Here is a 288358-nt window from a genome sequence, read left to right on the forward strand (position 1 = left end):
GGGGGGGAAATGGACAATATTAGATTTAGAAGGCCTCATTCAAACTTTAGTTCCCCCTCCACCCCCCTTAATATGAGGAAACTTACACTGGAAGGTTACATCACTCATCAAACTCATAAAGCTGGTGAAAGGCTGAGCAGGAAAAGGAAGTTAAGCCTAAATTGTGGTTCAGAGTCATTTGCATTAAACCAAGCACCCTAATTAGGGTCATGTAGAGCTATTAAAGACTAGACCGGTACTGTGCATGTCTTTCACCTAGGATTTACCTTCCTGAATGGTGCAACAAGTTAGCTGGGCAGCCTTGAACTAACACCAAGAGCAGCTCTAATTTTTGCCAGCCTCCTGAATACTTGAGTCCTCAGGGGTTATTTTGAAAGGACTCTCTTCAAGTGCTGGAGGATAATGTGGCATTGTATTCAAACTATTAAAGTAACTGATGCGATAAGTCTTGGATAATGCCTGCAATCTACCTTCAAACCTGAAAGAAAAAAAAAAGTTTATGAGCAAAAAACACTTTAAACATTTTCTTTTGGAAGTGTGGGACCTTCAAGGAGAAAAGGAAGATCATTTGCAGCTCTGGCTTCAAATCCTTTTTTGGAACCATAGCCAGGATCAAACAGAGGTGTTTTTTTCATAAGGTAAAGTGGGCAAGTGCATGGGGTCGCTTGGTTTCTTGTGTGCTCACTGCAGAAACCTTCCTCAACTGTAAAACTACCCTCTGCTCTCCCTCAGGGGTTCAGAAAATGTGCTGTACTTGAATCTGTCCCTGCTTGATCCACATGTGCAGATTTTGTGAAATCTAGAATTTATGTAAATCATGTTTCTTCAGCCTTATTCAGGTAGACTTTGTGGTCTTTCTTTCACCTTTTATTCAACAGATATTTACAAAGCACCTACTATGTGCCAGGCTCTGTTCTAGGGGTGGAGGATACAGCCATAGTTCAGAGAAAGTCCCTACTTTCGTGGTGCCAACTAAAAATTGGCACTTGCCATCTGCCTCTACGAGGATGAGGTCACTGGTCACTGTAGCCGCTGACCTTCAACACAGCCTGACAGTTTAGGGCAGAGATCAGGAACGAGGCCCTCTGTGCTCCGGGAAAACCGGCAGAACAGGCCTTCCAATAGTTAGATATTTTCAGGAGAAGATTTTATGAGCCCAAATTCTTGTATTTCCTCTCATCTAGAAAAGCACTAATCGTTAACAATGACATCTGTTCCTCCTGACTAGCAGCAAGCCTCTGCCAAAATGTGTGCTTGATGCACGTGCCCCTATTCACTAAAGTCATAAACAATACTGACCTCCCCTCCACCTCTCTGGAGCAGTTCCTCAAAGCTATCTGAGATGCTATCTCCTGGGCTACAGTCTTCATTTTGCCTCAAATAAAACTTAACTTGCAACTCTCACGTGCATTTTTTTTTTCAGTCCACAGCACTGCTTTTGCAGTGGGAGAGACGGATGATAAAGTTTCTTCAAAATAATATGATATGGATGATGGTAAGTCCTATGAAGGAAAATAAAGCAGGATATAGAGGCTCTGGGGGAGGTGTGTTTTTAAATATAGAAGGAAGTAGAAACCTGGAGGAGATAAAAGAACAAGTGGGCCAGTACTTGAGCAACCGTAGTCCAGGCGGAGGAAGGGTAAAGGCAAAGGCCCTAAGAAAGGGCTGCGCTCAGCCTGTCCAAGGAACAGCTGACCCAGCTCTGGGAGAAGCCAGGGAGGGAAGCAGGGTGGGCAGGACAGAGAGGCAGGTGGAAATAGGAGGCACAAAGGCTGTGAGAGGATGTGAGATCTCACCCGGGTCAGGTGGGAAACCACTGGAGAGTTTTGGGCAGTGAATGGTGTGGCTTGATTTACTCTTCAAGGGCTCTCTCCTGCGCCTCTGTGTAGGGACCCGATGGCTGGGGGCAAGAGGAGAAGCAGGAAGGCTGGTTTGGGGGTCACTGCTGAGCTGGCTGACCTGGAGGCTCGGGGAGCCTGACGGCTTGGACTAGGGAGGGAGGAGGTGATGGAGTATGGAATACATTTTGAAGGTGGGGTCGAAGCACGCTGCAGCATATAGTGACTGCCAGACTGCTATCTGTTTATTGAAACAAAACTGAAACTTACTAGGTAAAATATGAAAGTGTCAGAAATGGTGACTCAACTATAGTCGTCAATATGGCAGTTGATAAATATAATGATGGATTAAAAAAAAAATCCACCTATCTTTAGTCATTAATAGTAAAATAATGTGGTATGATAAAATAACATGAATAAGTACCAGAGCAGAAAACTGGAATCAGATGGGCCATACACCATACCCAGGGGTTCATCCCCTAAGTGGCCCCAGAAGAGTCTAAATCAATACTTGGTCAAGCGTCGGCCGGTCGTGGCAACTCCACAGGCCCATATCATCGATGCCGAGATATCTCAGGTCAAGTGTCAGGCTGTCCCTTGCAGAACTCCCCCTGGCTTAGGGGAGGCCAGCCTTTGCTCTGTTAAAGCCATCAGCTGACCAGATGAGGCCCATTGATACCATGAGGATAACCTGCTTTACTCAAAATCCACCGATTCCAATGTTTATCCAATCCCAAAAAACGCTTTCACAGAAACATCCAGAATAATGTTTGACCAAACATCTGGCACTGTGGCCCAGCCAAGTAGACACAGAAAATTAACTGTCAAAACCTCCAAACCCCAAGTTCCGTTCACTCACACTTTTGCAAGAGGGAAGAAAGTTGAGGGGTTTAGGCATCATAATGCTTGCGCCATTTATTTACCCCCGGTTTTATCCTCAAGCTGGTGGTCTAAGGATATACCTTTTTTAATAAATTCATTTACAAATGAATGCGTGTGCTTTTCCTGTGATAAACTGGAAAATTCACCTCTCTTTCTACTCCCGGCCATGACTGCATAGGACCTTTTTACCATTAAAATTTCTGGCCTGGGGCCATGACATTGAATGCCAGGGGAACATTAAAGAAAGCCACCATAAAAAAACATGAACAACAATGGGAAATTTACCTCTCATTGCCTTCTCTAGGGAAAATAAAAAAAGACTTTTTATACTTTTTGTGAAGAGGAAGGCTCACTTCTCTGAACTATTCGCTCTTTAGAGTGTCCGTCAAGGTGGACACCTTACTTTTTATTTGTGTGTGTGTTTTTTTTTTTTGGCTGTGCCACACAGCTTGTGAGATCTTAGTTCCCCAACCAGGGACTGAACCTGGGCCCTGGGCAGTGTGAGTGCAGAGTCCCAACCACTGGACAGCCAGGGAATTCCCCTCACCTTACTTTTTATTTTTTTATTTTTATTTTTTTTGTGGGAAAATGGACATTTTTATTTTATTTTTTCAATTTAATTTAATTTATTTTTTTTATACAGCAGGTTCTTATCAGTTATTCATTTTATACATATTAGTGTATATATGTCAATCCCAATCTCCCAGTTCATCACGCTTTTTAAAGCAATACAGTCAGGGTTGTGTTGAGATGATATTGCCAGTGTACCAGCAAGTTCTCTCACAAGAGCCCAGCACTGAGGCTCAAGATAGAATAAGAACAATATTAATAGTGGCTCAGATTTGCATCATTCTTTGAAGCTGGCAAAATGCTACTGCAGCGTTGGCGATGAGAAAGATTTTGAGGTCTTTACACCTCTAAGGTTCCCCAGTTTGAGAGTCATTTATCCACAGATTTTTAAGAGTACAGACCACTCTGCAGGGCACAGCATCCCCACATTGTTTTGTCACTAAAATGCAGTTTATAAAAATAGCTTTCTTATTAAAAGCATGGGCAGCCTGCTGCTGGGACTTCTACCCGGCAGTCTGTTTCCTCCTGTTCCAGAGCAACAAAACAGAAAGTAAATAAACCCGAAGAGTGCAAGCAATGGGTCACTCAGAAGCTATGCAAACAACCTTTGCTTTCAAAAAACAGAATCCTTACCATCCTTTGTCTTCCAAGGAGCTAAAAAAGCTACAAAACGGTAATGACTTTCATACAATCTTTCCAAAAGTGTATGCATGATAATATCCCACTCCTTTTACAGAAGGGGAAGAAAGGGAGGTGCCTCACTCCATAGTTTACATTCAGGTCAAGGCCAAAGCCAAGACCAAATTCCACAAACATTCACTGAGCTTTTTCTGTGTACAAATTACCATGCTAAATGTCAGATTCAGGTTGTGATCTTCAGATATGTATTTTTTCACCTCGAAAATTTTGTCAGAAGCATTCTTTTAATTGACAAATGGAATGAAGAGAAAAAACCTGGCATTTTTTTAAACTAGAAAATATTGGCTCTTTCAATGTGATTTATGCTTTGAGTCAAGAGAAGAAAGATGGAGATATTTCTGTCTCAAAGAATTCCTGGTTTCATAGATTTTCTTTCTTTCTTTTGTTCTTTTTAGCAGCTGAAGGCACACCAACAAAAGATTCTTAAGAAATAACAGCCATACATTCTATTTTTATAGGTCTGTTGCTTCTAAGAGTCCAGAGCAGTTTGAAACCAGTACAAATATGAAAGCAAATAGTGTGTAGCACAGTGCTTGGAAAAAAACAGACAATAACTTACAATGACTTGGATTACAGCATTGCTTCACAACATGTCTTTTTCTATGATTTCTTTGACTCATGGTTTGGGCTAGACTTGAAAAACTTAGTTTATTATTAAACAAAACAGGAGGATTAAAGGAAATGTGTTTTTATTTTTATTTTTTAGTACCCACGTCAAAGCTTTATATCACTGGGTATATTATTACAATACATTTCCTTAAATTCTCTCATTCCTATGAGGTAAGAAGCTATTATGTCCATTTCACAGTTGGTCAATCCGAGGCTCAGAGAAATCCATTGACTTATAAAGAATCTATTAGGGGACACCACTGGGATTTGAATGCAAGTCTCTTCATTCCTTATACCTTTTTTTCACTATTTTGGGCTGTAGTATTATTCTATGATCCATCACATGTGAATCTAAAACAGTTTTCTAGGAGCTGGCTATTGGTGCTGTTGTCTGCTTTTCAAACTGGATGTTAAAATTCGTTAGACTTTTAGAGATGGACAACTTTTCATAAAAGTAGTATAGCATTGGTATGTGTGAACGCTTTGCTTCCAATAAGCAGAATCTAACTTAAAGCCTTTTAATATCATATGAATCAGTTGCTAGCCCCATTCTTGTTTTGGAATATTTTATTAGCATTTTCAGGAGAGGAAATTACTGAATAGTGAAGTAAGAATAAAGATAACAGGAGAAGGTGGTCTACGAGGAAGTGGCTGAAATGATCACACAGGGTGCAAGACCTTGGTGGTGCAGAAAATAAATTGGGGATATGATTTGATTCAATCGTTCAACCTGTAGTTATTAAACACAAATTTTAAAATGTTACAAGATTGTACTAGAAGTTTATGAACAATGCATATTTTGAGCAAGTGGCAGATGGGAGACGGAGCAGGTAATATTTTGGAGCAGGTAGTACTTCTGAAGCTTCTCTTATGTGCCAGTCTTTCTCTCTGAAAGAGAAATTTAATCCATTTTTACATAGAGACAGGTAGAGAGGGAGGAAGGAGAGAGACACAGAGACAGACAGACAGAGAGAGACAAAGGGAAACCAATGATGGCGGAGCTGGGATTTAAGTACAAGTCCTTCTGGCTTCCGGTCCAAGTTCTTTTTTTTAAATTTTTGGCCGTGCCCCCAGAGTGAAAGTGCAGAGTCCTAACCACTGGGCTACCAGGGAATTCCCAGTCCAAGTTCTTTCCATTCTAACATACTGTCTTATGGGGCAGATGTGGATTCAGTAGAACCAGGGAGTTTTCTGAAGGCCTCTGGTGAGTTTGGCAAAAAGATACCTGTTAGCTCTGAGTAATGCCTAATGCAGCCCAATCTTCAGCGCAAACCTTTTTGCCTCTTAAATAACATGGATATAGGCAGCACTCAATAAATATTTGAGGTTGATTTTTACTTACCAGGAGTTAATTTTCTTCTATATCTAATTTTTAATACATTTACCTTGTCAAGAAATTGGCTTGGGGATCCTTGAAAAATCCTTGAGTCCCTCCCTGACAGGGTATGAAATTAAAATGAAAACCTATAAGAACTTACCAACTTTATTTCAGAAGCATTTACAAGTGTAAAAATTAATCTTTACAGGGATAAGGAAAAAAAATCACAGCACTCTACTAAAAAGCTACTTGTAATGACCCATTTTAAAAAATGGAAGCAGTTTTACTTTCCAAAGAAACATGTTATGTACTCTATATGTTATTCAAAAATGGAATGATTTCATATGAATATATTTGTTTACTTAAAACTAGAGCTGCCAAATTGTTATCTATAATCAAATATAGTAAGCACTGAATTCTTCCTTTACCCCTGATAGCTGTATTCCCAACACTCCACAAAAAACCAAAAAAAACTATATAAAAAAATCTGAAAGCAAGTCAAAATTTGTTTCCAGTAGATGGCACTGCAAATCAAGGCTTAATGGGTCTATTAACTATTATTTCTTTGACCAGAATAATTATTTCTGTAGTGAGATGCACTAAAGCGACTTATACAGTAAAATCAAATAGGTTGGGGGCTTTGAGGCTACAATAAAGCTGCATTGTCCAGTGTCCTGACACTGATATTTCTTCTCTATTTAGCATAGTTGGGGATTTATTAAGGTAGCGGGTGCATATAACAAAAACTGTCTACTTGCTTTTACGTGAAACCCACTTTTTGATGTGGGATTTTGGTTGCCCATTTTAATTTGTTTAGTCTATTTTATGTTATAAGTCCAAGGGGACTTTCTATACTTTTGCACAGTGCCTGATTAATCTCACTCAGGTTAGTTAACTTTCAGAGGCAAAACTGAGCCCGGGTCATAACATACCCCTGAGCCCGGGTCAACATACCCCTGACCTGTGCTGGTTTTTGGTGTGTGTATGTGTTTGTGTTGGGCAATAAATAGCCTCAGTTATAGAGAATTGTAAATAATTGCAGACAACTCCAGCCCTGCCACGTAAAACGTGACACATGCTTACATGACACATACCCACGGATCAGAGTCCTGCTTTGTATGTTAAGGAATACATGCTTAAAACATATTTAAAAACCATTTAAAGGAGACATTACACAAAATAGAGACTAGAACATATTAAATGCTACCATGTATGTAAAGACACCTAGAAGAGCGTCTGGCACAAAATAGATGCTAAATAAATCTTCCCTCCTCTTTCTCCTTCTTTAATGGAGTGCAAGAGTGAAAGGCCAGGCCCTGCTCTGCAGCTGTAGGTGAGACCTCTGTCATTTCACCTCCCTGGACTCAGGCTTCCTTGCCTCTCAAAAGGGCTGGAAGCCAGGCTGCAAGATCTAGAATATTCTGCTTCATATAAAATAAGACTCACAAGTGGAGTATGTGATACTAGGCACCCAATACAAGTAGCCTCAGAAGCTGGATGTGACTTTTCATCATAATGTTCATCTTCCTCAGTGAAAAGGAAGCCATCAGTCAAAACTGGCACTTTCACAGCTAAACCATCTCTGCTCTTCAAATAAATGTCCTAGGAGAGTTCAGACATCACGAATTTTTTTTTAATACACCCTGTGTGTGCAGTTATTTTTTTCTCTTGTCAAGGAAGCCTGAAATTTCTTCATACTGTACAGGAAGCAACGGTGGGTGTCTGGAATTTTTAGAAATGGATGAGAAAGTGCTCCAGGTGATATCTTTGTGGAGCCCTTACTCACCACTATGCTCATTTACCTATTTAAACAGTGAGCTCCATTACCCAGGCTTTTCTCAGTGACTCTCAGGTACCTCGGCCCAGACACTTAGATGGGCAAACAAAAACCCATGCAGTAAATACAAAAACACAATAGTAATCTAAATGAGGCAAAAATATGACTCGAGCAATACCTTCACTGCTGATCGGGAGGGCAAAGAAGGCACTTCCCCTACCGATCTGTTCCTTTTTTTTCCTCTTTGTGATCCCAGGGTTTACACCTTGGCTATTTTTAATTGGTAGAGATGGTGTTAGGATACTACAGAAAGCAATCTGTGGCTTTGGGCCGGGGTAGATTGATAAGCACTCTTTAGAGTTTGAGAGGACTTTACAGAACATCTAATCCAATCTCCTTTACCCATGAGAAAAGAATGGCTCAGAGACATCATTTGATTTACATAGGTCACACAGGAAATTAGTGATGAAGCAGGGATGAGGTCATTTGACTCCCAACCCAGGAGCTAAGTGCTTGAATGGGTATAGGGGAAAAGGGTGAAAAGATAAGGGAGTGTCTTCAGATTTCACTCTTAGTGACCTCAGGAGGGGTGATGGAATAACACAATCTCACCTGGCCTAAGAGACAATATGTTAAGATCCCAAGCCTCCAGCAAAAAGAAGATTGCATACATTCTTCAAATATTTGTTTATTTTCAGGGGCTTTTGGGTGACACTTTTCCATCCCTCTGCTTTCATGTTAAGCTAATTTGTCTAATATCTCAGAGATTCTCTATGTTAAGGAAGCAAAATGGTTCATTTTCTTTAGGGCATTTCCTCATACGATAACTTAAACATGGAGTAATTATGAGCAAATTGACCAACATTCGTCTTGGTGTGAAGATTATTGTGACAAGATTTAAGTAATCATATGTCTTTAGCATAAATCATATGCATATAGTTTTCGACTCTTCTGCAATACTTTTTGAAACACACAGAATAATGAGTGGGAAACTTTTCAACTGTTATTTTTATTCCTAAATATTTTCCAGTTAGCAAATATAATTTTAATATTTTATATACTTTAGCCTCATTCGCAGGAAAGAATTCCAAAGTCCCTTGGAAGGTATAAATTAGATGTGTAGGTGTATTTTAAAAGTGATATAATTCATGGCGTAACCATTGTTTACGCATGAAGTAAGTTACAGTCAGTTGGTGTGGTCAAAGCCTTATTTTTGCCAAGATTTTTAGAAAATGTTAACAGTTTATAGAGGAATCTCGTGGCGTTTATCATGAGATTTACGTGGTTGAACTTCTCTGATTTGGAATGTATTGTACCTTCTTTACTTTGAAACAGTCCCAGTTTTTACCAAGGCTTTATCTTTGGCTAACTCTTTTGTTTTCTCTCCTCCCCCTCTCCCCCTCCCCCTCCCTCCTTTAATTGATTTAGGGTGGATTCTACATCTGGAGACTCACATCCCTAAAGTATCTGCTTCTGAAATAAAAATGAAAGTGGGAAGGTATTGGAATGGGATGAAGGGCCGCGTTAATTACCTCGGGGAGTCTTCGAACCAATTTCTTCTGCCTCATTGATGTCCTTGGATAGAGGAGAATGGAGGCAGGATGCAAAATAAAGAGCCAAGGAACGTTCAAGAAGTCACGTGGGAAAAGCAATATGAAAGTAGAAGGTTGCCGAACTTTGAGAAATTTCACCCTAGACAACGTTGAGATTCTTGGAGGTAACAATGTGATGACCATCGTGTATTGTGGCTTCATGATTTTATTTCTTAATCGCGATAAATATAAAAAGTCTAACTCCTCCACACTGTTCTCCAGGCTCACGGGCGAAGTTATACAGGGGTCTGAGTACCAAAAACATAAAGAGACCCCAGTACTTTGGAGGAACCGTAAGATAATGTATACACAGGCCATCGAGTTAGGGATTTGGTGTCCTTTTGCAATTGTTTCTTATTTTGATGAAATAACGTTCCGTTTATAATAATGACTCAAAACTGGTAAACAAACCTAGAGCCGGCGCAATGGCTGCTGCAGCTCACGTCGCCGCAGCTCTTGGAGAGGGAAAGTGCATCCTCTCTGTAAACTGGAGCCGCCCGGAAGTCCTGGCGGGGGGGAGAGGAGCGGTCCTCTGCCCCCTCCCGGGCCCGAGCCCCACGGCGAGGTTTGGGGCACACGAGGGAGAGCCACGGCCACCGCGGTGGACGCAGCGCGGCGGGGAGCGGGGCTGGCTGGAGGAGGGGATCCGCTCTCAGGCCCCTCTGCTGCGGCTGCGCTTCAGCGGTGCCGAAGCTGCTGACCCTGTCGAAGGGAAGGGCGCGCGGGGTGGGTCTCCCGCGCTGTAAGTCCCCTTGGGATGGCACCGTCCACCGCCCCTCTCCCTCCCTACGGGCCAGACTGTGTGTTGAAGGATCGAAAAGACGAGACCCGGGGGTAGAGTCCAGAAGCCTGCCTGGAGTCCCCACTCTGGATCCCTAGTAGCCGCGGTGCAAACATGGACTCAATTGGGAGCCGTCTCAGAGTACAGAGGGAGGCAGTTTGGGGGTGCAGGCGACAGCGTTAATGTGCAGGAACGGGGTGCGGTCGGTGTGAGGATTCTTCGCCTTCAGTGACCTTCAGGTGAAAGAGGTCGGATGTCCCCAGGAGGAGGGGACCAGGAAGCTGGAGGGCATGCAGACTCCGGCTGGAGTTTGAACTATGAGTCGCTTGTCCTTTCTGAGTCTCAGGTGGTACCTCGAATGAACGTGTGACAGGACGAAGGCGTTTTATACCTCGCAGAGCGCCCTCCAACATGTAGGGAAATACAATTTGCCCAGACTGCAAGTGCACGGCGTCTCACTGCCGCCGAAGCCCCCGAGGCTCTCCGAGGTCCGCCCACCGTTTCGGTGGAGGGGCCCTCGCGACCGCGTGGCTTGGCTGGAGCAGTTTCCCGGTACGTCCGTCGCGCGGTTTTTCTAGACCAGCCGGGCCCCAATGTCGGGGAGAGGACTCGCCAGGGCAGGACCCCGCCCGTCCCGCGCGCGCTCAGACTCTGACCTCCTCTCTCTCGGTCCTCCCCGCGCCTTGTCCCCCGCCCTTCAGAGCGTCCACCTATCCTCCGAGGACTTATAGTGCCTGAGGTCTCCGGTCCGCGAGGACTCGCGGGGGTGGAAGGACGTGGAAGGACGTGAGAGGGAGGGCGGAGCTGCGAAATCGAAGCAGCCTTGGAGCGCAGGGTCTTCTGGCCCCCCGGGCCCGGGCCAGGGAAGGGGCGCGGCGAGAGACGTTCTTAAGAAGGAGATGGACACAACTGGGAGACTCTGGGGGATTTTACCCCTTGTGGCAATAGAGCAAAAACCCTGACAAAACGTGTCAGTTCTCCATTTCCCACAGAAATAAATTCTAGCCCCCAGCAGCATCTCCTCGCTCCTCAGTACAGCAAAGCCCACCTTCGGAAGTTCTCCGTCTTGCCCACTCGGGCGTCGCCAGCATTTCCGCATTGGGGACATTACGTTCAGTCTCTGCCCAGCCGTTGCTCGGGCCGGGGAGCTCCACTTTGTCTTCCCCCCACGCCCCGGGCAAAGTGCCCGCGGACCCGCACACGCCGCCGGGAAACCCTACCCTGCGCCCGCCTGCGCTGCCCCTGTTTCACTCCCACCATCGCAGAGGGCCACGTTTTTCTCGGGCAGGAGTCCTTTCCCGCCCTACAAGAGCCAGCCCAGGCCAGGTGCCCTCTGCGGTCGCCCCGGCCCGGACATTTCCCCAGGACACGCCGTGGCGACCCTCGTTACCTATGTCCTGCCGATCGCAGCGGCAAGCTGGCCCGAGCAACCCCAACTGAATTTTCCGACCCCTCTGGGCTCGCTTCCCTGGAAAACCTTTCCCCGACCCCCTCCCGCCATCCCTAAGGGGCCAGGAAATGTTTCAATCTCCATAGAAAAAGCGCAGTTTAAGTGCCGGGTGGGGCGCAGTGGGCGGGACTCGGGTCGCAGAGAGAATTGAATTTCTCTCCGCTCGGAACCAGCCTTCGGCGGATAAAGCGCAAGTTTGTGCATTTGGTCCACGGAGGGATTGCAAACCGACGAAACAGAAAGTGTTCCAGTGAGATGCGGAGTTTGCCCAGATTTCCCTGCAGATGGGTGTGCGGAAACGCCTGTGATGGGAACTTTCTGCAGATCGTGTATGGATGGGAGCTAAAGAAAAAAAGGGAGGGGAGCGGGGCGGGGAGGGGGCAGTGGGAGCGTGAAATGTGCCTCTGTGTGAGTGTGTGTGTGGGGAGAAATGTGCCCAGACGCGGAGGCGTCACGGGGGGGGCGTCACAGCGGGGGCAATGGAAGGAGTGCGGAACGTCCCGCGGGCTAATTGGCTTAAGACGTTCTGCAAGCGCTTGGAAAAGGTCGTTGAAGGAGTTCGCTGCACACACACAAAATAATAATCTTAAAAAAGAGTGCCGGGCATGCGCACAGAGAGGATGCCATATTGGAATGAGGCTGTAGTGGGAGTCGGCGGAGTGGAGCGGGCGCGCGCGGGAGGCGGCGGGCGGGGAGCGAGCAAACCAGAGCTAGCGGGTGAGGCCGGTGTCCCCCCCACCACGGCGGCGCCCGGGGTCTTAGTCCACGCCGCGGGGAGGACGAACTTCATCAGGTAGGACGCCGCGCGGTCGCTGTCCCCGCGCCCAGCCAGCCCAGCGAGCAGACCTCCGGCCCGCAGGTTGAGCGCGCCGGTCAGCTTCTTTTTTCCAGCTCCGAAAAAAAGGGAAGCTGGAGCCAGCCCGGGGGTGGGGGGCTGGAGGAGGGGGTGCTGAGGGAGAGGAGCGAAAGGGAAGGACAGGAGGAGAAAGCGACAGCACTGGAGCAGAGCCCCAAAGTCCGCTCTGCGCTCCGGGTTGTCATTTTTGCTCCCCCTGTCCCCTTTCCCCGGTCCCTCGGCTTTGCAAAGCCCGGCCTTGGCGGGGGTCCGTCCGTAGTTGCAAAGTGTCCTCCTCCCCGGGTGCAAGCCGTCCCCTCCCGCCGCCCACCTTCCTCATTTGTGCGCTCATTTTAGCGACGCAGCCGCCCTTGCTACCCCGCGCTCTCTCGTTGGGGTCTCTTTCTTCTTCCTTTTTTTTTTTTTTTTGGTGTGTGTGTGTTTGGGGTGGCGGGGGGGAGTTGGGGGAGAAGATGGTGGGGTGAGGACTGGAGACCAACCATCAGGGGGGTTAAAAATCGTGGACCCATTCGGAATCCCCCCTTTGGAAACATTTGCCTGTGCAGCTGAAATGAAATTGTCAGTAGTAGTTTCGGAGCGTGCTCCCGCATGGATGATCTTTTTGTTCTTTTTTTTCTTTTCTTTATTATTATTATTATTTTTTCTTTTACGTTAAAGTAATATCCTGTCACTTGGGGCTTTCCTGTTGTCTACTCTCATATGACCTTTCAAAATTACTAATCTGATCAGGCTTTGGAGTTTATTTTTTTAATGTGTGTGTGTGTGTTTGTGTGTGTGTGTTGGTAAAATCCGCCAAAAAAACAACTGTAGGAACTGCTAGATATATTTACTGATTTTTGACCCGAGGCGGCGGGAGGGGATTAATCGGAGAAAGGGGGAGCCTTAGGTGAGGGAAGTGGTTGATTTGCGGTGGCCAGACGCAAGTCCAGAGCCCGATCCGTACTCGTGTTTTCTTGGAAGCAACGGCGGGGAAGGAGTATTTAGAAGCCGTGCCAGTTTCAATATGGCGGGCTAAGGTGGCTTTTAAAAACTGAAAATAAAGGTTTTGAGGTGGGAAAAAACCCAACCGGAGGTGCCATCTCTTAGTTTCAACTCTCTTTGACTACTCCAGTAGCTGCTTTAGCGAATTAAATGGGAAAAAAGAGAGGGAATGAGCTGCCCTAGTTTTTTCCGTGGTTAGAGTCTGCGTGTGTCCAGTCCATTGCTAAAGGGGAGAGGGGTCCCGCTGGCCCGGACCGGGGCATCCGAGCACAACTGCTCTGTGTGCCTTTGGATCAGTGTGCATACCTGTGTGTGCAGTTGGCGGGGAGGGTGCCAAAGAGATCCGCCCCGAATTCGTGTGTGCGTCTTGGAACCAGACCCTACCATGATTTGACATGACAAACTGCTGACACGTGGTGCAAAATACATGAGGGCAGAGGGAATGATTTATTTCGGCTTTCTAGGAGACCAGTTCTCTTTCTCTGTATGCTGGATCCTGTGTGCGTAAAGCCCGGTAGGTGGAGCGGGGAGGTGCTTATTAAAAGGACTCACTCACTGTCCAGGCTTTCGGGTGAAGTCGGACTGCAGACGCCCGTGGGGTTCTGTGTGCAGGGGGCGCGCTGCAGTTAGCGGTGGGCACCCGGTGCAGTTCGCGCCGCGGTGGGGTGGGAGGTGGGGGGGCCGGCGTCCGGGGCTTGGTGGGTAGGGTGGGGGAGTGAAAGGGCAGCGGCGGAAGGGCGGGGGCGCGCGGACCTCCGCTGCAGAGCGTGCAGGGGGGAGGGGAGGAGTTGCTTTTGGAGTTGCGCTCTAGGGGCGGTGGGGGATGGGGAGAGCGTTAGCGGAAGAAAGTGTCCCTTGCTCTGATCGGGCTCCGAGAGGGCTGGATCCGCTAGGGGCCTTCTCGGCGAGCAAGCAGGGGTGTCGCCTTGGGCTTTGAGAGGGCGGCGAGGTGCCCGGGAAAAGCCGGCCTCCGGGCCCGGAGAGGGTCAGGGAGCGGAGTTTGAGGGCAAAGTCGGAGCTTGTGAGTGGAGCCCGAGGGAAAGCAAGCAAACCGAGCGCCCTTAGCTGGGAACTGGGGTCCCCGACAGGGGTCGCTAGTGGCCAGGATGCAGCCGCGGAGCGGAGGTCGCGCAGCGGTGCCAGCGGGGTGGACCTGGGGGACTGGGGCCACACGGCGGCCGCGCGCCGTCCCCAGGGCCAGGCGAGGGCCGGTCCGGGGTACCTTCTCTGTGCCCGTGGCCTGATGGCGCGTCTTCCTAGTGCGCCAAGATGATTTTAAATCATGGGGTTAAAAAGATAGCGCTGGCCAGGTCTGTAGTTACCGCAGTAACGTGGTCTCTGGGCATTTTCAGAGGCCTGGAGGGGAGGATCGATGGTATCGGTTTGTCTTCCCACTTAGACGGACGCCGCGCTGTCGGACAGGCCAGTCCCTCGCGGCGGCCCGTGGGTGGGGCCTCGGGGGAAGCATCACCAAGATGCGAGACCCCGCGGCAGATTTTCCCTCCGACCTGGGTGGCGGGGCTGAGCGATCTGCGACCCTCAGGCCCAGACGCGTTTCGCACCCCCAACCGCCGGGCCGAGCGCGCAGCGCGTCCCCGGCGCTCCGGTCCCGCGCGTCCCCCCGGGGACAGCTCTCCCGTGGGCTTCGCCCAAGTGGAAACCAGCCTAAGATGGCTCTGTGCTTGTAAACTGCAGTTTCAGCCGGGAACCCCTCCCTTCGTCCTCCTGACGTCGCGGCTGACAAGCGCACAATTCACTCCAACGCCCCGAAACCTGCGATTTTGCACCGAGCTGTGCGGTGGAAGCGAACACACAACCGACTGCGAAGAACATTCCACAGGATTCTCGCAGGGCCCAAGTTTTCCTTCTCTTGGGTAGGAGCGGGAGGAGGGAGGAACCGAGACGAGGCAGGAGCACGGCCGACCCCCGCCCCGAAACCGGGGCTGGGGACTTTCACGCGTAAAAAACGCAGGGAGGTGCCCCGGGGACGCGGAGGGTGGCCTTGCGGAGCGATGGCCACTCTCAGGGGCGCTCGTCCTTGACCACATTGGTGGTGTCGGGAGTCCGGACACGACGCCGGGAAGCCTGGGAGGCCGTTTCCAAACTTCTGTAGACCTGCTTGCAGTTTCGCTTTCGGAATTTTCGGGATCTTTGGGTTTATAGAGTTGGGTGGGATTCCGGGAAGGGCAGGGCGCCAGGGGCTGGCCGCACGGCTACTCGTTCCTTTCAGTGCAGAAGTGAGACTGCTCACCCACTCGGGCGTCCCCTGCGGTGCCTCCCTGGACCCCGAGCGCCGGCGCCTTTGAGGGTCTGGGGCTTCAGGCCCCGCGCTCCGCCCCGACTCCGGAGAGCTTGGTCCCCGCGCCGCGTTTTGTCGGCTCCAGCGGCGCAGCCGCGGCGGATCCGAGCCCACTGGTGGGAAACTGCCTCCGACGCAGGCAGACCCTGCCTGAATCCAGACCCATCGCCGCCGCCCTCTACCTTCCCTCACCCTTCCACCCTTGCACCGCAGCGGAGGGACCCGGGGGACCCATTGGCGTGTCTGTACCAAGCAAATGGACCCAGGTTTCACCAGGTCGGAGAAAAACCGAAAACAGGCTCAGATTCGGCCCCGTTTCCTGGGAGTCTTTGGGGGTGGGGAGCGAGGTGGAGCGGGTAGGTGTGGGGGAGGGGAGAGGCCTTGGTGGTCAGAAGGAATTGCTGGCTAGGCTGTCCTTTGAGATAGGAGATCTGCTACTTTCTCCGTTCGAAGCATTAAATTTGCACACACTCTGCTTCCTCCTTTCCATAAATAAGTACTGTCTCAGATTTTTATCTTAGTTCATGGCTGGGACCCTGCCGCTGCCTGGAAGGTGGCCGGGGTGGGCGGGGGACCATACACCCATGCGCACCAGAAATCCTCCAGTCCCCTACCCAAGCTGTGCGCAGAACCCATTCCAGGGCCAGTGGAAACCACTGCCCAGTGGCAGGGCGATTCAACACCCCTTACCCCAGAGAAGAGTTCCATCAGCCAATCTGTCTTGATGTGTGTTGTTCTAGAAGTGCCAGCTGAGACCTGCAGGGGTGACAAAGGAGTATTTCCCATTTCCCATTAAGTTACCCACATCTTGAACCTCAAAGAAGCCATCTGCTGGGACATGAATTTCACTAATGATGGGAATAATTGATCAGAGAGGGCTTTTCCTCTTCATGTTTTCTTGCAGAAATTGTGGACTAATTTTTTGGGAAAACTTGCTAGTTTCCCAAAACCAGCTTTATGATAACTAGCTTTATGATTCTTGACTTAAAAAAAAAAAAAAGCCGGAAGCAGAAGAGGGTCCTGAAGAAAGGGGAAAGCCATGGTGATTTCCCTTTTCTCTTTATAATAAGACTTTCCTTTGCTGTCCTGGGAGTGCTGATGGGTCATCAGATCCCATTTTGCCCACTCTAGTTGAGGTGGCATTTTCCACCTTTCTCTCTGTGCCGTTGTCCCCAAAGGACTTGCCAAATCTGAGCAAAAATGCTGGGTGGTGGAAACATTGCTCTGAGCAGTAAGTGAATGAGACTTCCCTTGAATTGATAGAGGGTGCTTTTGGGATCAGAGAAGCACATGTAGTGAAAACGCAGAAGATTTCAAAGTAAAAGAGTTCTTTTTTTTTTTTAAGTAATTGAACAAAAATAGTCTACTGTGGAATTTGAATTACCTCCAGTTCTAGTATCAGATACCATTTCTCTCTTAGTATTTCACTATTTTTGGAACTTTTGGAGTTCCCGTAACAGTGTAGAGGCCATGAAGAAAAACTTGTAAAAGGTTCTTGTCCCAAAAAGAAACTAGGATCCATAGTTCAAGACACATTCAGTGTTTTTTTTTCTGACTGTTCTTACGTCGACATTGCCCTAGTAGCAACTTACTGTTCCCATTCTACAAGTAAGAAAAACTGGTTAGGGAAATGATACTTGTCATGACAAACCATCTGTGCATTTGTAGTGGTGACCTGTGATCTGACAGCTCCGTTTTGTAAGGAAGATTCCTGACAGAGGAGGAGAGGACAGAATCGGGAGGAGGCCTGGCTTCTAGTTTCAGCGATGCTTCCGTCTGGCTGTATGACCTTGGACCAGTTACTGGATGTCATCTTTCTGGGCCTCAACTTCCGTATCTACAAAATAGGTGCTTTGGACTGGAATCTCACTCAGAGATCCCCATGGTTCTATTTGGGAAAAAAAAAGATCTGTGGTTCAACACATCTATGCAGACCTGCCCAAGTGATTCATCTTTCAGACTCTTGTCTGGAAGGTAGAGTGGAAACATTACTGGCCATCATTACAGAGGATGTCTTTGAACGCAGGTCACTGTGCAGAAGTAACGTGGTTATTGTTAAGGGATGCAAGCTCCACATGGGGTCATGGTTTCACTTGTGCTCTGGAAAAGGAGAGGTGTAGAGAAAATTGAGGCACACCACTCTAGCCTTCACATATAATCCCAATAATGGCAGGGCCTGGGCCAGGTCATAAAGAATACAGGCCATAAAGAAAAACCTGATTTGAGTTTGCTCTAATAATTCCTAGGACTAGAAGGGGCCATTCCAAATAGCCCTCTCTACCCCGCCTGCCCAGATAGGGTGAGTGCTTGGACCTTATTCGATTATATTCATGGTGCGGGTGGATGGCTGCAGCCTCCAGGTAGCCCAGCCAGTGAAACTATCAGATCTGACCCTGCATTTTCCATTCCTGCCCTTCAGGCTGGGCCACTGGGCAAGTACTTCCTCTCTCTGTAAGACTGATAATGTCCTGGGACGTTCTTAGGAAACTTGATCTTGTTGGCTAAACCAAGTGTTGGCTGTTTGGAGGTCTGTGTAAAGAAACAAGATGTTTATAGACAGGACAGTGTATTGTAAATAAGGGAAGATACTCAATTTAGAGCTTGCGGTCTAAGAGGGAATGTTATATGATTTATATAAAGTTATCAAATAAAATTCTTAAAGGATTGGTTTTGCATGATCAGTATAGCAGTGTTCTGATTAAAAGATGCCACCACCATCATACTCCCCATGTGGTTAGCCCGTATAAAGAATTTTAAAACGTGCTAATTCTTCGCTATACATTGCCCGTTAGGGTCCTTCATGTTACCGGTAAGATGATACTAAAGGTTTTGCTCTCTTGTCATGTAGGTTTCTATTCTTGTGATAAGATAGATGTCTTTGACACTGATTTAAAGAAAGAATCCATTGTGCTTTTGGTTTCATTCTTTTTGATTTTCTTAAAAACAAAAGTGACACATTTTGGTAGATGCCTTGCATTTGGTGAATTCTGAAGTGTCGGGCAAAGAGCGTCAGCAGTTGTGACTACAAAGGAGGGGTTTGGAGCTGGTGGGACGGGGGAAGGTGGGACAGATTTGTATCCTGTGGTATTTTTCCCCCTGCAGTTGTATTGGCTGAGAAAAGAGACCTTATAAGGTTATTTAAGCATCCTTTCTCCTAAATTTGGCAAGTTGTTGTTTTTTTCCGTTTCATTCAAAACTGAATTATGAACTCAGTCACTTTCAGGTACAGTACGAGCATCTGAAATTCCAAGTGCAAGTTCCTACAAAGTCTCATGTAAAAGATAATTCAAACAGATGCTCACTGAAAAACCACACATTTGGATTTGAAAGGGTTGTGAGATTACTCTGATTTGGAATTATCTGTTTACTCCAAATAATATTAAAAAAAAATAGTAACTACTTATTGAAGCATCTACTATTTGCCAGGCACTCTTCGAATTGTTTATATTTGTATATCCTCTATTTTACGAGTGTTGTCACCTCCATTTTGCACATGGGGAGATGGAAAGGGAGCCTGAGTCACTTGCTAGCAAGTTTGAGCAAGAGAGAGTGAGGATTTGAATCCTAGTCTTTTTTTTAAACTTTGGGTTTTTATTTATTTATTTATTTTATGGCTGTGTTGGGTCTTCGTTTCTGTGTTGAGTCTTCGTTTCTTGATGCTTTCTCTAGTTGCGGCAGGCGGGGGCCACTCTTCATCGCGGTGCGCGGACCTCTCATTATTGCAGCCTCTCTTGGTGCGGAGCACAGGCTCCAGACGCGCAGGCTCAGTAATGGTGGCTCACGGGCCTAGTTGCTCCGCGGCATGTGGGATCTTCCCAGACCAGGGCTCGAACCCGTGTCCCCTGCATTGGCAGGCAGATTCTCAACCACTGCGCCACCAGGGAAGCTCTGAATCCTGGTCTTAGACTGTCTTGAAACTGTGTATATTGATTACCTGCTATGTGTGAGACACAGCCTAGCAATTTAAGTGCAGTAGCTTATTTAATCATTATAGGTGAGTGCTGGTATCTTTCTCGGTAATTTATCGAGTCTTTGGGGAGGTTATACAGGGCCACACAAATAGGTTTGTTCTTTTAAAATATTTTATTGAAACAGAGTAAGACTAGAGCATTTTCCTTTTGCATTCAGTTCAGACGGTCATGGGAGAACAGAGCTTAAGTCACTGTTTTTAAATTTTGAAGTGAAATTACGCGGTGTTCCTGGGTTGGGAAAGAATGTTGTTCACAGTCACGTGATTTGACCACTAAAGCTTTGGAAAGTGTTGAATTTCTGAAATTTCATCTTGATTTAAAAAATAATTGGGAATTCCCTGGTGGTCCAGTGGTTAGGACTCGGTGCTTTCCCTGCTGTGGCCTGGGTTCAATTTCCGGTCAGGGAACTAAGATCCCACAAGCCAGGCGACGCGGCCATAAAAAAAAAAATTGGCTTTAATATAAGTCTGTTTTCTTCCCCCTTCCCTCTCTGAAAGACACTACCCACTAATGAGGGTGAGAATAAGTTTAAAAATTCTCAAGTCACGGAAGTAGTGGAGAGTGGAAATCAGACAGACAGCATGGAAAGCTGGGGAAGGAAGTACGAATTTTCCCTTCTAAGTAGCGTTGGCCGCTCGTGAGCCCAGTCTCCTGGATTCTACTGAAGTTCTTGATGTTTTATTGGATTATTTTCTTCTGTGGTATGAAACTGAAGATAAAATCCCAAAGCTGTTCTCCCTGGGACGTGTAGGTCAACTCTGCTTCTCTTTGCTCCTGGGTCATCCGCTCCTTGCAGGCTCCTCCAGGGGTGAGTTGACCTCACGCTTGAAGCTGACAGCTCAAAGCCAGCTCCACTTACCCTATGTGAGTGGAAGTTGATTTCACTTCCTTAAAAGTCACGTTCTGCCAACTCAAAGTAGCTGGATTTTCATAGAAAGTGGCTTTGGCATTATTTTAGAAAGTGCACTAAAGATGGTGTGAATACACTATGGCCTGCTGGTTAGAGTGAACCAGTCTTGGGAACTTAGAAACCCCAGTTCTGGTTCAGAGCTTTTCATGTGACCTTGGTCCAGTGGGTAAGACTCTGTGCTTCCACTGCAGGGGCCGCGGGTTCGATCCCTGGTCTGGGAACTAAAAGATCCTGCATGTCTCTCGGCCAATAACAACAACAAAAAAGAGTGGAGTGGTAGAAAAATCTAGGGGGATGGAGGGAAAAGCACAGTGCCAAAATTTCGGTTGGATTCCTCTGGTGTTGGCATACATTTCTGTAGGGAAGACACTGCCTTTCTAAGGGCAGAGAAGTGGACAAGGGCAGCCTTAGAATGAAGGTACGTGGGGGGGGGGGGGGGGGGAGGTGAGGGTTTATCTGGAGGGAGTTAACCTGTGTCTTTGTGAACCGGGGGACAGAGGTCTTGAAGATGATGTTAAGAAATCCAGAGTGCAGATGTTTACTGTTCCAGGCATCCCACTTGTTTTCTTAATGAACATCATGGTTGATATTAACTCACTAGGTTAAAGTTCATCTGCTTCTAATCATAGTTATTCTTTCATAATGCCTCATCTTTTATCTGTAAACCTACAAACCACAGATGTAAAATCACTACCCCAACCTCTAGCTGTTTGTTGCAGGCTAACGGTTGGACCCTGTTTTGCTCATTTTGCCCAGGTCGATTTGTTAAGAGTTCCCCTGGCCCGTCAGCCTGATTTTGGTCCTTTTTGAGTGTTGCAGGCCTCATCCTGCATATTTTGTCTTTGTCCATCTTATTCTCACTTCTCAGCCTTAATTTTCCACGTGGCCTAATTAAGAAGAGGCTTTTTAAAGCCCCAGAAGATAAAAAGATGTGTGTTGGAGAGACTTACCTCCCAGGTGTTTGGATTTTTGTTTTTTGTGTTTTGGGGGCTGATTTTTCAGATATTTATCCAGTGGCAGATGGCAGGGAGAGGGCTCTCCTAGCTGAGTCTGTCAGCCAGGCCCAGAGTCTTCCGAGAAGCATTAACCTCAGTGTGGTAACGAAAGAGAAAAGAAGGTTATGCAGAACATAGCTGGTGATGCTTCATACTGAAGCTGACAATTTCCAAGATCCTTCAGGGCCACACGCCTAATGGATCGAACCCCTGCCAGATGTGCTCCCCTGATTTCAGGGAAGGAGATGTGAACAGCTGGATGCCATCATTTATTTATTTACTTTTTATTGGGGTATAGTTGTTTTACAATGTTGTGTTCATTTTTACTGTACAGCAAAGTGGAGTTCCCTGTGCTATATAGCATGTTCTTATTAGTTACCTATTTTATACATATTCGGGTATATATGTCAATCCCAATCTCCCAGTTCATCCCACCCCCCGGGTGCCATCATTTTAATAAAGGCTGATGGTTATGGAGCAACTCGTTTTTCTCTGCTCCCCTCTCCCTTGGTCTCCAGCAGTCCACAGCACTGTTACTAAAAACAGCCAACTCTGGAATCAAACCTACCAGCCCTGGTTTTCTGTGTTTTTTGATGTTCTGCTTGGAGGCTGGAGAGTGGCTCTAAGTGGGGTAACAGAATGTTTGGAGCCTTGAGTTTTGGTCCTTGTCATTTATTGTCTGTAAAACTTTAACTTAAATATGCTTTATTCTTCCCAGCCAGCTGCAAAATGCAGACCGTCCTCTTCTCCTTTTCATCCCCGCACTGTGAACTAGAGCGGCTTTGGGCAGTGTAGCAGATTGTACACTTTGAGTAGCCAGCTGGGCATTGGGGACCCGACCCCCCTCTTTTACGAAAGCTTCTGGGATCCAGCTTAGACCATGGTGACTATTTCCTTTTTTGAGTCTTTATTCCGTTGGAGCAGATGCTATATTGTTCTCTCCTACTACATACACTTTTAACCAGGAAGGTCTGGGAAAACCCAGATTTCCTGAAATGTTTGAGTGGGAGGGGAGACTTTAGGAGGCTTCTAGAACAGTCCCTGTGTTTTTCAGATGAGAACAGTGTTGCTTGTTGTTACAATTAAAAAGGCCAAGAGTACATTCTGCTAAGTGATGGTCACATTATGGGGTAAAACCAGATCTTCTGCAGTCTTCCGTAACAATGTAAAACTTGTTACATTCCGCAAGTTCTTTATAACCAAAGTAAATTAGGGTGTTTTTATTGACTTTGCATAATGATTTGCAGTTGGATGGGCTCCACTTATTACTATCTTATTATTTACTATCTTATTAGTCTAGTACATTTCCTTTCTGCATTTAAATGATATCACTGGTACCATGTGATTGGTGCCCAGTTTTATGGATATGTATGTATCTATGGCTTAAAGTCAGCACCTGTAACGCTCTTCTTCAGTTCTTTTATGAATCTTCAGCTCCGTTGCAGAACCCTGCAGGCCGTGGTGACTCTCTGGCTGCATCCTTCAGAGGTGGGCTTGCAGAGTCCTGATTGGTACTTTTCATCGTCGGTGTCTTAGTTGATGGCAGGATGACTGCGTGGTATCCCCAAAGCATCACTGCTCTGCCTCTGTCTTGCTCGAAGTCATCCGATTCATAAAAATCCCCTCAGAAAATTAGGTACTGATGATTAGATGTTACCTATGCATGTCTAGCTTACAGAAGGGTCCTTTGTAAGATTTCTTTACTTCTTGAGTTCTCATGACTGTACATAAAACACACGGGCTAGCTTCCTTAAAATGACTCATATGCACACGTGTGTAATGTGAGAGGCAATTCTCCTGTAGAATATGAGGTTACTTAGCTTTGTTAACAGCCTTGGATTGATGTTCTAATTCATTCCTCTTAATATTTGTAGGTGATGGGGAAATTCTATGTTTGGAGTTTGTGCAAGATGTTAGCACTAAATGTCTGTGTTAATTCTGAAACGTCATGCTTCTTTGATAAGGTCCTACAACCAGGCTCTTCTGTGTCAAGTATTTCATGTCCGTCGTAAGCTAACCTAAGGTTGGTGTTTACCTTTGTGGCTTGGAAGTAAATTTCTGGTGTAAGAAACCCTGTGTCTCTACCTTGATGCAAAGACTGATCGTATAGTAGATTTAATTGGGTCTTTCAAGGCCTCCGCCGTCTTGACAGTAAATACGTAGTGAATCATACATAAATAATTCATAGGTAAATAGTTAATAAATAAATAAATGAACTTCCAGGATGGGGCACAGCTAGTCTGCAGTTTGATTGGGTGTTCTCTTCTCTTGAGCGAGTAACTTGGAAGGCTCATTTTCTCATTTTTCGCATGCCCGCTTTTGAACGACCGATTTTGCTCAGTCTGGAGTGATACACTTGCCGTTTGGTGAGGAGGTTAAGAGGTGACAGTTAAAACCATGAATCAGAAGACACATTTGCTATTGTGGGAATTATAGGCCACTGCCAGCCCTGGTATTTATGCCTCAACCTCCTCTTATCTCCTACATATCTTATTTCCTAGGACGGAGGTATGAATCAGGATGTGAAAAATTAGCATTTCTTATGCTGGGGCAGCAGTTTGTGTCAGATTTCAATCTATTTAGAGTGAAAACCCGATGAAAACCAATTGCAAAATGGCCAGGAGATTGTGGTCCTAATCAAGGTAAATCAAGCTCTGAGCATATGGTGGATGGCAAAATTCCATGAACCTTCTGCCCCCAGAGAATCAGTTCGTCTCCCTTGATGATGGAATCAGGAAGGCCTGTCTCTTCTGAGAGAGGCTGTGTTGGCTGGTGAGAGTGGGGAGAGCTGGGCTTCATCATGCATTATTAACAGAGTGATCTGGGTGACAGGGTGCGTGTAAATAGAAGGAAGCCTTCCTTGATAAGTGCCTGGGCGCTTAACCCCTCTTTGCATCTTCAAAGCCATTTACAAATATGGTACTTGCAGATACTCTTGTGATCCCAGGCTGTTATTTGCATGTTGCTTCTTAGGGAAATGGAAGCAGTGATTTTCAGAGATCAGGTTTTGGTCACAACTTGGGTTGTGCATCCTTCAGAATCCTCTGAGATTTTCCATTTTGATGGAAATGTTTGGAAAGGTCTTAGCTCAGATTAGGTGTCCTGTGCTCATTTTGAAATTTCTGGAGTGTGAAATAAGGCAGTTTTCTCTGTGATTTAGACATGCTAGATTTCCAAGGGCAGCTAGAGTATGTCTGTAATTCCATAAGCTTTTAGTTTAGGCCTTCACTTTTAATTTTCAGTTTGGAGAAGAGTCTCTCTTCAGAGTCACATAAAAAACAAAACAACTGCAAACATTTTTTCCCGTTTCTGAGTAGCAAGCTTGAAATTGTAAGCATGTTCATTGGTAGGAAAATTGCCCGTTCCTTGAACTAGTTTAAGGCAGGTCCCTTTGAAAGGACTGGATAATTGGGTAACTTGAAAAGAAATGCAACATTTCTTTTATTGCTATTATAATAACGCTCACTGGAGTGAGTCCTTCTGAGTAGTACGCCTTTGGACCTTGCCTTTTGATGAATGCAGAGAAGAATGATATCTAATGCTAAGGTATCTTCATTAATCCAATGTAAAGTTTCACTTTTTCACCTGAACTTTGAGAATTTTGGCTTCAAAGTCTAGTTGCACAATGATAGTTTAATATTTATCACGTCTAATAAAGAAATCAAGGAGAAAAATGGGGTACTAGCACTAGCTTAGGGAAAGGAGATAATTTATAGACACATGTCTGGAGATCTGAAATTGGGGCTGCACAGCTTTTTATTGTTGTGGATTTAGGAGGGAGATCTTGTTTCTTAGAGTCTACACTGCAGGCAAGAAAATGACTGTGTTTCTGGGATGTTCCCTTCTAAACCAGTGTCAGTAGGCGGGAGACCCCCCCCCCCCCCCGCCCCAGCCCTCGTGTTGGCATATGGGAGAATCCTCTTCTGTGTAATTTGACCAACCTAAGAGCAAAGACTTAAAGACGCATTGGGGTTTCCTTTGGGAAGGACCCAGCTGGGTCTCTGTGCAGTGGTTCCCAAGGTGTACAGTCTTCACTCCTGCGCCCTGAGATACCAGTCAGCCTTTTCATTCCCCACTCATAAACATGAGAAACCACAAAGTATTACCAGACTTCTGAGGAAGGCAGCTAATATAAAACAGTAGAGACCAAAACTAACCAAGGGAGAAAAATACCTGCTCTTACAAAGGAGAGAAGAAACATCTTACAAAAAAAAAATCATGAATGGCCTCAGGGATATAATAGAAGATTTTGCATCTATGGAACAAGGTAGGATGGAAAAAGGGAATATTCAAAGAATTAAAAAGAGCCTCTTGAAATTAGATTGTAAAACTCCATAGAAGAGCTAGGAGAGGAATTCAAGGAAATACCCTAGATGGTAGATTAAAGAGTAAAGGGGCATAAAAAGGAAAATGAGGGAGATTAACGAGATTCAACATTGGAATGAATATTAGAATGAAAGAACAGAGAAAACGGAGGGGAGGAAATTGGCAGTAATTCCAGGAAATATCCTGGAACTGAAGAATAGTTTCCAATCTTGAAGGAAGTCATTCAGAGGCCCCAAGCCACAAGTAGATTACCGTTTGGTACCTCATTGTGAAATTTCAGAACATCAGAGGACCTGGTAATTAGGATGGGACCAGACTTCTCAACAGTGGAAGCTGGAAGACAATGTGGGGAACCCTCAAAATTCTAAGAGAGGATGTTTTTCCAGTTTAGGATTTTTAAATTGACATATAGGTGATTACAATGTTGTGTTAGTTTCAGGTGTACAGCAAAGTGATTCATATATATATATTTATATATATTTTAAGATTCTTTTCCATTATAGATTATGAAAGGATATTGAATACAGTTCCCTGTGCTATACAGTAGGTCCTTGTGGTTTATCTATTTTGTATATAGTAGTGTGTATCTGTTAATCCCAAACTCCTAATTTATCTCTCCCCCTGCTTCCCCTTTGATAACCGTAAGTTTTTTTTCTATGTCTGTGAGTCTGTTTCTGTTTTGTAAATAAGTTCATTTGCATCATTTTTTAAAATTCCACATATAAGTGATAGCATATGATATTTTCCTTTCTGACTTACTTCATATAGTATGATAGTCACTGGGTCCATTCATGTTGCTGCAAATGGCATAATTTCATTCTCTTTTTTGTGGCTGAGTAGTATTCCATTGTATATATGTACCACATCTCCATTATCCATTCATCTGTCGATGGACATTTAGGCTGCTTCCATGTCTTGGCTATTGTAAATAGTGCTGCCATGAACACTGGGGTGCATGTATCTTTTCCAAATTAGAGTTTTCCAGATATACGCCTGAGGAGTGGGATTGCTGGATCATATGGTAAAGAATATTTTTTACCCAGCTAAACTATGGGTTAAAACGTGAGAACAGGTTAAAGACATTTTTATGCAAGGCTGCACATGTTTCTACCTAAATCCTTTCTTAGGAACCTTTTGAAGAATGTGCTCCATCAAAAGGCGGGAGAAAACCAAGTGAGGAAGACCTTGGGACACAGAATAAGAGGAGAATCTCATAAAAGAAGTGAAGCAAGATCTCAGGGTAACACCTGCTACCAGGCATAGAAGGCAGTTAGTCTAGAGCAGAACAGAAAGCCTTGGTAGAAATTACTTCAAGATGAAATTAAGAACATACCTATATATCTCAGTTTATCGAGAGATTTAGACAGTAATGGAAAAATTGGCTTTGAAAGGGTGAAAAGTACGTAGAAAGCTAAGGTCATGGAAAAAACAAGGCCATCATTAACTCCAGGGAAGACTTGTGTGAGAAAGGAAAAGTAATCATAGTACACCACATGGGTCTGCTGTAATGTCTTTATAGAGCCATAGTAATGGGATCATACTTATTAGGAGGATGTATATATATATGTATACACACACACACACACACACACACATATATGAAAAGAGAGAGAGAGGTGATGTGAGTGGTAGAGTATCACCTGATAAAGACAAAAACTGAACAATTAATAAGTAAGCTGTTATTCAGAGGTGAGACGAATGCCAAAACAATCCGCTAAAAGAGTTGGAAGTGATTGCCTCAAGGAGGAGAAGGGCAGGAGACTGCTGTTTTTTTGTTTTTTTTTTTTTTGGGAGGGGTGCATCATGTACAAGCCTTGTAGAATATTTGGCTTTTGAAATTCTATGCAGACATAACTGATATAAAAAATCATCTGCTAGTCTATTATATCTCAATAAAGCTGGGGAAAATATCTGCTAGGAATGAGGGACCTAACACAAAGAGTTCCTAGAGATGATGTGATCCAGTCTCCTCTCGACTTTTAAGGAAACTGAGGCTGGGAAAAAAGAATTTGTCCAGATACTTTGCTGCATGAAGAGAATGGCTCTGCCATGAATAATCAACACAGTAAGTTCTTGGTACTGTAACTCTTATCGAACTTTTACGGACAACAAGCTCACCTGACTTCAGGCAGATGGTAAAGCAAATCTTGACTTTGCAAAACAATGGAATTCAGAGAACAGGTATTCTATAAGGAAAATGATTTATAATGCAAAACTAATGCACGTTATTTAATGCAAAACCATTTCTACAAAACCCAACCTAACTCTCCCCACATTTAAATGACTTTGCAGAAATATTATGTTCTCTACTGTACTTAACGATAGATATATTTTGATGAGGAACTATTTTTCTCTCTCTAAACAACCCAGGCAAAAATCTTCCTTTAATAAAGCAGTGGTTCTTAGAGTGTGGTCCTTGGGCCAGCAGCAATCAGCGTCACCTGGGAACTTATTAGAGACACCAGATGACTAGGCATTATCCCAGATCTGCTGAAGCAGAAGCTCTGGGCAGGGGGCCCAGCAGTCTGAGTTTTTTTTTTTTTTTAACAGATTATTTTTTTTAAAAATTTTATTTATTTATTTATTTTTGGCTGTGTTGGGTCTTCGTTTCTGTGCGAGGGCTTTCTCTACTTGCGGCAAGCGGGGGCCACTCTTCATCGCGGTGCGCGGGCCTCTCACTATCGCGGCCTCTCTTGTTGCGGAGCACAGGCTCCAGACGCACAGGCTCAGCAGTTGTGGCTCACGGGCCTAGTTGCTCCGCGGCATGTGGGATCTTCCCAGACCAGGGCTCGAACCCGTGTCCGCTGCATTGGCAGGCAGACTCTCAACCACTGCGCCACCAGGGAAGCCCACAGTCTGAGTTTTGATACGCCCTCCAGGTGATTCTGTTGTTCCTTAAATTTTGAGAACCACTGGAATAGTCGATGACATTAAAGGCAATGCTGACCGCCGACTTCTTTAGAAGTTAGGCTCATGGGGGTGAGTCCCCACTGCGTGACTCACCTCCACTACAGACCTCATTCTCCTCGAGGTTTAAGCACCTTGGTCAGGATTTAATGTGAACTGCGATTTTTTTGGGGGGGAGGTGTGCGTAATAAACCAGAGGCAGCCTTTGGCATTATTGATGAAAAACTTAGAGAACACTCTGAGTTCTAGAGTACAATCCAAGCATCCTAATTACAAGCTTATTACAAAGGAGCATGGTCCTTCTCGGGTGTATTTGTTGAGATTTGGGATCGGCTGTGTATCAGGGACCGTCAGATAGAGCCGTGTAAACAAGATAGAAGCTTATTTCTCTTGAAGTAATCGTCTGCAGCTGATGTCAGAACCAAGCTCTGCCATCAGTGGGGCCTTCCTCTGCGTGATCTCAGGTGGCTCTGGGGGTGACTGGTAAAGGCCCACCCCTCCACCAAAGGGTGTGACCTTCTGGTTGAACTCATTCACTCCGCAAACTTCCCACTGGCCAGAACGGAGTGGTGCAACCACATGCAACTTCGAGGATGGCCCGGCAGTGTTTATTTTGGTTAACTAGTTACTCCTCCCTGCAGACAAAGGAGGAAATGGAAATTTGGGGTGGGAGACGTTTAACAGCCTCTGGTGCACAGTCATTTCTACCTGTGTGCAGGTTCTGGTACATTCTGTGCACAGTAGAATGCCGTGTGATGATCAAGCCATGAGTCTGGGCTTCCAGGCCATGCAAAACCATGGTCACCCCTTTATAAACCTACCTTAAATGGCCCCAAGTTCAGTGATTGCTGAACTAAGGATGGGGGAACGTATAAACAGTATAAACAGTCATAGTTCTATTTTGCTGACTTTTCTCAAAATTAAAGGAAAGTTTGGTGCATAGAAACAGTCTTGTACATGTAAGAATTTCATGGATGGTAAAGACAGGGTATTAGAAACCCAATGGGGTAGGAATGGATTATTAACTGCGGGAGGTGGTCACCTCAGAACTGCACCGCACAAAGTATTTGAGCATAAACATATGGGGACAGATGTTAAAAAGGTAAATGTAAAACTTGAAACCCTAGGGAAGTTAAACTTCTGGTATCTTACAATGGGGGAGGACATTTTAGGAATACAGTTTTTAGAAGAAATAAAGTGAATTATGGATTGGGCTAAGTTAAAAAATTCAGCTCACGTTCCATATGTATATCAGAAGGACCCACTAAAGGGAGAATTGGGGAAAATATCTGCAAGAGTTTTGTGGGATAAGATACGTAGAGCTCTTAAAAATCCATAAAAAATACCCACAAAGTTAAAATGTGGGAAGGATGTGAGGTATGTGAGAATGCGTAGTACAGTGTTCATAATGGTGAAAAATAAAAAACCAACTTAATGGCCAGCAGTAGGGGAATGGTAAATAAATAACCTGTTCATATTATAATAAAAGTCATACAATCATTTCAAGTCATGTTTTCAAAGAATTTTAATGATGTGGGGAAAATGCTTTCTATGTGATGTTTAAATGGAAAATGAATTAAAATTCTAAATTCCATATGAAGTAAAAAAAAAAAACAACCCACAGAGAAGCTATCAGGAGATACTATAAAAATAAAAGAGATTATCCCTGGGTGCTAGAATTACAAGTGATTTTACTTTGTTCCTTTGTAATTTTATTTTGCAAGACTTCTACAGAGAGTACAAAGTTGTATACCTTTTATGGGAAGGCAAAAAGTAAACATTGCCAAGAAAGCGAACAGTGACATGTCATTTGCCAAAATAAATACATTTTGCAACCTGGGGGTAGACAGAGCCTTGTCACTTGCACTTACAGAATAATGTGGGTTTTTGGTATTTATGTCGTTGCTTTTGACTTCTATTTAAAATGATGGGTCTGGTGCATTTAAATTGATCTTATTTTATAGTCACGGATTACCTTTTTATAGTATCTAGTTAGAGGCAGATGGATAGAGTTGAATCAATAGGAATCTTAAAAACTTGAAAAAAAGCAAACTTTTTTCCTCCTTTAATAAGGGCTTGACTGATTTACTAGTAGTTAGGTTTATAGATTTTTCCTTGAAGAAAAACTTTCTGCCTGGTTACGTTTTGAGGTGGAATGATTTTCTTGAATTTGTAAATGAATGAAAAAAGCAATAATAGTATGACATAACTTAGCTGCTAAGACTATTTCTCTTTTGAAATTGATGAAAACCAGCACATTCACTGAAAGCCTACTACATTAGGAAGATTGTGATGAAAGATTTGTGGAATATTATGGAGAAACTGCTCAGTCTCCTTTCGAAGTTCCTTAGGTTTTAAAATTCCTATGTTCTCTTTTAACTAGCTCGCTGTACTACAACCTTCAAGAGAGCCATGATTTTAGGACATGTTCCAAACTCAAATATAATAAACTCCTGCCTGCCTAGGCAGTGGTCTAGCTGTTCACTACGGCAGCTGCTAGCCACGTATGACGTTAAAATAGATATATAATGGAATATTACTCAGCCATGAAAAAGAATGATATTTTGCCATTTGCAACACTATGGGTGGACCTGGATGGTATTACGCGTAGTGAAATATGTCAGACAGAGAAAGACAAATACTGTATGTTATCACTTATATATGGAATCTAAAAAATATAATAGACAAAGTGATATAACAAAACAGAAGCAGACTCACAGACGTAGAGAACAAACCAGCGGTTTCCCGTGGGGAGAGGGGATGGGGTAGGGGATTAAGAGCTACAAACTACTATGTAGTAATTTCTCAGTTTTTGTCTTAATCATAGGATGCCCTACCACTTGGCACATTTTTGTTTTTAGTCTGTTTCCATTCAGCCTCCCCTGGTCTGTCCATCTGTCTGGCATGCAGCTGCCCAAATGATTTTTCTGCAACAAACCTGATCATTTCGCTTCCTGGAATGAAACCCTGCAGTGCCTACTCCCACCTGCAGAGTGGAGTGCAGGAATCCGGGTCCTTATTTTGGCAAACCAGTCCTGAGTGGCTGACCCTTTGTAATGACTGTGTCTGGGTATTTCATGGGCTGTGATGTACACAAACTAGATCGTAGGGTTCTGTGAGAACCGGCTGTAATTTTACCTGTTTTTCTACCCACCCTATCAGAATGTAAGTGTGGAATAGCCATGTTATTACAGGAAAAGTCCAGTTGGTCAAAAAGCACGTTATTTGCAAGCATTGATTCTTTAACTGGTTTTGGTAACGAATCACCTGTGAGACCGCGGACACCTTACCTGTGTGTGGGGATGCTGGGGTGGGGGGCGGGTTCCTGCTTCGCAGCATCCAGCGAGAGAGGAGGGAGAAGCAGGGTGGTGGAGTGTCTTGCCAACGCTGCCAAGGTAGATTGGGGGTTGACACATCGATTCTATTTATTGGTGAAAAATGTGTCCATCTTAGTGGTGATGATGACCTGTAGAAAGTGGATGCTTCTGCTGTGCTGTGACCTTGTTGTTGACCTTGTGTGGATATGTGCTCTTTAGTCTTCAATCCTGGTACTTTCTGTTACATGACATTGCATTTTGCCTGTTGTAATGAAATGGTAGCAGCTCTGATGGGACACCGTTATTTTCGGAGAGTTGAAAAACGAATGAATACAATTACAGTGCTCTGATTTCTGTTGTTGTTGGTTGCCCTTAGGTAACTCTTCCTTCAGGATGAATTAAGAGAGGACGATCCATAGTTGTTAAGAATGGAGAACAGCGTGTCAGTTTCTAGCATGCAGGACCCTTCGTCTTCATCCTTGGAAAAACATCAGAGCTCAGCTGACCGTAACGGAGATCTTGATTCAGGTGCGATTTTGTTTTCTAAATGCATTTGGCCTTTTGATGTCTTGACCAATATCTTCCTGAAAATGTTTAGAAAATATTGGGGCAGCATTCTAGACCTCACATACTGCCTGTTCCTGGGATTTGCGGGCACGTTTATAAGCATATAGCAGCTCGAAAGTTATGCAAAATTTGGTTAGAAATACTGGGCACAGTGGGCTACATTATAGTGAGGTGACCCATCACTTCAAAAACTCAATGGCTTTATGATCCTGCAATCCCACTCCTGGCCATATATCTGGACAAAACTATAATTTGAAAAGATACATGCACCCTAATGTTCACAGCAGCACTATTTACAATAGCCAAGATGTGGAAGCAACCTAAATGTCCATTGACAGATGAATGGGTAAAGGAGATGTGGTACATATATATATATAGTGGAATATTACTCAGCCATAAAAAAGAATGAAATAATGCCATTTGCAGCAACATGGGTGGACCTGAAGATTATCATACTAAGTAAAGTAAGTCAGAGAGAAACAAATATCATATGATATCACTTGTATGTAGCATTAAAAATAGTACAAATGAACTTATTTACAAAATAGAAACACTCAAAGACACAGAAAACAAACTTCTGGTTACCAAAGGGGAAAGAGGGGGAGGGATAAATTCGGAGTTTGGGATTAACAGATACACACTACTATATATAAAACAGATAAACAACAAGGACCTACTATGTAGCACAGGGAACTGTATTCAGTATCCTGTAATAAACCATAATGGAAAAGAATCTGAAAAAGAATATATATATGTATAACTGAGTCACTTTGCTGTACAGCAGAAACTAACACAACATTGTAAATCAACTATACTCCAATAAAAAAAAACAACTCCATGGCTTAATGCAGTAAATGTTTATAAATGGTTCACACTGTTGGAGCACGGTCAGTGGATGCTCTGTCCCATCTCAACATGGTGCTTCAAGGTTTGTCCCTGTAGGGGATGAGCAGGGCTGCAGGGTCTTGAATCAGCAATTAAATACTCTAGCACAGAAGAGGCTTTTGCTCAGAACCTCTTGAGCAGAATCAGTTGCGTGCTTCTTCTTTTTTTTTTTTTTTTTAACATTTTTATTGGTGTATAATTGTTTTACAGTGTTGTGTTATTTTCTGCTGTATAACAAAGTAAATCAGCTATATGCATACGTATATCCCCATATCCCCTCCCTCTTGTGTCTCCCTCCCACTCTCCTTATCCCACCCGTCTCGGTGGTCGCAAAGCACCGAGCTGATCTCCCTGTGCTGTGCCGCTGCTTCCCACTAGCTATCTATTTTACATTTGGTGGTGTATATATGTCCATGACACTCTCTTACTTTGTGCCAGCTTACCCTTCCCCCTCCCCGTGTCCTCAAGTCCATTCTCTACATCTGTGTCTTTATTCCTGTCCTGCCCCTAGGTTCATCAGGACCATTTTTTTTTTTTTTTGGATTCCATATATATGTGTTAGCATATGGTATTTGTTTTTCTCTTTCTGACTTACTTCACTCTGTAGGACAGACTCTAACTCCATCCACCTCACTACAAATAACTCAATTTCATTTCTTTTTATGGCTGAGTAATATTCCATTGTATATATGTGCCACATCTTCTTTATCCATTCATCTGTTGATGGACACTTAGGTTGCTTCCATGTCCTGGCTATTGTAAATAGAGCTGCAATGAACATTGTGGTACATGACTCTTTTTGAATTATGGTTTTCTCAGGGTATATGCCCAGTAGTGGGATTGCTGGGTCGTATGGTAGTTGTATTTTTCGTTTTTTAAGGAACCTCCATACTGTTCTCCATAGTGGCTGTATCAATTTACATTCCCACCAACAGTGTGAGAGGGTTCTCTTTTCTCTACACCCTCTCCAGCATTTGTTGTTTATAGATTTTTTGATGTTGGCCATTCTGACCAGTGTGAGGTGATACCTCACTGTAGTTTTGATTTGCATTTCTCTAATGATTAGTGATGTTGAGCATCTTTTCATGAGTTTGTTGGCAATCTGTATATCTTCTTTGGAGAAATGTCTGTTTAGGTCTTCTGCCCATTTTTGGATGGGTTGTTTGTTTTTTTGATATTGAGCTGCATGAGCTCTGCTTGTATATTTTGGAGATTAATCCTTTGTCAGTTGCTTCATTTGCAAATATTTTCTCCTATTCTGAGGGTTGTCTTTTCGTCTTGTTTATGGTTTCCTTTGCTGTGCAAAAGCTTTTAAGTTTCTTTAGGTCCCATTTGTTTATTTTTGTTTTTATTTCCATTTCTCTAGGAGGTGGGTCAAAAAGGATCTTGCTGTGATTTATGTCATAGAGTGTTCTGCCTATGTTTTCTTCTAAGAGTTTTATAGTGTCTAGCCTTACATTTAGGTCTGTAATCCATTTTGAGTTTATTTTTGTGTATGGTGTTAGGAAGTGCTCTAATTTCATTCTTTTACATGTAGCTGTCCAGTTGTCCCAGCACCACTTATTGAAGAGACTGTCTTTTCTCCATTGTATACTCTTGCCTCCTTTATCAAAGATAAGGTGACCAAATGTACGTGGGTTTATCTCTGGGTTTTCTATCCTGTTCCATTGATCTATGTTTCTGTTTTTGTGCCAGTACCATACTGTCTTGATTACTGTAGCTTTGTAGCATAGTCTGAAGTCTGGGAGCCTGATTCCTCCAGCTCCGTTTTTCTTTCTCAAGATTGCTTTGGCTATTCGGGGTCTTTTTTGTGTCCATACAAATTGTGAAATTTTTTGTTCTAGTTCTGTGAAAAATGCCATCGGTAGTTTGATAGGGATTGCATTGAATCTGTAGATTGCTTTGGGTAATATAGTCATTTTCACAATGTTGATTCTTCCAATCCAAGGACATGGTATATCTCTCCATCTGTTTGTCTCATCTTTAATTTCTTTCATTAGTGTCTTATAGTTTTTTCATACAGGTCTTTTTTCTCCTTAGGTAGGTTTATTCCTAGGTATTTTATTGTTTTTGTTGCAGTGGTAAGTGGGAGTGTTTCCTTAATTTCTCTTCCAGATTTTTCATCATTAGTGTATAGGAATGCAAGAGATTTCTGTGCATTAATTTTATATCCTGCTACTTTACCAAATTCATTGATTAGCTCTACTAGTTTTATGGTAGCATCTTTAGGATTCTCTATGTATAGTACCATGTCACCTGCAAACAGTGACAGTTTTACTTCTTCTTTTCCAATTTGGATTCCTTTTATTTCTTTTTCTTCTCTGATTGCTGTGGCTAAAACTTCCAAAACTATGTTGAATAATAGTGGTGAGAGTGGGCAACCTTGTCTTGTTCCTGATCTTAGTGGAAATGGTTTCAGTTTTTCACCATTGAGAACAACGTGGGCTGTGGGTTTGTCATATATGGCCTTTATTATGTTGAGGTGAGTTCCCTCTATGCCTACTTTCTGGAGAGTTTTTATCATTAAATGGTGTTGAATTTTGTTGAAAGCTTTCTCTGCATCTATTGAGATGATCATATGATTTTTCTCCTTCAATTTGTTAATATGGTGTATCACGTTGATTGATTTGCATATATTGAAGAATCCTTGCATTCCTGGGATAAAGCACACTTGATTATGCTGTATGATCCTTTTAATGTGCTGTTGGATTCCGTTTGCTAGTAGTTTGTTGAGGATTTTTGCATGTATGTTCATCAGTGATATTGGCCTGTAATTATTTAGTGTCCTTCTTTGTCTCTTATAATAGTCTTATTTTAAAGTCTATTTCGTCTGATACGAGAATTGCTACTCCAGCTTTCTTTTGATTTCCATTTGCATGGAATATCTTTTTCCATCCCCTCACTTTCAGTCTGTATGTGTCCCTAGGTCTGAAGTGGGTCTCTTGTAGGCAGCATACATATGGATCTTGTTTTTGTATCCATTCAGCCAGTCTGTGTCTTTTGGTTGGAGCATTTAATCCATTTACACATAAGGTAATTATCGATATGTATGTTCCTATTACCATTTTCTTAATTGTTTTGGGTTTGTTATTGCAGGTGTTTTGCTTCTCTTGTGTTCCCTGCCTAGAGAAGTTCCTTTAGCATTTGTTGTAAAGCTGGTTTGGTTGTGCTGAATTCTCTTAACTTTTTCTTATCTGTAAAGGTTTTAATTTCTCCATAAAATCTGAATGAAATCCTTGCTGGGTAGAGTAATCTTGGTTTTAGGTTTTTCCCTTTCATCACTTTAAATATGTCCTGCCACTCCCTTCCAGCTTGCAGTGTTTCTGCTGAAAAATCAGCTGTTAACCTTATGGGGAGACCCTTGTATGTTATTTATTGCTTTTCCCTTGCTGCCTTTAATATTTTTTCTTTGTATTTAATTTTTGATAGTTTGATTAATATGTGTCTCGGCCTGTTTCTCTTTTGGTTTATGCTGTATGGTCCTCTCTGTGCTTCTTGGACTTGACTGAGTATTTCCTTTCCCATAGTAGGGAAGTTTTCAACTATAATCTCTTCAAATATTTTCTCAGACCCTTTCTTTTTCTCTTCTTCTTCTGGGACCGCTATAATTTGAATATTGGTGTGTTTAATGTTGTCCCAGAGATCTCTGAGACTGTCCTCAATTCTTTTCATTCTTTTTTCTTTGTTCTGCTCCCTGGCAGCTATTTCCACCATTTTATCTTCCAGCTCATTTATCTGTTGGTCTGCCTCAGTTATTCTGTTTTCGATTCCTTCTAGAGTATCTAATTTCAGTAATTGTGTTGTTCATCACTGTTTGTTTGCTCTTTAGTTCTTCTAGATCCTTGTTAAATGTTTCTTGTATTTTCTTCATTCTGTTTCCGAGATTTTGGATCATCTTTACTATCATTACTCTGAATTCTTTTTCAGCTGGGGTGCCTATTTCATCTTCGTTTATTTGGTCTTGTAGGTTTTTACCTTCCTCTTTTGTTTGTAATATATTTTTTTGTCATTTCATTTTTTTTTTCTCTTTTTGATGAGTGGTGCTGTATTCCTGTCTTACTGGTTGTTTGGCCTGAGACATCCAGCACTGGAGTCTGCAGTCAGTTGGATAGAGCTGGGTCTTGGTGCTGAGATGAGAACCTCCGGGAGGCCTCAATCTGATTGATATTCCTTGGGGTCTGAGGTTCTCTGTTAGTCCAGCGGTTTGGACTCGGAGCTCCCACTACAGGAGCTCGGGCCTGACCTCTGGCCTGGGAATCAAGATCCTGCAAGCTTCATGGAGTCGTTAAAAGAAAAAAAAAAAAAAAAAAAGCAAAGGAAGAAAGAAAGAAAAAAAGGAGCAGTACAATATCAAAGAATAAAAAAGAAAATAAAATTAGAAAGATAAAAAATGTATTAGGAAAAATAAAACTATAATTGAAACAACTGCAGCAAGGTGTAAAATAAAACCATAACAGAACAAAGAATAAAAAAAGGGGGGGGGGGGGAAACAAGCTAAAAGGAGAGAACAATAACAGAGTATAAAGAATAAAATAAAATTAGAAAAATAAGAGATTTATTAGGAAAAATAAAAATATAAAAGAATCAACAACAATGAATCAACAAGGTAAAACAGAACCCGAATCTAAAAGAGGAAAAAAGAAAAGAGAAAAAGCCTTGGCTTTGGGGGTGGAACTTAGGCAGGGGCGGGGTTTAGGGTGGGGCCGGACCTATGCGTGTGGGGGTGGTGTTGGAGCGTGGGGCGGGGCCTTGGCTCAGGACCCGCGGAGCTGGGAAAGGCCTTGGGGGCGGGGCCTAAGCAGGGCGACTTGGAGGCCGCGCCTCTGCTTAGGACCTGTGCGGAAGGAAAGAGGCAGCATGTGGAAAGGAGGGCCTCTGGAGTGTGGGGTGCCGGAGTTTGGAGGTAGGGTCCTGGGCGAGGATGTGTGGATGGGGTTTAGGCCCCGCGCATTGGAGGGGGTCTCAGAGTGTAGAGGTGGGGCTCTGGGTGGGGGTTTAGGGGCGGGGCTTGGGCTCTGCGTGGCAGGAGGGAGGCTCTGAGCGCAGAGGATTAGGCCCGGGAGCCCAGCAGGCTCCCCGGTTCTTAAGTGGACGGGGAAAGCACTGGCCCCGTTCCTTCACACCCCTCCCCCACCGTCTGCCCCAGGGTCTCCCCTGTCGCCGCTGGACCCCTAACCGTGGGTGGGTCCCGCTGGGTGTAGGAACTCCTCCCCTCCCCCAGCCGCCCCTCAGGGGTGCCGGTCCGCGTTTCCAGCCTTTACTTTTGCTCCCCCTTCCCCCCCTCCCACTCCCTCAGGACCCACGTGGCTGGAGGGGGCCTCGGTGGGCAGAGGATCAGGCCCGGCATCTCAGCAGGCTCCCTGGGGGCCCAAGTGGGCAGGGGAAACCTGGCCACGCTCCCTTTTGATCCTCTGCCCTCCCAGGGCTTCCCCAGTTCCCCCCTTCGGGCATGGGATCCCTTCCCCTCCCTCAGCCGCCCTTCAGGGGCGCCAGTCCCGTCCCGCCTCCACTTCTCCTCCCCCTTCACTCCCCCGAGGCCCTGCATCCTATCTGGTCACTGGGGGTTCCTCCCGTCCCCTTAGGTGTCCGTGGTGCCCCACTGGTGCCTGGTAGGTGCCCTAGTTGTGAGGAGCCGTGAATTCTGCGTCCTCCTAATAGCCATCTTGACTCCGCCTTTAGCTGTGTGTTTCTGCCACTGCAAGGGAGGTGGGGGAAATAGGATTTTCCCCTATGTGCCCGGTAAGAGAGGGCAAGAGGATCTGCCCAAGCATCGAATGCCCCTTCCCAAGACCCTTTCTTTTTTTTTTTGGCTGCACCTTGAGGCTTGTGGGGTCTTAGTTCCCCCACCAGGGATTGAACCCAGACCACGGCAGTAAAAGCGCCAAGTCCTAACCACCGGACTGCCGGCGAACTCCCCCTAAGACCTTTCGAAAACCTGGAAGGAATCTTTCGGAAAAGTACATGACGTGAAAGTATTTAGGTCATGTGAATTTGCACTAAAATATTTCTCCTTGTAGGAAATCCCAAACAAAGCAAAAGCAATCTTTGGTTGAATTTCATGTTTAACCAAAGAATTCATAAATGTAACTACTAACTACCTACATGATAGTTTATTTTAAAAAGATAATTTTTTAAAAAGAAAGGATTGCATTATTTTCGTAACAGCAAATTATACAAGGACAACTCAGCTCTCTGAATCGTAAACGTTTGCTGTGGTGAATTCATGTAAACAAAAAGAGCATTAACTCACTGGGCGATTTGACCACCATCCAAAAGTTATGAGATGTGTCTTTGCATTTTGATGAGACCAGGCAATGACAGGATTACAGATTGCTTGATATCATTGAGTTTCTTAGATTATGTTTCTCAAATAATATCTGTACCTGGAGTTATCTTTTTATCTGCAAAAAAATCTGGAAAACCCTGAAATAATTGCCTAACTATGTTGAAAGATGTTAGTACCTGTTTCAAAATTGGCTTAGTTCTCCCCACTTGTGTTTTTCTGTACATAAAATAGGAGTGAGAAAACTTCTAAAAGCAGAGCTGAGCCTTTGTCTCCCAATGGAAATGTGGAAATTCTCTTTCAGAGAGAGCATAGCCTCATAGCTGAAGGTTCATCCTAATCATTCTACTTTTATTTAAGTACAAATATACTTTAAAGAAGTCTTTATTACATTTGCTAAGTGAGGTTATCTTCCCACTTTTGGCGTCACTGCGCTTTTATTGTGTTTTTGTCGGGCACCAATCTGATGCCTGTTACTGAGTTGTTTTCAGCGGTGTGTTTTCAAAGCCGTTTCAAAGCCAACCGTGTGTTGAGTTTTCATTTTTCATGCAGCTGCGGTGTAACTCAAGCATGAGTAGATCCTGAACCCATTAATAATAATACGGTGTCGGGAATATTATTTGTACTGACTTTCTTTTGGGGTGACTCCATGACTGGGGAAGCATGAGCGTCAGGTTCGGCACATCTTCAGCGGGGGGATGTGTGCAGTGGGGAAAACTTACCCGACGCATGTGGTGAGTTCTTGCTCTTGTGTGGGGCAGCTTGCATCATCCAAGGTGTTAAGATCTTTAGTAGAAATAGTAGCTCCAAATTACCTCTAAATGATCCTGACATTTTTCAGATCTTGGTCCTGACTCACTTTTTTCTTTTTTCCTATATGCCTAACGTGTCCTTTCTCCTTGGAATTTCCCTATGTCCTTGTGTGGTGAGGAGGCATTTAGATGGTGCCACAAAGACGGATTTCCTAGAGAGGAAACAGATTTAAGGCAGGATCTAAACCTTCGTGGCGAGCAGAGGCCGACTTGTAGAAACTCGAATCTAGTTTGGAACATTGAGACGTTAACAGACTCAAGTATGAGTCTTCAAGTAGTTTATTTTCCCTAGGAGTTTCCTTTTAACCGGTTCATCAGTAAAATAGTTTCCGTTCTGGAATCGGTCTTGGGGCTATTTGGTTCTGGGACCCGCTGTGACGTGCTCAGGGCTGGATGGCATCTTGGTGCCAAGGTTCTTTTCCCCAGAAGTTTCCAGAAGAGATTCATGTGTTGGATGAACCAGAGAAGGCACAGACAGCCTGCAGCTGCTTCTAAGTTGGCTGGCAGGTGCACGAGGAGAGGTTTGTGGTCCTGAGTTCCAACTGTCTGGCAGGCACTCTTAAGTACTTCCCACGTGTTGGGTCCCTTCATCCTTCTGCAGCCCAGTGAGACAGCTGCTTTTATTAGCCCTGTTTTATAGATGAGGAAACATCGGATGACAAGAGTCACTTGGCTCTTGTGTTCCAGCCAGGATTTCATCTCAAGCATCCCGAGGCTCCGAAACGCTGGGCTGTCCCTGCCGTTCGGTGCAGGGAGAAGTTACCCTCATACGTACGGGTTCCTTTGAGCACGCCTCCCCTGCCCCTACCACCCCACGCTTTATGGGACCAGGCGCAGCTCAGATTCCTTCTTGTCCTCTCCTCCACTTGTCCCCCGTCCCTCCCCGGTCCCCATGTGTCATGTGACACACAACTGCATCTCCCTGAGAAGCAGCTATACTCTGGCTCTTCTCTGCCAAAGTTTTGGGGCCGTAGGATGGAGTCTAAGGTGGCTCCCCTGGGGGTGTGCGCATCTTGTGCTGCTGAGGTCCGCCCCCTCACCCCCAGCTGCTGCGATTCCTTGCTTGATGGTCCACTTTGCTGCACTAGAAACTTCAGCTTAAAACAAATGACTCGCGTGAACAGCTTTTTTATTTTTCACTTTTGCCTCTTTGCCTAAGGAAGGCTCAGAGAGTGTTGGGGTCCATGACTGACACTCGCGTCCTGTCAGTGAAATAGGCAGCGTGTAAAATTCCTCCTCCTCCTGGGGGGCACCGAGGCCTCGCCGGCAGACAGCCTGGGCGGCCCTGTTACTGGGCACAGAGAAGGAAGGGGACCGGGATTGGATTCCTGGAGTGCTCGGTTTCTCCATTTGCAATTTGCTTGCTGGTGATAAAAGCAAGCAAAATAGTATGCTGACATAGTGATCAGTAGATTCCTTGACATTCTTTTTCCAGACCAGCTAAATGTAATTTGCTGATGAAGTCTGCAGATAAAGTGGCATTGCACATTTAGACGGGGCAAGCCACTGAGTGAAAGAATTACACTGGAAATGTGGGCTTGATTTTTTTTTTTTTTTTGGACTAGGAGTATTTAACCAGAGTCCCATGGGCTCTTCTATTTGGGAAGGAAAGGAGTCAACATTCTTAGTAGAAAAATCTGGATCTCTTACTCTTCCAGCTGGGGACTAGTTCAATGTGACTCAATAATATTTCTCCTCCTCCCCTTTTTAAAGTCTCTTTTGAATACTTGTTGCCTCCCCTAGCTAGGAGATGGGGTGTTCAGTTTTTCCTGTAAAGTCTCTCTGGCCCCCTGGGGTCTGGGTGGCCGAGACACCCTTGAGGACCTTGTGTTCCGGTGTCTGTCCCCCCACCCTGTACCCCCCGCCCCAGGTGTAGTCCTGCAGCTGTGAACTCAGACCTAGGACTGATGTTGGCTAGTCCTTTCTGAGTTTTATCAATACCCTGTGTCTGTTTAATGTACTCACAGTGGAAACATTTTCTAAACCTTGTGATCCTACCAACCGACTATCAGCAGTTAAAATGACAAAGATTGAATGTCTTCTTCCTTTCTCTATCCACTTAAAAAAAAAATCTAGCGCACAAGAAGGTGCCCTGTAAGATTTCATTCATTCTGAACCTGCTGATTCTCTATTCCTTGACTGGGTGCTGGTGACAGGTTTAATATTCTCCTCTGCATGATTAGTCTTATTTCAGCTTGTTACATTCTACAACCCAAGATCTGATGACTTAAAAAAAGGTAATGAGTCCTGTGTTGATTCCATTTTTCACTGTAAAGTCGTTTGCACTCCCACTTTGAGTATTCTTTTTCTAGTTAACATGAACGATTCCAGTCACATACACAGCTCTCTGTGTTCTAGAATTGGATCACCACTAAAGAACACTCCCGCCTTCTTCTGAGCTGTGACATTTCCTTAGTAGCTTTTCACAGTCTGCTTGCATGACATCGTGGGGAAATGCCTCTGACCAGTTCCGATGCAGAGAAAAGAGGCCGTCAGAGTTTCCTTGATAAAATGTTTACGAGTTTAAGAAGTTTATGAATCAGCTGTAAATATTTGCTCCGGGTTTATGAGACCTCCACTCATAAACACTGTGTGTCTGTCTCTTGCTCTTTGAAATGTCTTTAGAGAATCAGCTGCTCAGGGCATAAGTGGCGGAGGAAGTGTTACATGTTACAGGTTCCGAAAACCCTCAATTTTGTGTTTGATTTTATTGTTAAAACAGCATACTTAGAGTTAAAGGCATAAAGGTTTTAATCTTTACAATCCCATTCTAGGTCTGACTCTTGGTTGCTTTTTAAAGTGTTTGTTTTGATGGCAGAGAGCAGCAGAGCTTTCCTGGGCACTGATCTCACTGACTCACATGTGGGGAGGGGGTGGGTCCCAGTGGTACCTTTTCCTTTCTTTCTTTTTTTATGGATTTTATTTATTTATTTGTTTATTTATTTATTGGCATGTGGGATCTTAGCTCCCTGACTAGGGATGGAACCCGAGCCCCTTGCATTGGAAGTGGGGAGTCTTAACCACCAGACTGCCAGGGAGGTTCCACCTTTTCCTTTCTTGATTGACGGGAGTGAATGCTGGAGCGAGCAGGAAAGCTGCTACAGCGTCTTTTATTGGGAGAAGAGAGGGAAACGTAGCTTGTAATGAATTAAAATTGGGTGGAAACAAAATTTTTGTTAACAGCCTAGATGAGAGTTTTAGGAAGGATCAAGAGCTCTGAGGAAGGGTCTCAAAGTTGCAATTGGGAGGTTTAAGCCTTGGTCTTCGCCTCACCACTGCCTCCAAGTGGTGGAATCATCAGGTCTCTTGCGGTCCTGTTGAGGTTCATCAGGGTGCAGCGGGCAGCTCCTGAAGGCTCAGTCTCCACCCGAGTGTTTCTGATTTGGAGGAGCCCGATCCGTTTTCAGCAGCTGGAATTCTCCAAAAACTGCTCTTCCGGGACCTAGTGCCTCCGTCGGCTCAGGGCCGAGTGTCACACCCACATCCTCTGCCGGCTCTCTCCTCCTTCTTTGCAAACAGGCCCCAGGAGCCCTGCCCCTTCTGTCCTCCTCCCCGAGGGTGGCAGCTGCCTCTCGCCCACCCCCCACCCCCTGGGTCCTCCTGCTGCCTGACTTGGCCCTGGACACATTATCGCTCACCACCACAGAGACAGATAAGCTGGCCCCGGGGTCCGCCTCGGATCCTTCAGATGGAGAAGGGGGTGGTGGTGGAGCGGGGCTGTCTGACCTGGGAGGGTGCCTCGGAGAAGTTCCAGCTTCCACCCCAGACCACCTGCGTTGGACCCCTGCTTCGTAGCTGGACAGCTGTGCGACCTGTTAAGTCCCTTGAGTGCCCGTCTGTCAGGGTTCTTGGAACAAGGATTAAATAAGGTGCTGCATGTAAAGCAGTTAGAGGAGGGCTGACACCCCCAGTTCTCATCACTGCTGTGACAGCCTGTGGTCTCTGGGTGGAAACGGAGGTGCCTGTCAGGGCTGGAGCTGCAGGGCCTGCAGGAGGCGTGGTTTGAGCGGACGCTGGACGGGAGGGTGTAAAGAAAGCACAGACTTTCACTGCAACAAGTCAGCTACCCCGGAGATTCCGTCCCAGGCCACCGTGGCAAGGAGATGGTGCTGCGTCCGTGCCTCCGGCTAGTGGGTCAGAAAACAGGCTTGATCATTGATGCCCAGTGCAGCTGGGGTGAAAAGAATTGTGGGCAGAACTGTTGGGTGACCCCCTGAGGCATTTTCTAGAGCCTGACTGCTTTCCCTTTGGGTTTGCCTCCCTGCCTTTAGCAGCTGGAAACCCGCCTCACAGCCCTTGGTAAGTGGTAGCTACAGGACCTGCTGGCTCTTTCCAGGGAGCACGATTCTGATGGGAGGGCCTAAACCCCGGGCTGACTGTGCATCTTGGAAGAGCTCCAGGGGAAAGGTTTTCTCTTCAGGTGGCTTTTTCTGTTCTCGGACATTTAATCATAAACCACCTTATTAAAGTTGGAGGTGGAAGTTCTTAGCAACTTGGCTTTAGAAGACGACGTTTAAGGTAGCTGCCTTTTGGCTTAGCATCTTCTGATGTTACAAAAATTATCCTCTTCTATCAATTCCTGAGACTAGATAGAGTATTACAAGAAAATAACTTTTCCCACTTATAATTTATAATCTTGAGGAGAAAAAAAATAGTGATAGCCTCCAAGAAGTCTTTCTTATACCAGTCACTAATTCCTCCGGCCCACCTGCCGGGTTATTCCACTTCTACATTAATACACGATTGATCGCAGTATTTCTTCTGGGCCAATGAAATGGGCTTTTGCTAATAGAAGATACACAGGTTGAACGTCAGTATCCATTGAGTGTTATGGAAAGAAAGGAGAGTCTTAACTTTTGAAGCACTAAATGGCCTGCATGTTTGGACAACCCTTACTACTGCGTGTTCCTTCCTTATGACAGCCTTGAAAATAGGTTAAAATAATGTTTACGGCTCATCAGTTTTTTCCAATGGAAACTATGACATCACATTTATGTTATCTATATTTTAAAGTGAGTTATTTGGTGCTTTTCAACTATACCGACTGTATTTTACTGTACAGTCTGAAATGTTTTGGGAATTGCTTGATTTCCTCCAAAACAGTGATGGTTTTAAGAGCCACATCGTACATTTGATTGCATTTCTCCTTGTTCCTTGTCCTTGGAGAAATGCGTGTCCTGTAGGTTTCCACCTGGGTGCCTTGCCCTGAGAGCTCTGTCTCAGGAGAAGGCAGGAGAGGGTCCTGGAGGGGGTGGGCGTGGGGTCAGTCTGAGAGCTGCTCAGTTCCTGTGGCTAACTGGCCGGGCGCCTCACACACCTGAGCAGTCCTTCTGGGTCTCAGTTTTTTTCCTTGAAATGACTTTGGAGTCAATGCTTTCTGAGCCCCAAAGATCTATGATATTACTTTAATAATCTCCAGCTGTTGTACTCTATATACATCAAGGTGCTTACTTGGTGCCCAGTGGTTTCCTTCACCTTGTCCTCCAACCTCCCCAAACACTGGAGTGTCTCCAGTGGATAATCTCAAACAGGCTAACATGCAGCAACTATGCCTTGAAGCAAATCTCATTTCATTTACTGAAGAGCCCTTAATCTTACCCTTGATTCTGTCATGGTAGTCCAAGCAGAATTTCTTCAGGGTTTTCCTTGATTTCCTCTCCTCTCTCCTCTCCTCTCCTCTCCTCTCCTCTCCTCTCCTCTCCTCTCCTCTCCTCTCCTCTCCTCTCCTCTCCTCTCCTCTCCTCTCCTCTCCTCTCCTCTCCTCTCCCCTCCCCTCCCCTTCCTTCCTTTTCCCTTTCTTTCCTTTCCTTGTTCCCTTCCCTCCCTCCCTTTTCCCTTTCTTTTCTTTTCTTACCTTCTTTCTTTTACGTGAAGTATAGTTGATTTACAGTATTGTGTTAGTTTCAGGTGTACAGCAAAGTGATTTCTTTATATATATATGTATATATATTCTTTTTTTTGATTCTTTTCCATTATAGTTTTTTACAAGATATTGAATATAGTTCCCTGTGCTATACAGTAAATCCTTGTTTATCTGTTTTATGTACAGTGGTATGTTTCTGTTAATCCCATACTCCTAATTTATTCCCCCCACCTTTGGTAACCATAAGTTTATTTTCTATGTCTGTGAATCTTTCTGTTTTGTAAACAAGTTCATTTGTACTATTTTTTATATTCCACATGTAAATGATATCATATGATATTTGTATTTTTCTGACTTACTTCACTTAATATGATAATCTCTAGGTCCATCCATGTTGCTGCAAATGGCATGATTTAATTATTTTTTATGGCTGAGTAATATGCCATTGTGTATATAGACCACATCTTCTTTATCCATTCCTCTGTTTGATAGACACTTAGGTTGGTTCCATGTCTTTCTTGAGTTACCTGTCTCTAAAATCAGCAAACAGAAGCTTTGCAAAGAATTCAACAGTATTCTCCTACACATTGAATTTGTTTCTCTCTTGCATGAAGGATTTTCTGGTTTACATGGAAGGCCAGTGCCTTTCCATTCTTCACACTAGTATTGATATGCTTCTTCTTTTTTTTTTTTTGTCTTTCGACAGAAGAAGGCTCAAGCTTGGAGGAAACCGGCTTTAACTGGGGAGAGTATTTGGAGGAGACGGGGACCAGTGCGGCTCCTCACACATCGTTCAAACATGTAGGTGACTTCCTTTCTCCTCTGACCTGTTTGCGGGGGTGGGAAGGGGGTCTTCAGGAAGATGCCAAACTTATTGGAAGAAAGGGAATGAGAAGAAAAGAGAAATTTGGCCAAGATTTCTTAGAAATGCGAAGGAGATGTGGAAGTGAGTTTGATTTTCACAGAGGGCTGCAGGGAAGGTGGGCGTTGCTTTAATCCAGGGCTGGGCCCCGGGGTGGTGCTCAGCATGCGAAATGGTGTGTGGTCTTAACCTCATTCTGTGCCTCAAAAAGCCAGATTAGAATGATGTGTTCTCTGCTGTCTGGGGCGCACAGCCCAAGACAGGTAAGGTTGATGTGAAGAAATAAAAAGCCAGCAAACTAGGCAAGTAGGTGTCAATGAGTAATGTCTTCTTAGGAGATGTAATGGCTGTATATTTTAAGTTTGAATTGATATTTTTCTTTTGAAAAGACACCTAAAAGCGTTAGAGCCATTTGTGGACAGATGAGTCAAATTACAGGAAAGACCATAAATATTCAGGAAATGTTTGGATCAAACCAAAAAAAAATCACCCTCATCTATACTGTTTTTTGAACAATGCAAATAGCATGCCAAGCAGAGGGCAAGTCCCAGGAAGTAAAAAAATTAAGTTTTTACCAGATGTTTGCTTAGATATGAGATTTTGGTAATATATCATTAGCGAGAAAAAGGTTGAGTTTCCAGGACCTAAGTTCTTAGGTATTACTATTGCTTTATTGGAAATGAAAATTTAATACTGAGAAACATTTTTTTCCCCCACTGGGCCTTTCCAAGGCAAAGATTTAGCTTCAGTATCATAAGCAAATTGGGGGACTTTCTCAACCTGGTCTTCCTTCTGGCTCTTTTCTTGAATTAAGAAGCCACTTTATTTTAAGGCGACATTTTATTCTTTTTGGAAGTGAAGTGTTCCTTTGAAAAGGAATTTAAGACCTTATTAAATTTGCATGACCTCGTTAAGGGTGGATAGTATTCCGATTCTCTTTTTATACTGACACTTATACTGTGATAATTGCTGGTTTATTATGAATGGGATTGTGGCCATTTAGTGAAACCAAGAGTGAAATATTAAAACATAATAAAACTAAAACTCACCCAGCATACAGTGTGGATTCCGTTTTGCAAAAGCCATTGTAACATCTGCCTTTTACGATGCCAGGATGACTTGGTTAGATTTCTCCAGGCGCTTTAGGAATGAGATATAGATCAACAGCTTTTTCCTTCCTTTTCTGTACCGGAAGTCCTCAATATCTCTGCATACGGAGTCAGTCCTGTTCTCTTTCATCCAATCCATTCTCCTGCCCCACTTTCAGGCACAGTATAGTGCCCTGTCCTGTGGATGCAGAATGTCCCCAGGCCTGTCTGCCAGGCTTAAAGGAAGAATAGCCCAGGACCCATGGGCGAACAGTTCATAATTCCATCATTTTTTAAGCAGCAGCTACTCAGGGACATCCGATGTGCTGGCCTTAGAATATTATAACTCACCAGGATGGAAAGCTTTCTTTTGCAAGGAGGGCTGGCAAATATTAATAGATGATAACCCTTCATTAAAAAAAAAAGAAAATCCATTTTCTGAGGCTGCACTGTTCACGCAGTAGCCACAGCCATCCAGGACTTGGAAAGTGTGTCATCCAAATTGAGATTGAAACCAAGTAGGACCCTGCAGGGCCTTCCTGAGAACAGACCCCCCTGTGTCCCCACCTCCAAAACTTTAGCCTCTTAAGGCTTTCTCTGAGTTGCAAAGAGCAAATTTAATCAGAGAAGAAAATGCAGAAACTAAGGGAAGCCGTCAGGCAAGACAAAATAATAATAGTTTAGCCATAACACAAATTCAGGGGCCCTTAGTTCCTCCTCAGGGGCTATAGATAATATCCTGAGCCGTGTCCTTGAGTTGATTTGCAGATACTGAAACCCCACCAGGTAGAAGAAGTTAACTGCATGCTGACCACCAGCAGGTAGACCCCAGACTAGTTGGAACCAGAAGGTTGATGATTGAGATTCTCGAAACATCACCTTGTTACCTCACCACCAACCAATCAGAGAATTATTCGCGAGCTGGTGACACACCCTGTGACCCACACCCCTCACCTTGCCTTTAAAAACCCTTCCCTGAAAGCCATTGGGGAGTTTTGGTCTTTTGAACATGAGCTGCCCGTTCTCTTGCTTGGTGCCCTGCAGTAAACTCTGCACTTTCCTTCACCACAGCCCGGTCAGTAGACTGGCTTTTCTGCACCTCTGACTAATGGACCCAAGTTCTGTTCGGTAACAAGATGTGCTGTAGGTGTAGAATACACACCAGATTTCAGAGGCTTCATTGGAAAATAAGAACGTAAAATTTGGGCTTCCCTGGTGGCGCAGTGGTTGAGAGTCTGCCTGCCAATGCAGGGGACACGGGTTCGAGCCCTGGTCTGGGAAGATCCCACATGCCGCGGAGCAACTAGGCCCGTGAGCCACAACTACTGAGCCTGCGCGTCTGGAGCCTGTGCTCCATAACAAGAGAGGCCGCGATAACGAGAGGCCCGCGCACCGCGATGAAGAGCGGCCCCCGCTTGCCTTAACTAGAGAAAGCCCTAGCACAGAAACGAAGACCCAACATAGCAATCAATCAATCAATAAAATAAATCTTTAAAAAAAAAAAAAAGAACGTAAAATTTCTCACTGCTGTATTTTTATGTTGGTTCCCTTTTGAAATGATGCTATTTGGGATCTGTTGGGTTAAATAAAATACATTACTAAAATTAATTTCATCTGTTTTATCTCTTTTTTTTTAAAGTGGCCACTAGAAAATTTAACGTCACACCAGTGGCTTACGTTACATTTCTCTTAGATGGTGCTGATCTAGGGCAACAGAAAGATTAAGTGCTGTGTTTTCAGTCGTTCACATAATCTTCTGGATGGACGTGTCTAGTGTAATGACGGATTTTCTGTGTTCCTTAAGGTTGAGATCAGCATTCAGAGCAACTTCCAGCCGGGGATGAAATTGGAGGTAGCCAACAAGAAGAACCCGGACACGTACTGGGTGGCCACGGTCATCACCACCTGCGGGCAGCTGCTGCTTCTGCGCTACTGTGGTTACGGGGAGGACCGCCGGGCCGACTTCTGGTGCGACGTGGTGATCGCGGATCTGCACCCCGTAGGGTGGTGCACGCAGAACAATAAGACCCTGATGCCCCCGGATGGTGAGCACGGGCTGGCCCAGCTCTTGGGCATCACTCATAATGCTTGTAGAGAAAACCTTGTAGAGATTCAATAACTGATATCCTAGGAAGGTCCAGCACTTTCAGGGTCTCTCCTTGAGTTGCATTAGCCTGAGGGTGCTGGAGTGAGGGGGGACGGGGTGCATTTTCAGATGTTGGAGCTGAGCCCGATGGTTGAGCCCACCATGGCCTTTATGCCTTTGAGCTTAATCCTCGGGTGGGTTTCTGGAGGTAGGAGAGGAAGACTGAAGGGATGCCCGTGATGGAGGCCTTGTTCTCCCTTTGCTGATGGATTATCTTGCTTTTCTTTTGCTTTAGAGACTTGATGTTTTGAATAGTGCTATAGTGCATCAGAAAGAGGTTTCTCTAATAGGTTTTAATCTGTCTTGTTGTGGGGAGACTGTCAAGGTGAGAAATATGTAGAAAACCAAACAGCTGAGGAGAAATGACATTACTCTCAAAGAGATTGCCAAAGCTTGTCTAGATTAGATCCACTTAGTTGCTGGAAAATGGTGGTTCTCTACTGGGGCGATTTTACCCCCCAGGGACATCCAGTGATGTCTGCAAGCATTTTTAGTTGTGAGAGGGGAGGAGGGGGGTGCTGCTGGCGTCTGGTGGGAGGGGCCAGGGATGTTGCTACACGTCCCACAATGCACAGCAACCCCCCAGACGGTGACGTGATTGGGCTCAAACTGCCAGTAGTGCTGACTTGGAGAAATCCTGCTGTAAAAGAATGGGCTGCCTCTTAGGATGATCAGGAACTCATCCGATCCTGTACGTGAGAGAAACTGCCTTACCAAAAAGCTGAATCTCAACACCCTGTCCTCTTTGCACTTGAAAACTCCTGATGCTGATTCTCAAGCAGGTGTAATGTCTCCTTAGGACCTGCCTGCCTATCTTAATTTTGACTTGATATTTTTATTTCGAAGCAACGCATAAAGTATTAGAGCTGACCCCGAGGTTCCTTGCGTCCATCCTATTCACAATTGCTTTTCCCTTCTGGAGCATTTGTAAAGTTACGTAGAGAAGGGTCATAACAAATTGCATGGAGTTTGAGTTGCATTTACGTGACGTGTGTAAGGAGTGAATCCGTTGCCTTGGTCTTAGCGAATGTGTTGGCCCTTTATTGTCTCAGAAAGAAGAGAGAAGGCCCTTCTTTCTTTACTTATTATTTTTAAAAATGTATTTATTTTATTTTATTTATTTTTGGCTGCGTGGGGTCTTTGTTGCTGAGCGCAGGCTTTCTCTAGTTGCGGGGAGCAGGAGCTACTCTTCGTTGTGGTGCGCGGGCTTCTCATTGCAGTGGCTTCTCTTGTTGCGGAGCACGGGCTCTAGGCGCACAGGCTTCCGTAGTTGTGGCACGGGGGCTCAGTAGTTGTGGCACGGGGGCTCAGTAGTTGTGGCTCGCGGGCTCTAGAGCGCAGGCTCAGTAGTTGTGGCGCACGGGCTTAGTTGGTCCGTGGCATGTGAGATCTTTCCAGACCAGGGCTCGAACATGTGTCCCCTGCATTGGCAGGCGGATTCTTAACCACTGTGCCACCAGGGAAGTCCCCTTTCTTTCCTTCTTGCACTAGGTCTTTTCACCTGCCCTCCCCTTTGCCTGGAACCTCTCCCTCTCCTTTCCTCCTCTGCCCGTCAGCTGATCTAACCCTTCCTCAGGGAACCGAGGTCAGACCCTGTCTTTGCTCCCAAGGCCTCGTGAACCTTTAACGCTGATGACGTTTGCACCTGTGTCTCCCCCCACAAAGCTTTTTTTTTTTAATGAGATATAATTCACATACTATAAAGTTCATCCCTTTAAAGCGTATACAGTTCAGTGATTTTTGTAGTCACAAAGTTGTGCAACCATTATCGATGTCTGATTCCAGAGCGTGTTCATCCCCCCATAAAGAAACCCTGTACCCTTTACCAGTCACTCTCCATTCCCCCCACCCCGGCCCGGGCAGTCACAGATCCACATTTTCTGTTTCTGTAAACCTGCTTATTCTGGACATTTCACATATGTGGAATTGTATAATATGTAGCCATTAGGAAATGACTGCTTTTCCTTAGCTCAACTATGTTGTAGCAAGTATCAAGGCTTCATTCCTTTTCATGGCTGAATAATATTCCATTGCAGGGAGACCACGTTTTGTTTATCCGTTTGTCAACTAATGGGCGTCTGGGTGTACCTGTCCTTTCAGTTGTGTGGTTCTTTGAATAGAGAACTTTTGCCCCCCCGAACAGGAAGCTCAGCGCTGAGAGTTCACCCCTGTGCGAGCCCAGCCGTAGCTCACATTACCTGTGCCAGGTGTGATCTCAGTACACAGCCATTGACCGATGCTGTGATCTAGTGGAGACATTAAAATGTTGCTGGCCCAGGGGTCTGGGACGCCTTCAGGAAAGGAATCAGTGCCGGCACCTGGCAAGCAGCACCTGTCCCTTTCTCCTAGCGTTTGGGTCCAGATTGGTTGCATCCTTACGTCTTCCCTCCCTCATGGAGGACTTTTCAGGTGAGCACGGGAGAATGGGTGTTAATATCAGGCTTTGTTTGTTACTTCCGACCTGGTTTGAGTGGTGGGTGAGGTTGTGCACTGTCCTGCTTCTGGTACTGCCTGTTTCCCTTCACTCTAGGCCCAGCCGGCATTGTGTCCTGGCACTTCAATTTTTAAAAATTTCTTTATTTGTATTCTTTTAATTTTATTGAACTATAGTTGATTTGCAATATTGTGTTAGTTTCAGGTGATACGGCACAGTGATTCAGTTATACATATATGTGTGTGTGTGTATGTGTGTGTGTGTGTATATATATATATATATATATATTCGTTTTCAGATTATTTTCCCTTATAGGTTATTATAGAATATTGAGTGTAGTTCCCTGTGCTATACAGTAGGTCCTTGTTGTTTATTTTATATATAATAGTGTGTATATTAATCCCAAACTAATTTATCCCTCCCTCACCTTCCCCTTTAGTAACCATAAGTTTATTTTCTATGTCTGCGAGTCCTGTTTTGTAAATAAGTTCATTTGTATCAGTTTTTTAAGATTCCACATATAAGTGATATCATATGATATTTGTCTTTCTCTGTCTGACTTACTTCACTTAGTATGATCATCTCTAGGTCCATCCATGTTGCTGCAAAGGGCATTATTTCATTCTTTTTTATGGCTGAGTAATATTCCATTGTATATATGTACCACATCTTCTTTATCCATTCCTCTGTCGACGGACACTTAGGGTGCTTCCATGTCTACTTTGTATTTATTTATTTTTTATCCTCTTTACACATTTGAAGTGTCCAGTACATTATTGTTAACTCTGATTGTGGTCAGATCTCTAGAAACCTTTTCGTCTTGCATGAAACTTTATACACGCAGAACAGCAACACCCATTTCCCACCCTGACCCCAGCCCCTGGCAACCACCGTTCTACTCTCTGCTTATGGGAGCTTGATTGCTTTCGATGTCTCAGAAAAGTGGAATCGGGCAATATTTGTCCTTCTGTGACTGGCTTATTTCACTTAGCATAATGTCTTCTAGGTTCATCTATGTGGTAGCCTATGACACGATTTCCTTCTTTTTAACTGCTGAATAATATTCCGTCTGGCTTTGAATTAAAACAGCCACTGAGGTGAGACCATAAGATTATTTAATATCCCTGTGATTTCCGATCTGTCATGAAAAAAATCAGTCTTTTTTTCATTTTCCAGCTTCTTGTGAACTATATAGTTATTATGATTCCTTTAAAATTTTTTAAAAATTGAAGTATAGTTGGTTTACAATATTATATTAGTTTCAGGCGTACAGCATAATGATTCAGTATTTTTATAGAGTATACTCCATTTAAAGTTATTTCAAAACAATGGCTCTGTTTCCCTGTGTTGTACAGTATATCCTCTCTGCTTGCCTATTTGGTACACAGTAGTTTGTATCTCAAAATAAATCAGTCTTGCTGGATGAATTGTACTGATGGAATATTGAGAAAATATCAGTTTTAGAGAACTAGACACTTTCCCACTTGTCAGCTCTGCACACAAAAGCCATGTAGATATGCCCACACACTCCCAGGAGGGTCCAGGCATGAGTTGATCCCAGGGGCAGATACATACCTGGGGACACCTAGAGTGGGGGGCATAGAGGGGGACCGAGAGGCAGGCCCTTCTCCTGTGTGAAATCTTGCCTTTTTGCTGTCCTTGCTTATCTCATGACTTACTCTTAAATTTTGACACTTCTTAAAACACCCGTGCAGAAGATGTAAGAGGGTTTTACTTAATAATAGAGCCTCTAGTGGATCATTTTAGTGAGAAGTTCCAGGGTACTTTTAACACCCTAAGAGCTAATGGGTTCATTTGGTAAAAAAAAAATCCATGCTGTTGCTTGAGAAAAGAGGGCAGAGTTGATGAATCAATTCTTCTTCCTTGCCTGGGTGAAAAATGTGGCAGCTGCCACAGTTTCAGAAACACTATCAAATTTGTATCCTCCTGACTCTGTGCTCTTAGGCAAGACACAGACACACTTAAAATGACAAATTGAAAATGAAAAATGGGGAAATCCCATGAAAAGAGAAACCATTAATGTGAATGAAAGATTTGAAGTCTGTTCAGACCATCCCAAGTGATGCTAATTGGAAAATTTCTTTATTGCTCCTTTTAAAGAACTTTAAAAAAATTTAGTAGGTGATCGATACAGCTTGGAAATCTCGAGTACAGAGAACAAAGTCAGGAAGTAGCAGGTTCATGGGGCAAGAGGTTTTATTGATTGCTGTAGTGCAGGATAATTATTGCTTTGTAGCCAGAGGTGGCAGCTTGTTCCAGAGGCAATCGTAGAATCTGTTCTTGCACAAGGATTCTTGTTGGTGTGGTTTTCTGTCTTACAGAGCTCATTACACTGTAAATCCCGCAGCTGTACCTGGTCGATCTTCGTCGTGGTTAAACTTGAAAGGTGTCCCAGAATATTAACACGGGTGAAAGTGGTCCATGACACCTCATGCATTTGTTTGGGAGGCTCCGTGGTGATAGATTTTCTTACTGATCCCAGGAATCGGGGTAGTATGAAGCAGGAACATGGCGTTTGGAGCCAGAAGGTCAGGTTTCTTTCCTTGCCTCTGCCATTAATGTAGGTACCTCTCGCTCTCCATTTCCTCATCTTTGAAATGAGGAGGTGATAGTGTATAATCTCTAAAGAGCTTTCCAGTCTCACCTGCTTTGGTTTGTGATCTTTGGAAAGGAAAGAAGGAAGGAGGAGGGTGCTAGTTTTCCTATTGTGTGCATGAGGAATGGAGTTTGTTTTGGGATTAGGATTGATGGAAATCTAGCCCAGGAGTCTGTGCAAAGCACCGAAGTCAAGTTTCTGTGTGACTTTCTGGGATGGTGAAGTTTCAGTGGATTGGGAGGCAAACTAGGTTGGGAAATTATGATGAGCATTTGGGTCCTTTGTCACCTGCCATGGATAGAATTTCACCCAATACAGAATTGTAGACTCTGGTTCCTCGATGGAAGCCAGAGACCTGGGAGTACTCAGTCCCTGAGAGATCGATCAGTATGTGGATGTCAGTTTCAAAATATCGTTGGGCCAGGCAAGAGGATGGGAGTTTTGGGTGATTTTGTTCATTAATGGGAGAAGGGAGAGGACTGCCTTTTCCGGTCACACTTAGATCTTTCTGGTCATTTTTGGATTCTCCAAGTAATCTTATGTCTTCTGAAGTCACTGCCCTGAGAGTCATTTTAAAAAATTTTAGATGATATTTTACCAAGCACGTCGCATCCTTTGCAGTCCTGTATTTTCCTGCCTTGCTCTTTTAAGTGAAATTAATCTTTGCATCAATGCTGGCCGTCATTACTCCGTTAAAGTTAGGGGGAAGGAAACAGCATGGCAGCAGCTCTATTGTACTTTGTTAAGAGAATTCCCTTAATAAAGACACGTTCAGGGAGACCTGGGTTTAGTGACCAATTGACCATTCCACGAGCAGTGTCCCTGCTCCAGAGCAAATCGGTACTAATCTTTCATATTAAAAGTATTAGGAAACATAGTACATTAAAGCCTCATGAAGTGCAGTGGAGGGTGATAGCTCTCATTAGGGGAGCAAAATGTAAAACGTTTTGGCTTGGTAAATCAATGAGGCTTGATTTATTCATAAGCACGTGCAAGCTCGCAAAGGGCAGCAGCCAAATAATTATTGTTTATGGTGATAATGTAAGGAAATCATTTAATCCAGTGACTGTTTCACTGTTATTTATTGAGAAGTAGCAACATTGCCTCTTAATGTCTGGGGTTGGGGAACTCTGGCGTCTGGAAGGTTCCTATGGAGTCCCAGGAAGGAATGCTCCGATAAGATAGCAGGTGAATTATGTGGGAGGATACCCATCCAGATACCTCCCCCCGGCTTTTACATTGAGAAGTATTTATGTGAGCTTTCTACTGGTGCAATAAAAGTATTGGAATTCCGGTGCCTTAGGAATCATTCCACTAATTTTTATTCTCCCCATTATTAAAATTTCTGTAATTTGAATTGCAAACTCTGCAGTCTTGCCAGAATGACTCTATTTGCCATTCAAAGTTGAATCAAAATTACTGGAGTTAGTTAATAGGTAACTTATTTGAATAAGGGATGTTTATTCATGAAGTGTTAGGAGAAAAGTGTGAATATGGCCTTCTGTTAGGTCGTGGAGGTGGATACCGCCCAGTTCTGAAACTTGGTCCTAGACTGTTCTGGGGAATTGTTGTTTTCAGTATAGTTGACTGTGAAATGAGAGATGTGGCAGTTGGTTCACAGGACCATAAAGTGAGCGGGTGACAGGACTTATCAGTCTGTAACCATTGTTTAACTGTGGACTCAGAACTAGAATTTGATTGTGTTACATGAGACGATCAGCATTTAAAATTCCTATCTTTTTAAAAATTTAAATGATATTTTAGTAATACTAATGAAACCTAGACAATCACATTGTTTTCATTGGCCACCTAATACTGTAACTGGAATCCCATTTGTACACTAATAAGAAAATTAAATATATTTGCTAAAAACTTAAAGAGAAAAGGTAAACCTGAGTGGCCTCTTGGAGTTGAGGGAAGCACATACTCTCACTAAATATTAGATAGTTTAATGTAAAGAGAAAAAAGCCCATGTTACAAGGAAGAGTAGGATGTGTTTTGATAAATATGAGAGTAAATAAACTAAAAGGCATAGTTAATACATTGAAAAAAGTGAGTTAGTATCTTCTTGTCAAAAAAGCCATTTTTGATAATGGTATGTGAAAGGAGGAATATTCAGTTAGGAAATAAAGTAATCCTTTCTCTGTAGGCACTTAATGGCCCTTTAAAACGACACATGTGGTTTTGAGTCCTATCTGATCATGTGGAGACCCTGTGTATAGATTCACTGTGGTGTGGACCAGAGTGGACCTGGCTTGCAAATGTGTGCATGAGCGTGTGTGTGTGTTTATATGTGTGCATGAGCGTGTGTGTGCGTTTATACGTGTGCATGAGCGTATGTGTGTGTGTGAACATGTAAGTGTGTTTGCAAGCATTTGTGTTTATAAGCATGTATGAGCATGTGTGTGCATTTGTACGTTTTGATCTGAACAGCATTTGAAATAATTTTGGTGTCTACCATGTACAGATTACGTCATTTAACAATTTGGATGATTTATCGGCATCTCTTGAGAACTTGGGAGATGTAGACCCGTCCCTGCATCCCACACTGCAGCCTCTGCCTCATCCCATGGTCCTTTGCTTTCCAGACCATCTGTCCCCTGCTTGGTTCCTCTGATCTGCTCGGGCCCTTTCGGCATCTGGGTCCTCACCTCGAGGGTCAGCCTCTGAGCCTGTGACCTCAAGTTTCCGAGGCGCCATCTGACAACATGCCACATTGGCCCGTATGGTCACTAAGGTTTCCTTCAGCTCGAGAATGTTCTGAATCTAAGAACTCAAAGAGCAATGGATGAGAATTTATGAAAGGGCTCTGAAATAGATAGGCTTTATGAATAGAAGCCTAAGAAACTGTGGGGTTTTTTTTTAACCTATGGAAGGAAAAACAAAGATGAAAAACACAAAGGCAGACTATAAATGGTCTTCATCTAAATCAAAAACCTTTGTATATATAGGTAGTGGTGAACTCTTTGTTTATGAGTAAAAAAGTAGTCTTTTCTTCTATAAATTTCTGTTTGGTGTTTGTATTTATCTCTTGAAACTCACTATACCCCACATGCCGCCTTTATCATTTTCTTGCCTCGTGAATAGCTGAATCACGAATTTTAGTGTTTGAGTCATGGCTCTCTAATTTAAAACAGTTTCTCTCACCCACAAAGTATTTTATTGTGTGCCTACTATGTACCAAGCAACTCAGTTTAACCCTCTCCTAAGAACAACACTGTAAACGGACTGGTTCGATTCTTACTTTATATCTGAAAAAAATGTTGCTTGGGGTGTGTAAATAATTTGTCTCCAGGATGGCATCTTGGAGTAGATTTTAAGTCCAGAGCGATTTTTTTTCCTCCCAATTCTGAAATCAATGCTTTGAAAATAGCAAGGGTTGGTGAGTACTTGTTGATTGATAAAGTTGTGTCAATAAGACTTGACTGTTCAGACTTGAGATATTGGACACATATTATTAAGAAAAATTGTGGAATTGGCTTCTTGTGATTTTTAAGAGGAGGGTAAAAACCTCCTTGTCCAGACTGTTATTTTGGACATTTTTGTCATTTTGTAGGCAAATAAATGGAGGAGATTCGGTCTGGAGCTTCCTTGCCAAATGGTAATCGTGAGATTATGTAAAGATATGTAAATTGTATCAGATGCTATTTGGGTTTTTCTGCTTACAGGAAAACTGTAAGCACAAAGAAGGACTATAAGATTTTCCTTTTTGGTGTTAGTCATAAATGCATTTATTTTCTTTCGCTTCCTAACCCAGCAGCTATGTACTTTAAATCAAGCCGGTGTTTAATTCTGTGTGGAAGTGAGGGTGAGTTAGTTTTGCGGGTCTCCTTCCCTGTTGTCTGACTCGTTTCCTCATGGTTAATCCTTCATCTCCTTCGCTGTCAGAGCCCCAGGCCCATCTGTCCACTCTCGGCCTTGGTCCCCCACCGCCTGTGTAGGGATCCTGGCCCCGGGCTGCTCCCAACTGGGTTCGGTCCTGATGGCCCCTTGCAGGGGGGCTCAGCTTGCATCCGGCCCCTGTTTCTGCTCTGGGCAGACCCTTTAACACCCCAGTGACCCTAATGTAGAGGCTGCAAGAGAAGTCTTCAGTCGCCTTCAAACAGACTCGTCCCCTGGGCACAGGGGGTCCTCTGGGACCGCTGCTCTTCCCAGCTCCGACCCTGACTTGTGGACCTCCCTGTTCTCGTGCCCTGAGCCAGGAGTCCTCAGTGCGGGCCGTCCAGCAGCCCTCAGTGCCAACTGTCCAGAAGCCCTCAATGCCGTCTGTCCAGGAGCCCTCAGTGCCGACTGTCCAGAAGTCCTCAATGCCGTCTGTCCAGGAGCCCTCAGTGCTGGCTGTCCAGGAGCCCTCAGTGCCATCTGTCTGCTCTCCATCATGCCTCTAGCTCCCTCTAGCCTGTTGGACAGGTGAGCTTCCACTTCTCTTCTTGCTTTGTGTTCCTGAACAAGTCTCTTCACCCCTCACTGCTTCTTACTAAGTCTCCCATCTTGATTCCACGTTCCCAGGTCATGCTCACCTTCCAGGGCTGTGTCCCATTCCAGGTCCATGCCCCCCTTCCACGGCCATGCCTCCATTCCAGGATCATGCTTCCAGTTTGCGTCCTTCTGTTTGGCAGGTCCCTGGGAGAGTCTGCCTTGTTTGACTCCAGCTCTAAAGGAATGACTGATTTTTGCATAGGTTGTCTCCTGAGCCTAGAATCTTGTTAAAGCTTGGTGAATACAACTAATATGCAAAGTCTTGGGGGCTTGGGCCATGGGATTCAGAGTAGAGTTTGGTGTTGTATTGATCAGGGTTCTCCAGAGAATCAGAACCAATAGGAGGTGCATTTATATAGACAGATTTATTTTGATAAATTGGTGCAGAGAGTTGTGGAGGTTTGGCAAGTCCACAGTCTGATGGGGGAGGCCAGCAGGCTGGAGACCCAGGGAAGAGTTGCTGCTTCAGTCCGGTAGTTGTCTGCTGGAGAACCAGGAAGAGCTGCTGTTGCAGATGAAGTCCGAGGCCGTCTGCTGGAGAATTCCCTCTTTCTCTGTGGAGGTCAACCATTTGTTCTATTCAGTTCTTCAACTGATTGGGTGAGGCCCACCCAATCAGGGAGAGCAATCTGCTTGATACAAAGTCCACTTATTTAAATGTAAATCTCATCCCAAAACACCCTCAAGGAACTATCCAGCATGGTATTTGACTAAATATCTGGGGACGATGGCCAAGCCAAGTTGACACATAAAATTAACCATCAATGGTGTGGACTCAAGAGGTACATCTGAGTTAACAGGGCTGTTCTCCTCTACTATCTTAACCCCTTCTTAGAGGAGGAATGTTCTATGTATGTTTGTAATTGACATAGCAGTTTTCCCCTTAACAGATGATCTTCCACTGATACTGCCGAATGTCAACGCTCTTCACAGAATGCTCTGGGAGGAAGCTGAGAGATGGTGGAGTAAATATAATGCATATAATGCATTGGTAGCTTTGAACTCTCTGAAAGCAGAAATGCCAGAGTGAAGGGCCAGAGATTTCTCCCGAAAACTGTTGTGAAATGGACAGAGGTTGAACTTCACTGGCTCACTGCCTGCTTCTCAGGAGGACCATCAGCTTTTGTCTGAGAGGTTGGCAAGACCTACCTGAGACAGTGTCTATTCCATAGCTCTTGCTGCTGAGCAGACCTGCCTACTGGGATTACTTCCAAGGGATTTGGCTACTGCAGGTGTACATCCAGATATAGGGTTCTGTGATGTGTTTAAAAAGATAGGAGCTCACGTGCCTTTCTTCTGTCTTTAGCTTAGAGGGCGTGCATCATAATTGATGAGGTAGCCTGACCTCAGCTCTGAGAGATGGTATCGTGGACCAGTGGTCTTTGATGTCAGTGCTACACTGACACCAGGACAAGAGGGGCTCTGGCCTGGGCTCTGCATTCTAGAGACCCCTGTGGATCGCCAGCACCAGCATCTGCATTTATTAAACAGCACGGAGCTGCCGTGTTCACTGGGGATCTTGCAGTTGGTGCCGGCACGGAGCCACCCTAATTTTGAGCATTCTCTCTAACTGTTCAGACACCAGACGATGATCCTGTCTCTCGTGCCCTGGGAGCAAAGGGCTGTGTCTGAGTGCTGTGGACTGTGTGGGTTGTGGCATTGCCATAAAGATAAAGTAATACATGTATTAGTAAGACTATATACTAATAAAGACAAAACTCCTCTCAGATAATAGAATATTTTAGAATATAATAGAATTTTTGCGTAATGAAGGATCAGTTTTCAGTAGTGCTGTCCTTTTTTTTCTTCTTCACTCTTTTTGGTGGTCCATCTTGTGGTTCCAGAGGTACTTAATAATTAGTGCAGAATTTGCAACAGTTCTACACATTGGCTGAAGAGTATTTCACAATATTTAGCAAAATTTAATTTTGTTTTACAAAACCAAAAAATATATTTTACAGTGTAAATTCATACTCTCCCACATATATGTAACTCTAGACATGACATGTGTTAAGTGTGATATTGAGTTTTCACGTTGGCAACTGAATGGATATTGAAAGCTTGGACTGGATAATTTTATTTTTATAACCACTTAGTGAGATTAAATTCTTAAAAAACTAGATAAAATGTTCAATGTTATTTGAATATTTTATTTTTATAAATTTGAGGTTCATGAATTATAATTTGTAAGTTCTCTTTTAAGTTCAGTAGATAATTTAGAATATTCAGAGGGAAAGTAGCTTTTTTGAAGACACAATAATTAAAAATGTTTATTTTTGCACTTCAGTTTTTAGATTAAAATATTAAAATCGTATAGACTGGATATAAATATATTTTTATTATTTAAACTTTGAGATGATTTCTGTGACTAGAAGACAAATTATGTGACAATCTGGATCTTTTTCTTTTTTAACTAGACATAATAATTTTGCTGAAATGAAGGCAAGGAAAACAAATTTTATGGAATATATATATATAAAACAGTTTACAATTATGTAAGTCTTTAGTTTATTACTCATCCAAACATTGCTAACCCATCAGCAGAACACCCAGACAAGTCATCGTAATTAAATTTAGTAATCTTTAGCATTTTGCCAACTTACAGTCCTATATAAACCATAGCTTTTTCCATCCTTTTTGATTCTGTCAATTATGAAGACGTATTTGTCAGTGTAGGTGGATAGGGCATACTTCACAGTTGGTTCGCTTGATTAATAACTTAGAAATATTTCCACGTGTTTATGTGGACCTGAATTTGTACTCTTGCCCTGGGCCCTGGACACATCATGGGTGGACCTGTTCCGGGTTTCCAACGGGATTTTCCAGGTCCCCTGTGCACGGGACGTCCTTCCAAGGTTACTCTCCAAGGGTTGATTTAGGGAGGCAGTTTCCATTGCCTGAGGTGACACCATTGGTGTCCTTTCATGCCTCCCCTGCCCCAGCCTTCCTTCTTCTACCTTGGAGAAGAATGTCCCCGGGGTGCATTGCTTTGTGACACTAAATGCAAGCTATCAGTTTTAAGTGATCCCTCCTTTACTCAAGGCCTCATACCTACCCTCCAACCATAAGAAATGACAATTTCCTTTTTATGCTTAATTATCAAACTTTGTAATGTCACCTGGATTGTTTTGCTCAGGACTGAAAATAATTGCAGTAGCCTAGCCAAAAGAAAATTTTTATTTTGTGGTCAGAGAAATTTAAAAAAGTTTAATTATGTATTATTGTGTTTGTTGCATATGAATTTTTGTGGTTGTGTCAGAGAAGCAGGGTCAGAGGAACTATAAAACATGGCGGGGAACAAAAAGATGCTACGTTAGGGTAAGAGCCTGAGGATCTATGATTTCAAGGAGAAAAAGGAACGCCACACAAACTGACTGGTAATATTCATGTCTGTTTTAAAATGTGTGATGGAAGAGATCAGATCATTCCATTGACTGTACTTATGGGAGCGATATAGCAGTTTTATTCAAGATGGCATATATGCAATACATAGGAAATAACATCCTTTGTAACTGTTTAAAACAAGGAAAAATTTTAGAATGCCAAATTGAAAATACATGAAGTGGAGCCATTAGATTTTCAAAAGTAGGACCTGGGAGGTTTACATCCATCCTGAGTAGTTGTTGCCCCGACCTTGCGAGTCTCTGAATATTTTAAATGTCCTTCCCTCTTCCGTCCCCCTCGTATCCATCCTGGAGATGGGATGGGATGAGATGTGACCCACCCTCAACCCACCTCTCATCCCTCCCTCGCCCTGACTCTGCTGTGCTCCTTCAGCCCTCTTGTTCCCTCATTATGACAGTTTTTCTTATAATTTAGATGATTAGAAGTTCTCAGGGCTTTGGAAGTATTTACCGTCATAGGGCTTTTATGGAGTTTATGTGTAAGTCATTGAATTCCTTTGGTGGTGATAAAGTGCACATCTTCCTCTAAGCTCTTCGCTGATGGGAATACAGGAGAGGAAGGTCTTGGGTTGATGGCCATCATGGGTGCCAGCAGCCGCTTTGGTCCGTAAATGGCATTACTGTCATAGAATGGAATAATTTTTATATCAATCTATAAAGGATTATTTATTGAGGTTCTACTATGTACTTGTTTTTTTTTTTTTTGGTTTGAATATACAATATGGTTACTATTAAGTATTTAGTATGACGCACGTTTGTAATACAGTCAGCTTTTGGCTGATGGCGTGTACTCATAATGATGAACTTATTTTTGGAAAGGATGTTTCATGTGGCAGCTGCTGTAATTATTTATTTGTTGGTCTTTTCTGCTTTGGCTGTTCATTCTTGAGGCTCTCATTCTTGTCTGGCTAAGAGGTATCAGAAGTCAATTTGAAATTCTGATCTCTGGAAACATGGATAATGTCTCTCTCCTTGTTTGCGTGGGAGCTTTTCTGAGACAGCACTTCTTTTTTCTGTTTTTAAAATTTATTTTTTTTGTGCTAAGCGTTTTTAAAGCGTGGCTAGCCTGTAGTGGAAATCTACAAGAGCTGGAGATGGACCTGCTTGGTAATGGAGACCTGAACCCTGATTTCTGGGGTGACCTGCCAGCGGCTAAATGGAGGAGTCCTTCTGGACCATATTTTGCTGGTATTTAAATAAAATTAATTTGTGTCTCTTTGGCTGACTTCTGTGCAATAAGAGTGCTTTTCGGACCTGAATGGAGGCATGGAGAGTATTGACCTGGTTAGTGGCTCAGTTCTGCCTCTCGCTGAGTGTAAGCTTGGAAAAAAGTCACTTAACCTCTTTGCATCAAACTCCCTGCATCCTTAAAATGGCTAATTAATACCTGACCTTGCTCTCTTGGTGTTGGTGTCAGCAGCAACTTGCATGGCAGATGCAAAACTTCTCTGTAATGGGTTGAACACTGTGAAGTGGGAAGGGCACTTAGAATCACATTTTTTTTCTTCTTTTTTATTTTATTTATTTTATTTTTATTTTTTTAAAAAGAAATTGGCTTTATCCACTTGGTTTTTCTTCTTTTTTAAATGAAAGAGGCCCTAATGGTCTCCCCCTTAGTAGGCGAGGACAGAGGGGGCTGTGGGAGGGAGGGTATGCCTGCATCTAACATGGGGAGCCTAGAAAAACAGCTCCAAAGGCGCAGAGGCCCCTTACTTAGCTGGAAGCCCCCCACGCAGCTGTGCTCCGTGCCCAGGACACTGACAAGGAATGCCTTTTTTCCCCGCTGTGATCTTGGAGAATTTTGGTCATATCTCTTTTCAAACAGTTATTTTTGCCTTGTGTTGTAATTGTTTATGGATCTGTGATGGCATCCGTCTGATTATAAAAGTAAGGCTTTGTGAACACTGTGTAATCAGAAACGCATCTCTTGGATTCTAAGTCTACCGCATAATTAAGTGTGTGAACTTGGACTAGGTACCTCCTTTCTAAACTTCTTGACCTTCAATGTGCTCATTTGTAACCTGGGGATAATGATAGCTGCCTTTCAGGATTGTTTAGTGTGCGAAGTGGGATTTGTATGTCCACCTCAGAGCTGTGCTAAAAGTGTGGGAGAAGAGGGAGAAATGCTGGTTTTTCTCCCTTCATCCTTCTGGTTACAGATGGTATTTTATTCATCTTTTTGTGTTTTTATTTATTTTTTATTTTAAAGACTTTATCCTTTTCGGGCAGTTTTAGGTTCACACCAAGATTAAGAGGAAGGTACAGAGATTTTCCTCTGCCCCTGCATCCCCACTGTCAACACCCCCACCAGATGGTGCATCTGTTACAATTGACGAACCTACATGGACATGTCCTCATCAGCCAGAGTCCATAGTTGACATTAGGGGTCACTCTTGGTGTTGAACATTCTGTGGGTTTGGACAAATGTATAATGACTTGTATCTTCCATTACAGTATCATACAAAGAGTAGCTTCACTGCCCTAAAAAATCCTCTGTGCCCCACCTCTTCATCCCTCCCCATCCTAACCCCTGGCAACCACTGATCTGTCTTCTGTCTCCATAATTTTGCCTTTTCCAGATTGTCACAGAGTTGGAATCACACAGCCTCTTATTTTTACACCACGTGCAGACTTAAAGCTCCATCCTTGCTATGTGGATAAAGAACAAAGCCTCTGAGCTAAAACAGTGACACCAGCAGAGGCTAATTGGTAGGAGCGCATGCACGTTGTTTATTGCAAAGCCTTTTTAAATCCAGCCGCACTCATGCACCCCAGTCACACTGCTTGATCTTGAAGCCTAGTGTGTGTCAGGAACAGCGGTTAGAGGCAGGGAGGAGAGCTGTGACTCGTACATCCTTGTGTCACAGATAAATGGTGATGGACAGCCCATTTGCAAGGGAGGAGAGAGAAAAACGGGCGAAAGTGGATACCAACCCAAGAGCAATATAATGCCATGGAGTGTAGGAGCAAATAGCCCAGTCGTCGGTCTGGAGGGTCTGGGGTTACTACACAGTAAAGTGTCAGCGATTATATATTAATTGATCTATATGACTGTCACTCCTCAAGGAGGTTTTGCTTATTTTGTATCTACTAAGTAGGGGGCAACAGGAAAGGCTAAGCTCAGAGGGGTATGGTGGGGAGAAACAGAGACTGTAAATAGGTGCAGCTCTTTGATAGACGGGTGCTCTGTGAGCTAAATGTATTATTATTATTATTATTATTATAACTTCCATAGAGCTCTTCTTTTATACCCAGACTTAGAGTATAAGACAGTCATTATTCTGGCTCCTTAAACGTGGTAAATCCCCAAGCAACACAGCCTGGGGGTGTTGACCCAGCACACAGAAAATGGATGGTATCGATTTTTGTGTTTCGAGATGTCGTGAGCTGTGTTGGTCAGCCAATGGGACGGGTGTGGAGCCTGCTGGGCTGAGAGTCAGGCTGCCCCAGAGCGTGGCTGGCTGGGTCCACAGTTGAGGCAAACTCTGTGACCCTTCAGCTGTCTGTTGAGATTGATCCTATAAGATGACACATTCAGGTCCTCTCTGGTAGATGGTGCATCAGATGGGAGGTTCAGGACACAGGCCCCAAGCCTGGGGACTTGGACTGGCCAGAACAAAGCAAGACCCCAATCAGTGGGGTGGGCTCCTTGGAAAAAAATCTAGAACCTACAACAGTGTTGGGCACTGGGCTTACCAGGAGGGGTCAGGGCATGACCTGACCTCCCCAATGGCGTAGCAGAATTGGGAGGAGGGAGCTGGGAAATGGGACCCCATGATGCTTCCTAGGGTCCTGAACAGATTCCCTGAATGAAGCAAGCTTGGGCAGGGCCAGGTGCATGCACCCTGGGAGTGAAAAATGGAAAGGAAGGTTTATAAATATCAGAGGTTCTCAAGACCTCAGAGTCAGAGGGAAAGCTCAGATCACAGAAGTGGAGAACGGGGGGTGAGCCCCTAGACCGGGATCTCGAGTGTCCAGTGCTTTTTTCAAAAGACTTTATTTTTTAGAGCAGTTTTAGGTTCAAAGCAAAGTTGAGGGGGAAAGTACAAAGAGTCCCCATAGGCACAGCCTGCCCCATTTTCAACATTCCCCCCTTTTGTTACAAGTGGTAAACCTGCATCATCATCACCCAGAGTCCATAGTTTGCATTAAGGGTCAGTCTTGGTGTTGTACATTCGGTGGGTTTGGACAAATGTATGATGACGTGTGTCCACCATTGTAGTGTCACACAGAGTAGTTTCACTGCCCTAAAATTCTCTGTGCTTCACCTGTTAATCCTTCCCTCCCCTCACCTCATGGTAACTACTGATCTGTTTCTGTCCCTGTAGTTTTGCCTTTTGCAAAATATCATACAGTCGGAACCATACACTGTGCAGCCTTTTCAGACTGGTTTTTTGCAGTTGGTAACATGCACTAGGGTTCCTCCACGTCTTTTCTTGTGTGTCCAGTGCTTTTTTCACTTCAGTTCTTGGTCTCCTTCATGGGTGTCTCATCTTTACTGTGGTGATTATCACTTCACACACTTAAAGACCCTGCGGTCCAGATGCTGTAGAAATAACCAGGTCGTGTGCCCCCCTCCCCAATTCCTAAGGGTACCATGGAAGTTCCAGAGAGTTCACATTCAGGACAGGCCGAAATAGCCTGTGGGTTGTAGAAATTGACTTTCCTTCGACCAGAATTTATGTCAGTAATTTTTAAAAATTTGTCTGCTTTCCAAAGATGATCACAAATCTAGGTCCGTACAGCAGCTTGGAGGAAAGAATGATTACACAAAACTATTGTTCATCTTTTCAAATCTTCTTAGGGTATGCAGCAAGAATTTACAGTAGCCAACTACTAGAAATTTTGTATTTCTAGAGAGATTTAATCAGAAGGAAGTGCTGCAGAATTTAAGAGACATACGATTTTAAGCATTTTAATAATCACTTTTCTGATTATCTCTTATCGGCTGACAGAGCTGTTAAGCATAGTTGATTAAACAATACAAATTAATAAAAAACCATAATGATGTATTTATACAACGGTGACTGATAGCCCCCCAAAGCCCATCATGGATTGTAGAAACAAGTTATAGCCATTAAAATAATCTGTAATTTTTTTTTCAACCAGACAGCATGTCAAGTCATTAGCATCTGTTCAGCTTATTTCTTAGAAAATCATGTGATGAATATCTTTTGAGGCTGTCATAAAGCACAATAATCACACCAGCTTCCCCCACCACCTTCAATCATAAGCAAAACAAAACTCTTTGAAAGACTCCAAAGAAAATAACATTTACTGGGGACTTCCCTGGCAGTCCATTGGTTAAGACTCCGCGCTTCCAAGGCAGGGGGCACAGGTTTGATCCCTGGTCGGGGAACTAAGATCCCACATGCCGCATGGCGTGGCCAAAGAAATAAAAATTTATTTAAAACTTACTTTCTGGTTTAAATGTTATCTTGTCCTGTAGAGGTCAAGGGATGATTTATATGCCTTGTTGTGTGTTACGTGGAGCAATATCTAATCACAGATTTGTTTTGTGAAATCAGTAAAGCAGCACTCTCTTCAGATTCGTCATCTGTACATCTGATGTATAATTTGGTAGCCCATCAAAATTAATTTTTGATCCCTAACGTACTTGGAGCTTTAGAGTTATAAGTTCTGCTAATGGCTCTTTCGGTCAAGTGTATGTATTTATGTGTCCTTCTCGGGTGGATATCTGTGAAGCATTTCTGCAGGCAGGATGTTCACATAAATAATCAACCAGCTAATAAATGTCAATTAATTCTATTAACATAGCTGGCAGGAGTCCTTTAACAAATATTTAAGTACAGTATATTTAGATTAAATTTAGTTTGGGGGAAAATGCTTGCTTGCTTAGCTTCGCAATGTAACTGATCTTCCTCCTATAGCAAAAGAATGTTTTATTTTACATTTAAGGAGTAAAGGTCTACACTGCATACATCTGAATACTGCATGTCAGAGTGTTAGGAAGATTTTTAAGTGGTTTTTAGAAACAAAGAGATTTGATCATTTTTTAATTTTCTTCTCAATTTCGTGGTAACCTTTCTTCTTTCTTCCCTCTTTCTATTTTTCTTTTTCAAAATTTCTCTTTCCTGAGGGTTTTTCGCTTCCAGCTCATCTGAGGGCCTTGATTGCACGGTTTATGTATTCGGGTACAACGTTGGCTGCTATGACAGAAAGACTTTGAGATACTGTGGTTCATGTTGATTTAGAAGTTTATTGCTCTTTCCTGCAAGAGGCCAGGGTGAGCAGTGTGGGATGGTGGTAACTCTGTTCCATTAGATCCATCAGGCACTGGGTTCTCTCCACTTTGCTCTGCACCAGCAGGTGTTTTGCACATCTGTATAGTGGCAGCTTGATAGATAAACAACAAGGATCTACTGTATAGCACAGGGACCTCTACTCAGTATTCTGTAATAACTTATATGGGTAAAGAATCTGAAAAAGAATGCATATATGTATACGTAATATAACTGAGTCACTTTGCTGTACACCTGAAACTAAAACAACATTGTAAATCAACTATACTCCAGTAAAATTAAAAAAAGAATAATTAGCTGTTACAATAAAAAAAAAAAAAAAAAGGGAAAGGAGCGTCCAGGGCCCGCTGCTCACCTCCCATTGGACAGAACTTAGCACTTGGCCATACATCCTTGCAAGGGACGATGGGAGATGTACCCAAGTAGCTTACAGGGCCCAACTTTGTAGCCAGAACTCCAGGTGGAGTTTACTAACAGGAAGAAAGGGAGAGAGAGGCCTGAGGACACCTAGCAGTGCCTGCCACAATCCATGGAGCTCACAGAATTTTTTAGGATGACTATTTCATCCCTGCAGAACATCTCAGGGAAATGGCAAAATGCTTGAAAGATAGAACCAGACTACTTTTTTTCTTTGGGAGTCAAAATACATTTTCTGTAGCTGATACAGTACCTTAGATTTCTAACTGGCAGTATCTGCTGTTGATTTAATAGGCTTTGTGCTTTCCCTGGTATTAACTTCTAAAGAGATTAATGGCCCACGATATCATTGCCTTTCTAATAGTTGGGATGCATCAGCCACACTTTTCACTGTGCTTTTAAGTTGCAGCCCATCTGGAACAGTACATAAAATCATTTATCACTTCCGCTAGATTGCTGTTTATGTGCTTAAACATAACACATTGGACCTAGATTAATTTTTTCATTTTTAGATTCTATTTTTTTAAGCTTGAGTTTATCAGTTAATATATGCACAATATTTTAGAGACAAATGATTTTAAAGTGCTCTTTAAAAGAAAAACCTAGCAGTGTCTTACATCCTGCAAAATGTCCTCTTTCTCAAGGTAAGTGTTTTCAAGTGTTTAAGATGAGTACTTGGTGTAAGAAACATCCGCCACCAAGACGTAGCATCGTACAAGTCTAGAATACCAAGGTCAGAAAGATCCTACAAGCGTCTAGAAAGAAAAAAATTATATACAGGTTATATACAGACTGTTGACTAAAATATTTTGATTCAATTACTTTGCACAAAGATAAAAGGGGAGGTTGTGGGGTGTGTGTGTTCTTTGATGTGTATGGTCAAATGTTAGGCTTAAAATTAGGCCAGCAGCTCCTGCCATTTTGGACTTTTGTCTTTAATTAAGTACCAGTGAGGGAATTTGGGAGGTGAAGACCACAGAGTTCAGGTGTTCAGAGCCTTACTGTTGCCTTAAACATGGTAGGAATTTAGTGCTCGGATAGGTAGCGGAGATTCATTCAGTGTTTAATAGTATCTGGGCTGTTTGTTGGCACTAGAAGTACAGTGGTGAGCAAAATAGATGACGTGTCCACTCCTGTAGGATTTACATTCCAGGTATCGTATGTGTCCCTGTGAGAAATGGATGGAGGATGAATGCCATTTATGCAAGTGATTGAGCCCTGCAAGCTGTGCAATCTGGAATCTCTTTTGTAAGTTCACCCCGTCTTTGTGGGCAGGGAAGTGGGATTCTCACATTTCTGGTTCCTTCCTTCTTGCAGTTTCTGTTTTCATGAGGTCCCTTTCCAACCCTCTCCTACTGATTGCCTGAGATCACTTCACAACTTTCTTTTTACCCTCTTTATCTATGTGCCATATCATAAAAAATTCATTTTGATTTACAGATAAAACAGCCAAATGTGAAAGCTGTCTTGTTCCCTCTTCAAGGTGGCATATCCCTACGTTGGACTCCTGTTCCTGACCCATCAAATGCAAAAATGCCAGGACTTGAGTCTGAGGGAGGGAAGATGACAAATAAACTATTTTCCCCCCCCCATCGTAGGAGGTGGGCAAATCAGTGCAGACAGAAGTAGAATAAAGGATTATGCCAAGAAGGCATGAAATAGCCCTTGACTAACTATACTCAAATTAAAGCACTAAAAAAAGTAAAAGCATGCCACGGCCTCTTATCAGAAGCATATGAATAATTGTGAATTCGGTGGGTGATCTTTGGGTCAGCGGATGAGAAGAACGTGAAGGGTGAACTTTTTCTCCTCTCACTTGCTGAATTCTCAGGAGATGTTATAGAACAACCCTGCTCAGAACTTGTAGAAGTTGTGGAGATAAAGTCATATTTTCTGCCCCTTCACCTGAATGTCCCCATGACCTTAATAGTGTGTTTCTAAGTTAGGATTATCAGCTCATTCTGCCTAAATCAATATTGGGGTTTTTTTGTATAGAAAGGTTCCTGGCACAATGTTCTTTTTTTTAATCCCTCTGACACATACATATGTCTCTCCTCCTTTTCCCCCCAAAAGGCTAATAGAATTCTTCAGAAGACATTTTATTGTTAGTAAGATTGCTTTTGTTTTTAATTTGGGTCAAAGTAGCTTATGATTTGGGTCTTTTAAGCAAATGTTTCCTGATAGTTTTGGATAAAATAAATGTGGACATTAGTGATTACTTTTTCAAAATGGGAGCTAGGTAAATGAACTTAAATATATATTTTTTTATTAAAAGACTCATTCCTATATGATAACTGAATCTTGTGGGCGCTCATTCCCATTCAGAATATTCTAGAAGGATATTTTGCTTTCCCCATTCCATTCAGTATGCAGGCATGCATGTTATGTGTGTGCCTAACATACTGGTCGTAGGCTAATAAATGTGATCTAAACACATAATAGCTCAGTTTTCTTTTTTTTTTTTTTTATAAAGTTGGGCTTATCCTTTATTTATTTATTTATTTATTTATTTATTTATGGCTGTGTTGGGTCTTCGTTTCTGTGCTAGGGCTTTCTCTAGTTGTGGCAAGCGGGGGCCACTCTTCATCGCGGTGCGTGGGCCTCTCACTATCGCGGCCTCTCTTGTTGCGGAGCACAGGCTCCAGACGCGCAGGCTCAGTAATTGTGGCTCACGGGCCCAGTTGCTCCGCGGCATGTGGGATCCTCCCAGACCAGGGCTCGAACCAGTGTCCCCTGCATTGGCAGGCAGAGTCTCAATCACTGCACCACCAGGGAAGCCCAACTCAGTTTTCTTGACATAAGCTGATATATAAGGGAGTTCCCTTTAGTATAGTGCCAATTTGTTCTTACTGAAGTTCTTTCACTTGGAGACCTTGGGGGTCTCCACCATGAACACATGGTAAATCCATTTTAATGAGGACCAGGTAGGTTTAGAAGAAAAAAAGAAAGAATGCCCCAAATTTTCAGCTTCTTGACTCTACATTGGCACGTTCAACTAAAATCTGGAGCTCTAAGAGTTATTTGCTGTGGTTTGCAGTTTTACATTTCCCTGATCAATGTGAAATGCTCCCCTCCCCAGTTCTGCTTTTAAAACTTGTTTATTGTGGAAAATTGAAAGATATCCAAAAGTAGATAGAATATGGAGTGAACCCCCATATGCTCATTACCCAACTTCAATCATGATCAATTCAAGGCCAACCTTATGTAATCAATACCCTCACCCATTTCCCCAGCCTGTATTGTTTTGCAGCAAATCCTAGACATATTTCATTGCTAAATATTTCACTAAGTGTAATTATGCACATCCTTGTATAGAATCATTGAGAAGCTGTGATGTTTAAGGGGAAGACTTTGTTTACAAAATGGTTTTTAAAAAGTAGAACGAAAAATTGATTAAAAAATACCCTTCAATTGGAAGTTAAATGCATATATCTCCTTCTGTTTCCTTAAACGTTTGTTGAATGAATAAAAGCTAAAATCAGGTCAGCACTCCTCCCTCTCCCCAAAATAAACAAAAACAAAAGGAATGCTGCTTTTATTATACTTTAAATGATGAAAAGTTGCATTTTCCTTCCCTTGGTTGACCCAGAAGGAATATTAGGTTTAAATGAAGTAGATTCGCGTTTAACTGTCATGGTGAACGTGACTTTGTGCCACTGTTCAGCTGTAGAGTTTCTATGTTTTGCATTTTCAAGTGTCCCATCAAGTGAGCACTAATCTGTAGTGGACATAATAGGAACATTTTAGCCCTGATCCTGAAGTGACCTAGGATGGTAGTGAGCCCTGGGGGTGAACTTCCACATCCCAGAGTGAATTAATTAGGCGCTAATATTGGTGTTACTATTTTTAATTGCTTTTTTAAGAGGAAATTTTGGGAGTGGAAGGCATGGAGCTGCCCTGTGGTGTTCAGAAGTTAGCTCTGCAGAAAAGATGAGCTTATTCTATCACAGAGGTTTTGAAACTGGCCTGTGCTCATATAGAGGGCTCCCAGTTACCTGCATGAGTTTCCTTTTCCTACTTTATCAATTGTTCAAGAAGCCTTGCATCTGTTCCAATGACGTTGTTAGGAGTATTGCTATTATTAGTTTTCACTGAGTGTTGTGCATGGGGCTATGAGGAACCCTCTTTGCCTTCACCTGTAGCTGCTGAGGATGCGCTGTCACCTGCAGGACCCAACGTGGGTCATCATCAGTGTTCATCTGAGTGACAAGAGGCCTGGACACTAGCGCATCCTGGAGCCGGCCTTTCTGGGTCAGTGTTTAGCACCTGCACATGGAGGCCCTGCTGTGGGAAAAAGGGAGACACACCCAGACTTTATAAATGGGAGCAGCCTGCAAACACAGAGGATTTTCGAAAGCGTGTTCCTGGCTGCCAACAGCCATGGGGCGTGTTACCTTCATTTGAGGTGGAGATTTATTCAGCATTTTCCTGCTGATGGGCAATGCAGATCCCATGGCCTGCAATTCCCGAACCGACTCCCCTTCCTAGAAAATCTGTTACCTGATAACTTTAAAGGACTCAGGCTAATTGTGGAGCATGAGAGGTGGGGTAGCGATAATGAGCTTAACTTGAAATTAAAGCTCTTTCTTTCTTTCTTTCTTTCTTTCTTTCCTTCCTTCCTTCCTTCCTTCCTTCCTTCCTTCCTTCCTTCCTTCCTTCCTTCCTTCTTCCTTCCTTCCTTCCTTCCTTCCTTCCTTCCTTCCTTCCTTCCTTCCTTCCTTCCTTTCTTTCTTTCTTTCTTTCTTTCGTCTTTGTTTCTGTGTGAGGGCTTTCTCTAGTTGTGGCAAGTGGGGGCCACTCTTCATCGCGGTGCGCAGGCCTCTCATTATCGCGGCCTCTCTTGTTGCGGAGCACAGGCTCCAGACGCGCAGGCTCAGTAGTTGTGGCTCACGGGCCTAGTTGCTCCGTGGCATGGGGGATCTTCCCAGACCAGGGCTCGAACCCGTGTCCCCTGCATTGGCAGGCAGATTCTCAACCACTGCGCCACCAGGGAAGCCCTAAAGCACTTTTTTAAAAAATTTAAAAAAAAATTTTAAATTAAAAAAAATTTTTTTAATTAAAAAATCTTTTATTTTATATTGAAGTAGAGTTGACTTACAATGTTGTGTTAGTTTCAGGTGTATAGCAAAGTGATTCAGTTATACATATACATATATCCATCCTTTTTTAGATTCTTTTCCCATATAGGTTATTACAGAATATTGAGTAGAGCTCCCTGTGCTATACAGTAGGTCCTGGTTGATTATCTACTTTATACATAGTAGTGTGTATATGTTAATCCCAAACTCCTAATTTATCCACACTGCTCTCCCCTTTTAGAACTTTGGAGAGAATCCTATGCTTCCTGCCTATCAAAAAATAAAATTCTGGTTGGAAGAAATTTTATTCCAAACTCAAATTGTGGTTGTCTTAAGCTAGGAGAAAATAAGGATCTTATTAAACTCTTAGAATTTTTCTGAACTGAAGAATATCTCCATTTCTTGATTTACCCTAAAGACAATTAACAAAGCATTACACTCTTTGTCATGAAATTGATTTGAGTATGAAGCAAAAAGTCAATTCGGTCTTTACAGAAAATTTAAAATTAAGCAGATGTCCCTAAACTTGAACAGTATATATCAAAAGGTGAATATCCGCTTGCATTATTTATTACAGAGGGGCCAGATAACCAGTGAAGGAACGGGGGTCAGAGTGATGTAGGGAGAGTGTGTCGGTTGAGGAATCGGGAATAGAGCAGCAAGTTAGATGTTAACATCTGAAAAATAAGTAATTCCAGTGAAGTTCATAAGCATCTCAGTCAAAAACAGTTGCAAAATAATTGCAAAGTAATTCTTAGGGGAGAAATGGCATCTTTGTGAGATGAGCTCATTTTCCCACATGGTAGATTTCCTTACCGGTTAGCCCTGGGCCGGATAAACCAGGTTTTAAAAATGTTAATGAATTAATTATTATTATGTTTATTTTTCTTAGCTCTTGTCATTGCTGCACTGTGGGAAACAGTGGGAGAAATTGGGTCGATTTAGGACTGCATGTGTGTCTGGGTTAGCCTGGATGTGGAAACACGAAAGTAAAAAATATTAGTGGAAAATTCTTGAGCCCAGCACAGTGAAATGGGGTTTGTTGTGGTCTTAAACCTGTGAGATGAGGAATAGTTATGTTTGAGAGGTCCGGGCTGGCAAGGATTTGTATTCCAGAAAGTGTTTCAAGATAAACCTTGAACTGAGCTGAAAACATGAGTGATTGTGATCCTGGGTGTGAAAGACTGAAAGCTGCCTTCTTTGTCCTGGGGGTTCTCAGGATGGGTGCCTGGGACCCAAGACAGGCCGTATGGGGCAGTGGGTCTCTGATGGCCGTGGAGGCTGGACCTTCAAATAGAGGCAAACGATGTCCTGGCAAAGGAACCTTTTCTCATGAAGGGCAACAGCCCACTTTTCATATCTTTGGGCCTAACAAGAGCGGTTTTGAACACATACCCATATAGTGAGTAGGACCCTTGAGTAACGTCATCTTGCGTATTTACAAGCTTTCCTACAAACTGCCATTTTAATGAGAAATAGAGACGCTCCATCTCTAAATCAGAGTACATATCAAGTCCACGGACATAGTCATGGCGCATATTATCAATGAAAAGAAACGGACTGTTTTATCTTTTTTCATGGGGTTCAGTCTAATTGGATGTAGAAAGTACCCTGTAAATTGATACCGTAAACAGTGGTATCTAAGTCCGTGTTTTCTGTCTGGGATCCTTGAATTTTTCTCCTCTGACATCCTCTGTCTCCATTTCCTCTTTCTCCATCTGCTTTCTCCTTACTGCTCAATTTTCTGTCCGTTGTTGTGCTAAAATTACACTTTCAGGGCACCAGCAACTCTTACTGCCGAATTTGGTGGCCTTTTTCTGAGAACCTTCTCATAAGTGGATTGCATTTGTCATTTGCTCTTCCCTTGTTTTCCCAACTGTCCTTTTTTTTTTTAATCTCCCTGGTTATTTCCTCTCGATAGTTCTTTACATCCAATTTCCAGCTCTCCTTCACTTTTCTACGTAATGGCACCACCATTTTAATTTGCTGACACCCCAGAAGATAAAATAAAATATCTTTTTTCCCCAAAGTAGCTCTGAAGGGGGGTTACAGGCTCTGCTCTTTTGACCCCTGAGCGTTTATTCTTCCTTCTTTGGCCAAGCTAGTCATGGCTTGTGTTCAGCTCTGTTCTACTATTTGTGAAACTCTTGTAATGAGCCATGAATTGCTGTTGTATTCAGATAGAGTTCTAGCTAATTCTACTGTGAAGGAATTAGCGAGAAGAAAAGTGAAACATAATTATGCAGGGAAACAGGCTTGTATGACGCCACGAACATATTTTACACTGTTTTATTATTTCCAGGCAATTTTTCACTTACAAATGATTAAGGATTTTAGAAACTGTTGGAACTGAGTGAGTTCAGATGGATTGAATTATTATTATGTCTTCGATTTTTATGTATGTTCGCCTGATATTTTACACTAGCAGGTGAAATACTTATTAAAGAAGTAATTGTCCTCCCTTTGAGGATTTTTTCTTTCCTTTTTAGTGACTGAGAGTGTATTGGAAAAACTTTGGTTATGTCTCATTCCATAAGGCATTATAGCCCCAGATGTTTTAAGTACAGATACAGTCACTAAAACCATCAGGTTAGAGGGTTGTAGCACAGAATTGCTGGCCATTTGCTTTCGGGGTTAATCTTTTGTTACTTTATGGTGCCAAGAAAAGTGTCATTTCTGATTTGGATCGGATTTTAGCTCATTCATGGGATACCCCATGTCCTAAAGAACAGTGTGGGAGGGATTCCTTTTCTAAGCTAATGCGACGCTTCTAGCAGTTGGTATATATATTCCTGTAGATGGTTTTCAGGCTGTTACTTTTTTGAGAAAGAGAAGATATTTATTTGAAATTTTAATTGTGGTGGGCTTCAGATTCTTCATACGAACTGGAGAACGTGTGCTACTCCAAAATCAAGTGACATTTGGGGTCACCAGCTACTCACTGAGCAGTGTTTGCACCTCCTGCCTCCTAAGGCATTGTGACATAGATGGATTGCAAGACATTGGGTCCTGGTTTTCTTTTTTTTTTTCTGATTTCTAAATTGTATATCTAACATGAAATTTAACATTTTGGCCATTTTTATGTGTCCATTTTGCTGGCATTAACACTATGTTGTTGGGCAACCATCACTGCCATTCTCCTCCAGAACTTTTTCATCTTTCCAGCCTGGAACTCTGTCCCCAGTAAACACCAACTCCCCACTCCCCCCAACCCCTCCCCCATCATTCTACTTTCTGGCTCTATGAATTTGACAACTCCAGGCAAGAATCCGCTTCTCCTAAACTTTACCTAAATCCTCCAATAGATTCTGTTTTCTTTTTTTTGAAACATTGTTAAAAAAAAAACCTTCTGGTGAACAGCGTGTTTCTGGTTATAGTAACGCTTCTGCGCTACTTCGTTTTTATCTGTGTGTTTATCGCCCTGGGTAAAGTGCTTGATGGCAGGTTCTAGATTTTGCTACTTGTATCCCTGGCCCTTCAGAGTGTCTGCGATACGGTGCCGGGCTCAGTAGGGTGGTGAACAAATGAAGCTGAATCCCACAGGCGGCCCAGGGGCATTTGATTTGCAATCTTCATTGATGGAAAATGGTAAGAAAAGAGGACAGTATTTTTAAAGCTGAATCAGTAGTATTGTATTGATGGAGGACCATAGAAATCCTTTTGTTTTGCCGTTGACGCTTTAACTACAGCTTGGTATCGGTTACGGGTCATGCTCTTCATGAGCAGCTTGATGTCAGGGTCTGTGTATGGTGGAAACCCTAAGGAAGACGGCGTTCTCGTGCTAGTTAGGAGAGTTTAATGCTGCTGCCGGGGGACCCTCCGATTCCATTTTGGCTCAGTAAAAATAGGGGAGAAGTAATTCCAAACAGAAAGGCTGTTAACTAGTGAAAAGTGCAGCTACTTTGAAATCATGAGGCAGTGCAAAGCGGCCTTATTGTGTGTCTGAGGGTCACGTTGCTTGGCTGTTTTTGGTTTTGCTGTGAAGGGTCGGGGTGAGGTCCCTGTGGTTTCCTGAGTCTGTGATCCTGGTGGGTGTGATGTGAGTTTCTAGACCAGATGGGAAATACACTTGAGTTTTTTTTCTCCTTATATGGCATTATGTGCATCCCATAGACATCAATGAAAGGAATTGTTGTCTGAAGTAGAGCACTCAGGGTCTGTGGCTAAAATGGTAGAATAACGCACGGGAGGTTTCCACTGATCCTTTGTCGGGAACAGTAAACAAAATACATGCTCAACTAAATTTGATTTTCCCTGATAAACTGTGACGTGTGCTTTCCCCAGATTTTAGATGCTCATTTGTTCATCACTCATTTCTCTCCTTCAGGGGTTCCCATAACACCAGGGCCTCCTATCGCCAGTCTAGAGAAAGATGAGATTTTTTTTAATAAAGGAAAGAAGGAGGGAGGGAGGGAGGGAAGGAAGGAAGGAAGGTGGGGGAGAGGACATATCTTTTCCTCCTGTCGTGGAGAAGTTTCTGGAAGTGGAGGGGGCTGTATGATATTCATATAGCGTTCAGTTTGCCCGGGTCCCTTCCGGCAGGGATGTTCACAAGGTTATCTGACAGCCTCCAAGGACATCCTCACCCCAGGGGCTCTAAACACTGCTCTTTGGACCCCTCCTTGAGATAAGTCTCCAAGTTATCTTCATCCAACAGATACTTACTAGGAGTTGCTCTGTGCCGGGCATTACAGCAAGTCTTTTAAGATTGAAAGACTTTCGATCTTAAAAAGATTGAAAGGCGTTTAGCTGATATTTAAATGGTTCTCTCCATTTTGTGCCAGTCTTCCTCTTTTCCTATCTCAAGAGGAGAACACGGTCAGAAAGCTGAAGTCTGGCCAGAAAAAGTGATTTCTTTTAGATGCACCTCATACTTTCTCTTTGGCCTATCCTGAGTTATTTATTCATGTGTCCCAGGCTCTGCATTGTGATGCAGAGAGCTGTGACGGTTGGGAGGGGGCGGCGGGGACACCAGATTCCTCCCTTCTCCGTGTGTGTTTGTGTCTGCCTTTGTGTGATGGACCTTCATGGAAATATCAAGGCTTTCGTGCAATAATTCTTTTCTCCAAGGGAATTAAAGCAAATGGCCCAGGAGACTTGTTTTCTGGCTTGCTTTCATAAAAGCATTTTTGTAACTGGGGGTGGGGGGAGTGAAAGGTGTTAAAGTTCCTCAAACATTTGTTCTTGTGCAAGGATAAATAAATATATGTTAGCTTAATTACAAAAGTGAATTATCAGACAATTCCAAACTTTTTCTATCCTTTTCCTGCCCAGTCAGGGGAAACTATTAAAGAATAAGCATATAGGGGTAGGGGAGCAAGAAGTACAAACTATTAGATATAAAATAAGCTACAAGGATATATTGTACAGCACAGGGAATATAGCCAATATTCTGTAATAACTATAAATGGAGTATATAACCTTTAAACATTGTGAAGCACTGTATTGTATACCTGTAAGTTATGTAGTATTGTACAACGACAGCAAAAACAACAACAAAAAGAATAAGCATAACCATAGAGGTGTTAATTGATACTGAAGTGAATACCACTGTTTTAAACTTCTTTCATTTTGTCATGTCTTCGGGTAAAAACTACTTGTAGTAGGGTTCTCCAGAGAAATGGAATCAAAAGGATGGACATAGGTAGATAGATAGATGGATAGATCAGTAGATATAAGAGGAGATTTATTACAGGAATTGGCTCACAAGATGTGGAGGCTGAGAAGTCCTGTGATCTGGGAATGTGAGCTGGGGACCCCAGGCAGCCGCTCTGTGGTCAGTCCAAGTACAAAGGCCTGAGGACCAGGGCAGCTGATGCTGTAAGTCTTAGTCTGAGTCTTAGGACCCAGAACCGGGAGCCTGGCGTCCAAGGGCAGGAGAAGATGCACGTCCGTCTCAGCTCACAAAGTCAGCAGACAGCAGATTTCTTCTTCCTCCACCTTTTTGTTCTCTTCGGGCCCTCAGGGGATTGGATGCTGCCACCCACATGGGTGAAGGTGGTCTTCTTTACTGAGTCAATCAATTCAAATGATCATTTGAATTGATGGAAACACCCTCATAGACACACCCAGAAATCACGTTTTGCCAGCTCTCTGGGCATTACACTATTTTTATCTTGCTTAACAAAAATGTTTGTAGCATCCTTCTCACTCACTGGAACTTGGATGCCTTCTTTGCTACTCTCACTCACTTTATTGAAGTATGTTCATTGGAAAAACTTAAAAGAAACAGAATAAAGCCTAACAGTCACAGCTGGACAAATCAGCCGTCAAGTGTAGCTACACACAAAAACTTCACGGCCCATCAGTAACAAGAATCCATCCAGGTAGCTTCTGTAGGTACCTGTTGCCATAGAGATGGTGCAGGTTTCAGGTCCCATGTCGTTCCTGGAGGAGCCATAACTATTCTGCTTTCTTTTTGCTCAAGAATGCATGTAGGGTTAGACGTGGAGGAGAAGCTGGGCTTCCGTGGGTCTTGGTTACTTCATCTGTGAAATGGGAGCCTTGGGCTGGATCTGAAGTTCTGTGTTGGCCACAGGATGGGGGTCTAGGAATAGATGAGTAATCTTGCAAAAAGACACCACTGAGACTCAGGAATGGACGGGGTAGACGTGGATGGTTGTGAGAGACACACGCTAGTCTGAAAAAGCTCTCTACCTGGGAACTCATTCTGGTCGCCTGTCCCCTCCTGGGAAAATGACATTCTGTGCTTACAGGTGAAGACCATTAGATTCAGGGGACTCTTAGATACGTACATTTAAAGGTTATTTAATGAGATTATTGTAATACAGTATTCACCGGTCCACATAGATTGTGAGAATTCTTTTCCTATTGAAGAGTTACCCATTTACAGACGCACGTTGGACAGCGTGTCAGAGTTAATTATATGTGCTGCAGAGTGATGGAAGGTAGAGGGAAAACCTTAGCACGGGGGAGATGTCTTAGCCAGAGCTCACAATATAATTTTTATTTCTATACAGTAGCTTGGTTTGTAATGAAGATTGGATAGGCTGTCAGAATACGAGCACAAAAGAAGTCACAGAGGAGTAGCCACTGAGAACGTTTTCAAGGAAAAAACGACCAACAAAACCCCCTACGCTTGGCTCTGCCCAGATGTGGTGAGAGAGGGACTGAGGCTTTGCTCCCTGCAAGGCTTGCTGTACTGGAGTTGGGCTGGGACTGGGTTTGAAAATGATGTCGGAGTTCTGACAGTCACCTGGCACTGAGGGCTATTCAGTGGAAGGAAGCGGGTAGAGGAAAAGGCATCAGAAGTCTTTGTTCCTGTGTTTCCTGCAGCAAAAAGGTGTTGCAGTCAGAGATTGGTTTAGTGGAAGTGGCACAAATTTAAAAAGCACATTTGACTAGGGTAGTGGCTGGCAGTACCTGAAGGAAGGGGGGCAGCGGGGGAGGGAGGGAGGCGGGGGGGAGAGAGGTACTTAGTTAAGGTGGCTTGGCTTGATGGAGTTTTTCTTGATTAGGTAATTATGGTGATTATCAATTAACAGGTCGTACTTACAGGGTGACACACGTTCTGGGGTGACCTGTGCTCACTCACGGGACTAAGCCGGGGAAGGGATGTGTCCATAAGGCCCCTGGGTGCTGAGGTGCTCAGCTTACCTGCGTCCTCCCTCTGGGACAGGAGAGACTAATGCATGTTTGATCTTGGAAGCCGGGTGGTGGGATTCAAATTAATTACGAGGTTTCGCTGAAGAGAGGCCGTTTTAAAGGGAGTCATGAAATAGCAGCTTTGGAACCGGCTGGAGCGGTTATTTTTAATATAATGAGAAATGTTATAAAGTTAGTGGAAGGCATCAATTTATCTTTCAGGTCGTTGAAAAGCAGAGTCTTGAGGACTAGCTTGCTCCAGGGCTCCAAGAGGAATCATAGCCCTCCCCTTGTAAGAAAGCCTTCACACACCATATTTCTGGGCAGAATAAGAGGTTTCTAGATGCTGAGAGTGGTCCCTGGGGCCACAGAGCATCTTAAGGAATCTCTATCATTTCTGGGAGACCCTGAGAGGCACGTCTTTGGGGGTTTTTCAGACCCTGAGCAGTTTGTCAGCTATGATTTTTTTTTTTTTTTTGACTGCACCACGCGGCATGCCGAATCTTAATTCCCCGACCAGGGGTCGAACCCGTGCCCCCTGCAGTGGAAGCGTGGAGTCTTAACCCCTGAACCACCGGGGAAGTCCCCATGATGGTTTTAAAATCTGACTCTAGATTTCTTTGATGTTGCTGCCGTTGAGGGTGGGGTCTGTGTCCCCTCTCCTGGGACCTGGGCGGGTGCGTGGCTGTTTGGAGCGATAGAGGACAGCGCAGATGACCACGTGTGACTCCCGAGGCCGAGCGATGAAAGCTGATGGTGCAACCACCACCATATTGGCTGGAGCACAAGCCCTGGGGACTCAGGGCCGCCGTGGAGCACGTGTGACTCCTGTGCTGTGAGGACACCAGGCCACGTGCAGACGCCTCAGCTGGGTGCTCTGGAGGGCATTCCTAGTGGTCCAGTCGTCCCAGCCCGGGCACCAGACAAAAGAGCTGTCATAAGGCCACCCCTGGCCTCAGAGCCTCCCCAGCCAAGGGCCCAGTTATTGTGGAGCAGAGACAACCCTGCCCTCTGAGCCTGTTGGAATTCCAGAGGCATCAGAAGCCTGTCTGTTAGGCCCCAGTGTGTTGGGCTGACTTGTTACGCGGCTGTACCCCTGCAGCAGGGGCATTGCCGCCTCTGCCTGGAGCGTTTCTCCAGCTCATGTTAGCAACCCTCTGTGATTGATGATGCCAGGTCTCCACTTCCCCCACTGCTCTTGTGTTTGTGGGGAGGTCCTAGAACCTGTCCTGTGTGGTCCCTGTGGCTCTTAAGGACTCACTCTGCCAGTGCGCAGAACGGTTCAGGAGAAGCACCCTGCGGGCCAGGACCCTGGAATCAGAACGGAAGCCCCAGGTTCACAAACCTGGGTGGGAGCAGAAGCCGGCATCTCGGCGCGTTGGCCCTAATACCTGTCCACTGTCACTTCGTTGTCAGCTGTTAATGTTTGTTAGTCTATGAATGCACTGAGTTTTGAGGTGGTTTCATGGACTTCATGAACCCTGTCATCCCTGTTGTATGTGAAACCAGTGAGAGTGTTGAAGGCGCTGATAGAAACAGCCACATAGTCACAGTAGCAGTGGAGGTTGGGTGCCTGCTGGCCTAATGCACATTCAGGACAAGGCTGAGTCTGGGGAGAAATGAGAGGTTAGGCAAACTGTCCAAGGCTCAGGGCTGTTTGGGTTTTTCATGGCAAATGTGCATGATGGTAGAGATTTTTCAGAAATCATCAAAGAGGGGATTACCTGCTATTCCTGATTTGGAAAGAAGTTGCTCGAGAGAAAGACTCTAGATCAATAAGAAGTTGAGCCTGGGTTCAAACCATCAGAGAAGATCCTCCTGTTCTCCTGTTGTGCAGAAATGGATGGGAGCTTTGAGGGCTGTGAGTTTGAACTCTTCATAGACCCCTTGTTCTTAAACCAAAATAATTTTTTTTTTAAGATAGAGAAGTCTTTGTATGTAGAGAAGCTTTTGTCTTTTAAGCATTAGGAGAGGATGACCTCAGAAGGGAGTTCTATCTGGGACAGTTAGGATTTTAGCGTTTACTTTATCAAAGAGGAGATTGTTTTGTTCAAAATCCTGCAGAAGGATACAAATATGCCAAGAACTGAAAGTGGATATAAATCACACACACAAATCTACAAAAACTAACTTGAAACGTATCAGAGGTCTAAAAGTAAAATGTAAAACTAGAGAACTTTTAGAAGAGAACGTGGGAGAAAATAAAATCTTCATGATCTGGGGTTAAACAAATTGTTTGTTGACGTGAGACCAAAAACCAGATTGATAAATTGGATTTAATGGAAGTTGAAAACTTTCACTGCGTGAACAATACTACTAAAAGAATAAAGAGAGAAGCTACAGACTTGGAGAGTCTATTTGAAATTACGTATGTGACAAAGGACTTGTATCCAGAGCCAAAAGGACTTTGAAAATACAACATGGAGAAAACAAATAACCCAATCAGAAAATGAGTAAAAGACTTAAAAAGACAAGACATAATCTTTTTAGCTATTTGCATCATTAGTCATTATAGGATTTCAAATTAAAACCACAGGAGATAATTCTACATTCCTATTAGAATTGCTAAAGTTAAAAAAAAATTGCTGACAGTAACAAGTGTTGGCAAGGCTGGGGAGCAACTGTACCTCTCAGACATTGCTGGTGGGATTGCAAAATGGGAAAGCCATCCTGGTACAAAGTTTGGCAGTTTCTTATAAATTTAACCAGGTGCTTACCCTATGACCTAGCAGTCGTACTCTTGGGTATTTACCCTAGAGAAATAAAAACTTAACGTTCACGTAAAATCTGTGTATGAATGTTGATTGCGGCTCTGTTCACGGTTGTCCCAAACTGGGAACAGCTCAGATGTCTTTCAGGAAGTGAATGGATCAACAAAATGTGGTCCATCTGTGTAATGGCGTATTGCTCAGACGTGGAGTAGGATGGACTCTTGATACATGCAGCCACCTGGAATATTCTCAAAGGCACTAATCTGGGTGAAAAATGTTAGTCTCAGAAGGTCACGTCCTGTTTGATTCCATGTATGTGAAATCTTTAAAAGGCAGAACTATAGTGATGGAGAGCATCACTCTATGTGAGGGCTATGGGGTTGAGGGGAGACGTGACTACAGAGGGACACAGGAAGGGAGCTTTGGCAGGGGGGATGGAACCGTGTCCCGTATCCTGATTGCGGTGATGACAGTGCGAATCTATACCTGTGTTAACCTTTATGCAAGTGTGTACCCCCCAAAAGGTCAATCTTGCCTTATAATAGAAAAAAATTAAAGAAGCAATCCTCGTAACTTCTTTTGTTGGTGCAAGAGAGGCATGAGGAGAACTGCTCCTTACAAGGAAGACCTGGTTTCTCCCTGACAGCTGGTGGTCCCTGCTGAAGGGGTGAACAGGAAACTGGCTGGTGGAGGGTCACAGGAAAGTGCTGCTTCCTTTCACGATGACATTCCCAAGATTGTCTTCTTTTCACTGTTAACTCCCTAAAATATTACCCAAGGAAATGCATGGAGAAATCGGAAATCTCCTCCCCTCCCCCCAGAAAGGGGGAATTTGATTTGGTTTTAAGGGCACTTGTGGAAGAGAAAGAGATTCCTTTGGGACCAGAAAACAGTGCTTGACTTGATGTGATTATGAAGAGTGGGAGATTTGAAATTTTCCTTTTTCAGTGCACTGGGTGGAGATTTAACTGCATGATTCAAAATCGTGGCTAATCAGAGTCATACAATTAAATTACCATGCACTGCTCAGAAAATTAAAGGGTAAACTCAGTAGTCTGTGTGATTTGAAGACAGATTTATTTTGAGACAATGCAAATGGTTATCTTTGGTATTCAGACTAATAATAATATTTACATGGAATGTCACGAGTGTTCTGGGTCTTCCAAGCTGTAGCTGCCTAAGCTGATTTCAGATAGGAATTGAAAGCTAAAGGTATTGAGTAGGCGAGATCAGTGATTCCCAAGGGTGCCCTGTTGCCACTTGGGAGGATTTGGGAATTGGGGCGGGAGAATTGATGGGGAAGGGCAACTGGCATTTTGGGGGCAGGAGCAACAGATGCCAGATGTCCTGCAGCACATGGAACAGTCCTGTACAATGGAGAATTGTTCCATGATCTTGGAATGTCCAGCTGGACATGAAGGTGGAACATGTATGTAATTCATGGAGCCTGGACTCTAATCATTTTTCTAGAGTTTGTATGATTTTAAAATAGTATGAATTTTTCAGGAATGTGACTACCTGGTGAATTGAGGGAAGACTGCTGTTGTTTTGTTTGGAACCTTAACAAGAGTTGTTCGTTCTTAGAAGATCGTCTTTGTACTGATTCCAGTGTCCCTGGTAATATTCAAATAACATGCAACACACATGTATCCCTGTGCACCTGTGATAGTTGTATTCAGGGCAGGTATACACGTGACAACACATATGAATACACTTGTGCTTCTTTCAAGATGTCACATAGAAAAGAGTGCTTCAGCGATGTTCAGTTTAATACTATATTCTTTTAAATTCCAACTGATTTCTTGTAAGTAGGTAAGAGCTTTGACCTCCGCATTCTACCCCCTGGTAGAGCATTTACATACTGAAACTCACCTTAATTTGGTATGAATTGCTGTCCATGTATTTTTCTTTTATGTCAAAATGAGGACATTTTATTGATTTAAAAAAATTGCATGTAGAGGTAGGTTTTGTTACTCATGGATGGCATTTCAGGATCATAAAGGAAATGTTGGAAACAAGTGTTATGTGAAGAAAGGTTACAGAGGTAACCTTTATTTATTACAGAGGTAGTAATCAAGCACCAATACCTTGAGATAATTAATGTATGGATTTTACACTTCTCACAAGTACAACTTTCTTAATCCATTTTTTTCTCTTCCTTTACTCTATGTTATGGACTGAATATTTGTGTCTTCCCAAACTTCCTGTGTTGAAGCCCTAACCCCCAGTAGGGCTGCATTTGGAGACAGAGCCTCTAAGGAAGAAACTAAGCTTAAATGAGGTCATAAGGGTAAGGCCCTGATCTGATGGAATTAGTGTCCTTATTAGAAGAAGTACCAGAGAGCTCCCTTGCTTTTTCTCTCTTCAACAACAAAGAAGGGCTGCCCTTTCCACCATCACCTCCTACTGTCCTTATTCTGTTACTTGTCACCACTGCATTGTTATTGAACTGCAGGGTTTAGCAAACCTCCATTGCCTAGTCAACCGAGTATGCTGCAGAGAGAAATTTCTCCCACAAACACAAAAAAACGGATTTGTGTTTTTGTGTGTGTGATTATAATAATGATTCATACTTACTGTAGAACATTCGATCGGTTTAGGAAAGGACAAAAGGAAGGTAAAACATTCATGAAATATCACTATGTAGAGATACCCACCATTATCTTTCCAGACAGCTGTCCATGAATGCACTGGCCACACACCCCATGCCCCTCTTTAGACAGGCAGACAGTTTTACATTCATGGGGTCCTACCATAGCTGCTGTCGGGTAAATTGCTTTTAAATCATTGTTCCTGGATGTCCTTGGCAGTAAATATGGATGCATGTGTAACATTTTAAATAACCACGTGGAATTCCATTCTATGTATGTACTGTGGTGGATCTAACTGGTCTCTACTTGATGGACTTTTAGGATATACATACATATATATATATATATATATATATATATATATATATATACACACACACACACACACACACACACACACCTCCAAATATTTTATATATTAATATTTTTTTTTTCTAAAAAGAAAAAACATTCCTGTGCAACATTCTTGGAAGACTGCTCTGATTATCTCTGTTTCAAGGAACTTTTTGTTGATCTATATTTTCTTTTTTAAAAAGCTGTTTTGGGGACTTACTGCATGGGCAGAAAAAGTACAGAGATTAAATAAAAAAGACCTGCACACTCCCTCTATAGCTCTGTCAAGGTCTCACATTTTGACATCCTTCAGATAGAAAAAATAATCCTGTGAAACCCCCTGTGTGTTGGTTCCCTTCCCCAGTCCCCTTCCTGTTCCATGGTAACCACTCTCCTGAGTTTGGTGTTTTTTCCCCGGATGTGTTTTATATCGCATGTCTATTTCTCCATTAGTAATGTATAGTGTTGTTTTTACATGTTTTCAGACTTTACATCAATGACATCAATACAAGTAATTCTTCAATTCGCTTTGTATGCATCTACCACAACGTATCAGTTCTCTTCATGGTGGACATTTAGTTTTTTTCCCAAATTTTCACTTATAAACAGTCCTACAAGGAAGTCTTGGCCGAGTGTTCTTCTTCCCATGTGAGAGAATTTCTCTGATGATAATAAAATAATCATTTTCCACCGTGGTTACAGTGTAACAGAAGCAGGTGGAAAGTTCCAGTTTTCCCACATCCTTGTTGACACTTGATTTTGCCCTGGTAGGGGTGTGAAACGCTGTCTCTCTGTCCCTGATTCCTGCCATGGTTGTGCGTCTCTTCCTGTGTTTATTGGCTGTTAGGATTTCCTTTGACTGTTCTTCCCACCCACCTCTGTCCACTCTTTTTAAGTCCATTCAGACCTTTCCTTTGCTGTTCGTGCTTTTTTTGTGTCTTCAATAAGCATCCTTCCTTTATTCCAAACTCTTCTTGTGTTCTCCTTCTAGAATTTCTAAAGTGTTCAAGGTCTTTATTCCATCTGCAATTGATGCCTGTGTAGGCTGGAGGATTATTCTTTTCTTTCTGTGACAGTGACCAGGTTTTCCAGGAACATACATGGAATGTCTCTTCCCTTCTCCAGTGACCTGCAGTGACTTCTCTGTCGTAGTTTTCTCTGCATGCATGGGGGTGGTTTAGGGCTGCCTCTTCTGTTCCTTGAGTCTGTTTTCCTTTCCCTACACTGATCCAGGTGTCTTCAGTACTGCAGCTTTATACATGAAGCCCTTCATATCGTGCCCCCGACTCTTCCTCTTCACAGGTAGCCTTTTCTCAGGGATGTGCCCCCAGCAGAGTCCAGGGCTCCCCGGCAACCTGATGATCCCCTCAGCTTCTGGGAATGCTGAGGGGGACATAGGGTTGTCAGTTTCAGGGCTGATCGCTTTCAGCTGGAAGCTTGCTCCCGTGGTATGGGTACAGATATGATCATTTTCTACATGTACCGTGATGTGAACAAGTTTGGGAAGTACTAGTCTTGGTGATCCATGGTCTTTGACAGTCCGCATAAATTTAGAGGTCAAATTTATCATGTTCTCTGAAAAACCCCACTGAATTTTTGATTGGAGTTGCATAGAATTTATTATTAATTGGGGAATTGGTATCATTATGGTATTAAGTTCACTTTGCATTTTCAAAAAAATTGTATTGCAGATGTAAGTGTTCCTATTTCAACTGTCAAAGACTCGATCTCCAAGCATCCAGATAAGTGATAAAGTCCTACCCTCAAGCAGTTTATATCTTTGAAAGTGGACGAGACAGAGTCACAAACTATTGAAGGTAGAATATTGTGATTATCCTAAGAAATGTACGGACTCTTGTGTTAAATAATTCAAAGGGAGAAGAGACCACATCCATCCTACCTGTCAATCAACTTAATGATTTGGCAGACCACTCCATCGTGTACCTAAGACAGGATGTTTTATCCCTGATGTTGTTTTTCCCTCCATTGCTGTTAGGACACTCATAAGTGCTTTCGTGAAACTTTGAGTTACCCCCTCCTTTTTAAAGGGGAGATACACATTTTGTTTTTTTAAATGAGGTCTTTCCTTCTCTTCCCTCCCAGAGAGATTGTTAATTTGTTTTATATACAAGTGATCCTGTAATAAAAGTTGTCGTATTATTACTTAAAAAGAACACACGCTGGGTCCTGAGGGTAATCAGTGTTGAGGAGATTTTTGAAAAGGAGTGTTGTGTAGGCACTTTATTTCATTCCCTTTGCTGTCAGAACCAGTAGAGGAATGGGGTGTTGTCAGGGCTGTTAGGCTGGCAAATGGGATTTGCTGGCTCTCATAATAGGGCAGTTTGCACTGTCGAAATCAGTGATTTTAATCTCCCAATGCAGTATGGCACTTGGAATTATCATGACGTCATAAAAAAATGTGGACTTTGGGGTCAGAAAAACCCTAGCGTTGAATCCCTGCTTCAGCTCCTCCCCCAAACTGAGTGGACCCCAAATTAGACTCTTTAAGCTTCATTTTCTTCATCTGAAACATGGGGATGATATTACTTAACATTCTGGGATGGTGGCGAGGAGGAAGAGAAACCATCCTGATCACAAGAGCATCCAAAACAATAAAATACTTAGAAATAAATCTAATCAAGGAGGTGAAAGATCTGTACACTGAACATTGCAAGACTTGCGTGAAGGGAACCGAAGAAGACAAACGGAAAGATCCTGCGCTCGTGGAGTAGAAGAATTAATTTTGTTAAAATGTTCATACTACCCGAAGCCATCTCAAGATTCAGTGAGGCATATGGCATAACGTGTTTTTCCGTGCACGTGGTTAATAAATCCATCCGTGGGTTCTCCACCTCCCACCTCCTCTCTGATTTTGTCTTCTGCAGTTCATCTTTATGACCCTGCTTCGCTTGGTCAGTTCGGTTTTTTCCATCATTCCACAGACATGCCAAGTTCATTTACACCCCAGGGCCTTTTACCTTCTGCCTGGAACACCCCGATCCCAGATAATTGCACAGCTTTCTCTTCCTTTAAGTCTCTGCTAAAATGTCACCTTTTCAAACAAGCCCTTCCTTCCACTGTAATAATCTTGCCCATGCTAGCAGATTTATTTTTCTTTAGCATGTATCCTTGACATACAGCATATTTGCCAACTGACTGTTCCTCTTCCCCAGCCCAGAACTGGGGAAGAGGAAGGGTGCAAAGACCAGAACTTCCACAAGTTTTCCTCCCTGCAGTTCCCTCAGCCTCTAGGCTCTGTGTTTTACTGAAAGAAAGATTGACTAGATAGCCTTGGATTGATAAGTCGTATTATGGCTCAAGACATATTTAACAGTCAGTGTGTTAAACTTGTGCTAATGAAAAGTAAATGTTACTGAGCTCATTCAAGTCATAAAATTCATGACTGAGCCAGTGGTCCTGCTTAGAGTTTGAGAACTTGGCCATGGGCATCCTGGTGATTCGGGCATTTCTAAGGGGGTAAAAAAAATCATACTTTTAAAATATGTAAAACATAGAGACATATAATACCTGAAGAGATATAGTTTACCTGTGGTTTTAAAACGTCATGAGGGTGTGATTTGGAAAAAAATGTCTAAAAGGGCTTCATAGGTGGGGTATTGGGGAAAAAAGGGTGAAAAGCTCTGGTTTCTGAGCAGAGAAGATCAGTGAAAACAGGCAAAAGCTTCATGACAGGATGCCCCCTGCATCCCCGTTTAATGTGCTAATTGTGGGTGTGTCTTCCTGGCTAAGTCAGACCTACCTGTAACAGGACCCATAGACACATAGGTTGAAATACTCTTATCTATTCAGTATTTATTATGAGTCTCAGAAAAACCCTCTTTTCTTGACATGATGCCTATTTTTGTAACGTTATGCTGATATTTTGGATTATCTTCCGATTGTGATTAGGGTAGCATTGCATTTGACTTCCTTGTTGTTCCTCAGGAATTTAGACGAAAATCAGGTGTCTTTTTCATCCAGAGATACGTTTTTGTCTTCTACTTCATTTTCACCAGGGGCCTTCATGCATCTTCTTGTTAACTTAATAGAACTTGACACCTAATGTTTGATTAAAATTGATACATGAATCAATATTTTTCTTAAGCAGGTTAGTTTCCACAAGGATCTGACTCTGATCTTTTACCTCTTCCTCTGTTGACAATGTCAGCTTGGCCATTAAATGATGATACTGCTGATAGGTGAATTTTCATGTTGGTTTCTAAGGATGGGGTCTCATGACTATACCCATAAGCTCTCATTTGTTTAAACTAATGTGCTCAGGCTCTGCTCTGAGCCTCCCTGGCTCTATCAGCCAAAACGCAGTATACCTGTAGCACATAGGTTCTGGAATTTCTCGTGTTCCCAGATTATTCCGAAGTGGATGGTACTTTCTAATGTTTTCCACGGCGCGAGGCTGCCTTTTGGTGTAAAGGCTTCCAGTCGTAGCTGTTCCTTTGCTTTTGAAAGGGTTAACTTTTTTGGAGAAGCAACATCTGTATTCGTAAAACTTGGCAGTGCTCTGCTACATGGTATATATTAAGGGTAAAGATTTAAATACTGTATATTCTGAGCATTAGGAGTGATAACTTCTGGAGCAGCTGTTTTCAAGGAAGAGAGGGTTTTAGAATCATATGAGGCTTATTCCCTTCCAAACAGCCTGTCTCTCAGATGGACCCAAAACAACCAAGACCCCCCACCTCCAAATTCACATAACTAGGTTGTTGTGATTGGAATATGGATATTTAATAATATGAGAATGGAAAAGATTAGGGGAGGGCATAATAACTGCCCTTTTTCTTTGCAAAAGAAAAGACAAAGTTCTGCATGACCTCAAAGCCTAGAATTTGGACTAGTGGGTAGAAGTTAGTGTGAGTAATTTTGGAACTTTTATAAAGAACTTTTCAGTGGTTGAGAGGAATAAAAGTTGTACATTTCTAGTTACTCTGATGATTGAAGGGGAGGTTGGATGATCAGATGGATGGTTAACTGAGTAGCTGAATGACTTTTGGGCTATTTTGATTGTGACTCAGTAAACTCACACACACAGATGCACAACACAGATACTTCACAAAACAGTTCTTACCTTTAGAAGGATCATTGCATTGTGTTGTGACCTGACTTGTGTCCCCTCCAAATTCGTATGTTGAAGTCCTAACCCTCAGTACCTCAGAGTGTGACTGCTTTTGGAGAGGGGGCCTTTAAAGAGGTGCTGAAGGTAAAATGAAGTCATATGCACGGGCCTTAATCCAGTTTGACTGGCGTCCTTGTAAGAAGAGGAAGTTTGGACACACAGACACCAAGGATGCAAGTACACGGAGGAAAGACCATGTGTAATGGTCTTTGGTTTCTTGGTCTTTGGTCTAATGGTTTCTACAGCGAAAAGAAATACTTTGGATGACAGATGAGCTTTTCAGAAGTGGTGGTACCAGCCTTTCTTCAGCTGTTCCCTGACTCCAGCATAAATCCTTTTCAGAGACTGTGGCAAGTGTCATTGTACAGCAGATAAATTTAGCTCATGTATTTCATCTACATAATCTGATTGTAATTTATATAGTGCCAGCCTAGATGAAGCACAGCCACTTCTTATTACCCAGTTTTTCTTGTTGTCAATTTGATGTGAGTGGGATACTTGCGTCTCCCTGAAGGGCGGTGATTCATCACAACAGTTTGCCAGGGGAGATCATTTGTTGCTTGGTGGAGCTGAGTGACCGCTGGTTAGAGCCGTGATTCAATCAAGATAAACAAGTCAATCAAGATAAACCTGGGCGGTTAGTGCCTCTTGGATGACGGTGGATGATGTGATGGATTTATTAGTGAAATTCTCTTTTAAAAGTCACTTTACCTTCTTAGCGGGTGGATTTGCAAATAGGAAAATGACGAGTCTCCACCAGTGGAAGAATCTGCTAGTTTGCAAAATAGAGTGCAGCCAACTGAGTGTCACAATAAAACATAAACTAGCCACTGGAAACCTCTTACTCAAGATTTATCCTATTAAGTGCAAAGAAGGCAGTTATGTTCTTAGCAATTCAGCTGTTGGATAGACTAGGAAGAAGACCTTCATCTTGGGTATAATGACACAGATGGTGTCATGGGATTTTATATTTTAAAATTAGCAAAATACTGTGGGTTTTTTTCCCCCAGAGAAAATTTTCTAACCCAGGCTGACATCCTTTTTTTGTCAAGTTTGTGTGTGACCTGCCTTTTCCTACCCAGAGTTAGCATGGATTCAGGAAATACAACTTAATATTAACCTTGATAAAAGACATTTTTAAAGAAGGTACATTTAGGAAAAATCAGACAGACACTGCTGAAGTTCAGTGTCAGTGATTCTTGGATTCTTTACCCTTTTATCATTTGCATCACTTTTTCTTCATTTGAACAGATTGAGAGTGGGCCACCTAACTAAAATATTTAGCGGTAAAAGTAGTATGTGAGTAAATTACCCTTTGTAATGGTCTGAGTTGTTTGTTGCTTGGGGAAACAGGACAGTGATGATTTTCTTTCAAGCCAGAAAGGGAAGGCGCATTGCAGGATGACGGGCATGTAGAGTATGAGCACGGGACATCAGCAGTTGGAGTGGCCGTCTCTCGACACTGAGTTCTTGACTCTTGGTTTGTACCAGATTTTGCACCTTTTCCCCACGTGGGCATTTCTCTCTGGTCTGGAATAGCACTATGTGTATGTGTTGACAGAGACGTTTCTATGCATCAGATGAACTTGGGGTATTTGGTTAGATAGCAGTCACTTCATTGAATAAATTTATATATTTGTTATGTATCACTGTTAAGAATTTTCCCCCTCACTATGAGACCACATTTCCTTGATTTAGCTTTATCCCATTAAGGTCAGTTTTATCATATTAAATATTATGTTGATTTGAATCCTCTGCAAAAAAAAAAATTTATGTATTTGATCCTGTTTACCAGGTATTCTGTCTGAACCAGTGGTTCTCAACTGGGGAGGATTTTGCCCCCCAGGGAACATTTGGCAACACTCAGAGACAATTTTTGTTGTCACAGCTGGCGGGGAGTGGTTAGGTGTTACTGGCATTAGTGGGTAAAGTCCAGGGACACGGGTAAATATCCTGCAATGTACAGAACAGCCACCCACCACGAAGAATTATCTGTTTCCAAATGTCAGGAGTTCTGAGGTTGAGAAACCCTGGTCTAAACCACAGACATCTCTGCTCTTACTAATGGCATATTTCGGACTTTGGGTCTTTACTGATTTTTCTGGCTGAGTTGTCTTTGGCTCTTCATCATTATAGACTTGTTCCCTTTGCTGAAATGATGATTATGGATGGAAGAGGCTGCAGGAAGTTTAATGAATTATTATTTTAATATCAGAATAAGGTGAGGGTATATATTCCCTTATAAAAGTGTATTAGCGTAACGAGGGTCGGTCTGTAGGGTGCCTAGCCAGCTGCTGTAACAGAGAAACGTGAAGTCTCAGAGGCTTAAAGCTCTTCATTTGATTGTGCTGCTCTTGTCACAGGCCATTGTCTCTGCTGCAGGACCCCATTCATGGACCCAGGCGTTTTCTTTCCATCACGTGGCTCGGCCACATCCTCATCTGCAATCAGCTGGGGAAAAAAAGAGCTTAGAGAAGGCCCAGCTTCCCTTTTTATTGGCTAGAAAGAGTCGTGTGGCCCCAGCACAGCTGCAGGAGGCCTGGGAGGTGTGCATGCGCGCTGGGAAGCCTTGGAGAGTGTAGAAGCGGGGGCAGGGGTCTAGTGGTCCACTGCAGGGAGCAGTGGCGGTTCTGCACTGCCCAGGGGTGCCTGGACCGCTCACTGGACTCCCTGGTGACCTGAATTTGATTGCAGTTGAATGTTTGTTGAATGTTATGCAGGTGATGAGATCATCAGTCTATAGAATAGGGCCAGACATATAATATGTTACTAGGTGCTGGTTGGTCCACAGACATTTATGAAGCCCCTTTAAGTCTTTGAACGGATAGCATACATTTTGCTCCTTCTGAATACCTCTAGAAAGTCTTTCCCCACCCCCCGTTTGGAAAAAAAAGAGTGCAACTGAATGTTGAACAGACGGCTTAAATTTTTCCCAAACTAAGATATGTGATGACTGTGTCTTCTATTATTATTTATTATTTTGTATGCAAAAATCAGGATTAATGAATGAGGAAACATAGCAAGTATAAAGGGATAAGATTCTTCAGGCACTCAGCTTCTTTAGAGGTTATAGAGCTATTTGAGTTTTCTCTTTTTTTTGAGTCAGTTTTTAGAAATTTGTCCATTTCATCTGTATTTTAAGAATAGTGGCAAAAGTTGCTTGTATTCTCTTGTTACCTTATTTAAGTTCTTTATCATCTGTAGATGTAACTTCTTTTCCTCCTAATATTGCCTTCTTTTAAGAGCATTCGTTACAGAGGTTTGTCAGTTTTATTAACTTTTAAAAACAATTTTGGGCTCCCTGGATTCTCTCTACAGAATTTTTTTTCTTTTTGGGTGGTTTATTCTATTTTTTGATTTTTCCGCTTCCCTAAAATTGGGTCTTAGCCCATTCATTTTCAACCTTTCTTATTTTTTAACATAATCATTGGAGGTTATGAATTTCCCTTCATTTCTCAACATTTGATACGAGAGTTATATGTTCATTATCCTGACATTCTAAATATTTTCTAATTTCTGGGGTGATTACTTTATACGGTCAGTGTTCATTTAAATTTATTCATAGATTTACCACTTTATTTTCTTGTAATTCCTTCTTACATATTATATCTTCCTTCTGTGATCATTTTCCTTTTGTATGAAGTATGTGCTCCAGAATTCCTATATAGTGGAAGGGCTGTTGATAAACTCAGTTTCTTTTTTTTGTCTCAGAATGTCTTCACTTCTCTCATACTATTGGAAAGTATGTTTGCTGTGTACATACTTCTTGGTGGACAGGTATTTTATAGCTTCACATTGACAGCATAATCCCACTCTTTTTCACTTTCTTGCTGAGAAACCAGTTGTCAGATTGTCATTCCTTTAAGAGATTCACTCTTTTCCCCTCTAGCTCCTTCTAAGATTCTCTTTGTTTTTGTTGTTTTGCAGTTTCACTGTAATGTTTCCAAAGGTATATTTCTTTTTACTTACTCTTACTGGGTTTTATTAGGTTTATCAAGGTTGTGGATTATTGTCTGTTGTCAGTTCTAAAAATTCACATCTTGAAATATCATCTCTTCCCTATTCTCTCTTTTTCTTCTCTTTTTAGCATTCCAGACAGACGTATCATACACCTTGTCCTCCTTTCTTAATCATGTTTTCATCCTTTCATCTCTGCCGAGTGCTGTAGAATTCCTCTGGATTCATCTAGGACACATCTTCTGCTCTGTGCTGTTAACCTTGGCACTGGATTTTAAAATAAGATCATTGTATTCTTAATTTATAAAAGTTCAAATTTTTTCAAATTTTCTTGGTCATTTTTATACTTTTTTGGTTGTTGCTGTTGTTCCTTACACAATTTAAATTTCTTCTTTTATTTCCTTAAATATATCAAGTATATTTAATAATACCAATATCTGAAATCATTAAGGTCTGATTTTTTTTTCCGTTTATCTGACTCTTGTTAATGGTCCTTAGTATATTTTGTCTCTTTCCTGATTGGTCACATAGAGGCAATAATGGTACTGCCCTTATAATATTGTGAGGATTAACCAAGTAAATACACGTCGTACACTTTGAGTGGTGACTGGTTCATAGTAAGGTCTTAATAAGTGTTACCAGTTGTAATAATAGTAAAAATAATAGCAGTGGGGCTTCCCTGGTGGCGCAGTGGTTGAGAATCTGCCTGCCAATGCAGGAGACACGGGTTCGCGCCCTGGTCTGGGAAGATCCCACATGCCGCGGAGCAACTGGGCCCGTGAGCCACAACTACTGAGCCTGCGCGTCTGGAGCCTGTGCTCCGCAACAAGAGAGGCCGCGATAGTGAGAGGCCTGCGCACCGCGATGAAGAGTGGCCCCCGCTTGCCGCAACTAGAGAAAGCCGTCACACAGAAACGAAGACCCAACACAGCCATAAATAATTAAATAAATAAATAAATAAATAAATAAAATATTAAAAAAAATAATAGCAGTGATGATTATTGTTACTGATTCTTGATAGTGAGCTCATTCTTTTAAGATCTCTGAGATGTCTTGAGATGCTGAATGGAAGATGGGGTCTTCCAAAAAAAGGTTTGTGTTTGCTTCTATTAAGCACCTGTGGGCAAATAGCCCACTTTGACTGAATTTTCATCTTGAGGGTTTTATTGGACTATTGGGTGGTATGGACTGGTTTGAGGTGTGAATTCTCAGGGATGTTTCCTCACCCAGCCCCTCACACACACCACCTGTCAGGGCCAAGGTTTTGCTAAAGTTGGTTTTTTTGCAGGTCCCTGGGGTCAGGGCGGCTACATCTAGGTCTCCTTCCACTTAGGATGTGACCCTTGGAAGTGTGTTTCCTGGGTCTCAGCTTCATAGGGAGAGCCTTCTACTAGACTCGCCACTAAGTGTGGGCCTTGGTGTCTGTGTCCTTACCCATCACCAGGACGCTGGGAAACCAAGCCCAGTTCCACTGGGTCCAGCTCAGGGAAAAGGAACCAAGGTTCACCCACTTAGATTCTTGCTTTCAGTTAACATTCTGTTCTGAATATTCCTTACTTTCTACCAGCTCATCAGTACATTGAACTCAAGCTTTTTTTGGGGGAGGGGGGCACACCATGTGGCATGTAAGATCTTAGTTCCCCAACCAGGGATCGAACCCATGCGCCCTGCATTGAAAGCATGGAATCTTAACCACTGGACCGTCAGGGAAGTCCGGAACTCATGCTTTTTTAAAAAAATATTTATTTATTTATTTATTTATGGCTGTGTTGGGTCTTCGTTTCTGTGCGAGGGCTTTCTCTAGTTGCGGCAAGTGGGGGCCACTCTTAATCGTGGTGCGCGGGCCTCTCATTATCGCGGCCTCTCTTGTTGCGGAGCACAGGCTCCAGACGCGCAGGCTCAGTAATTGTGGCTCATGGGCCTAGTAGCTCCGCGGCATGTGGGATCTTCCCAGACCAGGGCGCGAACCCGTGTCTCCTGCATTGGCAGGCAGATTCTCAACCACTGTGCCACCAGGGAAGCCCCATGCTTTTTTAAAAAAGCATTTTTAGTTGTTTTCAGCACGAATCAGACTACTTTCTCCAAACTGTTGTAAATAGACGCTTGTACCTATTTTTTTGAGCGTGTACATCAGTCTTTAAATGAGAGCTGCCAGCTCTTCTTAACGCTGCTGAATTTCTCCAGCTGGACAAATTTGGGTGACAGCTGTGCTCAGAGCTATAATACAGACGTTGCACATCTTCCTGGAACCTCAGCTTTGAAGGAGAATACATAATTTAAAACATTATTTTTATATTATATTTGGTTGGCCGAAAAGGTCATTTGTGTTTTTCCATAAAATGGTACGAAAACCCTGAATGAACTTTTTGGCCAACCCAATATTAAACCAGATATAAATCTGAGATGAAGTAGAAAGCAAGGTTTTCATGAATAATTTTAATATGAACTGTGAGACTTCAAGGAAGTTTTGCCTTAGGGCATATTATATTCACTCATTATTATTGGGAACACTTACTTCTGGATGAGGAGGGAGGGCTGGTAATTTTAGTTGTTTTCCCATCCACCCCCATACTGGATAAAAATGACATGCACTTATCACTTTAACCAGTGTAATCAACACTCTTCATGAAAATCTAGCAGCTGAGGGTGTTCCGCAAAATGTTCTGAAGCTGTCCTCTTGTTTTCTCTTCTCCTGCTTTGTTATTTGTTATTATTATTTTTTTCTCTCTCTGTGTCACTTTTTTCTGCTTCATTCTCTGGATCTTTCTTTCTTTTTTTGTTTGTCACAATGATTGGCATGTGTTAGTAGAGGGTTATTACTCATTGTAATGATACTGATTTGAAAGCATTTCTTCACGTAACGAATTGTAAGCTTTTTCTGACCTTCCCTTTCTCATCTCTCTAACACCTGCTGCTTCTGGGGGCTCTACAGCAGGGGTCAGCAGGCATTTTTTGGTAAACGGTCAAAGAGTCAGTGGTTTGATCTGGTCTCTGCCCATCTGGTCTTCATTGCAGCTACGAGGTTCACTGTCGGATCTCAAGAGCAACCACAGGTGATCCCTAAATGAAGGAGATTGCTGTGTCCAATAAAGATTATTGATGGGCACCAAAATTCAAGTTCCATATAATTTTCTTACATCATGAACTGGTGATTTTTCCAACCATTTAAAGGTGTAAAACTCATTCTTGGCTGTGGGCAGTGGAAACCCAGGCAGCGGGAAGGATTTAGCCTCTGAGCCCTGGTTTGCCAGTCCTGCCCCATAGATGCTGCGTTTGCCTCTAACCTTATACTTACTCCACCAAATTGTCATTGACACATGTATTTTTAGCAGCCTTTTGTTGACCCCCATTGATGATAATTTGCATCTTTGTAACATTAGTATGTAGGTATGTTTTAATAAAAGTTTCTGTGACCTTCCTGAAAATATCAATTTTGAATCAACTTACATAGGTTTTTCTAAGTCTCCTGGGAAATGAATCAATATTAAGTTGATCTGCAATACTTATAGTTTAGTAAACAAATGAAATATATCAAGTATATTTAATACTGAAGGTCGATTACTTTCAAACTCTACTTGCAACCTTGTATTTCAGTAATTGGGCAACTCTTAGCAATTGTTCCCTTGAGAGTCTCCATACCTTCTTTTTTCCTGAATTTATTTGTGATACAAATGTATGGAAATAAAATGTTGTTAATGACGGATGGCACGTACATGGGATTTAGTCATCATTCAAACTCCATTCAGTATATTTTGTATATGTAGACTCCTCTGGGTTGGCCTGGCAGACCATTCTTACTAGTAACTTTTTTTTTTTAATTAATTAATTTATTTTTTTTATTAGTATTTCGCATGTTTTTTGTTTTTTTGTTTTTTAATTTTATAGCTACTTTTATTTTTATTTATTTATTTATTTTTGGCTGTGCTGGGTCTTCGGTTCGTGCGAGGGCTTTCTCCAGTTGCGGCAAGTGGGGGCCACTCTTCATCGCGGTGCGGGGGCCACTCTTCATCGCAGTGCGCGGGCCTCTCACTATCGCGGCCTCTCTTGTTGTGGAGCACAGGCTCCAGACGCGCATGCTCAGCAGTTGTGGCTCACGGGCCCAGCCGCTCCGTGGCATGTGGGATCCCCCCAGACCAGGGCTCGAACCCGTGTCCCCTGCATTAGCAGGCAGACTCTCAACCACTGCGCCACCAGGGAAGCCCCCCTAGTAACTTTTTAATTGCTCAAAATGTCTTAGGGAGTTCTGAAACGGGTTTATTAATGGACCCTTGAAGCAAAACCAGTTTGTAGGCTGGGCACTCCCTGTAACGGTCATAAGAAAACCAAGTCTTTAAATGAGTGACTTGTTCGGGCACTCTCTGCCCTTGGACCCCTTACAGTGGAAGAAGCATTTCTGTGGTCCCCACTCAGCCACGGAAAGAAGGTATCAGTAATGATGATCTATCCTCAGTTCTACCAGCACTTCCTGTTGGGCCAGCCAGGATCCTCACTAACACACAGAAGAGAGGACTGAGATGATAGTAGAATGTAATAATTGTGGTTTTCTGTATCCCGTGTAATCTTACGCCTTTTCGTGGTCAGCCAAGCTAGGTTCCCGTCCAGCTCCTCTCTGGGGCCGTGTTTATATAACCGCTTATGCAGTCTCCCTAAGATGATGGCGTTACAAATGTTTCTTTTCCCTTCTATTCCTGCAGAAATAGTCTAAAAAAATAAGAATTGTAACCAGGAATGGTTACTAAAAGAGGCATGTTTCCAGATTAATGCCATTTGGGGCTGGTTTTAAATCTCAGCAGTTTATTGTGTTGGGGGGGGGATTATCGAAATACTGGATAAAATGACAGAAATCACCAAGAGCTTGTGATTTAAAAATTTTTTTTTTTATTTTAAAAAAATTTTTATTGGAGTTTACAATGTTGTGTTAGTTTCAGGTGTACAGCTAAGTGAATCAGTTATACATATACATATATCCACTTTTTTGTTTTTAGATTCTTTGAGCTTGTGATTTTTTGACAAGTCAATTCCAGGTTGTGGTGAGAATCAGTGTCTACACAGAAGGCCCTGTTTCATTGTACCCTCCCTTCTTCTAACATCTCAAATTGCCCTCTCTTCTGTGGAAGGAGTCATGGTTGCAAAATGAGCAGGAAATTTATTCCTTTCCACTCATCTGGCATGGATCATCTGCCCCACAGAAGTTGATGAATTGCTGCTTCCAAGGCTGACCTAAAAGTTTTTGTTTTGTTAAACAGCTATAAATCTGGTTTTGGTGATAACAGGAAGAAAACCATAAGTTAGTGTCTGTTATATTTCATTGCCTAAAAATAATTGTTACTTAGTAAAACTTCATTTCTACAAACATAATTTGATCTCACATAACTGATAGAAGAAAAATCCAGGGAATTTGTCCAGGCTGTGTTTACAGCTGCCTTTTTCAAGAACTGCCACATGCAGTAATCCAAATGAATTCTGTTTATGTAATAGAGCAGGCCAGATTTATAGCGAGCACTCAAAGTGAATTACTGACAGCTGCTGGGACAGCCTATTCCTTCATGTATTGTGACCCTTCTGCAAAATTTTTATTGAAATATTTTATGATATACTATCATAGTATTTTGGGGTGGTTGGTTGGTTTTAAGAATCATAGAGTACAAAATCCTAGGCACTTTGCTTTTTTGAAATTTCCTGTTCAGTTTCTGAGGATTGTGAGAGAGAGAGAGAGAGAGAGATACACTAAAATATACCTCCTTCTGTACTGCTGGTGCCTGCACATCAAATACAGCTCTTGTTTTAGGCACCATGACTGCCCCAGTTTTCCTTCACTGGGGAGGGAACAGCGTACCATAATTTGGATTCTTTCTGAACAGTCCATCTTTAATAACAAACTGGTTTATGGTTTTAAATCATGATTCCCACACTTTGGAATGTTCCTTATAGTCAATCACTCTTATTCTCCTTTCTTTCTTATAACAACAAGAATCTGGCCAGCTAATTGTCAAGGTATCTCTGTTTTTGGAATAGCCATTGGAACTCCTGTTTATCCTGTTCAGAAACTTTTCCTGGGAAACACCCAGGGTCAAGGTTCAATGTCATGGCCAACTTAGGAGCTGTGAACTCCTACTCGGCTGCTTTGCCTGGGGAGTAACATCCCTTCTGTCTGTGGTTAACTAATGAATGGTAATTACTTCCCACAGTTTTCCTACTGAAAGAAATACTACGACTGGGGTCATAGTAAATGCTGAAGACGAACTCAAACTGAAAGAACTGGTTGATTTGTGAAATATTTTAAATGTATGAGTAGAAGAGAGAGGATGCCCAGAGTCTTATTACCAGACAAGTAACTATCTGGATGAAGGTTGCATGGGGACTTTGGAAAAGAAGGTGGTAGAAGGGGGTCGGCTAAAGCTGCAGTCAAGAAGATTGAGGTCAGAATTAAGAAGGTCCAGGTATTTTCTCCCATTCTGAGGGTTGTCTTTTCGTCTTGTTTATGGTTTCCTTTGCTGTGCAAAAGCTTTTAAGTTTAATTAGGTCCCATTTGTTTATTTTTGTTTTTATTTTCATTACTCTAGGAGGTGGGTCAAAAAAAAAAAAAAGAACTTGCTGCGATTTATGTCAAAGAGCATTCTACCTGTGTTTTCCTCTTAAGAGTTTTATAGTGTGTGGCCTTACATTCAGATCTTTAATTCATTTTGAGTTTATTTTTTTGTGTGTGGTGTTTAGGGAGTGTTCTAATTTCATTCTTTTACATGTAGCTGTCCAGTTTTCCCAGCACCACTTAAAGAGACGGTCTTTTCTTCATTGTATATTCTTGCCTCCTTTGTCATAGATTAGGTGACCATAGGTGCATGGAAAAGATGCTCAACATCACTAATTATTAGAGAAATGTAAATCAAAACTACAGTGAGGTATCACCTCATACCGGTAAGAATGGCCATCATCAAAAAATCTACAAACAATAAATGCTGGAGAGGGTGTGGAGAAAAGGGAACCCTCATGCCCTGTTGGTGGGAGTATAAATGATACAGCCACTATGGAAAACAGTATGGAGGTTCCTTAAAAGACTAAAAATAGAACTACCATATGACCCAGCAATCCCACTACTGGGCATATACCCAGAGAAAACCATCATTCAAAAAGATACATGCGGGGCTTCCCTGGCGGTGCAGTGGTTGAGAATCTGCCTGCCAATGCAGGGGACACGGGTTCGAGCCCTGGTCTGGGAAGATCCCACATGCAGCGGAGCAACTAGGCCCGTGAGCCACAACTACTGAGCCTGCGCGTCTGGAGCCTGTGCTCCGCAACAAGAGAGGCCGCGATAGTGAGAGGCCCGCGCACCGCAATGAAGAGTGGCCCCCACTTGCCGCGACTAGAGAAAGCCCTCGCACAGAAACGAAGACCCAACACAGCCATAAATTTAAAAATTAATTAATTAATTAATTAATAAAATTTAAAAAAAAATTGGGTTGGCCAAAATGTGCCTTTGGTTTAAAAAAAAAAAAAAAAAGATACATGCACCCCAGTGTTCATAGCAGCACTATTTACAATAGGCAGGACATGAAAGCAACCTAAATGTCCATCAACAGAGGAATTGATAAAGAAGATGTGGTACATATATACAATGGAATATTACTCAGTCATAAAAAGGAAATAGAGACACAGATGTAGAGACACAAATGTATGGATACTAAGGGGGAAAGCGGGGGTGGGTGGGAGGAATTGGGAGATTGGGATTGAGATATTTACACTATTGATACTATGTATAAAATAGACAACTAATGGGAACATACTGTATAGCACAGGGAACTCTATTTAATGCACTGTGGTGACCTGAATGGGAAGGAAGTCCAAAAGGGAGGGGCTATATGTATACATATAGCGGATTCATTTTTGCTGTACAGTAGAAACTAACACAACATTGTAAAGCAACTGTACTCCAATAAAAATAAATTAAAAAAGAAGAATTAAGAAGGTCCAGCGACAGGGGAGAAATGCAAGCATGTTACAAAGGCAAGTTGTGCAGTTGCCTCACCAGGAGTTTTGTTTTGTTTTGAGTGGATGGTGTGTTCTCTGACTTGGGGTTGCCTCTCTGGGACCATGCTGAGGTCCTTGAAAATCTCTCATGCTCCCCCCATCCCTTGTCACCTCTGTTCCTTATGGTCAGTAGGTTCTGGTCCACATACCCACGCTAGGTTGACTCTTGGAATCCCCCATGCTTGGCCTGATTTTTAAAAAATATTCTAACCTGAATTAGGTGAGGTGTCCTCACCTCTCAGTGGGGGAGCTCTCTGGTGTCCCTTTTCTAAGGGCACTAATCTCATTCATGGGGGCTCCACCATTATGACCTAATCACCTCCCAAGGCCCCACCTCCAAATACCATCACACTGTGGGTTAGAATTTCAACATATGTATTTTTTTGGGGAGGGCGGGGCATAAGCATTCAAAACATAACACTAAGTGAAGAATGTTTCAAGAAGGAGAGAGTGATCTTATCCAGTGCTCTTAATTACATCAAATACATAAATGATTGGGAATTGACCATTGGGTTTGGCAGTATGGAAGACATTGGTGATCTTAAACTACTACCTACTTAATCTTTTACACTCTGTTTTGTACTCTGCAAGTCTCGCCCCACTTGCTTCATGGTACTTGCTTAACCTGCTTCCAAATAGTTGTGCCCTGGCATCAGGCAATTCTGTTCTTTTACATCCTTTGCCCTTGGATTTGACAGATGAGAAATTGATCTCTGAATTGTGCCATATAGAGTTCTCAGAGCAGAAAGATCTTAAGGGAAGAAATGTGTGAAGGAGTGAGGTTATATGTTGGGATTATTCTCCAGTTGGCAGACCTGTAGTTTAGATGTCATTCCACCTCTGTGATTTTGAGTTGTCAGTGACTGTTGTCATTTAGACACACAAAATGTGTTTTTAAAAAAAACCTTAAAATTCAATAATAGTTTTTTGCTAACAGGTTAAGAAAATTTACAGGTCAATAATAATGTCCTCATAGAATGTAGGGATGGAAAGGACTTAAAACTACAATAGCTAGATACGAAATCTATATTCAAGAACATATTTTCCAGGGGCTCCATTTTGCCAAGAAGCTCTGTTTTCTAGTACTTCAGAGACACAATCTCAGTGTTTTTATAGGACTCATTGGTAGAAGAGAGTTTATGTTTTATTAGTCTTCACACACATGGCAGGTTTAGAGAATTTAACCAGCTCTGGGGCTGTGTTTTATATTCAGGCATGACTCTTAGGTCACTGAGTTTGTCCATTACTTGTAGAATGCCTGCAAGCTATTGGCACTCACAGTTGGACCTGACTCATTATGTATGAATCATGCCTCTTCTCTTGAAGAACATGTTCTGAATCTTCTTGAACTTGACTTTAATAAGGGGAATTTCATTGCATGTCATAAATATGTCAGATCTCAATGTTGAATGCTTACAGAATTATTTCAGTTCTTTTCTCGTGTTATTGTTCATATTAGGCACGCACACACTTTCAGTGAGATGTATTTAAAGATGATACCTTTTTAATGATTATAATTAGCATGCTTATCAGATTTGAATCTCTTAAGAAAGTAATACTCAGTTACGTATTTTCACAGAGTATTACTCTTTAAAAAATTTCATTCTAAGGGAAATAACATTTAATGAGGTGTAGTTGTTGGCAGACAGGAGTTTTATTTTTTCAAACATTTGTTTAAAATTTGCTTCCCTAGTAATATAAATCTTTTAAAGTATACGAGAAGTAGTTTTGAGAAATCTGATCCAGAATCTAAGAGTTTTTTTTCAGTAATTGTGCTTTACGTCCTTGATTTCTGAAATAATTGGTGTTTTGCATCTGTTTTATTCTCTTAATTATATAATACATGTGTTTGGAGGAGTTATTGTTCTAAAATGGAACTTTTATGCATAAGATGTGAGTTAACGGAAATCTGCCTGTTACAAATGTACTCTTTAATATATTTGCCACCAACTGTGATAGGTCTGCTTATTCTGTTTGAGTCTTTTCTTGTTGAATGAGGATGAGAATAAATAGTTCATTGGAGTTTTGGAAGCACTAACTGAGATGCTGTGTGTGAAAGAGTGCTTGGTACGTAATGAACACTTAGTAGGTGTTTTTGTAATCAGAACTGTAGTGTCTCATACCTGTTGGGTTGGAGAAAGGTGAGAAGTTGTTTCACTTTGGAAAGCTGTGTGGGGAGCATTTATTGGGGCCTCTGTGCTGGGTGCTGGGATCAACAGTGATGATAAGAAAGAGCATGTCGTCCTCAGGGAACTCAGTCTACTGACTTATATCATAGCCATGTTTTAATATGGTATCGTCTCTGTAATTGTTCTTTTTAAATTTAATTTTTATTTTATAGTGGAATATAGTGGATTTACAATGTTGTGTTAGTTTCAGTTGTACAGCGAAGTGAATCAGTTATACATATACATATATCCACTCTTTTTAGATTCTTTTCCCATATAGGTCATTACACAGTATTGAGTAGAGTTCCCTGTGCTATACAGTAGGCCCTTGTTGTTTATCTGTTTTATATGTAGTAGTGTGTATATGTTAATCCCAAACTCCTAATATATCCCTCCCCCCCACCTTTCCCCTTTGGTAACCATCAGTTTGTTTTCTAAGTCTGTAATCATTCTCAATCTTTCTGGGGTCATAGACTACTTTGAGAATCTGATGAACTCAATGAAACTTCTTGGAAGAGGCCTTCAACACACACGTGCACACGCACACACAAACACACAATTTTGTATTCAATTTTATGAGCTCATTTATTCACTGTACTCAATTTCATGAACTCCATGAAGGCAGTCACTCACCGTAAGTTAAGAATCTTTGCTTTGGGGATATAATAACTGGTCAATCTGAGACTTTAGTAATGAGCTTGTCTAAGATGAGGGGATTGACCTGGCTGCCAGGCTTTTGGTTGAGTGACGTTGCCAGCAGTCCAAATGTGGCAGCCCAAGAGATGGAAAAGCCAAGCATGAGCTGGACCAGAGTCATATGTGAAGGGTGGGTCTCGGTCTCCAGCATCTCTTTTGGGGCTGCTCCAGAAAGGTGAGTGGAGACATAGTGGTCTGGCTTTGCAGCAAGGCTCTGAGTAGAAGCCCAAAGTAGTAATTTACATTTTCCTGATGATGTATGATGTGAGCATTTTTTCATAAGCTACTTACCACATGTATTCCTTTTTGGTGTGGTATCTGTTAAATCATTTAAAAATTTTTTAAACCATTTTTAAATCAGGTTGTTTAAGAGCTCTTTGTATATTTTGGATAACTGTCCTTTATCAGATGTGTCCTTTGCAAATATTTTCTCCCAGTCTGTGGCTTGTTTTCTTATTCTATTGATAATGTGTTTTGGGGAACAGAAGTTTTAAATTTTAATGAAGTCCAATTTATCAGTTATTTTTTTTAATGGATAATATCTTTGGTGTTTTATCTAAAAAGGCATCACCATATGCAAGATCATCTAGGTTTTCTCCTATGTTATCTGCTAGGAGTTTTATAGTTTTGCATTTTATATTTAGGTCCATTTTGAGTTAATTTTTTGTTGTTGCTGTCTGTGTTGGGTCTTCGTTGCTGTGTGCGGACTTTCTCTAGTTGTAGCGAGCGGGGGCTACTCTTCGTTGCGGTGCATGGGCTTTCTCATTGTGGTGGCTTCTCTTGTTGCAGAGCATGGGCTCTAGGCACGTGGGCTTCAGTAGTTGTGGCGCACAGGCTCAGTAGTTGTGGCTTGCAGGCTGTGGCGCAAGGGCTCAGTAGTTGTGGTGCACAGGCTTAGCTGCTCCGCGGCATGTGGGATCTTCCCAGACCAGGGATTGAACCCATGTCCCCTTCATTGGCAGGCAGATTCTTAACCACTGTGCCACCAGGGAAGTCCTGAGTTAATTTTTGTGAAGGGTAATTTTTTGTGTGAGGTCTGTGTATAGGTTCGTTTTTTGCGTGTAGATGTTCAGTTGTTTCAGCATCATTTGCTGAAAAGATATTTTTGCTCCATTGTATTGTCTTCTCTCCTTTGTCAGCTGACTGTGTATATGTATGTCTATTTCTGGGCTCTCTGTTCTGTTCCATTGATATATTTTTCTGTTCTTTTGACAGTACCGCACTGTCTTGATTACAGTAGCTTCATAGTAAGTCTTGAAGTCAGGTAGTCTCAGACCTCCCACTTTGTTCTCCTTCAGTATTGTATTATTGTATTGGCTATTCTGGGTTTTTTGCCTCTCTGCATAAACTTTAGAGTCAGTTTTTCAATATCCACAAAATAACTTGCTGGGGTTTTGATTTGCATTGCATTGATCTGTAGAGCAAGATTGCAAGAACTGACATCTTGGTAAAATTCAGTCTTCCTATCCATGAACAAGAATATCTGTTCATTTATTTAGTTCTCCCCTGATTTCATCATAATTCCCTCTTGCTCAGGGGAGGTCAGTCTTTTGTTCTATTTGAGCCTTCAACTGATTGGACGAGGCCCACCACATTTAAGGAGGGCAATCTGCTTTACTCAAAAGTCCACCAGTTTAAATGTAAATCTCATCCCAAAACATCCTCTTGTTAACAGGATAATGTTGGACCAAATATCTGGACACTGTGGTCCAGCCAAGTCAACACATAAAATTAACCATCACGGACAGTAATGTGAAAGCTGTTGAAAAATAGACTGATTCATGTAATTAGATATATACAAAGGGCATGTGAATTTCAACTTTTTTGCAAGCTGCTTTCTTTTTAAAACATTCCCCTAAGGGGATCATTGGGAAAAATTTGAATGGAAACTATTTAGCTGCAGCAAAGAAGGTAACTTTACAGAAAGAAATAAGTCATGTATGAGGGAGAGAGAGATACCTATGAAAATAAAATCTTTAACAAGCAACTGTCTTATTCCATTGAATTCAGAGCCCTGGACCTTTGTGCTATGTCAGTTCAGTCTTGACTGTTTCTCTGCAGTGATAGCCAATAAAAGACCTGTAGGAAATTTTTCCTAGTAGAGAGAAAAAAATAGTTGCTGACTCTTTGGAAGGGTATTCTTTAAAAGCAGGAAAATGTTTAAAGCAATAGCAGAAATGTCTATAAAGTGAGATATTGACAGCTAGAGAAGAATTGAAGGGAAATGTGCAAGAATGAGAGACATTCCATATTTTATTGGATAAAAGTCTTTAACCAGCAAACAGTGATAAGGTTTTAAATTTCTTCTAATAGTTTTAGAGGCTATTTATCTTCTAGGCTCCTAAAGATATGATGCAGAGTAATATGAGTTATACCTTGAGAATGTCATAAATAGTTCTTATCTTTATGGCTTTTGTTTTGTAAATTATGGCTGTTTATAGGGCTCAGAGGTCCTGGGGAACTTCAGAGAAAGCAGTTGGTCCCTTGGGGATTAAGCTATGGATATATAGTACCTTGTGTTTCTTTAATCTCTGGGTGATGCCCTTGTCTGAAATGAACAGTATCAGTGTTGCCTAATGCAGTAATACCATGTACTCACCCAGAAGGAGAACTGAAGAGAAATACTAAATTTCTGTCCTATCTCATAAGGTGTTTAATGCTGACTCAGTTAAATGAATGATCTCTCGCTTTCTGGGTTATGTGTGCCGAAACTAAAATCTTAAACAGTAACTTACATCATATGTAAGCAGTTACGAGCCAGGCAAATATTGGGTTGGCCAAAATTTTCTTTCGGGTTTTCCATAAGATGTTGCAAAAACCCGCACGAACTTTTTGGCCAACCCAATAAAAGAAGAAACAAAAAACAATGGACGTTCCTTTATGAATGCTTGTGGTGTTCTATGGTGCTAAATCATATTTTATTGAAAGGTCTGTGTAATATCCATGGTAACGGTAGTTCCTAATCTGAATTCAACAAGTTCTTTTTCATCCAAAGATTAGTTAAAAAACAGACACAATTTATAAAACCATCTAACCTGTCAGTCCTTCCCTCCTGTGATAAAATTTTATTAAACACCTACTATGTGCAGTTGTTATAGTTATAGGTATATAGTAGTAAGGCAGTGATATAATGATTCCTAGGCTCACGGAGTTGTCAGGTGGGGACTCATTACACAAATGAGTATGAACATGTCATTATAAATTGTACTCAGTCTAGGAAGGGAGAGAATGTGGGATTCCAGAAGAGGACACAGTTTATCATGGAAATTAGGGAAGATCAGGGAGGACGTGAGATGAGGAGGGGTTGGTTGGGGTGAGATGGGGGAGAGTGTTTCTATGTAGAAGGAAGAGGATGTGCAGAACCCTAATGCAGCCCTTTGGAAGAGATGGGTTTAGAGAAAACCAGCATAGAGAGCAAAGGGAAGAAGAGTGGAGTGGCCCCAGTGATGCGGGATGTTGAGCCTGGCTTAGGAGTTAGAAATTTATTCCCAGATTCAGTGTCTGGGCAACATAATCTCATGCCTTGTTTTAAAAGGCTCATGCTGAATATCATATACAAAGTTAAGACCTCTGCTATATCTAATGAAGAATTAATATCTACCATAAATAAAGAGCTCCTACAAATCGGCATTTAAAAAAGAAAAAGGTATCTCTATAGAAAAATACATGAAGAGTAAGTTCCCAGAAAAGAAATCTGAATTGTCATCATGTTTTGATACTAAGCCTCCCTGATATCAATAAAGTAAAAACTAAAAAATCAGTTTCATATGCTTGAGATTGGTAACAAAATTAGAGAAGTCTGAGAATATAAAATACTGGCAAGAATGGGGGGAAATGGGAACTTTTATATACTGATGGTCATTGTTCAAATTGCAAGCATAATTTTGGAGGGCAGTTTGCTGATATCTAGTAAATCCTTTGCTATTCTACTCCCAGGAATTGATCCTGTGGAATGTCTCCTGTAAAATTTAATGGCCTAGTCTCAGCCTTACTCTTCCTTGTCCTATCAGCAGCGTTTGACACGGTTGATCATTCTCTTCTTGGTGGTAGTTCTGGGGGGTAAAGTTGAAGGGGCTGAACAGTGAGTGAAGAGTTAAGTCTTCTTTGCTAACTTTGGTTTTGGAGGGGAGCAGGGAGGTAGGGGATTGTCAGACAAGTGAGTTCGAGGGCTTTTTAAAAAAAAAAAAAAAAAAAAGGATGAGTGATTCCAGAGCTTGTGGATGATGGTTTAGCCCAGTGTTTTTCTTTCCCCAGCAGTTATAAGTCTAGTCGCTGTAGTTTTAGAGGGGCCCAGGTGGTGAGGCTGAGTGGGGACAGAGGATGGGAGGGTTGAAGGACTCAGAGTGTGTGGACCTGGGCTGGGCAAGATTGGGAGTGGGTGGATTTTTAAAAATTTTATTGGAGTATAGTTGATTTATAATGTTTAGTTTCAAGTGTACAGCAAAGTGATTCAGTTATACCTACATATATATCTATTCTTTCTCATTTTCTTTTCCCATATAGGTTATTCCTATATTACATATAGGAATAAAGAGTAGAGTTCCTTGTGCTAGACAGTAGGTCCTTGTTGGTTTGGAAGTGGGTGGTTTTAAAGGAAGCAGAACAGGCATGGCAGTGGGTCCCTTAAGGCAAGTGCCACCTCACCTCTTGTGTGTCCCTGACAGGGACATTCTGTGCTGCTCCTCCAAATATTACGTAATCCCCCCACATCCCCTCAACAATCCATTCCTGCAAATAGATATGTAGGGAGGTACTTGCCTTACTTAAACAGGCAAAATAAAATACAAGAAGAGCTTATTAGAATCAATTCATTCTTCAGTAAGTTGCGACTTGCATAAATTGTAGGAATAATTTAACCGAGAAGTGAAGTTGCAGAGCGACTGCTTAAGCCAGATTTGGAGTATAGGGGTAATGACATCTGGTTTGAATGAATGCTGAGTTCTGTGATTATCTCAAGTGGGCTGTTTTACTTGTTTATATGTGCTTTTGTGCATAACATAAAGGACAAGTTTGATTTGGATGTGGAGAAAATGTACAATAGACTTTGGGAACTATAGTGTGCTCTGTAGTGTCAGTTTAAAATTATGTATAAATAGCTGTGTGTGTAAACATTCATATTGATGTAAGCACTGTGTCATCTATTCACAGCTGATCTCGTTCTCCTAAAAAATATCAGCAAGTTACTGTCTCCAATAATGATCTTTGTGCATGGGGTAGCCTGTATATTGTGTTAAGACTATTATTTCTAAGTTTAACCAGAGAGATTGCATTTCACTACCATATAGCAGGTGATCAACTGTATAATAATGTGAAGAAGCAGGAATAGAAGATAAAAGTGAATTGGATTCCCATAATGGTTTATACTAGGAATTATTTTCCATGAGGTAGATTATAATTTTAAAAAATTTTTATTGAAGTATAGTTGATTTACAGTGTTGTATTGGTTTCAGATGTACAGCACAGTGATTCAGTTACACCTATATATATATCTGTTCTTTTTCAGATTCTTTTCCCTTGTAGGTTATTAGAAAATATTGAGTAGAGTTCCCTGTGCTATACAGTAGGTCCTTGTTGATTATTTTATATATAGTAGTGTGTATATGTTAATACATTTTTCTTAGAGTCCACATATAAGTGGTATCATATGATATTTGTCTTTCTCTTACTTGCTTCACTTAGTATGATCATCTCTAGGTTCATCCGAGATTATTATTATTTTTTGTGCCAGTTTGTCAGTGTTTCATGATGTGATCATGATGGCAAAATTAACATTAACATCCAAGTTAGGGAGGGGCGGGTAAGAGATTAGAAGGCAAAAAAGTCACCCTTTTTTGAAAATTCTGGAAGGAATTTTTATTCTAATTATAATTTTTCAAATTAATAAAATATTAATATGTGATTTTATACTCATGGCCATCATTTTGTATCCATTGATTTGGTGTACAGGTTTATTCAAAGTTAAATTTGAATTGCAAGAAATTGTTAGCCTGTAGTTAAAACATCGCTTGGAGACATTTCACATATGTTCTTCTGAAAGAAAACTTAGTATGTTATACAAACATTGGAATGCATTAAAGAAGGAATGATTGGCTACATTATCAAAGAATACTTCACTTTTTACAAGGGTTGATACTTTACCACTTGAGTAATAACTGCTAGGAAGCTTATATTTATTTTCTCATTTAATCCATACAACCATCCAATGAAGTAGCTGCCATTAAAAGTCACATCTGACCCCGTGATAAGCTAGTTTCAACAAAAGATAACTTCTTATCTATTCCCAGTATTGAGGAAATCTCTAAGCAATGTGTAGAATATTAAGTAGCAAAGGCCTTTCTTTTTAAGGGATAAATTAAATCATTTATGCAGAAATACTGACCAAGGTTTTAATGAGTATGGCATGAATGTTAAACGTTCTAATTATGTAGAATATTCTGAGGTCAACTTATTTTTTCTGTTTCAACCTAAGGTTTTCATTGTCTCCATCATTTGCTTCCAACAATTCTTAGATAATTTCTTTGTTGAATTCTGTTCTTTGGAGCGAAATAATAATAATATTTCTTTTTGCAATTATACAAGTATATTTATATAATGGAAAGAGGTCTGAAACTTTGAATTGAAACTTTTCCTCCATTCTGTGTAAGTTCTAAGGAATGTGTGTGTATGTGTATTTTTGTGCGTGTATATATGATTTTTATGACATTCTTCACAAGTTATATCTTAATTGAGGCTGTATTTATTATTAAAGACAGAAATACTTCTGTCTGTATGTTTGAACCCCGGTAGTATGTAATGTGGTCCATTGCACTTAGTAGGAGCTTATCAGTCCTGTCCAATCATTTTATGATCTATTCTTTTGTGCGTAGGAACAATTTAATTTGAACCCTATGTGAAATATTAGTACAGATTCTTTCCTTTAAAAATCTCCAAGGGAGAGAACTCTACAGTCTTTTATTCTTAATAGTACGTGCAAGTGCTTCCATTTATAATTCAAGATTCTCTGTTGCCTCGTTCTTTAGCAAACTCTGTGTTAAAGAATCTCTTCCCGATAAGTCAGAGGTTGCTGCCTCACATTTTGTGACGGCCCAGTTCTCTGGTGAGCTGGGAGTAGCTGTGGATTGAACAGTCTTATTTACCTCTCTTTCCTCCAGAGACCCCATTAAAGTGATAGTAAAGGAATAACAAATACATAAACCAATAACAGAAAGAACTGAAGAGGCACCAGCGCAGAAAGGAAATTTCACGATTCTGGTGGCCTGAAAGCGGATGAAGGCTTGGTGACCGCTGATGCTTGGTTGGTAGGGGATGCCGCAGCCCTGGACACACGCGGAGGCTGCAGCTGGGGGGCCCTGGGATCCCCCGCAGGCACCGGACTTTGGATTGAATGCAGGGTGGGTGGGAGTCCCGCGTGGGGCTGAGAAGCACAGGGTTGAACGGGATGCTTGTAATTGGAGCACCTCCCAGGCTCTGCCCTTTGGCACAACCAAGGACCAGAACCCACAGGCTCCTCCCTCAAGCTCATCTCTGAAGAAATGGGCAGAACTGACCGGGGAGAAGCAGGGAATCTAGTTTGGGAGTTTGCTTCACAGAGGGGAGTTGCTTAGTGCCCACTCTGAGTCAAAAACCTCTGTTCCAGGACACGAATCTCACTTTCAGGCTTTCTCTAGTGTCCAATTTAAGTATGATGCACGAATAAAGGCCACCAGTCACCCCAGGACAGCCTCTGATACAGGAGAGAAAGAGGCAGATAAAAAAACAAAAAACCCATAGGAATCAGAGGATCCAGGGCACAGAAGAGGAGAATATCCTCTAATTACTATAATGAGGGGTTTTGAAAAATGGCATCTGGTAAGAAAAATGTTTAGAGGAAAGGAACAACCAAAGAGCAAGAAAGAAGCATTTCAAATTAAGAACATGATTCATACAATGGATTCAAAGAAGGGTTGGTAGAAAGTGAGTTGAGGAAATGGCCAGAAAGAAGAACAAAATATCCTCTGTTTAAACTCTAGGATTATAAGGAATGTGACTTTCCTTTTACCCAGAGGGTGTTTGAGTGAAAGTGGCCTCACTGTTCATGGTAATTGTTCTCCCCATCTTTCAAATGAGCAGAAAGGCATGATACCCGACTTCTCCATGGACCTGTCTTTTCTATGTGGTGACAGGGAAGGAGAGATAAGTGTGTCCATCTGACCCCAGCCCAGGTCTCAGTGCTCAGGATCTGCCTGAATGGGCAGCTCTGATGGGTGACTTTGTGTTCCCCGAGACCAATGTCCATAGGAAGCAGCATCCTTGAGAAATGGTGAATTACTTTATGTTTACATGTGCTCAGTGGGGCTGGAAATCCACCAAGAGTGGTGGTTTCCCAAATTCTGAAAAAATGTTGGTAATCTTCTGCCTTTCATTTGGAACTCCTGTTATAGACAGCTGTCTAATAAAGCAGTTGTAGGATTTTGGGGTCATCTAAAATGTCTTCATAAAAAGAGTGTGTGTATGGCGGGGGTGTTTCCTTTTTCTGAAACTCAGGTTCACGATGGCTTCCTTAGGTGAGATGTGGGTACCTCTCCAAAATGAGGTATAAAAATGAAAAATGTAACTGGGACTTTTAAAAAAGTGAAGTTGAATGTTTATATAATGTTATAACTGAGTAGAACCTTGAAAACATGTTCATGAGAACATTGTAGAAAGATCCTGATTTTATTCTTCTTACGGACTTCCAGGAGATTCTCTCTATAAATTAAAGAAATGGGAAAATGATTACCGAGTTGTGGATACACTTTTATCCACCTAAAGTTGCAGATTTTTTCCGGTTTAATCATTTCTTTCTTGCTGTAAAGTTCACATTTACTGTAGTTAGGGTGCATGTTAAGTTTTCTGAGATTTAATGTGTGGATCATTTGAAGAAAAAGATAAGGACCATAGGGCAAGCAATTGGTTTACATTTGAGAGAGATTTTTCTTACATTCATACGCCTTGATTTTGAGTCTTTGAAAGAGAGATGTTCTGTAGTAAATTAAAATTCATAGTTTAAAATTTTTTAGTTAGAAATTTGTATGTGGAAAATTACAGATCAGCTTGTACTGCAGTGAATTCTCAGGACTTTCTGGGCAGTTTTTATTGTACTAGAATTTAACTGAATTGAATATTGTCTAGAACAAACCCATTGCCTGGGAATTGTAAATTCATCATGCATAGTTTTATATATATGGCAGTACTTCTTGTCATAGATTTTTACATTTGAAAATTTAGAGTTTTGAGAACTAAATGTCCACTGAAATAGTTGTTCTAAAATTAGCAAAATTCCTGAGAACTGTTTTCTTTCTACTTTCTAACCTAAAATAATTGGTGTACCTTTGTAGCTAAGCTATATTTTTCCACGGAGAGCCATTTGTCTAGATATTCTGTGGCAGATAAAAGCTTGCTTCAGAGCCTCATGCAAAAGCATATTAATGGACAGTTACAGGACCTCTGGAGTGCAGGGCCCCGAATATGTAAATTTCACAGCCATCTCCAGCGTTCTCTTGCTGTGACTCAGACTATTCAAATTTCAACACTGCACAGGGTGCATACATATTTCAGAAATTCTAATTTAACTTTGATTACATGGATGTTAGAAACAACCCTTAAATGAAAAATTGAGCTTTCTTCTCATAGGGGATGTAGCCGTAAATTCTGTCAATCACAGGGCCATGTTTCCCTCGACTGCGCTAATTGTCATCCTTTTGGAATAAAAAATGAAATGCATATTTATTGGGTGCTGATGTATATTTTGTCCTAATCTTGAAACTTTTTTTAAGCAGTCATTTTCATATTATCTCTGTCATGCCTACAATTTAAATGGTTGATTTCTCTGTATGCGAAAGCTTTGAGAATCATAGATGCTAGTGGAAAGACTCCTTATAAGTTGGGCATCTGCAAACTCGAGTTTGAGGCTGGCTCTGCCCTTGGTTTTCCAATGAACTTGGGCGAAAGTTAGTTAAGAACAGCCACCTCATAGCATTATTAGGATGATCCAAAGATACAAAGTAAATTAAAAGGCTTTGTAAAGTGAAAGATAAATACAAATTTTAATTAAATTATCTAGTATTCCATTGCTTTGGTCTTCTCAGTCACCTTAGGCAAGCAGGAGAGCTGTCTTAGTCCATTCGGGCTGCTGTAACAAAAATACTGGGTGGCTTGTAAACAGTGGAAATTTATTTCCCACAGTTCTGGAGGCTGGATCCAAGTCCAAGATCAGGATACAGGCAGACCCCATGTCTGGTGAGGACCAGCCTCCTGGTTCATAGACAGACATCTCACTGTGTCCTCACATGGAAGAAGGGGTGAGGAGGGTCTCTTTTATGAGGTTACTAATCCCACTTATGAGGACTTCAATCTCATGAACTTATTTAATTCTAATCACGTCCCCAAGGCCCCACCTCCTAACGCCGTTACATTGGGCATTAGGATTCCACAAATGAATTTTGGAGGTGACACAAACATTCAGTCCATAGAAGTGGGTGTAGCATTGAAAAATGTTTGCTACACTTGCTAATGATGGAAAAGGACCCAATAACACAGTTTTTGCCCCAAATATTTGCATTTCTTTATAAGTATGTATGTAGAAGATGGTATTTTATTTGTGGAAAAAAATCACGAGTAGTAAGAGATGTTGAAGAGGTGGGTTGCTCTTTGCTAAGTGGGTCCAGGTCTAGGACATTGTTGTCCCACCCAAAGCTGGGCTTTCCACCTTTGCCCGAATCCCTTTCGTCTTGCTTGAGTCCCTTCCATTTTGATTTTTCTCTTGGTCTTATGATCATTAATGGGTGATGGTGGGAGATATTGACTGAGCTGCAGGTTAGTGATTGAAATAGCAGGTTGCCGCCATATTGACTGAGCTGCAGGTTAGTGATGGAAATAGCAGGTTGCCACCATATTGACTGAGCTGCAGGTTAGTGATGGAAATAGCAGGTTGCTGCCACTGGTCCCTAATCTGTTGGCAGTTCTGCCAAAGCATGTTGAAAGTTTCCATCTGCAGTTTGTGGGAATCAATAAAAAATATCTGGTGAGAATGTGTAATAATTCAATATATACTTATAACAAAACTAGAGTTGTTATTTATTAATTGCATAGATGTGCCAGGTATGGTTATATTTTTCTGACAGGTGTATCTTCTTTAATTCTTATAGCATCCCACAAGCAAAATGTTGTAGCACTAGAGGAAAGAGTCCAAGAGAAATTGGGTGAATTACTCAAAGTCATGTAGCCAGTGATGGCAGAGCCCAGCTCAGAGGCCAGATCTTCCCCACACCATGAGCTTGCTTTTCCCACCACCAGTGTGGCCTGTTTCCCTTTGGTAATAACTCTGTTCCTTTAGGTTTGAGCTAGAAATGGTTGCATCTTGCTTTGAAAGAACCTGAACAATCTATGAACTACTTGAGTCTCGAACCTTTCACAGAGGCTATGTATTGAATGTGGTACCCTGGGCAGTGCTCCTGGGTCCTCTGGTCTTCATGGGATGTGAAGGTCGGAATCACAGTGGGTGGATGGGAGTCTGGGCCAGTGTGCTGTTCTCATGTGGCCGAGGTTGTGAATCCTGTGATGCCCTGAGAAGGCCTGGGGCCTCTCCCAGGGGTGGATGTAACCTTAGCTTTGGGACATCTGTAGCCTGGGAGCTATGCCAAGAAGTTACATTTTTCTCAAGTCTTGGGTTTGAAGCACTTGTAGAATGCTGGCTTCCAAAGGCTGATATTTCTTTTGCGAAAGATGTCTCAAGTGCAGTGCTCTCCCCGCTGTTTGGGGCCCCAGACAGCAGCCTCTACCTTGGCTTCTCTGCCATTAGCTTCCTTTGTTTCCCTTCAAGCCTTTATGCTATTTTCAGATTCATCTTATGCAGAGATTTCCTGTTTATTAAACGTGTGTGCTGGCTTTCTGGGCTGTCCACTGTTTTATTCCATTATTTCCCAATGCTCTGTGCTCAGGCTGGGCCGTGTGTCCGAGGGCTGCACTTTCTCCATCTCCTCCCTCCATCACTCTCATTAGCATATGCTGTTCCTCTCAGCCTTCAAATCCTGTCTTCCTCTTCTCTGCCTGTATAATAAATCTTTATATAATTCAGAGCCTGGCTTTATTTTCCCACCTGGAAATAAATAAAGCACCCTCATGGAGCTCTTTCTTCTTGGAACCTCCTAAATTCTGTGCTTTGGAATATTTTCTAGGTTTTTTTAAAATAATTGTTTTCTTAATGGTTAATTAATTAATTTTCTTTTTTTGGGCTGCGCCGCGTGGCATGCGGGATCTTAGTTCCCCGACCAGGACTTGAACCCGCCCCCCCTGCATTGGAAGCGCGGAGTCCTAACCACTGGACTGTCAGGGAAGTCCCTCTTCTTTGTTGTTTACAGAAGTTTCTGAACAGATGATACGACTTCAGGGCTTCACATTCTTTCATCTCCTTGGTGCCCAGCAAAATCTAGGCACGTGGTAGGTGTGAAGTCACCCATCGCTGACAAGATTTGTTGTTGCCATTTTAGTACTTCATTTAAGCACAGCATTTAAAGCGAAGAAAAGTCATGAAAGAACACATATGCACAGAAAAGTGCCGGGATTTTAACATGTTGGAAGCTCCACTGCTTTGTTGAAGTGTGTGTGTGTTTTTTTTTCTCTCCTTTGTCTCACCAGCAATCAAAGAGAAGTACACGGACTGGACGGAATTTCTCATTCGTGATTTGACTGGTTCCCGGACGGCCCCAGCCAGCCTCCTGGAAGGTGTATGTATTGTTGTCCAGCTATTCTCTGTCTGAAGCAGCACAGTTACATGAGCTCACACCCAACAGCACCTTTGCATATATCCTTCTGCGGGTACATGCGTCCACACGGATATCGGTGTCCAAATAGCGTAACTTCCTGTCTTTTCCCAAATTACTTAGGTTACTGATTCTAATGGCACTGAAGAATCTTCACCTTTGGTCCAATCAATAAGTGGAAAATTTGCTTTTATATGAACACGTTTTAAAATAATAACATGTTAGGATAGGTATCCACTATCCTATACGTTTAAGACTCTGTCTTATGTTAGTGAATGTATATAAAATCCTGTAGAATAACTGTTTTGTAGAGGTGATGACTCAGCATGTATGTGCTGGGGTGTAGTCTCAAAGTGTATTGATAAATGGTTCCACTAACTATTGTATTCCGGATGCATTATGCCGAAATTTAAACACATACATGTTAAGTAATAGAAATGGCTAACCATATTTAAATGTGGTTAAGGTCATTTTAAGGTACTGAAGTAAAAACAGTTTACTCTGCAATCTTGATGGTGATATGAAAATAATTTTATCATAAAACATTTTAATATTTACATTCTAGAACAGGAAGAGAAATGTACTGTTATAAATAATTATTGAGTCACCAAATCTGTTTGAAGAATGCCCCTGAAAAAGGGGAGAACACAATGAATGACCAAGAATACAGTGTGGATTTTGACAATCTCATTATTCTCTTAACATTAACCATAAATTTCTCACCTGTCATAAATGATATTGATATTTTGGAACACCATGGTCTAATATACAGTCATCTGGTTTTGTTTTGTGATGATTTTTGCCTAATGTAGTTTTGTATCTCAATGGCTACTAATTTAATTGTTTGGTTGACAAATCAAAATGATGATTGTTCACCCTTTCAAAAGGACAAATTGTTTTACTTTGTTAAATTTTTTAAACATATTTGCCTACAAGGCTGGCTGAACAAACACCCTTTTCCTTATGCAAACATGTGCTAAGAAGGTTGCTTAGATGGGGCAACCTTCTAACATCTTATTTACATCTTATTTTGTAAACCAACTATGGGGTTACGTGTACAAATTACACAATAGTCTAATTTAGCTGATTATTAATGTGTATTAGGCATTCATCAAAAATGTCCTCTACACATATTCATGCATTACTCACGTAATCAAAGTACGAGAGTGTCCTGATTATGAGAGCGGGGCCATCGTAAGATAAACGTCTGCTGAGTCAAGGTATAAATTGATCGCCCCATATCAGATGTGTCCGTCTATGGGAAGAGCAGACATTTCGCTACCGTGTGTTTTCTAGCTCGAGGCAAATTTGGTGTAACGCTTCTTAAAAGCACCCTTGTTCCTCACAAATGCAGTTTTATCTGGGAAGGGTGATTTGTTTGGTGAGAACTTAGCACAAACTGTCATTTTCTATTTACTTGTGGTTTTGTTGTTGGATACAGAGTCGGGTATAATGGATGTGTGCGCGGGAGGGGAGGGGAGGGCGGGGGCAGTGGGGTGGAGGGAAACACCAGACTGTTTGCCAGTAGCTTGGATGATGGTGTGAAAAAATATTATCTTCTGCTGTCATCTGTTTCCATGAGAACCTTAAAATAAAGTTTAAAATAAGGAGTTTTGCTTCTGTTTAAACAGCCTCTGCGAGGGAAAGGCCCTATAGACCTCATTACAGTTGATTCCTTAATAGAGCTCCAGGATTCTCAGAGCCCTTTTCAGTACTGGATAGTTAGTGTGATTGAGAATGTTGGAGGAAGATTACGCCTTCGCTATGTGGGATTGGAGGACACTGAATCCTATGACCAGTGGTTGTTTTACTTGGATTACAGACTTCGACCAGTTGGTTGGTGTCAAGAGAATAAATACAGAATGGACCCACCTTCAGGTAAGGGCCAGAGCTTTGGCTGCTCTCAAGCGTTTTAGAAAGAGATGTGATTATTTTCCTGGATGTCTCTCTGGAAAATGTATTAGCTCTGTCGTGTCTTTTACATCTGTGCTTGTGAATATGAAGCATTTTAACTTCAAATACTTTCTGTAGCAAATAGAACCCAAGACTTCTATGAATAGTGTTCAAAAATGAGAAAGAAGAGCTGGAGGCTGTGGAGAAGTTGATCTGGTTCCTTTGGAATCAATGGTTTGGAAATGAAACACACACTATAGTGGGACTTGGTGATATTCTCTATTTTTCTTTAGGAATTTGATAGTCTTGCAAGTAGGTTCTAAAGTCTTTGTCCTTCTGTCTGTCCACCCATCCACCCATCCATCCATCCATCCATCCATCCACCCACCCATCCATCCATCCATCTGAATATCAAAACCAAATGCTTATCATTATGTTATCTGTCCTGACCTGGAAATAACAAAGAGAAAATCATCATGCTTTTCTTCCTGGCACATCATGGATTTTTAAGTAGCTTCAAATACCTTGTCAAATGACTTTCCAGAGACTTAACTGGGTAGAAGAGTGCATTATTCTTCCTGACGTACCTAACTGGGCAAAAATCTCAGCGTTTATGAAATAACCATTCTTGAATGTTTACTACATGCCAGGTGATTTTACATCTGCTCTGATGTTTATTTTGATTCCAAAAAACTTATTTCATGTGACTGTTTCCTTTTACAGCAGAGAAAATTTGAGACTGAGTTTAAGCTACTTGTCCAAGATCACCCAGTTTGTAGGAGGAACGTGCTGTAATTCCAATTCCCAGGTCCCCTCCCTCTTCCATCCAGTTCCCCCTGCTGCCTCTGACTGGCCTTACCAACCTTTCGATATGTAGCTTCAGAACAAAAATGTTGGATTCTTATGGAATTAAAGATGCCAAGGAAGGAATACTCCTTTCTTTCCAAATTTGCTCATTTTCATTCTGGTCAATTTCACAGGTTTATTGGAAGCAAAGACTTGGCTCTTTCCTTCATTAAAATTGCCAGAGATTTTTTCCCTCCCATCTTAGTTGCCAGTGTTAGTCTTGAGGACATGTAGCTAAGGCGCTGTATTTCCCTTTTCCGTCAGTCAAGGGCTTTAATTGAAAAAAACGTCTTGGTTCTGTGTGTCGTGTTTGCATTTGAGTTGAATTTGACAGGCATATAGACATAGAACATGGTATTTTATTAGTATTATTGTTGTCAGCGTTTTGAGAAGCAGCCAGGAAATCCATTTATACCCTGAGTAATGTGGGGATATGATTACAAACGAAGGGCCTGTCAGTTTTGTGAGAAGAGATCTAAGCTCACATTTGCCTTGGGATTCATAACCTAGCAGGAGAAATTTACTCTGTGCAGAAAGTTGGGTGTATAAGTCTTAGCTCAGTATCTAATTGCTTTATAAATTTTAAGAAAAACATATATTTGCCAGTGTAAAAATTTATAGCGAAGCAAAGATTACTACTGTCTCTTAGGTTCTGTGCAATGTACCCTTCCTGTGACATCGTGGACTCATACTCAGCAGCCAGAATGGAAAGTGTCCCTGCAGAAACTAAGGAATATTTCCATAGGAGAGTTCTCTCTCTTCCTTTAGACAATTTGACGTCTTTATAAGACAAGAATAAATTGTGTTTACTCATCTTAGTAATTTTCTGGACATGAGTTGTCCATTTCACTGAAGCGTTAAAGACTTTGGAAAAGGCATTCATCATCAAGAAGTTATTTTCCCAACATTTAAATTGTCGGCAGCCAAACTTAGTTTGGGGTACTGTAGGTTTAAAATGGATCTTGGTCAAACCAAACACATCAGGAGACTTTTTATTTCAAGCAATAAGTCCTGATGGCAATGGCAATAAAAAAAAAAATTGTCTGCAGGAAAGGCTATGGACGGGAAGAAGAAATTAAAAGGTGAAAGGACACCCCAAATGTGACTCTTAGTTCTTCAGATGCAGTAGTTACAGGATGAACACTGAATTCTCCTACCTGATTCAGCAGAACAACACCCGGGAAGGCAATTAATCACCCAGGTTTTACACACGGGAACAGAACCTAATCCTTTGTGTAAATTAACTTCAGGACCCAATGTGACTTGTTAAACTTAGATGATAGGGCTCTTTCCTTGAATGAAATCTAGGTGGGAGAAAAATTTCACACTTGCATAGAAAATACTAGGCTGCTTCTCTTATTCCCAAACACGCTTAAGTAAATGAAAAGTGTTCATCATTGACTGGTGGTAAGTAGAGCTGGAAGGGTTGGGGAGGAGAGCAGGTAAGAGAGACTTGGGGTATAGAGTCGTCCCTCGGTATCCATGGGGGATTGGTCCCAGGACCCCGAGGATACCAGAATCCAGGGATGCTCAAGTCCTTTGTATAAAATAGCACAGTACAGTTGGCCTTCTGCATTCGAGGGTTGGAGGTGTTCTGCACCTGTGGTTTCCCCTTCCCGGGTTCCGCGTTTGCGGGCTCCTCCATCTGTCGTTTCTTCCATCCACGGGTTCCACCCACTGCAGGTGGAACATTCAGGACCTGTGGGCCGGGAGGGCTGACTGGACTTTGAGAGTGAGGCCATGCCAGGTCAGCCTACTCTCGATGCCTTCTTTGCTGTGCTGACACCAACACCTTTGCTAAAAGTAATCATAGCTCCTCCTTTCCTTTCCTTATTCTTTCTACTTCTTGAAGGACACAGTATTTCTCAACTGTTTGGTGTGAACAGAGGTATAGAAATAGGTGACAGAAAGTAGCCGGCTAGTCAGTCTTCAAACACTGGAGGAGAAGGTGCTGGCTTTTATGCTGTCCGCCAGCGAGAAGCCTGCATCCCATCTTTGGATGGACTCAGAGGACACGGGGTGGGGAAATGGGAGGTTAGAAAGAGGGGCGAAGCCACCCTGCCCCACTCGACCCCCCATCAGGAGTGCAGTGCTGCCGGGGTAGGTGGAGTCCAGCTTCAGTGAAGACCAGGTGAGGGAATGGAAGAGGGTAAAATGCTAATAATCATGGGAGGGGCAGTGGCTTCCCGCGGTCCTTAGTGATTCAGGCGTTATCAGGACAAGACTGGGAATCCACGGGTGCCTTTTCTTCAGTGCTGAATGGAAGGCAAATCATGATTAGACCTGGAGCTGCTTTTCCAGCTGTGTACCCCTAACGCCTCCCCTCATTTATTTATTTTCCTGCCCTGTGGCCTTGTCTGTGTTCCTCGAGCTTTCTATGCGTGTCCCCTCTTTTGGAATGCTGCTTTACCACACCCCCACTTCATTCAGACCTTGGTTGAGAGGATTTCACTCACCGCTGAAGCTGAAAGTGCGGGACCCATTCTCTGCTGTGTCCCCTGACACCCTGCCCAGCACATAATAGGCGCTCAGTAAATATGTGTTGAGTGAGTTGACTGAATAAAAACTCGGGTGTGTCTAGACAGAAGGAAGGAACCAGCCAAGTCTACCTTCCAGGAGCCAAATAATTGATGGGGATTTGGAAGCCAATTTGGAGGGGAGAGCCTGGGTGGAGGCACCTCCACACAAGGAGGACTGTACTGTCCTCTTTCCCCTGAAGTGTTAGGGGGGCTTCTGAGCAAGTAGAGATGTGATCTCTTGTTTTAGCACCCAGGACAGCTCCAGGATATAAGATGCACGGGAATGTGGTCTGTGGGGTTCAGGATGAGAATTTCTTCCTTTAAAAGGGTCCATGTGTGAATAGAGCTTGAGAAACCCAACAGAGTGGAAGGAACATGGGCTTGGAGTCAGGGTTCAAGTCAGCCTCTCTTTCCACTTCTGTCACTGGCTACAGAGCTTCTGGGCAAGTTACTCTACTTTGAACCTCAGTTTTTACATCGGTAAAATGGGGATAATCATACATTTGCTGTGCTGCTAAGTATTACTCAGGTGATTGGTATTTTCTAAATATTCAATCTGTGATCAGAGTTTTAAGATTATATTTGATCTAAGAAATTTAAGTAGGTCATTGAGGTCAGGGGTCATTTAGAGGCCCCACCTGCTTTCATATTTTTGGATGTTTAGAAAGCAAGATAGAATCTGACATAGTTTTGCAGAAACTAAAGAGATGAAACTTTTTGAAGTTTAAGAAAAATCCTTATCTCTATATTCTTTTGTATATTTTTTCCCTTCACAATCTTTATGTCAACCATTTTCCCCCCTTTTCTTTCTATTTTAGGTAGTTCCTGGAGCCAGAAGTTTCTAAATCTAATTCAGATGTTTCTTACTTGAACTATTTCTTATTCAAAAAGAGTTGTTGTTCTTTGTTTTAGCTTGGGCTACCTTAACGAAATACCATTGATTGGGGGAGGGGGCTTGAAAAACACAAATCCACGGTTCTGGAGGATGGAAGTCCAAGATTAGGGCATCAGCATGGTTGCGTACTGGTGAGGGCTCTCTTCCTGATTTGTAGATGGCCACCTTCTTGCTGGGTCCTCAGCTGGCCTCTTCTTTTTTTTTTTTTTTTTTAAATCTTTTGACCATGCTGCACGGCATGTGGGATCTTATTCCCTGATCAGGGATTGAACCCATGCACCCTGCATTGGAAGCGTGGAGCCTTAACCACTAGACCACCAGGGAAGTCCCCCGGCCTCCTCTTTATGTGTGCATGGAGATGTATATACCTATATCTATATCTATATCTGTATCTATATCTATGGGGTATTGAGAGATAGCAAGCATGCACTTGAAAGAGAGCTCTTTGGTGTCTCCTTTTACCAGGGCACTAATCCCATCATGGGGGCCCCACCCTCATGACCCCATCTAAACCTAATTACCTCCCAAAGTACCATGGCATTGAGAGATTAGGGCTTCAACATACTAATTTTGGGAGGACACAAGCATTCAGTATATAGCACTTCCCAGTGTCTATTAAGAAGCGTAGATGAGCCTTTCCTTACTGGTCAGAGCTTGGTGGAGAAGGAAGGAGAGGAGGGTGTAAGGTGCATGAATAAAGGGGATCGCCCCTCCAGGGCTTCGATCACCCGAGGCTGTGAGATGATGACTTTGTTCACTCCTCTTCCTGCCACACTCTCTGTGAGATGGCCTGCCAACATGCACAGAGGGGGACACCTCGTTTTCACTCAGGCTTCTAGTTAAAGATGAATCAGGACAGGTTTTAATTGCTTATTACTTCCCACCAACAGAAATTGACATGCTACACTCTATTAAATTACCTGCAACACGATCACTTTAAGAACCTGTTTTATGTTCTTTTAATGGTGCTATTTATTGTCCATAAACTTGCCGGCGTAACCAAGCGCCTCTCTGTCTAATGAAACACAGGCATGGACTGTTGTTCTCTGCTTATTGTAACTAGGAGGTGTTTAGCTTCTGCAGGTGGTTGAGAGTACTGATAAAACTGCAGTTGATTTTCACCTTTTAAGACAAGGAGTATGCCCTGCCGTGGGGTTAAATTCCATATTAGGATTCAACGTCCGCAGCACGAAGACAAAGAATCTTAAGATTGTAGGACAGAGATAAAAGTCCCGTGAGACTTCCTGGGTGTCTTCACCCATTCAGGCTGCTGTAACACAACACCGCAGACTGGGTGGCTTGTAAACAGGAGACGTTGACTTCTCACAGTTCTGGAGGCTGGATGTCCAAGATCAAGGCAACAGCAGATTCAGTGTCCGTTGAGGACCCACTTCCTGGTTCCTAGACGGCGTCTTCTCACTGTGTCCTCACCTGGAGGAAGGGGCGAGGAGCTCTCTGGGGTCTCTTTTATAAGCACCCTAATCTCATCATAGGGGCTCCGTCCTCATGACCTCATCCCTCTCAAAGGCCCCACCTCTTAATGCCATCACCTTAGGTGTTTCAACATATGAATTTTGGGGGAGGGGGGCACATTCAGATCAAAGCACCAGGCTTCTTAGGCTACTGGCTTTTGGTTTGGTGGAACAGACGTGGCATCGGGTGGATGCAGCCTTCTAGGACGAGGTGGCTGGTCCAGTCCTGCTCTGCCAGTGTGTGTGTGTCCAGGTGTCAGGAGAGGCTGTGAGCATCCCTCAGGGGCTGCCTGTCTCCTCGCTCAGTTCTGAGTTTGGACCTGACCATGTTGGGTTTTCATGGCTCTGGCCTTGAGTAATTTTTAAGCCATTCTTCTTTTACCCTCTTCTCTGCCTCAGGGGCTCCCCTTCCCACCCAGAGACCTCAGTTATAGACTGTGAGAGCTCGGGCACCAACACTTTCTCTTCCCTTTTTCTATCCCCTGTATGTCTGCAGACCCTTCCTTTGACCTTGTCTTTGGAGGTCACCATCCTTTTCCATGACTTGGTTCTCCTTTTACTACCATGTCGAGCTTGAACTCCCCATCGGCCTGCTTCCAGAACCCTGGAAGAGTGGATTTGTTCCTGTTCTACTGAGGAAGTCCAGGGTCTTGTTTATTGTTTCCCTCCTGACCCCATCTTGAACTGCTGCCCTTGGTGTCCTCTGGGCTTTGCTTCCTAGAATCCAGAATTGCCTTCCCTTTTCACCAAGACTTTGATGCGGTGCCCCTGAGCTGAACCACTGGTATATTCCAGGGAATCTGCCTCACCGTCTCGGGACGATTTGTAGGACTCCGTGAATTGGTCCTTCTTCCTCCTTTGTGGGACTCTGTGATAAGCGGTTTCTCCCTCAGGACCACCCCCCCAACCTGTGGAGGTTGGAGGGACCATTCATTCATTCTCTGTAGAGGTGTTTGTTGGGGGGACCTCACTATGTTCCCCCAAACATGTATACCAAGAAGAATTACAGGCTATTTTGTCTCTGATAGAGAAACGCCAAATTGGGGAAAAAAATTCTGCAGCGGTGTAAGGGCATAAATAAAAGGCTAGAAAGAATTATAGACACTATACACAAGTAGAGCCTATCTTGTCATTAATTATCCTTTATGTGACTTGGTGTGTCTGACAATGAGGGACGGTGGGCAGTGCATTGATAACTTGGCTCCTTCTGACAGCATCTCTCACCTAACCATAATTGTGATAGTCTGAAAAGACTAAGTAAACTGCTGAAACACAGGTGCTTCAAGCTCAAGGTGAGTTCAGAAGCTATGATCATCAAAATATATGGCCGCCTGCTAAAAAGCAGACATGCAAGAAATTAAAAATATAGCCCCAAAGGCTTAATGTTGCCTTTTAACTGTGCTTAAATTCATATTCATATCCTAGCTGTCTGTCTGAAGTAGCCTGGGTTGATATAGGGAAGGTATAAACATATCTACTCCAAGTGAGTGCTTCTGCAAATCCTATTTTGATAAGGTCTTAAATCTGTTGAGATCAGATCATAAAATTCCCTTGCAGTTTCGGCAATCGGTAAAAACGGTGCTCAACGATTTTGTTCTTTTAATTTTGTATTCAGACAGTGTAACCTCCTTTCGTAAATCCCTTCCCCCCACCGCCTGGGGGAAAACATGGGCAACATGTGATGTATTAGCAATGTTTCAAGTGTAAATATTAGACTTGGTTGGTAAATTTTAATTTACCTTTTCATAATTTCCTGACTTAAACGCGGACTATTTTTAGCATATGAGAGCTTAGAGATTTAGTGAAAAACAGGCTGTAATAACTGAAAACGCCAGACAAAAGTCTTTTCTAGTTTGGAAATGTATCAGATAATAAGTTCTTCATCCATGGATATTACTTCCCAGGTGATGTATGGAATTCGGGACAGTGGACGGATGAAGTGTGGTTAATGTGATTTATACTATTAAATTATGCCCAGAATGCATGCCTATATTCCCTGCAGAAGAGCTCTATTAAGTTTATTCTTCATTTCTGATCGCAGAATCCCAAATTGCTATTTAATTTCAGGAAATCTCTTTAGCAGGTGGCCTTTTATGGCGGGCAGGGTATGAATTCTTACGGTTGCTGCGCCTGCCAAGTTATTATGAAATCCTGAGAAGATAAAATCCGAGAAAGAACCACCCAGTAGAACATTTCAGCCCTTAAACTCTTATGTGATTTGCTGTTGATACAGAAATCTATCCTTTGAAGATGGACTCAGAGTGGAAATGTGCTCTGGAGAAATCCCTTGTTGATGCTGCTAACTTTCCTCTTCCGATGGAAGTGTTTAAGGTAAGACGTAGATTCATAGCAGTTTTTCTCCTCTTTTCGAGAATAAACTGTGTAAAAAAGTTGCCCACATCAAATCATTTCCCACTATTTAAAAAGCTACCTTCTTGACCGGTGTTCATTTAAAATGTTTGAAATGTTATCTGTTCCATTTTGCTCTGTTTTGTAATCCTCCCAAATACCCATATTCCAAGAAAATGCTTAAAATCTTTTATCAAGTAATTAATAAGGATATTATGAGGTAATTTGAATCTTATTAAATTTTTTTTCAGGTTTACATTTTTTCCCCTCCATCTTGTATTATTATGGAAATCTCATTTTCACCCTCTCACTGCTTACCAAAGAAACAAAAGAAAATGGAACAAGTCTAATTTTGGTATTTGCTCGGTAAAAATGATAGAAAACGATGCTTCTCTTGATGGCTTGAGAAACTCATAATGAGTATCTGTTGGGTAGCAGGCCTTCCTCTAATAGACAATGAAAGAAATGTACCACGACTGAAATAGATCACCTAGTTCTTAACACTCTTAAAATTATGCTTAAAATTTATATGATGTGTAGAATATTAAGTTCTGGGCAGGAGTGATCCCTTCAGCAAGAGGGACCCATAGAACGGTCTCTTCCTATTTGGAGCTCGAGTAGGTGGGAAACAGCTCTACATGGACCGTTTCCTGGGAGACTTGTGGATGGGTTTGTGGTGGGCTGACATAAACCTGCTTTTCAGTTCCGAGCGGGCACATTTCTGCAGGGCCGTAGAAGTTTCATGTGGAAAATGAAATTAAAATGGTGTCTAGGTACCTCCTGCAGCAAGAGTGTGAGGCTTGGGCTGGGGCGCTGGCTTCCTGGATTTTATTTACGAGGAAGTCCTCGCTCAGAACCTTAACCTAGCAGGGTGAATCGCCGATACTCTTGTTCAGCACTTTTCTCATTGGCAACATTGGACTTAAGACCTCTTCCGAAAATAATTATTAAATTATTATTAGCAGTAATAATCACACTGATCATGCAACATTATCTTGGGCTTTTTTTTTTTTTTTTTTTTTGCTAACTGACCAGATAACTTCTTTTTCCTCCTCCTTGCCTGCAAAAAATAAAATAAAATAAAAATAAAAATTAAGAAAAAGAGCACTTACTCTTCCGTGAACTGGCTCCACTGCCTCTTCGGAAGGCAGCCCACCACCCTTGTCACTCGTTTGACCTCTACAGCTGGTGTCCACTGTCTTTTCCCAGTGGCCTTGGTGATATTAAAAAAACACTTTTGTTGAAGTAGAGTTGAGTTACAATGTTGTGTTAGTCTCAGGTGTGCAGCAAAGTGATTCAGTTATACATATATATATGTGTGTGTGTGTGTATATATGTATTCTTTTTCAGATTCTTTTCCATTATAGGTTATTACAAGATACTGAGTATAGTTCTCTGTGCTATACAGTAGGGCCTTGTTGTTGTTTATCTATTACATGTATAGTAGTGTGTATCTGTCAGTCCCAAACTCCTAATTTATCCCTCCCCCACTTTCCCCTTTGGTAACCGTAAGTTTGTTTTTGATGCCTGAGTCTATTTCTGTTTTGTAAATAAATTCGTTTGTATCACTTTTTTAGATTCCACATGTAAGTGATATCATATGATATTTGTCTTTGTCTGACTTACTTCACTTAGTATGATAATCTCTAGGCCCATCCATGTTGCTGCAAATGGCATTTCATTCTTTTTTATGGCTGAGTAGTGTTGTGTGTGTGTATACACCACACCTTCTCTATCCATTCATCTCTTGATGGACAGTTAGGTTGCTTCCCTTAGTGGTATTTTAAATGTGTAAATCTGATCATGTTCCTTGCCCTTGAGAAAATAAATTTTATTTCAAAATAGAGTATATTTATTTTGGAATATATTATACACATACATTTGAAATATACACGTGAGGAGTTCACAGAGTGATATAGTGGAAATACAAATCCCCCGTGCCCCCCGTCTAGACACGGGAAGTTGCGGGTCCATTAGCATCCCTCCAGCTGACCTTTCCCCATCCTCTTTCCTGGCTCTGGGTAACCAGCTCCCTAACTTTGGTGTTGACCGTTTCCTTGCCTCTCCTTGTAGTATTACTACCTATGTATGTTTTCCTTAATATTACACAACTTACTTTTGACAACACGAGAAACAAGACCAGCCCTGATTGTTTCAGGAGAGGGCGTTTTCTTGATCTCCAGAGTGGAGGATGGCTGGACAGTGCCTCGGTCCTAAGCTGGCCTCACTTTCCCACAGAGTTTGCAGGGCAGTTGAGTAGGCACAGTCCTGAGCTAATCTTAGGGAATTAGTTGGGTCATCAGCCAAACTGTAGCTTGAACTCCAGGTACCGGACCTCCCTTAGAAATGTGGACGGGTCTGGCTCCGGTTCTCAGAACAGGCCCAGCACAGCATTTCTGTGCAGTGACTTGAATGTTCTCTTCCGCTCCAGGGCTCCCCTCGAGGGGGCCCTGGGACCTTGTTCAGAGTGTGGTCAGGACAAGCCAGGTGCCGTTAACAATCTGGGTCTGGCTTACTTTGGCACTTTGTCCTCAGCTTACAAAGATGATAAAACGAAGCAAGGCATCTTAGTGCTGGCAGCCTGCTCTCCTCTCACCTCGAGTGACTGAAAGAATCCTGATTCTGTCCTCACGCTTCCCTGATAGTTTGGGTATAGAATTCTAGGTCAGCTGTCACTTTTCTCCAGAATTTGGAGGTATTGCTCCATTTTTCCTTTTCTCCTCGGGCATCTCATATTCTCCTTTTCTCCACTGTTGTGAAATTTCACGATGATAGGCCTTTGCAGATGTCTGTTTCCATCCAGAACGCAGGGTACCCCGGGTGTCTGCAACTCATGCCTTTAATTTTGGGGATGCTTCTTCTAAAATGACGTCTTCCACCTCTCTTTTCTCTGTTGTCTTCTTCATCTGTGACCAGGCGGTAGTCCTGGGCTGGCTGTGTAATTTTTTCTTCTTCTTTTCATTTCAGGTTTTCATTTTCTCCTCTGTTTTTGCTCTACTGTCAGAGGTTTTCTCCACTCATTTGTGCTGTTGTGTTTTTATGAGCACTTGTCTGGCGCTTTTTCTCTGAATGCTGCTCTGTTTATGGCCTCCTCTTCTTGCAGCCTGGAAGCATGACTTTATCTTGTTGGAAGTATTGATTTTTTAAAGTTTTCTTTTCCCAGAGTAGTTTGTTCCCTCCATGTTGCTTTTGGTTTCTAACTTTCTTGCTAGAGGCTTTCCTCGGGTATCTGAGAATCCTTGACTGTGCGCTCTTGAGTAAGAGGGAGATTGGAAAGCTGAGGGCAGGGCTGGGTCATGTAGGGGGACCTTCTTTGTATGGAGGTTACTTCTTTGTATGATGGTTTTTCCTCTTTAGCTGATTTCCAAGGAGGAGAATTTCCACTTCCCACCTGGGGTTCAAGGTCGAGCTGCCTGCATTCTAGGAGCTGAGTGGCAAGAAGAGAGCCTGGGGTTTCCGTATTTTCCTGCATCCACAGACCAGGGCCCACCTGCTTCATCCTTTTCTGAGGAAACTGGAGGACCACTGGTCTGTAGAGTCAGGGAGGGGAGGGTACTTGGGGTCCAACTGCTTCCTAGACAGCTCCCCACGCATCTTATTCTATCACCTCCCACGCACCCCCAGTTTCAGACATACCTGCTGTTACCGGTTTCTGAGCCTCCTGAAGGTCCTGCCCTGTTCATTAGGCTGGGTCTCAGCTTTTCTGCAGGAGGCTTGGGACTTGGCTCTGTTGAATATGTTAAATTAGTTGCTTCTTGTTCATCTGCATTTTAGCTTCTATTCTTTAGTTTCTGTTCAAGTGGCTTTGCGTCTTTAAAATTATTTACTGTAATTTTGGTTAGAGTTTAGGAAGAGGTGAAATTAATGTGTGTTTTTAGTCAGCTATCTTCATGTGGGACTCCCCTTTTTAAAGTCTTGTAGCTTGGACTGTAGGGTAAAGCTCCCACATCTTTCATTCAATGAAACATTACTCCTTGGCTACAGTCATACTCAGTAAATATTTCTCAAATATACGATGAATTATTGAATGGACAAATGCATTTAACTCACTGATTTGAAATGCTTTGAGTTAATGTAGTTACAGATTAATTGGATGTGCACTTATTATTTAGAACTATGAATACTAAGACTAAAAATATATAAACATTAATAATCCTCATATATTTTAAACTAATAATTAAGTAACTCAGTAAATGTTTATTGAGCAGTTACTCTCTACATAATTCTCTTGACCCGATTCCAGGGTTTCATAATTGTTTATATTTTCCTCTAAAATACAGTTGCCTCCTTCCCTCACTTTAATGTTTTTCTGTTAGAAATCAGACTACTGTTTTTATGGAGTACTTGAGAATTCTCCCTGTCCTCAATATTTTGTTTTTAATTAATGGTTGCTTTTTAAAAAATATTTTATTTTATATTGGAGTTTAGTTGGTTAACAATGTCGTTAGTTTCAGGTGTACAGCAAAGTGATTCAGTTATCCACACACATGTATGTATTCTTTCTCAAATTCTTTTCCCTTTTAGATTATTACAGAATATTGAGCAGAGTTCCCTGTGCTATACAGTAGTTGCTTTTAAGAGTAGATACTGAATATTTTCTACTTTTCACAGGGCCTACAGGATGTATGGAGTGGGCAATTAATAAATAAAAATTGGCTGAATTGAAAATTCTGTGTTCTTAGAACTTGTGAGATGCTTTTATGAATGTTTTCTTTTATTTCAATTTGACGGAAAAGAAAGGGGCAAGTTTCTGAACCAGACTTTGTATGGGGGGAATCATTATACACTTAACTTTGAAATCCTGAGAACAACCACTATTAGTTTCCTAAGGCCGTTGTCATAACGTACCACGAACTGGATAGCTGCAAACAAGGGAAATTCATTCTGTCATGGTTTTGGAGGCTAGAGGTAAACATCGAGGTGTGAGCAGGGCCGCACTCCCTCTGAAGGCTTTGAGGGAGACACTGTCCCTTGAGTCTGTTCTCACTTCTGGGGGTTGCCTGCAGTCCTTACCATTTCTTGGGTGTGACAGCAGACCTCCAATCTCTGCCTCCGTCTCCACATGGCCTTCTCTCTACGTGTCTGTCCCAATTTCCCCCTTAGGGACACCGGTCGTTCGATTTGGGCCTGTGCTAAGGCAGCGTGACCGCAGCTTAACTTGAGCGCATCTGCAGAGTCCCTGTTTCCAAATCAGGTCACGTTCGCAGGTTCTGGGTGGATATGCCTTTTTTTTAGGGGTTGCTTTTCCACCCAGTACAACCGCGTTTCATGGATGTACAGTAATTTAAGAAAGCACGTAGTAGTATTCTCTACTGAGTAATTCCACTTAAATGGAGGTAATTAAAGTTCAGAGGCATTGCATGGGGGCATGGGATAAGGTTCAAGCTCTCTTAGCAGTTGCTTCATTTTAATAAAAACGAGAGAAGACTTATTGCCCTTGATTTGAGAGAACACTTTAAGTGACTTTTGGTTGCCATATTTTACTGAGAATTCTGACTTCCCTATTTGGAAAATGCAGGTAAATTTTAAAACATATATTTAGAAGAAAAATAAGTAATTAATGAAATGAGTACCAAAAAAAGGGGAAGGGATTAAAAAATATTTTTTGTTATTGAAACATAAATAATGAAATTTTTTTTTCTTGAAAACCAGTCTCATTACTTAGAGACCCAATAGATTTGCTGAGAATAATCCATATATCAATACTAATTTATTTGAGAAAAATATTTAGTATATATTCCTGCACTGCAAATCAGCAAGGTCTCTCACTAGCTTTCTTTTTTACTTATTATATTACCTTTGCAAGCCATCACATGATTAACTTACGACACATCCCACTGTCAAATAAAGTGAAATGCCCCAATTTCAATAAAAGCTTTTTACTTTTGTCCTCCCAAAGGACTACTAGGGTGGGTTTCTCTCAGAGTTTGTTTCTGTCATGAAAAATGAAGTTAATACAGGGCTAATCCAGTTTTTTGGCCAGGGATTTTTATACTGCTTCAGTTCTAATTCAGTAAGTATTTACTACAATATAAGGAGTGGATTTGAGGTAATTTAGTTAAGTTTTAAAAATAGGACCAAGGGAGACTAGACAATAAGAGTCTAGGGCTTCCCTGGTGGCGCAGCGGTTGAGAGTCTGCCTGCCAATGCAGGGGACATGGGTTCGAGCCCTGGTCTAGGAGGATCCCACATGCCGTGGAGCAACTAGGCCCGTGAGCCACAACTACTGAGCCTGTGCGTCTGGAGCCTGTGCTCCGCAATAAGAGGCCGCGATAGTGAGAGGCCCGCGCACCGTGATGAAGAGTGGCCCGCGCTTGCCGCAGTTAGAGAAAGCTCTCACAGAAACAAAGACCCAACACAGCCAAAAATAAATAAATCAATTAATTAATTTAAAAAAAAAAAAGCAAGGTTTTTAAAAAAAAAAAAAAAGAGTCTAACTATAATGTAGTATTTCATGTGCGAGGCGCTCATAAGCCTTTTATAATTACTGCTACTTTTCATTTTCTGCTGTTCTTGTAAATTGTAATCTTCATTTGTGACCCCTCTTGTTTGCAAATGTTAAGGTATAGAAGTTTCACTGACAACTCCTATATATATCAAAAAGACCTGCAAATAAGAAACAGCAGTTCCTAATTTGCCAGGTAATTGAAATACAGTACTTTCCCCTTAGAGAAATACAGATGTTCAGCCCAGGGAAAGCGGGGGCTTTTCAGTGCACCTCATTTGTGACTACACCTTGTAATTTCAAGGAAAGAACATTATTTGAAATGTCACTAAAATCGTTCTTCATTTTTACCCCTTAAAAAACTGAAATTGTTTGAATTTTTTTTTCATTCTTTCTGTTAACAAAATATTTAAAACCTTTGGTGTTTGAAATACCAAAGAAGCTATTTAGAGATTTGCAGAAGAGCCGAAGGAACTCTAAATAAAGCATTGAGCTGGGGCCATAAACCTTGCATGCCTTGTATGTCGGGGTTCCCAGATCTGCCGCCAGGTTTGGTAATTCACCAGGACTCAAAGTTGTTATAATCACGGTTACAGTTTATTATAGTGAAAGACAGATGGCAAAATCAGCAAAGGGAAAAGTCTCATGGGGTGAATTCTGGAAACCCACACATAACGCTTCCAAGAGTGCTCTCCCAGAGAAGTTGCCCAAGGCAACTTCTTAATTCCTCCCGTAGCGTGTTGGACCAACATGTGCTAGGGATGCTCATGAGAGACTCACTGCCCAGGGCTGGCATGGGGGGCCGGCTGTGCGGGTACCCATCTTGCCCAGCACGTACCCATCTTCCAGACTCACAGAGGGAAACTGGGTGGGGGGGTCAGTATAAACCCTATGGTTGGTACAAACCATGTAGGCACAGTAGACCACTCTTACATTTAGGGAAGATTTCATGTCATTGTCGGGTTCAGTTTATCCGCTGTGTCCCCATAGGCCAGCCAAGACCTGATCCTGGAAGCAGGCCTTTCTCAGGACTGCAGTCTCAGGCCTACCACATGTGTTGGTTCTTCTCTTCACACCTCCATTCCGTCCCTTCACACAGTCTGTTGGCTCTACTTTGAAATTCCACCTGGAGTTCAATCACCCTTCACTTTGTCCATCACCACTACCCTAGTCTAAGCTATCATCCTCCCTGGACTCTTGCATTCATTTCACAATTTATTTCTGGGCTTGTTATTCTCTGCCCCTCTACAGTTTGTTCTTCCAGGAGCAGCCAGACAGATTCTTTTAAAACAAAATTCAGATCGTGTCACTCCATTGCTTATGTGGCTTCTGATCTGACTCAGGTGTGATGTGCCCTCTGAGCTGCTTTGCTGCTCGAGGTTCTCATACACCCTGCTCCACCCGCCGGCTTCCTGCTCTCCATCCAACACACTAAGTCCCCAGGCCTTCGCAGTGATGCTCTGCCTAGAAAGTGGTCCCTCTGGCCAATGCCTCAAGACTTCTTCCCTCTCTTTCTTCAAGTCTCTGCTTAAAATAAAGAAAAGCACCCTCACCTCCGTCTCCCCACAGCCTGCTCGGCGTTTATCCCCCCACATAGCCTGCATCAGTTTGCTTTCTCTGCGTCTGGTCTGTTTCTTCTTCCTGGAATGTACCCTCCGTGAAAGGAGATTGTTTATTTTCATGACTGCGCCACCCCGGTGCCTTGAACAGTGCAGCCCGTCTTAAGCACTCAATACCCATTCTTGAGTAGGTTAGTGAAGGACTAAGTACAGATCTCAACTTAGAAAGTTAAAGGCTCAGGAGAGGTCGTCAGTACAGCTTGAATGAAGTAAGTTCCTGCGAGCGGTTCCGAATAACAGGGGTGACTTTGTACAGAGAGGAAGCAAAGGGCTTGGTGGCTCCTGTTTGGTGGGTTCAGTACCAAACTGGTACTTTCATGATCAGCTAAAAATACCCCAGGTCAGTTCTTGGCTAAGTGGAGGAAATAGTTGAGAGCACCGAGAAGAAGATTAGGGATGAATTGAAATTAAGAAAAGAGCTCAGCATAAAACCCCCTACGTTCTATGACACCCCATTGCAGGTGAGCTTGCAGGGCCAATGTTGGCTTCCTGCTGGACGTGATCACAGAGTAGAGGGAATATTGCCTCCTGTGTGTTGCCTGTGGGTTTTTTCTTTTCAAAGCATCTGGCCCTACGATCTCTCAGGGTCTTGACAATAACGTAGTGTCAGGTGCTACGGTGTATGGTGTATGTGTTGTTTCCTCTTTAAACACATAGATCAGTGGACACACGGGGAGCTTAAGGAACACCCTGGGGGGAACGTGTTGGTTTAGGGACAGACTTGGCCATAAATGACAGGTTTCTGCCTTCTGCCCTGTTTTTCCACTGCTGTGCATGTCTTCCTAATATCACACGCGATTCCTCTGATATGATTGTAGCTGTGAACGGATGGGATGCGGTTGGACAGTGATGACCTGATGCTTCCAGGTTATTTCCCTTTTATTGGAGGCTGAGGAGAGATGTGATTTTCAGTGGGACACGTACACCCACGATACTAGCTACGTTCCCTTCTATTGTTGCCTCCCTGACCAATTCCCCATCAATATCTGTGGCCAAGGTGGAGGTTATAGGGAGTCGAGGTTATGATAACTAAGCCTTTTACTTCATCGGGACTCACAGCAGGTAGAAAGTGTACCTGGTCCAGTACTTGCATAAAATACCCAGGCTCCTGGTGTCCCCCCCATAGCTCAGCTCCTGCTGTCTTTGACTTGGGTAGCGGTTGAATGGATCCAGAATTGTGTATCTATAACTGATACGCATTAAAAGTGCCCTTGACATCTGTAAATAAAGGGCTTCCACTAGTGGCAAAGCAGTAAGTTAAATTGAGCTTGCTTTGGTCTCAAGTGATTCCTGTCTCACTTGCTTCATTGCATCTTGCTTTCCCCATAAGTTCATGTTTAAGAAACAGAAGGAAGGGGCCGCTGAGAGAAGGCTAATTGAGAAAAAAAGATGCTACATGTGGCCATTATTATATTTTTACACAAACACATAAGGAAAGGCATTCCATGCACATATTTCTTCTCTTTGAGAGTTTTCAGGCTGTGCTCATAATACACGGAACATTCCACATCTGTTATTTCTTTAGCTCTTTTCAGCTATGAATTATGTATCTGTTGGTGCATTTGTAGATTCAACCTTTAGGAGCGAACTCCTTGTCTGTTTTCACATCTGAGACCTAGGTTACAGGCCAGAGAGAGAAGGTTAAGTGTGGCCAAGAGTGAAAAGCTTTCCTTTCTCATTCCATCTGGTCCAGCCAAAGGGGTAAGAAAGGGTGTGAGCCGCTGTTACCATAGATTTTCAGGTTGCGGTTTCTATGGCGACCGACTTTTGCTGTCTTTTGGTAGCTAAATACAGCAGCAATACAAAACTCGTAGCTGAGTTTGGCCTTCAGGTACTGGGATCCTTGGATTCTCCCAGAATTTGCTCGAGGCCACCTATGTAGGGCCAGAACTTAATTTCTTGACCATGACATTCCCTATCCCACCTGGCAGGGTGTCTGATACCAAATAATTTAGCAGTAAGTGTTTGTGTGACTCCTGGTTGCTATTTCCTTCTCACCAACTGAAACCCCAGTGGTTCTTTGAAAGGGAGTCTGTCTTAGACAGTAGGTCATGTTGTGACCGGACTGGTGGCTCGACCCCTGTGACCCTGCTGGTGTTGCTGACCTGACTTCTGAGTTTCTGCCCAGCAGCTGGTCCCAGGCTGGCTTCCCTCCAGCTCTGGCCCCGAACACCCAGACCTGGGAGCTTGCCCTCTGCCATTCCCTCCTTTGTCCTTCTCATCTCTTTAAAGACTTGGGGAGGTTTGTTAAAGTCTCTCGGGGATGGTGAATCGCAGAGATGTTCAGTTTGTGTCACGCCCATCCTTTGCCACTTTCAGAAACCAGAAGGGGGGCCTTGTTTGTGTTATTTTTCATGTGCTCTGGGTTCTTGAACTGCAGCCCACGCATTACGTTAACTCAGAAAGCGCCATGGGGACATCATGTTTTTATGCATGCTGGAAAAAATCTGGTGAGACCTGCTAAAGAGGGCAACTTTGGTCCAGCAGTAAAGGTAACGATGAAAATCGCAAAGCCCAGATGTATAAAGAGTTCACTCAACGATGGCTTGATTTCAGGGCCCCCTACACCGCTGCCTGCATCTGCTAGATAGCGACTTGCTTTTAATTGTAAACACTAAGAATTAAAAAATACAGTCCACTCTTAGCTATCTGAGCTGTGAGTTATCCTTCCCAAATGGCTTCTGTTGACCGCTGATTATTCTGGCTCTCTCCAGTTCCTGGGTTTCAGGGAAAGCAAGATAATATTTGCATGAACTTCATGTCATGGGTGTTGGGATACGAGGAGGGGGCATCGATCTCTTATTTATGAAGCAGACGCATTTCAAAGTGATTGTCATAGCATATTTTAATTTTTTCTAGATTTTCCATGCTACTCACCATTAGTTAGAGTAATTAAGTAAGAATTGATCATAATTCTTTTTTCTGTGGATGATTTGATAATAAATGATAGTATAGTTGTATGGAGGCAGGTTTTTTTTCCCCTCAAAGCACAGACAGATTTTTTTTTTTGGTAGGTTAGGTTGTACTTTTTTTTTTTTTTTTTAAGATTTTGTTTTTTTTGATGTGGACCATTTTTTTTTTTGTCTTTATTGAATTTGTTACAATATCACTTCTGTTTTATGTTTTGGTTTTTTGGCCACGAGGCATGTGGGATCTTAGCTCCCCGACCAGGGATTGAATATGCACCCCCTGCATTGGAAGGCGAAGTCCTAACCACTGGACTGCCAGGGAGGTCCCCTAGGTCGTACTTTTAATCTCCATCTTTTCTTTCATGGATAGGCAGTTGTAAATTGCAGGATCTCAAGTAGGCAAACGGATGTAAAGAGAAGTTTAAGTTCATTCTGTCTACAGAGATTTAAGATCTAATAGAAAATGAGGACCACGTATGATGGGGCCCCAGCTACTGAACCTTCCACATATTCCCTCCTGCCTGAGAAAGGCCCCCTGGTGCAGAGGTTTGTGTGAGCTGCAGGTGTAAATGAAAGCGTGGGAATCCTTCCGTCCTGCGAGTTCTCTCTTTCCTTCCGTGGGCAGCCAGTGTACAGTGAATTTCCGTGTCGATGGCACAAAGTCAAGGATAAGGTGAAACTCTGCCCCCTGTTTCTTCTCAGCTCCATTTATAACCAGAAGAACCCACATAAACAAATCAGATAAACTTTTTTTTTTAAACTGAAATTTTTATTGAGATAATTGTACATTCACATGCAGTTGTAAGACATAATACAGAGAGAGACCCCATATACCTACTCTTCACCCAGTTTTCCCCAATGGTGACACCTTGGATAAAAAACACAGTTTTGCAGCCAGGATATTGACATTGATACAATCCATGATCTTACTCGGATGGCCCCAGTTTTACATGTGTTCATTTGTGTGTGTGTACTTTAAAAAAATTTTTTATTTTATTTTATTAAAAAAATTTTTTTTGAAGTATGGTTGATTTACAGTGTTTCAGGTATACAGCAAAGTGATTCAGTTATACATATATATATATATATATATATATTCAGAGTCTTTTCCGTTATAAGTTATTACAAGATATTGAATATGGTTCCCTGTGGTATACAGTAGGTCCCTGTTGTTTACCTGTTTTATATATAGTGGTGTGTATATGTTAATCCCAAACTCCTAATTTATCCCTCCCCCCTTTCCCCTTTGGTAACCATAAGTTTGTTATCTATGTCTGTGAGTCTGTTTCAACAAATCCCATAAACTTTTACATGAATAGATAGTGTTCTGTGTTTAACCTTAAAGAAAAGGAATGGATGAGTTTAGAATAGTAGAAACCTGACTTAAAGCCCCCCCAATATTTAAGAACATTGGAGTCGGTGGAGAGATTTCTAGATTCCAACAGAATTACTTTTTGCCTAATTATCTTGATTGTGCTCAGAGTAAGCACAAGCACACATGGCACATATAACGCGCCTTTGCAAAGGAATTTGGAACATTTGATCATTTCACTTGTGGTTTTGTACAAATTAGTCCCCTTGCTGGACCTTGGTTGTTTTTGAGCTTCCAGGGCTCCTGGGAGACTTCAGGTCCATCAGCCAGGGGGGTGGTGAGCAGGGCGTGGCCGACGCGTCACAATTCCTTGTTCTCCTGTAGTAAGTTACACACCTTTGGGATATCTTTGGAATATACAGTATATTAACATGCTCAGACCCTTCAGGATAGCGTACAGAATAAAAACGCAAATCAAGCTGTGGAGACTTCACCTGGACGCCCACATCATCCTCTAGTGGAAAGTCATTGCAGCGATGTTGACCATCGCTTCAGTTGTTGAGCCCAGACAGGACGGAAGAAATGGTACCAGCCACTCCCCACACGTAATCTCGTTATCCTCAGGATAACCCGACATGCAGGTATGATTAGTCTTCCTGTAACTTGAGGAAAATCAGAGAAGCTCATCTCCTGTCCTACCTCACACAGAGCCTATGGTGGAAGCAGGACCCAAATGCACATCTTAACCGACTTCAGTCTTAACTGTATCTAAATAAGTGGTTCTCAACTGGGGAGGATCTGGCAGTTCTCTCAGTGTCTGGAGGCATCTTGACGACGACACAGAGCTGGGAGAGATGCTACTGGCATCTGTGGGTAGAAGCTGGAGATGGACGGAACATCCTGTGTGCACAGGACAGCCCCTACTAACAAGGCATCAGTTGCCCCAGGATGCCAGCAGTGCCCAGGTGGAGAAACCCTGGCTAGAGAATGGGTGCTTTTCTTACCAGGAGGTTAGGTTGACCCATGGAAGGCAAGGGCAGCCGGGATTTGAGGACGATGCTTGAGATTTTCACTGTTCTTAGACCTGTGCCAGGCTGGCTGGCAGTCGGCACTTTCCCATTGGGAATCTTCTCCGCCTGTGGCAGAAAGAACACAGATGAATGTAAGCTCCTGTGTTTCAGTAGCTCCTGCTGTGTCCAGAAAGGGCAGGACACAGAGTCAACCTTGCCCATCACTGACTCTTCATTCTCCCTCTGAAGGCTGGATTCCACATGCGGGGAGACAGTTCAGGGCCATTGGCCTTGTTTCCATGACAACAGTTGAGTTGCATTGAGGGCTCTCTGTAGAAGGGGACACCCAGCAATAATTTTGTCAACCGCATCCTGGCAGTGGGGTGTGAGGCTGGGGAAAAGCTAACCCCCAGAGCCCCGACTGTGGTTTTCTTTAGCCCACAGCCCTCAGGCTGGACACGTGGGGAGATACCCTAGCTCATTAGGAGAGAAGTAACTAAGCTTAAGAACAGACGGTATAATCACTGTTTACCTGTACCCTCAGCATAGGCTCTGTTTTTTTCTCATAGTGGTGCTGTAAGTAAGGTTGAATTTCTTGCCACTTACAATGCTTTTATGGTGCTTAAGTATTAATGAAAGGCATTCTCATTGCCCCTGTTGTTTGAAAACAACCAGTGTACCAGTTTTTGGACTTACTGTGGAAATAGTCCTGCTGTAATCGCCTGTTATGAATTCTTGTGGTTCAGGTTGAAGTATATAGTACTACGTTTTCTCATGACTATTTTTTAACTTGATTGAATGCAGGACTACTTGAAAAAATTGCTGCTTACAGCTGTAAGTAAAAAAATGGAAACGCTTATTAGTGTTCAGCTTATAGATTTTTTATTACCTTTTTGTGATAAATATTTCATTGGCTGAGTTTAATTCAGTGCGACGGAATTGAAATATAATAATGCTATTGATTTAATAAATGCTGGCATCCTAATGTCCATTTTTAGATGAAACTAATATAATGAGGGTAATTATCTAATGAACATATGAGCACTAGATCTTTGGTAAAACAAAAAGAGGAACAGTATGATGAACTGCATTGGATTTTTTTTTTAGCATAACATAGCATGCTGATATGAATAAAGGAATTAAAGCCTAGGTCATTATATATTGATTTGAATGTAGTACTAATTAAAACCTTCCTTTGACTTTTCTGAAGCCTGTTCTTGGAAATTATGCAAATTAATTGAGGCCTTTGAAAAGATGCCTATGCAATGTTTGAGGTCCCTGCGGACCAAAAACTGGCATGTTGGAACTGAAAAAATTATATGGTGCAGTGTTTTTGTGTATGATGCATTCAAAGATTTTAGTACTTAAAAAAAATGTGGAGGCGGGTTGAATTGCATTATCAGTTTTTTTGTCCATTTTTTTTCATATCAACATAAGCAAAAAGAAAACCGGAGGATTAAAGATTGAGGATCAGATGACCACCACTAAGGAAATTCCTGGAGCATTTGATTGTGGAACTCAGGCCGTAAGAATTAGGTTTCTGCACAGGGAATGAGGCACTGCTTTTCTTACATGAATATCCTCACCAAGTGCATTTTAATTGTGTTGTGTTAATTAGTTTGAACTCCCTCTCCCCTGTGCCACATTCTTCATATTTTTATATCGTGTGGGGTGTATTTATCTAATGAAGCAGGGCTGGCAAGAAGCATCAGCTGTCTTGGGAGTCTGTGATCATAGCACATACTAAATTGTAAGAGCGTAATTGGCAATGCTTCCAGCCTCTAAAGTAAATGGAGAGCAGTGGGTTAAGATCCAGGAGGCATTTGAGAGATGAGTTGAACCTAAGACGATCGAATGTTCTTTCTTTTTCCTTGTCTTCTGTCTCTCAATTAGTAATACTCTTCTCCTCCTTCCATAGATTAATACTCCGTCACTTATCTGTTTCATAGAGAACCTCAGTATTTACCCTGAAGCTTCGTCGTTCTGCCAACGACCAATATTAAGGCAGCTCTGTACAGTAGTGTTTCTTAAATAGCGATGCTTGATTCTTCCAGAGTCAGGTTGTGCTTTCTTCTCAGGGCTGGTAGTCCCTTCAGAGGCACTTAGGGGACCAGTGTGTACCTGGGTATGCTCTGAGGTTGTCTGATGTCCTCTGTGTCACAGGTGAAATAAAGTGGGACACCAGCCGAACTGTAAAGGCAGAACAACCAGCTATATTGTGTTTTGTCCAGACTTCTTCTTCCAGCGTTGTACTTGTATTTATCACATCTCTGTCATTTTGTAACTAAATTTCAAGCTTCTCAATGTCGGGAACCACATCCTCTTTTTTGTTCTTCATTCAGTACACAGGTTAGTGCTTAACATAGGGTATTGAAAAATACCACTGGCAGGCTGAGACTCATGGGGACTTTGCAGCTGGGGACGTTTACTAGATGAACCACATTTATCAGGTAAACCTGTCTGGGTTCACACTGATAATGTTATGAGAGATAGGTATCAATGACGGATAACTTGTAGAGCATCATAGGCATTTACTGGACACGTTTTTAAAATCTTCGTGGCTTAAAGAACACGAAGGCAGTTAGTAAAAAAATAATGGTTCATTGTTGATAAAGACTGATTGACTTTATATATAAACATTGGGAGGTAATTTTAGTGTCAAAATGTTCTCTCTGACGGTTTTTTCATAAACCATTGAAAAGTGCTGTGAATTGACAGCAGAAATTGGAGGTTTTCAGTTAGTGGTCAGTATTCATAGCTATCGCTTTTTAACTTGGCAATATCTGTCTTTGAGATAGCATCTTAGGAGCTTATAGGTTATAAGGGTTTTGTTTGTTTGTTTGTTTACCATTAGCAATAAAAAACGCAAAGATCCATTTTGGTCTTTGCTTCCCGGTCTGTGCCGTAACCTGATAGCTAATCACACACAACTAGGTAATCTGATGACTAGATCATGTACTTAGCGTCAGACCACATGGATTTGAGTCCTGGCTCCTCTTGTGAGCTGTGTGTTCTTGCTTAGGTAACTTAACTTCTCTGTGCCCCAGTTTCCTCTCTAAGATGGATCCTACCCCATAGTCTGTTGTGAGGGGAAAATAATAATACAAGGAAAGCGCTCACATGTATTTACAATATGTTCCTTGCTGTTACCCTTTCTACCGGCTTGAATATTATAAACCAAACCAAGCCACTCTCGGTGCAGTCAGTATATCTTAGTAGGAGTGAGTGAAAGCTCCGTGGGGTCAGGAGAGAAGAAAGCTGATGAAATTCATGTGGATTACGGAAGTTGATGTGTATATAATCTCTTTTACATTGTCATTCGACTGAAAATAAGGTTCCCTGAAGAGCAATTGTTAAGGTAGGCTAGTAAGACAGCCCTCCAATAAAATGAATGGTATTTTACTTCTGATCAATATAAAACTACTTCAGGGCAAAAATAAAATGTGTAGCCATGAATGGAGATGGGAATGACATTGCCAGCCTGTCTTAAGGAGTTTTTCTGTAAACAGTTTAACTGGACTCCAGTTCGTTTGAATAAACAGTATTTCATGAATGTGACAGGCACATTTGTAAATGTCCTGAGGATTTACTACTTACTCCTGATCTCAGGAATAACATCATTCTTGATCCAATAATTTAGAGGTGTGAAGGATTCTCTAGAGTTTTGCAAAGGCCAGAATGTATCTTTCAACCCACAGTGAATTTCCCATTACCTCTCAGTAGATAATCTGTTTTGTGAATCATTTCAGGGACCAGGAACGAACTCTCTGTCTCTCTGTCTCTGTCTCTGTCTCCCTCTCCCCACTTAGAACTGAGAATGATTAGCTGGTGTTTGTAAATGAATGCATGTACTCTGACTGCATTAACAGCCTGAAGTAAATGGTCTAGGAGTGATAAATTTGTTTTTCAATGAGAATATCTGTACCCTTTCTTATATACTAATATGGATGTACATTTATACACACAAAGAGCTCAGATGGTCTGTGTATTGGCTTATTTAGAAATTAACTGGTGTTGAATTTTTTATCATAAAAATCTCTATGTTTGTTAGGCGTGCCAAACGACTCCTTTTGCCTCTGAAATCAGACTTAAAAGCCTCAATCCAGTATCTTAAGACCCAGTCTCCCTAACTAAATTCACTGTTCCACCTTCTCAGAATCTTTTCTTTGTCATTCTAAGTCTCATGCTTTTTATATTCAAAATTAAGGTTCACTCCTTTAAATCCCTGGACTGCCGTCATCTTGGTGGTTATAATTTTTTGATGCTACAAGTAAAAATAGTGTTTGTTCTGAAATTTTTTCCAGACCTGGATCTTCCATAGCTGTTCTTCATGTCTTTTCCTTCTCCCTTTTGACAAATGCAGTTTTTGTGTGTATTTTGTGCATCACCTAGTGGCATGGTGTGTGGAACCCCAGTGGTTTCTAATGAATGCCGAACGAATGCATGAATGAATGATAGAATATAGAATCAGAACGGATGTCAAGAAATCTAGTTTCTGATGCTCCTCCAGCTTAATTCAATAATTATTTCTTGGCATCTTTCTTGAATGAACTGCATAACGTAAATGAGAGGGTTTGGCATTGACTGGAAAATATTGCATGTACTGCATGGCTAACAGTCATGTGTTTTAAAGATTTCCAGTGACCAGAAATCTAATGAAAATACTGCCCTTCCTCTCGAGTTCAAAGTTTCTGGCATTACCGTTCATGAATAACATAAATATTCGAGTAGCAGATTTATAATCATAATCAAACTCATAATCATTATGGGTCTTTGCTCTTGGATTTAAAAATTTTTCATTTTGTTGACTTGCTTTTGAAACTGGTGGGACTTGTACACATTATTACCAGGAGTTTTCTTTTTTTTTTTCCTTTTAAATGCTGATTAAAAAGTGACCTTGGGCTTCCCTGGTGTCGCAGTGGTTGAGAGTCTGCCTGCCAATGCAGGGGACGCGGGTTCGAGCCCTGGTCTGGGAGGATCCCACATGCTGCGGAGCAACTCGGCCCGTGAGCCACAACTACTGAGCCTGCGCGTCTGGAGCCTGTGCTCCGCAACAAGAGAGGCTGCGATAGTGAGAGGCCCGCACACCGCGATGAAGAGTGGCCCCCTCTCGCCGCAACTAGAGAAAGCCCTCGCATAGAAACGAAGACCCAACACAGCCATACATACATACATACATACATACATACATAAAAAGAATGTAAGCAGACAAGAATAGCATTAAAAAAAAAAAAAAAAAAGTGACCTTAAGAAAGTGGAAGTTAGGGCTGGGGATAAAGGGATGTATTTTATAGTTTTCAAGTTCCTTTCTGAAATTTGGAGCTCAAGTTTAATAAGGTATAACAGATAGATGTGGATATTTGAGACCAAAATATAAAAAACCTATGTGTGTATGCAGCTACCTCCCAAAACGTCCGGCTTCTTTTTCAGTATATTAAACAAGAGAGTTTAAGAGTTTTCACATAGTTTGGAACAAAAAACAGATGCATTTCCACAAGTAAGAAATTTGTGTGCTTGCAACTGAAACCTAGTAGAAATAATTTAAGGTGTAGGAAATCTGAGCCATGATTCACAAGGGAAAACCTGTTTCTAAAACTTTGTTCACTAGGCATTATTTTTAAACTGTTTAATATTTTAATGTCATCAGGACAGAACATTGTCAACAATATTTTAATTGTTTAAAAATATGTCATTAACATTTTATTTTCACCCCACATGTGGCCATGGATGATTTTGAGGTGGGTCGTATTTCTTATGTATGAGCAGAGAGAGAGATTCTCAGAGGTTGACAAGGGAGCACAGGGACATCTAGAAAGAAGTAAGAAAATGTGTGGTATCTGCACAAAGTGATCCCCTCTTAACCTACAGGTACTGTTTGATGCAGGGTGCCATGGAATCATTAACGATAAGCATTTATAATAGAGTCTACAGCCTTAAAAAGAGAAAGTTATCTGAGGACGAGATTGCTGTCGTAAGCTTGTATGCTTTATTTCTAAGGAAAGGCAGGTCCCACTAGACAACTGTGAATCAAGTAAGGCAGCAGGTAAAGGACAATTACTAGTGTAGGGTTCCTGGGGGCTTTAGGGTTTCCAGCCCAGCATTGGGAGCTGTGATTGAGCAACCTTCTGGCAGAGATATGGGATGGGTGTAGACTTGGCTAAAGACTTCAAGTCAGTGGTCAAGGTCACAGTGAGAGCCTGGCATGTAGAAAGTGCCTGGGGGTTATGGGTCAACCCTACTTAGAAGGCTGGCTCTACTCAGAGTGCAGAGGGAGGGACAAAAGTGTGTGGGTCAAAGAGTGGGCACACAGTCTGAAATCAAGAGGGGATTTGGACGGTGGGTAGACCAGAAGCCCAGAATGCTGTCAGGACAGCCCTACAGCAGAAACAAAAGGAGAAGCAAACGGGAGAGCAGGTGAGAGATCAAAATTGCAAGGAGAGCCCTAGTGTTCGAGGCAGCCAGGGAACAGGCACGAGTTTCCTGTTATTGGTGAACCGCATCTCAAGAACGTTTAGCCGTGTAGCTGTGAGTAATGGGAGAGACACTGCAGCAAGGAAGGACATTGCTAGCAGAGGGAAACGGAAGAACTTCCGTGAAAATAGTACATTCATCTTGCCTGTTTATCATAGCTACACGTGTCATTAGTGCCTGAGGACATTTATGTAATACCAAATAGTATCATAACGACTGCTGGATAAACTTGTTGAGTACATTCAGGCAACGTTTTATAGTATGTCTTAATTTTAGAATAATTCCTCTTTTCAGAAGGTTAAAGGGTTTTGTGCCTAAAATGGAAAAAATATTTATCTGCAAAATCCACTTATGTGATTCAGTTCTTATTGATAGTGAGACACTGGGGTGCGTTGATGTTTGCTGAGAGCGTTAACTTTTAATCTTTTCTTTCAGTCATTTTGGGTTTCCTACTTTTGTATTAACACCTGTGGTTTCTGGCTCTGCCTTGGTGTTTGGGGTGATGTGTGTTGATTTGCATTAAATCTCTATGCTGTTTCTTTTGATTCCTTTTCCAAGCCACCTTTCAAAGTAAATGCTTTATTTTCAGTAATTAAAAAAAGGAAATCATCTCCTGTACCTAAGAATATTTTTTAATCAAGTGATGATTGTTAAGTTCAACGAGTTTTCGTCATACAAGTCCTTGCCCATGGAGCACATTACCCCCCTCGTTCTGATCAACCCCCTCCCTGCACGAGGCACCGTGTGCTCCAGCCAGACCCAGCATTTGTTGCTCACCCACTGGGTACGGAGACTTGCAGGCAGCTGTGGCCACAGGAGAAATGACAGGTCCTTGTGGTTCTATAGGCATTTACATTCTGTACCTGCTTTGGTAAAGCAAAGCGGTGGTGGTGAGTTTAATAAGTGGATCTGGTGTCATACACTGTCCTGTTCTGATCAGCTTTTGTGGGAGGAGCTGGCACAGCCCTGTGGGCTCCGCACGGTCCTCAGAGTTGGATGTATTTAGAATGGCACCCTTGAATTAATGAAAAACCCACTTTAGGTTCCACATATAGGTGATATCGTATGATATTTGTCTTTGTCTGACTTACTTCACTTAGTATGATCATGTCTAGGTCCATCCATGTTGCTGCAAATGGCATTATTTCATTTTTTTTTACGGCTGAGTAATATTCCATCGTATATATATACACACACACACCATATTTACGAAACACAAATAGAGTCACAGACATAGAAAACAAACTTATGGTTATCAGAGTGGGGGGTGGATAAATTAGGAGTTTGGGATTAAAGTATACACATGACTGTATGTAGAATAGATAACCAACAAGGACCTACTGTGTAGCACAGGGAACTCTACTCAGTATCTTGTAATAATCTATAATGGAAAAAAAATCTGAAAAAGAATATATGTATGTATGTATAACTGAATTACTTTGCTGTACACCTGAAACTAGCATCGTAAATCAACTATATTTCAATAAAAATTTTTTTAAAATCCACTTTACATTGGCAGATAAAAGAAAGTCATAGATCCCCAGATATTTTTGTACTTCTCACCCAAGTGATGTATTTAGAAACAGGAGGATTTACTTGCAGCTATTATTTCCTCAGGGACAGGCTGCAGAGACATTTATTTATCCACTACTGTTTATACAGCCTGTGAGTTATGAGGTGACCTTCATCTCTGCAAGATACATCCTGGTGTCCAGAGTCCCGCCAGCCTCATCTGTTGCTGTGTAGCTAAAGTGGTTATTGAAATTTGTTTTCTTGAGAAGGCAGGAAAGCTCCACTCACACACATAAGGTTGCTGTGAATTGTCTATAAAACTGCCAGGCGCCTATTAAACGGGGGGTGTGGCTCATCTTTATAGAGCAGGAGACGGCTTCTGATTGGGCACAGGGCTGTTTTGGAGTCTTCTATACCCACATGTCCAAGGACCAATATCAGTACCAGTAACTGATAACCTGAGTGCTCTTCAGCACAGAAGACAAGCTGTATCCCCCAAAAGATCCTCCCCGAAGCCTGCAGAGTGACTCCGGTAGCAAGAGGCCATGTTTTCTGAGGAGGCCTCTGCCGTGTTTTAAATGACTGATCGCTTCTGTTACCCTGCCGAGCTTTCCTGGTGGCCCCTAGGAAGATCAAAGCTGTGCGGTGTGAATTTTTTTTTTTGCTTAGTATAAATTTAAGCCTGGCCGCCAAGGCTTGTTTCTCCCTTGGAGAAGCAATTGAGCCTGCAGAAAATAATTAAATCCGTGATATCTTGCCATAATTAGAAATCTGAAATGGGGGAGGGTTAATTATTTCAATCCGATTTCAGCCGCCCACTAAAACGATCAAGGAAAGCATCCGGACAGTTACCGAGTTAGCTTACAATACCATTGCTTTTAATATTTTCGTCCTTTTCCCCGTAGGACCACGCAGATTTGAGAAGCCATTTCTTCACAGTTGGGATGAAGCTTGAAACAGTGAACGTGAGGGAGCCCTTTCACATCTGTCCTGCATCGGTGACCAAGGTGAGGTCCCTCCCTTGCTTTTCACCTCCACCTCCGGAGTGGGTCCAGTAAGTCTTTCTACTCCAAGCCAACCAGATGAAATAGGCTCGTGTGGGGATCTGTGGTGATGCAAGTAAACCCAAGGAGGAGGGCCTCCTCTCCAGTACAGTGCTGTCTCAAGCTCCCTTTTTATCACTGATATCCGAGCGAGTGTGGTCAGATGCCTCCTCTTGCAATGGGTGGGGTGAACTTCACTTGCCCTCCGATAGTAGGCGCTATCGTGTCTACCGAGGACCGGATGCAGACGCTCGTGTCCTGCAGAGACTTGGAGGAAGATTCAGAGGCTCAGCTGTGAGTTCACAGCCGTGAACTCAGCCACCGAATAGGTGCCACCTTCTCTTACTGACCACAGTGACATGGAAACTGCCACTTGTCCCTGTGCTCGTGAGAAGAAACCACTGATGAGTTTGTAATCTTTGTAATAGTAACTTGGCCCTCCTGCTGCACTGATAATAGTTCATATGATCTATTTTGCAAATATTTGAAAATGGTGAAAAGCAAGTTCCCATCTCCAGGGGATCAGCGCTTCACTTCCTTTCTCTCATCTGCTTTCATTGACTAAAGGAAAAGTCATACGTCTAAGATTCGTAGATTTAAAATGAAAGTACCGTTTCACGCAGACATTTTTATTATGGCCTTGATAGTCTTTTAAGATTATAATTTCCCTTCCGCATCAAAGAAATCTCAACGAAGTTACCTATCATAACATATAAAGTATGTGTTTCTACCTTAAAAAAATATATATGTATATACATATATACACACACACACACACACACCATTTATGTCCTGTTAATGGTGGGAGAAACCAACAAACTAAGATTCTTAGCCAACATGTTTTACTTAACGGCCTTCTGTGCATTTCCTGGGGTTCAAAAGTCAATTCCATTTTAATTTCTTTTTCTGAAGGAGACGGGATTGTTAATGTGGTGATTAATAGTATGAAGTTGTTTGAGTCATGCTTTTTTATTTATGATTTTATTCAAGATTTGGTAAAATTTGAGAAATACAGTGGTAATCATGTATTACAGAATATGGGAAATGGTTATAATGAAATGTCCTTCTTTTCTGAAGATTTTTTTCTTTAGTGAACGTAAATTATTTTGTAACTGTTAAAGCAATTTATTTAAAGGATAGCTGCATAGAACAAATAATGACTTACGCTCTGAATGATCATCTCGGGTTGAAGTGCAAGTGTTCATACACCATTCATTTATAACTTTTTTATTTGAAATGGCCTTTAGGGTTCTTATTGTGTGTTCTGGTAGTTGGCACATTTTTCCAAAACTAAGGAGCGATACCTTGTTGAACCCTGGCCGGAATTCCTCTTTGTTCCAAGCGGGTGATTCGGTAACGCCAGCTGCCCATTTATCTGGGTATGTGTCATCCTCTTCTCGTTCTAAGAGGCCGTGGTGTCATCTTCACCTGGTGTTTATAAAATAAAACAAACCGAGGTGCAGTCTGTCAGTGGTCGACGCTCACATTTTTCTACCTTTAAATAATTGTAATACATAATGTTAGAATGTGACATCCTAATTATCATTAGTTTCAGCCCAGATATCTTCATCTCATTGAATAGACTTCCAGGGACAGTAGTTTGGTTTTCACAAAAAAGAATCTTCTCTCTAAATACATGTTATTGGAGGTTGGGGGTGAGGAGATATTCTCTCTGGTTTTTAAGTCACTTTTCATTTTATTTTTTCTTACCCTTTGTACCTAAGATAAAATACTTAAGTCATTCTGTTTCACATTTATCCTTCCTTCTTCCTCCTCTTACTGGCCGTGTACTGCTGCCTCTTAGAACTTGGGTCAGCACCTCCCCAGGTGCAGGACTCACCTACAGGTCATGAAGTAGTAGAATACTTTTAATGTAGAAGCTGTTTATAATTAAATTTATTTCTATTAACTTTGGAAAAGGTTTTAGAATATTACGTTTGAGACTATAACACACTGTGCTGTTGTTAAGTACTCATCCTAATGAAAATTTCATTTTTATCTTCCTTGGGGCTTTTCTTCATGGCACAGCTGTTGAAGAAATAAATAACAAATAGACAAGAAAGCAGAGAAGCACATAGCAGATTCAGTATTAAATGACCAACCTTTGACCCTACAGGGGGACTGTGTTGACGTGATGGGGAGAATATCATCTGTGTATGTGAGATGTATGGTTTAGACAAAGTATCCTGGAATTTTACACGTGTTGGGTTCTGTTTCTAGGTCTGCTCGCTCTGAGCTCCACGGTCTTGGGCAAGTTGGCTAACTGCTCTGGGCTTTGATTCTGAGGCCTGTGGTTCTGGACCAGATGGACCAGTGTCTCTGAACCATTTGGGACCATGAACCCTGATGGATTTGAAGGAACTTAATTTAGCTTTTCCTCTGAAGTGTGTGCACAGGAACGTGCATTTTCATAGGCTTGGAGATTCCTTAGTGCCTATTCTTACACAGTGCAGTTTTGCTAAGGGATCCTGCCTCCAGAATTATATGATACATCTCTGTGTGAGTATGTGTGTGCGTGTATGCATGAGGGTCTAGATCACATTAATTTAACAAATATTTACTGAGCATTTGTAGGCACTGTTCTGGATGCTGGGAACGTAAAGTCCCTGCTCTTACAGAGCTTATATTTTGATAGGGGGAGACAGACAATAAATAAAATTAATAAGGAAATAAAGTATGTTAATTGCTAAGGAGAAAGGGGCATCAGGGAAGGGACCTCTAGGGTGTTGGAGTGGAAGGAAGGAAGATGTGATTTTAATTCGGGCTACCAGGAACGGCCTCCCTGAGAAGGGGAGGCTTGATCCTTTGCTCCTTAAAGGCTGTTTCCAAAAGCAAATCTCAGGCAGCAGATTTCTAACGAGTTACTGGAGTTAACATCAAGAAGAACAGAAGTGAGTTCACTCTTCCTGCTTAGCTTTGAACCAGGTTGCTTCCACAAAGTGTTTTGTAAATGAAGGAGCCAGGAATCAGAGCTTAGTAAGAGGATTAAGTTTCCTAAGAAAGACTGCTTTATGTCTGTTGTGTTGGGAAAGTGATTTTTTGCCTCTGGCCTGTTTTAGGTTCTACATTCTTTAAATCCATCATGCTTTTCAGTGTGGCTGTCCACCTGATTTTTGCACTCTGCGTTTTCCATCAGCATATCTTGTTCTATTTCTCTTCCTCATTGACTTTTTTCCTTATACTCAAGTAGGTGTTTAACCAGTTCCTACGTACAAAGCGTTTCCTATGCATTGTGGGAATATCTTGATGAGTAACAAACAGGAGGCTGTCCTCAAAGGACTTGAGGTCTATTGGGAGAGATAGATGTGGTATCAGACCACAGGAGGGAATGAGAGTTTACGGTTCAGAGGTTCACGTCTGATGCTTTTCCAGAACACGGAGTGAGGCGGGGGAGAGGGGGACATTCCAGCAGTAGTGACTTTGGGGACACATCTTGAAAAATACACGGACAGTGGAGTGGGCTGTTTAGACTTGTGAGAACATTGAGTAAGGACATGCCTGTTGTGAGTGATTTCCTCTTGGGTTGGAGGGATGGGACGCAAGGTGAGGCTAGACATCTCTGAGCCAGATGGTGGAGATGGTCCCATCTTGGCTAGGGTTTGTCTGTCTTACTTCACCAGCTTGTTTTTCCTCTGGCTTTGGCTGTTGGTTTACTTCTATAAAGTCATGCTGATGTTTTTCCTTCTCTGTCTCCGACATATTCTAGTTGTTTGTTTACTTTCCATTAATATGACCACAATGATCAACTAACTTTTTCGCAACTGGACCACTTTCGTAATATACATTGAAATTCCAGTCTGTGCTGCGGTCATTGGGATGAAATATACTTACTGCATTTGGAAGCTGTGCTACTATTTCTTACGAGTCTTATATGTTAATCTCAAGGAATTAACCCCAGGCTCTATTGTCTTTTCTTTCAGGTTTTTAACAATCGTTTTTTTCAAGTGACTATTGATGACCTCAGACCAGAACCTAGTAAACTCTCGATGCTGTGCCATGCGGATTCTTTGGGGATTTTACCAGTACAGTGGTGCCTTAAAAACGGAGTCAATCTCACACCTCCCAAAGGTTTGTATTCTGTGAAAATTTACAGGGTTTGGGTGATTCAGGAGGGCGTCGTATTGTCACTGAAGTGATGCTTTTGTTAATCTGGAGAAGTTTATGCTGTAAACATTTTAGATATAGTGAGAAAATAGTGTGTTTCATGGTTAGCCTGACATAGGAGTCTGTACAGCTCCCTCCCCTGTGGAGGTGTGTGTGGCCCTGGGCTCCTCTATAAACCATTGTTCCCTGTCTGTTATTGTATGATTGGCAGCTGTGTCGCTGCTGTGTGCTGAGAAAGGGTACAGTATTGCTAAGTGATCGGTGTTAAAAACTTGAACGTGGAAGAGAAGTGGCTTTAAAAAGGCAACAACATACCAATGAAGCATTTCTTTACATTTTTATTTCCAGTAAGTTGAATTTTCCCCAGAGCCCAGTTGCTTTCAGGTTTCCAACACTTTGATGCCATAAGACATGACAATAATTAAGTTGGGAACCAGGTTGCATTAAAGTCATTTTAAGTTGAGACCCATAAACCACATGTCAGTAAGTACCATGCTGTACTTTAGGAACGTGATTTGTTGTCGCTATAGGTCTAAGGTTTATCCAGGAAAGATGCAGCAAGGAGAAAGGTGAGAAGATGGGAAGGAAAAGAAAGGGAATGATAGAAGACAAAAGCAGAATGAGAGTAGAAAAATAAACTTCAGTGGAGATTTTAACAGATAATCTCAAATAAAGCAGGGGTTTTGTGCTAACCTTTTCTGATCACCAGAGATTGGATTACTTGTACTTTAATTGTGCTGCACCTAACTTACCTATGGCGTGACTGTCCTCCCCTGGGCTTTTATCCTAACTTACGCTCCATCCTCATCCCTATGGAGGAGATTCTTTTGAATTATTTCCATGCAGCTGGTGCTTCTTCCCATTAAAGTTCTTCAGTAATGGAATGCAGTCTAATTATACTGTGGTGAACTTCTACAGAACACTGATTCCACTGTTTTCAGTGCCAAACTCACTGAATCTTCCAAATGAGGATTGCCCTCTGAGGAGACTTAGTTCCAGAGAGTTTATGTAACCTGCCCAGGGCCCCAGGCTTAGTAAGTAGCAGGACAGGAGGTCAGGCTTCTGGTTCTGTGCTCAGTAGTGGGTGGTGAGGACTCCAGTTCACGTGGCCTCAGTGTTTGTGTCCATTTGGGTGCCTAGAGGTGACTATCCAAATCAGTGTGCTTCAATTTTTCAAGACGGTTAAATGAGGACACCCCTGATATTCCACAGGTACTCTGCAGAATCAAAGACATGATACACGTCCAAATATTTTTATAATCTTTTAAATGATGGTACAAGTTCTATGCTGTAAACATCTATTGGTGGTAGGGAAGAGAAGTCTTTTCCTGCTGTGAAGTTTCAGCAGCTGGTCAGTTTTAGAGTTTGAAAGCCCTCAGGCCAACTTCTAATCAGAGCATGTGTGTGGATGGGTCCCATGTCAGTGAAGAAAGATGTTTTCTAGATATCTAAAATGCTGCTTGGGGGACTTCCCTGGTGGTCCAGTGGTTAAGAGTTCGCCTTCCAATGCAGGGGGTGCGTGTTTGATCTCTGGTCAGGGAGCTAAGATCCCACATTCCTTGCAGCCAAAACACCAAAACATAAAAAAAGCTGGGACAAAGTGAGAGAGTGGCATGGACATATATACACTACCAAACGTAAAATAGATAGCTAGTGGGAAGCAGCCTCATGGCACAGGGAGATCAGCTCGATGCTTTGTGACCACCTAGAGGGGTGGGATAGGGAGGGTGGGAGGGAGGGAGATGCAAGAGCGAAGAGATATTGGGACATATGTAGATGTATAACTGGTTCACTTTGTTATAAAGCAGAAACTAACACACCATTGTAAAGCAATTATACTCCAATAAAGATGTTAAAAAAAAAAACAAAAAAAACCCCAGAAGCATTATTGTAACAAATTCAATAAAGACTTTAGAAATGATCCACATTTAAAAAAAAAATCTTTAAAATGTTGCTTGGTTGGACTTTGCAAATTCCTAGTTAGTTCCTAGTAAGATAGGATCTATTTAAGAATTTTTAAAAAATGAGTTGGGTATCTCCTCACATAGTTAAAAAAAATAGGAAAAACATTTATATATGCATTTTGGATTCATGGATGGCAGAGGTTTAACGTTTACCAGGGTCTTTAGAATTTTAAATATGTTTCAGACGAGATTGTTCACATAGCTTGGACCTTTACTAGGAAAATGGGTGTGCTTATTTGGATAATGGCATTTCATGATATTAAGAAAATTGTTTTATAGTAATGTAATTGAACTCTTAAGTGTACAGTGAAATGACGGTACAAATATATTTATGATATTAAATATTTTTATGTCTTTTTATACCTACTGTTTAGCCGTAATTGCTTCTTCTCTGTTACCCAAGTATTTGTGATATTTGGTGAAATGAAATTGTCTTCATGTCATCTTCCAAACTATTCCTTCCCCTTTTGAAAGTGAAGCATACCTTTTCTAAGAGGAAAGTTTCTTTATGGATATTATATATTATTTGTAAAATATTGAGTAATGGTGATCAGTACCTTCCAGTAAGAAAATCTCAGGGGTAACCATTTTTAAACCCTTGAAGCATTCAGGAATTGTGATCCACCAGTAATCTGTAGAGGTTGTCTTTTGGCTGTGGGATTGTTGTCTTGAAATAGTAGAGCTTTTATTTATAAACCAGTGAGAAGAAGAGCAACAATTTACAGAAAAAGGTTTATGAATATGAGCAGATACTTCACAGTAATAGAATCACGACTCTTATGTAAACTCATCATAATAAGAGAAATGCCCGTTAAAAATCATACTGAGATGGCATGGATTTCTCAGATGAGGAAGAAATCCAAAAGAGAAAGAAAGAAGCGGCTCTGTTTTGATGGGAGTGTGGAGGAAACAGGATTCTCAGATTTGCTGGCAAAACGCAGGTAGGTACAAACCGTATGGGAGGCAGTTTGGCAAATTTAACCAAAATTGTAGATGCATTTAGCCGTTGCCTTAGCAGTTCGACTTCTGGAAATTTCTCTTAAACTTACAATTTACAGGTAATATGCATAAAAGTTTGGTTTTTTCTGCAGCATGATGTATAATAGCGAAAGACTGGGGAAAATCCAAGTGCCTGTCTGTATGGGATTGGTTAAGTCGATTTTGGATGTTTATATAATGAAAACTATGCAGTTGTTAAAAGGAATGAGGATAATCTCTACATACTGACATGGGAAGCTCTCCAAGATGCACTGTGAGTGACAGATGAGTGAGTTATAGTATGATGTCTTTTTTGTTAGAAAAGAGGTCAATGAGGATATATATTTATGTTTGCACATATTCCTGTAAAGAGACTCTGGAAGGTTGCGTAAGAAACTAAGAGACACAGATGTAGGGGACAAACGTATGGACACCAAGGGGGGAAAGTGGTGGGGGGTGGGGGGTGGTGGTGTGATGAACTGGGACATTGGGATTGACATATATACACTAATATGCATAAAATGGATAACTAATAAGAACCTGCTGTATAAAAAAATAAATAAAATTCAAAAATTCAAAAAAAACTAATGAAAATGATGACTTCTATGTGGGGTATGGAGGTGGCGACCAGGGCAGATGGGAATGAGACTTTTCACAGAATACGTTTAAAATCTTTTTTTTTTCTTTTTGATCTGAGTGTGAATGTATTATCTATTCAAAAGGAATCATATGATATTACAAGTAGAGGGTTTTTATAACTAACGGGATCTTAAAGATTATCTCATCAACTCCAATCATTATATATGTGGGGAAATTGAAGCTCAGTTGTGTTAAATGATTTTTTAAGTCTTGGGGCTGAACTTGGCTTAAAACCCCAGTCTTAAGATCCCAAATTGAATGCTTTTTCTATATAACCAGATCCACCCTTTACTGCTGTTTTCTCTCACTGGTACCTTCGTAAAAGCCATCCTTCTCAGTAATTTGGGGGCTTTTTGGTGGCCTTACGCAGTGCTGAGGGATGTCAATGGACCATGACTTACCCATGACTGGAATGATCTATGTGTCAAAGCATTTGGAGAATTTCAATTCTAGAGAATAATATTCCAAGTGTTTGCCATTATAACAAAGCCACAGCTTTAATTACTGAGCTCCCTTACCATCTGGGCAGACTGTATATTTATATGTACCATATATGTAGTAAAGTATATTTACTTTTGTAATTAAAGTGAATTAAAATTGAGAGATGCTGGTGGTTTCGGTAGTGATGATTTTATGGTTTCTTTTTGAAGTAACTTGTTACATGTCTTACGTGTCAATACCTGGTCTGGGAATCATGCTGTCGGATGTTTTCCAACACCATTCTTTGCTTTATTAATGTATGAAAGTATATGCTTTTTTTAAAAGTTTGTTGTTTTTCACTTGAATTTAGAAAGTGTGTAGGATTTATTACACATGTTGAGAAGTGAGTTTAGATGTTTTCTTGTAGGTATGTTTCCCACGAAAGTATTACATTGTTTAGATTTCTGCTTATAGTTACAATGTGTTGCCTGATCCCCAAAAGAGAGTAACCCACTCATTCCCCAGTGGGAAGCAGCTGATGAAACAAGACACCTGGGTGGTAGAGGAGATGTGCAGGCAACATACATCCCTACTCACATTATTTTGACTCCTTTCCTATTAAAAAATCTATCCCCAAACTTTATATACAAATAGTCTAAGCTAGAATGGATCGAAATGTTTTAGTGTTGTCTTTGAGCATCTGCTTTCTCGGTAAGCAAAGGACAGAATCTTGGAGATTTTATCCCATTCGCTGAAACCCAGCAAACAACAATTCAATATTATAGGCGCTCTGAACCGGGGTCAAACAAGTAAATAAATCAAGCAGGCAAAAATGCATATAGGTTACCAACCATGACTTGCTATTTTTAAATCATTTCCTTAATCTCCTTGGCATGTAACACCCAAGATTAGTCACAGAATCAGCAGGGGCATCTTTGTAGACAAGTGAAGCCTATCCATTTCTGTTGTAAAATGTGTGAGCAAAAGCTAAAGTAAGTCACTTATTTTTGCACTTCGTCTCTGCTCTTTGGCCATCTTAATAGACACACAAACTTCACACAATTTAAGAAGTAAAGGTGTTTTCTTAATGATTATCAAGACCCACATTGGTGAACCCTAATGGGTATTCTCTTTTCCTCAGACACTGACTCATGTGACCTAATCCTTTCTGTCATCTCCTATTTCAGACATACCAATGGGGACAGAAAATAATAAACATACCATGGATGTCCCGCCTCAGTTGAGCAGATGCTACCATTTTGCTGTTTTTGATTCAGAGTTTTAAAAAATGAAACAGAGCATCATAGATATAATTGAAGACCGGGTCAACCTTGACTCTTCTATTTCTTACCCCCTATGTAATCCGTCAGCGAATCCAGACCATACTCTCAGGATCTGACCAGGTGTCATCAAGACCACGCTGGTCCAGGTCACCATCATGTCTCTCCCCGGTTACGCCAGTGACCTCCAATTTTCTCAGCCTACTCTCAACACAGCAGTCAGACTGATGGTGTTAAAACCTAAAGCACACACGCCCCTCCTCTGCTTAGCCTTCCCAGGGCCATCCCACCCGGCTCAGAGGCCAAGTCAGGGTCCAGGTCATGACAACAGCCTTCAGCGCCTACCCGGTCTGGCCTCCTGTCTTAAGACGTCCCCCAGTCCTCCCATTCACACCAGCCTCCTTGTCCTTCCTGGAACATGGAGCACGTCGCCCCCTTAGGACATTGGCACTGGCTGTTGCCTCTGCTTGGGTCACTCCTCCTGCTTCTTCAGTCTTGACCCAGGTGTCCCCTAATTGGTGTCGTCTCTCTTGGCTGCCTTGTTTATTCAGCAAATCGCCACCCCCAACATTTGTATCTCCTTCCTGCATGGCTTTTCTCCATAGAAACTTTTATCATGGAAGATAACAAGTAATACATATTTTACTTCTTTTCTTTTCATCCGTCTTTCCACTAAAATGAAAGATGAGGAGGGCAGGCATTTCTGTCTTGTTCTCTGCTCCAGCCCAGCAGCTAGGAAAGTGTGCGGTTCTCGGTCGTTGTTTGTTGAGCATTGAATGAATTGAATTGAAGTCCCGTCCCCACTCTATTCCCCTCCCTTCCTCTCTCCCGGAACCCTCTCCACCCGCCTCCGCAAGACGACCACCTTCCTAAGGATTTTATGCTTTTACTGCATGACTCCTTGGCTTCTGCAGCAGTCTCTCCTTGATTTTTATTACAGTCGCTTTACAGTAGGTCTTGTTTTGATATGTACGTAAACAGCATCATGCTCTGTGTATCCTGTGTATCTTTATGTAACTTTTTTTTTTGGGGGGGGGGGACAGAAGACCCCAGGCCCTGAATTTTTTTTAATTAATTAATTAATTGATTTATTTTTTTGGCTGTGTTGGGTCTTCGTTTCTGTGCGAGGGCTTTCTCTAGTTGCGGCAAGCGGGGGCCACTCTTCATCGCGGTGCGCGGGCCTCTCACTATCGCGGCCTCTCTTGTTGCGGAGCACAGGCTCCAGACACGCAGGCTCAGTAGTTGTGGCTCACGGGCCCAGTTGCTCCACGGCATGTGGGATCTTCCCAGACCAGGGCTCGAACCCGTGTCCCCTGCATTGGCAGGCGGATTCTCAACCACTGTGCCACCAGGGAAGCCCGTAACTTTTTTATTCATTACCATTTTGCACATTTTTTCCACATTGCTGTGTGTAGATTGTTTATTCATTTTAGCTGCTTTTTGAATATACTATGATTTTTGAAACCATTTCCCACTGATAGACATTTAAGCTATTTCCAGTTTTCCCTGTTGCAGATCTACAAATGTAGAACTTTGCACATGTACCCAAGTGTGAGAGATCCTCTGGGGCTATACCTACCTGGAGTTGCTGGAATTCCCCGGATGTTACCCCATGCTCTCCTGTGCTGTACAAGTTTACGTTTCCACCAGTAGCATCTGAGAGTTCCCAGTTTACACTGTCCACCCTGTTAGGTGATCATTCTTAAGCTTGAACGTTGCCATCTGATGGCGGGGAAATGGGCTCCTTGTGTGAGTGGCGTGTTCCTGATCACTAATTAGTGATCTGCTAATCTGCTTGTTGGCAACTTGTGTTCCTTTTGAATTGTCAATTATATTTTTGCCCTTTTTTCTTCTGATGATGGAAGTCTTTTTATAGGCTAATATGAATTCTTTCTCAGCAGTGTGTTTCACTAGTCTGTGGCCAGTGTCTTCACCTTTAAATGGTGTTTTATATTATATTAAAGTATTAAATTATAATGTAGTCAGATATCCATCTTTTCTGTTCTGATTTGTTTAAAAGTCATTAGAAATCTTTCCTACTGATGTTCTTCTGTGTATTTTTTTTAAGTCTTGCAGTTTGGTTTCCATATTTCCATATATGGCTCTTTAACCTACTTGGAATTAAGTTTTGCATGGCATGAGGAGAGAAAAAAGTTTTGCTTACTTGTTTTTTTTTTTTTTTTTTGCTTGAATTGAATTGGATTTTCAAATTTGCTAATTGTCTCAGCATCATTTATTGAATAATCTTCTGTTTCCCCTCTGACTGGTAATGCCACCACTGGCGTATAGCATGTTCCTTTATGGTTGTGAACCGTATCCTATTCTTAGTTATTCTGCTTCATTGGTCTGTTTGTCCATCCCTGTACAAATACCTCAGTTTTTAAAATTGATTTTACTTTATAATATGTCTTGATATCAGGTGAATGCCTCTGCTTTCTCCCTTTTCAAAATTGACTAGTTATTTTTGGCAGGTTATTCTTGTACGTGAATTTTAGAATCAACTTAAAAGGCTCCATGAAGAACCCCACTGGGTTTTAATTGGCATTGCATTTATAGATTAATTTAGAAAATTGGCATTTTATTTTATTATCTTTCTATAACTTGAAATCTTTTCCTAGAATTTTTTGCTAGAATTTTTTCCTGGGTACATTGTCCTTTAGCTTACTGTTATGAATTAGATTTTTACACTTTTTTAGAATTTATTCTTTTTTATTGGCTGTAAACAATCTAATAGAATACCACTGATTTTTGTGTATTTATTTCATATCTAGTCACCTTCCTAAGCAGTGTGTCTCAGGAACAGTTTGTAGAAGATACGGTTTAGCTGATTCTTCAAGGTTTGGTGAAAGTAGCTTGTAAAACCGTCTGGAGCTGGTTCTCCTTTAGTTTGTATTTTATGGAGTATGAATTTATTTCCTTCAAAGGTTATATATTTAGTCATGGCTACCACTTCTGCTTGAGACAGTTTTGGTCATGTATGTATATGTATAGAAGTGTCTGTTTTAGCTGTGTTTCCAAATTTCATGTCAGATCATTCTGTTAGGTCAAACTTTCATTGAATTGTTCAAATATTATATGTTTTCACTATATTTTTGTTCTATAATTTTCTAAAAGGTGCATTAAAATATTCTGAGATTGAGGGTTTGTCAGCTTCACGTGTGTGTGTGTGTGTGTGTGTGTGTGTGTGTATGTGTCTGAAGCTGTGTTAGGGCATTCAGGGTGAGGATGGTTAGAACTTCCTGGTGATGACCCGCTTTATCCCTAGTGAAGCGTTTTGCTCTAAAGTCCGTTTTGTCTGACTCTCACGTTCATTTGTTTCCTTACGTGGTTTGTGATTTTTCATTGTGAGCTAATTTTCAGTGATGATTGTTATTTCTGTGGGAGTTCCAAAATCTTTAGACTGAAAGATTCGTTTCTTCGGTCTGCTTTTGCGTTAGTGTCTGGCCAGTGTTTTAGGGTTTTTGCAAGTCCTAGAGTATTTATCACTTTATCTTCCTACTAGAAAGTGAGGGTTTTACAAATCTTTTTATTCACTTTCCTTTCCCCAGCACGTAAAACAATGCCTGGTACACGTAGGTGTCCCTGATTATTTAAGGAACTAACGGGTGAATCTTACATTAATTTCCCAGCCTGTACCATACAGAATTGTAAAGTTGGACCTTACAGCCGTGTGTGCCACTGCCTTGGATGAGCAGACGGTTCCTCTGTTTCTCCCCCTAAACAGAACCCTGGGCAGGTGGCAACCATGTCTGCTCCGCTGCTTCTCCCTCCAGGGGTGGCACTAAGATTGTCTGGTTCCTTTTTTGTTGACTGAGTCCAGGTGTTATAATAATCTCAGCTCCTGCTGCTTACCTTCCTTGAGTGCAGGGTTGTCTTCCATCCCTGGGCTTTTGTAAGTAGCTTTTTATTATTATATTTCATCTGGCATCTAAGAGGGGACTGTTGATCAGCCCACCTTGTTACTGGACTTGGATGTATGTTCTCATTTCTGGCTTTGTGATTCATTCTCGAGCAAAAAGCACTTTGGATTGAATATTTGGGGGACTAAAACTCTGGGTGTTTTTTTTTAATATCTGGAAACATTTCTGATTGTTGAAAACTAAGCCTCCCTCTTGTTCACTTATCCCTGAATTTACTTCGTTCTTCAGGACCCTTAAGATGGTTTTGCCATTGACAGTTGGCCTTTACAATGTTAGATTCCATCCTGGGGACATATCTACATCTCCTAATACTGTTTATGATTCAGAATAACATTTTGAGCCTGCCCTCAGATGGAGGAATGTACATGTCACGCTGTGACCATACGTGCATTAAATACTTCTCAACATTTATTTTTATTCTAAAAGATGAGGAAGTTGGAATGGCTGGTGTTTATACTTACTTGACTTATTTGTTTCCCTCGCCTGTCTTTCCTTGTTTTTCTTTTTTTTCTGCACTGTTCCATGAATGTAAAAACAGAATAATTCGATTGGAAAATGAATGTGTAAATTTTCAAGATCTCCATCAGGGAGGTCTTGAAAATGAACATCAGCTGAGAATGTGGAGGGTGCTGGTGGATTCCAAAGGGTGGGGGGGGGTAGCTCTTTAAAAAATGACATGGACAAAAGGAAATGCTTTAATCAATTACTAGGGTTTTTATCTTGCTCCCTATAAGCAAACTCATGAAACCAATGACGAGGTTGTTGAGAACACTTGCTCAGGAATAGACCTAGCACCCCTGCACCTGAGGACTGTGTGATCCTGCTGCCTCACCTGTGCAGGGGGCGCCTCCATCCTACTTCTCACTCAGGGTGGCTGTGAGGCTCACTCAAGGAGATGCTGTCATGGGCTAAGCCTGAGTAAGTGTTCGAGGGACTCAGTGAAAGCCTCGGGCTTGGGAGAGAGATCACCATTCAGTGAGGAGAGCACTGCCCCGGAGAAGTGCCCAGTAGGGCTGCTCTCACGAGTCATGAGATTTTCTGAGAAAGGGTTAAGAACCTGCTCTGATTATAACGTGGTTTCTGTCGTGTTGTCTCTCATTCCTGTATCTCGGTCCTGCTATTTGCTGATCTTTGAAGACGATTGTGTCATACTTCCTTTCAAAGAGATGTTGAACTAGAAGCTAAAGAAGCTTCCTATGAACCCCAGGTGCTCCAGCACCTCAAGGATGTGGACGTTCTCTGAGTTGTGGAAGATCTCCCTGGAGCTCTGTGATCTTCCATCATGAGGGGTGGCTTTCTTCAGGGCTTTCTTTCCTCATTCTCCACGTCTCCCTCCATCCTTGCCTTTACCCACTGCGTCACTCTTACCATGCCGTGTGCCTGTCACTCTTTCATTCTCGTCTTACCAGCAACTAAGCAGAGTCCAGCAAGCTGGAGACTTACAGTGAATTGTTATGAAATGGATGCATTTCTTTGCTTTAGAAAGTGTTACCGCTTTATAGGACTTCAGGGTATATTTCTAAACACTTTTTTTAAACTGCAGATTTAATATGCATGCATTCTTTAAAATTCTAATAAAAAGTAGAAAAGTTTCCTATCCTGAAAAAATAACTTTTGGTGTATATTCTTTCAGATTTCTGTTTCCTTGAATTTGTAACTTTGTATTTCTATGTAATTATTTTAGACAGCCTTTACAATGGTGGATTTGTATCATTGTTTTTCATTTTGTCATTCAGGTAGATGTCAAACATGATATTCTTCTGCTATTTTTATTTTTTATTAAGATTGTACTTTTTTTTCATATCCACCTAGCACAGAACAGGACCTTTTACTCCGGTGGTCTCTTTTTTTTCTGAGAGAGAGAAATCTTTTTTAAAGCCCTGCCCTTCCCTCCATCCCAAGTCACTGGCAAGGGGCGTGAGACCGCCATGATTGCCTCAGGGTGGTTGTCAGGATTCACTTCCTGGTGCTGAGGAGAGACCTAACTTCCTCTAGGAACTGGATACAGTCAGGATTCTGTTAGCAAAGGAGAAGCAGGAGGTTGGCTGAGGGGAGGTCGTCATGCTGTATTCCTGGATTGGTTGACCGGTGCTTTGATTATCTTTTAAGATAGAGTGAAGATGCTACGCTTTCAAAATTTTTGTATTATTGAAATAATTCATGAACATTAGTGAAAACTTGGAAAATACAAGGAGGTAGAAGAAAAAGGTATCCAGGAGTCCCACCACACAGATAATTATTTTGATATTTCCTTGTAAGTTTTTCTTACATTTCCTCAGGTCTTTTCTTTTGCATATTTTAATGTCAGTTTGATAATTCTGTGTATGCTTGTAGTGGTCTTTTCATCTAAACTTACAGTAATCATTTTTTCATGATTTTTTTTTAGTAAACTAGGTGCAATTTTCATGCCTGCATGCCTTTCCATGGACTTGGCTAAGTTTCACATTATTTTCTACTTTTGGATATAAAGACTTTTTAAAATCAGAATTATCAGTAATAATGCCATTGTATCTTAATGTATCACGTTTTATCAGTTTTGGGGGTTGTTTTTACGGGTTACATTTCCAGAAGTGAAATTGCTGTGTCAAAGTTCATGGACGTTTTTACTGCCAAATTGTTTTCCAGAAGAATTGTCCACTTGCACTGCCAATAGTAATGTTTGCAAGTGGAGCTGTTTTATGTCAATTAATTTGTATCATAAGGAAAAATGGGTCATTGACCTTTTTCCTTTTGGACCTGTAATAGTTGGAACTTCATGCAGAATAAACACTAATTAAAGCTTAAATAACCCTAGTGTTGGAAGTTCAACAGTCTGATGGCAGCTTGTTGCAAATTTTAATAGCCCAAGGGGTTTTGATTTCCTTTTATTTTCTTTTCCCCTCTGGTGTTTTCCTCCCTCCTGGGTTTAAAACATGCTTTCCTGGCTGTGGTTAAGCCTTAGTACTTCTTGTTCTGTCTTTGTTGATTAATGAGCATAATTGACCCCTGTTGTCTCTATTATACAAGCCACAGCAATTTGTTTTTATGTAACAGTTATTTTCTGAGCTGTCACAAAAATGCCTTACAAAGCGAGCTCATTATCAGCCTGAAGGAGAAGAATTTTAAGTGATGAAGTGAATAAAGGTCCCTAAGAGAACGAGGAGGCGGAGAAGTTGAAGCTGTTCAAATATTCAAGGAAAGGAGAGAGTTCTGGGGACAGAATAATGGCTTGTTGCTTAGGTACCCAGCAAGACTTGGATATATCCTGAAATTATTAGATTAAAAGTGGCTCCCCATAGAGAATCTTGGAGACTGGATGTAGAAAGATTGAATATAGGTCCAAGAAACCGTGAGCCTGGCATTTATGGAGTGGGTTGAAAATCCATTGGAAGTTGGTGGTTATGAACGTGATAGAAAATCCAGCTAAATGTCTATCTGTATAGGTAGAGGTGACCCCTAAGTTGGAAAGTTTTATCTGAACAGATACTGACTATACAGAATACCTAAATTTGACGTTATTTCAGAAAAAGGTTTGCTGTTCATTTGTATGAGTTTTTTCCTATTTCTCCCCTTCCCCCATGATCTTGATAAGATTTTCCTTTGCTCACAAACTAACTCAGGAAGTAGCAGAGGTCCAGGGAAGAGATATGTAACAGAACGGGGTCTTGACTTTAACAAAGCCAGTTAGCCGTGGGCCTGAACAACCAGGGTCCTTCTGTTGCAGGATTCAGCTTGTTTTCAGCTGTTCACTTGAGAGATCTTCTAGGGAATGTCTTGTTATATATCCTCTCTTCATCCAACCTGTCACACTTTTCCCCTAGGAGAAGAGAAGGGAATTAACCGCAGAGGGAAGGGAAATAATCCTAAGTAGCGATAGTAATTAGTAATAGTGGCTCTGAATCATGAAATGCAGCAGCTTGAGGAGAGTTTGAAGCTCTTTTCTTTTCTTTTGCGGATTAGTAGGTAGGGAAAGCCAGGGACAGAAGACTTAATTTATTTCGACCTTGGTTCATCCAAGTCCTGGTAGAACTGGGTCCTTCACCTAGTTCTCCTTTCGGGTCCAGTACTTTTCATACAGTGAGGTGACTTCTCACCAGTGTGAGGTGTCTTTCGGTGAATTCTTCTATTCTTATACATTAACGCAAGGATTTGCTCCAAAACAGTTACAGAGAAAGTACTCGAAGTGGACGATTACATTAATTGTAAAGAAATTCGCAGTGCCTTGATTAAGACACATTTTGCTTTGTTTGCAGATGTTCAGGAGAAAGTTGGTTTGGTTGCTTCCAGAAACCTCTGGTGCCAGAGCCCTCTGGCTGGAGGGACAGCTCTGGATAGAAGATCTGGGGGGAAGGGAATGTGGAAGAATGTGCAGAACCTCTTCAAAGCCAGCTAGAAAGATTACACAGCATCTCAGGACTCTGAGATGTCTTATCTCCTCGTTGGAAAGTAGTGAGGAGCTTTCACTCTTTACAGGGACGTCTCAGGAGCAAGTTGCGGGGGTGTGCTCTGTCACTGATGGTCGGCAAGGGAGGGGGGAGGTGCAAGGGCGGGAGGGTCAGTCCCTGGGCCAGGAAGACAACTGCCTTCTTGGTTAACCTCCACCCCCATCTTTTAAAGAATTGAGTAAATTGAGCTTACTTAATGAAAAGGATACTATTTTGTACAAGTGGAGATAGGAAGCAAACAGTATCTTGAATTTCTTCAATATGGAATTTCTATAGGCTTTCTGCAAGTGTGGATTTAGTAACAATTCCCCATGTTAAGTGAATTTGCAGGTGTAGAATTTATGATGATACAGGGCAAAGAAATCAGGGGCTTGGCTTAAAAATATACTTAAGAAATCCCTTATAGATTTATTTTACATATATTTAAACCAGTGAAGAGAGAACTGTAAGTGATGATTATAGGGACATTTTGCACAGTTTCAGGTAATCCTGATTGGTACCGTATTTTTTGGTTCCATCCCCTTCCTTTGTTCACAGAAAATGCAAATGACACATTAAGAGGTATTTTCCTACCTAGGTTCAGCCATACACTCAACTCCTTTCTTGTTTTATGTTTTAAACTTCTCCCATGTCTTGTCTTGGCAGTCATGATAGATCGATATATATTGTATAATTATGTACCTCTTCCCCCACCCCCAAATGAAATGAATAAAGAAAGAAAGAAAAAAACCACGTTGAAGTTAGTACATATGAATAGTTGGTTCTCAAACTCCCCCAATATCTCAAATGTGCCCCCAAAACTTCATCCGGAGAGGCCCACCTTCCCCAGTTCTCATCTTCCATCCTCCTCCGTGATTCAATTCTAAGGCCAGGTTTATTCCTCCCTGACTTCCATATCTTTGGAGGATTTCCCACTAGAATCTCAACTCCTTTTTTGCCATTTGTCTTACCTTCTGTTACTCTTTAAAAAGTATTCTCCTCTAGTGTTGTTTTCCAATAAAATCTCACGGTTTCCACAAAGATGTCAAGATGTAAGTTCACGTGAACTCAGAATTGATATGAAGGCACGTGTTGTTGTGTATTTCTGCCAAATGCCTTGTGCAGGTGTGCTCTGTGGGATGCTCTGTCTCATCTGTTCTCCCCCGGAGCAAATCTATGCCCCGGCATGCACTGACGGGGGTAAATTCCCCCCTTCTTCACCTGGTTTCAAGCACCGAATTATGATAATGATTGTACACCCTACCTATATTTAGTACTTTACACTGTCCACAATATTTCATTGAACCCTCATAAAATCCAATATGTTGTCACACATGAGAAAGGGCTTCACCGTTTGGGGAGGGGACCTATACTTGCCGCCCTTATTACTTTAAGTTCCTGACACACCCTGGCGCTGTTCACTAGTCTGAGATGCGGCTTGGTTAATGCGTTTTATCTGCATTTTCTCACGCACAGGTTACTCTGGCCAGGACTTCGACTGGGCAGATTATCACAAGCAGCATGGGACAGAAGAAGCGCCTCCCTTCTGCTTCAGAAACGTAAGGAGCCCGGTTCTTGCTATGCCTTTTCTCATAAATGTTGTCCACCTTGAGTTGTGTAAGTTGTAAAAGTTGCTTTTTATTTATTGAATAAGATGAAGTTAGAGTGCTACCCTGTACCATGGGATCCTAAACCTTTCGCCAGTTTTGCAAAGTCCTGCTTTCCGTTTTTGTGTCAGTTAGGGCGATGCTGGGCTGTAGTGACAGATTGACTACTAAACATGTCGTAAGTTTCTCTCTCACCTGTGGACGGTCCAGGTTGTTCCTGATTAGCAGGTGGTTCTTCTCCTTGCGCTGAGCCTTGGTCTAGGTCTGTACTCGGCTTCGTCATCTGAATCTAGTGAGCAGATAGGAAAAGAGAACCAGGAGAAGATAACCCTAGTTCTAGACACTGTAGCTTGATATTGACACATATTACATCTTACTTCTGTCACCTTCTGTCGTTGAGAACTAGTCACTCGGCTGCACCACGCCATGAGTGAGAATAGGCAGTGTGCCCTGGCTGGGCTGTTCCCCCACTGTGAGCCTGTACACTGGCAGGGGGAGGACAGAGTTTGGTGGACAGACAGCCAGCAGGGCCACCATTAGCTGTGCACTTGCTCTGGAGTGTGATATTGATAAGTTCATTGAATGGGCGATTCTCTGCTCCTGAGGTATATTCTTAAAATATGTTCCTAAATTTTTTATTGGATTAAAGTAATAAGATACTAACCCAACAGTTTTCTGCTGTGCTTACTTTAAGCCACCTCCTTCTTCAAATACAGCTTATCGGCACAGAGACAGATAAAATAACTCCGTGTGTGTGTGTGTGTGTGTGTTCAAACATGTGTGTACTTGCTTATTTATAGGAGTTTGTTGTATAAAATAGTTTACAAATTATTCATGTAAACTTTATCAACCGTAGGAACTAAAAAGGGATGTGAATTAACATCTTCGTTTTGAGAGTGAGGCAGAGATGTATAGCCTCGTATGTTTAACATGCACTTAGTTATGAGAGTTAATTTTTTATGCTAAGAAAAAAGATGCAGTCCTCCGGTTGGAGACTCCAGATACTACAGTGCAATGTGCTCCCACACCAAAGAATTGTTTTCTGGGCACGTGCACCTAGAGCTGCTGATTCATTGCTGCCCCACCGATAATTTTTACTCCAGGGATTCAGTTGGCAACGCTTCCTGATGGGAAGAGCTGGCTTAATAGAGAGAAGCTCAACACTGAGCGTAAATCATAATCAGATTTTGGAGAATTAAGTAGGTTGATGACGAGGTCAGCTTGTGCTCATAAATACGGAAACACGTCAGTGGCAGGGTTGGAAATCAGGGCTCCTTACATGATTGAATGAACTTCTACTGGATGACATTGCCTTTCACAAAGGTAGCTTTTCTGAAGCGTTGAAAGAGCTGTATGAAGGGTGTGAGGTGGTGTGGAGACAGCTGTGCGACCTGCCACCATGGGAACAGCAGCTGGTTAGCTCTTAAGTCATATTAAGTCCAGTGGAGTCTTACTACACTTCGAACCGCGTTGACATCACTTGTCACGGAATCTGCTGGCCTCATTGCCTTTTATTTGCGATTGTGGAAACTCTTCATTGCATCCTGAAACCCCTTTGAGGTTGTGCTTTCTTCCAGACGGGAGATCGGCCTTCCCTAACTCTTTAGCCTTGGGAAGAAACTCCTCACATCTCCCCCTTCCTTGTTCTGGATTTAGGGAGTTATTTCTTCTGTGACAATGTGGTTCCCCCAAGGTGTCTTTTTATCTGTCCTCTGCTCCCATCAGCCAGCCGTTGTCCAAATGGATCTTTATAGTGGAGCCAGGAGCCGTATCCCCAGGTGGCCTCTGAGCTTTCACGATTCAGCTACCAAGATGAAATCTGTATTAATGAAAATGCTGGCGTATTCGTTAGGAATGCACTTGTTACAAAGATGCGCCCCTTTGTTTCTTGCTGTCCGTTTATTTAATCGACAGGATTGTTATCTGCCTGGTGGCACGTGCATTGCATTACTGGTACTTTGCTGGATGATGTTAACAGGCTACAAGTGCTCTTTAATGGAATGCTTATCATGAATTCATTTTTTAATCACACATCTCGTGTGTACCAGAGGAGGGGTAGTGTGGAAGTGGATGCATGGAAGACGTTTCCCTGGGGATGTTTAACAATCCGAGGCTGTTCTGAGATGGACTGACACAGGCAAATGCTTAGTAAAATAAACTCAAAGGTAACAGTTTTGCTATTGATCCTTTATAAATTATCCTCAGGCAGTGAGTTGAAATGAAAATAGGTTACATGGTTGTAGCTTTCCCTCATTAAGTAGGATAAAATGCATTTTAACTTACTTAGAGGCTTTTCAGGCAGTGTATCGAGTCACATCATCAAAAAGAAACTCAATACCCAATATGCATGAATGAGGCCAGAGGACTTGCAGAAAAACAGCCAACCTAGAATTCCTTTGATTTCGATTTCTGAAGAAACATAAAGGAAAGGAGCATGTTGGTTTCTCAACATACATTGGATAATTTTGTTCTGGTAACATAAAAATATAATTGCATTTTCAACTTAACTTCTATAAAAAGACATGGAAATGTGAATTACCTTCGTTTCTTTCCATGAGTCGTATAAAGATGTAATCTCTCTTACTTACAGGAACCTGTTTATCTCAGTTTATGTATTTCAGAGTAGATACATTTATATAGTATTGCAATGTCTGATTAAAAAATTTATAGTAGTGGGTAATTTTGGAAGGTTTCATATTTATTTTTAAAGTGTTAGGAGGGAGTTTTGCTTCTAGTATTGGCTGAGTAAGCTCATACTGAATTGATCCCCCTGCAGATAACAGCTATAAATTCTGGGCAGAATACCAAAACTAGTACCTGAGAGACATGGAAAATGAACAAAAGCAGAAGGATTCTAGAGGGGAACAGATGCTTGGAAGAAAGTAGTAGCAGGAGTGGTCACCCATTTTTTACAGACTTTTGGCTTAAGATCAGTCACAGTTGACAACATAGGGAATAATGAAAACAGTGATATAAAATTCAAGGTCTTTCTGGCCTGATGAACCAGATAACAGAATTTGGGCAACCACAGCTACTGGAAAGTGAGGGAAGACTCAGACAGGGGAGAGGCAGGAGGGGAGACCACAAATCCAGTGTATAAACTCTGCCTAAATCTTTAACCGATCCCTGAACCATGTATGTGCCAGGAAAACTCCAAGAAGCCTTGCTAAGGATGAAAGAACTGAACTGAGATTTGAGCTGCTTCTCAAGAGACAGAGTGTGTAGTTTGAGTCCAGCCAAGTTAATTGCTTGCTAAAACAGAAAAATCAACACTCTTGGGAGGAATATAACACAATCCAGAGTCTCTGTGATATATATTTAAAACATCCAGGTTTCAGTCCAGAGTTGCTCAATGCATGAAGAAATAGGAAAATCAGACTCACTCTCAGTAGAAAAGATAAATCAACACAGACCAAATCCAACATGACCCAGATGTTGAAATTAGCAGACGAGTATTTTAAAGCCCCTATTACAACTAAGCTCCGTGGTGTAAAGCAGTGGTTCTCAAAGTGTAGTCTTTGCACCAGCAGCTTCAGCATCTCCTGGGAACTTGTTGGAAATACAGGTTTGCTGACCTCGCCTCAGATCAACTGAATCACAAACTTTGGGGTGAGACTTAGCAGGCTGTGTGTTTAAAAAGCTCTCTAGATAATTCTGATACACTCTAAAGTTTCGAACCATTGATGTAAAGGAAAATATTCTTGTAATGAATAAAAAGATAGGAGGTGCCAGAACAGAAGTAGAGAGCATAAAAAAGAGAAATTTTAGAACTAAAAAATACAGTATCCAAGATAAGCAAATTCATTGGAAGGGCTTAATAGCAGAATAGAGATGACAGAGCAAAGAGTTCATGACCTTGAAAATAGAAATTATCCTATCTGAAGAACAGAGAGGAAAAAAATGATTGGAAGGAAGGGAGGGAAAGATGAATAGAATCCTGGGGATCTGAGCAACCATGTCATGTGTACTTGGTGACTCAGAAGATGTGGCCACAGAGATTGTGGAAGAAAAAAATAGATGAAGAAACAATGACTCCAAATTTACCAGAGTAGCTGAAAGATCTAAATTAATGGGTTCAGGAAGCTCAGTGAATAAGCAACACAAATACAAAGAAACACAACCTAGTCAAATTGCTGATAACCAGACATAAAGAGGAAAATCTTCAAAGCATCAAGAGAAAAATGATACATTCCTTATACAGGAACAGCAATTTAAATAACAACAAACATATCATCAGAAACAATGGAGACTAAGAGATGGTGAATTAATGTCTTTAGAATGCTAAAAGAAGAAAACTGTAATTCTATATCCAGCGAAAATATACTTCGGGATTGAAGATAAAAAGACATTTCATCCAAGAAGATTGTACAAGTGACAGACATGTGAAAAAGTGCTGAACCTCATTGGTTACAGAGAAAATGCAAGTTAAAAGCACAATGGGATACCACTAGACCTACCTATTAGAAAGGCTAAAATTTGAAAAACTGGCAATACCACGTGCTGGTGAGGATGTTTAGCAACTGAAACTCCGTACACTGCTGGTGGGAGTGCAAAATGGCATATTGGAAAATAATTTGTCAGTTTCTTAGAAATGTGCATTTACCATATGGTCCAGCAATCCTTCCGTTTCTAGAGAACTTAGTGTTAGAGGCTGAATTTTGTCCCCCCAAAATTCATGTGTTATGGCCCTAATTCTCAGTATCTCAAAATGTGACTGTACTTAGAGTGTTTAGAGAAGTAATTAAGGTAAAATGAGATCACATGGGTAGGCCTTTCTCGAATATGACTGGTGTCCCTATAAGAAAAGGAGATTAGGACATAGGCCACATACATGGAGGAAAGACCATGTAAAGACATAGGGAGAAGATGGCCATCTTCAAGCCAAGGAGGGAGACCTCAGAAGAAATTAACCCTGCTCACAGCTTGATGTTGGATTTGCAGCCTCCAGAACCATGAGACAATACATTTCTGTTGTTTAAGTTGCCCGGCCCATGGTATTGGCTGTGGCAGCCTGAGCAGCTTAATATATTTATGCTCACACAACAACTTGGCTTTGAATGTCCATAGTGGCTTTATTCACAATTACCAAAACCTGGAAACAACTCAGCTGTCCTTCAGCTGGTAAATGGATAGATAAATCATGGTGCCTCTGTAGAAACTACTCAGCAGTAAAGTAGAATGAGGTACCCATCCGTGTGATAGCCTGACTGACTCTCAGATGCACTTAGCTTAGTGAAAAAAGCCAGACTGACAACGCTAAGTAGGGTAGGATTCCGCTTAGATGGTATTATAGAAAAAGTGGAATTACAGGAACAGAAAGCAGATCGGTGTTCCAGGAGTTGGGGGTCTGGGAGGGATTGATCACCAAAGGGCCAGTGCAAGGGCATTTTGGGGGTGACAGTACACTCTGTGTCTTGATGGTGGTTATGGCTGCATGATTGTGTGCATTCATCTGACAGCCCTGCTTTCCTAGAATAGCACACCAAAAAGTGAATTTCCCTCTATGTGAATTTTTAAAAATGAATTTTAAAAGTAAATAAAAATAAACAGAGAACAAAGGGAAAGTAGAGACCATTTCAGATAAAAGAAAACTGGGAATTCATCACCAGCAGACCTTGCACCAAAAGAAAAGCTAGAGGACAGACATCCTGCCGAAGGAGATGATCCCAGGTGGAGGTCGCCGTCTCCTTTCACCCTCAGATACGCCCGGGAGGACGTGAGTGAGGAGCACAGGGACGTGGGAGGAGTGATTGGTACCACAGTGATTCCGAGGTTGGAAGGACGCACATGGAACTGGGAAGCCAGAACGGACTCACCCTCGCGCTCATTCAGCAGATATTGTTAGGCACCTGCTGTGTGCCCAGCGTACTTCTCATTTCTGGGAAACAAGCGAAGGATGTGTGGTTCTTTCCTCATGGATGGTGGGGAAAGACTAAGCATGTGCACTCGCCTGTCTGTCTTATCAGTAAATCTGTGTGCGTGCATGTGCGCGTGTGCATGCGCGTGTATACATTTCTGCCATGCCAGCTGGCCACTCTCTTGCTGTGCATTATCTGGCTGTGGTATCTGCTGGCTCAGTGTCAGTTCTGTTTCCCTTTCAGACATCATTCAGCCGGGGCTTCACACAGAACATGAAACTTGAAGCTGTGAACCCCAGGAATCCGGGAGAACTCTGCGTGGCCTCTGTCATTGCTGTGAAGGGGAGGTTGATGTGGCTTCACCTGGAAGGTACTCACAATTCATAATCGTTCTGAATTCAGGGTCCACCTGGAGAGGGCAGGGTGCAGATGACTTCAGCACTGCTCAGAAGTGCCCCTTTTGCTTTCCTTTTATTTCAACTGTCTTAAATTATTCAGCGTTCTTAAATAAGTGAAACTAATCAGATATGAATTTGTTCAGAGGCTCTCATCTTAACTAATAATTTCATGAAATGAGACTCTGGTGCGATAATTATGTTTGGAGCACAGTGGTCTTTGTACATGTCTGATTATAAAAGCTAATGTCACAATTAAATTAATATGAGTCACTGAAACTTGGTATTTGAGGTCTTGGTTATTAAGAGGATAAAATTATATGTTTGCATTTTACTGTGAATCATACCCTTTACTTTGGTTTCTTTCGCAGATGTTTAATTTTTCCTTAAAGTAGTAACTGGACATGACTTTCTCCCCAAATATATAATAAGCAGAATTTAGGCTTGTTTGTTTAATGATGCTTAAACTGTTCTTCAGAGCTGCATTTTATTTCTAATCGTCCAGATAATTCACAGAACCATGCGCTTTGTAAGCAGAACCTTGATCAGGTTGTGGGCTTAGATAGGAGACTGTCTTTTTCAGATGTTATCTTTTCAATGAGGAAGAATTAAAATGAATTTGCTCTCTAAGGTTGTGTCATCTTTCTGTGATTTAAAATTCTTTGGGTCTTTTGTTTGTTTGTTAGTTGTTTGATTGTTTTTCAGTTTCACAGCACTTGGTAGTTATTTCAAATGAATATGGAAAAAGAATAAGATGCTGTAGATGACTAATGAAGTGATGTTAGCTTTCCTAGTCCAGATTTTAAATTTTATGACATGGTCAACCACCATTGGAATAGAAAGTTTGGAAGGTCATAGAATTGGTGCCAGTATCTTTATCCTCTTTCGTCAGTAAACAAGTCTAAAAAAGCACTGAAGGTTCTTTGATAGGCCTACCGTCTAATAAATATTATAGTCCAAGAGATTGGGAGGGGCAGAGAACAGTGATTCTAGCTGGAAGTCCAGTGTGTTGTTAATTCCCAGAAAATAGTTTATAACATAACTATGGTTTAGGATTTCAAAATCAATCTGAAATAAAAGGAAATCCTCAAAAAGTTGGTAGCTTAATAGATTTTCGAGTAGAATGGCCTCGAGTTGGAATTAGCCAAAATGTAGACACAAGTGTCATGGTGATATTTCTGTAGCTACTGGAGTAGGACATGAACTTACTTTCATTACTGCATATAAAGTTGAATCAACTGCTCTTGGAAAAACAAGATCCCTTCGGTGATTTTGAATCCCTAAATTGAACTTGCTACCTAATACTGTGCTAAGCCTAATATTATGAGAGATTAGAGTCTTGTTTGCATGATTAATTTGAAAACAAAAGTGGTAAAGTTCAAGACCCATGTTTCATCACTCTTATTTAGCACATGACGGTTAAAATTCTTTGGCAGTCATAATTTATTTAGCAGTTTGTACTTCCAAAGTGCTTTATAGCTGTTAATTACCTAACAGAGAGACAGTAAGAGTGTCCTGATTTTTATGGCTGGAGAAAGTAGCTAAGCCATTAACATGTGCCTGGGGTTCAGTTTCATTGCTCTTGACATCTTTGTTGCTTAATTCAACATACCCTACAACTTCCCAATTCTTAAAAAGAATAATGAGCAATGTCTAGGGTATATGTAACATTTTTGACAGCCTTGCTTTTTCTTTGGTTATAAACTTCTGGTTTTATAGCAGAGAAATAAATGTAAATCAGCTCATGTCAGCTCTTTTTCTTATTCTCCGGAGTGCTTTCATTGGGAGTAATGAAAATTAGTTAGCATTAGGAAGCAGGTTAGAAAATTGATTGTCCATTTTCCCAGACTTTACATATTAAAAAATTCAAAAAAAAAAATCTGTTGAATATTGTTTACCTGATGCTATTGGTCAACATTATGCATTTGCCTCATCAGTTAAAGTTAAAATTCATTCAGTCTGCTGATCTTTCTTGAATTTGGGGTTTTTGGGGGAGTTTTGTTTTGATTTTTGGCCCTTCCTGGACATTGACCTTTTAAAGTGACAGTAAGCTTAATGGCATTTACTTCTCATTATCTCCAAGTTTTATGTATTTAGTGTTTTCTTTCCTCAGTCCTGGGGACAAAATGTTAGAGATTCACTCCAGTCACTTTGGGGCAATTAAATTATTTTTATGATGATGGTGATTCTTATTATAGACCATTTATATGACACTTAATTTATAATGTACTTCATACCAATTGGTTAGTTATTTTTATGTAATAAATTGATTTGAAATATTTTCAACACATGGCTAATTGGCTACGTTTAGTAATTAAAATGATCATTTTAATTTAGTATTTGACTTCTTTTAAAGTCAGATAGTTCTTTAAGTGCCTCTAAAGGAGCTGATGTTGAAGAGGAAGCGATAAATCAAAAACGCGAGATTAGTGTAATATTATTTTGGGTGCATATTTGGAAAGAATGTCAAGTTCTCAAAAACCACTGACAGCGAGCCAGGGCTGTTTCTGATGATGGAGTTTTGTGTTTTGGAAAGGACGTTGTGATGTTTTCTCTTATGTTAATTATCTGCTCTAGGTTATCATCTCTACAGTTAGGAGCATTTATTCATATTCTATGAATTACATTCAGTTTCAATACCTCTCGTATCGTAGCCCCACACACTGGCTCACACCCTAGTACATCTGCATCTCACAATCCAAGTCACGTTACATTCATTGGAGATCATTTTCTTACGGGACAAATAGGGTGCGGGTGTTCTGTTCACTCTCAAAGTGCATTAATTCACGAAGAGGGTTGACATCTTTGCGTTGCCTTCCTTGGTTTCTCTTGTCTCTGTTAATACCGTTTTCCTCCCGTTTCAAAGAGATGTGATACGTATTCCCTTTATTCCCCAATATTAGGTATTTCAGCCTTTTAGCTGAGGCAGAAAATTCCTTTTATGTCATAAAAAGTATCACAAGCTGCAGGCTTCATTTCCACTGGGTTGTTTAGCTCTTTTATTGTTGCTACTACAGGAATTTTTATAGAGAGCTTAGAACATGAGCAGCAAATCTTGGTTTTGACATTGGGAGGCCTGTTAAAAATAAAAACAGGAGGGGGTTCTGGGATGGCGTTTCTGCACGTTGAACGTGGGGAAGGAATGATGGCCCTCCCATCATTTGTTTCCTGGGGCTTTCCCTTCCGGTTTGTTAAAAACAAACATACAGAGAACAAAAAAATGAAGATGACCCAGAGGTCGTCAGGTCTGTGGAGAAGTACCAAAATGTAAGTTCAGGGAGCTTAACTCAAACCATCAACTTAGGTTATTACTAGCATCTCATGATCTTTACTTTTTGCTGCCCTCCGAAACAAAATTTAGAGAAAATAAAATTTTTCCACGGTCAACACTAGCAAAACACAGTGTATAAGTTTCAATCTGTGGGTCTGAGCTGTGTATCACTTTGGATGGTAGCTTTTTGAGGAACCGTATCCTTTCACTGTGAACTTCACATCCCCATTGACAAGGACCGAATGTGCAGGGACGTGGTTCCTGATTTCCGCAGGAGATGACCATCACGAGCCATGCGTGGGCTCTTTAAGTAGAATTTCAGCATAGGTGTTTAAACACCAGCGACAATTCAAGGACGGATGTGGTCTCTCCTTTTCCCTCTTCAGAAACGCATACACTCTGCAGCTGTCCAGTGGCATTTCTGATGTATCTGATTTGCTCCCAGCTTCTTGGCTATGGGGAGGTGGATCTTTTGGCAGTTTGTACTCTGCTGGTTTCCTCTGCTTGCTTTCAGTTTCATTCACCTTTCAAGGTTGGAAGGCAGCAAGCAGCTTGCAGGGACCATGTCCTCGCCTCCTTCACCTGATACTACAGCGTCCTAAACCAGCTTCCAACTCTCTTATTAGGAGTGCTGGCGTAAGGGTGTAGACCTTTCACTTTTGATGCGTGCACTTTCCCATAACCCTCTCTTTTTGCCCTTGTCTTTCCCATGTACTCATTGGTCATCTGGTGTTTCCTTCCCTCATATGGGAAGGTCAGAACTCTTCAGCATCCTTTATTTCCCTGGTTCCCATTCAACCTCCTCTTCCTCTGTGACTCAAGCAGTAGTTCTGTGCTGACGTGTCCAGATGCCCAGCGCTCACAGCAAACACGTTCAGAACTCCTGTTTCCAGCTACCTGCAGAGGGTCTCCCTGGGGACGTCTGCGTTTCCCAACCGAAGGCCACTGTTGTAACCCCTGTGTTTGCTCTTCTCGACTTTCCCATCTCACCCAGAGGCACCATGATTCTACCCAAGTTAGACACCAAAAAGTCATCCTCTTGTCTGCTTGCTCTCCCACTGCCCCCATGGCCAGTAGTGACTCCAGGCCCCCCCCCCACCTCTGTCCTCTCCCTGCCACACTCTGGTTCCAAGTCTCCATCCCTTCCTCTTGGGATGTCAGAAGTCTCTCAACTGCTTTCTCTCCCATTCTCATAGAGCAGTAAGCCTTAGCTCTGTGTAATACAGCCCCTGCCTTCTTCTAAATATTCAACGAGTCTGTATTTCTCACGGAGCAAAGACTCAAATTGTATAACTCAGCATTCAGCCACCCCCTCCCGACATGCACATCTGCTTCCTAGATGTGTGATCTTGAGCACTTTGTGAGTTTAGACTCTCTTTTTTGTTCGTGCAGTTCCATAAAATGTAGGGTAACGGATTCTGCCTTATAGGATGGTTATGGGTGAAGTCCTATCTATAAAGTGCTCGAGTTGTGCTGGGCGCATCTTAGGAAGTGGAGGAGGTTGATGAGCAGAGAGAAGGCAGCACCCTTCCATGTCCGCCTCCCCGCCTGGAGCCTGTGCACCAGCAGAGTGGACCCCTCGTGTCTGTAAACATCTGCGCTCCTGTCTTTGCCTGTTATCACACAGCACAATGTATGAGAGTTCACCTGCGCTCTGCTTGCTAAAGGCTTGCTGAATAGATACGAGGAGTAAATAAAATCGGTGTCCCTTAACGAGAAAGCGATTTAAGATACGAGCAGCCCCTTAAGAACTGCTGTTGGGCTAACCGAGTTTTGAGACAGTGAGATGTTTTATGCTTGTAAGCTAAAATTCAAAAACTCCTTGGTCAGTTTTTTTTCCGTGTGTGCTTGGTTCAGTTCCAGTAAACTACCTTCTGCATCATAACACACGGGAGTCCTATGAAAGTGCAGATTCCTGGGGCTGCTCCAGACCCATGACTTCCAAGCTCTGGGAGCAGGGTCTGGGAATCTGCATTTTCATGTCACCCTCCCCGGATGATTCTTTTGCACGGAGAGTTTGTAAAGTCCTCTAGGAGATCAAATGGGCAAAGAAACTCAGGTGACGCAACCTCTTCTGTCTAGGAGACCAGGTGCAGAAAACTGCTCTTTAAGCCTTTTCTGTAATTTGTGATAAAGTCAGGTGGTTAATAGCACCTTGCAGAGACCTGCAAGAATGAAACAAGGGAAAATGCAAATGTGAAAGTAATTATATTTCAAGCCAGTGTGGGTGGTTTTTAAATCTTTAAAAAGAGGTATGGACTGCAGGAGACATTTTGGGGAGAAGCTGCTTTAGCAGATAGGGGTATATGTGGGAGCAGGACCTGTGTTCTTGCACAGTTAAGGAACATGGCCCAGGAGTGGATGCTGTCTTTGAACAGGCTTTGAAGACTCCCAATCAGTTACACAGGTTCTGAGTGGTCAGCGACAGCCCTGGCTCTGGCTTTCTTAAGCAGAATGGGAATTTGGGGGAAGGCTTTTGATGGGAGGCTGGAGGGGGGGAAATCTCCTCTCCAGAGGGCTTTGCAGCAGGAACCAAAGGAAAGTTTGGGCTTTCAAGCTGCCGTTGTGCTGAGTGTGACTTCTGACTGACCACGTTTTCCTCACGAGCCCGCCTTGAATGCCTTCTTAGGCTCTGGAGCTAGATTGCTTAGGTTCGAACCCTAGATCCCCCTCTTACTGGCCGCTTGATCTTTTCCTGACCCTCAGTTTACTCATCTATAAAATGGGGATGAAAACCATCCGATCTCTTAGGGTCGTGAGGATGAAACACTTAGAAAGGTATCTGGTCCAGAGTAAGTGCTGTAAGAGTTTGCCATTCTGTGGATGCATCTCTCCCTCCAGTCACACATTTAGTCCCGTTTCTGTTTTCCTTCAGATGGTTTCCTATCGCATGTCGATCTTGCCAGCCACAGTTTTGCCGTCTCTTGATTCCTTAGGAATTTATTCCAGAGCTGACAAGGGATCTCTGAGATCTTGTTCTGGGGACCCCCGTCTGCAGATGGAGGGCCCAGGCTGGATGGCGGGTGGGGTTTCCAGCACCCAGTTCTTGCTTTTCTTTCTTCCAGTGCTTTACCTTTTCATCGCACACTCGAGCCCATCACAACTTGGTGTGGCCTTTAACTCTTGATGAGGGCGCTGGACGAGTCCCTCAATCCCTCTCGCCTTTCTTCCTGTGCTGGCTCTCACCTGAGATGCAGGGGTCATTCGGATTCTATTAGTGTAGTCAGTGAACATCATGTACTTCTTCCGTGGTTGCTCCTAGCCTCTGCCTTCACAGCCCTCCTGCCTCTGGTCCCACCGGCATCTCCACTGGTGCTCGCCCATGCTCATTCCCATCCATAATTTGCTGGGAATGAAGCAGTTACTACTGTGAGGAGTTTGATTGGATTGTGTTCCTAGGAAGATACTTCAGCATCATCACAGCCATCCTCTTCTTTCATCCTGATGTTCCCAATAGAAGGGGCCACCGATTCTATCACAGCGCCCTGCATCCTCTGCTGGGTTAAGCTGTGATACAGTCTCTGCAGACAGAAGGGCAAGAGGCACTTTGTGGAAGTGGATGGGATGCGCTGGTCTGAGGACGGAGTATCAGGATATCGCAAATTGCAAAACCATTTTAAGGTTCCAAAGTGATTCCTACAACTTTATATGCTGGTACATGGGCCCTGTGAGTATGGAAAGTCTTTCTCCTGTAGCGGTGAAATGACATCACAGTTTAATTTCCTTTTAAGGTAACTTGTCCTCCCTTAATCCGACCTCTGTGGCCATACCGTATGAGAGCCTCCTTTCTTCTCTGAATATCTTTGTTGTGTGGTTGTCATTGTGATGATGGCGAGGTTGTAGTTGTAAGATAGGTAATTCATTCACAAGGGCTGAAAATACATAAAGTATCTTTGGTCATATTGTCTCCCCCCACTCCTGTCCATCAGGCCCTTTCCCAACAGACACCCACTAAATAAGGATTTTTCATTTCTTCCAGATTTATCTCATGCACATATAAGTATGTTATTTTCCCCTTTAAAGCAGATGGTAGCATACTAAATATACACAGTGTTCTGTGCCCTGCTTTTCTTTTACTCAAATATACATCTTTATGTATAAATATATAAAGAGGTTTTCTCATTCTTTTTTATAGCAGCAGGATGGATATTCCATTATAGGAATGTACTGTAACTTATTCAAGTATGGCCCCATAGATGGAGGTTTAGGCTTCCCAGTGGTTTTTGAGATGAAGGTTTTGGGTAAGAATGAATAAGTAGAATCCATGACTTGATGTAGCTGAAACAAAGTCAGAGACTGAGTATGGCCTTGTGTTGTTCATCGGACATTGTTCTATAAAATGATAAAGAATATTGCAGAGGCCCTTAGCAGAGTATCTCTCTTCACATAGGTAGTTTTGGCCGTCCTAGAAAAATCAAGAAGGAGCATTGGCAACATTTTAATGACTTATTTTGTAAGCTACTGAGTCTCTAATCTTGGGAAATAATGGGTTATGTTTTAAAAAATTATTGTTGAGTCCAGCCAGATATTTCTAGATTCATAAGATTGATAAAAGGAAATAAAAAATTAGTACTCATCATTCAGAAGAGGATTGGAAAAGTTTCAGGTTCACAGATACTTTCCTGGATGATAAATACCCCATTTTTCCATCAGTTATTATTTAATAGATGCCTTAATGGGCCAGATTTGGGGGTGGAAGGAAGGCAGGACTGTAGCTTTCTGGAGAACAAGGTTGGTGACACATTTGTAGCTCCTAAGTGTTTGTTGAATTGAACGGAAAGCATGATCAAAGAATATTAGAAGTATGGTAAAGACGGCCTTAGAAATACATGAATGTATACATTGCTATAGAAGTGTATATGTTAAAGCATTAGTATGAACTAGCAGAACACTGGAAAATAGAAATAATTCAGGAAGGAATAAGCTATAAAGTTCACTTTATGCTCCCTTTTGAAGTACTACTTTGACCTTGAAAATCTTTTTTGTACCTAAACATAAATCTGGAACTACAAATGTATCTAGTAGATGAATTCAACCTGTTAGCAAAATTGCTGAGTAGCTAAGAAATAGGCTCTATCTTTGTGTTTTTGTGAGTCTGAAGCTGAAGATGTGCCTTGTGAATTGGAAAACAGCCTGGTGACCCTCTTCATTGACCCCTCTGCAGAGTCCAGCACCCTTCTCGACAAGAAAAATCACTCCCACATTTGAAGCTACTTGGAGAGTTTCTTTACCTTTTGTCTGTTTTGGACGTCTTCTTGTTTATTTGATGATTTCTTTGGCAAATAGATTAAATATTGTCTGAGTCATGTAACACAAGGCAGAAATGCTTTCTTTCAGTCAACTGTGTTGGAAAATAATCCCTATAAACCTCCTTGCGTTCTTGTAGCTTATATATCCTTCAAATTATAGGAGAATTCAGTGAAAAGGAAGTTAGGATTGATAATCACAGTAATGACCTTTCTCTGAGAACAAATCAAAAGTTCAGCGTGACTAATGTTGATGATAATACGTATGTGTAAGTATCCACTGTCAGAGTGTTCAGGGCACTTTGTCTACACCAAAATAACGTTTTAGCGCTGAACTGGGTACCTACCTTTATCAAATAACGTACTCTAGGAGCCAGCGTAGCTAAAATGGTTAGGACATTTTGTGTTTGCTGGTATTGAGCTTCAGGAAGTTATGTTTTGAGGGGGATGCTATTCCAAATTCATCAAATGACGTGTGATGGAGTTTCTAGTGTTATTTTCGTCTTGATTGGCAGTGAAGAAACCAAAGCACAGCAAGATTAAGTGGTCAGAGCCAGGGGGTCATTCTATTAATAGAGCTCTTTCTTATCTTTTGATTCTTAGTTCAAGAGTGTCTTCCCTCAAAGTGTGTTTTTAAAGAACTATTGATTCGGTGTAGAACTAGTCCTTCTTTTCACTAGTTTGCTGGGTTCTAAATTTACTCTCTCAGTAAGTAGAGTTTCTTGGAACCTTTGCTCATATTACATCCAGATCTTTTCTCTCTTTCAGAGTCTCTCAGCTGTGATGCTGATTTATCACAGGCACCATTATGATTATGAAACAGGAGGTGATACGTAGGCAGATCCCCACTAAAGAGACATTCCCGTATAAGTGATTTTTGTGTGAAATGGCGAAAGTATGCAGACTGCAAACTGGGTTCAAAATAAGTGACTTCCATCACAGGATAAACGAACACATTCCCTAGAAAATTGTGCTTTGGTGATCACTACTTATAACTAGTGTTACTGAGCCCTACTAGTTCCTTTTAACTGGAGCATTTAACTTTCATTGGAAGAAGATTGACCTCTGCTTGGTGTTGGATGAAGAAGTCTTGTTGCTTCCACCCCACAAGCTGGACCACCTTCCTTAATTTCAAAGCTGTTCTTAAGAAAGAAGGACGCTTGTTCCTTCTAGCCTTTCTGGCTTAGATGCCAATTGTCCCCAGATTCCTTCCTCTTCCTCCCATTTTCAGGGGGAAGTAGCTCTCCTTTCCAGACCCCCACTTCATGTGAATACCTTGTACTCCTGCTACTTTACATTTCAGGCATTTGTATCTGTTGTAAGATACTGTCAGCTTTGTGTTTAACATTCAGAGGAATGTCTTCTTCCGTCTCAGGGGTGCCCTGTATTTTCCCTCCTTCTTCTGTGTCTTTGTTGGTAAAACCTGTTTGCACCTGCTCTCTTGACTCCTTGCAGGCCTGCAGAGTCCGGCTCCAGAGTTCATTGTTGACGTTGAATCCATGGACATCTTCCCCGTGGGCTGGTGTGAAGCCAACTCCTACCCTCTGACCACACCACACAAGACAGTCTGTAAGTATCGCCCTGCTCGGAGCCCAACTGGGTAACATCTGGGACTTGGGTGAATAAACAGGCAGTTTGGTAAAGATAGTTAGTGGAGCCAAATTGTAAAAATCAAAAAAGATTGTTGATTTCACACAGAGCACCAGTACTTTTGTCTCATTTATCCTTTAAATGTCTGCATGAGATGAATATGCGGAAGCATTTCCCTGGTTGACAAACTAAGTCACATGATGAGGCACAGAGAGAGGATCTGGAATCTTCACTCCCTGTTTTGTGTACAATTCATGATCTTGATTAGAAAAAATTTCAGCTAAATACTATACGTTTGTATGATCATATCTGAGAAGGAACTACTTTTCCTCATGAGGTTTACCCCAAAATAATCATAATTGGTCCCAATAATTTACTGACATAGATATAAACACTTAACTACTCTGAGCACTAACTAAACCAGTGAGATTTCAACTGGACTTTGAAAAGTGCATTATATCGCATCTTCTGATCACAAAAGTGCCAAATTAAAACAATATTAGTAATTAAACCACACAGCATCACATACACACACACACACACACACACACACACACACACATACCACTTAAATACATATAAGTGTGTGTTTTAACATATATTATTGTAGGTCATTTTCCTGGAATGGTAACCATTTAAAAATCTTGAAACCTAATCAATCTCGGCATTTATTACTCCCCCCTAATGGGTAACAGAAGTATTATTTTAAAATGTAAGTCCTTAAAGGTAAGGGGCTTTAATTTTTGTGAAATATATTATATTTCTAATGTTTTCTTTATTAATTTATATGCTGGCTGACTTCTTTGTGGCATCCTACCATAAGGTCGCTTACGTAGATGCTCAGAACTTTGCCATAAAGAGAGTTCCATCCCATAGTTGGCTTCCTATTCCCTGATGTCAGCAGATTTTGAAGGACACTTAAGAGACCTACTGCATATTCATTACGAGTTGGATGGGGCATTATCCATGTGAATGAAAGCAGGGGGCCCAGGTTATAGACAGAGGCGGATTTTAAGGAATCCTTCTGTACCCCATACTGCACGCTGGATCTGATCCAATAACAGTGACGTCACTGTCCCTCACTTTAAAATATTTCTAAAAATCTGAGCTTAGAATAATTATTTCAGTCTCAAGGACATTCTTTTTCTTTTTCTTTTATTCTCACTTAAAATGACGCGGTTCCTTGGCTCTCAGCCTCCACAGCCACTGGGCGGGTTCTCCCCAGGTTCTCCAGGTTTGGGCCCAACCCCCTGTGCCTGGTTGTGCCTCAGACAGAAATCTGTGCCCTGATCCTCTTCCTCCTTCCTTCACGTGGATTTGGGAGGCGACGAGCATTCTGAGTTTTGAGTTTTTCTGAATGAAGTCCCACGGGGTTAAGCTGAACATAATGATGTTTCCTCTCTGTTTCGCACTTCGCTTCCCGGTCTGTTGTGTGTGGCTTCTCATCAAAACATCACACGATTCAGGCATCTCACCCTAATTAACAAAGACTGAGTTAGGCAAGTTAGTCTACACTCATTTTTCACTTTAGAGATCACGGAGTTCATACTTTTTCGTAGTAATTACAGGCAGACCTCTTGTCACAGACACTGCGTTTTTTACAAATTGAAGGTTTGAGGCAACCCTGCATCAAGCAAGGCTATGACGCCCCTTTTCCGACAGCATTTGTTCACTTCGTGTCTCTGTGTCGCATTTTGGTAATTCTTGCAATATTTCTAACTTTTTCTTTATCAGTGTATTTGTTGTGGTGATCTGTGATCAGTGACCTTTGATGTTACTACTACGACTCACTGAACCTCAGACGATAGTTAGCATTTTTTAGCAATAAAGTATTTTTTAATTAAGGTATGTACATTGTTTTGTTTTGTTTTTTTTTTAAAGAAATTCACGTTCTTTTATTTATTTATTTATTTATTTATGGCTGTGTTGGGTCTTCGTTTCTGTGCGAGGGCTTTCTCTAGTTGCGGCAAGTGGGGACCACTCCTCGTCGCGGTGTGCGGGCCTCTCACCATCGCGGCCTCTCTTGTTGCGGAGCACAGGCTCCAGACGCACAGGCTCAGCAATTGTGGCTCACGGGCCCAGTTGCTCCGTGGCACGTGGGATCCTCCCAGACCAGGGCTCGAACCCGTGTCCCCTGCATTGGCAGGCAGACTCTCAACCACTGCGCCACCAGGGAAGCCCTGTACGTTGTTTTTTTAGACAATGTTATTACACACTTAGTAGACTACAGTATAGTGTAAACATAACTTTTATATTCACTGGGAAACAAAAAAATTCCTCTGACTCTTTTATTGCGATATTCACTCTATTGGGGTGGTCCGGAACTGAACCCACAATATCTCTGAGGTCTGCCTGTACTGGGATTGGATACTAAATAAAATCAAGAATAGATGAAATTTGAGTCACTATTTATCTTATTTATTTTTGTTTTTGTCTTGTTTCTCACATGTACATTTTGCTTTGAAGAGGCAAAGTCTAAATGAATCTGCCAAACTCTGACAGCTTTAGAAGTTCTGTTAGAATTAATTTTTGCTAGTGTTGGAAGATGCAGGCTTATCTGTGCCCAAATTTATATATGCCAGAAGCTCTGGTCTGTCTTTGTGAAGGTGACTCTAACCAGTTATAAATGTAAACTGGAAATGTTCTTAACCCCAAGTTTATTACTGGCTGGTTTATGTCACTATTTGACAGACGTATATGTTTGCTAGGCACCAATCCTCCTTTTAATGATAAAAAGTTGTAGTTTATAAACATGCCTCTAATCCTAATTTGGGAGAATGCTGCTATGGTAAAATTTTTTGACTTATCACATTTTCTGTGGGGAAAAAAGTCATCTGGGTAATCGTGCTTACACTAATCCATCTTACCAGCTGTGTTCCTGGGAGGTCTGATATGTGTGCTCTTTTTCTTTTTATTAGAAGCACATTTTAGAATAAAGTAGCCAGTGTAGTGATAAAGTTAAATGTACTAAATTCTATTTAGATTTCATTTCTGAAAAGTCAAAGTCTATTTTATGCTAGAAGAAATTAAGATAAAATTGTGGCCTGAATGAAATAACTTTTCAGTTTTTAAATTGTTACTTTAAAACAGACAGTTCTATACCTACCGAGCCATTTTAAAAAATGCTTCTTCCTAGCTAGCTATCAAAGCTGCTTTTCTTTTTTTCCCTTTTTGCCTGTTTTACAGCACAAAAGAAGAGAAAGATCGCCGTTGTGCAACCAGAAAAACAGTAAGTTTGTTTTTTCACAAAAACTCCGTGGTAAACTCTGAAGTGTCTTTCAAGAGGATGGGAACAGGGCTGTTTTCGTTAGAGAGCTAGTCAACACCTAGCACAGTAGTAGAGGGGACAGTAACACATAGCTCCTGTTATTTATTGTGCATCTATTATGTGCAGGACACAGGTCTTGCTTCTAAAGCAGTTTCTTCTCCAGATCGTAACTTCTCACTTTCCTCCCAGCTCAGCCGACCTGAAGGATGCCCAGTGTCCTGCATGGTAAAGGCACTCTGTGCCCATGGTTCTTAATGCCCTCAGGGGCCCCGCAGAGCTGCCCGTCCAGGCCTTGGCTCTGCCCACTCCCAGGCCAGTGAGCTGGAGCAGGTTGCTTTATTTCTCCCCATCTCAATGCCCTCCTCTGTAAAATACCCATTTCTCAGGTGTTTTAGGAAGATTAAATTAGATTCTATGTGAAAACGTGTGGGCCCTCCGATGCTGAATAAATGTAGGTTACTCCACATTTCTATTGTGATTTTATGAGGAAGGAGGGTGTTTGACAGCCTGTGGACAGGCCGGCTGTATATTTTTGGAAAATAGTCACTGTTGGTAACGTTCTTATATATTGGAAAATGTCTGGAATATGCTACGATACACATCCCTTACCAAGTCATTATGTTTTCTTAGTAGACTGTTGGAAAGGGAATTGAAAACAGCTTTTTTTTCATGTACCTGAATTGAAACTTAAATAAAATGAAATTGAATAATAACTGCATTGTTATTTGATGCAAATAACAGTTTTCTGGGTATTCTTTTTAGATTTCTAACAGTGTTTCAGGTTAATCATCTCACTCCAGTTTTATCTGGATAACATTGAAGTAGAGAGGAAAAACTAAGCTAACAGTCACGTCACGGAGGCCAAATTTGAATTCATGACTCCTCAATTTGCAGTCTGTGGATCAGTGGTTTTCACCCTTTACTCGCATCTGTCACTAGACAGCTCATTAAAACAGGTTGCTGGGCCCCTTCTGCAGAATTTCTGACTCAGGGTGTCTGTGGTGGGGCCTGAGCATCTCCAGGTGTAACAGGTTCCCAGGTGATGCTGATCTGACATCTGGGGGACCCCACTTTGGGAACCAGCACCATAGATGACCCCACTAAGATCTCGCGTTTCCGTTTACTTGGAGTTTACATAGTTTTCCAGCTATGCGGTTTCTACGCAGCCAGCCTGTACATCCCCGGGAAAGCCAAGTTGCCTCTTTTCCCGTAAGGCGACAGTTTTTATATTTGTTCGGCAACTTTTTACTGAACAACAGCACAGACTTCTGTCTTAGACTCATAAACCTACTTCATATTTTAAGGATCATCACTTCTTAGATTTTCTTTGGAGATTTTGTTTTCAGTACGGCCATGACCCACACAAGCATGGACGCCAGAAATCAAAAGTCAGCAGAAAGTCATTGATGAGGAGAAGTCTGACTTTAATTAAAGTCAATGCAGACTTTCTGCGTGTCCTAAATATAATTAAGGACATTATTATAATTCTGTCACAAGCGGCAAGCCCAGGAGTGACCTAGAGGAACCTCAGTGATCAGTGATGACCCCTCCAGGGGCTGGAGACCCATAGGCTTCTTGGAATTATTGTAAGACTTGCCCCCAAAGATCTTACCTGTTCTTATACATGCACACGTTGTATCTGACCACATTCTTAGCTTAGATTTCTCTAATAGTTGCTTTAAGTTATGAAAAGACTTTGGAAGGTACCAGTTTCTTCAAAAGCGTGAAACCCATGGGAGTTTTTTCTTTATCCACAGATCGTCATCCACAGTGCCTGTTGAGAAAATACCTCACGACCTTTGTTTATTCCCTCACCTGGACACCACAGGTAAACGAGCTACTTAGGATGCCCTGACACTTCCCAGTATGTTGCTGTGACTGGAGACATGGATATATGTTTAGGTCAACATGAGAATACTCAACTTTGAGCCAACTGTCTTTTTTTCTTGCTGCTTATTTACAGATACGTACTCTTTTCAAAAAAATTTCTAAGCTAAATTCTTGGTGCCTCTTCTGCTTCTTGGTCAGTAGCTCTAGACACTTCCCTTGGTCTGAGGAAAAGGGTCCATGTGTTACTAGGAAATTACGAGCCCAGTTAGGACTGTGTATCACGAATAATCATGTGGAAAAGGAAGGAGTTGAAAATATCGTTATTAGGCATTTCTTTTTGGACATCGTATGCCAGTTGCACTTGCATGTTTACACTAGTGGTTAATCCTTAAGTCCCTGTGGGCTTTTGAATTGTTCCCTAAAACCCTCTGTTTGAATAGCTGGTTGGGAACAGTATATGTGTTTTAATGTATAAAGTCCTGCATCTTACAGTAACCTTTAAAAACACAGACGTGAATTACCCTTTGACCACAAATCTGATTATAGACATGTTTGTACATTAAGTAATATATTTGATTAAGAATTCTATTTTCCAGCCAAAACGAAGCCAATTCTGAATTCCAGGATTAAAACCTATATACCGTGGAAGAATCCTATTAAGCAAAGTTTTCTTTGTAGTAAAGAGAGCGGTTTTGTGAGTAGACTTACTAAGGTGGTTTTTTCCTAAAGATCTGGGCAGAGTAATCCTATCCCCAAATTTCCATGTAAATGCAGCTATGGACTTTTTTTTTTTTTTTTTTTTTGCCTGTTGTATAAAATTCAAACTTCAGAATGGTTTTAAAAGAACCATGTCATCTTTCAGAGTTGGTAATTGTTATTTTACTCCTTCTGTTTCATACCCAGAAAAATAACATGTCTCCCTCCTTACCTGTTGGTTCTCAGTTGAAGTCCTGTGAGAACAAAGCTTCCTAGACTGTCAAATCACCATCCCAAATGAATAACAAGTTTTTATAGAGAAAGAAAGTTTTATGCTGTTAGTGCAGCTTGACTTGGAACAGTGGCAGGAGAGGGTGAGTGTCAGCTGGCTGTGTGACCGCAGTCCATGTGTGTAGGACCTCAGGACGCATCCCAGTGATGACAGGGATACCTCACCGTTTAGTTGTGCTGCTTTTTCCCCGCGGCAGCTTGAGACACAATTAGATCAGCACCTTGCCCTTTTGCTTTGTAAGTAGAAAGGCTAACGAGGAAGATGCAGAGTTAAGCCCCTGGGAGGCGCATTTCACATCCATGGACTGGCAAGATGAGGAAGCTTGACCACACCTAGGGTTGGCCTGGGTGTGGGGCAAAGATGAACAGATACACACGATTATATACAAAATAGATAACCAACAAGCACCTACTGTATAGCACAGGGAACTCCACTCAGTATTTGGTAATCACATATAAGGGAAAAGAATCTGAGAAAGAATATAGATACATACATATATACGTATGACTGAATCACTGTGTTGTATACCCGAAACTAACACAACATTGTAAATCAACTATACTTCAGTTGAAAAAAAAAAAACAGGAACTGGGCAGTGCTTATTCGAGTGTAATTTGGGTCCCTGTGGTGAATAGCTTGGCCGCTTCTAGTAAAACAGGATACACGGACCCGGTGGCTGAGCAGTTCCACCCCTTGTTGTAGACCTGGAAGAATCTCTTGTCCGGAAGCAGGAGTGGATTTTCACAGTTGTGTTCCTTAAAGCACCATAGGTAATATTTAAAAAGTAGAAACAACTAAATGTCCATCAGTAAGAGAATAGAAAATTCAGTTGTGTTATATTCACACAGTGGAATACTACACAAAGTGAAAAGTGAATGAATTTTCTGGATATACATTTACCCGTTTGGGTGGATCTCAGAAACCTCATGTTGAACTGACAAAATGTTGCAGAAAACCTTTATGGAATATTTTAAAAATAACCTAAGTATCCTGAATTGCTTGTGGATACACATAATATGTTGTGTGGTAAAGTATCTAGACCCTCGTGGGAATGGTAAATGCCAGCTTCAGGGTAGTGGGTTCTTTCTGGGGGGTTGGGTGCAGGATTTCCTGGGGTAGGTTACACAGGGGAACTTAGCTGTGTAACTGGTGTTTTTCTCTTTAAGCTACATTGGAGGATACCTTAGTTGTCCTTGTCTTATTTTTTGTGTTTTGTGTGTGTGTTTTGAATCCTGCATAATAAACAGAAAGGTTCATTTATATGGTAGAAAAAAATAATCAGGATTCCTAAGATATTACTGTGGATGTAAAACATTCTGATATGAAGACACAGTGCACCTCTGGGTAGTTTTGCCAACACAGTGGGTTAAGCAGGTTTCTCCGGTCTGAAAGCATCAGCTGTGTTTCTCTTCCCTGCAGGTACCGTCAACGGGAAGTACTGCTGTCCTCAGCTTTTCATCAACCACAGGTGTTTCTCGGGCCCCTACCTCAACAAGGGGAGGATCGCAGAGCTGCCTCAGTCGGTGGGACCAGGCAAATGCGTGCTGGTCCTTAAAGAGGTAAAGCACACCCACAGCCACAGGGGACTGGTTTTCACGGGGTGGTGGCCACGTGGGCCCCTGAAGAAGGGGGTCATAGGAATTTGAGTCCATTCAGGCAACATGTACCAAGCACCTCTTTCCTCTCAGTCCTGCGGGCTGGAGGCTGGTGGTACAAAGATAGAAATGGTGTTCCTGCCCCGGAAACACTCCCTGTCTAGTGGGAGGGATGTGCCTTCCACCCCGAGTCAGGGAAACGCTGCTCTACATTTGAGTAAAGTCTTTTGTGAATCATGGCTTTTCTGTTTAAAAAGATGGCCGATTTTGAGCCTTTGTGTAGGTACATTCCTGTTTTTTGTGACAAAAAAGCACCCCCCAAACATCAAACTATACCATGATGAGTTAATTATACCATGTGTTTTAATTCCTTGGGCACAACGATCCAGTTATCCATTTATCCGTCCATTTATCCATTGAACAAATGTGTGTTCAGCAACTTCTGGGAGCCAGGCACGGCATCAAGTACCAGGTCAAGAAATAAACACCCCCTGCCCTCTGCCCATTTGGGAGATGACATAGTTCTAAGTGAGACGTACAGTCGGGTGAAGGCTCAGTGGAGACCAGAGCGTGTGGCCTGGGCGCAGGGGGGGCTGTGACGGATCTCTGGATGTGGCACTTGATCTGAAGTAGGCAAAGTGACGGCGCCTTGAGTGCACAGCACAGATGAGGCTGCGCCGGTGGAGTTCAGGGTGGTCACGTGTGGCTGGAGGACGGCATTGGTCCTTACGTAGAGGTGTAAAATTCACTGGTATAAAAGAGTATGTATGTTATGTTTTGAAAAGAGAAAATGAGAAATCTGGCTGGCCTTCTGCCTCAGCAGGAGGCAGGATGGAGGAGAGGGGCTGTCTGGGAACGGCTTCCCTGGCGTCCTGAGGGATATGGGGCTGAAGCTGTGGGTGACTGGAGCCCAGGTGACACCGCGCCCGTGCAGTTCCCGCCTTGCGAGAGCCCCTGTGAGGTTTCACATTTCATTTCGCCCAAAGAGGAGGAGATCATTGCAGCAAAGCCAGAATGCATTTACCTTTTCAGGCCATCAACAGTATTAGCAGTTAAAGACTTTCTCATATTTCGGAAAAAAGTCTGTTTTAGAGAAAAAACTGGGGTTACAGTTGAGAAGCAACCCTGTAAGAAAGGGACCAGGCTACTGCTGTTGTTATTTGCTCAGACGAATTTGACGTAGAAGATGCACAGCAGGTGCTTCCTGCCCGTCCTGAGCTTTCAGTCATGGGCGCGACGGACAAGCCAATAGCATCTTCAGGGTAGTCAGTATCTCAGGGTGGGCTCAGGGGCTTGGAGATCTCGGGGACTTCCTGCACGGCCTGTGGGGTGGGGGAAGGGGGCAGCCTGCTCCAGGGGACGGAAAAGCATCTGGGAAGCCAGGACCGTTGGTGGGATCACGGGAAGGAAAACAGGAAGGAACGCTTGCAGCACCTTAAATATGAGGACCATAGGGACAGGCGTGGAAAGTGCAGAAATTCGAATCCAGAGTCTCCTGCGGGCCAGGACCCCGTCCTGGGCGCTTTGCCTGTGTCCTTATTTAGACTTGCTTTTCTTGAGATCTGTCACCTTCATGCTTTACGTTCTGAAATCACACAGTGCAAGGCTGGCGTCCAGCCTGAGTGGCGAGTGGATCCCATTGATGAGAAGTTAAAGGGAGGTGGTGGCCGAGGAGGGGGTGGGGCCGCCCCTCTCGGAGGCCATCGGGGCTGCTGGGGAGTGAGCCCCAGCCAGCAGCCGAGACATGGTGCAGGGCCCCGGCTTGGCCCATAGTATCTATTCTTTCCATCTGACTGTTTACAGGGTAGGCGGGAGACGAGGAGCCCTCCCCTGCAGGGTGAGCCCAGAGACATCATCCTTTGTAAAGAACACGAAAACCCCACATAAATAAGGGTCACTTCTTTTAAACTCGCCTTCCAGCCCAGATATAAGACTGAATTACCAAGGTAGAGCCCTTTATCTGTTGACACCTCTTTTGTTGCTGTAGGATGAAAGGGGAAGATATCAGCAATTCTATTTACATATCCCTAACACGCACACTGAGAGAGAGAATTTGTTCACTTAGTGCAATGAACTCTGGATCACTCGTATTCTTTCTGGGAACCGATAAGTACAGAAATCAAAATATCCAACAATCCAAAATTATTAACGGTTAATCCAAAGTTTGCTTCAAGGATGGTAAATATAATTCATTTCTAAATGACTCAGGACCCACCATTATTAACATCTGTCCTTCGTATCATGCTGTTACAATACAACGTCGAGCACGTAGCAGATACCCAGTGAACACGCGCGAATGAACACACACTGAGTTCCGCATCCGCTCGTGAGCGTTCTCTCTTCTTGGTGCCATTTCTCACCATGCTGCTCACTGGGTCAGCCTCTAACATCCCCAGTTCCTTTTAGGTTTGCCGCCTTTACTCCCTCAGGCTGGGAAATCAGCTAACAAATTTAAGTCAACTTCTATCAGTCGACTAAACTTTATTTATTGAGCTCCTACTCGCCATAGAGCCCTTTAATAGAACCGTGAGGGTGTTCAGCTTCAGCAGAGGTTATTTCCAGGTGGGGAAGGTTAAGGAAGACCCCGTGAGACCTTCCCAAGAGTCAGCTCAGCAAGCTCGATGCCCAGAGGCCCTTCTTACTGCCAGGGCCGATGCCTCGGAGGGTGGAGGCTGCTGGAACACTACCCCTAGACAAGTGAGCGCTTCCTGTGCACTTAAGTCGGCACAGACCACAGATCCCGCAGATGGTAGATTCGGTCTAAGAAGATACCAAGCCCAGATTACATGTAGGGATATCTGTCACTGTATAAAATACAGCGCCTAGACCTAATGGACTCTCTTGAGTTTCCCCAGTGCTTTCAGCCCTTGAGGGCAACCTTGCCACGGCCATGTCACCTGCCTGAATTTGTGCCTGGTTTTGTTGCCAGTGCTCAGGATGGGACAGGGAAGCTCACAGAAACCTGGCGAATGGATGCGCTTGTTTAAAGTCCCCGCAAGACCGTTTCACACCCACATCCCAGTGGTTCCAGAGAGGTCCTTGGCCACCTGCGGGCTCTGTTAACAAACACGGTGGCCTGAGGGTCAGTCTCTCTTTGGGGCTTGGCTAGTTTACTTTCCTACATAATTTCTTTAGAATTCAACAGCAGTTGGCCCTGATCAGTCCTCTGATAGGTGCCAGCCATCAGGTTTAAAAGCTAGGCCAGAGCAGTTTTCTGATGACAGGAACTCGTTTTTTACTGATGTTGAAAATGCATGAGGCAGGAGAGAAAGAAAGAAAAAAAGCGAGCACTTCGGTTCCGTGAGTGCAAGAAAAATGTAAGTCCCACCAAGCCAATGTTTATGCTAATACTCCTGCTTCAGCCCAGGACCTGGGCATGGTTTCAGATTGCATTTCCCTTACAGAGAATGAGGGCATTGGAGCAAAGACAGAGCACGTTCGCTTTTTCAGGCCATCAGGGGTGTTAGTAGTTAAACGTTTTTCTGTCTTTGGAAAATGTAGAGTGGTGGCTGTTTTCCCTCTGTCTGGTTCTTCGAGAAATCCATAAGGTCTGTGGGCATGGGTGTGGAGCCGGTCTTTGGAGAGGGGTCCTGAGCTCTGAGAGGGCGGTGGACCAGAGGGGAGGAAGTTTCTGGCAAACGGGAGGAGGAACGCGTGTTCACTTTCTGGGCAGTGAGCATCCTGAGCTTGAGTGGGGCTGAGGGCGTAGGGACCTCGATTGCAGAAGGAGGGCGGTGGAGGGGGGCAGGCAACCTCTAAGGGCAGGAGCCAAGTCAGGTCCAGTCACCTCGAACAAGGGGCTCCCAGAGAGTAGCCTGGAGGGGAGGGGGCAGGTTGAGCCCATCCACAGCCCCTCAGGTCCCCGGGGCGTTTTGTGGGACCCCCGGGTGCAGTCGCAGGGAGAGTGGGCCCTGTGACGACAGACAGGAAGTGATGGTGTTTGTCATAAATGACACTCGCAAGATCAGGATGGTCGTCGCCAACCAGGACTGTCCTTTTCTATCCCCAGTACTTTCCCATGCACGCCTGCCCCAGTAACGCCAGGGTCTCCCCAAGTCAAATAAACTGCAGGTCCCTGGGGGCCCTCGGTGAACTTGGGAGGTTTTGCATCCCAAGCCTCCCACACCTCTGAGATCATCAGCATCGTGGGATAGAGTCTCGTCGGCCATTCGCAGAGGCATTCAAAGAACTTCTGCTTCATGCTTTCTATGCAAGCTTGTGAGTGGCCAGGTCTGTGGTATTGACTTTGTCTACAGTGCAGTAGGGCAGGCGTTGTGTGCCTGTGTCGGTGTGAGAGAGAGAGAGTGTTAGTGAGCGCAGGAGGAAGAGGTGGTGGGGAGCATCTGATGTATTCACTCCTGTCCATGTGTCCTGCGATGGAAAGTTCAGCTTCTAATGCAGACACACAATGAGACGGGAGAACACCGACCGACCGGGTCCTACTGGCAGAAATGGCTCTGAAAACACCCGCTTAGGAAGAATGAGAGTCTCTGTTTTCATAACAACTCTATAAAGGCCATGGGTTAGAAGGCAGCCTGCCAGGATCAAATCCCACGTGCCTTACAGAGATTTAGGGGGAGCCCAGGGTTTTTCTTAAACATTATTTGGTTTAAATTATTTGTGATGTGTAACCTCTGTTTTTAGCAAAAAAGAGAAACGTATCATTTTCGGTGGGGAGTCGATAGGAGTCCTTTTTCCCATTTTCCACATCACCTTCCGACGTGTGAAGCTACAGGTGGTAACGGAATTGCTCCTCAGCAGCAGGGGTGGCCTGTGTTTCACTTGCTGCCTTTGGGCAGCAAGGTTTCAGCCGTTTAAGAGATGAACATTTATAGAGGGAAAATCGACAGGTTGTGCCTTTTCTGTGGAAAAGCAAAAATTATGGCACTGGATTTTTATTGCCTTTTGTTTCTGATGTGGAACTTAGGAGAAAGCAACATGAGTCCTGGACACTCAGGAAACTTTCTGGATCCACGAGCCTCCCTGGTTGCTTCTTTCCCTCTAGCACAACAGTCTGCCCCACTTAGTGGAGATCGCCAGGCTTGGGACCTCTGACTCACCCTGACACTGAGGGACCAGTCTGAATACGATGGGCTAGATGGATAAGATAAAATAAGTGAGGCTAGACACAGCTTCTCTTCCACCAAGGGGGGAAAGTTGTTCCTGATTCGTAAAATACAGAGACACGCATGTGCACACATCCACCCTACACTACCCTCCCCTCACTCCCCCCACCCACCCACCTACCCATCCATCCATCATCTGTCTATATCTGTCTTTCTATCATTTATCTCTATATATCATATCCATTCATCTATCCATCATCTTTCATCTTTCTATCCATTAATTGTTATCTATCTATCTATCTATGTCTAATGTACCTAAAAGTCACTTTGGTACTCTTCATCACAATCTGGTCCAGGGATGCAAAGGTTTAGACATGACCCATTGAGCCTTCCTGGGATTTTAAGAGAGTAGGTTGTGATTAGTTGAACTTTGCAAACGGTGACTGCAGAAATGTCTAAGAGCCCTGAGTACTGGTCTGATGATGCCAGAGTTTGGGGTGACTAATTGGGTTGCCACCAGGGCACAAAGGAGCCAGGCATGTTCACCTTTATTGAGTAAGATTTTTCTCTCCCTCAATCTGCTTCTGTGGTCTTCATAGCTCTTTAGCCTCAGAAAGTGCAGAAGTCAGTGGCGTGGGGACTGCTGGGTGCAGGCGTATTGTTTTTTGTCCATCCGCACCTTCCCAGGGTCTTTCATTCAGTTATCTGACACTCAGCAGCTATTACTGTGCATGGCCGCGTCAGATGCTCTCCCAGCTCTGGGAAGCCAGCAGACAATGAAACATCATCCATCCATCCATCCCATTCATCCATTTAGTCGGGTCCTAAGCAATTCCTGAGTCATAAGCATGTACTGGTGGGCACTGTGCTGGAAGCTGGGGAGTCAGGGTGAGCAGATGTGCCCCCCAGGTGAGTTGACAGTCCCCCCTGCAGAGCCTCAGGGGGGGAGGACTTAGGCATTTCAGGTTATACTGGAAAGAGGAAGAGTCTTGCCTAAATGACATCCAGTTAAGTCAGTCAACAAAATCAGAGATGCAGACGTGCCTCTGGACAGTATTCTCCAGTGTTCTTGTTGCTGTTGTTTTAAGCTTATGCTGAATGTTAACCCATTGAGAACAGTGTACCGAGCCTGTGGGTGGTATAAACTATAGCACATACATAATGTGTGGTTCAGGAATTAGCTAGACAGTGTCCAGGAAGGTTGGCAAAAAAAGTACGAAGTTTTTTTTTGTTGTGAAGGTTTTATGATTTGCCTGTAAAGAAGGTCAGATACTTTTGCTGAACTTTCTTATTGTACTGTAGGGTAGGATTCTGTAGCAAGAAAATCAGTGGCAAATGCTGCCTCCTGGGCCCCCATTGACATAGAACATATGGTACCAAATAAATTCTTGGAGTGAATCAATCATTAAATTTTAGATGTACAGAATAATTTGATCCAATATCAGTGCCCATCTTGAAATTCATTGAACAAGTTCCAAAAAGGTCTTGATTGAGCACCTCCTATTGCCAGGCATGGTTCTAGCTACTATGAATAAAGCAACAAACAAAATGAAGTCCCTGATTTCTCGGAGGCTTAGGTTCTAGGGGGAGGGACAGTAAAGAAATAAACAAATACGTTTTGGATACAGGGAAGGTTTCCTGGTGAATTGGATATGGACCGTGAGAGTAACAGAATTCACGGAGGCCTTGACGGTCAGGAGAGGGAAGTCGAGGAGAAGAGAGAGCCGTAGGACAGAGTAAATCTGTCTGATTCGGGCAGTTGAAGCCCGTCCACTGCACATCCAAGTGGAGGTGGGTGTGTGGGTCTGAAATATACACTTGGTGACCGTGGGTTTGCTAGCGCGTGGACGGTGTTTGCAGCCAGGTGCGCCCTGGTGTGAATGTAGGTGGAAGAGGACAGTCCAAGGATCGAGCCCTGAGGTCACCGTCATTTGAGTTGGGGACATGGAAGGATCAGGGGAGACTGGGTCCCGGGGGTAAGTATAGACAGTGTCTGCGGAGGAGGGAGCGTTGGGCGGCGCTGCCAGCTGCTGACGGGGTCCAATAGGAGGAGATCTGAGAACAGCTCCTTGGCGATGCCGGCACCTCAGGTGACCTTGCTAAGACCTGTTTCAGGGAAGCCCCATTGGATTGGGTTCCTGAGGGGCTGAAGGAGAAAAAGAGGAGTCTTGAGTGTCTTGAGGAGTTTTACTGTAAATGGAAACAGACGAGTGTGAGGTGAACGAAGGAAGATGAGAGATGGAGAGAGAAAGTGGTTTTCCTCCTTTAAGATGGGAAGTGTTACCCCCGGTTCACACACAGAGGGCGACAGTCCAGCGGAGAGGAAGGAGAGGATGAGGTGGGAGAGGGGCCGTGTCTAGTGAGTTCGGGCTGCTCCAGCAAGGTGCCACGGACTGAGCTGCGCGGCTTAGGGAGCACACGTGGGTTCTCACGGTCTGGAGGCTGGAGGTCTCCATCAGGAGGGCAGGTTGGTGAGGCTCCCTTCCTAAGCTTTGCACACAGCTGCCTTCTTGCTGTGTCCCCGCATCTGAGAGGGCGGGCACGCTCCCTGGTCTCTGCTCACAAGGGCGCCCCGTCATGGAGGATCCATCCTCGCGACCTCATCTAAACTCAACCACCCCAAAGCCCCACCCCCAGTACCATCACATGGGGGAGGGTAGCGCTTCAACATAGCAATTTGGCGGGACATACTCAGTCCATAGCAGAAGGGAAAACCACAGGTGGAAAAGAATACTCTGGAAAATAGTCTAGAGTATAAGGGCATTTTGCTGCTGACGGATCGTGAGCTCAGAGGGCATAATGGGTGGGTTCGGGAAGCAGCGAGGAGCTTGCGATTGGGTCAGACAAGGGGGAAGCGCAGAGCCGTATGGGAATGGGATTCAGGGCAGAAGGAAAGTTCTAGGAGTGTTGCGTTTCTGGTGACCAAGCTGAATGAAGGTACAGGGTGTGATGGGATTCTCCTGTTGGTCTTCCAGGGGGATGTGGATAATTCCCGAAAATCTAACCTTCTTTGGAGAGTGGCCTTTATTCAAATTGAAGTGATAAAGTAGGGAGTACTTTGGTGCCGGGGGAAGGGGGCTGCCTATCAGGGAGGCACTGGGCTCCCCGACCTTGCCGTTGAGCCTGGGGGGGAAGGGCCTGCTCTCCGGGTGGTGGGTTGTCCAGGGGAGGTGAGCCTTCCGTGAAGAATCGAAACAAAGGTAGAGGGCGGTTTCAGCCCAAGCGATAGAGTCCAGCTGGGAAAACATGTCAGATTATTACTGTTATTATTACAATTTTTGTAACTCATAACCAAAGGAGAGATGAGCATAGTGATTATTAGATAATATTTTAGGGTGTATTAGATGCAGCAGTTGCATTAATTTTCGGGATGTGCCCAGAGCAGTCAGTTATTCAGGAGACTGAACGAAAACACCTACGTTTAAGGGTAAATAACTTGGAAAAGTCTCGTTTTCTTTTCCAAGCTTGTTTCGTGCTTTCCTCTGGCTTCTTAGAAGGTTACGTTTGCGCTGCAGAGAAGGAAAGACCCTGCTGGTTCCTCTTTCCTCTTACGAGAACATCTTCCTTTATTTTCAGTTTTTGGTGGCATTTACTTTTGTGAACGTTTAAGAAGAAGTGCTGCGTACTCCATTGATACACTGTGGACCTCTGGGGGGTGTAGGATAAATGTGACTTCACTCCGGGAAAAGAAGCACAGCTGCTACAGTTCGTCTGAAACCCAAACTCCTTCTTTGGGTTTGGAGACGTGTTTTAATTAATATTCTCCACTTAAATCTAGTTACAGAAATAAAACTCTGCTCGTCTGTCTGCTCTGCAACGCGCCGGGCCTCTAATTGTATCGACAGTGCAGGTGCTCACATCAGAGTCTTGTCTCATTTTGGTCCTCTCGCACTTTATGTATCCCATCCACCTGGCGAAGCCCTACTGATGGAGAAATTGCTGGTTAGGCAAGAGAAATTTTTTTATCATTTTATTATTTTAAAAAACCCATTCATAAAATTATCTCCATTTCATCTGATTTTGAAATTGAAAGAAATCATCTTTGAGGCCCGTGAGGGCGTTTGATGGTCCCGATTTCTATAAAAAGCTAATTATTGTAACTGTGGCTCTTGGATAGATTGCAGAGCAGAAAGGTCTGCTGTAACAGTGAACATGTGAGGGGGGCTCGTTTGCATCCAGATCCTTCTTCTGACTTCGCCAGAGAGAGAATATCCTCCTTCCTGTTATCCTGTGGGCCAGTCTCTCTCTAAACGTTTGCCCTAAAGAGACATCTCCCCCGCTGGCCACTAGAATTCAACAGATGACAAACCTCTGAGGTCAGGAACCTGTCTTCTTTCCATTAAGTTAGCCCAACCTGAGCTGTGGGAACTCATATTTGCGTTCTGAAGTGTTTTCTAATTTTAACACTCAGAGAACTAATTTTCCTATTAAGTGGTTTCCTGCACTTTCAACATTGTTATAACTTTAATCATATGATATAGTTGAGGTTGGAAATGATCTTAGTTACTTTCGGTGTTTGGGGAGAAGTTTTCATGATAGTGCATGTGAAAGGAAATAATGGAATTCCGTGATTTCACGAAGTGAACAGAAAAAAATCCCATCGATTTACGGAATCCTTTGAGTGCTGACCTTGTACCTGAAAGGGGAGGGGCAAGAGAAGGAGACACGCATTCACTGAGGGGCTCCTGGGTACCAGACGCTTGGCGCTGTTTGCTTCTTCCCCTGCCGACACCACCTACGCTCTGTTCTATTTGTCTCTTCCTCCCTCTGATGACCCTTCTCTCTTCTCCTGTAACTGACTCACTCACCGTTTTCTGAGCAAACTTTTGCGCCTGATGGAGCAGAGGTAGGAGAACGAGAGGCGCAGCAGGACGGGGCCGTGGAATGCACTGTCGGAGTCCTTGGAGGTTCAGAGAGAGGGGCGCGCAAATTGGATTTGAGAATTAGGTCATCGGTGCCCTTCAGTTTTGTGCACTGGTTGGAGGAGAAGCCAGATTCGGGTGGGTTGAGAATTGAAGATGAAGAATTTAAAAGTATAGAACTTTTTTTTTTTTTTTTTTGAGAAGTTGGGTTCTGAAGAAGAGGCAGTAGCAAGAAAGTCAGGAGCTTCTAAGGAGACTTATTTTGCGAAGGTGCGAGACTGAAACATAAATACAGGCCAATGAGAATAGAGAGATGAAGGCTCAGGGAGAGTTTATTTTGTGGGTGGATGAGGACTGCTTGGATATCAAGAAGAGGGCTCCCTTAAACATTTTTTATATGCCGAACTGTTACCTCCTTTATTTCTCATAACATCCTTATTACAGGGGAGAAAATCTTTTCCTCTACCCTCTTAGGTTCAGTGGGTAGGGGCTGTAAATTAAACTGACAAAAGACAGATTAACAGGAGAAAAGGGTTGAAAGAAATGAAAACAGAAAAGAAATTAAAAACCAAAGAAGCCATTAGGCTTGAGATTTTTACATACCATTTTAATAAAAGACAGTACATTGTGGAGAGGTGATCAGACAAAGGGAAAGGGGTCTGGGCTCCAAGGACTGTTAAGTATATGCGAGAATCTAACAGAAGATAAGGGGGTTTTTTTCCTAGTAAGATTTGTTTGTGCAGAGTCATCTCTGGGCCATCTTTGTTTCTCCAGTGACAAGGGTTGTTTTCCTCCTGGTCCAAGAGCGGGGAGGGGAACACTTTCACAGTATTTTAGGCAGAAAGGGGGAGGGCAGAGAGTTCCTGCTGTGTCTGCTGTTTCTCAGTTGTGTCAGGGCAAAATTAATCCTATGCCAAAGTGGCATATTTTGAGGTGACAAGTTCTGACCCTCTTCATTGTGAACCACGTAAATGGCAGTGCCCCCATTATACAGATGAGGAAAGTCAATCAAGCATCTTGCCTAAGCTTGATTAGCTTCTAAGGGATGGACCTGGGATCCCATCCCATATCTGTCCAACTTTACAAAGGCTCTTGCTTCTCTGTCATACTGTGGGGACTTCTGTGTAGAAGCGTGTTCCCAATAAACATTTCATGAAGCCTAGGAAATCCAGTGAGGCATTGCTCTAGCGCTAATTTCCTCCTTGAGATACTCAAAGCAATCTTATGCCAGTTTATTGGGAAGAGTGTTCATCAGCTTCACAGCTAACATCCTGTTAGTTAATTGGGGGCAGGGTCTGAGCTACCCTTTGTGATCAAGAGTGTAATAACTTTGAATTCTGATGTTTTGCAAGGTACAGTAATTCAGTCTAACTTGGGTCATAATAACAGCTGTCAACTTAGTTATTTTCATGGAGTAACTATAATACACTAAGATGGCAGGTACATAAATTATTCAGCTCACAATTCCAAAGTTTTATAGAGAGCTTGTTGAATTTAGAGACAAATGATGTGACATTGGGAAAAGCCAGGGGAAAATTATTCAATATCACATGCATTTTACAATTTAATTGCTGCCTGCTTCTGCTTCGAATTGAACTCTGGAAGGCATTTTCTTTTCACAGTCACAAAATGCATTTCTCTATGCAGCAAATAAGATGTAGCTCTGGGGTTTTCTCAATGAAACACGAAAAGATTCAGTTGAAATTTTATTGTCTGTTGGTAAACACTTGGTGCATGATTTCAGCCAGTTTCAAATGGATTTATTTTTAAACTCGGTTTCTGTAAGTTGTACTGACAGTAAATAATAAAATCAAATGATTATTCTAATAGAGAAAACAAACACAGCAGAACTGCTTGTATTGCTGTGTCCTGGCCTTTTAGCGTCTTGGCTGAAACATGTTCTCTTGATGGGGCTTTACAGGGACCTGGGAACATAGCAAAATGCCACCCAGGCAAGGAAGAAAGACAGTTGCCATGCTGACTGCAGAGTATAGAATATTTCAAGATCGAATCCTCAGTTATGAGAAGGCTTTGTTTCTCTTAATTAAATCAGGGTGCAGACCACACCAGTTACATTCCAGAACACACCAGGTACATGAAAACTGGGACTTGAAAATTTCTGCAGCACACTTTTCATCTTCTTTCTTCCCGTTAATACTGTGCTGGTCTCCTTCACAAAATAGTAGACGCTTCAGCAGTATAGCCAGTGTCCTCCCAACTCAATAAGGAATTTTTCTCACTCTCTCAGTGGGGTTTTGCTCTGAAACATGGCACGTGAACTCAGTGCCTGGCTCGTTCCTCTTCTGGACGGGGAGGGGCTTCAGGCACGGCGGGCACTGTGTGCTGTCTGTATGCTCCGGGGCTTGGCACAGGGCAGATCCTCAGCGAACGGGCGTTTCATGGAATGAAGCCCCCGAGGTCTCAGTGTTCCTTTGTGTGCTGCATTGCATCTTCACACTTTTTTGAGCTCTCTATCCAAATAACAGCAGCTCACGAGCATGCCAGAACTCATAAATGTTCATCGATAATGAGGATTTGCTTATGGGAAACGAGTGCCTCAGAGCGTGAAGTTGAGGCTTTACAAGGGAGATGTCTGGTCCCTCTGGGACTGTTGCAGTGGTTCTGACCACGTGTTCATTTCCTCGCACTTGGGACTTGGGAGTGAAGGGGTAGCTTGAGGAAGCTGTCAGATGGTGTTAGACGCTCAGGCTTCCTTTCGAAACACTCACGTCTCTGAGAAACGTCCTAACGTTAAATGTCCATAAGTTGGGTCAGCGTCAGGTGAGTTTCAAGTAATGTGTTAGCCCTCCGTACAAGTATCTGAAGCTTATCCAGAAGCGTTAGAACAAACCTCCATCTCCATCTTAGTGATTCCTTTTGAAATATATTTTTAAGGATAAAATGGAATTCTTAGTAACCGATACTGCTGAAGAGGAATCCAGTTGAAGGATGACCCACGGCTCTTTGGAGAAAATGGTTCAGTTTTTCTGCAACCAGGAACATTAGTGAGAGCCGGCCATCCCCTCTGGCCAGTGGTTCACACTCTCCCAGGCAGAGGCGTCGGATTTCACCACCCTTTCTATCCCCTTGGTGTCCAGCACGTCAGTGCCAAGCTGCAAAGCATTCTCTCTGACGCCATCCCAGCCCATTGCTGACTGGAGGTGCAGGGCAGACAGCTTTGAAGTGTCACCGGGGTGGTTTCTAAAACATTCTTGTTTTAGCAGAAATGGATGCAGTTGACGCTCACGGCGATTCCTTTTTCCCAACAGGTTCTTAGCATGATCATCAATGCAGCTTACAAACCTGGAAGGGTATTACGGGAGTTACAGCTGGTGGAAGACCCACACTGGAATTTTCAGGAGGAGACACTGAAGGCCAAGTAAGTGTTTTCAATTCTGGAAAACGAGGGTTCTCGGCATTCTTTGCCTGACACTTTGAAACTTGTCCTTCCTCTTTTTCACATGGCCCAGAGAAGTGGAAACCAACGGAAGGCTTGTTGTTCTGCAGTTCTGTGCACCACACACAGAGTTTATTGTGTTAAATATTCAGAATAAAAATGTACTGATGGGTTGTTTGATCCAAAGGGGAACATTTATATAAAGAGAGGATTTCTCTTATCATTATTATACGTTTTTCATTAACAGATCTTAACATCTGATATTATAGAGTTTACGCCAGATACAATGTTCCTTACTCTGAGAGTTGACAGTTTTAAAAAATAGGAAGAAACAATACCTCTCTTTGGTTTTGGTTAATAGGCTGTGGGTGGACATGTAGTTGGTCACTTATTTTATTTGGAAACAGGCTAATTGGAAAGGTAATGTTTGCTTTGCTTTAAGTTTCTTGAACTCTGAAATTGGGAACACCCCCTGACCTGCTTTGCAAGAACTCAGTTGTTTAGGAGACAGATAGAAAAAGACCCATGTCTCAAGATAACTTCATGTTTAGTAATAGTTTTGGTGGTTTGAGAGGGCTTTTAATATCCACTTAATTCTTTTCAAATGGAATAGATCTTCACATAGATCATTATACAGGTCCACTTCCTGTATAATGGTGTCAAAAGGTATCACTTAGCTGTAACATTTGGAAAATGACGCTGTTTAAACAGTGAACTACTTTTCAATGGCTAGGGCATACCTAAGCCCTCCTTTAGGGAAAGTGCCTGTCCTATTTGTAGTGAAAATTAAGGAATATTAAATAACTTATATGACCAGTGGTATTTTCCTCCATGGTTAACTTACACCAGAACTGAGTACAGATGTGGAGAAATTCACAGTTATTCGCATTCATTGTTAGTTACCCACTCAGCCTTTCCTGTGTCTTTTTTGAGCATCTCTATAATTTTAGATTCAACAAAAGTCATGTATGGTCTACTGATACTCCACTAAACCACAAAAGTTAAAGGGAATACGTGTAAATAAGGAGAGTTTTGGTTTGTTGGAAGGTGTTGTGTCAGTGAAGGGTGACACCATACCTCACCCTTCCCTTCTTTCCCAAGAAATATTTATTTGAGCTTCACCTGTAGTCCAGAAAAAAATAAAACGTTACTTTCCAATCTAACATTCTGTATTTTTCTACTTTATATAAGCTGGAGATCATCAGCCACAGTAGAATACTTTGTTATAATGTCGATTCATACTGGTAGTGGTGGCAGGAAACCCGGGCAAGTATTTATACAGAGAAACCCTTCTTACGTCTTGTTTTAAAATTTTTCTGTAAAATTCAGTACATCCAAAATACACGCAAGGATATGGAAATAGTAAAAGTACAACAATCTTCAATTCCATTAAAATCTCCCCTGCTCCCTAAGCTAGCCAGAAACTCGCTCCAGATTCCCAGAGTGACAGGGAGAGTTCATTTTGCACTGTTTGCACTCATTTTCCCATTGCCAAGTTGATCAGAGCTTTTATGAAACCAGCCTGATACAATCAAAACAGACACAGCGCGACCCAGCCCTGCTGTATCGTAAAGGCAACGTATTACCTATTATATCAAACATGACAGCGTGTTCCTTAGCAGAAACTTACACAGCAACTTATAATGAGAAAATGTGTGTCTGAACTGGATTTCAAGTGTCTGGATCACAGTAGTATCTTAAAGCAGCTGCTAACAATGACAGATTTACAGTCAGCGGGAATATCCCTTATAATACTAAGTGTTGAGTCACCTCTTTCCTTCTGATGTGAAACGGCAGCGTTTTAGATCTTGATAACTTTGATGTTTTCATTGGTGCAAAAGGGAGGAGAGAGAGTTGACTTCTTCCCATTTTGCTGAAAGGCTAAGATGCCTTCTTTCGTGAATAAATTAACTCAGCGAGGGCGGAGACCTGCGTTTAAGGCATTCAGTTGTCTTGGTTGTGGTCCTTGAATTATAAAACCACAGAGAGTGTTCTCAGTAAGGAAGGGCGTGAGATTCTTCTCTGTAGAGCTTTGGGAACGCTGTCACTTAGCATCTGGGGGTTCTGATTGGTTTTTTCCTCTTCTGAAAAGACCCATTTAGTTGAGAGGGTAGGGGTGACATTGACAAGGGTTGACCTGTAAATAGAAGAAAAACGAACACTGTCATCTACAGTCGTCCCCCAGCGATTTTGCCTATTTAGCCAACAACCATACCTTTTATACTAGAACAAATTATCGAAATGTTTGAACACCGTATAAGAAGCCTATCATATAATGAGTCTTCAACATGTGCTGAAAGGCAGAACCAGGAGTAGCTTGTGCTAAAGGAAAAGGAGATGCTAGTGTAGTTCACTTCAGCAGCTCTGGAAGAGGACGTTGTTTCTTTCCGATGGACTGAAGTTACTAAATTGACCTACATTATTTAGAATTTCAGGAGGAGGAATTTAGGCTATACCTGGCTATACCTTAGGGGGATTAAAAAAAAATCCAGTCCTATGCTTTTAGAGACATTTACATATGTTTTCCAACATGTTATAGAATCTTCCTGAGGGGGAAAAATTGTTAACTCTTGTTTGAATGGCTTTTGTGACAACCTTTATAAAAGCTAGGCGGCGGTTTAATAGATTTTCCCAGTCTTCTTTTGTTACAGTTATGCAGAATATTTAAAGTGGAAATATCCTGATGTAATTTTTAGTGAACTAGATTTCATTATCACTTAGGCAGAAGCAAGGAGATAAAGTCAAATCTTTACTTTTAGGTGAGTCACGTTCAGCTCCATGGAAATGATATTTTGGTTTCTTTTTTCATAAGCAATGACAATTTTGTATGTGTTTTCATTTATTTTACCTTTTCGGGGGCATTTATTCATGCCCATGCTTTATGAACAGTAAGATGTAATATTTGACTATCAAGGAGATTTATGTGAAAAAAGATTCCCAAACTGAGAGACTTTTCACTGAAAAAAGATTTTGTTGGTTCATATGTTAATTTTTACTTTGCTCAGATGTGTGAAATTTGCTCTCATGAAAATGTATGCTGTAAACATTACGTTAAGCAAGCGGGTGAACCCGTTTTCTGAAGAGAAGACTGAATTTCGGTGTGTAATACATTCATCAGGTTATGGGCGTGGCGTTTCTGGGTCACACACAGACCAGTTTAGGGTGTTCTGAATTAGAGGTTGTCTTTCATAAAATAAACGCCCACCCCATTTACCACACAGAGCTCCCATGACTTGAAATACAGGAATCAAGAAGGAAGAGAGAAATTTCTGAGGTTGAGTTCTTAAGACTGAAAACTAGTGTTGCACTGACTCTAGTTCTAGATGAAGAATGTGTGACCAGTGAAGTAAAAGCTTTGTTTTGAAGGAAGTCGGGGCCACCTCTTACTATTTATTGCTAATGAGAAGAGTGATTTTTCTCACTGTGTACCACGCATCCTTATTTCTGCAGTTTTCATCTTTTTTTCCCCTTTTAATTCTTCCTTAAATGTTGGAGGATGTGAATTCACTTGACAGGCTGGAGCCTTATTCTCCACTGTCATTATAGTCCTGTCACAAGTAAATCTTGCATCACAAGATTTTTAAAAAAGGTCCTGATATGAGTCATTTTGAAAGATGAATGATAGAACTTAGGCCAAATTGAAGTCATTCTGTTTGGACCAGCGTTGGTGTTTTCACTTTGTATTTCTTTTTGACTCAACATCCATTTTGATTTTTCTCAACTCTTAACTGAAAGAGAAGAGACCGTTTTCCCCAGAACTCTTGTTTGTCCATCTTCATCTGTCTGTCTCCACCCTGCCACATGCACTCACATGTGGACATAAATCCCTACTTTGGCTGATAGGAAATCATTGGAAGGCTTACCCACACTTCCTTATTGATGTCAAGAGGAAAACCCCTTCATCTACCCTCTTAGGTTCAGTACCTGGGAGCCTGCAAACTAAACTGACAAAAGACAGCAAAAAAAAAAAAAAAAAGACCATTTCTTTCCTGGTGCAATGGATGTACACACAGAAGTGCTCTATGATGTGTAACGCAAAGGGACAGTTAGGGTTTGGAGCTTATACCTAAGTCATCCCTAACTTAGTGGGGGGGGGAAGGGGGTGGGGAGAAAAGGCCTCTGGGGGAGAACAAATAGGTTTCTTTGGGAAAGACAAATGGGTTTTTAAGAGAAAAACTGGGAGATAAGAAAGTTTGGAATAGTTTGTTTATGCAGGCAGGAGTGGCCTTTCTGTCTTCTTCAAGGCCATGAAACTCCTCCAAGAGGGGATTTATGGTAGGTTTATCCCTAGGATGAGAACCGCCCCCCCCCCCCGCAAAGAGGGGATTTATGGCGATCCTCATTTCTCAGAAATTTCTGCCTTTAGTCAGATAATGGAAACTCCAAGAAAGCTGCTTTCTGCATCTGTTGAATCGTAAACATCTTCCTCTTAAAACAGTCTTTGTGTGCACTCTGAGACTCCGAGTGGGTCCCCACATTCACAGCAGGGAGGCAGTCCTTCCTGGTCCCTCCATTGTTCTCTGCCTTCCTGTACTGTTTCGAAGTGTGCTCCCAGTCAGCCCTGCAATCACGAGGATGGACAGCAGGTATTCTTAACAACCATTCTGGACCCAGACAACCATTCTGTTTTTCACTTCCTGTATTCAGTAAATTACACGAGATATTCAACACTTTATTATGATATAAGCTTTGTGTTGGATGATTTTGCCCAGCCATAGGTTAATGTGAGTGTCCTGAGCACATTTAGGGTAGGCCAGGCTAAGCTATGATGGTCGCTAGGTTGGGTGTATTACATGCATTTCCGACTTACGATATTTTCAACTTAAGGTGGGTTTATTGGGATGTAACCCCCATCGGAAGTCAAGGAAGATCTGCATACGGCTGTGTAAAGGAGCAGGTTGACACTGCTGATGTGGAAACTGACAAGGTCAGCCTTCCTTGGTGGTTCTTTCTCTCAATTTTGCTTAGTTTTCCAAAAATTAACACAAGTGCTCTCAGCCAGAGCTACCACTACATGCAGTTTTCCTGGAAAATAAATTATCGTTCAGGATTTCAACTTGAAAATTAGGGTGCACATCAAGGACATAGTTTAATAGACCCAGCTATTTTGATGTATTCTCATTTCAGTGGACTCTTAAGTTTAGTGAGATGTGAAGTAAATAAAGACATATGATCTGTTGCCAACTGAGAAATTTATCATTATTTTGTACCAATGATAGTTTTAAAAACCGTATTGAAAGGTGACTCAAACTATTTCGAAGAGCTCACCTTTTCAGCCAGCATGGTTTACATCATTATTGAAAAGGCATTTGGATGAGGGCTGTAGTACTTATTTTTAAAACAGGAGTCCATCCAACCTGCTTTCCAGAAGATCTGGTTTCTAGTTTTTCGTTGGTGACTTCGTGCGGTTTTTCTTGGGGAGGAGAAAGTTTTTTTTTCTCAAGAGTGATGAGCAACGAGTGACACTATCTAGATTCCAGAAGCATTCTGGAGGGGTGTTCAATTACGTAGACCCCGGTGAGAATACGCCAACTGGGGATCTTTATTTTGGGATCCTGTTTTAGCCTGGTCGCCACATACATTACCCATGGCACTGGGCATTTCTTAAAAATATTTTTGTGAACTTGTAAGGAAAAATGAAAACAAATGACAGAGAAACCACACACAACCTGCTTTGTTTTTAGAAAGTGAATGGGCCGCTTTGGAATCCACTGTACAAAATAGATTTGAGTAAGTGTGTGGTCTCTCCATCACTTTTTCTTCTTTGTTTCTAGGTATAGAGGCAAAACATACAGGGCTGTGGCCAAGATCGTCCGAACATCTGACCAAGTAGCGGATTTCTGCCGCCGTGTTTGTGCCAAGCTCGAATGCTGTCCAAATTTGTTCAGTCCTGTGCTGGTTTCTGAAAACTGCCCGGAGAACTGCTCCATTCACACCAAAACCAAATACAGTAAGTGCAAATCTGAAAAGAACGTTGGTCTGAGGGCCTACCCGCAGACCATGTAGTCGTGTAGTTGGTGGGCTGTTTTTTTGTTTGTTTGTTTATTTGTTTTTGTTTAAACACCTTTTGCATAGTTTTTCCTAGGAATTGCTATGGGAGAATTCTTTAAGGTTTACTTAGTAGATACTTGTTTCTCTCCTAGAGTAAGGAAGGGGTTGGGGGGGTGTCTCCAGCTCTGCTGGGACCACACTCCAGGATGAACTGCTTTGTGGTTCTCTCTAGGTGTCAGACACTAATGGATAAGTGTTTGTTCACACCCCAGAACCCCATGGCGTTTCTTGACAGTTTTATAAGTGCCATCTTTACGGACCAAATTCAAGTGGAAGGTACTGGAAATAGACAGCTTTAGTCCTGAAAGAAACCTACACTAGTCGGTCATTTTGTATATAAGGAATTTGAGGTGTGGAGGCTGAGTGACTTTCCTCTAAGGTACAGTGGTGTGGGGATGTGTGGACACGCGGCCTCACTGCAGGGTGGGAAACAGCCGCTGTCATCCAGGAGCCGTGCATTTGGTATTTTCCTTTGTATGCCTCCAGCCATAGATAAAGTTTCCTTTGGTGCATCTGGTCCTTTTATGGCATAATGGGAGTTCCATATGGAACAGTTGAGGCTTTGGCTAATGAGGAAGCATCTCAATGTTGATCATAATTGAAAACTGGACCCATAATAGGTTTTAGTCAGTTGATTATGCATTCAAATGATAAAATACATCAATCATGATTGAAAGTTGGTAAATAATTTTCTAACTATTGCTCTAGGTGGTAATACAGACATATAACTCTGTTACTGAATTCAGTAGTAATGACAGTCTCCACGGAGAGAGAGAAAAGAATAAAGTGTATAGTTATGTAGTAGGTAAGGAACACTATTTGAAAAGACAAAAGGTGCCCCATTAATTTGGGCTGTGTGTTTGCCAGTTGGTCTTGGTCAGATCGAGAGACGGGGAAATCCTTCGTGACCAGGACCCTCCAGTAGGTGTTCACTGTGCTTGTTGATGCTTCAAGATTCAGACTCGGGGGCAGCTGTCGGAGCATCTCCAGTGGGAGTGGTTGCCACCACTGTGTGCAGTATTGGGGGCAAGGAAGGGGAGCAGAGAGAAACTCCTGAAATAACTCTTAAGCTTGTTTGGCTCACCTTCTGTCTTAGTCTGCTCGGGCCGCCACAGCAGAGTCCCACAGACTGGGGGGCTTAAACAACATTCATTCATTTCTCCCAGTTTTGGAGGCTGGAAGTCCAGATCGAGGTGTCAGCAGGGCTGGTTTCTCGTGGGGCCTCTCTCCTCGCCCTGCAGTCGGCCTCCTCCTCGCTGTGTCCCCACAGGGTCCTTCCTCTGTGCATCCCTGGTGTCTCTTCCTCATCTTGTCAGGATATCGGTCCTGTTGGGTCAGGGCCTCACCCTTATGACCTCATTAACCGTAATCACCTCCCTAAAGGCCCATCTCCAGATGCAGTCACGTTGGGGGTCAGGGCTTCTACATTTGAATTTGCGAGGGGTTGTGCAGGTGGCAGATGACACTTCTGTCCGTAACACCTTGTAAACACGAGGGCACTGGGGACAGGTTTCCCCCCTGTGGAGCTGTTTTCTCAGAACTGTTTCCTGAGGTGTAAATGGGATGTGAAGTTTTGATGGTCTCAAATGAAGGAATGATCTCTCTCTCACTTTCCCTCTCCCTCTCCTTTTAGTTTTCCTTCTCTCCTCCCTCCGCCTTGCTCCTGCCTCTCTCCTCCCCGTCCATGCATGCCCATGGGTGTAACCTTTTAATGAAGTTTTTAATCTCATCATCTCTCTCCCTGTAGCTTACTATTACGGGAAGAGAAAGAAGATCATTAAGCCCCCGATTGGAGAAAGCAGTGTTGAAAGCGGACACCCTAAACCGGCCAGACGCAGGAAACGACGAAAATCCATTTTTGTGCAGAAGAAACGGAGGTCCTCTGCCGTGGGCTTTGCCGCAGGCTCCGGGGAGGTATGTTCTGCTCGGAACTTCCCACATTCGATGGGGAAGCGCGGCCCTGGCTTCACAGCCAAGGCCAGGCTGAAGTTTGATGCTAAATGGTGAGAATCGTGAACTACCAGAACTCCCTCCTTATTTGTCGAACACAGACTTAACATTGCAGCGTCTCGGCTGGGAAGGGGCTGCAGGTGGGACCCTGGGTGGGACCGTGGGATCCATCTTCCGAGGCCTCCTTGGACAAATCTCACCAGGAGGGTGGCACCGGCACCTGGGCAGGAGAGGGTCTGGGGTGGAGTTGCGGGCCCCCTCCCCCGCCTTCCCGGAGGCCCCCTCCCCCGCCGCCTCAGTGCATCTTCCGTCCTCCTAGGAAAGTGAAGAGGAGGATGCGGACGCCCTGGACGATGACACCGGGAGTGAGGAGACTGGCTCCGAGCTCCGTGATGACCAGACGGACACGTCCTCGGCCGAGGTTCCCTCCGCCCGGCCCCGGAGGGCCGTGACCCTGAGGAGCGGCCCGGAGCCCGAGCGCCGGGCGCCCGTGGAGAGGACGCGGAGGGGCCGGAGGGCCCAGGCCACCGCCAGCGCCGAGGGGGCCCCCGGGGGCCCGGCCCCCAGCCAGGAAGCAGCGGAGGTAAAGCTCAGGCCACTGCATCTGGCCCGTCTGGTGTCCCCGGTGGGGCAGCACGGGGCCTCACTTGGGGGACCGCTCCGGCTCTGTTGCTAAATCAGGGGCAGAAAGCTTGGTGATTCCACATCCCACGGAGCAGGACGGTGAACCTCAGGATGGGGTTCTGGGGGAAGTAATAGCACCTCTTTTTCTGGAAGGTTTTAAAACCACAGGGATTCTTGTCAGGAGAACAGACAGAATAAGTCCTCAAGGTCTCATTAAACACTAGGCTTTCCCTCCTTAGGAGACCTTGTGATGCTATAAAATGTGTCGTCGGGGTATCTGGTCTCCCCTGAGCCCACGTGTCGCACGATCAGCTGGAAGGTCGCTGGCACCAGCGTCACACACGTAAATGGGGGCATAGCGGCCTTGCGCCTACACCGGCTCCTGCCCCGTCTCCTCCTCGACCAGAGATCCCGCACTCAGCCCCAGAGCTCCTGAACTTGGGGGTCAACAGCGGCCATCACTGTGCCTTTTTTTTTAACCTCTAAAGATACACAAGTCTTTGGAGCAAAGTCATAACCCAGACGAGTTGCTCAGAGCACCCCTGGATACCGGCCGCCTCTGCACCTGTCCAGGTGCCTAGTGAGGAGGCCACGAGTGGTCCAGAAAGTCTGGCTCCGGCCCTCAGGGTTCAGAGAGGGTCCCGCCCTCCGGGAAGTGATAAAACAGCCTCCTGCTTCCCTTCCCTCTGCAGGAGGTGAAGCAAGAGGAGGAGGAGAGGCTGGTCCTGGAGAGCAACCCCTTGGAGTGGTCGGTGACAGACGTGGTGAGGTTCATCAAGCTGACGGACTGTGCCCCCCTGGCCAAAATATTTCAGGAGCAGGTACGGGGTTCTGCTGCGCAGCAGCTGTTTTGGTTCTGAGCCTCTGGGTCTTCTGTGTCAGCTGGCTTCCTGGGGCTTGGCCACGGCAGGGGGTGGGGGGGCTTCGTCGTCCCTGGGGGCAGGGGAGCAGGAGACCCGGGCTCTACGTGTGGTCCCACCTGCAGTTCTGTGAGGTCTCTTTGCCGTGCAGTGGAGACAGCAGCTCCGGCCTCTACTAGGGGTTCTCGGATGCCCCTTGGTGAGGGCTGGGTCTTACGCAGCCTGGCCAGGCTGGGGTTCAGGGCTCCCAGCTCTGCCTTGGCTGGCGGGTGGGGTGCGCGTTGGCCCGTGGTGGAGCAGTTGTCGTCTGAAAGGCTTTTGTCTCCCCAGCTCCCCCTTTCCAGTAGAGAGAACAGGCTTCCGTTGGCCCTCTTTTCATTTGTGCCCGTTGGCATTTCTGGGCTGCCAGCTTGTGTAACACTAAAGACATAGGAGGCCAACAAACAAAAGCTCAGAGAACTGGCTACTGTGTCAAATCTGGAGTCCCACTGTCCCTGGCTGGTCTGCCTTCTTTTTTCCACCTCCCAGAGTCTTCTTATGTTTGTCTTAATTTATAACATTCAGGGCTTTTACTTCTCGAGAGAAAGAGGGAAAAGTCTACTTGATCTTCCCAGAGGCAGAAGCCCTCGGGCCATTGCATTTTATTTAATGCTGCTTTTGTCACTGTTTTCTTACTTTCTTCACTTCTTTCTTTGTAAATTATTTTAAAGTCTATGGTATGTTAGGTACTATGCTAAATTATGGATAAATGGGAGAACAATGGATATAATTTATACCTTAAAATTTTTTAATCTAGCAGATGAAATGATGTGCCGTAAGGAAGGAAGGTTTTTATTTTCCCTTAAGTTAGTATGAAAACAAATCCCCACTCTAAATATAATCCACCTTGCACACTTCTCACTGGCCTCACACAGAAGGTTCAAGTGGAAGCCTGTGACTTGCTCTACTATGTTTGCTCAATTTGTTGACATTTCTTGCATTGTTTCACAGTGTAAATATCTTTCACAACCTTGCATTTCACTCAAGTACTGTTTTCCATGTCATAAATTAAAGATATGTCCATCTAGCTTTTTTTTAGATTATACAAACCAATAGTCTAGAAAGAGGGTAATTCAAGCATTAAATCATTAAGAAAACAAGAAAGGCCTCTGATTTCCCCTGTACCCAGTGAATTTCTCAGATTTTCTCCCAAGGCCACCAAAATGCAGTAATGAATTGTAAAAAGCAAATTAATGTGGTTCCCAGCTCCTCCCAGGAGAGGGTAGCTCTCAGTGTTCCAAGGTTTCCACTGATGGACCATTAGCGTCTTCTGCAGACACCCAGTAAGTGCACCGAACGAGTGAATGGTGGCTGGAAGGCCAGGCCACCTCCTCGCTGTCTGACACCAGCTGCACTTCCTCTCTGGGCGACACTTAAAAGCAGACAAAAAGAAAAAGGTTCCTTGTCTGTAAAGAACGTGGCAATGAGCATGTCCCTTCATTTAAACACACAAACAGGAAAGAAAGAGAATTGTGAGAAACGTGAGGACTTACATGATTTGGGGCTTGTTGAGAAACTGCATCTCGGTCTTAAAAACAAGAACAAAGCAGAAGGCTGAAATCCTGCTTAAAGCATTGCCCGATGCAGCATTTTTCCGGTCTGGTATTTATTACTAGCAGCACCTCAAAAACAGCATCGCATTTGAATACGTGACAAGTGCTGATGACACAGATTTAACACGTGTTCCAGCCGGTCCTATGTTCATTCAGTCTGCACCCACTGAGTGTCCGGTACAGACCTTGGAATATCCACGAGGCAGATACAGAAGGTATCGGTCTGTGTTAGTCTAAGGTCTTGTTTTGAGACTCACGTGCCACTTTGAACTGACAAATGTTTTCCAGTTGGGCCTCTCATGGGACAAAGAACAGAGGCTATTTGTGCTGTGAAGGGCAGACAAGCTCAGTGTTGATTCCTTTCCTAAATATCTGGTAATAAGCAAGAAGGTGAAAACAAAGCTGATTTGTGAAAAAGGCTAAAATACTACTTATACTGAATCATCCTTAATTGGACTTTAATCCCTGTTTATAACAACATCTCGGGAAGTTTCGTGCCTTCCCAAGCCAAGGCATCTAAGAAGGAAGCGTTCCCGACACTCGGCCACTTCTAGGATCAACAAGGGGCATCTGCTCACATCACCTAAAAACTTGGCCCTACATACCTACTTATTTCTCTTATAGGGAGAAAAATAGGTAGAATTTAATTGATTATAGCCTTATTTCTATTTAAAGTTCTACGTTAGACCGTTTCATCTGTCACAGTAAAAGGCTGTTCCTGGCGGGGCTACCTGAAGTCTGTGGGCACCTGAGCATGTTTTTTGTTCAACCAGACCTTTAATTACTAATTTGTTCTATCACCTTTGAGCCCAAACACCACAGCTCTTATTTGATGGGGCCTCCAGTGGGTCACTCCAGGCGTCATATGAGTTTTTAGATGAATGGGGAGGAGCTGGGGGTTTATCCACCAGCATGTGAGAGAAATCACAGCGCGTGGGGTCACAGCTACGTGCCTTCACCCCCTGGATTCCGAGTCGTAAATTCAGAGACTACCGTAATCACCAGGAGCATTTACAAAAATTATAAACTTCCCGTTACCAGAATATATATGCTTTTTAACTCTGAAATGTTATAGTAACTGCTTAAAAAATCTATACTCTATAATTTCATGCTGCAAATATGTACATTATACAGGGAAACTCCACACGTCTATAAAAAGCAGGAAAGTCTTAAATAAAATGTTGTCTATTCATTCACCTTTTATGAATCAGAGCCATGCAATAAGCAAACTACCCAAATTAGTGGTTTACTTTTAATAAAGAAATTTCAGGATAGTTTCAGGTGTTATCCACATTTAGACTAATTCCCTCCTCTTTCTACTTTTGTAAGCCCTGAATATCCCCTCTAAGGAACCACCAACTCCTAAACTGACCTCTGTATCAAAATAAATGTGATCTTCCCATGTACTAAGTATAACTTTCATGTTTTGTATTTTATCTTATTTCATTTCTTAAAAATGAGTAGTCCATTTATGGTAATTCTGTATTTAACATAACAAGTGATTTGCCAACCATTCTGAATTATACGGGAGCATATTTCTAAAAATTAAATCAACTGTGAGGTCTGTAACTACATGATCAATGAAAAAAGTAACTTCTTTGGAACCAGAACAAAAGCTACGATGAGAGGGATTCTAAGGTGGGTTCCCCCCGCCCCCTCAATTTTTCACTCCTTTCAGTGGTGACTTGCATGATTTCACTCCAGTAGCTGGAATTTAGTTCATTATTTCTCACAACTCATTTGCTAAGATAATTCTACAGAACTCAAACTACGGTTTGCTGGTCCTTCTATAACTTGCACACCTTTATAGATTAAAAAAGAAAAAAAAAACCTAATGATGTAATCAGCAGGTGGAATTTTCTTGCTAATTTTGTTTAACTCTCCCTTTAAATACACCATTCTTATTTCTAGTTAAACCACATTTTTAGATTGCCAGCCTGGCATCTGACAGACAAATACCTCTCTGCCTTTGTAAAAATGCTGAGTACCCCTGAGCTGTATCCATTTTAGCATTCTCATCCAAAGTTTCCAAAACAAGAGGGCTGAAATATATCCATTGTAATAAAGGGCAGATAAGTTCTCCATGCTGGGAACCCCAGTTCTAGGAAATTTGAGGAAGCTCACAGATGCCCCAGCCTGTGTTCTCCCTGCCTTAAATGCCATTTCCAAATCTCCCATCGCTCTTCCAAGGATCAGCCGTCATCCGAGCACCTACATGTGTGCTGGCGTGGTGCTGGGCACCGTGGGCGTGGAATGGGAGGTCACGACCTTCTGATGCTCAGGTTTCTCCAAGTCAGAGGAGGTGGATCACTGAGAAAGCCCTTGATTTCCTGTTAGCCGATGATGTGTAAGATCTCCTCATCTCAACAAGAACTTACAGATAACCTATGTGCAAGGCACTCTATTAAAAGCTGCCTGAAGACACAGGTGGGTAAGATGCTTGCAATTCTAAATGCTTCCCGTCGACTGGGGACCACGGGCACATCAGAAGCTGGCAGCAGCACATAAGAGACTGAAACATTGTCATCGTCGGTGCAAGAGAGGAAGCAGCTGTAGGCAGAGAAATCTGGGAAGATATAGCCTGGAATCGGGCCGTAGAAGGTGATGCCGACTGCGGGAGTGAGGCCGGGTCAGCTGAGCCGGAGCACACACGAGGGGTCTTTGCAGGAAGGTGAGGGAGGTGGGCTTACAGCTGAGGTCCCCGGAGCAGCTGCTGGCTGCGAGGTTGGAGAGCAGGGCCGTGGTCCGCGTGGCTGATAGTCAGTCATGCTACCTGTCCAAACAACGTGCTTTCCCAAAAAGTGTCCCGGGAAAGAGCCCAGATTCTTTATCCAACTTTGTAAAAGTAATTTGGCAGTTTTAGCACTTAATCTTGAGGCCCTGCTTTATCTCAGGCATATTTTACGATGCCTCATCATCTCGGGAATCCTTGCGTGTCCGTTGTGCGCTTCTGAACGCTGCCCCAGACACTTGCAAGTGCATCTTGTGTTTCTCGAAGTCACTGTCACTTTTCGGATGAGCATGGAATTTGATAGCAGGGGCCACCCTGGTGCTGACTGCACAATTAATTATAGGACCGCGGAACCAAGCACATTTGTCCCAACAGGCAGGAGGTCAGAGTTCGGGGAGTCATTTATGGAAGTGGATCAGACTCTGTGCGTATGTAAACCGGCGTGTCTTCGTGGTTGACTTAAGGCGCTGTGGATCCCCCAGGGTCAACACTTGGGCCGTATGGGAAGGAATCCGTGGTCCTCAAAGCTCCGTAAACACTGCGTTTACTCCCACTCTCTGCCCTGGAAAAGACAAACTGAAGGGCCATCTTTGAGTTTCTATTTGGGGATTTGGAGACCCCTCACCACTGGATGTGAGGTTTTATTTTGAGGCTATCTGCGGCTCAGTCAGTCCACTGTCATTGTCCTCATTTCTTCCCATAAGAGAGTAGGGAGTCCTCGGGAGCTGAGGACTTGACTTAAAGGAGCTACTCTTGGTCCCGGTCAGCCTGCTTGAGGCACCTCGCAGGAAGCACTAGTGGGGGTGCATTCTGGTACATTCCAGCTCACCCGACAGACGGCACAGCTCTCCCTGCAGGAGCCTCGTGACACTGCTTGTGGTGTCTGTGCTATAGACTGAATGTCTATGTCCCTCCTAAAACCCATATGCAGAAATCCTAACCCCCAGTGTGATGGTATTTGGAGGTGAGTCTTTTGGGAGGTCATGAGGTCATGAGGGTGAGGCCCTCACGATGGGATCAGTGTCCTTATAAAAGAGACCTCAGACAGCTTCCTCCCTGCTGTGAGGACACAGTGAGAAGTCTATGAACCTGGAAGCAGGTCCTCACCGGACACCCCACTGAATCTACTTGATCTTAGACATGCAGCCTCCAGAACTGTGAGAAATCCATGTTGGTTGTTTATAAGCTACCATCCCATGGTATTCTTTTATAGCAGCCGGAACAGACTAAGGTAGCCCAAGAATACCCTATTCTTTCTCCTCCACTTCTGTTCACCTTCCAAATTCTCTCTTACCCTTTACTTTATTTAAAAAAACTTTTATTGAGGTACAGTTGATGTACAGTATTGTATAAGTTTCAGGTGTACAACTAGTGATTCACAATTTTTAAAGGTTATATTGCATTTATAGTTATTTCAAAATATTGGCTATTTCGGGGCTCTTAATCCCCACCCCTATCTTGCTCCTCCACCTCCTTCTCTCCATCTTTTACCCTTTTCTTTTACTCTTCTGTTGACTTTTAAGTTTACCGAGGCCAATTCTTCCCATTTATTTATTCAGCAAATGTTTAATGAGCACCTATTATGTGCCCACAGGCGTTTTTCTAGGCGCTGAGGCTAGAGCAGGGGAAAACAAAACCCCATGCCCACATTGATATGCCTTATCACAAGGCAGTTAAACGTGAGGCCAGCCTGGCTCCCCCAGCCGGGGCGAGTGTCCCAGGGCCCATCTCTGGCTCTGGGTATCTTTCCAAATTTGCCGTTCATAGCTACTTGCACAGGTGTTTCTGCTCCCCGGCTGCAGAAGGAGGAAGCCAAGTCTCACTCATTTTGTATCTCCCACATCTCCTTTGGGGTCTGACATATGAATAATTTAATAAATATTTGGCAAAGACATGAAAACAGCTTTAAAAGGCTTATAACACCTCCCCCAAAATTAAGATCCATGAATTTAGGAGGGCATTCCTTCTCTTCCCTTGGCTGTGGTGTGTCAGGAAAGTGTAGAAACTTTCACTTCAGAAAGAAAACCAGTGAGAAATACCGATTCACATCAGAGATGTAGATGCACTGAAATGCTTTTATTGAGAACTAGTCTGTGCATACAGAAGAGTCTATGTACTGTTTGTACATATGGGGCCTATTAATAAAAGGGACACCCATGAAAGCCACCAACCCAAGGAAGAATCAGGAACTTTGCAACATGGCTGCATCTACCAAGGCCATCCTCCCTCTCACACTCCCCTTTATTTCCACTGGCAGTTAATACTATTCAGAATTTTGTGTTTATTGTGCTCTTGTTTGATTTCCAAAATGTTTCCCAGAGTAGCATACGAATGTACCTTTCTACTCATCACGTAGAGGCTTCTGTGTCAACACTTAATATTGTCAGACTTCTTAACTTTTCGTGGGTATAGAATTATATTATAGTGTGGGCTTAATTTGCACTTCCCTGAATCCTGGTAAGGTTAAGCATCTTTTCTTAAATTTTTCACCACTTTTGTTTCATCTGTGAAATACCTACTCATGGTTTTTGCCTAATTTTTAAAAATAGTTTATCTTCTTTTTATTGATTTGTAGTAGCTCCTTCTGTATTCTGGATACTGCTGCCATCCTTTGTGAGTTGTTTACGTAGCAGGCTTTTTCCCCCCAGTCTGTGGTTGGTTTATCTGCTTTACAGTAAACTTTAATGCATCCGACGGGAAGCATCTGAGTTCTGGCCGACGCGCTCTCTCAGCGGACTCAGTTTGCCACCTCCTAATAAAGGTCCTTGCCTTCAGCCTCTCATCCCTTCCCCGCGTAATTCATTCTGATACCCTGTGGCCAATATTAGGTTGCAGACACACCTGATAAAGTCACTTATCTGCTTAACGTCCTTCGGTGACTTCTTATCACACATCTCCAGAATAAGTCCCCAGTTCCTGTCTGGGCCCATCTCAATTCTGCCTTCAGTGTCTCCGCACGCTCCTTGAATTCCATGCACTGATGAACCACTTGTGTTCCCTGAGTCCGTCCTCGCCTTAATACTTCCCACTGGACCCCTAGGTCTGAGTACCTCATCGTCTAATCTCTGAAGCCTTCCTTGACTCCTGTAAGATCGGCTCCGTAGCCTGGCCTGATGGGGCCCGTAGCACTACGTCCATACATTAAGTTCCCTATATCATAGGGGTCTGCTTATTTGTCTACCTCCCTTAAGATTCTTGGCGTCTCCAGGGCAGGAGACTTTGTTTTGTTCAGAGTGATGCACCCAGAGGCCTTCAGAGTGCCTGGCACCTAGTAGGTGCTCAATAAATGCCCGTTGAGTGATTGAATCAGTGACATCCTCCACTCAACGTGGTGCATGCATATGGCGGCCACCTTCACTGAAACTGACTGTGGAGGGTTATACAAATACTTTAGGGCTGATTTTCAATTGTAATTAATCTGTGTGTCCAAGGGTAGCCATCACAACCTGGTGCAGATGTGAAGAGCTGAGCTACAATTTTCCCCCCAAAGTTTAATTTCAGAAAACCATGATCGGAGTTCCACTGCTGTCTCTCACCAGCTATGTGATCTTAATTAGATCAGCCAGTGTTGCTGGTCTGCACTCTCCAGGTCTAGTTTTGATAGAATATATGTGGATTTGGCCCTGAAAGTGGACACAGCTAACAGGCCCCAGGCCACGGGGTACGATTATTTGCTTCGTGGTCTTATAGGTATAGCATGTGAAAAGAATGTAAAATAACGTGTAAAGGCACGTGTAAAGGGAAAAAAGATATAGCATCAGAAATCCATTGACAGTTTTATGAGTTTGTCTCCTACTTTCAGGGCGTACTCAAGGCTGCTCTGCTCCCTTTGTGGTTTGACGAGGTCAAGTTTGAGTCTTGGTGGAGACATGGCTTACAGTCGCACACATCACAGCCAGTGCTTGTCCGTAGTTTAACAATAATAAATGGCATTTGCATTGATGCTTTTTAAGTTCTTTATTGCTTCCATACGTCTTAGGGGATAACAGTGCATCAAGGTGGCTTTCAAAACCGATCAAATGATAAATGTTGCTTATCCTTAAACATTAGTCTTCGAAGGCAAGGCTAACAGTTATACCCATTTGGGGTTTTTTTTGCTTTAGTTGCTTTCAAGGCAGCTAGATAAACAGTTAGTTTAAGAAAAAAAGCTGCCTATGTGAACCTCACCGACACGCGGTCCCTGAGATACGTGCCTGCGTCGATGGTGTAGCTGCTGCGCCGCTGTGGCTCACGGCGGCCCTGGGGCCCTGCTGCTCTGTGTGGCGGCGAGTCTGCTGTGTGTGCCGCCGTCAGTGTCTGCTCCCGTTCCACCACGACCTTTATCGTTACCTCGGGCCTGCAGGCTCTTGGGCCCTCGTTTACTTCCTCCAGAACATGAAGCCTGGGTGAACAGGAAGAGGGGTTGCCTTGACACTCAGTAACCCAATCAAACGATGTCTAGATAAATAAACCCGATTCTTACAGGAAGCAAGCTGGTGAAGAGGCAGAACCCACTGGGGTGATCGTAAAGCCTTGGGCTGAGCCTTTGTGCCCTTTCTTTCTATGGTGAATGCAATTTCACAGTGATTGAGTGAACATCCCCATCGTGGGGACCCCTGGGTATGGATGCAGAAGGGCTAAGTAAGATAGCACAGGGAGTAGACCTCAGACTCCTCATTCTGGGTGACACAGGTTGTAAGTGTGGGGAGGGGGTGTGTGTGCACGGGCACACACACACGTGTCCAAGTACATGTGTTCTCCTCTGTGGAAGATCGTGCTGTGGCATCTTCTCACCCCTTCTGATGGTAAACTGTCAGGGCTTGGCAGGGAAGAGAGGACATTTCTCTTGTTCCTGGAGAGCCCTTTCCAGGGCTCAGATAGTCACAGAGCAGAGCGGAGGGAGGACACCAAAAGCCCAGGAAGGGCTGGATCTGGGGGCCTGGGGCTTAGCCAGCACGAGGCGATGGGCTTAGGGAGAGCCCAGCCCGGCTCTTCATCCCCTCCAGCCCAGGCTGGAGAATTTCACAGCAGCCAGTGTTACCTTAGCAGAAAGATTTTATTAGCCAAGAGATCAGACAGCCATGAAGCCAAGTCGCCGTCTCGGCCCGTGCTCTGCAGGCTCGGAGGGAACGAGAGCCGCCCCCATGCCCTGGGCCTGGGGTGAAGCCCGTCGTGGCTCACGTGTTCCCCACCCCCACCCCCGTGCACCCCGTCCCGCCTGGGCTCTAACCCGGCTTTGTCTCCTGGCAGGATATCGACGGCCAAGCGCTCCTGTTGCTGACCCTCCCCACGGTGCAGGAGTGCCTGGAGCTGAAGCTGGGGCCCGCCATCAAGCTGTGCCACCAGATCGAGAGGGTCAAGGTGGCTTTCTATGCCCAGTACGCCAACTGACCCCGCCCGCCCCGCCCGCCCCACCCGCCGTCCCGGTGATGCAGTGTCTCGTGTCTCGAAGGGTTTCCGGGACTGGACCTTCCGTTTTCCCGGGATGCGTCAGGTGGTGCACATGCTGTGTCCCCACAAGGCGAGAAGCACGAGGGCCTCCTCTGCCCACCAGCCTGCTCGAGGTTTCCATGTTTTCAAAGCACCCCGGGCCCTGCAGCAGTGGCTCCCGGAGGGTGTGAATTTAAGCTCGTACCCTGCAGATGTGGACATGCATCTCTGCAGACCACACCCCCGCCTTTCTCCCACCCCAAACCAGGCAGCTTCCTCAGAACAAGGTTTCCTAAACCAAGGCCCACACTTCTTTGAAAACTAAGGCGCAGGTGATGTCTTTTAGGTTGTGACCCAGGAGGAGGCCTTGCAGATGGCTTTAGTGTGATTGTTCCCAGGCACATCCATAGATGCTTCTTTCAGGTCGACACTCATGTAGCTGTTGCTGCAGTTTGATCTGGTGGTGACTCATTTCTCACGCACAGCTCTAGGCGATGTTTCAGGATGGCAGTTAGCAAAGGAGGGACTCCACCTGTCGGAGGAGACTTCAGAAAGTCTGGGCAGAGAAGGAAGGCCGGGTGTCATGACAGGGAGATGGGCATCCAGGAAGTCTGCAGGGAGGAGGCGTGCTTGCAGCCTTGTACAGAACCTCTGAGATCTCCGACATGCTCATTTATTTAACTGTCACCAGGTCAGGGAGGGTCTCCTCTAGTCTCTTGGGGCATCTTGAATTGTGTATTGAAGGCAGAGCTTCATTCCAGAGAGCAAGAGCGGGGAAAAGACCTGAGGGAAGCTGTTGGTCCAACAGCTCCTTCCCTTAGAGGGACACTGCACTGGGTCTCCCGAGGAGGGTCCCTTCAAGCTCCGCCCTGCTCAGTCACCCCTGCCCCGGCACACACATCTCCCACGGGGTGATGAGGGGCCCTGGCCCTGGAGGCAGCCCCACGTTCTCCTGGCTCGGCCTTTGACTGACCCCGTCATCTGGGCTGACTTTGAATCACCCTGGACCTCCTTCCGGTAAAGTAACAGGTTTGAACTCTTAGGCGTGTGGCACTGACACATGTGCCCTTGTCCCCATCCTGCTCCTGCTGTCAGGGAAGAGTCCACGTTGGCCAAAGCAAGAAAAAGAGAGTGTGTAATTCCTGCAGCTCACTCTGGCTCTGGTTTGCTTAGGACATTTCTTGGCTGTTTTCATTGAGTCCAGTCGTTTGTCGAGAGATCTGTGGCTCCGGGGACCAGCTCGTCTTTTGTACCAGGTGCTTCGTCTGTGTGCACCCTGGACGGATCCAATATATTCTATGAAGCCCGAACGGACCACTGTATTCTGTGCTGGTCGTTGACCAAATGCCTTTTCAAACTTGTGTGAGGAAGCTCAGGCCCCACATTGCCCAGGAAGAGTGGGCGCTGCCCACCCTGCTCTTCCTTTATGAGCATAATTACCTTGACCTCTTCTCTTTGACGCGAGTGTCAGCAATTCCAGGAATAGTATCCTGGGTTGGCTGACGAGCTGATCATATTCATGCCACATGTGGGGGCTGGTTATCTGTCAGATTTTGAGAGGCTCCATCACTAAGGCTAACCTTTGTCAACATTCTGTCACCGTTACAGATGAAAAGAGAAAACATGTATTTCGTGGTCGAGACTGTCGTCGCCCCTGTAGCTGATCCTAAGTCAAGTTTAAACGTTTGGCACTGGACTTGCCGGTTGCCTCTGCTGGGAGGCCCTGTGCCTGGCCTGTGCAGACGGGCATCGTCCGTGAGGATCCCAGCCTGGCCTGCGGTCCCATTTCTCTCTTTGGTTCCCCACCGCTGCCTCCTCAGCCATGTGCTTTTGGCCTTAAACGCTCAGTCCCATGGAGCTGAACTCTGTCAACCAGTTGGAAAGGGCATCCTTTTCATGGTTTGGGGCGTTTTCCCGTCGCTGACACGTTTGTGATCCTTCACTGTGGCCTTTTTGAGCTGAGTTCTTCCCGTTGCGTGTGGGACGGGAATGAAGGGATGTGAGGGCTGCAGCCTCCTTTCAGAACGAATGGCACCTGCTCGTGCCCGTTCCAGGAGCGGCCCAGAGGGGAGGGTGCTGCGTGGGAATAAGTGGCTCTCCGGGGGGTAGGGGGAGTCCCTGGGGCCCATGCAGAGGAACTGGAGGCCTCCCGCCCGGCAGCCCGGGGGAGACGCGGCCACCATTGCTGGGGAAGCATCCTCTTCCCGAGGGGCCAGATGCCCAGAACTCTCCTTATCCTCGGTCTCTTTGTGGGATCCGCCCTGTCAACCACCTGCGCTCTGCGTGTGCCTGGCGGGGAGACGGCTGCGGCCGAGGCAGAGGAGGCCCGGCTCTGGGGCAGGCGTCCTAAAGGCTGTCTGCGTGCCATCTCCCTGCCCCGCTGCGAGCCAGGAAACATTTTAGAGGCAAGAAGATACTTTTGCTCTGAGTGTTGCCAACGTTGCCCTCCAATTCAGATTCTTTGGGGACTTCTGTGATGGGGGTCTGTGCTTCTTCACATCAGCAGGACTTGGGCTGCATAAGTGTCAGGTGGTGTTCATTTCTCTGTAGGATTCCCCTCTCACCAGCTTCTGCCTTAGAGAAAGGGCCAGTTTTCAAGGAACGTTTTACAGCGTTGTTACTCGGTCTTCGTCCCTTATGGCGGGAAGAGTTGCTCTCACACCTGTAGCCCCCAATGCACCCCAGCGCCTAAGATAAACGTTTCTTGGTTGAAACACTCCAGCTGGCAATGCCCCCTCCCCTTTTCATCCCCAGATGCTCCCGTCTCCCCGCTGTCTCTCTGACAGCGCTTTGGGGTCAGAGGCCTCTCCTCTGTGTACCTGCGTCCGGCATACACCGGGTTGCTCATTACCTCTGGGAACGGCCCAAGAACTGTGTTCCCCTTCCCGGCCGAGCAGGCCCTTCAGTCTGTGTGTACAGCATGTATCACTTGAAAAGCAGAAATGCCACCTCATCTCTAAGGCTGAGAGTCCATCACTGAGTCCCGCCCTAAAACTAATGGAGCTTGTATTGACCTCTGACCTCTTGACTGCTTTTGTCCTGTGTTAGGAAAATATCCTGTCCACAAAAACATAAACGTAGAAAGGCCGCCATTCCGGAAGAACTTCTTCACTTTAAAAAGAAAAATAGCAACAGCAAAAACCCAGTTTCCTTCACCACAGAGTTGCATAGCATGGAGAAATCCATCACTTTTAAAATTAGGTTCATTTGATCAAAGTTTGACTCAGAGTGCTTGAGCTGTACAGCTATTAGGTTGCTTTGCTTTGCCTTATTTGATCATATTTGAAAGGTGATTTCTTGTGTTTGCTTTGATTTGTTCCTCAATAAATTAAAATGACTCAGGCCTTTCACACTGCCCCCTTTGCCCCACACTGAAGTCTCTGGAAGGTTGATTTTGATCAGCCTTTGAAGATTGGTCTCAGTTTCCTTAATTTGTGTCACAGAATCTTGAGTGTTATTATCAGGCAAGTTCTGAGATTTGCCTTTTATCTTAAACCAAACGCCCCTTTCTAAGGGCTGTTCTCCCTTCGTTTTGGAAGCGTTAAGGGTTTCATACTTCTTTTGTCGAACGCCCGTTTGTATTTATTTCTCTAGATAGAACTATAAAAACAGGTGTTAAGTCTTTGTGGTTTGAGCGTCATTGTTGCTTTTTTGGTTAAGATGGTGAATCTAGGCTCCAAGTCCTACACTATTCTATCTTTAGAAAGCTGTGGCCAAGCGTGCAATTATTTGAAGGGAAAAATAGTAAATTTTAAGGTATCTGTAGTTTTTAAGGAAAAAGTAATCGTTGGGGAGACATACATACTGCCCGTGTCTCTCTGGTGCAGTAACTAAATAGCAAGGGAGGCTCTATTGGCAACGATTACACTGTAATGATTCTTTTTTTCCTTCACTTGTTTTTTTCTGTTAAAGAGTTTTCTGGAAATTGCTTTACTCACTTCAACTTAGTTGAGTTTTTACATTGGGCGACTCTCATAGCTTTTACCACTAGAGTTGATTTATACGTATCCCAAACACAATGTGCTATCCCAACTGTGCTATTTTTGACCCACTTAAGTCACCTAAAAATTCTAAGTGTTGACACATGATGCTGCCTTGGGTTTTGGTTAAGAAAAGAATCTCTGGTTTAGATGATCGGTAATACAATTTCCTGAGCTGCAGACTTTCCATTTTCTTGGTTTTGTTTAAAAAAGGCTAGGATACGGTACCAGGGAGTCCCAGTAGGTCAAGACTTACATCACCAGGCAGAGTGGGTACTTCATGTGGACGGAAGAGATGTGTTGAAGAAAAAGTAAAGTTCTAAGAAGCATTTGCTGAAAATCACTTTACAGTGGGCAATCGGAGACAAAAGTTTTTAAATGACAGAAAAAAAATCATCTCATTTGTTGTTCAAAATGGGAGCCAGCATGATATCTAGAAGCATAAACTACCCCTAGTTGTGAACGTCAAAGCCCTTTTACTGCTTTGCATTCCAGTTTGAATAGTTTGTATTGGAATTTGATTCATATCTTGTGTATGTTTTGGTGCATAAAAGGGAAAAGTTGGTGTTTTTACTTTAGATATTTGCAGGACAAAGGGCATGTCGTGGTTTGCTGTAAGATTGTATTCTGTATATATGTTTTCATGTAAATAAATGAAAATCTATATCAGAGTTATATTTTAATTTTTATTCTAAATGAAAAACCCTTTTTACTTGAAAAAAATTGTAAGCCACGTTGTTAATAAAGTGAGAATAAATTCTATGGTGGTGTTTGTGTCTTTATGTGGGAAGTTATTAAATATTGTTTTTAAGGTTTGCATTAAGATTTTTTTTTTCTCACCATGCACTGAAGCAAATGTTTATAGGGTGTTTTTTTTTTGTTTTTTTTTTGTTTTTTTTTATGGTTTATAGGGTTTTAATAACTATGGCTCTCAAAATCCTACGTTACCTTTCAAGGTCACCTGCTAGCTCTGGATCCTTTTACTCAGGAACTTGGGTTTATTCTTTTTATTAAAACATTACTGTACATCCTCACGATCACCTCTAGCCTTCCCATTTTCCATTACTTTAGTAATTTTATGATTACCTGGTGCATTACTAGAAACACTCCTTTATGTCTATGAGAACGATAAGTAAACAGCCATATTTACATTTTTCATTGCCCCTGAAGTGTCACAAATAGGTCTTAGGCATCCAAGTTGGAAGAGGAAGAGATATCTTTGCACCCATCCTGCGGTCTCTGTCGCCAGATTAGGATGCTCCTTTCCCCTCCCCCACTGCTGCTTCTGGTAGCATCACCGAGGGACAGATAAGGTGAGGGGAATAAGGGGCATTTAGGGAAGGGAGGTGGGGGAGTGCTGAGCAATTCTTCCTTCCAACCACAGACAATCTCCAGCATCTTAACTTCGCTTTAAACATTTTCTTTTGCCCTGCTGGCCATCAAGTTCTGCATATAGATTTTTTTGTTTGGTTTTTAATTATGGGAGCTTTGCCTCCTAGCAAAGATTTAATAACAAAACAAAGCCTACGAGGGCAGACAAGAGCGGGAAGCATATTGTTCATTTTCTCAAAATATTCTAGAAGCATCTAGGGCAAGATTATGTGGCCAAGTACATATGATCATCGTATTTCTACTTGTGAAGAAGACCTTTGACAACAAATCTAAAGACTAAATTTATAATAAAGTGAAAGCCGAACATTTTTCCAGACTTCTAAATTGAATGAATTAAGGCAAAACAATATCTACGTTTCTCTCCATGTTGCCACCCAAAGCCTATTTCTGATTCTTCTGCCATCTCGCAAGGCTGTTGACAGCTCCCAGTTCACCAGAAGCTGCTGCCCCTTTGAGTTGGCTTCTGGTGGTGCTGCTACTTTATTCCAAGCCTCTGGGACAGCATCCTGCTTAAGGGGGGTGCAAAGACTGCATTAACAAAATACTGTATGTGGATGTGACCTTGGGTGACTCCAGCGTGAAGGCTGGGCATTTAACCGGTGGGGTAAAAATACTCCATCAAGATAATAGATGGGCCACAAAGATTTACTAGGGAGTAACTTCATCGAGCCCTTTTCCGGAAGTCAGCCCAACCCGAGCTGCCACACATCCCATGTAATGTGGTTCCTTGGTTGTGTCTGAAGTGCCCTCTGCAATGTGGATTCTCCAAGAACACTCTTCCCTTTGTTATTCTGAAGTCAGATCAAAGCACGATGACCACCACCCCACCTTCTCACCCAACCTCAAGATCTGCTTTATCATAGGTAATTGCCAAATAACTGGCTTCAAACTTTTGGAGTGATAGATGCGCTACATCTATCTAGATGTACGTTGCAGAGAGAGAGACCTGGATGGAGACAGACAGCACAGGCTTGCAGGAAAAGTACAAATTGTACTTTTCGGACAGTCCTAGGTTCAAATTCTTTTCCTCACGTTTGCCAGGTATGTAACACAAAACCTCAGTTTTTGTTTCTGTAGAAGGTAGAGAGTAACATATCCATCCAGGGTTGATAGGACTAGAAATTGTGTGTGATTCTAGGCAACGAGTCTGGCCCACAGTAGGTGACTCAGATCCCCATTCACTGGGCACCATCGACTCCTGGGACCTTAACCACTTATTCATTGGAATGTCTGGGCCACCACTAACTGCTTCCTTCACTCCCTCCTCAGTGGGAACCTCAGATACCCAGGCCCGAACCAATCAAACCCTTGAGAGCTGGTGCCCCTCCCACCATTGCTGGATTCAGATGAAATACATACCACCGGGTGCAGGATCTGGCTTCCGGGGACAGCAGTTGACCAGAAGGGTTGGGTGATCCAAGCTGACTCTCCAGGCATCAGTACCTTAGAGCGTCAGCTCAGATCCATGAAGGAAGTGGGAGGGACCTGGCAGGAACGTGGTCGCTCTGTGTGGCCTGTCCAGAGGGGTCTCAACTACTGGAGGAACCATCTTTTGTTTTCTTAGAGGCCAACTCCGTGACGTATCACCTTTATATGTTTTCCCTCCTTCCCCTGCCTCGATTTCCATATTCCCTCATTGCTGCTGTCCTGGTATTTTATTCCACAGTAAAAATACTAGCATGTGAGCATAGCCTCCTACTCTGTTATCTTTGGAACATCAAGTAAGATCATAGGTGCCAGGTGTCTTCTAGAAAACAGAGCCTGCAGATGGGATCTGGGATGGGATTGCCACCCGTCTGAAAGCAGTAGGGACCCCGTCGCTCTTAGTAAGCAGGATGACGAATCCCCACAGCAGCACTGCGGTCACTAAAGCTTTGGCCTCTGGTTGACTAGGCTGAGCAACAGGTGGAAGGCGAGGCTGTGGGCAAGAACGGTGACATTAATAAAGGAAAAGGGAAGTGGCAGGCTTAGGACGGCAGTTTTCAAAGACGCCAGCCACAGGGAAGACCCGCTGAAAAATCAGGCAACAAGGATGGCAGAGCTGCAAAGGATGTGAAATGTGCAGAACTGACAGTTTTCCTCCTGCAGAGTCAGGACCCTGCTGCTGAAAGTGTGAACCTCTGAAACCTGGGGTGGGGTTAGTGGGTACATGAGCCAAGAATCTTGAACCTCACGTTGCCCCAACCCCTCCTAGTTGGCAGAAGCAGGCCCCTGGCCTGAACACTGTAGAACAACATCACCTGAGGCAGGTGCTTTGCAAAATGACGTTATTCTAAGATGTGCCCCTACCCTTTTCCTGCCCACCATCGCTTCCGCGGTTACCAGACGGGTCTCGGCACAGCCGGGCTGGGAATGACAAAGCCTGATGACGGAAGGACAGCCCGCTTCACCGAAGGAAAGGCAAGATGTGGCCGGTGCACCCTGGCAGAAGCTGAGGGACTCTAGTGGGGGTAGATGAGGGTGTTAGACCAAGCCGGACGGAATACTAGACTGGATCTGGGAACTTCAGGACGTGGGGTGTTTACCTGTGGGGTTTAGTATTCTTGTAAGGATGACTTGGAAGCCAGTTCCGTGATTCCCTGGAATGGTTTCCAGATGTTGGCCTCCAATAAACAAGGTGGAAATCCAGAGCGTCCTGTTCATAGTACTGAGGAAGAAGTCAGAAGAAATATAGGAATATAAGGCATATACTATGTAAGTCAGGGCTGTGCTAAGGCTCATTCTTTTTTATAGTTTGCAGGGACTTGCACTTGCCCTCCTGGGAAAAAAAAATGAGGGCATCTTGTCCTCAGCCTGTGAGAGCTGGGCATCACGGGACAGCGTGGTGCATCCGAGAGGCACAGTGGATTGCCGGTGTTGGGTCAGTTCAGTTCCTCCCCTGCTCCCAGGCTTGCAGCTCCTTTGTGGATAAACTCGGCCACCGCGGCTGTTACATCACCTCCCCGATGCCACCAGCTGCTGTGGCCGCCCCCAGGGCGAGGGCTGTCATGGTGGCAGCCAAAAGCCCTCTGGCACTCAGGGTCCATTGCTCCAGACCCATCAAAGCTTTCATTCCTCCCATCATCCCTGGGCCCAGATGAAGCGCTGGGGCCTGGGCTGTGGCTGCTTCAGGTGACAGAACCTGGACGTGCTCGGGAGTTCGTGTCCCACAAGCAGATGTTGATTCATAAGAGACAGGATGTAACCAGCAAGGAGATTCCCCTCCCATCCTCCCCCCAGATGGGCTTCCCCACATCTGGTGGTCTGTACAGTCGGTCCAGAGACACCCCACGTGTCTGAACAAGTACCCCTGCTCTCTCGTGAAACCGTGGCCAGCTCCATAATGCACTACTTTGCACTGACTTTCCTTCCTTCCACGCTTAACTTCCCACAGCCTGGGATTCTACCAATAAAGCCTCAGCTTGTAAGCTTATCTTCAGGATCTGTTTTCTAGGGAACAAGCCTGAAACAGGAGGCAGCTATGGTTACACTCACATAGGCAATGTGAAAATAATAAGGACAAAATATGCTGGTGTAATCCAGCCTGGGAAACCTACCAGCCTTGTGTAATTGGGACTGCTCGTAACATGAATCCTTTTGGAATGACTTTACAACACGGGTTGAAAGTTTAAATTGAAAATGTTCTTTCTGGTTATTAAAGTAATATGTGTGCGTTAAAGAAAATTTGGAAAGTAAGGGACAGTTATTAAATTGCCCTGTTATCTCACTCTGTCCAATTACCACTTTATCGTATTTCCATGTGTATTTATAACACAATCTTGAATCCAGTTGTTTATACCATTTAAAAAACTCCCACTAGCAGTTATTTTATAATCATGTTCTGTAGGGTGGAGTTAAACATCTTTATCTAGGTAATAGTTTTAATGTTTCGATAAATGTTTAAATAATTCAACATAACGAATGTTTATGTACCATCCACCCAGCTTCTAGAAATAATAGCATTTTGCCATATTTGCTTGAGATTTATGTATTTTATAAAATCCTATAGATGGAGTTGAAAACCCCTTTAACGCCTCGCTGATTCTATTTCCCTCCCTCACATCCCAGAGGTAACCACAATTCCAATTTTTCCATTCCTAGGCACAATTTTTATACTATTACTACGTTTTAATAGGACCATAGTAATGTACACCACTGTTGTGTGGGTTTTCAATACTTCAGTGAATGTTATCGTGCTTCTTGCATCATATTACAATTTAATCTTTTTGCCCAATGTTATATGTATGAGCTTTATGTGTGTTAATATAAATATATCTAATTCATTCATTTCCACTGCGGCATGAATTCCATCAGCTATACCGTGATTGACTTATCCAGTCTCCTGTTGGTGGACCTTTACATTCTTGGTTCTTCTGCTATTTCCAAGAATGCTGCCATGAAAGTTTCCACACGATTCTTCTTATACACACACATCACAGTGTCTCTAAAGGACATTTCCCAAACCGGAATTGCTGGGCAGGGACTGTGCACGTTTTTGACTTTACTGGGCACTGCAGTGGCGTCCCACGTGGTGGTGGTACCAGTTTGCACTCCTGCCAGGAGTGGACGAGCTTTCCCTGCTCCACATCCTTGTCCATACTTGGCAGAGTTTTTCATTCTTGCCCATCTGATGAGTGTGGAAATGGTAACTCAAGATAGTTTTGACTGGCACAGCTGTAATCCTGAGTGAAGTTTGTCATCCTGTCATATGCTTTTTGGCCATTTACGCTTTTTCTTCTGTGAAGGTCTGCTCATCGCCTGTACCGACGGTTCTCACTCTCTCTCCCTGCTTCCCTCCTCTCTCCTTCTCTCCCTCTGATTTATAAGAGTTTTAAAAAGTAACTTCTTGCTATTAACCCCATATCAATCGTCTGTGCTGCAAACGTGTTCCTCCACTCCGTTTTTGTCCTTTTACTTCATTTTGTCCCTTGTAATCCAGGAAGGTTTTTATCTGAATGTACTTCAATATGTCACGCCCTTCCTCTATGATTCTTACTTTTATTCTCTTGTTTAGGAAACCATTTCTACTCTGAAGACTTTCAGATGGTCCCTTTTATTTCCTTTTAAAAGTTAATAAGTTTTCCTTTTTCCAGTCTCTCTAGAATATTTTTTTGGGGGCTGGTATTTCCTGTGTTATCCAAAGTGGTGGCACCAGTTTACACTCCTACCCTACAAGGTGGTACCAGTTTACATGCCCTGCTTCACATCCTCACCTGTACTTGGCCATGTTTTTAATTATTGCCAATCTGATGAGTGTGGAAACGGGGTGGTGATGGAAAGAGTAAGGCAGTTAAATTGCCCTAATTGCCCAGAAATTTACGCTTTTCGCAGTGACCTGCCACTCCACCTGTTTCAAGTTTACAGATATGTGTGGGTCTGTGTCTGACTCTATATGCTGTTTCATTGGTCTGTTTGTCTATCCCTATGCCATTACCACACCAAGTATTATGGCTTCGTAATACCCCTGATGCTTTGAAAGGGAAATCTCCCCATCTTATTCTTCTTATTCAAAGTTGTCTTGACTATTTTTGACTTTCCATTCTTCATCATGAATTTTAGGCACAACTTGTTGAATTCTGTAGAAAACTCTGTTGGGATATTGATTGGAATTAAATTAAATTTATGGGAAAATTTGGAAAGCATTGACTTCTTTTATCCTGTTGAATCTTTTGCACCAGAAGACGGTGTAATCCTTTATTTATCAAGATTTATGTCTTTTATAAGTCCTTCGACAAGGTTGTGATTTCTTTCTCCATAAAAGCCTTACACACATTTTGTTAAATACATTCCCGATATATATTTTATAATTTTTGGACTACCTTTTTTTCTATTAGGTTTTGCTAGCTATTACTGGGAACTCTACTGATTTTTATATGCTAGTATTCTATCTAGAAACTTCTGTGAACCCAACTGAAAGAAATTTCCATCCTGAATGTTTTGCCTTGCTTTTCTTAGCAGTAGGTGTTTTTTATGGTTTTGGAATTTTGATGTGCAAGATCACTTTGAGTGGAGGTTTTTGTTCTCTCTTTTCTTCTCCTGCTTATTGAATTAATGGTTTTGCACATGCTTCCATCCATCCTGTAGACCAACAAAACAGAACCAGGTCTGATATTGTTGGGGAGGGCAGCATTCCTGGCCCATGGCAATTCTGCCATGCTACTGTGTATCCAGCCATTGAGCTAATCAATGGTCAACTTATTTCATTTTCCAGTGGTTAAGCTTTGTCCTCATCCTCCTGCTCTCCAAGCCCATTACACCAGGGTCAGCCTTTCCTTGCCGTTGGAGAAAATCCGCCTTAGCCTTGCTCCAAGCCCTGAGCCCAGCTCCTGCGCCATCCCTCATGGACCAGCTCTTGCCCCATCCCTCATGGACCACTTTCTCCACAAGGACAGAGCTTCCAATTACACCTGTTTGGGCCCTGCTCCAGAGCCCAGCAAGCCTTTGCTGCAGCCCTACTTACCACTTTTTGTTTCTCTACCTTTCTGGTCAGTGGAGATCTTCACCTTATTTTTGAGTTCATCGACGATTTTCTGATTTATCTGTCCTTGTTCTGTGTTTTGAAGAGAGGATGTGTGTCTGAGTTTAAACTTACAGAGCTATCTTGACTAAAAGTCTCTCCAAAATTACCTTTCAAAAAAATTCTTCCAAGCAGCAGGTGGTATTAGAGCATGTTTGGAGACTGAAAATAATTTTTGCATTATTCAGACTATTTAGAAATGAGATCTTTAGCCCATATGAAAATTCATATTCACAGGGGGTTCATTTAAGTTACAATTCCCAAAACGCTCAGCTAGTTGACATTTCTAAATGTCTCTTCTGCATAGTTTAACTCTTAGTAAAACCTCGTTTTTCTACAAATGGTTTGAAAAAACTGCTTTGCATTTTATCCCCTGTGACTTTTTGTCATAAATTCCTGTAGCTGAGAGGCGTGAAGTTGGAGTGTTGTTACATGTGAGAGTGGTCTGTTCAGTTCTAGATCACACGCTAATAATGCTTATGCCTGCCATAATTTGAGCAAAGTGATCCATTCTCTGCCCACTGTTGGCACGAATGATTAAGTGTGGACACTGTCTAAATACAGATGTTGGTGCTACATGCTACCTATCAACTGACCGACCTGAAACCGGGTACCCTTCATATACAAATGAGCTGATTCATGCTGTCCCAATAATTCATGTGAATGAACAGAAATGGAAACATTTTATGAGCTGCTTAAGCATATATGAAGATAGTCATGAGAATTTTAAGAGAACATGAATTCATATCACAAAAATACTTCATACTTACTAAGTGGATATATTGTGCTAAGCCCATTAGGAAAAAGAACAGCCTTGTGTTTGCTGCTCTTAAGAGGGCAGAAGCCACCTAGAAGGGGGGTAGATCAAGCCTGGAAATCCCTGTCAAGTAAAACAGGAGCTGATGTGGGTACAATGGCGGGTCAGGCTGAAACTAAGGAGACAAGGGATGTTTATACTGCTTCCCAGATTCCCTTGCAAGGTCCCAGCCTTTGTTACTGGCTGTAAAGTGGGATTGAAAACTCAAATGCCTGCAGGGGTCAGCAGGACACATAGATGAGTGCAGGGAGCTGGTGGGCACCTGGGAACCAGAGAGGACACACCTGCCCTCTTAGCCGCCGTCAGGAAGGCTCTGGGCCAGTTGCTGCTTTATCTTCTCATTTTCCCAGGGGAACCAGAAATCTCAAATTGTTCAAGCCTGGAATGAAATTCAAACATTTTAAGGATGATGGTGCACCATAAATCCTAGCCTTCTAGGCCTTCTGAACTCTGACCTCTGTAATCTCGACACACTGAGGTCACTGAGTTTGAGTTCCTTCTTTGGGGGCAAGGAGGGGACCAACCATTCCATTTTGCCTGGGATGGAGGGATGCCTGGGGGGCACTTGCAAATGCTAAAACCAGGCCAGTCCTGGGTGAACTGGGACCACTGGTTCCTGGTAGTCAATCTGGACATGACTCCAAACAGGAAGTCCAGGTGACCACAGGGATCTCCTCTTTTGTCTCCTACTTCTGAAAATTATTGTTTCCTAGGTGTTATCCTCTAATTGCTTCCAGTGGGAGGCTGAGTCTACTCCCCACTGACTGTAGGTAGAAGTTAATATTCTTTATCATTATGAGTCTAATTTTTTCTCCTACAAATAAGGATGTGGAACTAAATCTCAAATTGATGTGAAGATTAAGAGCTTATATGTATAAATGTTTGAAAATAATAAAGTGTTATATAAATGTTTAAATTTTTATTTACCAAGATACTACATTCATTTTCATACTTACAACAACATTACTTATACATATATGTATAGATATTAAGCCTAAATAAATTCAAGAAGAATTAAAGATTGGAATGCTAAGGTAATGAATGTGCACCAAAACAGGGGAATATTTTCATGAAAGGTAGTCTTTATATAACACCAAAGAAGAATAAAATAACAAGTGTGACTTTGAGAGACACAGTAAACAAAGTTTAGAAAATTGTTTGTACTTTTATGACAGAAGATCACTATTATTAGTAATCAAAGAGTTCTCAAAAAAATAAATGAAAAAATATGGACTCCCAAAAGAAGAAAAATTGGAGAACATTGTGGCCAACATGCTTGGAGAAAACTAACTTTATATGGTAGTTTTGGGAGCTGTCCCAACCCGCTCTTGTAAACTAGATTTGTCATTCGCACTAATTAATGAATGTGTTACGGGCTATTGCTGGGTTTTTCCCCCCTCTTTCCTTATGCAGATCTGATCATCACATCCCAAGGGTCTTTTCTCAAAATGAACAAATAATCATCCCCTCTGGGACGATCTTGCCACCAGAGAACCACCGATTGACTAAAGCATGTGCTTTTGCATGTCTCACAAGGACCTGTCCCGTGAAAGGACCACTTGCTTTTCCACAGTTGTTTCTCATCAGATGCTAAATGGCATACAACGTGGAACACGTTTAGATGACATTCTAAATGACAGCAAGATTACAAATAGAAATACCCAGGGCCAGCACGTTTGGTTACTGAGTTAACACTACACCACAATCCGGAGGACTGGGGGCAAACTTGAGACCGTTGTCTCTGGTGGCTGAGGAGAAGAGAAGAAAGATTCTCTCCCATCTCTTCTGGCCAAAAAACTCCTGGAATTCCTAAAGCAAGAAATAATTTGATCTGATCTTTCCTTTTGCATCCTTCCACCCTCTCTTTTTTAATGCTTGCCAAGCTTTTGAGCATGTCCCTCCCAGCTTTAGTCAATAACTGCTCAGTGTCTACAATGTGGTCCCTCCATGCTGGCTGCTGAGGGTGGGACCCAGCTGTGTGATCCTGGGCTAGTCATTCAACTTAGGCCTCGGTTGTTCCTTCTGTGAAATGGGAATGAGGACTAACCTGGTGGAATTGGGACCCTGTGATGGAGCATTTTGTGAGCTATGGAAAGAGTCAGCGACACCAAGAACCAGTTCTTGAAGGGCTTCTTGTGTGGTCGGAGAGACGATGCCAACAGGTGGATGAAACGATGCTGACTGGTGGATAAAGGGAAAACAGGATGTGGCCAGTTGACAAGGAATAATGGTACCAATGACTCCAAAATGAATGACTCACTCAGAATGGCTTAGCTGTCTCTTCGGACCTAGCAAAGTACTTGCGTATGAAATTAAGATCTTTAGAGTGTGTGTATTAGTGTGTGTTAAGGATTAACAAGCTCCCTGTATATCTTTTAAAAATAGAAATACAATTGTCATCTTTTCAGACAACAAATAATTGTCATAATTTTGTAATCCCAAGAGTAAATCACACTGTGGCAATTCGTTTCATGTTTTTTCAGATTTTTAAAATGCAAACATCAATATAAATTACATATGTGCATATATATTTCTTACATATCATCTGACAACCTTTTTATACATAATAATATCTCAATAAAGTAAAAATCTACCTTTTCCTTTTTAACAGTTGCACAGTGTTTTCCTACAGAGCTATACTGCCATTTATTTAAGCAATCCTCCAAGAGAGATACTTAGGTTGTTTCTAATTCTCTGGATTGTAAGCAATGATTCAGTGAACATCTTTACACATACTTTCTACACATACACATTTATTATTTTAACATTCCAGTTTTTAATTATTCTCGAATTTATTTTGGCTTAAAGTCTATAGGTATAATAAAACCATGATGTATAAGTATGAAAATATATGTAATATTTTGTCCTTTATGTTCTTTTATTTTTCTATTTCCTTAGGACAAACTTCTAGGTAAAATCATTAAATCCAAAGATTTGCATATTCACAGTCTTAATGCCTTCCTAAGGTTGTCCCAACTGATATTCTGATCAAACTGTACAAAAGTGTCGTTCTTTTCATATATTCTCATTGGCAATGGTTAAAGTCTCCCTTTAATTTTTGTCAATTGGTAGGAGAAAAGAAATCGTGACTCCTAATTCTCTATTTGCAGTCTTTGAATAGTAAAAATATTTTAGTTTCTCATACATTTATTGGCTATTTATGTTTCTTCTTTTTGGAATCCCCTGGATTCCATTTCCAGAGATGTGGAGCAAAGGTGTGTACTGATAAAATACCTAAACTTGACCGCGTATTTACCTGTACCAGGTGGTACCCCCTTGGGTCTTTGATCGTTTCCTCCCTTTCGGAATTTGAATAGGTGCTCAATTAATATTTATTGAATAAATAAATGAGCCAAAATCTTTACATGAATCATCTTCCTGAATCATCACAGTGATTGCCTGAGGTGGGTACCATTTTCCCCCATTTACAGCCGAAGAAAATGAGGTTTAGGAGATGAACTTGACCATGATCAGAAAGATTGTGTCAGGATATAGAACTCGAGTCTCTCCAAGTCCAGAATGCTGTTACTCCTCCAAGAGTCACGAGCCAGAGGAACAGGGGCTCATGTTAGAATCATTAAACAGACCCTTTTGTAGAGAGATGTTTTCACCCCGTTTTCAGGGTGATCAAACTGTGTTGTGAGGCGTATAGTGAATTTAATACAACCTGGCCTATTTCTAGCCTAAAATATCAGCCACATCAACCAGTGCTCTTAAGATCAGCATAAAAAGCAGCTTAATTTATTCTAGCAATAGAGTCCTTTGCAGCAAGGATAGGTGAGAAGGAAGAAGGTTCTGTGAATGAACATTTGTGGAGCAGACACCTGTGCTAGGTGCCCGGTATTTATTACGTCATCCAGTCCTGACAACAACCATAGGAAACGTGCCACCTGGGCTACGCTTCCCTCCCCCGTGTTCACCGAGACCCCTGGGCTTAGGTTTATCCACAGTATATCAAATTCTGGCTCCCGATCCGTCTTCCTCACCACACTGGGAATTTCTTGAATGTGGGCACTGTGTCTTGTTCCTTGTCTAAAGAATCTCCACATTCTAGCATGTTGCGTGGCCCCTCTAAGGCTTTAAAAACGTAAATTAATCACTTGTTGTGTATTGTCCAATTTGGAAAAAGGACTTCAGCTCACCTTGAGGGTTTTAAAGTTTAGAGAAATTAGATAATCATGTATATGAAAGAGCTGGAAAATAACCCAACATATTTTGTAGTGCAACACTTGATTTTGTGGTATACAAGATTTAAGAAGCAAAGACTTAAAAGAATGGAAGGATCATCGTGGGTGGAGATTAATCCTGGAAAGATTTATCTCTTTATTCATTTATTCAGTATATTACAAAGGCTTGTACTGTATCGTGAACTCTTTTGCGTCTAAACATTAACATAATCCTCAACCTCAAGGCACATACATTTTAATGGAAAAATCAGATATAAGACGATCTGAGGCTAAAACATAGTCTTCTAATAGTCTGGTATAATTTTAATAAAAACATAGGGTGCCATTTTCACTTTACAAAGGCCAATTCTGATCATTTGTTTTTTAAAAAATAATTTTTAATACCACTTGCATCAACCTTCGGCGTAATTGAACATGCTTAAGTTTTCCAAGTCTGTTTGAATTCACACGTCTTACAGATGGCAACTCAATCCTCTGGCTCATGCTAAGATATTAGGACCCAGGGTTCAAACAAGTACAATGACATCATCATCATCAATGACATCATTATCATCGTCATCATCGACATCATCAGTGACATCATGGGAACATCTATCGAGCACTTACGATGTGCCAGGCTCTGTGCTGATTTCTTGTTGGCTGAAGGATGATGGATGCTCAGCACCAACACACTGAGATACAAATATAAATAGTTTATGGGGCAGGGGTGACTTACAAGCAAAGAGGAATTAGAGCTCACACCATCTCCTGATGTCTTGACCTATGTTTCAGAGCAGGCATAAATGGGCTGCGTACTCTGGTCACTATTTAAGGAGGGAAGGACGTCCTGCCCTGAGTACGGTCCACATACTTATAGTTCTGGGCCCACAGAGCTATGTGACGACTATGTGACTGTGTGACTGTGGAAGCCTCCCGGGTTGGGGGACCCTCTGGAGATGAGCAGTTGAATCAGCTCTTCCTTTGCTAACTCAGCCCCCTAGAGCCAGCTCTCTGCCTAATGACCCAAGTAAGCCTCCGGGCCATCCAGATTCGCTGTCTCACCCCAGTGGATTGTAGGGATTATCTCATCTCATCCCCCGACAGCCTTATGAGGCATTCTCTATTATTATTTCCATTTTACAGATGAGAAAACTGAGACTTAGAGAAATTAAGCTAGTTTACGGTCATCAACCAGTAACGGACAGGTCAGGGACTCGAGTCCAGCTGTCAGTGATACATTGGCATATAGATTCAATCTAATTGATGGCTTCTACATTTGTATATATTTATAATTTTTATTATATCCTACATATTGTACAGCGCCTAGGCAAAGTGTTGAACTCAGGAAAGTTACTCCATAACAACACTAACGGGCATGAAAAATAAAGTTAACTAAAGCTTATTGTTAAACAAAAAAAAATCTGTGTTCTCTGGTTTGACGAACTGAGAGCTTAAACAAGCCTGAAAAAATCCTTAAAGGATCCAACCAGCCAGCAGCTCACAATATCGCAGAAAAGAGTATTTTCAGCATCCAACTTCGAGTAGACCTTCAATACACATTTGCTGACTGGATGGAATCAAACAAACAGACTTTCGTGATTGATACAACATGGGAACTAATTGCAAAACCTATTTGGGGAACAACTTGATGAAAGAAAGCAAAACTAAATGGGCCAATGTGAAGGCCATGTGATGGTATTTGAGCATCTTGGTTTCTGGGCTGAAAGGCAGTTTGAAGAGAATGTTGTTAAGTGTGGACAATGTGCGAGCAAGGACCAAATAGAATTTCTTAACAATCATTTTGGAAGCTGTTATACAGTCGGCATATGAAATGCTGTGGAAATTGTTTTTGCGTCTTTGCAAAGAGAGTGACTGCATTCAATCTCCCCAGCAATCTCTGTGGCATTTGTAAGGTAGTTGCTACAGAGAGCAAACTTGTAATAACTGCATCACCTGCATCTCTTATTTCAGCATTAAAATAATATATTTAAGATGATATTCATGGAAATGGTATCATTGCAAGATGAAATCGAATAGTTAAGCTTCACGGGAGCGGGGAGGAGTGGTGTCAAATGGTAATGCTGAGCTTGGGTTCCTGAGAAAGGAATTTTCCATGGAAATGCAGCCCTCTGAGATTCTTCTGGTGTTTGGGAAGTCAAATTGTCGTATTAAATGGTGCAGAAATGCACAGATTCCAAACAAATAGAGAGAGCAACCATTGGAGGGTGCACAATAATCTGACAATATGGAAATTACAAATTATAATATTTTCCCCTTGAGTAAATGAAATATGCAAAAGAACAACTACATATACAATAGAGTTTGTGAATCCCTCTGTAGCTACGGTTAGCAAGCTACTTTATTACAGTTTGCATATTTCTCAGTTAATATTAATGCACAAAATTAAGTTTAAAATAAACTGTAAAACTTTTTAAAGTTCAGCTTTTACATAAAGTGCCATCAGGAAACATCAGAAGGCTCTGGCAAACCCCTGGCATAAATCTTTTAAAATATCTGCATTTTTTCTGAACACTCTGGCTTTTTATGGTAATGCTAACTCTTCTTTATATCGGAATTTTTCTAATCTGTTTTTAGCCTATTTTTTTTTCTTTTCTCTTTTTTTAGTTTTAATTTTATATTGGAGTATAGTTGATTACAATATTCTGTTAGCTCAGGTGTACAGCAAAAAGATTCAGTTTACATATACATATATCTATTCTTTTTCATTTTCTTTCCCATATAGGTGTTTACAGAATAACTGAGTAGAGTTCCCGTGCTACACAGTAGGTCTTTGTTGATTATCTATTTCTATGGAGTAGTGTGTGATGTTATTCCAAACTACTAACTTATCCCTCCCCTCCCAGCCTTTCCCCTTTGGTAACCATAAGTTTGTTTTCTATGTCTGTGAGTCTGTTTCTGTTTCGTAATAAGTTCATTTGTATGTATTTTTTAGATTCCACATGTACGTGATATCATATGGTATTTGTCTTTCTCTGTCTGACTCACTAGTTTGATAATCTCTAGGTCCATCCATGTTGCTGTAAATGGCATTGTTTCATTCTTTTTTTATGGGTGAGTAATATTCCATTGTATATATATGTACCACATCTTACCCATTCATCTGTCAATGGACATTTAGGTTGCTTCCATGTCTTTCAACCTATTATTATACATAGTATCTTGGTCCTAAAGAAATAGAAAATTTTAATTCTGCAGAAATATTTTACAATCTTGATAGAATCTTAATTAATAAGATTGTGTCCTCATTGTGCTTTTCTGTGGAATATGATATGGAAATCTGATACTGGTGGGGACGATAATTCATTTTAGTCGACAAAACTTTGGGGAGTGTTCTCTACTTTAAGACCTCAGAGCTCAGTATTATGAAGGATACAGTAAGCACAGCACACAGATTTGCCTTTTAGGATTTACAGCTCTTTAAAGAATTGTTGGAATCAGAGTTTTTAACATTGGTCTGGTTTTCACTCTCAAAGCAAGCATTCACTGCAAGATCCATGTCTTTTTTTAGAGATATATAGGATGCTTATTGTAGTGTTATACATAATAGCAAAGATTAACAACCAAAATATCCAACAGTGGGAGTCCCTGGTCAAATACAGTAGTATATCGGATAATGAACCTTTTGATAGATAAGCTATTAAAAAAACATGTTACAAAGAACATTTAATTGTAAGGGAAAATAAACTGTATTGTGGTGGAGAAAAGCAGTTCAAAGAATAGCAGGTACAATTTTTTAAAATGCATAGTTAATATGTATGCATATATACATGCATACATATCTAATGAGAGAGAAAAAATGATGTGTTATAATGGAAAAAACCACAAATGCATGTTGCAAGATCCATGTCCTTTAGTCAACTCCTGATATTTAAAAAGCTTGCTTATCTCATCTTCTAAGGCCTTGCCCTTATCATTTCACTGCTTATAGTGAAAGGACACAAAGAAGGCAAAACTCACATCAATATGGATGTGAGAAATCTGACCAAAGACGGATAGGGAAATGTCTGACTCCTGTGGGGGTTGATCATTTCTTTCTTTCATTCACATGAGTCACCTGGAATTGCCATATTCAATGCAAGGGTGCATGTCCTAGATTTATACCAGGTCTTTGAAGTGGGCAATCTTTGTTTATTTCTGTCTTGCCACTGGCCAATTCCACCTTCACTATAACTGTTTCCTTGAAAGTTTGGGTGAGTCCTTAACTTCCCCCTACACAGAGTTGGAAGATTTTGCTTTTCACCTGCTCATTTTCTAACAAAAGTGAGGTTGCCTCATATTTACAGAGACAACAGGTCAGCCCAGGGGAAGTGTCCTGAAGTGTGTAGACAGGCATGATGCTGAGATGGAAATACTGTACCAGAGGCAACACTTAAAGGACCAGGGCAAGCCAAGTGGCCCTGTCCTCGTGGTCAAGCCAGTCTTGAATGCCAGGAGACGATAAATGTGCTTAGGATAGCAATGATTCTCAAACATTTCCTCTGAAAGTGGTTCTAAGGAACTGTTACAAAGGTACAGAATCAGCAAGACCCAGATATTATATCAATACTTGGACTTAACCAAGGAGACTTTATGTGCCTTCTGACTGACGCTGAGATGGTTACCAAGCAAAGAGTAATTGAGAGCAGAATAGCGGAGTTTTATAGGAACTGGGCAAAACTAGAGCAGATTCTGTTGGGATGTCCCATAGATGTCTACTCTCTACTCAATCTTTGTTACGCTTAAAATGCATGAAAACAGGAAACTGCCTTTAAATGGATGCAAGGTATTAGGAAAATGAATGCCCAATTACTAGGAAGGGAAGTCTTTGGTAAAATGTTGATGGATTGTTCAGAATTAAACTTATGCAAACGGATAAGAGTAAATCGAAATACAGTAAAGCATGCACTTCTAAATGTGCTAAAGAGTGTCATTCAGAAATCATTTATCAGGGACTCATTCTTGAAGTTGAACTCGGTAAACATCCATTACATGATGCTCTCACATTGGACAGTGGGTGAAAAATGAAAGATACTGATTCTCAAAGACTAACATGGTATAATGACAAAGTCAATGAATAAAGCAGAACAATTGATCCAGGTTAGGAGAGCTGAATACGGCTCACTTCGGGGTGTTTGGGAGGCTGCTGGTCAAGGAAGGGGGTTTGGAGTCTTCTGGAGAAGACTCCAGATGGAAGGGCTGGGCTGCTTGGCGCTGACTGCACGGAGGAAGCGTGAGTACAGGTGGGAGGGGCAAGGAAGCCGCTCACCTGCGAGCATCAGCAGGAATATCGACGGAGGGTGATGTATACACTCTCGGAGTAGTTCATACACTGGGTAAGTGCATCGAGGAAGGCCTCACGTGGGTGTATGTAGAGACGCATGTGGATGGAATTGTGGCTGGTGATGGGGACTGATGGATTACAAAAACGTATTCAGTGTGACATGAGGACAATTTGCTACTGCCACCTGGGGTAACCTCTCCTGGCAACCTTGCAGAGGGGACACGATGGGAAGCTTTTAGCAGAATCCCTAAGACAAGGCTTGGACCTATAGATGAGACAGTTTCTATGGTCTCTCTTGGCTCTCAAAATTTCACAGTTTCAAATTTTCTCTAATTAATACCACTTATAGCCAAACATCCAGGATCATTCCTATTGCATCTCTTTTGTTCGTTGTACCCTTGTTCGTTGAATTGTTTTCCCCACTAATCTGTAAACTCTCAGAGGCCACAAACCATATGTGCTCTTTCTTCTCTGCATCTCCAACGAGGTATGAGAGTTGCATATTATCCCATTGGTGCTTCACCAGCTCTTGTCCCGTTTGGGGGTTGGTATCAGAGCCCCTAAACGCCTGTGTTATTTTTTTTGAGCATCCACAGAAGAGATGGTACGTCTCCAGTCTTCCACGACCTAATGAGCAAACTCGTACCTGCTGTAGCCCAGAATTACTCAGCCAGAACACGGCGCCAGCATCTTTATTCCCCCAGTTCGAAGTCTTTGATGCAAATTAATGGAGGGACCCGGTACCAGCTCATTTACTTACCCTGCCATTTTAACTGAATGCTCCTTGACTTAATTTATCCCAATGAGTATAAAGTATCGAGAGACTCTCCCATAAACATGGAGTTTGCCTCTGACAGCTTCTGGAAGGAGCCCAAGGGGGCAGCTTGGTGATTTACTGTACTAACAGCACCGCAGAACAGCTTTGGCACCAGAAGTTTCTAGGGCTTAATTACTGCCTTTAAAATTTAAGCCAGAGTTAGGCACTGAGCAGTACCCAGCAGAGGAGGAAAAAAAAGGCTTAATTACATAGCAAAAAAAAAGACTTGTAAGATGAAGTTGGTGTTATTCTTTGTCGTAGGTCCTGTGGAGACACCAACCTAAATATTTCATCTTTCTTGCTATGGTAATATTATCCATCTTTGTATGGCCTCTATTATCTATACAAAGAGACCTGACCCCTTTGAATCCAACTGAAGTATTCTCTCCAGAGGTATTACAGGACTTTACCTACTCCTTAAAAAAATCAGGATTTTTCTACTCCTTTCAGACAATCTCTGGCCAAGAACACAAAAATTCCAGTAGTCTCCGAAAAATGCTCATATACTTTTAATTCTCTGAACCACCCATACCCCCTTCTCTCCCATTTAACTGTTGAAAATATACTATATTTTAAGTACAGTTCAGAGTTCCAAAGACAAAACACAGAAAAACCCCCACAAATAATGCTGGCCTGCTAGCTATTTTAAGAAATAACCATTTGAGAAATACAGATTTTTCTCTAAGGGGAAAGCCTTTCTTCGAAGTGGGAAATCACTTTTCATTAAGAAGGAGTTGGTTAATACCCCCCAAAGTTCTTCATTTAATGGGGAAATGTTTGCTCCTGTGCTCTGTTGATTGTGCTTTAAGAATTCAGCAGCTGTGAACCTGAGGGCAGTATTCCAAAAACCAGGCACTGATTGCCTGTGTCCTTGGGAGAGGTGGAAAACCTAAGTGAATGGGAGCTGAATTTTAAAGATGTCTAGGAGTTCTGAAATGTATTTTGGGCAACCAGACTAAACAGATCAGGTCATCTTTGGCATTTGGGAGCTAAGAGCTCTGTGGAGAGAGAAACTACAGAAGAGGAAGGGGTGCTTCAACCCCTTTTACCTGCTGCAACCCATCTGCTGGGACTCCTAGCTCCTGAGCCATCCTTTGGCACTACTGGAGCTACTTATAATTCCCCAGTTTGATGTTGTTGCCACTGTCTTCTGTCTGCCTGGCTATCGGATAAGAGCTCAAACATCACCTCCCCCAGGTAAGATTTCACTGACTCGCCCAGCTGGCCCCGCACACTCCTCCTCTCTGTTTCTTTGGTTCCTCATTTATCTCCCTTGTCACACTGAAATCTCCATTCAGCCTCCTTCCCAAGGAGGCTGAATTCTAGAGATCTTGAAAGATGTCTTGATTTCTGTAGCTGCACAGCTTAGCACACACAGCAGGTGCTCAGCAAATATTTACTGACAAACAAAACTGCTAGTCACAGGAGCTCTTTTACTATTGACCTAATTTCAAGGGCCACCATTCTGCAAGTGTAATATCAATTTTCCAGTGTTCCAGAGATATGCCTGTCGGAAAACAGCAAGTCATTTAAAAGTCTGTGTCTAGTGCGTGGATGGATGGTGACCTGAAATAGTCTCTCTTCCCAGAAGATAAAATAAAGAGAAATTGGGTGTGATTAGGAAAGATGCATCCTCACCCCTAATTACGTTAGTATGACATGAAACGGATAATAGGGAAGTAATAATGTGGTTGGAAAAGTCTTGGCTAAGGAAGGACCAGCAGTGAGCGGGGCTTTGAAAGAGGAGGAGAAATGCATTTAACAGAACTGATGGGGCTATGTCACCAGCCTCTTCATCGGATTGAATTGTGTGAGTCATGTGGCCCTTGGTGGGCTGGGGTCCTTTATCCCACCAAGTTCTCTGATCCCTCTAGCACACAGTGTCAGTTACATGCTCCAGGATTTACATCAGACTTGCCAGGAGCCACAAGTTGTTCTGTGAGATTGTGAAATAGAAAATTGAATTCCTGAGTATAAATAACAGCGGATGATATTTGCTTTCTATTGTGTGTGTCTGGGAGGGCTCGAAAAAATTGTTTTTCTAAAACCTTGGTATCATTTTCGTTGTTAATTCACTTGTGATAGAAAGACTCGGGGAAATAATTAAGATCACTTACGTATATGTTTCTAGCCAATCAGAAAGCACTGCAGTGAGGGACTAGGACACAGGCGCAGCCCAGTTGGGACCCTGTCTTGGTACCATCACTACTGGTTGACCTTGGGAATGACATGTCACCTCTCTGGACTTTAGTTCTGTCACCTGTAGAGTGAAGAGTTTAATCTAGATGATCTCTTCCTAGCTCTAAAATCCTGCAAGACGAAGTCTCTTCTTTTTTATTTTTTTGAGTACCACACTGGAGTTTAATTGTATAAGTTTCATACACCATATAGCAACATCCGTAAGTGAAAGTCTTTTCATAGAATTACAGCAAATATCTTCATAAGGGCCATACATATAATACATTTAAAGTATTAAAAGGTGCAGTTGAACTCAACAGCAAAATGTAAAAGCTATATCCTGTTAACACGCTTAATCTGAATTAACTTGAATCTTTCTATGATTTACCATTCAAGAAATTAGGATGGAATAAATTCCTTGTCCAAAGCAGTTTATTCATTTATAAAACTATAAGTTAATTAGGATCACTACTTGCTCAATCAGATAGCAGAGGGCCCTTCTTCATAATGTTTATGCTGCCCCAGATATTTATAACGTCGCCTTAAAAAAAAAAAAAACACTTTGTAAGGGCAAAGATGAAAATTACCAGTTTCTCTACTAAATAAATGCAATGTATGCAGAGCTTCTGGAAATAATTCAAAGGTTCAAATTCCTAATGTGAAACCAAAAAGAGAAAGATTCAGAAGCAGTAAATTTTTTCCACTTTAAGAAAATGATACCTAGGTATGACAGGGGATAATTCAAGTTCATAACCAATAAGTCACTGAAAAGACATTGCATTCATTCATGTATCATTAGGTTAGAAAAGATAAGAGGACATGCTCAAGTCACTGAACTAGCCAAGAATCAACATTTTACTGGTTTATTGTGTCCCAGACTATTACCATTTGAGTTGATACATTAACAAACAATTTAAGTGTTCAATTGTGCTAAACATAAAGCACCTGTGAGCAGTGGAAACCAAAACATTTTAAAGCTAAAAATAAACACGTTTAGACACTACTTCATTTGTTGTCAAAAACAGTGACTACTAATGGCAAATGATTAACTTTAAAATATAGTGCCAGATCCTCTCAAGGAAATGTGAAAATACTACTATCATTGTTATTTTTCAATTTTATAGGAATTATACAGAAGTTAGACATTTATGACTGTCAGTACTATCTTTGGATAGTTATCATATAGTATATAGTTACAGATGGCTTTGTCTAGAAGACTGGAAAAGTGCTCATGGAATAAACACTATACTCTGATTGCCATAAATCAACAAAATGCCAACTGTGTCCTGTGGACATGGTAGAGAAAATGGCAATTTTGAAGAAGGAGCGCTTCTAAAGGCTTTTTCGTGGAGGCAGCCAAGGGTTTTTCTCACATTACTAAAAGACTAAGTAATGGGGTTATGATTACTTTAATTCCTACAACCAAACTTCCACTTAGGTATAGTTCCATGTTCCCACACTATTATCCTTCTGTCCACCAAGCTGGCTTCGGTACTCCACGGTCCACTGTATCTTTTGGTCTTCCCTCTTTATAGTACAGCAGCCTGGTGGTGATATCCGTTGAGCAGGTAGACCACTAATTCATAGGTGGCCATCATAATGGCTGTGTTTGGAATCTGTCTCACCAGATGAGTTGTCAGACCACAGTAAAGAGACCCATAGCCTTCTTCTTGAACAAGCAAAGACAGTGTCTGAAAAAAGGATCTAATTTTGTTCCCTCTTCACGCAGTCTTGTTCTTACAAATTCATGTGGATGTGCTGTAGTTATGGCACACATTTTTGAGGTGGCAGCAGCTAGCATCATTCCCACAAAATCTGATGCTTCTTTTACAGACTCTTCTTCATTTTCCATCATAGAAGCAATCTTACATTCCAGGAGTTTTTACTTAATACTTTCATAAAGAACAAAATGGATAACAGTCTCTGATATGCCAGCATGTGAAGCAGAAACGCCCCTATAAAATCCTCTAAGTCCATCTGTCTGATACACTTTACGGACACACTCCAAAGCGCCCATTCGCTTTTCCCCACGGTTCCTTGCATCAAGCTGTCACCGAGTCTTTATCAGCCAGATGGGGTTGGTCGCTGTGATTGCGGTACAACGAGGTTTTAAGTTAGTCCATATTTCTACAGGAAGTGACCTGCGGGTGGGGAGCATGAGATGACACGATCTCACTCTTTTCTTGGGAGAAATGTACAGTAAATGCCTGCCATGGCAGCTGAAATCGTGTACCTGGGTAGAATCAGGATCAAATAAACCATTCAACTTTTCCGTGCAGATGGAATAAGCAGCACAGTATATTGCTCCGGAAGGGGCCACCCCCAGTAAATTGCGGCCTAATCCTCTAAACAGAGAACGAGGCCCTTTTTTTTCCAAGATCACCTTTAGACAATGGAGAGGTCCGGGAGACACTAGTCGATCGACACTGGCTCTAGCCATGGTGTTCAGCTGAACTTCAGGGATGTAAAGTGACACAGAAGATGACTGCAGCCGTGTTTTCACAGCTTCCAGTGGACATGTCAGAAGAGCTCCCACCGTTCCACCACATCCTCCGGCGGCAAACAGACGCAGCCGCGTGTCCCTCTGGCTCATTCTCCCTCCCGCGTGTCCTCCGGGCGCTCAGGCGGGACGCGCATCCGGCCGCCGCGACGGCCGCAGCTTCCGCCCCGGCGCAGGGCTGGAGCCGCTCGGCGCCCCCGTGCCGGCGACGGGAACGGGGACGGCGACGCGGCTGCAGAAGGCGACCCGAGCCGCCCTCCCCGCGGCGCTGCAGCCGCGCCGCCTCCCAGTCTGGCTCGCTTTTCATCACCCGCGCTGGAGGGCAGCGCCGAAGTCTCTTCTTAATAGCGTTTTCGGCACTTTTATAGAGCGTTTGTGTTTTACCCTCTAAGAATCATCTATTATGTATTGCAAACGTGTAGGTGGTTAATAAATAGTAAGTTACCGACTTTTAGCTCTAAGTTTTAGGAAGTGAGGTTTCTGCCCTAGATATACTTGCATGCAATCTGTTTGCTAATGAAATAAAGGAAGGAGGTGGGCATTGGGTGAAATATACCACATGTTCATTCTTTGTTCCTTTAAGACGAATTGGGAGATTGGGATTGACATAGATACACTACTGATACTATGTATAAATTTGATAACTACCGTATAGCACAGAGAACTCTACTCAGTGCTCTGTGGTGACCTAAATGGGAAGGAAATCCAAAAAAGAAGGGATATATGTCTACGTATAGCTGATTTCACTTTGCTGTACAGTAGAAACTAACACAACATTGTAAAGCAACTATACTCCAATAAAAATGAAAAAATAAAAAATAAAGACATGAATAGTTCAGCTCACCGAATAAATCTTTACCCTGAGAAAAATCTTTAGTAGGGAATTTTCAGGAAGTGCAGACTCTAGGGCACTGGAACCACTCCCTCTAATTATTTTCAAAACCACTGTAAACAAAATACTCTTGATTTGGAAATGATTCCCATTTCCTGGGGCTTTGTGTTCATGGCAATCAGTTAGAAAGTGAACGATGTAAAGTACACTGCGTTTTTGCTCCATCGTTTATGCATTTGAACATATATGTGACCACAGATTGGAAATCATTGAATGAGTGGGTGCCATCAGTAAAAAGCATAGAAGATTATTTGTCAATATCAAAACGAATGAGCAATGACGAGCAGGGGCTTTTATAGGTGAGCAAATGGATTTAAAAAAAAAAAAAGCTTGTATTTTATTATAAAGTGAATGGATGGGGTGGGGGGAGGGTTAGGATTTCTGACCATCTAATCAGATCTTCAGCCCTAAAACATAAACCCCGGGTCAGACCTGAGCTGGTGTCTCTGAGTCCACGTGCAGAACTGAAAAGCTCTCTGCCCCACATCCTGGGCTGCACTGGAGGAATTTTAGTTTAGTGGAAAAAGTGAATGATTGGAAATAGGCTTCTACAAACTTTTATTGTTCTGTAGGTAAACAGAGATAATCGGTCTTCAAAGGTCTTTTTACCAGCCAGGAACTCAATTATAGTGTAGCTATAATTCCAGAAGTCTCTGCCCTGCACCTACATATTATTCTCTGCACAGATCTTTAACTTTAACAGCTATTCATTAGTTCAAGAGACCTTTGCTGTTATATGAATCACCTTTTGGTGGGTACCGAGAAAGGTATTCATTCTACACAGCTGCTACTTTATTGCAACCCTTCCATGCTTCATTTAAATTACACTCTGACCTTTTGAAAATGGGACAGAGATTTCAAAAGTTTATTAGATATTCTCTGAAAAGCTGTTACCCTGTTTTTGCTTCTTGATTTATAAGGTGTTCTTATTCTAAAATGCAGAAACTCACACTTTAAATGTAGATACTCACACTTAAAAAGGAGATTAGCTATAAATAAACACCACACACACAATACCTTCAAGGGAAAGGACCATAAAACCATCTGTGATGGCTTCGTGTGGGCAAGAAAAGCCGAGAGAAGGGACCTGGGGTGGAGGGTTTATTCCATAGGAGGTAGAAGACGGGGCAGCAAGTCAGAGTGAGACCCCTTCTACACAGACTGTTCTTGGCTATCATTTTAAACAGAGGAGTAATGATCCTTGGATTCTAGAGAGGTCTCGGGGTGTAATGGAAAGAATATTATCATCAAACGACAATGTCTAGAGTACAGATGTGATGCCCAGAGAAAGGGTGAGATCAGTGTTGACTGGAGTTCTGGGGGGCGTGGGGGGAGCCTTTCAATGGGCAGTGGGCAAATACGGAGGGAGGGCATAAGCAAGTCATTAGCATATGGGAAGAAATATTGTAATGCTATTTATACCAAAAAGATATAAAAGAAATTAATCTCTGGAGAATGTTTAATGTACACATTTACATTTGATCTGCAAGTCAGATGGTCATGTGGCTTGATGGTTTCTGAGTTAAGACCAGGCATTCTGCTGGGTCTTATTCTTCCTTTTGCTTCCTTTCTGCATGTTGAGGAGTAATCAGCTAATTCATGCCTGGGAAAGTGGTTTTATGCATTTACACATTTTAAATATGTACACACTGCTATTTTTAAGATGGATAACCAACAAGGACCTACTGTATAGCACAGGGAACTTTGCTCAATGTTATGTGGCAGCCTGAATGGGAGGGGAGTTTGGGGCAGAATGGATACATGTTTATGTATGGCTGAGTCGCTTTGCTGTGCACCTGGAACTATCACAACATTGTTAATCAGCTCTACCCCAGTATAAAATAAAAAGTTTAAAAACAGTAGTAGAATATTTAACATACTTTGTAAAGATAAGGAGTGACTGTGAATATCTTTTCTACCACCCAGAGGTTTGCTGCTTATTTTGTGGCAAAGTTAAAACAGTTGGGAACGGAAAGATGAATTGCACATTTTTTTTTCTTTTGCAAAAAGACAAGAGCTTCGAGTTGTGGACCTTTCCTATGATGAAAAGTGGCTGTCAGAGTGTGCTACCTAGCAATAATAGATGCACTTAATCCATCCTTCTGTGGCCAATGCAACTTAACATTGGAAAAAAAATAAGGGCTTTTGTCTAATGATTAGTGATGTTAAGCATCCTTTCATGTGTTTGTTGGCAATCTGTACATCTTCTTTGGAGAAATGTCTATTTAGGTCTTCCGCCCATTTTTGGATTGGGTTGTTTGTTTTTTTGATATTGAGCCGCATGAGCTGCTTGTATATTTTGGAGATTAATCCTTTGTCATTTGCTTCGTTTGCAAATATTTTCTCCCATTCTGAGGATTGTCTTTTCGATGGTGGGAATGTAAATTGATACAGCCACTATGGAGAACAGTATGGAGGTTCCTTAAAAAACTAAAAATAGAACTACCGTATGACCCAGCAATCCCACTACTGGGCATATACCCTGAGAAAACCATAATTCAAAAAGAGTCATGTACCACAATGTTCATTGCAGCTCTATTTACAATAGCCAGGACATGGAAGCAACCTAAGTGTCCATTGACAGATGAATGGACAAAGAAGATGTGGTACATATATACAATGGAATATTACTCAGCTATAAAAAGAAATGAAATTGAGTTATTTGTAGTGAGATGGATGGACCTAGAGTCTGTCCTACAGAGTGAAGTAAGTCAGAAAGAGAAAAACAAAGACCATATGCTAACACATATATATGGAATCTAAAAAAACAACAAAAAAATGGTTCTGATGAACCTAGAGGCAGGACAGGAATAAAGATGCAGACGTAGAGAATGCACTTGAGGACACGGGGAGGGGGAAGGGTAAGCTGGGACGAAGTGAGAGAGTAGCATGGACACATATACACTACCAAATGTAAAATAGATAGCTAGTGGGAAGCAGCTGCATAGCACAGGGAGATCAGCTCGGTGCTTTGTGACCAACTAGAGGGGTGGGATGGGGGGTTGGGAGGGAGACGCAAGAGGGAGGGGATATGGAGATATATGTATACATATAGCTGATTCACTTTGTTATACAGCAGAAACTAACACAACATTGTAAAGCAATTATATTCCAATAAAGATGTTAAAAAAAAAAAGAGCTTTTGGAAAGAAGCTAGTGCTATGGAGAAAGCATTTTGAAAACGGGTCTTGGGAAATGTTACTATCATTATGTGACTTTTTTGAGGAAAATGGTTTAAATGAATCACTTACAGAGACTTTCATATTTTTATACTTAAAAAACTTGGAAACAGTGTTTAAACAGAAGAGTTTCAGAGCATTTTGAACCAATTTGTTGAAAATAAAAAAATGTAGCACCTTCCGGTTTGTAAATGAAAACATTTGCAAAGAGAGAAATGTATTAGCTGAATTTCAACAAATTTTTGTATGCTTGAAGGAAGGGACTGAAAACAGAAGCTTCGGGGCACAAAAAATGACTTCCTCCACCTGGGTTACAACAGCCATTAAGACTGCATTGGGGAATAGGCTGAATTTAGTAAATTGTAAATTTCGTAAATTGAATAACAGTAAACTGTAGGTTGTTCAATCATGAGGGTTTAATCAAAATTTTCAAAAATAATGACATTCAATTACATTATGGTCCCTAGAATAGCAATAATAATTGCTTATAAAGAACACAATTTTGTACCTTCAACAAATAATCCATTATTAAATTTCAGTTCATCCTTTTCAAATTTGTATCTGTATCTATTTTGTAATATACATGGGATATTTACATGTCAATACATGTATTTACATGGGGCAATATACATGTAATATGTGTATGATATATATGAGGATAGTACTGCATGTATACACATATATTTTATAGGTAACTTGTATATGTGCATATCTTTATAATTTACAAGGAAAATATATACATACTTTGAGAGTATGTGCTCAAAACCATTTTTTTGTTCAAAGTTTAGAGACCATGGGTATAGAGGAAAGAATATTTATGGCGGATTCAGAAGACCCAAGTCCTACTCCAAGTTCTGCCGTTAAGACGTGGTACCTCATACGAGTCAGAGCTGATGGGTGAAGAGCAGGGCTGTCCTTCAGAGTCTGAGAGGATTGGGGGAGATATGATTATGTGTGTTCATTGCCTGGCACAGAGCAGACTAGAGCCTCTAACTCATGGTGGCCAATGGAGGGGACACTGAGACCACTTGGCCCATCACTTAATTATCCAGGTGAGGACATGGCAGGAAGAGGGAAGGATGGATTTGCTCCATCTCTTAGGGCAAGTGCTGGCAGGGCCACCACTGAACTCCACCTGTGAGCTCTTTTGAGATTTCATGTTAGTCTGGTGACAACTTCTGATGATGAATTTCTTATAACAACATTTCCTCCAAGGGTCAGCTCTTACGGTATCACAGAGGAGGGCTATGAAATCTGTATGTAAACTTACCATCTATATGAGTTAGCTTTTCATATTAAAAGACCACCAGGTTGACATTTCTTGATTTTAATTTCTTCTTCCCACTACCTTTAATTCCCCAGGATGGGAGCATTCTGGGGAGACCAGAAGAACAAACGGTGGGACCCCAAAAGTTCTGGCAGGCTCCAGACAGTGTCAGAAACTAGGAAGAGAGTGAGGCATGTGCTTATTGATTAGAAAGGGCCAGGGCTAAAGAATAAGACTAGTCTGAATCAGTGACTCTGAACTTTTGGGGTGTCTTCTGTTCCTCTGAGAATCTGATGAAATATATGGGTCATGTCCCTAGAAAACACACATATGAACGTGCATATGATATTTTACATAAGATTCCAGGAAATCACGCAACTTCTGGAGTCCACCCGTTGACCTCATTTTCTTTAAGTTCCAGCTCCGATACTCTGTCCATTTATAAATATTGAGAAGAGGAAATTCCTTTCCTAAGGTTTGACTATTCACACCCTCATCCCAACATCGCCCATTTGTATATGTTCCCCCTTTAATTAGGTTTGGTGGCCTTGGTGATAAAATCAAATGCGTTTCAAAGGTGTTCTTAATTTCTACCTGGATCAATTCATCCCGCCAACACCTGGGCAAGGGTTTCTGAAAGCATATGGTGCTCACATCAGCATTTCTACTTTATTTCTCCTTTATGCAATCTTTTTAAAAAATGTATTTTATTGAAGTGTAGTTGATTTACAATGCCGTGTTTCCTTTCCGCAGTCTTGACCATGACTCTTCCAAAATGTTTCCTTCTTGAAATCTGGCAACGTGATTTCTCTGTCAAATTTGGTGTAATTGAAGCAGGCAACATCACTTCAGAGTACACCTGTTCAGAAGGACGTGTGGTGTTGAAATTTTTTTATAACTAATGGAAGAGATTTAACACTTATGCACTGCTTACCCTGTACCAGACCCTGTTCTAGGGGTGTCTGTTGAATCCCATCATTATTTCTTGTAATGTGACTATTAGGTTCCTTGACTATTAGGTTTGATGTTACTGCTTTTATTTTAGAGATGCAGAAATTAAAGAGAATTTGAGTAATTAAGGAGCAAATTAGATGCTCAGACTCCTAGATTACAATTCTAGAATTACCCCTCTCAGTGTGGGACTTCAAACCCATCACTGAACCTTCTCTTTGCGTTTCTCCATCTGTAAATTTTGTCTGTCTGCCACTGACTTTGTGTATTTACACAGATGAGTGATTAAGGAGAGGAGGTCTGGACTTTGGCAATACCATCTGTTATTCAGACACAGATCTGAGTTTTACTTATTAGTCAGCAAGATTTTTCTCCAGTCCCCCAGCCTCCAACTGAAGTTTTAGGCGTGATGCGCTTCACAGAAGGGAGCATTTGTAGCCCTGAGGAAGTCTAATTGGAACCAGCTCCCAAAGTAAGTCATGGAAAAGCCATTCCTGCTCCAAATCCGAAGAAGGAAGTCAACGTGAAAAACCCATTTAGAGAAGGGTCTGCCAGTTTATTTGGAAACTTCAGAGGGCCGTGTGGTCTGTCTGGAGTACAGTCAGCTAACAGCACAAAACCCTTAAAATTGCTCTGTCGTCGGCCAACAAAGCTGAGGGAAAACAGTAAACATGTCTTAACTTCAAACTTATGCTGGCAAGTTTTAGTCATTTCATTATTAGTTAAAGAAAGATTATGTGTGTTTATATGCATTTGTTTCTCTGCTTATGAACCTTGGAAGTAGAGACTATAAGTTAATGAAAATTCTCAAGTCTCTGTATGATGAGTATAACGCGTTGATGGAGATGGTGTTGACAATGATGACACATATGCTCTTAAAGAGAATTTTTGGATAGCACTAGTGTATTACAAACCCATGGTAGTCGTATATGAAGACTGATAGAACCCCCTGCCACAGGGTCTTTGCACATGCTAGTCTCTCTTTCTGGAACATCTACCCTCAGCTTTCTTTCCATGGTTAGTCCTGATGCAACCTTCTGATTTTAGCTCAAAGGTCACATTCCAGCCCACTGAGACTAGATCAGATTCCTCTGTGGTAAGTTCTCTTTGTTCATTGTTATTTCCTTTTAAAATGCTTAATTAATAGTTATATCTTGGTTGATTTAACAATTTGATTATTTGCCTTAGGCTGTAAGTTGTATAAGAGGACAGTTGTGACTAGTACATACAGTTGCTTAATAAATGTTTGTTGAAGGAATGAATGAATGAAGAAAGAATACATGTGACTTGACCAAGCACAAGTTTTCCTAAGGAAGTGGAACAACAGGGATTAAAGAGAAGACACGACTTAGATGATTCCGTGAACAGATAATCGAGGGCACCAAGACATTGGAAACAGCTTCCCTCCTGCATATCCATTATTAATCATTATGGCTTCCACGGCTACGTTTGTGGCTTTTGTTCATCATGATCCAGATTTGCCCCCCCTCTTCTCCAGGCCTACTTCATTTGTTCTTCCCTTGAGTCTTTGGGCCCCTCATTCTTTATGAATAAAGTACCTTGCATCTTCAATCTCTTCCCATCCACCTAATGGAGACTATGATGGTCTGTAGGAGAACACAGCCTTGAGGAAAGAAGACCTGGGTTTGGATGTCAGGCTCTATTACTTGGGCACACAGTTCTCTATTTGCTTTTCTCCATCTGTAAAATGGACCTTTATTAGATAGCTATTGGTGCAATAATGCTACGTAACAAACAACCCCAAACAAATATTGTTCTTTCTCAAGGGTCTGTGGATTGGCTATGGTTTGGTGAATCTCAGCTGGGCTTGGCTCTGGGCTGAATGTTGAGTTCATATCTTTTCCACGTGTCTCACTGGGGCCATGGTTGGGGGGCAGGAGGTATTCGGGGCATGCCTTCCTCCGGATGGACAACAGGACTGTAAGAAAGCAGGAGGGATACCCACAGCTCCTGATGGCCTCTACTTGGAAATGGCACAGTTACTTACGCCCACATTCCATCAGTCAAAGCAAGTCTCAGAGTCGAGGCCAACATCAAACAGGAGAGCAGTTCACACCTTCCACCATGGGAGCTGCTGCAGAGTCACATGGAAAATATAATTTTATAACAAGGAGGAAGCGAAGAATTGAAAACAATGTAACCTACCACGGCAATCTACACATATGTGGGAGGGTCAAATAGGGATCCTGTGAATGGGTTAAAACATCTGTTTTTATTGCTATTGTGAAAAATACCTACATTTGTCTTTCCTCTAATGAAACATTGTTCCTTGAAGTATGTCAAAGTGGGTGCCCTTGCTGTGCTGTTGGTACTTGACCTCACGTTTGGTCTTGAACCCCTACTTGACTGCTCTTCATGGCCCATTGAATCGAGCACCTCGTCCTTGGCTGAGCATTCACAACTCTTCACAACATAAAGTCAACATAAAGTTTCAAACCTTATCTAACTCCAATATGTACACGTTAGGCCTGACAGACTGGACTACTCAATGTTCCTGAAAACTCTGTGTCACCCTGGAGTCGTGTACACAGATCTTTCTTCCCAGAAGACCCTCTGTGGTACCCTATCTTATTTGTCTGAAATACTTATCATCCCTCTCTACCAGGCCCATCCCTACATGGCCTTCCTTACATTTCTCTCATCCACTGACATCAGTGTCGGCCACGTGACTTGCTCTGGCTATTGAACCGTGAGGTTGATAGAGCAGAGGCTTTCAGAGCCATCACAGGGTTCCCCTGATGGTGTTTGCTCTTTGCCATGAGAGAAACATGTCTCAGACAGTAGCTACTCTTCCAACTGAGTCCTGGAGTCAAGAAGATGTACAGAAGAGTGAGTCAAAGCCAACCCACACCTGACGTGTCACCTGAGTGAGAAATAAACCCTTGTGATGACAGTCCACGGAGAGCTGGGGGCTGGTTGTTACTGCAGAACGACTTAACATCAGACTACTGATGAACCCTCCCACCAATGTGGCAGGACAGAAAGAACAGGGGCTTTAAAATCAGACAGACCTGCATTCAAATCTTGTTGGCATCCATCACTTCCCTATGAAAGAAAATTCGTTGACCTCTGTGACTCTCAGCTTCCACGTTTGTAAGATGAGGACTAGCATATCAACCCTCAAGAATGTTGTGGGCTTAGTGATGGTTTAGGTACAGTATCTGTGGTGGAGAAGCCCCTCTTGTAGAGAAGGTCTTCAGTTACAGTAGTTCTAATTGTTTTTATTGTCAATGTTACACTTCTTGTTGAAATGCCACTTATTTTCTCAAGGATTTGATATTTGTCGTATCACAAAGGTTTGTTTCTCTGGATGTCTCAAACAAAATAAATCAACACCCCACCCCCACCCCACCACCAAGAAGACTTCCCAGAGAAGTACTTCTCAAAGAACCTTCTAGACTTCCCATTAGGGAGCGTCACCAGGCACTGCACTTTGCTGTCCCCTAGAGGTGTTGGCTGGGAAGACCCACCACAGAGATCACAGAAGCAATGGATTCCTACAAGAAGCAGCTGTCACGCCATGAAAAATGGAAGCTATTATAAATATAACTGTAATAAAAGCTACCATTTATTGAGTGTCATGCATCAGGTGCTACACATAACTTTATGAATCCGGGTCTACTGCATACTAATTTTATAGTTCGGAAAAGGAAGGTACAGAATAGTTAAATCACTCGCCCTGGAAGATGCAGCTATTATGAGATAGAAACTTCCCTCAAACCTGGGGCAGACTGATTCTATAAAACCCCCGTCTTCACCACTACACTGTATTGATCTTACAAGCTTATGCTCCTATGCCTGCAAAATCTGCTCAAAAGACACTACTGCCAACCACAAATAAAAAACAATAGTTCTTTGCCTCTACTTTGTTCTTTCTCTTGGTGAACAAATAACTCTTCTAAAGGCCAGTGGGGATTTTATGTTACAGAGACAGGGAAAAACCATATTGCTTCATTCTAAAAGAAAAAAAATAACAATAAAACCAGAGTCTGCCCTGGCTTAGCTTAAAGACCAGGTTTATTAGACACCATCTTCTCTCACGGCCGAGGTGGCGGCTCCAGTAATTATTTTGAAAGGCGAGTAGTCACACCCCTGTATGACTCAGAATGAACCTGGGATCAGGGTGCCCCTTGGCCATTCTGTTACCATAATGATTTCAGCATTTATGAAAGAGACTAATGACTGAAATTGCTATCAACATTTGCAGCAGAGAGACAGCAAGTTGGAAATTGGATTTTCCTCTCTTCTTGCTAATGAGTTCTTTTCTCAAGGTGCCGACGCTTGGAGTGGGAAGGGAAATTGGTAATTCTTTTTCTGTGTTGTATTCTTACTAATGCCTGTGCTGAAATGCCGGCAACGCACCTGTGACAGTGGAAGGTTATGTGAAACCATAAAAATATTGTCAGAGGAAATGGCTTAGCTGGGGACACCTTAACCCACTTAAGAAGTGGAAACTTTAATTGCACAAAACATGAAGGGTTTTCAAGTGGGTGTACACGTGTCAAGTACGTCTACCTCAGGAGTTGCAGTGACCAGAATAAAGTAAGTCTTCGTTTGTTTGTTTCCTTTTGATGGTATTCTCAGGAGAGGTTGCCAAACAACAGATGTCTGATGGTTCTGGAAGAGTTGTTTCTAGTGGTACCTTTTCTTTAGGTGCCTATTGGCAAGGCATAGAGGCCCTCTTTGCACATGGGAACATGATGGACACATGTAGTTCTTGCTCAATTACAAAGGTACATCGACTGTTGGAAAAAACCCTTGATTTCCATAAACAAAACCCAGAGCAGCACTCAGAATTCATTCCAGCCTTTCGTGAAAGCGTTCCTCTAAGTCTGGATGGAGTTGAAGCATGAGTCATCAGAACTTTTCAATGTGGCTGACTTCTTGCAACAAAGTGTGTGATGAGAGTTTAGCATTTTCTTGGCCAGATCCTCCAACATTTCACTCTAGGGCTCCCTGGTGACCAACCCCACCCTTTCAGCCTGACAATTTCCTTGAAGGAGACGAGGTATACTGGTGACAACGTTGATAAGGGTCCAATCCAGAAATGTTTCAGACTCAACCAAGGTAAATGTAGGCTCATTTTCAGAAATGACAATGTTTCTGACAATACAGGGGTTACAGATAATTGTGGAAAGCAGTGATTTCCATGGGAGGGATCTGACGGGTAAAGCAAGGAGCATTCCAAAGCCATTTGGAATAGCTATGTGATCAGTGTCCAGCTAAATCAATGTGTTTTGAAGTTAAAAAAAAAAAAGAGAGGAAAAAGAAAAATCCCTCCTAACCACCCCCCCCCATTTTGGTTTATTCCTTCCATTCTCTTTGGTTTTTTGCCCATGCATATTTTTCTTCGCCTTAGTCATAATGGCTTGGTTTGCCAGTAGTTAACTCAGCGGCTGCACATGCCTTAAATAGGGCAGAAAGACTAGCAGCTACATTGATGAAATGGTCCAAGAATGTCCCTCTGAAGCCCTATAGAACTGTACTCTCTTAAGAAAAACAACAACAAAACAATCCAAATAGGCAGTTAAGGGAAAAATAAAAACTGGAGATTGTTTAGATAACGTGCTACTGGTTAACTCCTAGTTCTTAACTTTTCTCACCTTTCTGAACTACTTTGGGTCTATTTTCTCAATTATATCAAATAGTAAAAAATTCTGAGGTTAATGACCCTTTGATCACCTAGGATATAAATTCCTTCATGATATAAAATGATTTTCAGGAAGAAATACAAATAGGCAAAATTGGGCTTCATCTGTGCATGTTTTAGAATCTACATTTTTGCATCATCTCAGAGCCTGTTTGTGTGAGATTCTAGCCTATAGCATAGTTGGTCCTAAGTCTGGGGCCGTGAGTCACTGGCAGCTCACGACAAATTTTCACTGGTCAGTAGCAAAATGAGAAGAGAAAAATACGAGTTTTTCATCAGGCTAAATTCATTCAATTTAAGGAATTGCTCTTTATTCCCAGATTATGCTCTTCTGTCCTATTCAATGATGGGGTTTTGTTTTTTATTTTATTTTATTTAAAAAATTTTGGGGGCTTCCCTGGTGGCACAGTGGTTGAGAATCTGCCTGCCAATGCAGGGGACACGGGTTCGAGCCCTGGTCTGGGAGGATCCCACATGCCGCGGAGCAACTGGGCCCGTGAGCCACAACTGCTGAGCCTGCACGTCTGGAGCCTGTGCTCCGCAACAAGAGAGGCCGCGATAGTGAGAGGCCCGCACACCGCGATGAAGAGTGGCCCCCACTTGCTGCAGCTAGAGAAAGCCCTTGCACAGAAACGAAGACCCAACATAGCAATCAATCAATCAATCAATCAATCAATCTTAAAAAAAAAAAATTTTATTTGAGTATAGTTGCTTTACAATGTTGTGTTGGTTTCTGCTGTACAGCAAAGTGAATCTGTTATATGTATACATATATCCCCTCTTTTTTAGATTTCCTTCCCATTTAGGTCACCATAGAGCACTGAGTTCCCTGTACAGTAGGTTCTCATTAGTTATCTATTTTATACATTGTAGTGTATATATGTCATCCCAACCTCCCAATTCATCCCACCCCCTCTTCCCCCCTTGGTATCCAGAAGTTTGTTCTCTACTTTGTTTTTAATGTATTCACTTGACCAAAGTATAGAGTAGTCAATCCTACAATAATATTCCAGATTTAAAATTTTATTCTTCGATGAAAGCCTATAGTCTAGGGACCTTTGGCTGCTGCCCTCACGAGCTCTCTGCAGACACAAGGTCTGGAGGGGTGGAGAATAAGAAGGTTGCAGCAACAACCATGGTGACCGAACAACAGATAACACTGTAGAGGTGCTTACTGTGTGTCAGGCACTGCTCTGAGTGCTTTACACAGATCAGATCATTTAATCCCCCCAAAGTCCTCTGAGGTGGGTGCAAATAAGCATTCTCGTTCTCCAAAGGAGGAAACTGAAGCCTAGAGTTCTAGAACTCTGAAACTCCTGTGTTCTAGAAACAATTCTGTGACCTACTTTAGTTTTGAATCAAATTCCACAACTCATGACTGGAACTCAATTTATAGGATTAAGTATGATATTAACATTGTCTGCTTCCCATCTACCACCTGGTTCTCCTCTAAGAAGTCTTCAGTGGCTAGTCCTTGCTATTATTTACTAAGCAAGCTTTTTATTCAGATTTGATTCCACTTGATTTAGGCTACAGGGACTATCCATAGTCTTCAGAAATAGCTCATTCTGTCAACTCTATGCTAACAACCAAGCAACACGGTCCACGCAGAGATTCGTCTGGCAAGCCGGAGGACTTGTATGCATTGTGCTGAGGTTGAGAAATGAGGCCCTTCATTTCCTTCTCCATCCTGGTTACTTATTGGCAAGTAGATTTCCCTGTGTGGAAATTAGTTTCAATATTTATTTAGGACTTGACACTCCATTACTGTGTTCAGAAATCTGCAAAGTGTACTTTTCCTCCTTTTTCCCCGTATGTGAGCAGGGAGCTCAGCCTCTGCACACATCAATGAAAAGAAATCCTCCCAAACATATATATTTACATACATATATATATGTTTACATACATATATATATATATATATTTTTTTTTTTTCCACTGTGCCGTGAGGCATGTGGGATAGTAGTTCCCCGACTGGGGATTGAACCCATGTCCCTAGCATTGGAAGTGCAGAGTCTTAACCGCTGGACCACCAGGGAAGTCCCCCAAACATATATTTTTTTAAACTTCAGATATTTTAAAAATAATATTGAACCTCAACGAAAACTTTGTCTATAAATTTGTATGGTATGGATGTTTTTTTCCTCTCGACAGACTGTTCCCAATGTACTTAGAGTGTATGAGAATCAGGGCTGGTCATCATCAGAGTGAGTGGGCATTTCTTTCTCTCTTCAAGGTGCAGTAAAATGCTGTTCTCCAAACACTAGCCATGGCCTGGAATTCTGGGGATTGGGTGGGGGGTGCCACCCATTCTGGAGCCATCACAGTAGCCATTTTTGTTATTGTTTTCTTCAAAATACATCTCTGGCTCAAGTTACACCCCGGGGATCCTTGCCCTGTATTGAGCAGGTAACACAAATAAAATGCAAACCTGTCTGTTCAGAAGAGGTTGACCCCACTGGTTACAGTTAAGGCATTGATGGTGTTCAATGCAAGACAGTTTCTTGGTCTATATATTTTCATGTGATTGTGAATAGCTCATTTACTGTTAAATCCTTAGTGTTCATTGTTCTTTACAGGGAGAGTTCAACAAGAATAAACATTATGGCACTGTATGTTCTGATTTATTTTTTTTAGTCATGTTGATTTAAAATACTCTATTCCATTGTCCCCAAAGCACTCTGAACTTTAGAAACCACCTATCCTGATGTTGAATTTTGAAAATATAGAAGCCACAGTCAATAACTAAGAAAAGTGTATACAGTTTCCTGTGAAAAAGGGATTTCAGGTTAAAGCTAGTTCTGTACTTGCCTATATCCCTAGACTGATATATAAAGTATGATCTCTTACATTGACTGAGGATTTATGGGTGTCAGTAATTGTGCTAAGCACTTTGACCATCTTTATCTTCATTTGATTCCCTACAAGATTGGTACTGTTATCTCCCCTGCTTTACAGATGAGAAAACACAGTGGGAGATGTTAAATCCCTCACCCAGGGTCACAGAGCTGAATAGTAGTGGAGACTTGCTATGAATTTCAGAGCCCTTGATCTTAACCACTTCGCCAAACTGCATTTCTACAAGAACGTGGATAGACTAACATCTCTTTTATTGTTTTCAATTTCTGAATTTAAGAGATTCTTTTCTTCTCCTTCCTTGCAAATCAGACCTTTCTCCTCCTAGAAACTACCATCTTGCTCACAAGACAGGCTGTGACTTGCAACCCTGCCAGCACCCACTAGAATGTCCTACCTGTTGTTTGGTGTCCCCATGTGTGGCCCCATTTCTCTCCATCTGGGACGACTTCCCACTCTCGGTTTGACACGTGTAGAGAATAAGACACTTAAGTGGGCTGATTTGTCTTGAAAGAGAAATGAGGTTCTGAACAAGCGCTTCACCATGCAGGTTCCAACTCAACCTTCATAGGCCAGAAAAGAGAATGACCAACTTTGGAAACACGTGCTCCACTGGTAGATCTCAGGAGGAGAGGTTACTGTGGGAGCATACTCTGAAAACTGTAGACTTTCCCCCGCAAGATGCCACTGCTGTACAGCTCCTAAGAAAGAGTCAGGTTGGCTCACTGGTGGACCTCACCCCCTGAAGGGAGTCAGGTCCCTTCTGGAAGAGCAGATGTATCCACAAATCTACACAGTGTTGGTATTATTGTCATTCATACTTGTAGACTCCGTTCCTTTGTAAACCGGAGGTTGAGATTTGCATTGCTGGATGAGGGGATGTAATTCAGCTTTGCCAGCAGAGGCGGGTTCCTCAAAGTATCTTGTTGCAAGAGTGGAAGTCATCTTCTGCATTTGTGGGACACCCAAATGAGGTTTGAGAATGCTTGTATCTTGAAAGACAGCCATGTACCCTTAGAGAAGAGTTATTTCCATTGTACTGAAGTTAACTGAGAACTGAAATCACTCCCAAGGAAGGGAGAGAAAGAGACAGAATGATGGCGCTCAAAGGAATATCAACTCAACCGACCCCTGCATTTTCCAGATAAAGAAACTGAGCCCATAGATCATAAATGACTTGCCCACAAATAGAAAATGTATTATTTATGTAAGAGAGAGGTCTAGGATGTAGATATTCTAACTTATAGGCCAATAGCAACCCTTACCACTACCCCACCCCACCACAGAACTGAGCCTTACTGGGAGGATTCATTCATTCATTCATTCATTCATTCATGTATTATTATCCACAGGCTTACACAAGTCAAAAAACCTAGAAAACTTGGACGCTTTATTATTCATCACTCCATATATCTTTCTACAAAATATTGACAGTTCTACATCCTAAACATCTGTCAAATCTATCCCTGACTATCATCTCTGCCATTATCTTATTTCAGACTCTAATTACCTTCCAACCAGACTACTGACAGCCTACTCTAAAAATGACATTTCTTCAATTATGCAACAAAAAAACACATGGGGAGCAAATGCCAGGCACGGGGGACCCGTGATGAGCAGGACTTGTGGCCTCCGCAAATTTGCTGACTGTCCAACGAGGGAGAAAGATGTCCGCTGTCTTATTCTAACTATGGAAGCCCTTCCATATGACAAATCAATAGACAGGTGACTGCATTCTCCCCTTCTGTCTCTTGCTTTAGAGGAAATCTTCTCAACATCCCCCTGGACTTGATTGGCTAGAGAAGAGCCACTTATGGACCAGCCTCTATTTTCACATGGTCATCGGGGGATGAATGACACTCGTGTACCATATAATGGGACCAGACCAGGTTTAGAGTAAACAGCTGGGAAGCATCAATGTGCAGTTTGGGAATTGGGAATGAAAGCTCATTCTGCATAGTTGGAAATCCAAAGGGAATTTAGGTAGTGGGATGAGTTACAATTCTGCAACCTGGTGTCAGCCTGGATTGGAAGAGATCTGACATTGGTCATGCAATATTTTTGCAAACACGTGGCTAAATTAGCCTTCACAGACTTCCTGTAACCCCATTTATTTTCCTTTTAAATACACATACAGATATGTATGTTGTGTGCCTATATACCTATATATGTTATTAATTTATTTTTCCGATATGCCCTCCCCTCCTCCCTTCTCTTACATCACAAATCTGTATTTTATGGGTAGAGAGAAAAATAATAGTCAGCACTTTCCCTGGATCTTGGTAATAGTAATGGAAGCTGGGATCCACGGAGGGCTTACAGTGCACTGTGCTAAGAGCAGCACACACATTCACCGTTTCATTTTTGCAAACAGAACTATGAAGTAACTACTGTGATGACACTTTCTCTGTTCATGATTCTTCATAGGACCTCAATCTCCTAATGCTGACCTTGGGTCCACCTACTTACTCACTTGTTTTCCTTTTAACTTAATTATGAAATAGAATCTGTTTCTCCTTCTGATGCTTTCTTCCTTCACTTGTTAGTCCTCATATCTTTTTAGTTCATCCCATATTTCAAATAACCATGGATTGTAACAGAAAGTGAGACCCTTGTTCCATATTTTTTTCCTAAAAATAGGAGGAATGACATTCACTGAAATATGTAGGTTCTAGAAATTTTGAGGTCCAAGTCATTCCAAAATACCCATCAAGTCTCATCAAATTAAAATTCATTAGCAAATAATGTGTTTCAATGCTGCCTGATAGATTGTTTGTTAATTCTTTGGGTGACACTGAAGATTCCTGATTTTGCCTGAAAATGAACATTTAATTCTAACTCTTAGCGGCATCTACTAGGGTAGATTTTTTGAGGCTTTGAAATTTGTTGTTCATCCTTCATTGTCAGGATCAGCTAATGATTTAAAGTCCCTGAGCTACTATGGAAGAGACCAAAAAATCTAAGTATATACCAAGAATTCAAGAGTTTCCATCACTTTATAGGGTGAATCTATTTATAAAGGACAGTGAGGAAATCGTGGGCTGACACCAGGTGAATTAAATTAGAATATCTCTAAGGAGCTTCCTTTCAGATATAACTTATCCAATGAACTCAGACAGGATTGAAGTATTTGTTTGTAATTATCTGGGATCATGGGGATGGGCCGGCTCTGGAAGGAATGCAGTGTACTTTGCAGACATTACCTCATTCTGTCATGGATGGCACTGGGTATAATTTCCATTTACCAAGGGAATGAACAAGGTATATGAAGGCCAAGTGACCTAGGCTGGGACACTGGTGTTTAGTCTCCAGTACAAAACTAGCCCAAGAATCTGGGTGATCGTCCCAGTAATTCAGGTAAGGCAGTGGCTCTGTTTATATTATTTTGGAGAAAATTCACTTTTTGCTTTTCACTGTTAACAGATCTGAGCTATAAGTTAGTGGGGGATCTATGAATGTGGTCTCCCTATATATCAAGGGGATTTAAGAGAGCTTGAGGGCCCCCAAATATGATTACAGTGTGCAATAAACAAGCAAATCCATAATATCCCATATTTTAAATACTTCTACACCTACAGCTACTAGTAGCTACCATTTATTGAGTTTTTTTCTATGTTACTAATGATTAAGGCATTTATTCATTTCTACTAAGAAAATATATTAATATGGGCTCATAAAAAACAAAGTAATAGCAACTGGGATTTCAATCATCTTTTTGTACCTTATGCATGCTGGTTATTTTGCCTTGAAGACCTTCCTCACTTCTCTACATGTTAAAATCCAACCCTTCTTTCAAGGTCCATCCTGAAGCCATTTACTCCAGGGCAAACTTTTCAGATGACCTCATTCTTCCCTGAATTCCCATAGTATTTTAAACCTCTCCAATAACATTGTGCTGTGAAATATCATTGTGTGTATTTGTCCTGCTTTCCTTTCTAAAAGGTAAGCTTCCAGGTGGTAGTTCCCATGTGCATTTAGTTTGTTTTTGATTCCTTGACATGATCAATTATGGATAGAGTAAGTACTTGTGACATAATGAGAAATATGTATTTGGTCTCTGCCCCCAGCTCCTGACAGAGAGTTCCTAAATCCCTTGTAATTTCCTCAGTAATAGAAGTGTTTTTGTTCTAATGAGACAACTCTGGGTGGGCTCCTGATTAACATTAGGATGGGGGCTGGTCACCAGAAAGACCAAGCCATGATTAGAAGCTTGGAACTTTCAGACCTCCCCACCCCATCCTCCAGGGAAGGGAGAGGGGCTGGAGATTGCGTTCATAATCAATCATACCTATGAGATGAAACCTCCACAAAAATCCATAAACTATGAGGTTCAGAGAGCTTCCAGGTTGGTGAACACATGGAGGTGCTGGGAGGGCGGTACCTGGAGAGCATGGTAGCCCCACGCTCTTCCCCTCTACCTTGCCCTCTGCATCTCTTCCATTTGACTCTTCCTGAGTTGTATCCTTTATAATAAACCAGGAGACATAAGTGTTTCCTTGAGTTCTGTGAACCCTTCTAGCAAATTAATGAACGAGAGGAGGGGGTCATGGGAACTCCGCATTTATTCAATCTTAAGTACAAGAGACCAGGACTTACAATTGGCGTCTGAAGTGGGGTTGAGAATTCCTGTGGGACTGAGCCCTTCACCTGTGGGTCTGCATTAACACTGGGTAACTAGTGTGATAATTGAATGGTAGGACACACAGCTGGTGTCTGGACAGTTGGAGAATTGGTTGATGTGGAAAAAAAACCCACACGTTTGGTGTCTGAAGTGTTCTACGGGTAGAGAAGAACAGTGTTTTCATTTGGTGCTCAACATTACTCTCTTGAACTAGTGAAATTAAATCTCAGAGTTGGAACACAGAGTCCATGGAGCCCAGCTTCCTCCTCGATGTGGAAATGACGTCCGTGGCATCACTGAGGAGGTGAAGATGCAGGGATGTTCTCTTCCTTATGGAACTGCCCCTGGCAGGAGCCCTCCCAGCTGGGATGGATGATGTGTCACACATGTCCTAGCCTCTCTTGCATCCACACACAGTCATGTCATTGGCTCTTGCTGGTGGATGTGCACAGAACTAATACGGGCCTGGTTCTTTAAAAATCACTTGCATTTTCTCCACTTTTTACTTCCTCTCCATTGGAGGGAAACAGAGGACTCCAGAGCTGTCTAGGGGGTCAGTGCAACGAGATGCAAGAGCCTGGGATCCTGAGTCACAACGTGGAAGAAAGAACTAGCTGACCAGGAACACTGGCATCAAGCCATTATGTGGGCAAGAAAGAAACTTCCTTTGTGCTAAGCCATGGAAATTTGGGGGGTTATTTGTTAAAGCAATAGAATTGCCTTAACTTTATTGATTACTTTCTTTGATGGAGAGTTAGCTGTTCCAGCTCTAGTGGTCAGGAAAACCTTACTCATTATCTTAGCTCAGGCTGCTGTAACAAATACCATAAATAGGTGGCTTAAACAGCAAATATTTATTTCTCACAGTTCTGGAGGCTAGAAGTCTGAGACCAGAGTGTCAGCATGACTGGGTTCTTGGTGAAGGTTCTCTTCCTGATTTACAGATGATGGTCTTCATGTTGTATCCTTGCATGGCAGATGGCAGAGCAAGAAGCAAGCTCTCATCCGTCTCTTCTTATAAGGGCACCAATCCCGTCATGAAATCTCCACCCTTATGACAATCACCTCCCAAAAGTTCCATCTCCAAATACCATCACATTGGAGATTAGGGTTTCAACATATGACTTTTGGGGGGACACAAACACGTGGTCTGTGATGGTTAGTTTTATGTGTCAACGTGGCTGGGCTAAGGGATGTCCATATGGTTGGTAAAACATTATTTCTGTGTGTGACTTTGAGGGTGTTTCTGGAAGAGATTAGCATTTGAATTGATAGACTGAATACAAAAGATCTGCCCTCCCCAATGTGGGTGGGCATCCTCCAATTCCTTGAGGGACCCAAATAGAACAGAAAGGCAGAGGAAGGGGTGAACTCCCTCTTTCTTTTCGAGCTGGAACGTTCATATTCTCCTGCCTTCTGACATCAGAATGCCTGGTTCTTGGGTCTTCAGACTCCAGGACTTACACCGTCAACCCCTGGTTCTCAAGCCTTTGGACTTGGATTGAATTCCGTTACTGGCTTTCCTGGTTCTCTAGCGTGCTGATGGCCGAAAGTGAGACATCTCAGCCTCCATAGCCACACGAGCCAATTCCTATCAAAAATCCCTTGTTTATATATGTATCTATCTGTCTCCTAATGGTTCTGTTTCTCTGGAGAACCCTGTCTAATGCACAGTCCATAACACTCACATTGAGCTGAAAGTTGTCCTCCTGTCACTCCCATACATGGCTGTTGTTTTGCCTTTTCAGCCTCCACAAGTGTATTCCCTCTTCATTGAGACACCTTTTCCAATATTTAACAGCAGGTATTATATCAGCCTTAGGATGATATTTCTCATTTCTTTGTGCATTGCTGGATCAGCAAACAGACTATTCCAGAAACTCAGCAACCATTTTAAGGCTACTACACCAAGAATCGTCATGACCTTTGAATGGAACCATAGGCTTCATGAGCCAGGCCTTCTATGTCCAAAGAGTAACTGCAAAAATCTACTCACTTCGTTGCATCCTAGGGGGAAAAATTCCCACCTAGACACTTTCAAAGGAAAACTGAAAGAGTTGAAGATGCAGAACATGGCACAGATAAACCAACACAACAAGCCTTCGTTCATTCATTCAACAATCATTAATGGTGCTCCTAGATTTTCTAGGAGAGAAAAAGGTAAGCCTGGAACATACCCTGTTATAGGGAATCTGACATGGTGGTGAAAAGGTCACTTTCAAGCTAAAAAAATGAATGAAGATGGCTGCTTTTAGGCTAAAATTGTCACTGCCTCCAAATTTGGAGGCTAAACTCTCTGTGAAGTGCTGAACTGATTCAATTTGCCCTACAGACATTTTGCAAAGTCTCAAAGGTAGTACTTGATAGCAAAGCCCAAGTACGAAGAATTTGCCTTTCCACCCTGCAGTTCTTCATCCTCTAACTAAAACCTAAGACCAGGCAGTGTGGCCAACGTGGGCATTCAGCTCCTGTTGAACGACAGTCTTCAGCCTAGGTAATCTGCATGTCCCTTCACAATAATTATTTTGTCTGTGTGCATTTTCTTATGAGCTACAGAATGTTTGTTTAATCATCATCATCAACATAGTTGACTAAAAATTACATTGAAAATGCAAATACCATTGAACATTATCATTCTCATTGTTCAAAGCAGCTTTCTCTGGTCAGCTGAGTGCCATGTGGTTTTTAATACAACCTGTGATTAACATGAACTCAAACCTCGAAGCACATTTTGTTCTGTCTCTTGCATCTAACATTATGAGGATTTACTGTTCAGGTTAGAGAACTGTGGAAATAAATAATAATGCTAATGTACTTTTCCTCTGGACACGTCCCATGGCAGCTATGGATCGGGTATGAGGACAACTGATTACCCAGCACGTGCTTGAAGAAATGGATAAGATGATGCCGCTAATTAAATGTGAGGATGCTTTAGGAAACCCCAAGAGGACAAAAAGAAATTCTCTTTTGTTTGACTGTTTCTGTCTCTGCTCTCAGGGGTAAAGAGATTTCTGTCCCCAAATAATAACAGCTTTAATTATTGCCTTATTTTCAATTTTCAAAGGTTTCAGTGGAGTTAAAAACTCTGTATAATATGTCTGTTTTTGTTTCGTTTTGTTTTTGTCAAGGAGAGTCAAAAAGTGTCAGCTGGACAAAGCTTCGAATTCTATCCTGTTCTAGATTTCCTTCTTAACTGTATTCCACCTAGAGTTTCTGGGTAAGAGGGTTTTTTCATGTCCTGGGGGTGAGGGTGTAAATTGGTTTGGAGGGCTGGGAAAAATATGCTTCAAAATTTAAAACACACACAGCCTTGACCCTGGAATTTAGGAAGGTAGGGGTTTAACCCCAGAAAAAAAATGAGCCAGGTATGCAAAGATGCATGTCCAAAGAGCTCATGAAATTTGGAAAACTTTAAAATAATTTGTAATACAAATATATATGGAGTGCTGATGAAGGGTTTGGTTCGTGCACAGAAGGGCATGAAGTGTGACAGGTTCATGGGCAGCTTGAGGACTGGGCTGATCCACTGATGGTTGTTTGTCTCTTGAGGCAGAGCCCAAGTCTCCTTGCAAGAAGTTGGAAAAAGACATTAACTAGAGAGTACAAGGGTCAGCCCAGGATGGCGGGGGCAGGTTGAGTGGAAAAGGAGCCTGGGTAGCTCTGAAACACTGGGAGGGACCATGTGAAAAGTCAGGTGGAGGAGGAGCTGGAACTTAATAAGAGCGCGAAAGCTTAAAAGAAAATGTGCTCCCTTCCCATTTCTGCTCATTCTGAGCCTCTAACCTAGATGCCATTTTGTCCTCATTTCTGTTTTGTTTGTTTTTCTCTTAAAAACCTTTGCTTTCTGCATTTAGCTTTACCATCCTACGACCCCATCTTTCACTAGTTAGAAAACATTCTCGTGAAGATTTGATAGCTGTCCACACTTTCAGGTCTGCCCTGAGGTTTAGCAAAGCATGAAATGGGCTGAGATACTTCTATTTGCCTCTTGCTGACTGTGTACCTCCCTTAATTTCCTCAGTGACTGACAAGGCTGAGATGAAGAAGACAGTCCCTTCTTAATGGGGTCTGAGCTCCCATCCTCATTTCATTCCAGACAGGACCCTGCCCTGGCCTGGGAAACAGGCTCTGGGTTTTGAGTACAAACCAGTGAAAAAGTGTATAACCTATTTTCCCTTTGAAACCCCCCAAATATGTTTGGCCAGTCTACAGGCCACATCAGTGTGAGTGTGAGTGTGACAGTGTGTGTGTGGTTCTTAATTTAGGAAAGTGGTGGTGGAGAGTGTGGATTCCTGGCTTAAGTCACCTCTACAGCTTGGTGGGAACTTTCTGAGAACCAAACAAGGGGGGCACCTGGGTCCACAGGCCAAGTCATATGATCTCCATTTGCATCTAAAAGAACAGCGAGAACCCACTTCAGGGAGATGGGTCCCTCGGGACACCTTCAGCGGATTTCCACATTCCCTCATCTCCTTTTTGGGGAACATGGGAAATCACCTTCATTTCAACTTCATTCTGCCAACAGAGAATCACAGTCTTTGCTAGCTCCATTCGTGTTTTCTGTGGGAGCATCTAGATCATCCCTTCTTTATTGTTTCTCTGCCCTTTATTGTTTTGAGGTTAATCTGCAGACCAGCACTTCTGTCATATAGAATTGCTTCAGATTAATTAAGGAGAAATGAGTAGTTCTGAAAGGATCACACAGGACATTGCATAAACCAGCCAATGATCAAATGTCTATGGCTTTCAATGCAGAACTGAAAGAGGTGTCACAGATCACCCAGTTTAACTCCTTTGTTTTACAAATGAGGAAACCTAGATGGGGAAGAAAATGCAGTTTACCTAAGGTCACAGAGAAGGAGAACTTGGATGATCTGATTCCTGTTCAGAGGTGTTTCTCCAAGAAAGCACTGATTGAACCTGTAAAGGAGCCTCGTTTAGACCTATGGAAATGTACTGGGTTTCCATCTGGTCGGCCGGTTGGTCATTCAACCAGTAAATGTCGCTGGGCACCTTCCACCAACGCCAGGTCCTGGGGATGGAGCGGTGACTACGAATTCTGTGGCACCAGTCCACTAGGGATTATGAACCTTAAGTAAATATTTACCAGCGTAGTGAGTGCTAAGGGGAGAAAGCACGGAGTCTTAAGGGCATATATACATGGGAGCAAGGCTAAAGATTCCACAACTCTCTTTTCATGTTTGACTCAAGCCTCCAAATCAAGTTTGAACCAGAGCTATGTTTATTTTCAAGGCGGATGCAGCCTTTTGCACGCAGTATGCTGGGAGAGCCTATGTAATTTATCTGACACATGGCCTTTCTGAGATAGTACGGTGATGGCCCTTTGGTCAAAGAAGAAACTGAGGTTAAGAAACTTTAAATGATTTAGCGGTGCAAGAAGAGTGAATGTTGTATAAGTGGGAAACAGAGGCAGTTTCCTGTGGCCGGAGTGGAGGGTCCAAAGCAGGGAGATGCAGGAATGTGTTGTTTTAGAACTGGGGACCACCTCCTCTTGGGAAATGATGGTAGGGCCAGCCTTAGGTAAGATGGTGGGGACGTAAGCTCTGTCTTCCGAGGTCCCCCACTCCCCATGCAGCGGGTCAAGTGCCACAGCTCCCCTTTGGAGTGGAGTCTTCGTGCCCATCCCCTTACACCTCTACCCCTCACCTCCTTCCTTCATTTTCACTCCTGGGAGAATGGCCCTAACCAGAGAGAGGCTATCTAGGGTCAGGAATTGGGGAATGTGGGGTGACAAGGCATTGACACTTTCCCAGAATCAGCCTTGGTTTTAGGTAACTTTAAAAAAAATTATTAGTATTTTTCCAGCTTTATTGAGGTATAGTTGACAATTAAAAATTGTATATATTTAAGTGTACAACTTGATGTTTTGATATGTATATACATTATAAAATATTCACCACAATCAAACTAATTAACATTTCCATCACCTCACATAGTTACTATTTGTGTATTTGTGTGGTGAGAACATTTAAGAGCTACTCTTTTAACAAATTTCAAGTATACAATTATGGTATTATTAACTATTGTCATTTTGTTGCACATTAGATCTGGGGAACTTAGTTATCTTGTGCTACTGGAATGCTGGATGGTAGTTTTTTTCTTCCCAGTTTTTTTCTATTGCGGTAAAAATGCACATAACATAAAATTTACCATCTTAGCCATTTTTGAGTGCACAGTTCAGTGTGTTAAATGCAATCATTTAATTGTGCTACCATCACCACCACCTGTCTCCCATAATTCTTTTCATTGTGTAAAACTGAAACTCTATACCCATGAAACAATAACCTTTGAGGGCTGTTTTGAACAGGAAATACAGGACTTGTAACGAACCTGTGATGGCTTGTTTGCATCTTTAAAAGAAACGTAAAAGCTTTTGCACAACAAAGGAAACCATAAACAAGACGAAAAGACAACCCTCAGAATGGGAGAAAATATTTGCAAATGAAGCAACTGACAAAGGATTAATCTCCAAAATATACAAGCATCGCATGCAGCTCAATACTGAAAAAAACAAACAACCCAATCCAAAAAATGGGCAGAAGACCTAAATAGACATTTCTCTAAAGAAGATATACAGATTGCCAACAAACACATGAAAGGATGCTCAACATCACTAATCATTAGAGAAAAGCAAATCAAAACTACAGTGAGGTGTCACCTCACACCAGTCAGAATGGCCATCATCAAAAATTCTACAATCAATAAATGCTGGATAGGGTGTGGAGAAAAGGAAACCCTCTTGCACTGTTGGTGAGAATGTAAATTGATACAGCCACTATGGAGAACAGTATGGAGGTTCCTTAAAAAACTGAAAATAGAACTACCATACGACCCAGGAATCCCACTACTGGGCATATACCCTGAGAAAACCATAATTCAAAAAGAGTCATGTACCACAATGTTCATTGCAGCTCTATTTACAATAGCCAGGACATGGAAGCAACCTAAGTGTCCATCGACAGATGAATGGAAAAAGATGTGGCACATATATACAATGGAATATTACTCAGCCATAAAAAGAAATGAAATTGAGTTATTTGTTGTGAGATGGATGGACCTAGAGTCTGTCCTACAGAGTGAAGTAAGTCAGAAAGAGAAAAACAAAGACCGTATGCTAACACATATATATGGAATCTAAAAAAACAAAAAAAAGTGGTTCTGAAGAACCTAGAGGCAGGACAGGAATAAAGACGCAGGCGTAGAGAATGGACTTGAGGACACGGGGAGGGGGAAGGGTAAGCTGGGATGAAGTGAGAGAGTGGCATGGACATATATACACTGCCAAATGTAAAATAGATAGCTAGTGGGAAGCAGCCGCATAGCCCAGGGAGATCAGCTCGGTGCTTTGTGTCCACCTCGAGGGGTGGGATAGAGAGGATGGGAGGGAGACACAAGAAGGAGGGGATATGGGGATATATGTATATGTATAGCTGATTCACTTTGTTATACAGCAGAAACTAACACACCATTGTAAAGCAATTATACTCTAGTAAAGATGTTAAAAAAAAAAAAAAGGAAAAAAAGAAACTAACAATACAAGAAGCAACATTCTTGCCTCCACCCCTAAGTTTCCCAGAACCACATCAAGGTTTCTGCTCTCTTGTTTTTCCTTCGCAATTATTCTTGACTAGTGACATTTATTCCTGATTGTTGACATTTATTGAATACCCACTATGTATTGTCCTCAATGCTTTTAATATCAGAATTATCCCCAGGAAAAAAATGGTAGAGAAGATGTTAGTGGCATTTTAATTTTCCAACAATGCATGGTGCAGCCTTGTAGAAATGATAAAATACATAAATGAGAAGGGTATGGACCCCTGTTGGGTAATTCTCATTTCACAAAGATAAGAAGCTAAAGCCCTGTGTTATTTGAATAGCTGTCTCCATAAGTCTCAGTCCCTTCGTGGTTTAGTTAAGATGGATGTGGTGTTAACACCAGTATTTGGTGTTAATGGGGCAGAACCTTCTTTTTTTGTTTGTTTGTTTTTTGCTATTCAAATACTTTGCCATTTTTTAACTGGGTTGTTTGTCTTCTTATGGTTACGTTGTAAGAGTTCTTTATATATTCTGGATACTTGACCCTCATCAGATATATTATTTGCAAATATTTACTCCCTTTCTGTGGGTTGCCTTTTCACTTCTTATTTGTCCAGAGATTCTTCTGTTTGGGGCTCCTCAAGGATCACAGGAATCATGATGCTCTATCATCATCACACCGTCAGGATTAGCTTTTGGAACGAATTGTGGTAAAGGGAGTTGTGAAAGAAGAGCAGGGGGACCTAGGAGGCACACGCAGAGCATTGTGGATGTCAGGCTACAGGGATACCTTCCTAGAATCATGGGGAATTACCACTGGATTTGGGTTCCCACTTGGATGTAAAACTGGCTCCTTAGAATGCTAAATATAATATGAAGAAAGGAGAAAATAGAACCCCCCCCAAAGAAAAAAGACCAGAAGAATCATTTGGGGAAACAATTTGGACATTTGAAACTGTAGCAATTGAGTTACTTGTATTTACTATGTGCTTAACCCTGGGGAATAGAGAGGAAAAGACAGGGACCCCATCTGAGTCCAACAATTCAAATGCTAAGCCTATCTGGAAACACCTTCACAGATGCACCCAGAAAAAATGTGTAATCTGGGTGCCCTGTGGCCAGTCAAGTTCACATTAAAATTAATCATCACAAAAAAAAAATTAATCATCACATATACCTGTCATAGTTGTCATCATAACCATCACCACCACCACCACCATCATCACCACCACCACCACCACCATCATCACCACCACCACCACCATCATCACCAGCATCACCACCATTATCACCAGCATCATCATCACCACCACCACCACCATCACCATCACCACCACCATCACCAGCATCACCACCATCACCACCACCACCACCATCATCACCAGCATCACCACCATTATCACCAGCATCATCATCATTATCTATGCTTAACTCAACTCTGTCCTTTTTTCTACACTTTTAAAACTGCTGGAGAGAAGCTCACCAGAGGATACTATATTATTTTACAGACTTGAAGGAGAGAAACAGATCTATGTGAGTAGGGAATAGAAAATGACCTATTCATAAATTTTTACTTTTCTTGACAACCCTAATTATTTGTTTAAACTAACATCTTCTTCATTCTTTTGGAGTCCTCAGTCCTTCAGCGAATAATAATGTGCTTGAATTTCCATAAGCACATTTAGACATTACACCTTTGAGGCTCAGACAATATTTTTATACGCTCTTAGCTATAATCAAAGCATGGGGATTACTTAAGCTAACAGGTGATGATCCATCACAATAGAAATGCAAACAGAACTTTAATTCATCATTTTGCTAATGGTTCTTCCCTGGTACATTCATCAGCCTCCACTCCATCTTTTGCCCTAATAAATATGCTGTATTGTTTTATGACCTCTCTTCCGAGTGTTAATATAAGGAGAGAGTTATTACGGACTGTATTACACAGACACATGACAGAAAGAAGGACTTGCTGGAGATTATGTTTTCCTATCACTGTATAAGTCTTCCAGCTGGATTAATGCCAGTTCTTTCTCCCATTCTCAGCCCAAATCCCTTCCTCTGGCACTCTCAATTTCCTTTTATGTTCAGAATGAATCCCATGTTCATATGTTTATGCCCTGAATTAGCAAACCAGCATTCTCTTCCAAATGAATGCCCTTAATGTCAACATAAGAGAAATAAGACAAAATGGCAAGGCAAGATCCTTTACTTAAACCACGTTGTAGCCAAGATGGAAACTAAAACCGTAAGCTTAGTCTGCACAGTAATCACATAAGCATAGATGTTTGTCCAGGAGTGACATTTACCCTGAAGCATAGTGAATTTAGGCTAAGACCTGCTTTAATGTTTTGATTTTTCTTTCTCTGCCATCTGATATTGTTGTATGTGTGAATGTATTAGTCAGCTCAGGCTGCCATAACAAAGTACCCCAGACTGGGTGCTTAAACCACAAACATTTATTGTCTTATAGTCCTGGAGACTAAAAGTCTGAGTTTAAGGTGCTGGCAGGGTTGGTTTCTTCTGAAGCTTCTCTCCTTGGCTTGTACATTGCCATCTTCACATGGTCCTTCCTCTGCACTTGTCTGTGTCTTAATATCCTTATATGCACGAGGGTCCACCCATTTTCCTCATTTTAAATTAATTACCTCTTTAAAGACCCTTTCTCCTAATACAGTAACATTCTGAGGTACAGGTGGTTAGGACTTCAACATAGGAGTTTTGAGGGTGACACAGTTCAGACCATAACAATGCAGCTGGTGCCTATTTACCCAGAGGAACACAAAGTTTGGGGAAATTTTTTCAAAAATTTCTTTTATTGAAGTATAGCTGATTTACAATGTTGTGTTAATTTCTGCTGTACAGCAAAGTGATTCAGTTATACATATATATTCTTATATTCTTTTCCATTATGGTGTATCACAGGATATTGAATATAGTTCCCTGTGCTATATAGTAGGACCTTGTTGTTTATCCATCCTATATGTACTAGTTTGCATCTGCTAATCCCAAACTCCCAATCCATCCCTTCCCCACCCAGGTTGGGGAGATTTCTGAAAGGAGAGGAGAATTACATAAGCGATGTAGCATAATCTGTTAATTAGAAACTTCATTGTACCTATGAAGTGAATGCTTATGGCTGTCATGGTCTTAGAAATAAAGGTAGCTTTCATAGAGATAAATTTGACATAGATTTATAAAATTCCTAGCTGGCTAATGCAGGAAATAGATTAGATTTACGTACCCAGAATTTTAGAATTTCGGAGATTTAGGATCTCCTGTAGAGCCTTTCTTCAGCAGCACCTCCTACTGGTGGCTGTTAAGTACTGTCAATCTAGAGCAAGTGAGGAGGGAGAGCTGAGTTCTGGGAGCTGCCTCTGTGCGAGGCCATCTTTAAATGCCGGGAGCTCACTAGTGGTGGTTCTCAGAGGCAGGCAGTATCCTAGGTCCCCGATGCTGTGGACTCTGTGCAAGGGAGCAGAGGGGAGCAGGAAAAGTAAAGGCAACAGAGAAAGGAAAGTAAAGAAGAGGGGCTACAGACCTCTGCGTTTTGGAGTGCTGCCCGACACTTCATTGGAACAGCCAGCATCTCTACAAATTATCCAGTTCCATCTGATGGGGCATTTTTCTCTCCTAACCTGCAGAGAAAAGTAAGTATTTTTTTGTAGAACCATAGGTGGAATTGACTCTTCAGAAATTGACATTAGCAACATCTCAGCCAGGTGGCTACTATTCAACAAAGTAAAGAACCCTCGAGTGAGGGCACCACTACCCAGCTCCCACGTCTGGGCTGCGGTTTGAGGGGCAGGCAGGGAGGGCTGTTGTCACCTTGCATCTCAGCATGCGCCTAGCACACAGTAGGGGTTCATGACACATCTGTTGAACTGACCTTTTTGAGCTGCACTTCGGTTTACCCAGTAATGATGGGTGGGAGAAAAGCTCGCTCCCATTTGGTGGTGAGAGTAGACGCCGGGGAGAGTCTTAGACTAAATGCAGGGGCTGCTGTGAAGCAGGCTGTCCTTCACCCCCTCCCCCACTGCCCCCCGCCCCCCGCCCCCCCGCCGTTGCCTTCTCCTTCCCACCACAAAATGTTTTTACGGGGATTAAATAGGCTAATTGGAGGCAGAGACAGTAACCCAACCAGAATCCCACCACACTACAATCGCGTTTGCCTCTCCGAGCTGGACTCATGCAAATGTGACCTCCTACAAACAGAGGTCGAATTATAAAGGACTGGGCTCGTGGAATCCTCAGTTTCTGGTTTTC

General features: G+C 42.5%; 1 protein-coding gene and 1 pseudogene across 3 annotated transcripts; one reads left to right on the top strand and one right to left on the bottom strand.

Moving 5' to 3' along the window:
• Positions 1-11778: 11778 nt before the first annotated feature.
• Positions 11779-234190, top strand: SFMBT2 (Scm like with four mbt domains 2). Of its 3 annotated transcripts, none has more exons than XM_036844256.1 (21): positions 11779-11845; positions 32455-32606; positions 47195-47289; positions 50243-50483; positions 121148-121236; positions 122904-123150; positions 131131-131228; positions 153430-153531; positions 157488-157635; positions 172752-172834; positions 178984-179110; positions 189108-189221; positions 192429-192471; positions 194268-194338; positions 196748-196887; positions 210121-210230; positions 216023-216198; positions 218047-218213; positions 218569-218832; positions 219566-219694; positions 229286-234190. In XM_036844256.1, the coding sequence occupies exons 2-21, from the start codon at positions 32507-32509 to the stop codon at positions 229424-229426; spliced, it is 2685 nt and encodes an 894-aa protein (XP_036700151.1). In that variant the 5' UTR covers positions 11779-11845; positions 32455-32506; the 3' UTR covers positions 229427-234190. The 3 variants fall into 3 exon arrangements, with proteins under 3 accessions (XP_036700151.1, XP_036700150.1, XP_036700152.1); XM_036844255.1 differs by lacking the exon at positions 11779-11845 and adding an exon at positions 12208-12309; XM_036844257.1 differs by lacking the exons at positions 11779-11845; positions 32455-32606; positions 47195-47289; positions 50243-50483 and having other exon boundaries at positions 123095-123150.
• Positions 234191-256010: 21820 nt separating this feature from the next.
• LOC118890865 lies at positions 256011-257185 on the bottom strand (annotated as a pseudogene).
• Between the last annotated feature and the right edge of the window lie 31173 nt (positions 257186-288358).

Source organism: Balaenoptera musculus, chromosome 2 (assembly GCF_009873245.2).
Source record: "Balaenoptera musculus isolate JJ_BM4_2016_0621 chromosome 2, mBalMus1.pri.v3, whole genome shotgun sequence".
Lineage (NCBI taxonomy): Eukaryota > Metazoa > Chordata > Mammalia > Artiodactyla > Balaenopteridae > Balaenoptera > Balaenoptera musculus.

Bases quoted from the DNA above. Each gene is read 5' to 3' on its own strand.
- SFMBT2 (XM_036844256.1), top strand. From the start codon at position 32,507: ATGGAGAACAGCGTGTCAGTTTCTAGCATGCAGGACCCTTCGTCTTCA. The intron at 121,237-122,903 runs GTATGTATTGTT...CTGTTTAAACAG, and splicing joins CAGCCAGCCTCCTGGAAGGT to CCTCTGCGAGGGAAAGGCCC. The intron at 153,532-157,487 runs GTGAGGTCCCTC...CTTTTCTTTCAG, and splicing joins GTCCTGCATCGGTGACCAAG to GTTTTTAACAATCGTTTTTT.